Here is a 276,696-nt window from a genome sequence, read left to right on the forward strand (position 1 = left end):
CATTTTCATACAGAATATGCAAACAAATTTGTCAGAGGCAATGAAGGCAAACTCGAAAAGCCTCATGATCTTGACAGATCAAGTTTGCAGGGAGATAAGAACAAATGTAGGAATCATTGAGAGATCAGCAGCTTGCAATACAATTTAGTACACTGAGGAAACATGGAGAACATTCATGATTGATCACAGAACTTCCAGGTGCGTTGTAAACCTGAACCTGAAGCTAACACAGACGTATATTTGGTTTAGAGAAAAAGTCTAAAAAAAGCATATAAAGGTTCATCCGGAAGGTACAATACCAAGAGGAAGACTACAGTTTACAACAGTTAATTTTTTTTCAACAGCCAACAGTTATTGTGGTGGAACAACAACAGAAATGTCACAGAGATCTCCAGTCTGTGAAGATGAACAGTTTTCAGTGTGTGTACCAAGTGAACCTGCAGTTTGTGAAGGTGGACCTTGTGAGGACCTCTGTGGGCCTGTAGAGTCTGCAGTTTGTGAGGTTTCTTCCTCCTGAGGAAGACGCTGATATTCCTGCTTGAACTTTAACGGACTTTTACCTCTCTCAAGTCTGCTTTTGTCCACCAGCCGAAAAGCCTCCATGAATTCATCAATGTCAATGCTACCATCATTATTTGTGTCTGTGCTGATAACCAGCTCATTGATGACCTCATCGGAGATCTCCATTTTCAGATAGGCACTGAGCAGTTTCAACGTCTGACGGAAATCCTCAAAAGAGATGAGACCTGAGAAAAACAGAAACATAGGCCATAGGAAGGTGCTATGGAAAGCCATCAAACTACGTTTAGTCTATTCTCTGTAGGAATCGTCATCAACAGGGAAATGTTAAAGCTGCCATGAAATCAAAATGGACAATTCTTTAAAAAAAAAAATCCAAATAATAGTGTTTATTATAAATGATTTATCCTTATACACGTCTCGAGAACGCACTCATAATCTTTAATCAAAATAACTTCCCCTCCCCCTTGCAACAATTTCTCTGATGACGTGTTTACTGGCGTGAGGGTGGGACAATCACAAAAATAGCAAACCATGTTGTTTTCACTGGAAGATCCAGTTATGACATTTTAAGAGCCTGATCTCACGGGAAAACGTACAAATTCTACGAGGTGGCTTATTCGTACGAATTCATACGACCTGACTCGTACGAATTAGTACAATTTTTGCAAAATCGTACATATTTTACGAATTGGCCAATTCGTATGAATTCATACGAATGACCTACCCCTGACCCCGCCCCTAAACCTACCCATCACGTGGGTTTAGACAAATCGTACAAATTCGTACGAGTGAGGTCGTACGAATTAGCCAACTTTTTATCATTCGTACGAATTCGTACGAATTGGTCGTGAGATAGCGTTGCATTTTAAGCATTACGAGGTCAAACATTTTTTACACTTAAAAAGTATTTTATCATTATTATTATTACCTGCAAATATTTTTTCATACCTGAATTATCTGTGTCCACTATTCGGAAAATGGTCTCCAGGGTGGAGCGATGTTTATACAGTGTCTCCAGCATACTCTGCTCAATGTGCTGTATAGTGAGAACAGAAGAGAGTGCTTTCTGCAAAAGTATCTACAAAATTACACGATACTAACACAGCAGACAGAGAGATGCAATTCTGGAAATGTTCAAATCAAGGGTTCTGCTTTACCTCAGAGCTGTGATTTTTTAGGGCGAGATCCCGGAACCAGCCGTGGTAGTCCAGCATCCCATCAGTGGTGCTGGACACTAGCTGAGGTTGAAGAACTCTCCAGGGCAGATCCAGGTGAAGAACTCGCTCGATTGCACTGGCCCAGTCGGACAAACAGATCAGTCCTGTGATGGCATTGACATTGCTTTGACATTTGGACAACTGCAAAACTAGCCATTAAGTAACTAGAAACGCATTGTTATCATCACTCCACTAGGTAGCAAAATACTGCAGTACTGTATTAAAATATGCATTTTATACCAGATAGTTGTCTGTACCTGTGTTCTCCTCATCAAGCTCTTGAAAGGCACTGAGAAGATCTGACTTGTGCACAAACAGTTGCTCTCGTAGGACCTTGAGAGCAGTGTGCTCTGTGCGTTTTACACTAAAAGAACATTGAGAAATAAGCTGGAAATTTGACAATGAACATGTAAGACTATAAACTGTATCCAGAATAACTGTAACACAACATCTGCTGTAGATTTTCCAACAAACCAAATAACAGATTTGAAATTGTGAATGAAAATCATTCCCCTAGTTCAGTGGTTCACCGGGGCCACTAGGGGCCTCAGGATAAAAGATGACTTAAAATGACTCAAAATAAGACAAAACAAGCATTCAACAACTACAAATCAAGATATTTCTTATTTTAATTCAATTTCATTTTTTTCTTTGAAAAATCAGGATATGTACATAAGGTAGTTTTTTTAAATATTTATTTTGGTTATTATACTATACTATCCTTTATTATGATAGGATAGTATAGAGTGGACTTGAAGCAAGATGGGAGAGAGAGAAGGGGACGGGATCGGGAAAGGTCCACAAGCCGGGACTCAAACTGGGGACGCCCGAAGCTTAACGGTGCTATATGTTGGCGCGCTGCCCACAAGGCTATCGGCGCCAACAGCTAACTTAATTTTGATTTATAATAATAATAATAATAATTTTTTACATTTATATAGCACTTTTCTGGGTATTCAAAGTGCTTTACATGGAAGGGGGAATCTCCTCAACCACCACCAATGTGCAGCATCCACCTGGATGATGCAACGGCAGCCATATTGCGCCAGAACGCCCACCACACACCAGCTTATTGGTGGAGAGAAAACAGTGATGAAGCCAATCAGTATATGGGGATGATTAGGAGGCCATGATGGACAGAAGCCAAGGGGCAAATTTGGCCAGGATGCCGGGGTTACGCCCTTACTTGTTTCGAAGGACATCCTGGGATTTGTAATGACCACAAAGAGTCAGGACCTCGGTTTAACGTCTCATCCAAAGGATGGTGTTCTTTGACAGTATAGTGTGACCATCACTATACTGGGGCGTTAGGACCCACACAGACCACAGGGTAAGCACCCCCTACTGGCCTCACCAACACCTCTTCTACCAGCAACCTGTTTTTTCTCAGGATGTCTCCCATCCAGGTACTAACCAGGCTCAGCCCTGCTTAGCTTCAGTGGGCAACAGGTCTTGGGCTACAGGGTGATATGGCTGCTGGCATATAGACATGTAAATTAACCAAATCTTATAACTCCATGGGCATTTTTATAACAAATAAAAATTTTTCTAGTTATGCCAAGCTCTAAATTATTTTAACAGGTATAAGTGAGTAAAATATGTTTAAACAAATCTTTATCCTAAATGCTTATCCAATAAATCATGAAAAACTGGTATTTGGTCATTGGGCCTTTGTATATTGTTGTGGACAGTGAAAAGCCTTGGAGTTAAAAAGGTTGAGAATCACTGTCAGTCAAATGGCTGATGATGGTATGTGTGTTGATTACATTTGTGGAAAGCTCAGTCCTCGGATCATACTGGTGGCCTGATACTGAACAAAGTAAGGCACGAGATCTGGACCCAGTCTGACAAAGGCTCCTCTGTTACTGCCAATCTCATAGTAGTTAGAGGCTGAAAAAAGGGTCAGGACCTGAAAATCAAAATACATAAATCAAATCAACTTTAAAGACTGTCAAGAACATTTCTACAAACATACACTGGCCCCAAAAATATTTTGACATTTAAATAGAAAAAATTTGCTCTTAAAGATTGATGCATGTCAGTCTAGACAACTAAAACATAAGTAGACAATTAATTAAGATAAATGATTTTTTAAATGTTTTTTATTTTTAAATATTACATTCTCGAAAAATTATAAATTGGATCTTTTTTTTATCTTTTTATCTCATTTGTTTCACAGCAATGAAAAGAAATTGGGGGAATTGAGACTTTGAGACTCGAAAGAGGCATTTGAGACAATGCTAATGAAATATACAGTAACTGAGAACTTGCATTTCTTTAACTATGAAAGGGCAAAACGTCTGAAGAATAATTTTCCTCCGAGCTCATCTGGAGAATTACTATATTGCTCACAGGACACAGTGTCCTAAAAAGCACTCTAAATGAACATGAGCCATCATAAGTACATGAATGTAAATGTAAATAAGACAATTTATCACCTTTTAAATGAGTATGTTAATCTAAATTCAGTCCCTGCCTGACAGATATTTTAATAAAAACTTTAGCCGAAATGACAAAGTCATAATTATTTCGTTCTCAAACCACTGTATAAGTCCTCTGATCACTGAATTGCTGACCTTACGATTGTGGCAAAACTCGTAACCATCCTGCTTGCACTCGTGTGAGCGGATGATAAGCTGGAGATTGTGTCTGTTCAGAAAGTCCTCGGTGACATCAGGACCCCAGTAACAACCTCCACCACGAACCTCATTGGGAACGCAACCGTCCTGGGACATGGGGTCACTCCACAGCAGGTCCAAAATCTGATGACACCAAAGTATAAATGTAATCGCAAGGAGAGATTGTAAAACTATTTAACTGTTGGCATAATTACCTATGTTTTTAAGAGTAATGTTCCAGATTATAAACAAACTGATCACACTAGTCTCATATTAGCATAGATATACTTTTGAAATCTTTTATACTTTATTACACTTTTTGTGTATTTTAAAAGGTACACCATATAACTTTTTTCCCCCCAAAATTAACTAAATTTAAACAATAAGTCAATACATCATCAATCCTTGTGTGTTTTTGTCTTACCCTGATTCACTATAGTAAGCCTATTATAATTTTATTTTAGGGGCTTTACACAACACTATTTTCAACTAAAAACGTAAAACTTTATGCGTTTTGGCCGTTCATTTACATGACAACAGCGTTTTGGGTGCCTGAAAATGGAAATTTTTGAAAACGGGTTTCAAAGTGCAAGTTTTTGAAAACGATATCCGTGTAAACAACAAAAACGTGAATCTCGCAAAGACGATGACGTCATACACATGCGCATTACATGTTCAGTCTATAGTGTTTCATCGCCATCTAATGGCCTGGCAGCAGAATACAGTGTTTGTAGTCATCTTCACGGATACGTGTGAATAGGGATCGTTTTGACAATGGTGTCGTCTTACACGGAAAACTCAAAGGAAAAACTTCTCCGTTTTCAGCATATCGTTGTCGTGTAAACGTACCCTTAGACCTGTCGGGATGGTTTTTCGCAGGAAACTGCATTTGTCACTCGCCTGTGCGTGTGGTATTTTATTACCGATAAATATATACAGATAAATTGCCATGTGTAGCTCTCTAACAGAGTTCAATGTAACGCATTATCTATTGTGAATCCTTCACAATAGATAATGTGTTACATTGAACTCTGTTAGAGAGCTACACATGGCAATTTATCTGTATATATTTATCATTTCAATATGGTTGTTGTAGCGCTGTGCTGAAAGTACCATGTCTATCAATGGTTATAGCTACATTAACGTCTTCAGTAAATCAGCTTGAGATCCTTTCCATCTAAACTGGTTATATCTCTTAAGCCTAGTAGTGAATGTTGTATAAGCAGCAGTATAACCACAGCCGAGGCAAAACCAAAACAATGTTCTTCCACAAAATGCATGCAGTTTTGCTTTTTAAACTTTAGAGGGCCAAAAGTTACATAGTGTCCCTTTAATGTTTATTTTTATGCAACGTCTTATCCAAAAGACTTCCATTGTACTATAAGTACAATAATACAAATGCAATTTGTGTTTTTTATACACTGAGGAATGAGTTGAAATTAATGGTTCAAAACTACACATCAAATTGGTACAGTGGATCTCAACCAGTGAACCTCAACAAGTGAACCAGAGCCCACAAAATTACATACATAATTTTAAATAAAGACAAAACAGGCATCAAAATAAGACCAAAATAACATCCAACTAAGACCAACTAAAAACAACATATTTCTTATTTTATTTTATATTTATATTATATAAATATTTTATTATTAAATATTTTATATTATATTTAATTATAAACAGTATATTATAAGTGTGATTTTAAGTCATTTAAATTAATCCAATCTTACGACTCCTTGGGATACATTTTTATGAACATAAATTTATTCTAGTTATGCCAAGTTCTAAATGTTTTTAGAAATTGAGTAAAAATATAGTTTTTAATCATTAATCCTTATCCAGTAAATCACAAACGACAAGAAAAGTCATGGGGCCTTTGAATATTTTTATGGGCAATGGGTGGACTTGGAAATGGTTCAGAATGGTTGAGAATATAACTGGGTTACACTTTATTTTAAGGTGACGTAGTTATATTGCTATACTAGTAGTTATACTTCCTCAAATAAGTACTGAGTAATATTAATGAACTACTATTAATGTACTTGCTATGGAGTCACGGTTAGGTTTAGTTACTTATAGTATACTGTAGTAATAACAGTACATTATGCATAATTATATGCATACTATATGTAGTAACGTGTAACTACATCACATTAAAATAAAGTGTTACCAAACTGTTTTAGTCCTAAATTTACTATAGTACTTCAGTATTTAGTACTAAACAAACCACAAACATGTACCAAAGCAGATACCGTCAATGAAGCCCACCTGTTTCCAATCATCATCGCTGGTGTCGAAGACCTCAGATGAGTCTGATTCAGACACACAGGATGGGGCAGAGCCCAGAATGTGGTGAGACTGGCTGAAGCTGGACATGCTAAACTGTGCTTGCCTACGGCGGACCTCGAGCTCCTCCTCAACCGTCCGAGACACAGTCCTTGAGAAGTCTTGAAGGGAGCGTCTCTGGAAACTGTCCCGAGCAGCAAACTGTTTGGGAAAGGTCATCGAGCCCGTTCTGTTCTTACAGATGATCATATCATTATAACGCTCTGAATCTGCATGTAAACTACTGCGGGATGGAGTCTTCTTTTTCGGGGGCTTCATGGCAGACACATACTATAGAAAGACAAGTCATATTCATCAGTTAAAAGAGGAGATGTTCAGGATTTAACAACATGTAACCGTTTGTTTGACTCACTCTGTGTCTGTCCACTCGAGCTATCAGAGCGAGTTCAGTGGTATCTGAGATTCCTCCATGGACTATCAGCACCCGGTGGTCGATTACTGTCACTAAGGGCAACCAGCTGAAGATCTTCTGGAGCAACTTGAGGATACGCTTTCCATGCAACTTAAAGGAATTGAACAGATAAGAGAAGCTCCTCAGATTAATTTCACCATAATGTGAAGCTCAGAGCATAACACATTACTGACGATGTTAATGAGTTATTCCTCAGCAGAGTTATTGTCGTTAATTAAAACCATAAAAATACTTTATTACTTGGAAAAAAAAACATTACCTGAACATGACCTCAGTTAACTTCAGTTAGCACCATCAATGGATATTTTGCCAAAGATGTTTGCCATTAACCCTAAATCTGCCCAAAAAACAACACTTGACAAAGATCATTCTATTGCCCATCTGCTTAAAGGGATATTTCACCGTTGGAAAGATGAATGTGTATTTAAATTGGGTCATTTATGTAGTAGAAATGTGAAATTATTTTAGAAGTTGGTGCCTTCTAGACTGAGAAAAGCCAGAAAATGTATTTTTGGCTCACGTGGATGAAAAACAACAACTCACAGAATGCACTTGCTTTGCTGCCCTACGAGGCCACTCCCAAGCAATGCCTACCGGTTACAGAGGGCAGTATCAGAAGAAATGATACAACTAGGCTACTAGTTGACTCGAAACTGAAAAGACACCGTTTTATCATGAGATCACACCCCCTATGGGCGGATTGAAAACATGCGGAGCTAGCTCCTACTACTGGCTGGAGTCTCTAGCCTCTGGCCAAAAAAGCCTCCAATCCAAATGACACAAAATAACGATTTTTGCATCATCTGAGTTTTTTTTCCAGACACACAATACAGAAATCTCTCGTCTCAGGGGGACATGAGGAAGGGAAGCACGGTCATTCAAAAATACTACAGGGTTTCTACTGATACAAAGCTTAATGCTAATCGGTGAAGTATCCCTTTAACCTGTGATGTTCTTTAAAATACTAGTAAAAATAAGTATATTTCCAATATACTCCAATATAAAAATGACTTATTACGTATATTTAATTCCCCACTAAGATTACGTATATTTAATTCCCCACTAAGTTGTCATATATGCAGTCAAATGTTTGTTCATTTAACAACTAGTTAACTGTCACCAGTACTTTAAAATACTTGAATAAATGTAGTAACTTTCCAATGTAAAAAATAAATTGCCCATTACCGTATATTCAAATTCCTAAGGCGGCGTGTATGGAGTCAACAGTTTGTTGATTTAGCAGCTGGTTAATCCATACCAGTGACAGAGTGCAAGAATGTTTAAGACTTTACGTTGTAATCCTCTTACCAAGGACTGGCCAATATTCACAGTAAAAATATCTGCAGGAGAATTGACCAGAGTTTCCCCTTTTAAACTGTAAGTCTAAGCAGGCTACTAGCAGTTAAGAGGTGGCATTCTTGGATAGAAAGTGTTGGGATATCCCTTACTGTTTCATAATGGAGATAAACAGATAAGGCCATATGGTAAACATACTCTTAGGCCTTGTCCACTCTAATACGTTTTTGTTTCGAAAACGCATCTTTTTCTCTCTGTTTTGGCCTTCCGTTCACATGAGACAACGTTTTTGTCAATGAAAACAAAGCTTTTTGAAACTGCTCTCCAAAGTGGACAAAACGCTGTTTTCGTGTTGTAGTGTGGACTGTAAAAATTGAGGTATTTGAAAACAATGAAGCATGTTTAGTCATGGGACACATATTGAACTGATAGACGTGTGTTTATTCCGCTATTGTGACTGTTATGTGCAATTCACTTTCACACAGTTGCTAAAATATGTTTCTTTGCAGACGCTTCATATGCAAAGATGACAGAAAATTCACTCGCATTTGCAAATGAGACATGACAGCAGTTGCGTTTTAGACCAAACATAGAATTGTCAGTGAGTGTGACCTAAACGCATCAGTGAATGGAGAGATATTTTGCTAAATAAAATGATCCTGCCAGAAAAATTGCATGATAACTTTATGATGTCTTGTTCTGTCTGTATCATCTCAGTGAGCTTTTACACGTGAGTGACTCTATAATTGGAGATAAATTTTGCATTTTTTTAAAAGTTAAGGGAAAAAACTGTTCACTAACAGAAATTCTTTCCAGTATCTTATTGAAAACATATTCATTTTAATAATTCAATGCTTGCCAAACACAAGTTACTTCCTTTTTTTACTTTTCAAGAAAAAACATATTTCTTTATAGACTTGTAGGTCAAATTCTGTTACATACGGTTGCATTGTTACTCTAACTTGGTAACAGAGTTTGACGGTAAGAGAATTGACAATTTTAAGCTTTTTTTAGCCAAAAACCCCATTTGCTGGCACTAATGAAATCATGATTAAAAGACTTTTAAACAACCCACTTTGAGATCAGTAATAAATTTGAGTTTTCCTTTTGATCTTGTGATAACATTTTGAAGTTTTACAAAATAAGTCTTGGTGTAAGAACTTTTTGATTAAAATATTTTCTCGGAGAGAGCACACATGCGTTTCAGTGCTTCAGATCTTATCAATGAGGGAAAATTAGATAATTTTCTGTATCTTACATTTGTAGGAGATAATTCCACCACAATTTAAAGGCACACTGTGCAGTTTCCATTGTTCTCAAACAGCGATCCCTAGAGTCGCTGTGGAGTACTTGTATTTAACGTTACTGTCGAAAATACCACTCACGCAGAGCCGTCTCTGCACTCTTCCTACCCGATCTTCATTTTCTTCGTCGACTCTGCCATGATTCACGTCTGAAATGAGTGCTAGTGTCTTCAATAGAGGCTGCTTTATATGTTGTTGATGTATGTGACGTCGTGCCGTAAAGCAAGTCATGATTCTCGTGAGATTTGTCGGGGCGCCACCTCTCACACTTGCTATCGGGATGATTCGCCTTACTACAAGTTTGTTTACCATCAAAATGATTTCAAAGCTGTTATATTAAGGTACAAATCTTGCATAGTGTGCCTTTAAAGGAAAAGTATGGTACAGTAACAGAATTGACGCAAGATTCATGGACACACGTTATAAAATAAAAGTTATTTTTAAACAATTTAATGTTGCAGAATAAAAAAAAAAATACTATATAGGGCTAAATTAAATATTAAAGAAGAGTAAAATAAAATATTTTGATTACAGAATCCTACATGATGGAAAAAATACACTGACTAACAACAAGAAATTGAAGAAATTCAGCTCATGATTTTCAGCAATATAAGACCCTTTTCTTACAGAAAATATGATATTGTAATGGCCTGTAACATCTTGTGATCCATGACAATGAGTGACAAATAATTAAAATAATTAAAAATATAACCATTTGAAAAAAGAAAAAATAATGACTTTGGATACCAAATGTACCTGCAATTATAGAATCACCCATGTGCAGTAAGGTAAATGAAGCACTTTCCGACGCTTCAGTGTGGACACAAAACCTTTGGAAAACGCTTAAAGGTGAACTAAGTAACTTTTTTTACCTTAACTGAACAGCTTCGGAGTCATTGGAATGGTTATATTACTTATTTCGGGTTGAATGGTGGTCATTTCGCACCCCCCTGGTGCCCGTGAGCGGAAAATACGCACTTGCAACTTTGAGCCGGCGGGCCACCGGCCGCCGCGTCAGGAAGTCTCGCGTGATATCATGTCTCGCGATGTAAACAATTGCTTTACGGCCAAAATAAATCTGCTAAAATGCTGTCAGTATTGCGCTCCCTCACGCTGTCCGAACCCGAACGAAGAAGACGTTTTAAAGAATGTTCCATCTGCTTTGATGTCGTTGATCTATAGCCTCTGGTGTCTGAGAATCAGCAACGAGTTTTTACAACAGTGTTGTCAAATATCTATTCCGAAGCTGTGGGGGGAGCTCTAGAGAGAAACCTGCGAGCAAAAAGCGAGAATACAGCGAAGAAATCCCAAAGCTACTGAGTGCTGCTTTAAATGCAGAGAGTTAGGAACTTGAGGAATTGTAGCGAACAGACATTAGATGTAATTAATGACCTACCTTGTATTTTCCCAGCACTTCTTTGGTGAAGCCATACCTTTGAACAGAAAATGAAATGTTATCACCAAGAAAATTAAATAAAATAAAATTCAAAGTGGCAGAAGATTTTTTCTTGCAGAAAAAGGGACATCAATCTGACCATCTGATTTGTGGACACTGAAAGATTAAGATAAAAACAGAATCTTTATTCTTGCCCTTATGGTTATGTGCTATATTGTAAATGTAACATGTAAAATGATCACATTATAGCGCCATCTTGTGGCTGATTCTCACAAAAATTTTGTACACCACCTCATCTAGACCAGTGGTTCATAAACTTTTTGACTCCAATATGTGCTGTAATAAAAAATAAATCAGTTTGCTGAGGCCCTCTAGTGGTTGACAACCACTGATTAATATGCTCATATAACTATGAACCAATTTTGTGATTCAGAATTGTTTTGATAACGTTTTTTGTCAAGGGAGTCTGAAAAAAACACATATGAATTGGTAGGAGAGGAGTTAGTAAAATAAAGATGCTTGATGCTTGGACCCTTAATTATAAAAATGTAAGGTATTAGCTCTTACGTTTAGTGTTGGTCACATTATATTTACTTGGTTGAGGTACTGCAAAACGCTTGTGGTGAGCAAAGTTTTAACAATATATAGTATGTATAATTATTATATAAATATTGTATCACTGAATGCATGTGTTCAGCACATTTCCATTACCTCAAATTAATGATGTGGTCTTCATGGTTTCCTCGATTAAGATAAACATCTCCAGGATACACAAGCAGGAAAGCAAACAATATAAGCAGAATCTCTATGGAGTCTTTGCCTCGGTCCACATAGTCTCCATTGAAAACGTAGGGTTTCTCCATTGATGGCATTCCATTCTGGGAAATTAGACCACAAGTTCATAGGAATAGATACATTGTACTTAAAGGCAATCTCGTAGTTAGGTGTGGACAGATTTGAAACCTACCTTGTAAAATATTAGTAGCAAGTCCTCTAATTGTCCATGTAAATCACCTGTAATAAAGTTTGTAACTTGATTTTCGAAGAGGCGTTGAATAGTGTAACAATAAAAAAGTTAAAAGGTTGTGTCGGGCATTCTTACCACAAACAGTTATTTCTTTGCTATGGCATGTAGAGACTCGGTTGATATTTGGCAGCCCTCTGAGTAACTTCCACGTTTCCAGAAGAAGCTGAAGAACGTAACGAGAGTGAAGCTGCTGCTTGGAGAAACCAGAAGTGTACATGGTTAATAACATTAGTGTTATCTGACTGTCACATATCTATGACAGGGATAGGCCACTGTCCTGCAGAGTTCAGCTCCAACCCTGACAAAAACTCCCCTGCCTGTAGATTTCTAGTAATCATGAAGACATTGATTAACTTTGATTACTGTATCTTTTCCAGGTGTGTTTGATTAGGGATGGAGCTAAACTCTGCAGGACAGTGGCTCTCCAGGACGGAAGTTCCCCATCCCTGCTCTATAAAATAAAGGTTCCAAAAGGGAGTTTTAGCAGCAATGGCACAGTGGATACTTTTTTGGGTTATCAAAAACTTGGGTTCTCACTGTATATTTCTTAAAAGAACCATTTTTTTTTTCTTGGTGTGAAGAATATCTGAACCAGGCCATGTTCAATTCAGCTCAAGATTTTGAGGGAGATTGGTTTTTCGGCCGCTCAAACTCTGCTCAAATCTGCTCTTTAACTGAATAACTTCTGAATAACTGCAACATGAATGGGCGAAGGGCTGGAGAAGGCAGGCAGATTACAGGGAGAAGAAGGTCCAGGCAGAAGGGAGGTGTATTCAGCGTGAAGACTCATGACCCATGGTGGAGCCGATGGAGGGAGTAGCCATGGAGGCTGAAGGGCAGAAGTTTCTAGGGTGATGATGGGGAGGAGACGGAAGTTCGGTGGGCCATGGTGGAGCAGAGGGTTCAGAGGGACACGGGGAAGCCGCTGGCTTGGGTGACTGAGGAGTAGACGGGGACACAGAAGTGCGCGGTGGAGACAGAGGGACTGAGGACCAAGGAGGAGCAGAGGGGAGTGAGGAGTCCAATGGAGCCGAGGGGACAAAGGGACGAGGCGAAGCCAGAGAAGTGCAGTCCAGAGGTGATGGAAGGTCGACGAGCGACCAAGGCGAATCGGGGGGGACGAGGGAGCCTGGTGGAACTGGTGAACTGATGGGCCACGATGGAGATGAAGGAGGTAGGAGCCAAGGGTGAGCTAGTGGACTGATGGGCTGATGTGGAATCCTGGATGCAGTGGTTGGAGTGCGATCCAAGGCAGATCCTGAGGACTGGAAGCCCCTCAGCGAGCCCACCATTCCACTGGCCTGTAGAGGGCAAGTGATGGGGCGGGAGAGGGAAGTTTGGTGGGAATTCAGGCTCAGGAACTGACTCAGGCGTAGCGGCAAACATCTCCGCTGAAGGCTCGGGTGGCGAGGCTGCGGCCATCTTTGTCGGAGACGGATTCTCAGGCGTGGCGGCGGCCATCTTGGCCAGAGACGAGGGCTCAAGCTTGACAGGCATGACGTGAAGCTCAGGCTTGAGAGGCATGACGTGAAGCTCAGGCTTGACAGGCATGACGTGAAGCAACTCTGGAAGGGTGGTCTCGACAGGACGAGACTCTGGAAGGGGGTCTCGGCGGGACAAGACTCTGGGCGCAGATGGGGTACGTCTCTGGGCTCTGGAAGAAGACAGGAGGCGTGGCGATGAAGACGGCTGGTGACGGTGGTTGAGCGGCGATGTCATCATCAGTCACGGTGAAGGCTGAACCGCAGCACATGATCCAGGTATTGTGCGAACGTACCAGGAATCGCTCCTGCTGCTGGAGCTTGCTGGCGCAGATGATCGTCCAGTCCGTACCAGAAAACCGTCTTTAGGTCAGTCATCTGCCCAGTCCACATGGTGTGAAATCTCGAGGAACCTCTCGACATATTCCTCGAGCAGTTGGCCATCCTGGAAACCGCTCTGCGGGATTCAGCAGGGTACGGAGAACGCCCATGTTCTCCTTTATTCAGTCGATCTATAATTTCAGACTTTTTTGGTGTGGTCGGTTCTTCTGTCATGCTTTGGCTGTGTGTGGCATGTCAGGAAGATGGATCAGGCTTAAACTCTATTATTTACAAACAAAACCCGTACCAAACATAGCAAACTGATGACGAGAACCGACAAGGAAGAACTGAAACTAGGGAGACTATATACACAGCATATACAATGAGCAGACTAAGTGAAAACAGCTGCACACAGTGAGTGATGATGTCTGTGATGAGGATGATGATAGGTAACAGGTGAAACTGATTAACAACAAAACACATGGTGCACAAACACAGAAGGCAAAACAAAGCCCAAGACAGGTGTCACGGTGACAGGCGGGGCCAGTGAAAATTTTGGCAGGGCAAACCAGTAAACTCCTTAGTGTTGAGCCCTGTGTGTTTATATATAGATTCCCTTTTAAGACCTGTCCCTTTTAGTATAAAATAAAGTTACAAAATCTGTCACAGGGAAAAAATAAAATAATGATAAAATGACCAGGAATGTTACTTGGCCAGGTTATCTTTGCATGTCAAAGCTAGAGCCGCCCGGGCTTGAAATGAACATCCTTTCACTTTACACTATAAAGAACCTTTTTTTGCAATAGAAAGGTTCCATCCCAGCTAATAAAAATATGTTTAAAAAAATGTGCATTAAGTGTTCAAACGTCTAGTTTTTTAAAATGTTTTAAAATGTTTTTCTTTTAAGGAAACATTCTATTTTGTCATTTTGTAAACATTATGACAACGTTACTTTTGAATGTTCTCTGAACATTCGGAAACAAGTAGCATTTAAAACTACAATGTTTCCAGAAAAAAACATTCCATGTACAATGTATAAATAATGTGCTATCGTTTTGAGATTATTAAAGACCAGATTGCTCTGAACGAAGATTCTCTAAACGTTACTGGAAGAATGTTTCCTCAACCTAGCCAGAATATAAGCCAAAGTTCTGAGAATGTTTCCCTGTTAGCCGGGGTGGATGTTAAACTTTCTTTATGAAACCATAGATCCCAATAAAGAAGCCTTATTTTTGAGAGTGTACCTGAAACATATTTTAATGCATCCTCACTGAACACCTACTTGTTTGTTTTTGAAGGCCTCTACAAGATCAGCAGCCTGATCCATATCTAAAGGAAAAGTTAGCCGTGGGCCAGAGTAGATGTCTGGCACATCAATTTTGGTGTAGTTGAAGTATCTCTCCCACTCTGCATCTCGGCAAACTTCGTTTTCTCTGAAGATATGTGAGATCAGATTTCCTACATGGAAGAAGAACACACAGGATGTTTTTAGCATGGATAGATTCCAGTGGAAAGCTGAATATGTGGTATTTGTGTTTACATGCAACAGCTTATTTTACGTTCACTGCTGGATGGAGTGAAGTTATCCATCAGGTAACCAAGAAAATTGTATAACTGCAGGTGGGAAAAGAGGAGGTGAGAAAAAAAATATTTGTCATATTATTATAAATGTTGTTTACAGCTTTCTTGGAGATAAAGTATTCCATCCATCCATTGTGATTAGATTATCGTGGATTTCATACTTTGATCTGATCTTGTAGGTCTGCGTACTCCATGGACTGGAAGATGTTCCAGGTGTATCTGCGTCTCATTTCCATGCGGGCCGCATACTGTCTGTACCAGCGCTGGATTATCACCGCTGCTTTCATAGCTTTCAAGAGAACGTGACACGGGTTTTTACCACTATCAGAATACCTTTTTTTTTTTTTTTGCTTAGATTAATTTAAATGAATAATTAATTTGTCATAAATGCATTAACTTTAAGGTCAGGCTTCTAGAATCACACTCAGTTTATCCGAGAGAGATTAATGTCAGATTTATAAACGCTGTATAATATTACTCTGTGTAGTGTGCACTGCTCAACAACAGTCAAACAAATGTCATAGTGGTGATAAAAGAGGAATTTTGCTTACTTATGGCTCCTGCAGACATGCATGAAAAAGAAGGCATGTTGAGAATGTAAACGAGTTACTTATATTGACATTGCACAGAAACAACTGACAGCCATGTTCTATTGCCGCGAGAGATAAATAAGGCTTTACACAAGCTTTGCTGGACTGCTAAAATCTCACCTGGGATGACATTTCCATGTGTTTTAAGAAGATGAAGTCAGTGAGGTCAAGTTTAAACTAAATATTCATTGAATAAACAGTCCTCAAACATATGATTCTTTAATTTACACTAGCCATTCATATCCATGTTTTTAGTAAACATATTACCTTTGTCATATCTTTTAGTGAATTCACTGTTTTTTGCGACACCACACCCCATGGCTTCTCCTGAATGCAGAACATAAGAAAGTCAGTATAACAAGCACTTTTCATCTTATCATAACACCTGTATGAGACTTTATGAATCATGCACAATAAATAATATTTTATCTATGCCTATTTAATGCAAACCACATCCAAAAGTATTAAGTATGTTTTTATTTTTAAAATGCTTAAGAAACCATAAACTGATAAATAAACAACACTTAATTCAGTAATACACAATGCTATTTATTATATATAAATACTAAAATTCAGATCTTCTACCTAAAGTGTACATATTAGTAAAGATTACCGCCCCAGTGACGGCTCCCCTTTTTCTGAGTGCAGTAAATCATATTGCAGATGAGATGAGAATAAAAAATCTTCTACAATATTGCCAAGCTTTTAACATGAATATAGGCTACACCAAATGTGATGTTGTTGTAGACGTTAATGAGATCCAGAGAGCAAGTTAATCTGGGGTCATTGCTCTCTTGCACTGGCCTCAATCCTCCTTACAGAGCAGACGACGTCAACACGCACCTGTGCTTCAGTCAAAGCCCACAACTGTCAAACAAAGCCTCAATCTAAATCAGCTTGTTATTTATTCGAATAGTTTAAAAAAAAATATGGCTGATTATCTCCTAATTTTTAAAATCACGAGGACTCAGAGGACTTAAGGAAATCCTGAATAACTAAGGATTATGGACTATGGATTTATAGACTTGTTTGTAAAGAAGGTTATTCATTAGCTCACCAGACAGCTCATTTAGTGTATAAACGGACATGCTAGTTTTGAGGTTAAATGTTGACAAAAGCTCTTTTTCAATGGGGTTTTGTATAGGTTCTTGACTCAATTTTAAAGAACTCTTTCCGCCAAAAATATTCTATATACTATAAGGAAAAATGTCTTCAATGATTGCATAATAATTTCATGTTTAACTAGTGATAAAGTATGTTTACAAGCTGTTTATTTCATTAAAAATCATCAAAATAAAAAAGAATTCAAACTTAATTAATTCAAACTAAATCCACACAATGGTCCCATGATGGAAACCCCTAAAAGGTTCATGAAGACTTTAAGGTTCTATAGAAACTTTTCTTCAAAGAGCATAAGACGTGTAGACATATTCAAAACGTAATTTATCCCATAGCCTACTAAATATTGGCCAATTAAAAAAAAAAGTGGTTTAAGATTTTATATCATTATAGATACCATTAAATCAGTTTTTAGTAGCTTTTAGTACCTTTTCTGTGTATTTCTTTGAATAGAATTACAATTGAATTAATTGAAATACAATTAAGCCATAAAAGGTTTCAGCAATGGATAACATATCAAAGGTACACAACCCCAACATGGGTAAAACTCACCTTGTGGTTTTCTCTTCTAAGTCCCAGAAGCTTTATTTCCACAACATGTCACCCAAAGGAATGTGTCCGCCTGGTGTACCCCATTGGTGCTTGCTTGAGTTAGTCAATGCGAATAGTAGAAACGCAAATAAATCAACTTGTGAGGACACATATAAAGCATCGTCACAGGCTTCCCCATATCCCCTGAGACCTTCAATGTCCTGAGCAAAGTGACACTATTTTCCTTCAAAAAAGAGAGAAGACCTTGTGTCGAGCTCCTGAGACCTTCAAATAGGTGTGTTTGTTTTTCTGCTTCTTAACAGTCTTCTGCTGTGTAGCTGAATTAAGTGAACAAGCCCCGAAGGGATTAAGGATAATAGCTTGATGCGACTTGACTGGACTTCCTTAGGAAATGGCACTTTTCTAAAGGAAGCAGACGAAGAAGTCTGGACGACGTTGATGTAAAGTATTTCGTATGTAATCAATCCAAAATAATGCAAGATACAAAAATAAATAATTTGAGGAGAAAGCAGTGTATTGATTTTGACATTTTATGTGCATGAGATCTGAGAGCCCTCAGTAATTATAATGAACAATTACTAGAATATATTGTGACCCTGGACCACAAACCCAGTCACATGGGTCAATTTTATGAAATTGAGATTTATACATCAGCTTTCCATTGATGTATGGTTTGTTAGGATATAACAATATTTGGCCGAAATACAACTACTTGAAAATCTGGAATCTGAGGGAGCAAAAAAATCGAAACATTGAGAAAATCGCCTTTAAAATTGTCCATTTATGTTTGCGATTGTGCTGCATTCACTCACAAACATAAATGTTTTATATATTTACGGTAGTAAATATACAAAATATCTTCATGGAACATGATCTTTTCTTAAGAAAAATCAATAATTTTGGCCCATACAATGTATTTTTGGCTATTGCCTTCATCCTACTGTGAACTGCAGTTGTTTATTCTCAATTATTGCATTTAACCTGTCATCTAACCTTAATATTATAGGCTATCAATAAAACCCCATTGTGTTGCACTTACATTGTGTTGCATGATTTTTAGTATAACCAACATTTTAAAAACTTCAGGGCCCTATTTTAATGATCTAAGCGCATGGTCTAGAGCGTGTCCGAATTCACTTTTGCTAGTTTAACGACAGGGAAAAATGTTCGGCACACCCGGCGCATGGTCTAAAAGGGTTGTCCCTATTCTCTTAATGACTAATGTGTGTGTTTTGGGCATAACGTGCAATAAAAAAAAATCTCCCATTCGCTTTAGTTCAGTTGCCCTCGCACCATGGCGCATTCGCTATTTACATGGCGTTCATGAGGTTAAAGCACGCAAGCAGACCATCTATGGGACAAGCCGGTTTATATCTTTATCTACACAATAATAATCTTTTACATTGTAATCCTTTTGTTTTTAATATTTGGCTAGTTGCTGCTTTTAATATTTGTGTGTGTAATAAGCAGAGTGTACGCATTGTGCACCTGCATCTAGGCACATATAGGCATTCTACGCACCCTTTAAATAACAAAAAACACATTGCGCCATTGACTTTAGACCAGGTTTTTGTTGGTCAATTGACAAAGCACCTAAACACCTTGTTTTCAAACCAGCACCCATGGGCGTACAAATGGGCGCAAATGCATTTGCTATTTAAACAATGCGTTAAACATGGCGCAGGACGTTAAAATGATAACTGTGTCGGGCTGAAACTAGGAAAACACACTTGCGTCACGCCTGGTGCCACAATGCGCAATATTGCATGCAATAATATTACAATTGTACATAATCTGAAATGTTATTAAAACTATAATTTTTAATTACAATAAACTCAAATTCATGTGTGAAATTATTTTTAGTTATACAACACTACTGAGAAGGGTGTAGTCTTACATTACGAAAAAAAAAAACTCATTGAATGTTATAATTTGTTATATAGTTTTGAATGTTATAATTTGTTATATAGCAGTTCAATAATTGCAGTGTTTTATTTGTTTCATCATTTAATATGAAAAATCATTGATTAATCCAACCTTACATATCTGAACAACTGTGATGTTTTATTTACTGTCATCTCTACAAAATATTTTTGTTCAAATTACATTTTTCATTCAATAACATCAGTTGTGGAAAAATAAATAATTATTAGTAGAACTATTATGTGTCCTAAAATTCTAAATGGATGTAAATAAAATGTCATGACAAATGCTGTGAAAGTGATGCTCTTCAAAAGTTTTTTAAAGGGCTGCACTGTATAGAGAAATAAAAATAAATATGAAATTAAAACAATATGACTTAATTTGATTATAAAACCGCAAAGGCTCCCATTTAATTATATAAATATATGCACTGCAGGTTTCCAAGTGAAGCACGACACTGTGTTCATTTACAAGCGCAGAAGCGTGTGATCATGATATGGTGTTTCAGCTTCTCAGAGCGGCTTGGTTTATTATGGTGAAGACGCTGCAACCAAAGATACTCTCAAACCACTCGGACCACTGAAACACAGTAGCATAAATGAACACAGTGCTTCATTTCACTCTGAAACTCGCAGCAAGCACATATATTTATTTGTAGAAAGTTGGTTTAACATTTAAAAATTAAGAAATTAAGACGTAAGTAATTAATTGTGCTATACATTTTTTTAATTACATTCTTTTATTTGACAGTAAAGCAAGTTTAAATATTTTTATTTAATAATAATCACAATAAAAAATTATAACATGCATTATTATTGTTAAAAACACATTTATTAGTATTTTATTACAATATAGTATTTTATAATCACATTTATTACATCAAAGTCTAACAAAGTGGGAATGTGGCCTATGAAAACTCAAGAAGAAAGATATTTGAGCTCTTGTAAACTGTGACTAAATCGTTCAGCCATAAAAGGATGGTTCGCACTCAAAAAAGTTTTCAGAGTAACCAGTCATTTTTCATTATTCAATCATTTTATGTTCTATGCTGATGCACTTCTATACAAAAATACCACAATTCTTTCCAAATAGTCATCTGTCATTCAAGTCATCTGGTGAAAATTATTGTATTTTTTTTATGTTTTTTTATTGCAATAGGCTATATATATATTTATTTATTTTTTCATATCGTGAAGTTGTACTTTACGGATATTAAAATTAGACTCATTTCCATTGTGAAAAGCATGAAGAGAAGCAGGATTTGTTGGTAAGATCAAAATTAAGCTGAGTTGATCAAGAGAATGGCTCATTCCATCACTCACACATCTGTGAACAGAAAGGAAAGACCATTGACTGTATTTAAAAAGTCAGCTGACAGTTAAGTTTCGAAAGCACAGAAAAGACACGCGACCCAATTATTCACCCAAAATCTTGATATCCTCCTTGCAAAAGCTGACAGACTGTTCAACTGAGTGTTGCAAAATTCCCTTAATGTCAAAATGACTTCAGAAGCTATAGTAACTTCTGACATTTGAATAGAAATGCTGTTTCATCAAAAAAAAAAAAAAACCTTACTTAACCAGCCAACTAGACTTCCTCAAATGACAATAATGGTAACATAAATAAAGTAAATCTTAAATGAATCTTGAGCAGAATATGTTTTATGTAAATCAATTTTAAAGTGGAACTGGGTATTGTAATGGCTTGTTCTTACATCTCTGACAAATGTTGTGTACTTCTCAGGTGTGGCGGCACTCATGACGGTTGTATAAACAGTGATCCTGGAAGGAAGAACATACTCACATTAAAAAGCCTTATTACAGAAAAAGTGATCTGAAGACACAAGCACTTAACACTCCACAACCCTAAACCAATGCACTTACACCAATGTTCCAATTGTATTAAAGCTGTATTAGAAATTATAAGATGCTATAGGACTCCTACCAATCAAATTAAACCGGTATCAAAAATTCATTTTTGCACAGCAGTGGTTGATATATAAAATCGATATCACAAATTGATGAAAATAGTCTTGCTCATGTGATAATGCTAAATGTTAAATAAACAGATGAAGATGTTAAATTTGGATTTATGTTAATTTTCCAACCTGCTTTTTTGAGGTGAAAATGAGGATCTAATCTGTAAATTTTCATTTTTTATTTTTCATTATGTATGAAACTCATTTCAATTTATTTTCTTTGTATACATTTTATTTTCTTTGTATATCTATATAATATTTGTGATAACATTCCCAATGCTATGTACCATCTTTATGCAGACGATATTGCTGTGCTTCATCAGCCTCACAAGCTCTTCATTATTTACAATCAGCATTTGAAATCGTACAGTTTCGTCTATGTCAACTTAAACTGGTTTTAAATATAGATAAAACCAAAGTAATATATTTTTTTCAAAATCCAAAGCTCTACCAAGGAATCTTACTGAAATGATATCTTCCCAAGGAACAAAAATAAAATATGTTGCGAGTTATAAGTACCTGGGTATTTTATTTGATAGCCAATTAACTTTTAAGCTCCATATTGATAAACTACTTTCTAAACTTAAACGTAAATTGGGTTTTTATTTCAGAAACTTTATTTCCTTTTAGTGCAAGGAAATATTTGGTATCTGCAACCTTTTTACCACTATTGGATTATGGAGATCTGCTTTACATGAATGCCCCAGTACATTATTTAAAAAAAATTGATACCGTCTATCATAGCGCTTTATGTTTCATTACTGGTTATAGTTATCAAGCACATCATTGCACTTTATATGATAAAGCTGAGTACTGTTTTATTTATAAGTCTATTTGTGGTCTACTTCCATCTTCCATCTTGTCTCTCTGCGTTTCTAAAACAAATGTTTGCTACAATCTTTGTTCTAATGATTTGTTATATCTTAAGGTTCCTCGAGTTCAAACAGAGCTAGGAAAAAAAGGCTTTAAATATAATGCTTCTGCTTGGAATCATTTACAAAACTTCTTAAAGCTGACTATGCTTCCTAGCTCTAGCTTGCTCCCTCCTTTAGCTTTCTAATAAACCTGGCATTGTATACTATGAATGTTGGATCTGTGACAAATTCCAAAAAATTGTAAGTCACTTTGAATAAAAGCATCTGCTAAATGCATTAATGTAAATGAATATCATCATATGGTTACGAAGAACCCACTAGTACCACATGACAAAATAACAACTCTGACAAACAATGACTACGTTTACATGCAGCCAATAACCCGTTCAAAACCGGGATATTAGCAATAACCCGGTCGCGCACGGCCATGTAAACACCGGCAAAAACCTGAATATGCTCATATCCCGGTTTTTAAAAACCCGGATATGATACCTGGGGTACCCCTTTTCTAACCCGAATATTTGGTCATGTAAACGCGTATCGGCATATCCCCATAGACAGTAAAAGAAATGGACACAGCGATCCCATTGGAACTCAATTGAGACAAGTGAAGCCCGTTTTCAGCGATTTCTTAGCACTTCCTTTCCTGACGCGCAGACTCAAACCGAGCAAAGCGTTACACGGACCACGTGAGCAACCCGTCTGTCTTCTAGTAGCTGTGCCAAGAGAAATCTGAATCATTCCCTTCCGAATCTTGCAGAGACGGAGAGTGTGATTAGGAGCTGTCCATGAGCTTGGAGCAGGAGCAACTTTTGCTAGGTATTCTGATTAATTATATTGTCATTTTGCCTCCACGTCTCCCCGATTGCCCGCGAGCTTCTCCTCCCGTCCATACGGTAATCTCTCTAGTGTGCGACAGAGAGTCGCGTGATTATGACGCAATCGTTAGCATACTTTTACAAAAACTGCTTCTACGGGGCCATTACATAAGCTACAAGGTAATGGAGCATTTTATACATTGTCGTGTTTCTTTAGAAATAAAAAATGGACAAATGGAGTCTTCAAACGCCTCAGATGTAAAGTTATTCGCTGTCAAAGTGACGCCAAAATGAATGGAAGTCAATGGGATTGCTAACGCAAGTGAAGTTCCGCTCAAGATGGCGGCACCCGGCCGACTTCAACTTCCGGTCGACTTCCTTCCCGCTTGCATATCCCCATCAAAAGGAACATGATTTGTGTTCTGCGCATGTTCTATTCGCAAGGAATCTTGGTCTTTTGAGTAGAGACGGTGCATACAAAAACCTGCGTGCAGTATACCGGAAGTAAACAAGAAGTAGAGGTAAACATGGCGAGACGCAGCACAGCACCACACTTTTGGAGCGAGGAGGAAAGCGCAAACAAAGGCGATCGCTATCTGCCCCGAACTATTCATTATCCGCGTGCTGTTGTTGTTGTCTTTGGATACAGGAAGAAGTATCGGAAATGACGCATATTGCGTCTTAAGGTTGTCCGTACGTCAAGACGCTAACTGACACTGTGCGTCGCCGTTTACATCAGGATATTGCCAATTCCATGTATACAGGAGTAACTCTCTCTACTCACGCATGTAAACGGGTTATTCCGAATGTTTCAGAAACTCAAATAGTGACCTTAACCCGACCATAACCCGAATATTGACAGCTTGTAAACGTAGTCACTGATTTTAAACTCATCTTGCTCTACTAACTTTATTTATGTTAAGTTTGGGCATCAGACATGAAAGAGGGTGAGAGTTCAACAGATATCAATGCTTGGACTGTTCTGATTTCCAGCTGAGAAACTGAAACAATGAGTGTCTGTGAAGCTGTGTGAAAAAGCACAGGATTCACAAGACTTGTTTCTGTGATCTTTTCAGGGTAATACTTAAATTTTGCATTACGTTGTTAAATCCTAATAATAAAACCTCTATGAGGAAGTACATAGTATATTTGTACTACTGGTTACCACATACAAGAAATGATCACTCTACTTTGGGTCATTACATAACCATAAAATATCATGTGATAGGTGAAAATACATAACTGTCCTCCTTACCCATTACATACAGGATTCACAGATAAAACCTGTAAAAAAGAAACTGACATGGTCACTGAATCAACACATTTTTCAATAAATTATTTAATGAAAGTCCATACTATCAAAAAACACAAATATCATTAAAGAAAAATCTTCAGATCTTTTTGATATCCAACAGCAGAAATTGCTTATGATTGAATGCATTTACTTATATACTAAAAAACATTTATAAAAGCACATTTTATGGTACATTAACAATGTACTGTAGAACAGAACTAAATGCCATAACCTACGACAATAATAGGCAGACAAAATGGATTTGTTCATACCTCATACAGAGAATCCATACTAATATGGTTTTGACCAGTAGAATTTAATGCTTTCATTGCCACATATCTAAAAAAAAAGAAAAAAAAGAAGGAAATGTGAGAAACAATTCTTAATTTGTTCCGTTCGATAAATAATCCCTCGTTTATGCTGCCATATTATTGATTAAAAAAAAGAATTGTCAGCTTGCCTTCTTTCATCTCGTTTAGGGGCGGGTAGCCAGTGGTCATAATTTGTTTCCACTCTATACCAGCTAAAATAAGCAACAGTCAAAATCACAGGTTTAGTAATGTAAATATTTTCAGGAAAGCACTAGTACTATATAACAGAATGGTCAAATGGAAGCCTATTGAAGCATTGTCATCACTTTTGTCTTTCATCATAACATTTTTATATCATTTAAAAATGATGGTTGGTGCTTACTTTCCATGAAGTGCATCCAGGGGCCAGATGTCAGCTGATCCTCCCCTGTCTCTGGTGATGACCACACCCTCACCAGCATGAACACCACCCAAAATGTAATAAACGTCTGTGATGATCGGCACCTTGGCCAGCCTCACTACTGCATCCTGGAAATCCACAGCTGCTTCAAGAGTCTGAAGAGAATCAAACAAAACAGATTTATTCAATGCAAAAGTCTCTTCATAGTCAAAAAGTCAGTCAAATACTGAATTGTAATATACATGTGTTCTCTCACCTCTCGTACTAGCCAGCTAACTGGAGAACTTTTTAATAAAATGGCTGAAATTATGTTCTCCCACCAATGTCCCTTATCTGTGGAAATACAGACATAATAAAATCTGTGCAAAATTCACTAGATGATCTCGTTTAAAAAAAAAAAAAATCAAACCTACTGCGTTCATTGCCAGACACTGTAAACTTGTTGGGGCTCTGTCCAGTCCACAGCCCAACATAACCAGCAAAAGTGGTTCCTCTGTAGGCCACCTGTAGAGAAACAAATTTCAGAATATAATTTTTATGAAATAATCAGATAGAGTAAAAGAGTATGCTCCCTCGTATCCCTGGCTAGGATAGGAACCAGCCAATAGTGGCGGAGGGATGCAGAAAACAGTCGAGGAACATAGGTGAGTCGGCTATATATGTATAGGTCACCTCTCATGCTGATTGGAAAGATCGGTAACACTTTAGTTTAGGGTCCAATTATCTGTATTAACTAGTTCCTTATCAGCTTGCACATTACAAGGATATTGGCTGTTTATTAGTACTCTTACAGCACATATTAATGCATTAGTCTGCATGACCATATTCTACATTCCCAATACCTAAACTTAACAACTACCTTGCTACCTATTAATAAGCAGTAATTAGGAGTTTACTGAGGCAAAAGTCATAGTTAATAATTCATTCTTAGTGAGAATTGGAGCCTAATCTAAAGTGTGACCGATAGATCTTTTGAACGTGTTCCTCCCAAACTTTGTTAATAAAACATTATAAAAAAATACAAATAATAATCACTTTATTACCTTTCCATTTTTCATGAAATGTACGTCTAAAGTTAGATTTCTGAGCACGTCGTGGGGATAGTCAAGGTTTCTTCCATGGTATATATTTCCCTTTGTATCCTGAGTTACAATACTTGTGCAAAACCTGAAAAAAGCAAAGCAACCACAATGAATGTTGAAAAGACGTTGACAACTTTCAAAAGAAGTGTTGTACCAAAAAATGCAGAAAAGGTCAACAGCTATACAGTAGGCTACTTACGCAGATACTTCATAGGCAAAGTTCAGCAGCACGATATCTGAAATGTCAGTCCCGTAGAATGATGCCATGCCCTGTATTTCTCCAGCATACGGCTGTGGGATGTATTTCTCCAGAGCTTTAACTATAGGTTTAACGGCAACATGAACCCATTTGGGAACAGTCGAGCTGCAGAAGAGGGTGTTTAAGACATAAACACATAAGACATGCTGTGGATCTGGAATAAATGATGACAAAAACTGACTTAACTTTACCCTAGAGGTAAAATAACGACAGTTAAGTTGCAAAACGATTGTGAATCAAAAACGAGAGGGGGAATATCAGCCTTCTCAGAAGCGCTTTAACCACGTGATTCGTGTATGCATTTTTTATGCTTTGCGAACGTCTCTGTGTTTACAAGTTTTGTGCTTAAACCTGTTCAACTCGTCAGGTAGGTACAATTATCTAATGGCTAACAAAAACCTTGTCAAAATTGCAAGAATCCCATCGAAAGCAACTTCTCGTAGTGTGCGCGCGTGCGGTATCATACTATTTGATACTTACTCGATCACTTCAGATGCAGCTTTTCTCAAGAAATTAATGTCATAGAGGTTCTTCAGAGGAGCCCATCTCTGATTGGCGGGCACGTCCAGACTGATGTTCACCACTGGAGGAGAGAAATCAGCTGTCGATACGCAGAAAAATGTCACGCCGAGAAATAGACAAATCTGAAGCTTCATGGTGAATGCTGAACACTAACTGTCCTTGTGATAGTGACATTTGAATAAGCGTAACCAAAGAGTCCTTCAAACTGCCCGACTTCTGTATTTGAAAACAAGGAACTGAGATTGTTGTGACAGTAACACATTAACCACAAGGGGGTGGTGTCCACTGTGTGAAATCATAATACTTTAGTTTGAGTGTAGGGTTTCTGTTCAAGAAGCTTCGTTGCTTTATTTTTGACTGTCAGACATTCATTTACAGATTTTTTACCCAAGATTTCTGTGGTCTCAGATTGAGGAAACGCAGTATTTATTACGCACAAACGTCCACATGATCAGAAATGCATTTCCTGGCATTTACGTTACGGATAGGCTAACGTTACCCAATTTTTACATATTGTGTGTTCAATTTTTTATTATTTTTTTAATATTAAATTTCCTATTTACTTATTCTATTTTCATTATTTATTATCCTGTCACTGTCATCTATTTGTACTGTGGAAGCTTCTGTCACCAAAACTAATTCCTCGTATGTGCAAACAATAAAGCTCGATCTGGCATATAGCCAGAAAGGTAGACTTTAGAATAGTTTATATTGCCTGCGACGGTAAACAGCACTTCTACTCACATGACTTTATTCAGACTTTATGCTTTTTGCATGCTGACTCATGTTAAAAAAAAAAAAAAGAAAAAATAGGCGTTTCAAATTAGTTAATTTTTTTAACGATACGCCATATGGTGTCAAAACGAGTAGCATTATAGAATAAATATTGTACGTAACTTAATCAAATTCAAATTAGTTGAACTTTCGTTAAAGAAATACGCCATTCGTCTTCTGATTTTGTCCGCCCACGTTTTTATTAGCGGCGTTTGTCCCAGAAGTATTTTCTCATTCATATTCAATCCATGAAGCCATGAACCACACCAAATCAAGCAGCCACGATGCGAATCAGAGTTTTTACAAAGTTTTATGTGGAGCAACGACAAAAACAGTTAAAAAAAAGTATGCTGGTTAACTGCCCACCATAGAAATAAGTAAGGTTATTATGAATTGTTATTAATAAATACATTTTTAACACCATTAAAATGTTTTGACAGCTTCTGTATTTCTTCTTCTTCTTTTTTCTTTTTTTAAAGATAGGGTAATAAGCCATTTTTATTACAATGCCAATGCCATATATTACAATGACTGTAGCATAATTTATTTATTTATTTTACTTTTTTGGGAAAACATGCTTTTGGACATGTCAGGACTCTTGCGTGGAGTACTCGCAACGCGCATGCGCACTCAAGTCCTCAAGGGTGAAAGTTATATCAGCTGCTGTTTGACAGCAGGGAGCGCGGTCGGTCCAAGTGTTTACTGTTGCTTTGCCACCCCCATCAACAGGAGCGATTTTAGAGTGAGTTTGGTCATTGTTAGGAATATATTTACTGACATGTGCTTTATTTTGCGATGTTGTAACTTAGGCTACTACGGCAAACACTGCACTCGTTGCACACCCACGCTGTTACACTGCGCTTATGATTATGTCACTGAATTTAACCTTAGTTGTTTCCTTTGTGCATTGTCGACAGATAGGCTATTAAACAGTGTTGTATTTGGTAATGCTCGAATTCTTCCGGTGATTTACAAATAATTTCCTTCGGCTAAAACACACACTTTCAGTTTTGTGCCCGCAGAGCTTGTTGTTGTGGTTGTCCTTGAGGAGGAGAATTGCTATAATAAATGTAATTTCTGGACTGCGGTTTAGTAGGCAGGTTATATATCCATAGACTGTTAAACAAATGGTTATATCAGAGGCAGAATATCTTTTCGCGACCTTCTGCTCAATAATGCATATTTTAGCTCTTCTCTGGTGTGTTGTATAAACGTGTGTTACTGTGTTATAGCAGCGGTAATTTGACTCATTTTCTTTTAGCAGGAATAAAAGGTTTTGTCTTGATTAAACATGAAGATTGCTGTACTTGGAGCGACTGGTCAAACCGGACAGCAGCTGGTGAATCAGGCTCTTCAGCAAGGACACTCCGTCACAGCTGTCGTCAGAAACACGGGAAAACTGACTGTAACACACGAGAACCTCAAGGTAAATAGTAGGATAAACAGTTAAGAATTTCAAAGTTTCATTTCAAAAGGTATTATTGTTATTCTTTTTTAAATGGCATTATGAAAATTAAGAATTAGTTCATTTTACGTTACATTTGTTCATGTATTGCTTTCAGGTGTAAGTAAAGGAGTGGACTGCACATCCACAATCTCAAATGCAACTGAATTCATTTAGCAATGTCCTTCATGACAAACTGAAGCGTATCTTACATTTATAATGTATTTGTATAAAGTATGAGTATATAGTCTGAGTTATTCGCTCTTATTTTCTTTCTTACCTAGTTGACTCAAATTTGCACAATGATTAATGTTGAAAAAGGACTTTTTAGTTTATAATTTGAATAAAAGTAAGGACTTCTAAGTCACCAAGGTGCAAAGGTGAACTTTTTAATGCCTACATGCCAAATGTTTGTTTTGCATGAGTTTTTGTGTCTACAATTCAGCATAACATCACAAGGGTGGCATAAAAAATGAATGTGAACGATTTATGGGTTGATATCATCACATGATTGGCTTGCCCCTATTTTATGGACAGTTATCCAGACACAGCAAATAAGGATATGATTTACACCAAGCCGCCAGTTTAGATAATACTTCATGTGTTCAAGAGTAGATTTTCAGTGACCACTTTGTAGTTACAACTAGCGTGCAACCTCATAACCATGTAACCTTGTTTAATTGCATGCCATCATGTGATAGGTTGTTGAGGGAGACATTTTTTCTGAAGACAGCCTGAAACCGCATTTCAAAGGCCAGGATGCTGTGTTGTCCTGTCTTGGCTTTCCAGTCTCATTTTTTTATGGAATCACTGGCTACACCAAGTCTATGACGGCAGCATTAAATGCTATGCGTGATGCTAAAGTGAATCGAATCATCACCATGACCTCATGGTACACTGACCGTAAGTGCTGTTATTATTTGTAGGTACATGAATCTGAGGGTTCTTTACTAGGGGTGTAACAATATATTGTGTCACAATATATCACAATACAAAAATGCAACAGTATGTATCGTGGATGGTGGCAATCTGTTTTGCATAGTTACAAAAAATAAAGTTTACAGAGTTTTAGTGTCAGTACTACAATAAAGTACTATATATAATGTTGAATATAATGTATAATAATGCAATGGGGGAATATTTGTGGGTTCTAATAATACCAACTGTCTTATGTTACCAGTAAAATTGACTTGCATTATTTTAAATATATCTAGTCAGTGAAAGAGTGAAAGCATATTCATCTAAAATAATTCTATTTTCATGAATATTTTTATTCTGGTGTCGCTATTGTCCTGTGCATTGGGTTACCAGCACCAAGTCCAAGCCTATTAATTTCCACCCATAATGTAATACCAAATTTTAGCATTTTAATCAACAGTACATTTTTGGAGTCTCGGAGTATCGCAATAATATCGAATCGTGAGTTCAGTATCGTGATATGTATCGAATCGTGACATGAGGGTATCGTTACACCCCTATTCTTTACCTAACAGAGTATTTTTGGTCTGATCAGTTGTCTGGTGTAGTAATTGGACTGTTATGACACTCTTCACAGCTAATTCAGGCTCCAATTCTCCCTTACTCATCCGCTTCATGTTGCTGCCCATGATTAGAAGCGTTCTGAACAACATGTATGAAATGGAAAACTTTCTTAAGCAGACTGATGACATCAACTGGACTGTTGTCCGGCCCCCTGGCCTCAAGAACACACCAACAACAGGTGGGATTTATAAATAAAACAAATATGATATGAATTAAAATATAATAAATGTATGCATTTTCTTCGATTGTTGATACATTTAAGCGGCGCTATGCAGTATGCTCTATAGAGCTCCCCCTACAGCTTCGGAATAGATATTTGACAACACTGTTGTAAAAACTCGTTGGCGACTCCTCCCTCCCATCCTTCTCCCTCTCCCGCCGGCCCAAAGTTGCAAGTGAGGTTTTTCAGCTCACATGCGCTAGGGGGAAGCGAGACAGCCACCATTCAACCTGAAAAAAGTCATATAACCATTCCAATGACTCTGAAGCTGTTCAGTTAAGGTAAATAAAGCTAAAAAAAAAACTGCATAGTTCCCCTTTAAATAACAGGTCAAATGTAGTGACGGACTACATGTAAAAATGTAGTATTTTTATTTAGGGAAACTTTTACATCACTACATTTCATAAAAATTCCTCGTTATTTTGAACTGAAGAAATGATCACCCGCTCTGAGATGCGAGAGCGGTGTCCGATTTGTGAACGAGCTGATTCTTTTTAATTAACCTGTTAAATCGGTTTGCAAATCGCAATGAACAACTCATTCGTCAATTGGACCGATCCGATTGCCACAACTCACTGATTCAAATGATCTGGTCAGAGCGAGTCATCTGCTCTGACTCAAAATGAGCCAAGAACTTGAGATCCTCGGAGCTTACTAATGCTGAATTTTAGGATTTATTATTATAAATGAAAATCGTATTCATGGCATGACTGTCAGTTGTTTGTGAACTACAGGGGTCCTATGCGGTAGGAGTATGGAAAAGTATGGAATTTGATTTGAGTAACTCCAGGTCTGGATAAGTATAGAAAAAAGGAAACAGAAATGGAAAAAAAATGAATAATACCCCATTTAGTTTTCTACAATATATCATTAGAATCTCAAAAAAAAAAAATTGTATCATACAAGCAGTGTTTTCATGGCAGAAGTTTAGTGATCATTTAGTCAAGGCGAAATCAAGGCGCACATTTTCATTATGCAAAACGTCTCGGTTACAAATGTAACCCTGGTTCCCTAAGAAGGGGAACAAGACACTGTGTCTGACAAGACGCCATGGGGAACAAATGCCCACTATGCCATGCTGAGGGGAATGACTGCCTGACCTGCCTGTATTCGCGTATAGGCCTATGTCACGGAAAAATTGAAGACCCGAACTACGTCTTTTAGTAGGGATACGGCTCTTCCGGTTAGCTTTTTACAATGGCGGAGTCCGATAGATACTGCTGGACCAAATCTCTCCGCAACCTGCCTGAAGTCACATATGACGATGTGGTTCGGATGGTAAATGAAAACTCTCAAGTGGAAAAGCGTGAAAGCTGAGTTGTGGCTGTCTACGTCCTGACGCAGAGCAACCCGGTGCGATACAACAACAGCGACGGGCCGTTCGCCAGTAAGGTGAACGTTTCTATGGTAACAGCGAGCCCATTCAAGCCGATTTCTAATCCGTCCAAATCGAGGCACCAATCAGAAACGTTGAGGCGGGCTTTACACGATGACGATCGCTCTGATTGGTTTTAGGTCTAATGCGCCCAGAGGCATTTGAGCGATGTCCGTTGGTGAAGCGCACCAACTTTTAAATGCATTGTTATATTCAAATTGCAAACACATGAGGACAGGTTGGTGACGCCCCTTTGGAAATTAGTTATTAATGAAGCTTTGCCAGACCATAACTCAGTTACTACTGATAATGGTCTGGTTTTGACCAGGCTACTTTTTCCTTAAACTTACCTTACTGTACCTTTTTTCCATCAGATCATCCCCTACATTGTCTACATTTAAATCATCTCTTAAAACATTTTTTTTTCAGGCTTATGCTTAACTCAATAACACCTTTAGTTTGGTTTTAATCATGTTTTTATTTGTTTGGTGATGTCTTATATTAATTCTGATATTTTCTGATCTGGTTCAGAGCCCTGCTTTTAATACTTAAAGGGTCATTTCACCCGTGGAGACATGAATGTGTATTGAAAGTGGGTCATTTATGTAGAAGAAATGTGAAATTATTTTTGAATTTGGAGCTTTCTAGACTGAGAAAAGCCAGAAAATGTATTTTTGGCTTATGTGGATGAAAGACAACAACTCCCAGAATGCACTTGCTTCGCTGCCCTACAAGGCCACTCCCAAGCCACGCCTACCGGTAAGACAGCGCAGATGAGAACAAAAACATCAAGGCAAGGCTAGGCTACGAGTGAGTCTCCGTGACGAGTTTGCCCAAAATGTCCGGGATTCGGCTTTTGCGTTCTACAGTCGCCATTCATCATGTTTACTGTGGCGAGCAGGACGAGGCTGAGGGGCGCGGGAGAACGGCGCGAGGCCGGTGGCGTGATTACTGACGACCGACACCTGTGAGGCACTGTTCTCGTATCTCGCACGGAGGAGCAGGTATTTTCTTAGCAATGGTAAAACACACATCAACCGATCACGCCACCGGCCTCGCGTCTTTCAACCGATCACGCCACCGGCCTCGCGTCTTTCTCCCGCGGCGCTAGCCTCGTCCTGCTCCCTGTATTACTGTGATTACTGATGAGCGCGCCTGTGAGATGCACCGGTCTCATGGGCTATCTCTCACGGAGGTGCGGGTATTTTCTTAGCAATGTTAAAACGCAAATCAACCGATCACTTGTTTAGCATTCATGTAAACATTACATTCAGATTCACCAATCGGGGTGAATTCAGTTAGATTGAAACAAAAGGTGAGCATGTAAACAATGGATGGCGACCGCAGAAAGCAAAAGCTGAATCCCGGACATTTTTGTCGATCTCGACTGCCGGACATGTCCGGGAAATAGAGTATGGTAACCCCTACTACTCAGCTTTCTTCGTCCATGTTTTGTGCAGGTTTCTGCCGTTGAAATCAAACGCACTCGCACTGATCTGTGATAGGTCTGTTAGCGCATTAGGTCCAACCCCCTATGGGCGGGTTTGAAAGGGTGGATCTAGTGCTTGTAGTCTTAACAGAAATCCCCCCCTCTTACACTTCCTCCTACAATGACGCAAAATGACGATTTTTGCGTCATTGTAGGAGGAAGTGTAAAAAGGTAAATGCAGATTTCTCTCGTCTCGGGGGAAAATGAAAAAATGTTGCATGACCATTCAATAGTATGACTGGGTTTCTAACAATGCAAAGCTTAATGCAAATGGGTGAAGTGTCCCTTTAAGTACATAAAAAATCAAGTACTTTTATAAAATTGAAAATGAGTAATAGTTTATTAGAGTATCTGTACTTTTACTCAAGTACTTGATTTGTTTACTTTGTCCACCACTGGTAAAATGCTTATTGACAAATGTGCCTTTGCTGCAAAGCTATTAGATTATCACAAATTGCATTTTTGTATTTTGTTAAATTGGTGGTCATTTTTCTCATTCTTTTCAAAGCCAATGAGTTCCTCACACATGAAGGTTATTATGTCCCTGATGAAAATGGTCTGCCAGTCGGCTCGTCTGTGTCAAGAGGAGATGTGGCTCGTTTCATGCTCTCTCTACTCAATAACAATGCCTGGATGAAGAAAGCTGTTGCTATCATCACCAAATGAGTTTGCACTTTGCTTGTTCAACGTGAACTAGAGAAAAACATTTATTCCATAATGAGATTTCCCCACTATTGTTTTACTTCAATGAAAGGTTAGAAATAATGTTGTGTATTTTTTGAATGAAAGATCATAAGGATAAATGCAGATTTATTCTCACATGCAGCTGCCTTTGCTCATATTTACCAAAGGTGCCAATATTAGTGGAGGGCACTGTATATGATGCTTATTTTAATTTTAAAATGTGTTTCTTAATGCCAAAGAAAGGTTGGCAGAATTACAAGAAAATGTAATTCATAAAACCTTGTAGAAAATGCATTTTGTGATGTAAATTGGATTTAACATGAAATTCCAGGGATAAAAATGGAGAGCAAAGAAATGACAATAAGCTGCATGCACTTTTGTCTTCTCTAAAATACTGTATATGAATTGTGAAATTAAATGTAAAAGGCCATATTTTTTTATCAAGGCAACTTTTGTTCATTTCTAATCATTATCAATCTATAATTTTAGACATTTGTGTGCATTATGTGTAACAAAAAACATTAATCCCTGTCTTAATATTGTAAGCAATTTTTTCAATTCTTTAAAACTACTTTAAAACACCATTATATAATAATAAAAAACATATTTTAATGGTATAAAAATGTTTTAGGCAAAATTCTTTTCTTTTTTTTCACTTTATTTTTTGCATATTTTATGTTCATTGATGTATTCAATTTCTCTTGGTTTTATACAGTACACATATGCCTACAGATTTTACATTTTAAATAGATTTTATACAGCTATTGACAGCTATTTATACACTATGACTACTTGGATGTTCAGGTTAAAATTTTGGCTATATTGGTACATGTTATTTAACATGTTAAATAAAGCACACTGACCTGCTATTTAACATATAGTCGTAAGTGATTTAAAACCTTTGATTTATGTATGGAAATGTAAAAATGTATCTCTGGTTTAGACAAAGTAAACACTAACTAATTGCAAAATATCTTTAGAGAGTACCTGAAGTTTGTTCCTGCCACAAACACTAATCGGCTCTTCGCCGTTCAAGGAGTTCAGCATAGACACAGAAATCTAAGTTTTGGAAGTGAATAGGCTACTTTGTGAAATGATTTTTGTTGTGGTTGTTTCTTGTTGAGCAAATTAATGAATTAAATTGTCCTCTAAGATTCAGTCTGCTATAGTAAGTGACATTTGTTACGCAATTGGTGTGACCGAGTGTCTCATGACCACATGAGCGCAGTGTTGCACTGTTCATAATAAACCATTTCTGTGGTGAAAGGCTGATGTCAGTGTGTCATTCAGTCTATAGCCTACCTCGGAAATACAGGTTGGTATGTTCTATATATTGTGTTATAAGCTGATAGCTGCCTTATAATTGTTAAAGTAAGGGCCAAAGGACTTACAAAGCTCATATTTTATCATTAAGAACTTTCTAACAAAAGAACAGCCTGAACATTAGTGCTAAAGATTTTCTTTTGTGTTCCGAAAAAGAAAACAAATGTTTAAACGACATGAGGGGGGAGTAAATGACAGAATTTACATTTTGGGGTGAACTGTCTCTTTAAGACTTGTGTAGTAAGATTTCACCCAGTAAATTGACATATGTAGTAATTTTCTAAATAAAGGTCAAATCCAAAACCAACACAAGTCTGTCTATGTTGCAAGAGCCAAAGGCAACCCGTAAGGACACTTTCTAGATTGTTCCAGAGCCAGAGCGGTCACATACTAATCTGCTCTGGTCACATGGATGAAATGACAGCGAGAATAGCTGTTCATATATTTTTACTTTATCAAAGTGCAGTTTTTTTTATGCCAACAGAGATAGTGAATGAAAATTGTTCATTTCTTGCACTTTTATTACTGGTGAGCTTTTGCAAGTTGAACTGATGACTTCCTTTAATTAAATGTTCTGATTGTGATCTGAGGACTTTGTCCTTAATGGACAGATATCATGTTTGTTAATCAGAAGAGCAATAACTAGTGTTAGGAAAGAGGATTTATGCATAATGTTGAAGGAGTACATTAGATCATTGGGGGACAAGTGAATGATTCACATTTCAAATAAAATTGTTTTGCAGCACATTGTTCAGATTTTATCAACCAGGACAAGCTGTATTATTAAGAGTATTTGAATAATTATATTTTAAAAGAGTATTAAAAACCGTTAAAATGTTTTACTTTGACATGCACAAAAAGAAAAAGAGATTAGCTTAAAAAAAAACGTTAAAATGTTTTACTTTGACATGCACAAAAAGAAAAAGAGATTAGCTTTAAAAAGTGCTTGATGCTTTTTTTTGCCATGTGCTTCTGTATAGGATGGGTCCTTTCTAAACGGCTGAAAATTATGCATCTTAAGCTTTTTAAAGAAACTTTGATGATTATCGATTTTTTTTTTTTTTAAGTATCTCCATATGCATGTTATATACAAAAGTAAGAGTGTCATACATACATACGTGCTCTTAATAACTAGTCAGAACAATGACTAAGCAGTAAAATGACTTTAGATGTCAAAGTATCTTAAAATCTAACCTCCGAGCTAAACTAACTTAATAATTACATAATTATAGTAGTTAATTGGGTTCTAAAGTTGCATGTAACAGCAGAACCTCCAACAAATGGAAATGCAAAACACAGAGTTTCAATGAAACCGTCTGAGAAGTGAACAAAAGATGATTTTTTTTGAGGATGATGTTTCTTGATAAACCCTTCTTGTGTTTCTGCATTACCTCAAAACTGGTTCACGAACACAATATGAACAATAACTGGGAGGCGGGGTGGACTTAAACCACAATGTGCTTTTAGTTTGAGACCTTATCAGAGAGACTTTTGTGTTGTTTCAGAACACAAGCACACAGGCAAACACAAACATATCAGCAGTTTTCCCTGCACCTGCTCTCTAGTTACACTCCCATTTTAAGAAATGTACACAAAGAAAAAATTACATTCATAAAAGGAACTGAACAAATACTTATTGAGTTCCAATATATTATTCACTTATATTCCAACATGCTGACAGCCTCCACTCTCATAAATATTAAATGTGCTGGGTGAAATTTGAACAGTATTAAGAAGACAAACATTCATCACACATCTGTATCTTTACAGTTACACTATAACTGTTTGACATACCAACAACACTCAGTGTGCAAGCAACAATATTAACCTAGTACATATCACTCAATCTAAGCCTGTTTCTAGACATTTTGACTGAACTTCTTCACAGATCCTAGATTAACAGTAATGCGCACAGTAATATCTCATATAATCAACTCCAATTTCATACATTGTACAGAATATACATAACCAGTTATAATGTTAAATAGATAGATTTGAAAACGGATTAATTGACCATTTATAGAAGGTAATGATGTATCGGTATAAAATGGTGTAAAGTCTGACTGAGGCCTATTGGAGTGAGCAAAATACAAATTACTGAACAATGGCAAAAGAATATGATCCAGTGTAGTCTTGCGTTTAATTCCCACAGTTTCATTTGGGTTCTTCTGCTATTCACCATAAAATTGGTTGATTTCTTCTTGATACATTTTACTGACGACAGGCCTTTTGAGCTTCATGGTTGGACCTGAGAAGAAAAAACTTGAGCTCACTTCACATCTAATAAATCCATCAGTCTGTTTACATTCCTCTCGGTAATTATGCATTCAAGAATGCAGTTAGGCAAGCATGTTCAGTGTGTCACGTAAAGCCATTTCATCAAAACATGTGAGACTTACATGAATTGTACTGACATGAACTGACACAAATGCTTATCATATTTTTTAAATCAAAGCTGACAGATAAAAGTACTTCTGAACTATCTTCACTTCACTTCATCTATTTTATATTCTTGTCTATATGAAGAAATGATAACACTCACCAAGTTCTCCTCCAGATATGGAGAAGTCTCGTGGAAGGAGGGTCCACTTCTGGACTCTCTGGGCATTGGATGTCGCTTTGGCATTCACGCGGTCTACGCCCTCCTGGATGGCTTTGTAAATGGCTGGCTCTTTTTTGCTAATGATCTCTGAGACTTTGCTGGCAGTTACACCATGCTGCCGACAAAACTCCACCGCCAGTGGTGTCAGTTCATCTGTGGGGTCTCCATTGTCATCAATATTACACTAAAAATAAGATTCAGTGATTTAAAAAGAAAATATACATTTTGAAAATGGTGCTTTAGCAAATACTCTCTTATAGTGGCTGGTATAAATGTAAACATTTGGTAAAATGTGCATATTTAAAGCCACACTAGGTAGGAATTCCGTTTTGGTCAAACAATGACCCGTAGAGTCGCTATGGACTACTTGTATTTAACGTTACTGTCGTAAATACCACTCACGCAGAGCAGTCTCTTCACTCACGGCCTGATCCCCTCCCCCCTGTATACCGGTACCTGTTCAGTCAGATGGAAGCTGTAACGAGTGGAAATAAGGTGTGTCCCCTTTAAGAGCTGTGCGCGCCCTGTTTAACTTTCGGCAGTCTATTCTATGTGCGCCTCGAACATTCCGTAAGCGGATTGTTTCTGTTTGATGCTCATTCTTGTCCTATTTTTGTCTATCAAGTAATGCTGTGGACGTGTGACAGACAGCTACACGAGTTCGATTGGGTAATAAACACAACGCGTTTCAAATCGTCGGACATCGAACATCGAGCTAGCCTCCGAAGATGTCTAAGTTACTAATCCATCAACAAGAACGCCAGGTGCTTTTTAGCTCACACCAAAGAGTGAAAGCTTGTCCGAGTGATATACAATATAAGCAATATACTTTCAAGTCCAACAGCATGTGAGGACGTGTTGGGGGAATTGAGGTAGCCTATGCCGTAAAGCAGTCGAATTTTGTAGTTCTTTTTGTGCGCGGGGGTTACTACCTGAACCCCGAAGTTTAAAAGTATGATTAAAAACGATACAGACCCCGTCAGGCTATGGCAGACATGTCATTCAACCTATTGTAAGTCGATGTACCATCACACGAGTCTTGGAAATATATTATGAAGGTTGAAAAGTTACCTAGTGCTGCTTTAATGGTCCCACTAAGAAAAAATAGACTTACTTTGAGTGTAAGGAGCATAGCAAGGAACTTCTTTTTGTCTCCAACCAACATGATATTGCTGATGATTGACACCTCCTCCTTTAGGGCGTCCTCAATAGGGACGGGTGGTATATTTTCTCCACCGGCAGTAATGATTAATTCTGCAAAAGCAAGGTAATTAGATACAAATTAATGTTATAGTATATAATTCTGTATGTATTTATCTAATTGATATGATAATTTTCTGCTCACAGTAACATGAGTGTTATCCAAAGGCATGGAGAAAAAGAAAATTCCATAGGGGGAAATGATTTTTAATGATAACTCATAGACATTTAAAGACAGACCTTTTCCGAGCTACGTATTTGTTACTCGATCGATGGTATACGTTATTGTTGAGATCATCAGTCCACTTTTTTATATAATTGTGTTTAACAGCAAAATGCCAAGTGAAAAACTACATTACCCATAATTCTGCAAAGAAATCTGCGGCAAGACTGTATCAAGATTATGTAATTTGCAATGCATTATTAAATTGCAGTTCTTTCCCTCATTTAAGCCATTAAGTTCACAGTCTTGTACCTTGCCTTTTTGTAAAATTTTCAAATACTTTTTTGATTCACCTTGAAGCTGGTTGGTTTGGTTCATATAACTCTTTCATGAAGACTTTTTAAAAATTCCATGGGAAAAGTACTTATGGAACCAAGGCCGATGAAAAAGTGAACAGGCACTGTTGCACCCTAAATGTACAAATGTGAAATTCTACCTTTTATTCTGCCTGTGATGAACAGGAAGTCATTGCTGTCATGTTTGCCCAGGTCTCCTGAGTGGAGCCACCCTTCTGCATCTAGTGCCTCCTCAGTCTTGTCTGGCATGTTCAGGTATCCCATGAACACATGCCTTCCCCAGAAACAGATCTCACCATTCCCATCACTATCTGGTTTGTCTAACTTGGTTTTGCAGCCTGTCAACACCTTACCACAGCTGGAGGAAGAAGAAAAACATGTATGTCACATACGATTGTCATCAGCAACTATAATTTTTTTTAACCAGTAGTCGATGTTTGAAGTCAAGTTCACACAGGTTGAGTTTATCACATTAATCATGGACATGTTCTATAAAGCCTGAACCAGAAAATGTTTTGTCTAAATTTTAAAATAAAATAAAAAATTGTTTTGTTTTACAACTCGTAGGCCTATTTCATAACTTTTTTTGTAAAATATTTTGTTTATACTTTTTTTGTAAAAATACAACATTTTCTTACTTTTCTTGGATGTATATTTTGTCATTCAATTTAAAAGGGATAGTTCACCCAAAAATGTACATTCTGCAATCATTTACTCACCCCTAAGTTGTTCTAAACCTGTTTTCTTTTTAATGTGGCTTAAGTCTCCACTTAGTTAATAGGACCACTGTAATTACAAAAACAATTAAATAGCGTGACATATTCTGGGGTTTATCTTAAGGTTATACATATTATGTGTACATACCATGGTAATAACAGTAAAGTGTGTATAATTAAGTACTGTAACTAAACCCTAACCCTATAGTTTCAGTTTATTTTTAAAGCACATTTAAGCCTGACCAAAGTCCTGTACATGAGAAAAGTAACCAAATACAAAAGTATAAAACATAGCAGAGTAAGTACACGTAGTTCATTAATATTACTCAGTATTTATTTCTAACCCTAACCCTATAGTAAGTACATGTAATAGGTATAAATATAATACCCTGAAATAAAGTGTTTGCATTTTTTTTTACATAAGAAAATAGAAATAATACCAGCACACAGGTTTGGAGCAACATGAAGTGAGTATAACAACATCTTATATGTTAATATACTGTATATACACGGCACATCATGCCTCTGACCTCATAATGCGATAACCCTCAGCACAGGAGATGGTGTGAGGTCCAGTGCTCTCGCTCATGCCGTACAGCTCAAAGACAGGGATGTGAAGGCTCATGAAGTACTCCAGTGTGTCTTTGGTGATGGGAGCTGCACCGGTGAAACAGGCTCTACAGCGGTCAAGACCCAGAGCTTTGAGCACATTCTTGAAAACCAGATGATTGGCCAAGGTGAAGCCCCAAGGCACTGAAGAATCACTGCAGAGAAATAACATGAGCTTCGGGTTTCTTTCAAATAATTCAATCTATAAATTAACTTGTGGTTCTTTTAAAAACTCACCCATTCATGGCATTATAGCTTGCTTGAAGTCCGATTCCCTTTGCCCAGTCGGCAATCTTCTTCTTCATGACGGATGACTTTGCACCTGCGGCTTTCATTGCTTCTTGCATTTTTTCCCACACTCTGGGAACTCCCAAGAAGCCCGTGGGACGCACCTCTCTCAGCGTGTTGGCCAGGGAGCCCTGTATTGTTTAACCAAGGCACTGCCAGTTATTAATTTGTGTTTCCTCGTTTCTACAGAAGCGTCTACTGAACGAATACATTTAAATCTAGACAAATACATTTTTTCAATAAGTAAATAATGTAAGCAACTTAAGACTTTAACCTTCAGGGCATCTGGCTCGGCGAAATTGGTTACGGCGGCAAACCTCATGCAGAGCCACATGTCTTGGACTTGGGCTGCCACATGACTCAGGGGCAAGTAGCTCACCACCTCCTCCTCAGCCATCTTCAGCCGGACCATGTGACCTGCTGAATTGGCTGTCCATGTGATCTGGACAGAGGAGGGATGAATTTAAGGAACAACACTACTTATCCATCAAAATGAGAAGAATTACACTGTGTTTATTCTGTGATTAATTACATTTGGCATTGACACTATACGTGGTACTCACATTATCATGGCTGAGCATGACCCCTTTGGGATTCCCTGTGGTGCCTGAGGTGTATATTAATGTGCAGCACTCATTGGCATTTTGACTGTCGATCAGCGCATCCAGCTCAGCATCAGGGACATTCTCTCCCAACTTCATAAATTCAGCCCACTGATAGAACATCAAATTCGTGTATTCAAATATAGCACTGTTTAATTATTTGCTTAGTAGACATGATGGAACGTTTTGCTTGTTTACATTCACTTTCCACGACTATACATATATATATATATATATATATATATATATACACATCTGTAATTATCAGTGGACCTCCAGCTTGCAGTTTTGTACAGAAAACCATTTGACACACCGTTTGGCAGTTTTATTGTATTATTTGGCAAAAACTTACTGTATATAAGTTTGGTAATTTCTGCTCCAGTTCACCCTTGTACTGAACAATAGCCTTCAAATGTGGCAGCTGATCCCTCACCTAAAATGACAGTGAAAGAAAATGTATTAGTATTTTATGAGAAGATTCAGTATATTATGTTTAGTTTTGGTTTCTGTTCATAAGTTTAGTTCCTGTGTCATTTGTTTCCATTGTTTCCTCTGCTAGTTTGTTTCCATGGTTTCTGATTTGTTAATTGATTATGCTCACCTGTCCCATGTCTTTCCCAGTGTACTTAAGCCTCTTTTCAGTTCAGTTTCGTCAGTCGTTGCCTAGGCATGTTTTGTGATAGATGTTCTGGTTTGTGTTGGTTTTCTCCTATTTCTTTTGTTTCTAAATAACGTTTGCTGCAACTAGATATACATATATAAACTATTGACACACGACTACACTATTTATTGTTATTTGTTCAAATTACATACACATTAATACTTTACAAAGGGTTCCCAGCTTCCCCAGTTTCACAGACGAGACTTGAGCCTAGTCCCAGACTAAACTGCAAGTTTGAGCTGTTTTAACTGAAAGCAACTTGCACAGATATATCTTAAAATGTCAGTTCCATTGTTTCGTCTCAAGATGCACACCAGTAATGTTTTTTTCCCCTAAGGCACGTTTATAAAAGACAGTAATGTTTATAAAAGACAGTTTATAAAAGACCAGTAATGTTTTTTCCCCTAAGGCACGTTTATAAAAGCTACTTAAATGCCCTAATCCTGGCTTTATATAAGCCCTGTCTGTGAAAACTGGGCCTGTATGTAAAAATTTACATTAGTCGAGATTATTTAATGCTGCAAAAGCATTGTTCATAATTATTTAATGTTATACCATGGTCTGTCTGAATACTCGATTCTAATTGGCTGGAAAGGCATTAAGTAAGGGATACTTCACAGCTAGCTGTCCATTAAACGATTTTAATGCGCGTCGTGGAGGCAAAAAACTGCAAAGAACTCGTAAAGATATGATTCATAGTGATTCAAAATGCACGTTGGGCATTAAAAATTGTTTAATGTACAACTAGCCATTGATTATCCCTTACTTAGCTAGTGAATTATCAAATGTTAAAGGATTAGTTCATCATTTACTCACCCTCAAGCTGTTTCAAACCTGTATGAACACAAAAGAAGATATTTTTGAAGAATGTTGGTAACCAGACAGTTGATGAGCCCCATTGCATACTTGCATAGTTTTTTTTTTTTCTACTATATGTCAATGGGGTCCATCAACTGTTTGGTTATGGACATTCTTCAAAAATATCTTCTTTTGTGTTCAGCAAAAGAAATAAATTCATAAAGGTTTGAAACAGCTTGAGGGTGAGTAATGATGACAGAATTTTCATTTTGAAGTGAACTATTCCTTTAACGTTCTGAACCTTTTTGTAAAATGTTACAGAGGACTCATATATAAGAGCTTTCAGACTAACAGGTTATTGTACTTCAAGCAGGAAATAATACTATGTTACATTTTTTGAAAAGATTATTTTGATAAGATCCCATATGAACATTTCTTGTTCATAATAAGGATTATGTTTGAAGGAAGTATTTCGATTTAGTGGGTTTTTTTAAAGGTGGTGTAATGAATAAATGATTAATCTGCTTTTAACTCATTGTTACACACTCTCTAGATAAGATGGGTCTAATTAATCAAAATTTGTATTGAAATTATTAACTTGGTAAACTAAGTTGTACATATATATATATATATATATATATATATATATATATATAATAACTGTTAATGCACTTACTCTTTTGCTAAAAAGAATACCATCTCTGTGTTAACTTATACATTTTTGAGCAGTTCTGAAACTTTGTAATGCACCACTTATCTTCAAAACTTATAAAACTGTGGGCCCAAAAAAATATGATAATTTGGGTACGGATTGAAAAACCGAAGGTACGGTTTACAAATCTGAGCGTACAGATCGGAAAATCATGGGTACATTTAATTAACCCATGGGTGCGATTTGTTAAACCAAGGGAACAATTTAAGAATCTGTAAGTATGGTTAAACTGAGGGGACGAATTGCAAAACTATGGCCACGGATTTGTGGGACTCTTTTTTTTTTCTCCTACAGGTGCCTCCCAGGGCTCCGTACATTCGTAATTTGATAAAAGCATCCACTAAATGATAAAATACTGTTCATTTTGAAATTACCTGGAGGATTTTGATCAGTTGCTTGTTGTTTTCAACCACCAGAACATTAGCTTCAGAATTATAAGCAACATACTGGCAGGCCTCTGGAGAGTTGGTGGTGTAGATGCCAGTGGCCAGTCCCCTGTGACAAAACAAGATATGTACGGTATGTTCACACAGCTACTTTATCTGATCCTACATTCCATAATCACTTATTCTCAAGTCTTTTCCTCATTGTCTAACTTTGAGAAGATTAACTTTTAACAGATGAACAGTCAATACCCTGCTAGGATACATCCGACATCTGCTATAAACCATTCAGGAGAATTGAAGCCCAGAATACCGACACCATGGAATCGCTCCAGGCCAAGCTAGAGAACACAAAGAGCACAGCGACTCAATATATGCAAAAGCAATTCATCACCTAGTGTTGTTTAGAGCTTCGACACAACAATGAAACTAGAGTTTTAAAAGCTTTGACTCCTTAATGCCTTAAGCCAATATTTTGATTATTACACAAATGATAGGATATATCATTCAAACTTCAAAGGGACTTTCAAAAACAAATATGCTAGATAAACAAATAAAAAAAAGAAAAAGACATTTAGAATATGTTCTTGTTTAAACATCCGACTATCATAGCTTTTTTGTTTTGCACCACAGCACATTCTATGTAGGAACTAAATAGCAAGTAAATAAATTCCATTCTTGGTAACACTTTACAATAAGGTTCATTATTTAACATTAGTTAATGTATTAACTAACATGAACAAACCCTGAGCAATACATTGTTACTGTATAATATTAATAAAAATACAGCTGTTCATTGCTTGTTCATGTTACTGTAGTTCACAGTGCATGAACTAATGTTAACAAGATTTGAATAAAGTACTAGTAAATATTAGTAACATTAATAAAGATTAGTGCAGTTCATTAAAAGTTCATGCTAACTAATGTAGTTAACTAATGAACCTTTTTGTAAAGTGTTACCCAGTTCTTGTTTCTGAAAAACATTTGAAATTCATTTTCAAAGAATAAAAAAAGATGTGAACCCTTACCTTCAGAAAGCTTTTGGCTGCCGCTCTTGAATGCTGATAGTACTCCTTATAGGTCAGGGTGACCCATGCTCCATCTTTCTTCGCACGAAGGGCGGGAGAGTCTCCGTACTTCTGCACTGTAGCCATGAACATCTGATGGACCGTCATGGGAGGTTCTGAGCTGAGTTCTGAAGCGTTCATCCTCAGTTTGACAGCCTTGTCTCTGGCTGTGCTCCACAGCTCCTCGGCTGGAGCGAGACGCACATCTTCAGCCTTCAATGGTATAGCCTGTTCATCGTCTTTATGAGCAGGACAGCAGGGACACACAGGAGACATGACCATATATTAAAAGTGCTTCTGAAAAGAATCTTATATTTATGGATAAAGCTTCTGTATGCTGTCTAAGCGAGAACAGATCAGTCCATCCAAGAACCTGCCCTCGTCTCCTATCACACATTCAGAAAAACAGAGACGAACTGACAGCTTAACAAGAGTGAAGAAACAGGTCAGGTTACTGACAGGATATGGTGTGTGTTTCTCACCAATCAGGTTTCACAACTGGTTAAAAAAAATTCTATTTCTATTTTTAACTAGTGCATTTACATGTTGTGAGCTATAAATCTGCATATATGCTGCAGCTATATTGTTAAGTTAAATTGTAGTTATTATTATTATTTTAATAATTATAATTATTGCTAAATGAATTATTTAGATATTTATTAATATTATTATAAAATCACACACACACATTTACTAGGCTATGGGGACTTGCAAAGATTTCTATTGTTTTAATATGCAGCTAGTTATAAATACTGTAACCTAACAGAAAACTTTCTGCATATTTACAATTTTTTTAAAAAAAAACTGTATTTGCTGTATTTTATGCTGTTTTTACAAATGAGGACATACCCAAGAGGAGTTTTTGTCAGGTTTAACTCACTTCTGGGTACAAATTTGTAAGGGATTCACTGATATGAAAATTTTGGCCGATTTTGATAACCGATAATTCTTTATATTTAAAAGCCAATAACCGATATATTGGCCGATAAATCTAGACCTAAATTTTTTGATTATTTCTGAGAGCCTGATTACAAAAACAAAAGTCTAACCATTAAAATCCATGTCCCAAGCAGCACACAATTATAATGTTCTCATTATAATTTTATGTAGCCGATATGACATATGCAGAAATGACTGTGCATGTTGCACTTAAAATCCGCGTGAACCTGAAGTTGCCAACGACTTTTCTCCAGAGTTGTGACGTATTTCCCAGTGAAAAGGAATATTGAACAGAGGGCAGGGTTTTACTCTAGCGCTCCTCCTCTCCATCTCTGCTCATAGCAGACTAACGGTTTGAGGGGAGTGGTTAAGCGTTTCCCAACCCAAGCCGTCAAACTGACGTCATCAGAAAAGGAACGCCATTCCAGACCGGAAGTAACTTTTCAGATATTGATTAACAATTACCACGGCAAACAATTTTTTTCTGTATATTAACTGGCACAGATTAATTGTTCACCACAAGACTAGTAATATGGGCTAACAAAGTAAATGGGGTCAATTTTGATTTCATGTCGACTTTAACTGTATTTTCCTTTTTTGAAGTGATTCAAATCATATTTCAAAACCATCATGGAGAACAGTGTGCATCTGAAGTGTTTCAGCTGAAGGAAATAATCTACTATTTATCGGCTTTAATATATCGGCCTAAATTTCTTATCAGGCCGATAACAATAACATTAAAAAATGAACATATATCGGCCGATACGGATATGGTGTATTTATCGTGCATCCCTAAAATATGTACCCCAAAATATGGTACACAATAGTAGGTACACACACATACATACATTTTATATCATATTTGTATATTATGTATGTGTGTGTGTGTGTGTGTGTGTGTGTGTGTGTGTGTGTGTGTGTGTGTGTGTGTGTGTGTGATTTCTACAATACACTTGTACACAAAGTGACATTCAGAAACAAAATAATTAGTCATTTCACAAGAATCTGTGTGTAAATAATCTTCTGTATATCTGCCAGCAAGTAGAACATGACTGGTGGGAACTGAATATTCCTCAGAATTTATGCAAAACAGTTGGATTTTCAATATGTAAACATTTTGGGAATATTCATGTGAAGACCTGTACCTGTGTTACTCTTTACAGAGATTGAACAATTTCCATTTGGATGGTTTTTGGAGTCAGGGAGTGCTACAGTCTGATATTCCTCAGTTTTAACAGAACTAAGAAGAAAGACAAATGAGACTTCTGTCATGATAACATAATATATAGCCTAGATCAGCAGAAAATCAAGAAAATACGCTGTAAATTATCAAGTATTAAATATTGGAGGACAGAAATTCCATATTTCATTGATTAAGTCTACATACCAATTTCCAGAGACAGGAATATCCTTGGAATCACTCGGTGGCATACACTCATCGGCAGACATTGTAGAGTCTTAAAATGACAAAACAAAATTATTTACAAAACTCCAAAAACTTGGGATCACAAAGTAGCAACCAAACGCAATATTAAAAGAAAATATAATATGTCCAATGTCTTCCTTTCAGTCAAAACTGGCCGAGACTCTAACACTAGTGGTTACAAAATGTCATTTATCTTTATATGTCCCCCAACTCTTGCAAAATACTAGCAATATGTGCCAGTGGATACAGTGCCAGATGATGAAAGCAGCAGAGGAGAGGGTTTCTGTGAAACCCTGGCCTTTCATCTACATTAGGAAACTGTTTAAGACAGACTAGTCGAATGTGCAAATGTGCATGTCTTTAAATCTAGATTTTCAAATGAGAAATGCCTACATCTTTTGGTGATTCCTGAAGTTTACACAAGTGTGCCATCTAGAGTATGTCTAATGTAGTTCTTATATTCAGTTGAGTAGATTGGATGTTGCATTTTTGTTACATATTATATTTGTGATTGTAGTATATTAGAATAAGGTAGGCCTACTCAAAAGATGTCAAGCTTCTGACATTTGTCTTGAATTCCATAAAAGAGTTCATAAATAAAATTAAAATCCTTGTAATGAGACCTAGAAGTTCATCACTAGACTGTACTCAAGATTGCAAAATGACAAAGTTCATGATAATTACAACATAAGTGTGGCCACATCATGATCTTTGTCATTTTGAACTTGTACACAGATGTGAGAAAAAAGAAGAAAAAAAAAACTCTGAGACTGTCACAGTTCATTGCTGACAAGGAGAAGGAAATAGGCTCAAGTATAATCTTGTGAAATAATTTGCTGGCTTTAAGGAATCGGATCCTAATCTGTACTTAAAAGTAATGGGAGTGAAGGTGTCATGTTCAATGTTCACTCATTCACATAAGCAGCTTTTTACAAATACCCTGATATTGTACTGAAGCTTTATGCATGAAAAATTATTTTAAAAACTTTTACTTCATACTTTTTTTGTAATATAACGGAGGGAGGGAGACCAGGGCTAGCGGTCTGGGTTTAATTGGAAAGCCAGTCTCTGTATAGGCGCACCATAAAAAAAAATAGTTAAACTTTTACACTGTTATTGCCCAGAGGAAAAATAATATACAGTTAATGGCCCATATATAGGCATACTATCACACTATTGTAAATCACAGTGGAAACAGCAATTAAATTTCACTCAAAACAACATTAGTTTTATCTAATGACCTAATTTTTGTAGCTACTACTTTCAATTGTACAGCGACAGATTCGTTTTAAGCAAACAAATGATCTTCATAACAAATGCGTCGCTATGTTAACTATGTATAACTATAAAACAAGAGAAGACTACTCACATGTTTCTGTTTTTTTTTTACGTCAGTCCTTGTTATTGTGCAGTTAGCGGGAGTGGATGAGACACAGAAGTATGTTTCTCAGGTGCAGTAAGAAGAACTTACTTGGTTTGGCACCTGGTGCTCCATTCAAACCTATGGACCGCAGTGTAATCGTCACATGACGTGTCAGATTATTTATTGTGCTGTGTCGGCGCTCACGTTTCCATTACTAAATAAACGGTTTAATCGGCACAGCACAATAAACGTTTTAAATGAATATAAAAAAATAAATGCAATCTAAATTCGACGTTTGTCGAACCCATAGGCCTACTTTTTTATATAAAAGAAAACACGCATACAACTTTAAATGAACTACAATTACGAATGTCTGTCACAGACATAAAACAGTACATCAAAGAAATTTGACCATATTGTGAGATATTTCAATAAAATGTGCATTCTAAAATCTACTTATGTTGCATTTCACGGCATTTGCATAAAGCGTGCAGTAGCTACATCTCAACAACAGCAAATGTCTCTGTTATTTTGATTCGTTAATTCATGTTTGCAGGCCTGCTTTTGGTATTTCCGTTTTCTGGTAAATGTGTTTTGTTAACTGATCAGCATGTTATTCATTAAGATTGTGTCATACAAGCTCCAAGGCCACAATTTAGATACACTTATAACCAACAGATAGTATGAAAGAGCTGAGAGATTAAGATAAGATTAAGATTAAGTATCTGAGCGGTTAAGATAAAGCAAAACTCATAATTGATAAGACAATTGTGGACATTCTTTATTGATAAAACAATGCTGGACAATTTAATTATAATGTATTTTGTTAAAAATGAGATATTCACGTGTTTTAAAATAATTAAGAGACAGTGAAAGTCGTTCATGTTTAAAATATTGGGATTGTTATAAACTTTTTTCTTCCAGTCAGCACAGACATTGATGCCTGAACTATACCGATGCATCTGATGTTTCAGCAAATAAGATGAAAGTTCAGTTAATATAAACACTTGTGCAGGAGCCATAGAAACACGCTGACTGGCCACCAAGGTCACTTGATCACACCACCCGTCACCAACGAAACGGCTCTACAGGATGACCTTAGCTGAGGCCAAACCGGTTCTAATGCAAGATTTTATGGATCTTCATGGTATAAACACTTTAGCCCTTATTCATGAAACATGGGCAAAACGAATTGCAGTGTACTGTAAAATGTTATTAACTCATTTATATGGAAATAATCCCATTGACTTGAACGCAACGATTTTTAGTTGTGTTTTTTGTTGTTTTGTTTTTTGCAAGAAATTTGTTCTGCTTGCATATCACGAATAAAACCCATTATGCATTTTATATAATACCTGTCCTTCTTTTCAGTACTTTGTTGCATATGGTGAGCATTTAATATCCATTGCTCAACAACCTGGGACACTTGCAAAACTCACCAGGACTTTTTTATTACCCACTGCTGACAGTAAACAATAGTAAAGTCAACCCAACCCAGCTAAATGCAGGCTAATCAACAGCTCATTAACATCAACTGTAGACTGAAATCCAGTAAAAATGTTTTAATGTAACAGTAGTATTACATTTTTCCACTCTCTCATTATCTAACAAACATTTTTTGATAATATCCAACAGTTTAAAAAAAATGAAATCAGTAATCTCCTCCAAAAATGCAGAAAATTACTTTTATTCTGACAGTAGGTCCATCTATCCTGGAGGCCATTTCATTTGCCGTCCTCCAAGAACATGAATGTGAAGGTGATACACGGACTGCGCCCCATTTTTTCCATCATTAATGACTGTAAATAATAATGACACATAATTAAGCAATTATTACATACAATACAGCTGATGACATGGTATTATAGCATACTACACTAAACGTACAGCAGATATAAAGATAATATAGATGCTAAATGAACCAATTTCAAACAAAGGCTATTTCACTCACCAACTCTGTACCCTTCATCCAGTCCTTCTTTCTTCGCTAGGTTTTTGGCCACTATCAAGAGATGACCCAGGAGCTGGGTGGAAAAACATCAATATTTTAGAGGAGTGTCATACTCTGTAATTAATAAGACAAGAAATGTATAATATATATATGGACAGACAAACCTGTGCATCATCATTGTGTGCTTCACTGATCCTGGGAATGGGAATCCTTGGAATAACCAGGAAATGAACAGGAGCCTGAGGATTTACATCTCTGAATGCTAGACACTGCAACAAAACATTATTAGACATGCAACACATGCAAACTATTAATTTATAAACTGTTTACAATAAGTACAAAAAAAAAATCACAAAATGTTACCGCACAATAGTTTAATCAAAGTTACTAAAGATTTGTGGTCTGTAACTTACCTTCTCATCTTCATAAATGATAACTGCAGGAATAGTTTTGTCAATTATTTTAGAAAATATAGTGGGTTCCGGTTTTCCGTACTTCTTGCTGGCCTCCTTTGCCAAGCGAACCTCATCACTCGTGGAAGAGCAGAAGCTCTGACACAAACAAGCAAACAAACAAACCCTCAGCAACAACATCTCTCCTAAATCAAGCTTACAGTAGACTTCGGCGCACTTCAAATTCAGAGCATACACAGACCGCACTTAAACACTGACGGAGTGTGCAAAAGATAAAATTAAGCACCTTCACGGGTAAGGCACGCCGTAAATGTTGTCCAAGAGGCAACACTTGCCGGGTTAGTAAAATACTGCGGGCTGTCATTGCACTGTTTAAGGACAAACAGCGTCCATGTTCCACAGAAGATCCACTCTCACGTGCTGCTGCTGCTGATGATTTGTTTACATCCGGTGCTCAAGTTCTGCGGATTTCAAAATAAAGGTCGCCGAGCTACTCACAGTAAAAAGATTGGTTTCATTACGCCGATTTTATTTTCACACTTTTTTTTTTAGATGAAATGTGTTCAAACATTACATAATTTCGTGAGATTTTAAATTTTTTATTTAATAAACACAACATTATGCACTTTGGTTCAATTTCAAAAACTAAATGCATAGAGATATATAACAGAAAAAGGGCAAGAAAAAGAGAAAAACAAGTATAGCAATATATTTTTTATAGTTTCTTAGTTATTAGTTATATATTACATCTACTGCAACATTTTTTTATTCATAAACATGAATTTGTATTGAATACATTTATTAAATATTTTTTTTTCCATTTATTCATTCCTGTATACCACAGTATAAATAAGTACAATGCCAAAATAAATGCAAGGTGGTTTCATTATAGTTATTACAGAAAATACAACAATATAACTTTTTAAATAATGATTTGCTGGATAAAATTTGTGTATACGAGATTTTCCCCTGGTTTCACAGACAATTGGCTTAAGATAGCCCCAGACTAAAATTAATGTTTGAGCTGTTTTAACTGGAAGCACACCAGTAATGCTTTATTTTTTCTACGGCAAGTTTAGAAAAGCTATTTGAATGTCCTAATTGAACTAAAGTCTAATATTGGCTTAATCTAAACACTGGCTGTCTGTGAAACCATGCACATTTTATTCTCGCCTCACCCGCTCCAGCAGATGGCAGACAGTAGAATACCATACAGTGACACTGAATGACAGAAGAATAACTCTACAGATCACGTGGGGAAAACATGGCGTCTTGCTGCAGGTTGCCCTTGCATCCTTTTCTCTCCACTACATCAGCACGCCTCGTCTGTAACAGAAATGTCCAAGTTGAAGCTTCCACAGCAAAGAGTTTATATCCACCCATTCTGCCCTCTCGGACCGCGAAGAGTAAGTCAGCGAAGGGCCGCGTGGTCACTGAGTTCTTCGAGCAGCTGCGCGCGCGCCCCGTCCAGGAGAAGATCCGCGCGCTCACTCGCGTTCAGCGCAAGAAGTACGTGATTTATCCACAGACATTTGCTCTCAACGCCGATAAATGGTACCAGCACTACACCAAAACCGCATATCTCAGCGGTCTGCCGGAGAAATACACCGACAAACACTCCGCGCCGGTGATTGATGAGTCTGTGTTGTCCGAGTTGCGATCTGTGGTCTGCAGCTTCATCTTACAAGAACATTGGTACTTGAAGAAAGGGAGAACTTTCATCCACAGAGAGCAAGAGCAATTCGTCACCCCGTTTTTAAGGAACATGGTCTGTGCTCTAAAAAACCTTCCTGCCAAAGAAAACCCCGTGCTGTGTCTGTCTAGTTTAGGTGAGTTTGACCTCCATGTTTACTCTTTACTGCAACATATAGGCTACTGGTTTCTCATTCAGTAATGTAAGATTTCTGTCACAATGGAGTCAAAATTGACGTGTTTCTATGGAATAATGCAGTGTTTATTATGAATGATTATCCGTGCACATACTTTAAATAATGTGCCCTGTAATCTTGTATTAAAATGTCTTCCCCTCCCTCTTGCAACGACTTCTCTTCTCTGATGACGTGTTTACTGGCATGAGGGCGGGGCCCATGACATCACAGCAATATACCTTTTTCACAGCAGCGCCATCTTTGAATGAAAGCGAGGCCGTGAGGGATAGACATGCATCTCTTCAGTGGTACTGTTATTTAATGTGTTTTGGATTGTTCTGGTGACAAAACAGTGCAAAAATCTTTCCAAGAAATGTCAGTAAACAAAAAACTCCAGACAACATGATCAGTGGAAAATAAGTGATCTTAGAGCTTTATATAGCTTTTACAGCAGATGCCATTGAAAACACGATAAGTGTGTTCCTTCACAGCCTCTCTTTCATACCTGTCATGGTGCTGCTCACAATCTGGTCCATTGCAAACCACAACAATCCAAAGATCCAATCTAATACAGATGAACAAAATCAAGTCCCACCCTACATTTGTTTCTTGTACGAGAAGCCATTTCACTCGGATATAAATCACAATAGGGAAGAAAAGACTTCCGTTTCATACTGGCTTTAAAGTATATAGTGGTTTTTTGGTCATTCTGGTGTAATTTCATTTCTTATGTATATATTTTCGTATTATTTTGTGAAGATTTTGATCCTCAAGTCAACTATTACTGGTTACGGGGAGAAAGGACTATTCCAGCAGGACACAGGAGTGGACGGATCGAGCCGATGAGATTCCAGATTGATGACAAACCTCACAGTCAGATCAGAATCCCACAACAACTTCCTGAGGTAGGAAACATACTCCCGTTATGATTATGATGATTATAATTTATGCGAATTTAAATGATGGCAGTGTTTAAATTATAACTTTAACAAAGTCTGTGGTAATTGCTGTTGTCATGCAACATTTTGGAGGAATAGCATTAATGTATGATATGTGCTTAAGAGTGATGTCATTTCCTGCAGTTTGTTCCTCTTGAGGCAGAGATCTCCGCTGAAGTTCCTGTCATCAGTTTGGCTCCAGATCGGCTCCCCTTGTTCAGGAGACAGTATGACAACAACATCTTCATAGGTGGGTCTGTTCTAGTCTTATTTTAGTATATACGTAATATTATAGTAATACTCATTTTATTTTAGTTAGTTGCCAAAAGTTTGTTTTCATCTGTTTATATTTTCTTTCAGCTTTCTTTCGATTAAAATGATTTTTGATAGTTTTAGTTAACATTTACAACACTAGTCTGTTCCCAGTTTTTTGTCTTCAGATATCCAATGATGCAATAGATAATTGTAACTCGAAATTCTAATTGGACGATGCACATTTTATATTATGGAATTATGGAAAAGCTTCCCATGTTGCTTGGTAACTGTAAAGGATTTATATTTAGTCTAATTAACTAATTACATAGTGAAAGAAGTGTTCACATAAAAAAATCATTGTAGTTTATCTATTTATTGAGCATTGGTGTCTTATCACATTGCTGGTGTCAGTTGTAGAACACCTGTAGTTAGTGATGGGCGCTTTTGAAACTGCTTCATGAAGCTTCGAAACCTTTGAGAATCATTTGTTTCAAACCAGTGATTCAAAGCATGTATCAAATTGCCATAGTCACGTGATTATGAGACATCCTTACATCACTGCTTCAAAATGTTTCACAGTTTCAATGGTCGATGCAACTCGACCATTCATTGCTAGAGGTCGATGATCTCTGTGAACCCTTGTCTATATTACTTTTACCTGATCTTTGAGCAATTTTATACGTTTTTAGACAATGACTCAATTGTAAAATAAAAAGGAAGAGGTGTAGTCAAAAATCTCTATTGGTCTGATTAACAAAGCTCTCACCCTACAATAACACATTAAAAAGACACTTTATATTTAATGGTATTAGATGATTTGTTAATTGCATTTAATTGACTACACCTTCAATAAAACATTTGCAATTGATTTGTAAAAGGTGTTTTATGCATGTTTGCTGCATTTACACTGTTCTGACCAACAGGGGTCACCATTGTGTGGCGTTTCAAGCTCTTCGAAACTATCATTTTGCAAAGCAATTGGTTAAAAGCTTCGAAAAGCTTCATTTAAGATTGTAACTCTATTATGCCTCATTTTCAGTCTTTCTTTTTCACTCATTGAATGAATGACTGAGGCCTCCCCTAACATTTAGGCTGCCTGGGCCTCTCCTTCAGCTTGGATGATCTTCTGCCTCTGATTTTGTTTGGCTTTCTCCACAAAGAACTGAGCTCTTTGGCTTCGTTTTTCCCATCACTACCTGTAGAAAAATCACTGTAGTGTAGTACAGGGTTCCCACGGGTCCTTGAAATCCTTGAAAGTTTGTGAATCTGAAAAAATGTTTTCAAGGCCCTGGAAAGTTTTTTAAAAAATAAACATACATAGAGACAGGTGCTTGAAAGTGCTTGAATTTATTTTGAGCAAGAAGTTTTCTGGAAATAATTCCATATTCACTCCAGTCCCCTAATGTGTTATTTTGCCAACACTTCATGGCCTTTGCATACTAGCTTGCTTGATTTGCACTAGTTAAGCGCATTTACGCGTTACGTTACCAGGGTTTTTCCTGCATAGAGAATTATGAGGCTGCCGCCTTCGTCTCTCGACAATAAAAAATAAGTAGGCAATCACCGAAAACGTGAGGATGATTCTGTTTTATTTCATTTAAAGTAAGTGGTGATTGATAGCCGATGGTTGATAATAATATAGTCCTACCTAATGTACTGACGGTAACAATGTAGCGCTGTTGAGGCTCGCGCAGTTATTTATAACATATTATAGTTAAGAAACAATATATAGCCTAGGCTACACGCGACCAGAGAGCTGTTTGCCTGAATGCCATCAAGATTGAAACCGAGACTGATTTCATAACAGTTCAATAAACAAATAGTTAAAATTAAGTCACTTACATTTTAGACGCAATGACTGTTTTTGTTCTGTTTCAGCAGCGAAAATAATTCCAAACAAAGATCACCGCAGAACCATCGCGCATGGCATGCAACAGTTGTTGCATTACTGAATGATTCAGCGTTTTGAAAGAATCGGTTGAGTCAAAGATTCAATTACCCATTCATAAACTGCCTCATTCTGAATAAATCAGCCTTTTGAACGAATCGTTTGAATGAATGACTCAATGACTTGCTCATTAAGACGGTCGCCTGCCGCCTCCTACTGGCGGTTTAGTTTCATAAAGTATCATTCTTTTCAACATTCCTTATTTGTATATTCAAAAATATTTAAAAGAATCTAATTTAATACAGTTATAATTTTTCAATGTAAATTATTTAATTGAATTGGTAACAGCCTAGTGTCTTATTATTTTAATTTAATAAATTAATCAAATTTAAGAATTTGAAATGAAAGATGGAGCATACATTTAATAAAATTAGGGGGAAAATGCCCTTTATAAAAGGTACAAAAAAGTAGTGTATTCAAACAGTAATGTAATGAAAGATTGAAACAACAATGAAATTAAACAATTTAAGTTTGAAGGGAGTAAAGCCTCTGTTTAGGCTATTAAGGAATTATGTAATTTTGCCAAAAGAAGAACTTTTATTTTAAATAAATGTTCATTTTAAATCAGCCTACTTCAGTGTGATATGTTACCATACTATCATGCTTAACAGTGAGAATCTGAATAATTGTAATGTGATGATCAGATGCAGATAAATCAGAGAATATAGGCGGTTTGCGGGTGGATTATCTATTTTTAACAGTGGATTCGGGTGACTCAAAGTGCACCAGATTAATGAATTTATCTTTAAAATGTACAAAATTTTCTTACGGGGGGGCATGCCCCCCTACCCCCCTAGAGATACCAAGCTCAAACAATGTGGGAAACACAATAGGCTATGTGATGATCTACAAAAAATAAAATTTTTATTATCTTATTATTAAAATACATTAATAGGATTTTACCACCTCCGCCTCATTTTGAGCCAGGATAAACCCTGAGTTATGTTAAGTGTTTCCCGCATGATGTACTTGCCATGAAGTTCACATGCGCATGAAACTACGATGGTACCTCATCGTTTGTTGTTGGACACAACAAATGTGTCCCCGCATTAAGTCCTTGAATTTGAGTGTATTGGACCTGGAAAGTCCTTGAAAGGTGCTTGAATTTGAAGTCAACCAAGGTGTGGGAACCCTGGTAGTAGTTCTCTAGGGGTCCTCTGCAAACTTCCAGGGGGCCCCAATGAATCTTTAAAAAATTATTCAAGTTTGGTTATATATAATAAATACTTTTAGTCTATTTGTTAGACCTGAGGTACAAACCAGCTTGGACCCACTGCTATAATTACACAGCCTCCCTATGGCCAGTGGCACATGAGAAATGAACTATTAGTTTTGAATTTAAATTCATTATGCTGAAAGTATGTGCATGTTGTTTTACTCCACAGGTGCCAAACTGGAAGATCCATGCTGCTACGGCCACACACAGTTTCACATGGTCCCGGATAGGTTTCGCAGGGACAAAATGAGCAAGAGAGGCCTCTCTGATCAAGTCGAGGTGTCACTAAGAGCGAACGGTATTGCCAGCCTGTTTGCATGGACAGGGGCACAGGCTATGTATCAAGGTTAGTTTTTGGATCTTTTCGGGGGACATTTTTATTAAATAATGCCAGAATTGTCCTGAAGTCAGGTTAAAATAAACTAGAGCTACGATTAATCATTCAAATATTTCAAACCCGATTCAAACACCCACGTGATCTTATTTCTAAATGACAATGATTCGGCCATGTCTTTTAAACCTTTGACAATCACAGCGAAACATTCAAATCTGCATCAGTAACTCACCTTTTGAAATAAACTTGACACTTCTTATGAAGATTGTATCAATTACAGGGTTACATCAGTAAGTGACTGTTTGTCATTGAATCATTAATTCCAGAGATTAGTTCAAAAACACTGATTCATCCAGTAATGAATATGAGCGAGTCATTGAATCATTCATTCAAATGATTAAAAATTGAAATGGACTACAGCAATTAACATTTTGTCAGAACCTCTAGTAATAACATATTTCGATGTCCGTTCAGAATCGTGATCTCTATAATATACAAAAAAAGTATTTCTTCCTTAACTAAATGCGTTTTGTTCTGCCAAGGCTTTTGGAGTGAAGAGGACGTGAGCAGGCCGTTTGTGTCTCAGGCTGTCATCACAGATGGGCAGTTCTTCTCATTTTTCTGCTATCAGCTCAATACTTTGGCTCTGAGTCCAAGGGCCGATGGCAACAATGCCAGGAAGAACTTATGCTGGGGCACAGAAAGCATGCGCTTGTATGAGAGAGTCACAGACGGAGACATAGTGGGCTGGAATGATGCAGTTCTGAGACTGATGCTGCAGTTTCTGTTGAACAAACCACAGTGAGAACGCTGAAGCGTGGATATATGATAGGATTGTTCTGTGTGTGTGTCAATAAACATAATATATGCAGCTGCGTAGTTTTTGTCTCCATTCAAGTATGATGTTTAAAGATGATTTCGTTTCGGAGTCAAGTCACCTTTATTTATATGGTGCTTTATACGATACAGATTGTTTCAAAGCAGCTTTACAGTGATAACAGGAAAATGACGATTCAATGATGCAAGCAGAATTCAACTCTGCTGTAAAGCAGCTCTAAAAAGACAATAGTAAACAGTTATTAATCAGTTCAGTGTTGTACATCAAATATGAAATCAGATCAATTCATCTATAAAGCAGTTCTGTGGTGTTTTCCAAAAGCACCGTAAGCTTAATTTGATCGTAGAACAATTGTCACCAATGGTCTCTATGATCAACTTAGGCTTACGAAGCTTTTGGGAAACGTAGCCCAGCTCAATTCAGTTCTCATCCGATATTGTCAGTGCATTCAAATCAGTAATATTGCTGAAAATTAAGTGTCCCTGACTAAACAAGCCACCCTCTTCATGTGGCTTTTATCTTTGAAAGGCAAATTAAGATGTTATTAATATTTGCTCTTAATTTCCATCCCTCCATTGAAAGCCCACACAACCAAAAGTTTCACAAAGTGCAAAAAAGACATCATAAAAGTAATCCAGTCTTCTGAAGAGACAATCACTTTACATGATGAACAAAACCCTATTGGTCCTCGCTTGTCAAACAAGCACAGCTGAGCTTCCATTGACCTCTATGCATGTGCGGTGATAAATGTTATTTGAATAAAAGCTTAAAGCATTTTCATCATATAAAGTGATCTAACCCTTAAATAAAGCCTTCAGGAATTTAGTTGAACTTTATTATTAAACCGATGTCCAAAATAGGTCATATGAACCCCTAAACTTTTACAATAGCACTATTCTGAAGTATGAAAACATGCTGTTTTAAAGCATTTAATATTAGGAATGTAAATATATATGATATAGGATATTGCTGTGACAGACAAAAAACCTTATTGCTTATGTGATTCAAACCACAAGAATTAAAAAGCAGAATAAAAATGTTTTATATAATCACGCGCTGCTCTTTCATCTGATTTCATGAAAATCTCAACGCTCCAGTTTTCTTTGTCTTGCCGTGTTCTCCAATCCATTGTTGTCATCATGAGTGCTAGAACAGAAATCAGCACCATCACTAACATTGTCTGAAAAATCTATTTTACCATCAGGCTTCAGTGAACTGATCTGGAAATACACTTACAGTTTTCTGGTTTGTTCAGAGTAGACATCATTCTCTGCAAAAGGAAAATTTGCAGAGAATTTACATTAGTGACAGCTCTATATAAATATGAACGACGATCTTCCTAAGTATTACTGTACCTCCTCCAGAAGAGTTGTTCTGTTGCGGCTTGTTGCATTTTTCCCAAAGCAAAATCAGTGTGACCAGGACAATGACTTCAACCACTATGGCTATGAAGGGTTTGAGAGGCTCAGTGAACGACATGACCTTCAGCTCCACGTACGACTCGCTGGGTTTGATGTCAAACTCGGCACTGCAGATGTACTTTCCAGAATCTTCCTCGGTCAGATTCAGAACAGTCAGTTTTGATTTAGTTCCATTATTAAGGATCTTGTAGTTCAGAGGGTTTGCAGTGACATTGATGAACACCTGTGAAGAGAAAAATATTGATATGAACAGTGTTATTGTTAACTAAAACTTAAACTACAACTAAAAAAATTGTTTTCACTAACTGAAATAAGATGAAATATAAATATTAGATGATAAAAGAAATGCTGCCTTGCTAAACCTGTCAAATAAGGTCCAATTACTTAAAGGGATAGTTCACCCCCCAAAAAAAGTTTTTTCAATTTACTCACCCTCAAGTTGTTCCAAACCTCCCTTTAACATTATTTAATGAACTAACATTAACAATGAACAATACAACTGTAATTCATATAAAAAATAAAAAAATTTTTTAAAATGTACTAATTTCATTTGCATTTTTCATTGTTAATGCATGTTTGCTTAATGTAGTGAACTAATGTTAACAAATTAAACCTTGTCTTGTAATGTGTTACCAAAACTGACTAAAAATGAAATAAAAATGGTAGCATTTTATTTTACAGTCATGTTCCCCATGTACATACGATGTACTTATTATATCAATTACGATAACTGTGTTATAACTAGGTACTAACCTGTGGTACTAACTCTGAACCTACTCCTAAACTGAACCTTAACCCATGTAGTTACCTTATATTACCAGTACTTTCTTGGGTAACTACATGTACTGTAAAATAGTGTATCCATAAAAAAAATGAAAAAAAGTGCATAACTAAATTCCGTAAAACTAAAACGAAAATTATAAAAATAAAAAGCTAATTCAAAATATGAATAGATACTATAATGGTATATAAAATAACACTGTATATGAATAAGCCTTTTATTGTGTGGTAATAATCAAGCCCACATTCCCCATTTCTGATTCACCTTTTCAGTGTTGTTTGCCTTGTACCAGTTCCATGTGTTTGGTGTGTGTTTGAGTTTACACTCGAGTACAACTGAATCTCCAATGTAGCTCACTACCGGCTTGTCTTTTTTGTCTTTCATTACCGGAACTTGAGGAAAAGCACAATACATCAGTTTATCCGGCAAAATCTCCAACAATGATAAACATGAAAACCATTCCAAGACGTGCATAAAAGGATAAACGTACCATCTAAAACAAACGTTACTTGTGCCTCATTTTCTCTGAAGACGCATGAATAATTTCCCAGGTCTCTGGTCTGTATACTGAAACTATGAAGGAAGGTTAAACAACTTAGAGCAGTCTTAAGTCATTGTTTAGTAGTAACACTGAATTTCTTGTTTACTTCTGCATTAATTTGACATTTAATAGAAATGACACATAATCATTGTGTGTAAACAGACATCCACTTACGTCCTTTTAAGAATATACTGTTCATTGTTTCTATTTACAGTTTCTTCAGAGTTTTCAATTTCTTGTCCATCTTTAGTCCAATAGCCAGTAATGTACAGGGGGTTATTTGGTAAATCAGTTAAGTTACATAAAAGCTCTATGTATTGGGGTGTCAGGATTGTAAGCTCCTCAATAATGACTTGACTTTGACCTGTATGCCAAAACATCAGCAAAACAAACCTCTTCATTGCAGTTATGTAAAGTAAAGTCAGCTAATTATGATGACTAAATTTGTATTTTTTCATTTGTACACTTTTAAATACATCCGATGATGTCAAATGCATGCTTGTGTTGCGTAATAAGATTTGACAGGGTAACCGTACCTTTAGATGCAGCTTTTTTGGTTGTGATTACAGGATCAGACTCTGGGGAAGAGGTTGTCTCTGGGGAAAAAAGACAATGTGTCACATTCAAATGTCAAATGTTGCACTGGATTTACAATACTAACTCGCTTCTACTTGAGAGACAGGCCTAGTCAAGGTTAAATGAGATTTGCATTACTATAATAAGCCTCAACTTATTGAACAATAAAAAGTATAGTATAAGGAATAGTGCAATTACTTTAACATCCCCTGGAATAACAGTCGAGAGGACTTCATTTCAGTCTAACTGATAGCAAGGTCATAATGTCAAAGCTTGAAAATAACATAACACTGCCGTAATGTTACACTAGACTAACAAGCAGACGTGCCAAACCTGTGTTCATCCCATCACAGTAGAGGAGAAGTAAGATGAGAAGCATGACATTAGCCATGGAGAAGAGCGCTCCTTCCCTGCAGCTCTGCTGTGTGCGAGGCATCTTTACTGGTGCGTCTTCTTTTCGGAAGCAGGTCCCCAGGGACAACAACCCCCCCTCCCTTCACCCATCTTTACTGCTGCTATGGTGACTTGGCAAGACTGGTGTATGCTTGCAGCTTCCTGCTTTAAATTAGTCATGAGTGTCAGGAGGTGGCCACAGCACTGCCTGATCAGATGATAGGAGAGCCTGTAACATCACCCTCTATATTGAGATGGAGCAGACGCTGTGAACTGCTGGCACATCTCAGTGTTTAAGTACAATACAAAACAACTGGCACACTGCTATTCATTAACTTGAAACGTTTCGAACAGACCACAAGGTCTTCGTCAGGCAAACAGCAAATATACTACTAAATACAACTAATATATCAGCATAATGAATTATCCCACCTGACCTAATTAATCAATGAATTACCTAATCATCCAGTGAACCAATGAAAATAGAGGGGGGGGGGGATTCATATATTGAATTTTCATTCAATATATGAATAATAATGTATTAATAATGCCCCCCCCCCCTTCTCTTTCTGTACTTTCTGTTCAATACTGTTTTGCTGTGACTTTTACCAGGTTCAACATTTCTTGACATATTTAAAGGAGCAATACCATTTTGTTTGTGTAAGCATATGGTTCAAACAGCACAATTCTTACAGTCAGAATTTCATTGTATACACTTACACTGGAAGATCAGTAGTTCAACTCTGTTATAGGGGAACATATTTATTTAAAAATGTAATATATTCTGACTTTATATTTTGAATGGATCTGGGTTGGAACAAAACAAGTTTATAAGTATATAAAATCCATACACACAGTGATGTAATTAAAATAATGTAGAGCTTAATTTTAAGGCATATATAAACAAAACTAATTATTAGAACTTTGCATGATTGTATCACACTTTCAGGATTTACGGTATTAGATCAGATTTTTTTCTGAGATATAAATTGTAATAATAATATAAATGTATTATTGCTGTTGTTATAATTATTATTCATATTTATAAATAATTAATGATTGCAAAGGCAACTGTAATTATTTAGTAGTATTATAACAAGCAAATCATTTCCTGAAAGTGTCCCACACAAATAATAGAATTTTATGAAAAAGGTGTTTTGGGACTAATAATAGCAGCAGCAGCAATAATAATAATAATTTATTTCTATTATTATTTAACAATAATCAATTTAGATGCAAATGTAATAAATAAATAAAAATATTTTTCCTGAGAATGCCCCACACAAATAATCACATTTTCTGAGAAAGGCATTTTTGGATAGAAATAATAATAATAGCAACAACAACAACAATATATATATGTATATATATGTATGTGTATATATATATGTATGTGTGTATATATATATATATATATATATATATATATATATATATATATATATATATATATATATATATATATATATATATATATATATAATTTTCTTCTTATTCTTATTTAACAATAATTAACGATTGCAGATGCACCTGTAAATATTATTAGCATTCATCATAAATAAATAAATACATATATACAAACAAACATAAATAAATCCCTGAAACTGACTGTCTGAAACTGTCACAAGTTTTTACTGCAAGGCCTTGACAAAGTTTTAAATATTGAGCAAATGATTAATTAATCATTTCTGGCAATGGAAATAGAGGCCTCAGACGAGCTGATGGAATTTGGCAGAATATTGTTACTCTTTTTTTGGCCTGGGTCATTGTCAGGAATCAGGATGTTCTTGGTGATGCAACTTGTCTGCAGGGCTCTTGCTCAGAAAAGCCTCTCATTGGATTTACTCTGATAGACCAATCCTGGAGCTAGAACGAAGCTTGATTCAGGAAAGAAAGGAAAGGAGAAGTGCATCTTTCTTTTGCAAAGATCATCAGTTCACATTCATAGTGATCAGCCAGGTGAAGAAACAGGAACAACTAGCAAAATGTCTCATGATGGAATGTCCAGGGAGGAATATGAGGAGTATCAGAAGCAGGTGGTGGAGGAAAAGTAAGTTTGAATATATTTGAAAGAATATTGGGTTAGAAATGTAACTCTTACTGCATTTGTGACAGGTTTATAAACTCATTGAGAATAAATATAACTACCCTTCCAAACATTACAAGCATTACATTGGTTGAGCTGTGAAAGAAACTACATGGTAAATACATGGTAAATGTGAGGTATGATGCTCTGTTGTTGCAGATCTTGAATGCAACTGGTGTCTTTGCTGTTCTTTTATATTCCTGTTCTCTGTGTTGCTTCCCCATCATTCAAGGATGGAGAGAGATGCAGAATATTCTACAAAAAAAGCAGAACGGGCTTGTTTGAGGACTTGTTTAAGAGACAAATATCGAATTCCAAAGGTGAGAGTCCCATGCAGACGCAGATAATCCAGGAATCCTTCTCGATGCTTAAGGCAGAACACTACAGAAACTACATACACAAAACTTTATATATCCATATTAAATGTATAAAACATTTTATTCCCAAAAATATAGTGAGTACATCCAAAAATCCCCTTCGTAAAAACCTTCGACACGGAATGAAACAAGAATTTTGAACCTGGCTTTATACAATGTTCAGATTTATGTTCTGGAAATGTATGCAAATTAGTGCATATTTAATTAGATAATCCCACATTTGCATATTTAAACATATATTTGAAGAAAATTTGTGATGTAAAAAAAAAACAGGTGCAATTCTTAATGTAATAAATCAACTGAGGACGTATGGAGATATCTGCTAGTATTTTTTTTTTATCCTATTCACCTGAGGAGTCTTGCCTTAATTGAGTTATTCCTGACCCTGATTGACTGTAAGCAGCACATTAATAGCATCAGTTTGAGAAGATGGTTAAACTGTCACGTGTGTGAAAGCTTCCATTGCAGATTGTGGCAGGAGATTAAGTCATAAAATGGTAAGACTAAAATAGTCACTTTGGATGAATAAGGCTTAACCACCCGCAGTGATTCTCTAAACTGAGCTTTAAAAGCACTGCTGTGATTCTGTAGTATTTTCCAACCTGATCTCACAGGAAAACGTAACTTGTACGAGGTGGCAATTTGACGTGAATGAACAGTCATTATGAAAGGCCACCCCTAACCCTGCCCCTAAACCTACCCGCCAATTTGCCAAAAACGTAAAATAATTGTAAAATAGATGTCGACTGACATCTGCTGAAATGAAGATTCATTAAATAAGAGTGGTTATACAAGAAATCATCTTTAGAGAAGTCTGACTCCCTAGGGAAAATGTACAAAAATGCCAAGGGAGGTGTAAGATTGTATTAATTTGCATGGCCTTTCCAGTTGTATAAATCGGTCTTTTATGATTAGGCTACCTCATATATCCAGGTTTTTCAAGACAGGCGCCCCAATGGGTATTAAATGACCATTATTATTTTGAGAGACAATGTTATCATGGTTACACTTTATTTTACAGTGTCCTTGTTACATATGTTATATGTACTTACCATAGTAATAACAGTAAATTATGCATAGTTACATGCAACTAACCCTCTACCAAATCCTTATCCTACCTAACCCTATAGTAAGTACATGTAGTTGCTTAATATTACTCAGTACTTAAATATATAATTACACTGTAACAATGACACCTTAAAATAAAGTGTAACCCCAAACCCTCATCCTAACCCTATAGTAAGTACATGTAATAAATTATTATTACTCAGTACTTAAATGTGTAATTACACTGTAATACTGACACCTTTAAATAAAGGGTTACACTTTATTTTAAGGTGTCATTGTTACAGTGTAATTATATATTTAAGTACTGAGTAATATTAAGCAACTACTTGTACTTACTATAGGGTTAGGGTAGGATTAGGATTTGGTTGAGGGTTAGTTGCATGTAATTATGCCTAATTTACTGTTATTACTGTGGTAAGTACATGTAGCACACAAGGACACTGTAAAATAAAGTGTTACGGGGTTTGGTTTAGGATTAATTGCATGTAATTATGCATAATTTATAGTTATTACTATAGTGACTACATGTAACAATGAGACTGTAAAATAAAGTGTTACCATTTTCATTATTGAAGTAGCTAAAAAGTGTAGTGTCACCACCTATGTGTTCGAAATACATTATCCTTTTCAATTTAGGATTGATTGACATACTGATGGTTTTTTCCCAGAGCGAACAGGACGAGATTATGATTCAGCAGGCCGGAGACGACATTGACGTGCCAGAAGAACTGCTCAAGATGGTGGATGGAGAGGCGCCACCGGAGGAGGAAAAGGAATCCATCATGGGTCAAATGCAGAACCTTCAGAACATGGATATGGATCAGATCAAAGAAAAGGCTCAGGCCACATTCGTGGAGATGAAATCCAAGGCTGAGGAGAAGTGCACTCTTATGTAACGTGTAGAAGAGGTTAAAGTTATCTAGTGTAGTTCTCTAATCTTGACACTCATTTACTTATTAATAGTTTCAATAACCTGATGTCCATCACTCTTTAAGAGATCAATGCCCTTGTTCTGAAATTCATTTATTCTTAGTTCTTTCATTTGTCCTTTTTTTCTTTTCAATCAATCTTTTTTCTTTGTTTTTCTTTTGTTGCTTGATTTTCTTTTTTTTAACCAAACTGTGATCACTGAGTAATCTCAAATTGCAAAGTAAATGTTATGACTTATGACCAATATCTACATGCTAAAAGACAATCATGATATTTGATTCATGCACTTTTTATTTAAAAATAAAGGTTATTTTTCTAAACATCTGTTTAAAATCCACATGAAAAAGACATGTTTAAAATGTAATGAGATGATGAGATTTTTTTTATATAAATCATAATTTAACATGACTAAATACTTACAGTATGTTACAATATTTTCTGTATGATCAAATATTTTGAAGGTGCCCGTAATAAGTTAGTCGCAGAAAGGTGAAGACTAAAAACTGTTGGAAATTAAACATGATCACCTGAGATATAATTTTTTGCATCACTACCACCACCAAATGCAAATGCAAAAATAATGCAGTCAAATTATGGATGGATTACTTATAGTTCATTTATAGTCTGGACTTTTAAGCTGGGATAGGAGACAGCTTCACCCTTAACATACTAAACCCACAATGAAAAATCTCTCATCATTAAAGCCAAACTCAGACTACAGGAGTTTTTAAATCTTAACCGATTGTAAAATCTGGTTGCATCACGCACATAAAGCCGGGGATACACTTAACGATTGTATTTTGATACTTATGATTGATCATGCCGAAATGTGCCGAGTCAGAGACAGTTGTGTTCAGTCGGAGTTCACAGTCTGTGTTTACAATCTGCTGCGGTAATTGGAAACAGTCTGTAATTGTGTTCAGTTCAGTCTTAGAATGTTTCAGTTAGTCGTTAAGTGTATCCCGGCACTGTAGTAAAATAATGTGCATGTGCGCAGGCGCGTAGTCTTTCTTTACAAAGTGACATCGCCAACTACTTGTCTGGCATGCATAACACAGCGTTAATAGTCGTTTTTGAGGATCCGTGTGGACGGGGATCGTTTGTTGTCAAATTAACAAATAAAAAACTTTCCCGTTTTTAGCAGGTTGTCGTCGTGTAAACGTACCCTAAATATCAAACATGTTAGATATTGTCGGGGCGGCCCCAATGTGTCCGCGAGCAGATCGGGAGGAATAAGATTTGTTCTGTAAACGCCTCACATTACCAGATAATCTGGGCCGAACAACAGAACTGACTGACCGACCAACGCATTTTTTTTTTCTTCGAATGTTGGGAGGGGTAAATGAAACTCCTGTAGTCTGAGCCCGGTTGACTCACTCTCATGCAGTCCGATATGTACGACTGCCTTTCTTTAGATGAACACAAATGAAGATTTTTAGCAAATAAACCCATAATCCATCTCTGTGTGAATGCATATAATGTAAGTGTACGGGACCTCCAAAGATGACGCTTCAAAAACCCACACAAAACTCGCTTATATCATGCTGTGCGCTATTATACACACACCTATCGTTTTGCTTTGGAAGACATTCATGATTCATCAATCGGGGTCATATCAGTGGTTTTTTAACTTTGAGGGTCCCATCCACTTGCATTATGAACTCACAAAGATGGATTATTATTCTAAACATTTTCATTTGTTCATCTGAGAAAAAAAGTGCATTGTGTACTCAATCAAGGATGGTTATAGATTTGCAAACTATTCATGAACTCATTCTGCATGTCATCAATGTCATCAGTGGTCTCAATGGGAATGCTCGGTGGGTTCAGGAAGGGTGAGCATGGCGTGTTCTCGTATTCATGCGTATGGTCACCGTGCAATCGAAAGTCCCCATAACCCCCCACTGCTCCGTGGATATGCTCGCAGACGTTGAGGTAGGGGTTGGCGTACTGCTGGGTGAAGCAGGGACCCTGGCCGTGGAAGCGGCGGTCAGACGCGGGACTGTGGCTGGGACTGGTCGAGGGACTGTGGGGCATTGGACACGTCAGCTGGCAGCTGTTCTTCCTGGTGGGGCGGTTGAGATCCAGTTTGGCAGTGAGGGGCTTGCCGATGTTAACGTCCATGTTCCACTGGACCAGGTCATCTAGGCAGTTAAACTGGACTTGAAGGCAGACAGTGAAAGCTAGTTCCTCCTGTAAACCGGGAAGAAAGTGTGAGAAGAAAAAAAGGGATCAATGTAGTTTTGAATTAAATCTAAAATGCATTGTAAAGCTCAATCTAGCTAAAGACCTATTGTGAATCTTTCTAGGTTGTGATGTGTTGAAGAAGTCTAGAGATGTACCTTGAGTTTCTGCACTGAGCTGAGTCTGGTGTAGAGGCAGTGCTGAGGAAGACTGCCTGAAAGTAAGAAGCTTCCCGTTTCTTCCAGAGTTTCCTTATTCATCAGCTTAGGGTCTACATCCAGGTCCTTCAAAGTCAAATTCAAAACATTCATGTGTATCGCAAATACATTTCAAGAAACACAGTTCATGTGACTGCTATTAATCCAATTAAGATTATACTTAAAAAAAAAAAAAAAGATTAGTTATACTGTATAGCTAAATAATTAAGTTGCTCAAAAGTTTGGGGTCGGTACGATTTTTTATGTTTTTGAAAAAACACTCATACTCTCCAAGGCTGCATTTCTTTAATCAAAATACAGTAAAAAAAAGAAGAAGTTATATTGTGGGGGAAAATTCTACTTTATTACTGTGATGGCAAAGCAACATTACTCCAGTCTTCAGTGTCACGTGATCCTTCAGAAATCATTCTAATATGCTGATTTGCTGCTCAAGAAACATTTATTCTTATTATCAATGTTAAATGATCAATGTTATGATCAATGCTTCTTAGTTTTTTTATGGAAACCATTACAAGATTCTTTGATGACTATAAAGTACAAAGGAACTTATTAGAAACAGATTTTGTATCATTATAAACGTGATTACTGTCACTTAAGTTTTGATTAATTAAATGCATCCTTGCTGAATAAAAGTACACTTTAAAAAGCCTTGCTTTAAAAAAAAAATATCTTTGAATATGAATATGAATAAATAATGCATTGCAGATTCTTTCTTCAAAATAAAAACAAAGAGCACTTACTAGGGGAAGGTTAGTTATATGTGCCTGACATGCCAGCATCTCCTCTGACTTTTTCACAATGCTGGTGTAGATGACCAGCACATTGGAGAACTCAGCAGCAAAGTCCATTTTTATCTGAACTCCACACTCAAAGTCCAGAATTTTGCTCTCTGGCAGTTCTGGGTTAAAACAAATGCAAAATGTTTGTACAGTATGATTCCCAGTACTATTTCATTTATCTGGAATTATCATCTGTGTTAAAGGGATAGTTCAAAATGAAAATTCTGTCATCATTTACTCAGCCTCATGTTGTTCCAAACCTGTATGACTTTCTTTCTTCTGCTGAACACAAAAGAAGATATTTTAAAGAATATGGATAATAAACAGTTGATTGACTTCCAAAGTATGGAAAAAAATACTATGAATGTCAATGGGAACATCAACTGTTTGGATTGTTTGGTTGTTTTCAGGTTCAGGTTTGAAACAGCTTGAGAGGGAGTAAATGATGACAGAATTTTCATTTTTGGGTGAACTATCCCTTTAATATCATCAACAAGATTTTTTTGGTTTTAGGGGGGTATCGTCAACAATGAAAAAGAGGTGAAAATCATCATTCAATCACCATGATTTTGTAGCAAAATAAAAATGCACTGAACATTTGTTAGAGAAAAATGTTATGGTTGATTAAAATAAACCTATTGGTTTGGTCTGATAACTGATTGTGATTTTAACTGATATATTTAAAAAAAATCATCTTTCACATTACTTGCAACTAAAATGTAATTTTCAAAATATGCCTTTTTTGTAATTATTAATATTCTGTTTAAATTGAACTAAAATGACCACTGCTTACATCTAGACAAAACCTTTGAACCTTTTTTATACTGTTATGTATCTGAGTTGCACAATATGTTGAAGTAGCTGAAAATACCATGTGCTTTAGACCAGAGCAGGTTGTGTGCCTCGGCTGGATGGGAGTAGTCCCCGGGGCGGATGGGATCGGTGAGGGAACGTCTCTCAGACAGGCTGCTGCGGATCTCTAGAGCCTGCTTACCCTTTGTGGGGTCAAACTGACCCATATCTACAAATAATCAGTACAGTTCTTTGATAATGAAGACACACGTCAAGCACAGGTAGATGAAATATACATGTTTGACATATGTGACCCTGGACCACAAAACCAAAGTCTTATGGGTCATTTTTTTAAAAATTGAGATTTATACATCATCTGAAATCTGAATACATAATCTTTCCATTGATGTATGGTTTGTTAGGATAGGACAATATTTGTCCGAGATACAACTATTTGAAAATCTGGAATCTGAGGGTGCAGAAAAATCGAAATATTGAGAAAATCACCTTTAAAGTTGTCCATTTCTATTGGCGATTGTGCTGCATCCACTCACAAAAATATATATTTTTTTATATATTTAAGGTGGTAAATTTACAAAATATGTTCATGGAACATGATCTTTACTTAATATCCTAATGATTTCTGGCATAAAAGAAAAATCGATAATTTTTACCGATACAATGTTTTGTTGGCTATTGCCACAAATATACCCGTGCGACTTAAGACTGGTTTTGTGATCCAGGGTCACATATTTCAATTATATCTAAAATCTAAATTGATCTTTTAAATGACATCGTATAATGTTTAGTGCAAAATAGTAGTACTCTTTTCAGATCAGTTAATCATTTGTTTGGGCTTAATGGACCTGCATTTAATTATTAAAAGCTGTAATGCTTTATTTAACTTCAACATGCTCATGGTTCACTCACCTTCAGCCACACTGTCCAGCAGAACAGTTATCTTCTCATCCTCTAGGAGGCGCTCTTTCAGGAATTTGATAAAGACTCCATTGGTGAATCCACTTGAACTCAATTCAAAAGCCTCAGCATCTTGGCAACTTCACAAAAATAATACATCATGGGGTTACATGTCAGATAGAGAACATAATGTACTTCAGCATGTTATTTCTGGATGAAAAACTCACGTTGCATATCCAAAAACAATATTGGCTGTGACTTTGAGCATGACATTTGGCATGGCGTCATCATGTACATTTCTGAAACAATGTACTAGTATTAGAATGATGACAACCAATGTGAATATGTTGTATTATCCTCCCTTTTAAAACCACGAAATCCCCACCTTTTCCTGCACATATCCAGGAGGAAGACATTGAGTCCAGTCTCCTTCTCCTGCATCAGTTTCAGAATGCTCTGAACACAGAGACAGTTGCCTGAGCGGTATGGATTTGGGGCATCCACGGGCACCATGAAGCTGTTCCCAAAGTTCTCATAACCATGTCCAGCATAATACAACAAACCTACAAGGAGGAGCAATCGTCAAAGAGTCAGTTCAGCCAAAAAAAGAAAATCCTGTCACCATTTACTCACCCCCATGTCGTTCCAAAGCCACATGACTTTCTTTCTACAGCCAAACACAAAAGAAAGCATTTTAAATATTGTCTGGTCTGTTCTATCCCATATAACGAGAGCGGATGGTGAATTGCACTGTCAATAAAAAAGTACCATAAAGGTAGTCTAATGTGACTTGTGCACTGAAGTCAAATGATTGCTTTGCAAGTTATTTAATAAAAATCTTAATTTGAACTTGCGTACATATTGGGCATATGATGATATCAAATTTTCGTACCACAATGGTTACTGAAACATTTTTATCAAGGTAAACGGTATTATCACAGTATTGAATTACAAAAAGTAGTTGAAAAGATTAACTTCAGTGTTGCTCTCATAATAATAAGTTTAATAACTTTTTTAAATAACAAAAAAAACCTTGAAGATTTAAATTCAATAAACATTGCATATTTTCTGGACTGGCATTTTTTAGTCCAGATTGTTTTAACAAATGTTTGAAAAATAATATTAAAGTTACCATGAAATCAAAATGGACAACTCTTGTTTTTATGGAATATTGCAATATTTATTATAAATGATTTATCCATGCACATCATTTTTTATTAATTCATGTGCCCTCATTATCTTTAATCTAAATAACTTCCATTCTCTCTTGCAGCAACGTCTCTTCTCTAATGACGTTTCTCTCGGCGCAAGGGCGAAACAATCTGTCAATCACATGAGATCACAGCGAAAGCAAACAACAACGATCCAATGATCCAATCAATACCCAACAGACAAAATCAAGCCCAACCCTACATTTTATCTTGTTCCTGAAACCGTTTAAATCGGATATACGCCACAATAGGGAAGAAAAGACTATTGTTTCATGCCGACTTTAAGTATTTAAATAAATAATAAGCATTTTCACGGCTTGTCTGCCATTTTTGTTCTGACCAATGTGAAAATCGGACTAAATATGTCAATTTTGATGAAAAAGCAGTATTACCACAGTATTATACCAAATATCAGCACAAGCTTAGTACATCTTTAAACATGGCACATTAAAATGTGTTGTTCCAAGTTTGGCATCAAAGATGTCAAATGCCATTAGTTCTCATGTGATAAGCGACACGCCGAGTGTTAATACAGTATGTGTGAAAGCATAAAAAGATGTGAAGTGTGATCTCCTTTTGTGCTCCACAGAAGAAATACAATTATACAGGTTTGGACTGGAATGACATGAGGGTGAGAAAATATTGTAACTAATAGTCTCCTAATCACCTCTGAAATCAGCATTCAACCAATTAGTTGTAGTCTTACATGTTGCAAGATGGCATGGTTATTATGGTAATTATATACTTTCCAAAAATCATGTTTGTTTGATCTTTCAAGGCAATTACCATGTTTATAGTAGTCTGCTATAAAACGTAGTATACTACGGTAGCATAAACTATAGCAGAAGCCACAGTACCATAAACTCCCTTATGAAGCAGAGATAAGAATTCCTCCACGGCGTTCCGCATCTCTGACTCGGTCAGATCCAGCAGAGACACCACTTTAAAGTTGAGCTGCCGCAGGAGATTAGTGAGGTCGTACACATCCACCATGGGCGCCTTCAGCTGCGGGTGGTTTCGATATGTGAGGTTTCCGATCAGAAGGGCCACTTTGTCTGTAGCTGAAAGGAAAAACACATATTCACTGTGAAAAATGAGAGACTCCAGACATTTTGAGTTAAATTAATTCATAGAATATATTTGGTCTACTCACCATAAGGTTTCTCAAGACTGTAATCTGATGAAAAAAGTCAAAATCATTCACTGACGTACTAAAAGCAAGAAATCTTCAAGACCGAATGTAATGGGAACACAAAACTTACCCTTCTCAATAGTCAGAAAGTCATCTGAAAAAGAGAAACGTATATAGTAGGTATTTAGAGGGTTCTTCTCAGAAGGCATATGATGATGACAATAATGAAAAGAAAGTTTATAGATCACAAACAGAATACATTTTAAAGACCGAAAAATGAGATTTGACCCAATCCTGCCATAGTGAACCCTTAATGCCAGTTCACCCTCAAGTTGTTTCAAACCTGTATTATTTTCTGTCTTCTGATGAACACAAAGGAAGATATTTAGAAGAATGTCAATAACCAGACAGTTGATGGACACCATTGATTTACATAGTAGGAAAAAAAATACTATGGAAGTCAATGGTGTCCATCAACTGTCTGGTTACCAACATTCTTCAAAATATCTTCTTTTGTTTTCAGCAGAAGAGAGAAATTCATACAGGTTTGAAACAACTTGAGGGTGAGTAAATGATGACCGAATTTTCATTTTTAAGAGCTATTCCTTAAAGAAAAAATATTTTCTCACATGTTCTCACACTGCACTCTTTACAATTTCAATGGAAAGTTCTCATTTTTGCAACAGACATGCAGAGCTGCATTACTGAAGGCATCAGATCTACCAGTGTTCTCCTCCACCTCAATCAGTAAGAGTAGTCAAGAGAGTAGGGAAAAACATTTAAAGGCGTTTTCCGGGTTCAATACAAGCTCAGCTGTGGCACACCGTCGATTAGCACAGAAAAAAAAAAACATGTTTAATGTAATGCATTTCACATTATTTATGCCATTGCTGTTGATGGAGCTTGTTTTGAACCTGAAACGTTCATTAAAAGTTGTTAGCATGCATTAGCATTAATCGGCATGACACTATGACGATTAGGTATGACATGCACCAGATTCAGATTGATACCAAAAAGTCCCTAGATGTTAGAGAGGTGCCACTACATATTACATAATACCTTCAGAGCACTCCATTGCTCCTGAAATTTGTAGAGATATTCTTGGATCTTTCATTTCAGAATGGCAAGGATTTTCTTGAGGAGGAACAAGGGGTTGGACCACAAAATGAGTGTATATAAAGTGAACCTAAAAAGAGAGCAGCTCACACTTCTTTCAATAAGGCAGTCCACTAACACTGCCATACAAATCAACATTGTGCTTTTAGAGGTCCCACATAGAGGTTACCGTCTCTGCACTAGAGTTGGATAAGATACACTTAACATTGCAAAGACCATTTCTTGGAATCCTAGCTATATCATCCTGGAGTTATTTATATTAGAATTACTACTGTTCAGAACACTGATTTGATCTGAAAACATCTAACCAAAGAATAGATATAAAACAAAAGACTTGATCCATACCAGTAACAACAACATCAACTTCATTGCTCCATGTTCGTTCATTAGTGCAGAAGATCTCGCAGCGATATCTTCCCTGGTGCTCTGGCAACAAATTCTTGACCTAGTTCAAACCAAAACATATGATTCAATCACTCTCACTTCACTGAAAAAAAAGAAAGAAAGTTGTAAATAAAACAGATTACTGGAGCATTTTTTACAAGAAAATTCAATCTGTTCATCATATTAAGCGATCGAGTCTCTTAAGGAAATTTGGACTAAAGCGCTCGATTAATATGGATTAGTTTAACAATGTCTTTATGTACTCGTGCATAGCTGTCAATGGAAATACAGAAATCTCTCAGATTTAATTTAAAAGATGTGTCATTCATTTGTGTTTTAAAGTTGAACGAAAGTCTTATGGGTTTGGAACGACTAACCCTTTTGGTTGAACTAACCCTTTAAAAATGTCACGTTTAATTCTTTATTTGCTGTTTCTTTGTATTTATATGTGAAATTTGCTACTAATTGCTGAGTGAAACGGTCTCAGTAAGTAAATACAGTTCACTTTATAGTACAATAAAAAATGTTATCCTCTTACAGTGTACTTCCTCCTGTTGGCTTTTATGATCGGCACCCCGTTTCTGTACCATTGATATTGTGGTAGGGGTCTGCCAATTGCTCCACACTCCAGATAGAGTACATCACCCACCAGCAGCCTTTGAGGCTGAGGCTGGATCAGGACCCTCGGCCTGCCCTCTGCTGTCAAAGACACTAGTCCTGTACAAAAAAACATCAGTGACACACACAGTGACAATATCATGACAATTCAACCAAATGTCTCTCATGTCTCTGATTTACCATATCTTGGTGGAACATCAAGGACGTCTACTTGGGCCCAGTGACTGAACTCATATGCGTTTCCACAGTTCACTCTACAGATGTAAAACCCTGCATCTTTGACCCGGACTGGGCTGAACACCAGGTCTGGGGAAAAGCTGTTATGTACCTGAAGGGTTGCGTTAGTTAAATGATCGTGTGAATGACTGACAATTAATTGTTCCTCGCTCAAATCTCCTAAGTTTACCTCTTCTGTTTTCTTAAACCACTGGAACTGCACATGCGAAGCACCAACAGCACAACAGCTGAGACGAAGGTTATGTCCGGCAATGACAGCCACTGACTGCGGCTGGACGAGGATTTGAATTCCTGTGAGATCAATTGAGAAAACAGCATCTGAAAGTGGCTTATGAATGCAAATAAATCACTTATGGCTATATCTGCACAGAATCTATGCCAGGAATTTCTGCAGAATTGAAATGCATTTGATTTAAAGCGTTGTGTGTCTGTTACTTAAATATTTTTGCAAATTTTATAATGTTCTCAAATACCGATAAGAGTGTAAAGGTGCGGCCACATTTACTGTTCTGCGAATTTTTGCAGGCAAAATCCAGTCATTTCAATAGCAATCCACACACGATCAGGAATTCCGTGTGAATCCAAACGTTTTCTTTCTGATGTTCAAACTGGTCACGCGGATTTGCCACATAAATCAACAGAAAGCTGATTGGTTTGAAAGTGATATCTGTCTGAGCCGTGCTTCATGCATCGCTACACTATTAACAATAGACAATTGTGCTTTTTGCATGCAAAATTTTGCCAAAATTGAGTGACCACACCTTAATACTTTCTTTTTAACACATTTTACCGTATTTAAATCCATTTCACACACTGTGAAAAATTATATAATCAATAAGTTATGACAGCATATGTTTTTACATTGCTTTAACTCATCAAAAATAAGACATTTTCTACTTTTTTTAAGATATACAAGACTCAACTAATTTTTTTAGGTAGTTTAATGTAATTTAAGTTAAATGACTTAAACATCCAAGTTGATTGTACTTAAAAATGAGCAATATTGAGTGCTATTGAGTGAAGCACCCACTAATTTAAGGCAGCAACTTATTTTTACAGTGCAGAATTCAGATTTTCAGGAAAAAAAAAAAAAAAAATTCTGTGTGGGCCTGAGTCTGTTACTTCTTCAAGTGTTTTACTTTAACGACTGTATTACCAACTGTTACCTAACGACTGTTACGACTGTACGATTATAAATATCTAAGTACAACACAAACAATAAGATAATGTGATGCAGCCTGTACTGTTGAGACATAAACTCTCTCTTAGTTTCCACTAAGGCAGTTGTACCTGGAGGTTTAAGGTACTGCAGCCCATCCGTATGACCCATCATATGTAGAAACTCAACCAGTTCACCCAACATACATCCTTGATCTCCCATGAGTTTGAGCAGAGTGCGGGAGGGACTCCCTTCCGCCTCCAAGGCCTTCAGAGAACACATGTCCATATCATTGAGACTGTCCATGTGAGTGGAAGGAGAAAACAGGAAAAAGACTGAGTTTATTCGTATATATTCCATTAAAAGGAAAAGTGAATAAAGACAAATAGAGTTGTTACCTCACTTTGAATCGCCTGTCACTGTTCACAATCTCCCCCAGTTTTCGCCATCCTTTATTGTTGGCCTTATCAAGAGACTCACAGAGTCTCTTTAACACAGATTCTTTCAAGAAATTTATGTTCAAAGAGTTGTCATTCAAATCTGACATGATTGAGGATAATGGCTCATCCACAACTGTGATTGGCTGATCTGCTGAACTCAGGTTTAAATGTTCAGCAAAGCACCTGCAATATGGGACATTGACATGATATTTCAGACAGTGTCCCAAGATGTGACATACTTCATATGAAAGATATAAAAAAAAGATTTTTGACACATTTGACACCACATGACCTAAAATGAACAGCAAAAAATCTTGAAATGAAAAACTTGATGGCAATGGTGACCAACACCTAAAATATAAACTTTACCTTAAACATTTGTATAATATTTAGCCTAAAAATCTACAAACTTAGGCTATATATACAACCTGACTTTATTAGGCTAAATTATGCCAGATAAAGGTTTTTTTATGGGTCAGCTAGCCTAAGTGAAAGTGGCTATAGGGTTAGTTCAATTAAAATGTCAAATTCAGTCATAATTTGCAAACCTTCATGATGTTCCAAACCTGAAAGACTTTAGGCTATTTATGTCCGTGGAATACAAATTAATGGGATGTTAGAGATGACAGTCCAAGTCACCATTGCATCAAAATGCAATGAAATTGAATGGAGGCACTTTATTTTCTTCTTTTTTTCTTCCACATCAGAAAATAAGACGATAGGAACAGGTTTGTAACGAGAAGAAGACGAGTATAGCCTTCTTGTAGCCTACTACCTTTAAGATAGTTTCACTTTTTACAGTGACTTCAACAACCGCATATAGAGTGATGAAGGTAGCCTAAACTATGAAGGTTTGTAAACTATGTGGCAGCGCGCCATTCCTTCCTATTTTTCATTTTCAAATGCAGATTACTCAACTGTATGAATTTCTAAAAGTAAATGTTTATTGAAACAGATAAAACAGATTAGAATTCACCGCGAAAAAAAAAAAGTAATAGCCTACCGGAAAGAGTGTAAACATCGGTCGCATACCACAGGCAGATCAGGTGTTCACATGTATCCCATTATACGTGTATCCCATTAATCCTTCCCTGCACTGACTGATGCGGGGAAATCCAACTTACAAAGCATACGTGTGTGTAAGCATCACTTCCTGATGTCTGACAAAGAGGAAGGTGTTCTCGTCTCTCCCGAGTTCAAAGAGTCCTTAAACGGAAGTGTGTTCATAAAGTCAAAAAGAGATAGAGACTTGCTGTTCATAACGTAGGCTATACGTGTAGGCTATATTTTTTACAGTTTGCTTACACACAGTGTGAGTAGCCTACAGAAGTTCTCAACCTTTCTGACTCCAATACTTTTTGACTCCTTTATGACTTTTACAGTTGTGCATGATTTAGCTATTGGATAAGGATTAAGAATACGTTTTTTTTAAGATGTTTTACTCAATTTCTATCCACTAAAATATTTTAGAGCTTGGCATAACTAGAAAAAATTATATTCATTGCACATGAATTTATAGCCTACACTGCAAACAAAATTTTGTTACTCAGTATTTTTGTCTTGTTTTCTATTGCAAATATCTAAAAATTCTTAAATCAAGCTATTTAGGCCTACTTGAGAAGCAATATTAAGATATTAACCCCCAGTTTCACAGAAAAGGTTTAAGATAATCCCAGACTAAAATGCATGTTTGAGCTGTCTTAACTGAAAGCATCTTGCACTGACATATCTTAAAACATTGTTTTGTCTCAAGATGCACATCAGTAATGTTTTTTCTAAGGCACGTTTAAAAGCTACTTAAATGCCCCAGTTAAAATAAGGCCTAATCCTGGTTTAATCTAACCCCTATCTGTGGAACCAGGCCTTGTTTTCTGCAAAACTAGCGAGTTTATGCTTAAAATAAGACTAAAACTCAAGTACCTACAAAAACCTACAAACTCAAGTACATCTTGATTTAATAATGTTTATATGTTTGTTCTGGAAAAGACAAGCAAGAAGACCATTTTTGTAGTTTAAGATTTTATTCATTTAAATTACTTTTCAGGGCTATAAAATCATACTTTTTAATTAGGCTTACTTGTACATTTGAATTTGTGTGGGAATTCTGATTTCTTCAAAGAAAACAAGTAATAAAAACTCAGTGAGTGTTTTAGCGCAATCTTCTGACGTCATGGGATCACAACACTAAGAGATAGTAAATCTTTATGGTGTTTTTTTTTTTTGTGTGTGTGCGTTCCCGAGATTAGACCTTCCTTAACATAATGCCGAAAACCCGAAGTCTCTAGGTGGTCTGGTTGAGAAGGAGATAGAAGTGCAAGATTGGTGCGCACAGACAGAACAGAAATCATGAGTTAACAATCGCAATTTTGTCCGTTGGAAAATTGCGCTAAAAAGCTGTTGATAGAGTGAATAAAAAAAAATGTTTTAAGCTTGTTTTATCTTATTTTTAATAATGAAGTAATCCTGGGTCCCCTTGGGAGTTTGCTGAGGCCCTCTAGTGGGCCCTGGCCTGATGCATGAGAGTTCACTGCCAAGTCCTATTAACTAGACAGAAGAACCTAGCAACAAACAGCAAGAACACCTCAGTAGTAACCAGTCAGAACCACACTATAGAAACCACTTAGTAATGCACTGTCCATCTTTTTATCTGTCTGTATGTAGGCCTAGCATCTGTCTTTTTTTCTCTTTGACTGCCTTAGTCCCATAACTTTAAATAAAAAAAAAATAAAAAAAACTATTTTAAACTTCCAGACAATGCTTTATTAGGCGAACATCAAAGTTTTATATCGACGAACTTTCCTCATCTGTTGGAAACGTCACCATTGGCCCGTTTGTGTGCGATGCAAGTAACATCACCCAATATGGCTCTCCAATAGAATCTGTCTGCAGCCTGCAAGTTACGCCCCTTCAAGTTGCTCACTGGTTTTTCAAGCACAGGTGTATGACATAAAAGTAGGAGTTTAACATAAACTGAACATCCTAGAGTTGATTAAACTGACTCTTAGCTGTTCAAGAACCGAAATGCTTGTTTTGGTATAAAGCAAGCTGCAATCTGCATTAGTCCCAGGGTACTGATAATGTATTGCAAGAAATTTATAAATTATTTTATAATTTTATTCGTCCCACCTCAACTAGAGTGTGGAGCAAGCACTAATATATCCTTTTGGAATTGGGCTTTATTTTTTAAAATAAACAATTGTAAACATCTTTTGATGTCTTATTGTATATTCCTGATTTGGTGATGATTAAAAATGTTGACTGATGTCAACGGCCCTAATGAACAGCTAAATGTACCGCTGACAAGCAAATCTTATGATACTTTTGAGACAAATGAACAACAAGCACACATAACAAAAAATTTTAATTGAAAGGCAACACAATGAGGGTTTATGCAAACCCAATCTAATATGTTCTGGCACTAATTGTCTGTTTTGGGCTACTGCTGCAGTATTACATCCAATAGAAAATCAGATATCAGAAAGTAAGTGCCACCATCCACATAAAAACAGTAGAATCCAATCCTTGTTGTTTTCCCCTGTGGGCTTCACAGTCTTTGTAGAGAGAACTGCATTGAATGCAACAGGAGATTAGATGGAGTCCTTCTATGCTCCTCTGAAAATGTGTTCCAGTTTACCACACCTGTTGACAAAAGAAGAGACTGTTTTATGTGTAAAACATGTTCAGATTTGTATTTATTTTTATAAGAAAAAACACTTTCTGGTAGCAGTGTTAAGTTTCCTCAGTGTTCATTTTAGTAGTGGTGTCACCACAGTAAGAAAAATGTGAAATTAAAAGAAACACATTGTCTAAAATAAAGCATTAGTCTTATAAAAGTAATTATTATATTATGATTATTAAAATAAGATCAACAACCTCGACTTGAATCTAGGCCCAAACATGCAAACATGCTCTATACATTTACATCTATTAGGTGACATCTTACCCATGCATTTACATTTTAATAATGGCAAGTGAACTGATCACTCCAGGCAGGGCGATGTACTACTGTGTTGTGCTGCTTGCATCTGTTGGACACTCAGCGTGACAAGCTCAAAGTTCCAAACGCTTTGCTCTGCCCTTGCTGCAATGTAAAGAGCAGCAATTACGACTTATACACTTTAAAAATATATATTCTTACCGTTGTCTCTATTACGAGCTGGCATCTTGCCGACAACATCTCGTTTGGAGTATTTAGTGTGGTTCTGTAGGATTTGGACAAATTAAAGTTACGCCCCCTTCAACTTACGCCCACTTCCTGTTAACGTTACGCCCCTCTCTTGCGGTCCGCAGACAGACCCATCATGCCACTCCTCAAGAGTCTCTGCAGCTATAGGGCTGTTTGTGTGCAAGCACAAGACTCAGAGGGACTGTGGTGTCAACAGGGTGACTTTGTATTTGGCCTTTCCACTCTCATAGTGTGCGTTTTGAAGGGGGACATCGTTTCGGATAGGCTGTTTTCATAGTGAAACAGTCCAAAATGCAGCACTTTTGTGGATTATGGGAAAATCACAGGTGAAGCTGTGTGTGTAATTTCGGTCACGGATTGGGTGGCGGATCCAGGTGAGTCTCCGCGACAGTCCGCGTCGGAAAAAAGACTCGATATTACGATGTTTTATAAAGCGACGGAAACTATGATATGTCATTGTGCACTTATTTTGTTCTGTGCCGTAATACCGCGATCAAAACTATATTACATGCAAGGATAATTAAATGGCGCTAAACAGCTGCGTCCTTAAAATTTGCACAATTTTTTTGTCAATCTTATTGTTTAAACATCGGTTAATATTTTTTTTTATGTATTTCTTATTGGCTGTTTAAATTAAGCATCTTTGTTGTTCCTGTAAAAACATTTCAATCAACCAATCATTTGAGAAACAAGTTTACAGTTTATGTCAAATTTTGGTTTGACAACCAGGGTTAGGTGCTTCTACATCAGTGTTACTGTTAAAAAAAGATGCTACCTTAAATTTGTAAGTACAGTCAACTTGGATGTTTAAGTCATTTCACAATGACATTGTCATTTAAGGTGACAGTCAACTTGGATGTTTAAGTCATTTCAACTTAAATTACATTAAACTGACTTAAAAAAAATGAGCTGAATCTTGTAGAGCATAACATAAAAAAGTTGAAAATTGCAAAGCGAAAACATATGTTGTCATAACTTATTGATCATATCATTTTTTAAAATATATTTTTTATAATTTCCCTCAGATTCAAGGGAAAAGTTACGGGTAGGGTTAGATTTAGGGGGTAGGGATACGGTTATGGCCAAATTTACAGACAGGAAAGTTGTTCCAGGATCAGCAAAATATTGATCCAGGAACATACTTGGTGAAATCACGGTGACCATAGAAGCATAGTCTGCAGGACATAATCTCTTTCTCCAGCCTACATTTTTTGTCCAGTTGGGATCATGAACTGGGATCATGGCTTACTGAAGCAATATGTGTTTGTTTATGGCTATCACATTGTTATCAGTGACTGAGAATGCGGTGGCAAAAATTGGTCCCTGAGGAGAGACCAAATGAGACTGGAGTTTGTGTAGAGTAGACTCAGTAATAGTATGCAGTTTGCTGTTCCCTACCCTAGTAATATTTTGAGCATCAGATGAACAGATTTTTGGAAAAGACTTGCTTTTGTGTTGCCTGTTGCAAAATATGTATTAACTGATAATTCTTTAGACCGTTTATACATTTAGTTTGATCCTTGATGGTGCTTGGCCTCCACTGCCAGCTTTACCCTCATGTGTTTGAGCCCTGTTATATCTAATCTTAGATAGTAAAAATCTGTCTTTTAAGGATGAATATTTAGTTAGTTAGTTACTTATTTGCTTAGTGTTTGATTTTGGGTGGTGATGGGCTAATTTCTTTCTTCTGCTGAACACAATGGAAGATATTTTGAAGAATGTCGGACTTGTTAACCAGACAGTTGATGGACCCCATTGACTTACATAGTATTTTTTTCCCACTGATGACTTCCATCAACTGTCTGGTTATGGACATTCTTCAAAATATCTTCTTTTGTGTTCAGCAGAAGAAAGAAATTCATACAGGTTTGAAACAACTTGAGGGCGAGTAAATGATGACCGAATTTTTATTTTTAAGTGAACTATTCCTTTAATGTCAAATGTTTTGAGGTCCTTTAAACCTGGACTTCAGCCCACTTCCTTCTCAATATATGCAAATATTGTGGGAAAATAAAAGACTGTACTGACCACAGACAATAGCTTGTCGGATTTATACCAAGTTCATTGCATGAGCATTTGGGTTAATCTCGCCGATTGCATGTCCATGGAAACTAAAACATGTAAGCACAAAATGCATTTCATGAATTGCATCTATATTCTACAAGATATTGTTTCTAAAAATGATCCAAAAACATAAAGCAGATTGATAGCCCTTTCGATCTGTCTCTCATTGGAACTCAGCATTTCCAAGGCAGTAACTTTCCATTAAGTCACCTCCCTGCACCTGCCCGATTCTTTTGCTGATGCCTTGTCTTCATAACATTGTACATTACCATGCTGTCAGAAATAAACATTGTTCATTTTTCTGTGTTAAACATCTCTTTTGGGATCATGATGTGCTTGTGATTTGTAATGTTTTATGATTAGTTTGTGATTGTGCCGCTCTCATAATCAGAGTCTTATCATATCGAAATGTCACTCATCATCTTACTTAGCTGAGTGTATTTACTACATAAAAAAGTCAAATCCACTAATGCCATCATGGCAATTCTTCATGAAATCAGAGAGGGATCATCTTTTTTATATATGTTTTGGCATAGAGTTAATTACCTCCATGCAGTTGTACACATAATGACCTTTCAGCTGTTGTGATAAGTGAAGGTGTTTACACATGCTAAGTGGTTGTTTTGCATGTCTAGATTTATGTTTAAAGTAGAAACAAACTCTACAGGTGGTACTTAACGTGGTTGGTGCGGAGTGGACACCTTACTGACTTTGTGGACGTTTTATTTCTCATGCAGGAAAAATGCGGAGAGATGCAGAGCAGGCGCTGACTCTGATGTGGCTTCTCTCTTGGATCCCACACAGCATGTGTAAGTGAGCAAAGCACGACTTTAAAAAAAAAAATCAGCCAAACAATTTAGACAGTTGCGATTGTGCGCACAGAATTACATTTTTTTTGGTTGGCCTTTTGTCTATAAAGTGTACAGTACATTCAGAATTGAATCCCTGTATTTGAATTGATGTTGCTAACAGGGTGCAGATTTTTAAATTCTATATATTGAGTTTAACCAAGCATCTATATGTATAGTTTTTAATAATTACATTTTAGTTTTCAATATGAAATACCCATAAACACACAACATATGGACTAATTCCAGAAGAATTCAATAACAGGGTGTTCTATAATAGGCTTTTACAGATATCATATATATCATATACTCTTCAATTACAATATCTCTCCAGGTCATTCTCCCCCGGGGAGGCCCAGACTAACAAGATGTCGGTCACCTGAGAAAGAGACCTTTACTTGCTGGTGGGAGCCTGGATCCACTGGTGGATTGCCCACCAGCTACCAACTGTATTATAGAAAAGAGAGGTCAGTGCAACCTAAATCACTATTCATCACTGTACCTTTTAACTTGCCTTTACATTTTTCTTTTCCCCTGTATGAATTCATGGACAGCTTCGTCATTGTGTGCTTATTCTTCTTATTCTTGTGTGCTTATTATTATCCTTCAGAAATCATTTGAATATGCTGATTTGCTGCTCAAGAAACATTACTTATCAATGTTGAATATTGATTTATTATCAGTGTTGAAAACAGCTGTCCTGAGTAAAAGTTTTGGGGAAACCCTGATAACATTTTTTTTTTTAGGATTTGCTGATGAATTCAAAGGAACAGCATTTATTTGAAATATACATTTTTTTAGTAACAGTACAAATGTCTTAACTCTGATCAATTTTTGATCACTTTAATGCTTCTTTGCTGAATGCAAATCTTTAAAATGAATTTCTTTGAATAACACATTATTGACCTTAAACTTTTGAACAGTAGTGTATATTTGTAGCTCTCATAATTCTGAATTTTTGTTCTTCTCTAAATATGAACATTTGTACAGTACGCACATTTATACATAAGCACACTAAAGCTAGTATGAGTTCATGTTTACATATTTTATTTTAAAAACAAATCTCAGGTTTTGGTTCATCTGTTGTCCAAAAGTTATGTCATCAATTTCAACTTTTAAACCATCAATAAACTTTTTTAGCTCCGTGGAAGTCTTTGAATGCCCGGATTATCATAAGGCGGGGGACAATTCCTGTTATTTTGACAAGCGGCACACCTCTATTTGGATCATATACAACATCACAGTGGTGGCCTCCAATACACTGGGAAAAGCCTATTCAGAATCTGTGGAAGTTGATGTTATGGATATCGGTGAGTTCATTTATTGTGTTTACAACATATTAAAATGCATCCAAAAGTGGATTTGTTTTTATGTGCTTGCAAAATGCCCCTAGCGTATACTGAGCATGCTTGAATGGTTAATGATGTTTTACCACAGAGACCAATTTCAGGGTTGTTTTGACAACAGCCACAGTGCAGTGAGCTGCCTGCTAAATATAGTGTATATTAAACAGGGATGGGCGACTTCAGTCCTGGAGGGCCACTGTCCTGCAGAGTTTAGCTCCATCCCTTCCTGTCACTTTCAAGGATTCGTGAAGACAGGAGTGGAGTTGAACTTATAAAACTCAATATACTGCTACATAAAGGCACATGCAGCTTAATTTCCTCATGCTGAAACTGTTTATTACAGAACTTTTATTACTATCAAGTTAGATCACTCTACTAGAACACAAGGCAGATAATGCTGCATTTGCAATTATATAGTTTAGTTACAATTTCCCCTAAACCATTGCAGTTCCTGCTAGAAATGTGTGTGCACTGGGATTATCCATCTGTAACGGTGAGTTAAACGGTGATGACTTTTAGAGCGTCTGAGTGGAATGGAAAAGTACTAAATGGCACTAAACAGAGGCCGATCTGGCTGACTAGCTGAATAGAATGAGGATGAACAGGTTTGTGTCTAGCATATTGCAAAACTCAAGCCATGTATCAAATATCCCACTGAAGATGCTTGAATGTGCTGGCATATGGTTGATGGTTTGACACACGGGGGATTTTTTTTAACGCATTAAGTGTATAAAAACAGTTATGCAGTTATAGTATGCTTTGTTTTTCAAAAAGAAGTTCTCCAAGGCTGCATTTATTTGATAAAAAATTCATTAAAACTATTTTAAAACAATTGAAATGAACTGTTTTCTATTTTAATATATATTAAAAAGTTCCTTAATATATATTTATTCCTGTGATGGCAAAGCTGATTTTTCAGCAACCATTACCTCAGTCTTCAGTGTCACATGATCCTTCAGAAATCAAGAAACATTTCTTGGTATTATCAATGAAAACTGTTGTGCTGCTTAATATTTTTGTGGAAACAGAACATTTCTACCAAGATTTTGAACTTTCTTTGAGTCTTTTGATCAATTTAATGCATTCTTGCTGAAATAAAAGTATTAATTTCCATAAACAACAATTGACTCTTTCAAGAATTTCTTAACTTGTGAATGGTTCTTTTGATGTAAACACATCTGTGTTAGAATTCATTTCAAAGTGCTCTTTCTTGAAAAGGACCTTGACCCTTCTTACCTCTCTGACCTTTTGTGTGAACACCGTCAAGCGAGAACTCTTAGGTGTGCCAACCAGAGTTAATTAACTGTCAAAGTTAAAATCTAGGGGTGATCAAGGTTTCGCCGTAGCCGCACCTAAGCTTTGGAACAGTTTACTGATTTCTATTATAAATGCAGCAACAGTTCATATTTTCAAACCAAAGTTAAAAACATGTTTTCTCTTTAGCATACAACTTGTGATGTCCGTTTGTTTTCTGTTGTTTTTTATGCCCTGTTTTACATTCATTATTTCTTATGGTGGGTTCTATTGTATTTTTAATTCATTCTAGTACATTGTACAGCACTGTTGTTGTTTTTAATTGTGCTTTATAAATACAATTGAATTGAATGGTAGTGTACAAGAAGCATATGAGGAATAGCAATCTATGTAGACCCTATTCAGTTCTTTCCTTTTTTAGTAAATGTGTTCACTGTTCAGTTGCACACTGATTGTAATGGAACATCGTGTCCGTGAGGTAGCGTTGTTTAAAGGAGAACTCCGGTCAATTTTAACATTGAGCTAATTTTTTTGTAAATTTGGAGTGCTGTCAGTACAGAGAACAACGACAAAAATCGGTGTTGCCTACACCGAGTTATTCTATTTTTAAAATTTGCACCCTGTTGACTTCAATGGGGCAAGTTTTAAACCTGCTTTTAGCCTCTTAACATCCTTGATGTGTCATTACAAGTGCACAGCTAATGTGAGTGATTCCTTCAGAGTGAACATGGGTGAATCTGACTGCAGTAGATGTGAAAGATATTAATAAAAATGTAGTTAATTCGGCCAGCGCAGCGCACATACCTGTATTTATTTCCTGTTTTCGGTCGAAGTCCATAGTAGTCGATTGTCGAGTTCACGCGCGTGATCATAGGTAGCTAAGCAACAGTGGAGAACTCGACAATCGACTACTGTGGACTTCGACCGAAAACAGGAAATAAATACAGGTATGTGCGCTGGCCGAATTAACTTAATTTTTATTCATATCTTTCACATCTACTGCAGTCAGATTCACTGTGTTCACTCTGAAGGAATCACTCACATTAGCTGTGCACTTGTAATGACACATCAAGGATGTTAAGAGGCTAAAAGCAGGTTTAAAACTTGCCCCATTTTGCCCCAGGGTGCAATTTTAAAGGTCCCGTATTATGCCCCTTTTCACAAGATGTAAAATAAGTCTCTGATGTCCCCAGAGTGTGTATGTGAAGTTTTAGCTCAAAATACCCAACAAATCATTTTTTACAGCATGTTTAAATTGTCATTTTTTGGGGCTCAGAAAAACGCGCTGTTTTAGTGTGTGCCCTTTAAATGCAAATAAGCTGCTGCTGGACGACACAGGGGGCGGAGCTTCATGAGCTCGAGCTCAGTCTCTCAGGATAATTTCATCTCACGGAATGATGATAATATCAGAAACTCTCAGTAACGGTGTTCATTTCGAGTCAGACAATAATGCCTACAGAGTCAGAGTGCTGTATAGAGATGAAACCGGTATGGTTTAGTAGTTTAATTACGGTTATTATAACGTATTTGTCATCTGCTTGTATGTATCCATTATTTATTAATAGCCTACAAGTCTGCTGTCTGAATGATGATCAAGCATATACTGATGAGTTTAATAACGTTTATTGTACATCACACAAAAGATGAAGCGTCAGTTTTACTTCAGAAAATCACCTTAAGAGCTGAGTAAACACAGTGATTAGAAGTGTGCAAGTACATAAACGAATTTCGGTAGTGTTGAGGGAGTATTCCTGTGGGCAGTGGTTAGTCATAAAACGGTTTTAATGACGTCATTAATGCAGGAAGTAGAGGGATGTAGTCCAAACGGGCCGTTCGATGTAGTCAACTTCTGTTAAATAAAATATCTCGCTTGGCATTGAACTTTGAGCTTTATAATTTTACAGATATTATTTATACTCTAACAACAACATTACACACTAACTAAAGTTTGAAACATGGGATCACGAAGAATGGGACCTTTAAAAAGAGGATAACACGGTGTAGGCAACACCGATTTTTGCCGTTGTTCTCTGTACTGACAGCACTCCAAATTTACAAAAAAATTAGCTCAATGTTAAAATTGACCGGAGTTCTCCTTTAACCACCATGCAAATGCAAAGGGTCTCTCATATAGTGTGCGAATACTGAATGCAATTGAGTTCTTTTGCTTTTGAACAGGCAAATACACACTTTACAAGGATATTTTGACAATTTTGTCAGATTTTGACTGAATAACTTTAACTTTAATCAGGATTAATCTATATTTTATTTATAAAAATAACTATATGCAGTGTTATTTTACATTTGATTATATTTGATTTATTGCACTTTGTTCAGTTGTATTTATTTATGCTACTGCTAATTTCTTCTGTTCTGTTATTACTAACAATACTTTATTTTATTAAACAAACAGTTTAATGGTCTTTATTAATGGTTTGAATATATATTAGTAAGTTGTTTTTGCTGATATTTTTGTTAAATCCTATAGGCAAAGTTTTTCGTGGAAGTGTTCTTGAGGCTGCTGGGTTTTGTTTGTGGTATTCAGCTGTAACAAAATGTTTTGCAAAAAGACAGTATAAATATGTCTGATATCTAAATGTTTGACTTATTTACTTATTTTTACTTGAAAAATTGGAATCGATAGGAGTCATAATTCGCCACAACTGCAGTGGTAATTATACCCAGAAAACAACATAGTGTTGGCCCAGATCTGGTACGAGTGTAATCCACATAAACCAGATGAGGCCTGGATCTGGACCAACACTATGTTGCTGTCTGGGTAACGTGTGTATGCAGCGTGTCTGCCTCTGCTGTTTGAAAGTGGAAGCATATTTTTCACTTAATTGTGAGGGGGATGGCGGGTCCTGGCTTTTGCTTAGGGCCCCCCAAAATGGTAAACCCACCCGTGTCTGTGCAGTTGAATGTCATTTAAGATGATTCATCTTCTTTCACACAGTGCAGCCTCACCCTCCAGAGAATGTAAATGTGACTTTGATGCAGACCAAGAACAGTCCATATTTCCTGGTGCAGTGGCAGCCTCCACATGACGCAGACACCCGCTCAGGCTGGGTAACAATCAGATATGAAGTTCGCTTAAAAAACAGCGAAGACGAGGCGTACAGCAGCAATTGGGAGGTGAGATTCAAATAGTTTCATGGTCACCAAGGTTCTTAAAAAATGTTATAATGATTTGTTATACTAAACTTGGGGTCCATAAATAAAACAGGATTTTCTTTAACAATCTAAAAATATTCCATATATTTATATATACATTTGCTTCTAAATGATGATTGATAAATGAATTATCAATTCATTATGAAAAAGAAACTCCTTTTTATAATAGGGGCCCTGAAAGAAGCTAATTTTTGCATTTCAGAGTTTTGATATACCATGTAATAATTATGATTGAGACACATTCTTATTGTGTTTGTAGTCATATGGTGCTGGAAAACAGTTGGAGTTTAGCATCTATAGTCCTCAGCCGGGAGCAAAGTACGTCGTGCAAGTGCGCTGCAAACTAGACCAAGGCCTCTGGAGTGAGTGGAGCCCATCCGCTTTCATCCAGATTCCAGACAGTAAGATGAGACCAGCAACAGCAACTCAATCTTTCACACCTTCCAGCCATTGTTCTACATTACTGAGCATGTTTAGCCTTACACAACAGTGTGCAGGCTACAGGAAAGTAAAGTATAAATAAAGATAATTAAAATAACTTTTTAGATTTTTTTAAAAGTCTTAAGTCTTACTAGAATAGATTTTCATGCTTGAATGTTCAAAAAAACTAAATTTTCACATGTTTTACATTAGCCTATTGCATCTTCTCTCTTCCCAGTCTGTCTGAAACACTCGGTTTAGTTCCCAGCTCTACGAAAAACATAGTGTGTTCTGATTGGTCGGCTGGACTAGTGTTCTGTGATTGGTCAACCGCTTTGAGTGTGTTTTAGAAATGTCAAATTCGACGCACTACTAATGAAATTCAACCATCAGGCCTTTTTTGCATATGGTTTGGACGGGAATTACTGTATATAAAAGAGGAATATAAATGACGTTCCCGGTAGAAAACTGAAGACAACAATCAAAGCATTTCAGGGAGTTTGAAAACAGTGCTTAGTTATTGATGTAGAGAACAACTCCCTTTGGAGTGGACTTTGTGCTTTGTAACTCAGGACCCCTTTAACTCAGTATACAGCATTAAAGGATGATGATGACACTTTAAAGTAAACAAGTCTTCGTGTTTCTTATTTTGCAGTTATGTCTGACACACAGAATGCAGTTATGATCCTAGCCGTCACTCTAACTGTCATAATTTTCCTGCTGACTGCAGGAGTGCTGACAGTCAAGATGAAACAGTAAGCATGACATCCTACCTATTGACAAAGGGATTTACACTAATGACAGTGCATAAAAGATAACAGTTTTCCCAGGATTTACTTTAGAATCCAGAATTATGTGCATGACACAAATGGAACATTAACATAATATTGAATCCACCTTATTTTTCAACACAGTTTTCTGATTCACTAGCAACTGTAGGTCAATAACTAGAAGAATAACAATGCGTAGTAAATGGTAAAACTATTTGTGCTATAAAACATGTTTCATTACAATAATAAATTCAAATAATATGAACAAATACAAATACAACAAAACATTTTTTTACATCAAGCAGCATAATGAAATGTTTTTGTTCAACTGAAATAAATGGAAGCGGCTGGCAGCAAAAGTCGTGATGTGCACATTCAGAATGTGCCAACTCTTACATTAAAAATTAATGTATTAGTGCATTCTTCACTAGGGTGAAGCATTTTCTACTGCCTCCGGTTCCAGAACCGAAGATCAGTGGCATAGACACTCAGCTCCTTAAGGTACAGTAGACACTACCATTTCTATCTGTGCATTTCTAGCTTGTTAAAGGGGCCATATCATGCCTTACTTTATTATTTAATTTTCCCTGAGGTTGACTTATAATGTTAGTGCTGTTTTATTTACAATAAAGTGCCTTTAAAGTGTCCCTATTATGCTATTTAAAAGGTTCCTCATTTTGTTTTGGAGGTCTCCTACAATATGTTTACATGCATCCAAGGTCAAAACACTATTTTCTCATAATATACATTTGCACATCACCACATTTTTCAATGATTCTCAAACGACTCGTCTGAAGATTCAGTCTCTCTAATCCCCTCCTTTACGCGAGCTACTCTTCTCTGATTGGCCAGACGGCCTAGCCTTGGTCTACCACGGACAGCGCGTGTCCATTAGCATAACTGAACTTCAGCTCCAGAGGCTTCCTCAGTCCTCAGCGATTGTACACATGGTGACGATTTAATTTTAACATATCAATCCGAACGAGAGTCCACTGATGAAACACTGGAACAACTAGTTATTCGATCCGAACCTCCATCGCAAGGACGACCTGAGCAGGACATTTCTCAGTGATGCGCTACTCAGTTTGAGGTACATTATGAGATGTTGCAACTAATTCCTCACCATCACCATTAGTGTGATAGTGTCCATCAACAAACTGATGTGTATATTTCTAATTGTATATTCAGAAAAGAGCAACTTCTCGACATGTTAACAACACGAACCAGCTACAGTGTTTTAGGGTGGGTCAAAGTAGACGTTGTTCGCGTGCAGCCAGTGAAGACCATAGGCGGACATTATACAAATGTTACATTACGTATATCTCACGGAAGTGAGACTGGAATTCCTGACGACTCGTTTAGCCGGTTCAGAGTCGATTCTTTCTTTTGGGAGACTAATAACTTTATTTAACGTGCACTTTCGACTTTACAACTTTGCAGATCGTTTACATGCACAGACAGCTATATTACACACTGCATGAAAGGTAATATTTCAAAAAGCACAATAGTGGCACTTTAAGACTTAGTGTTTATGTTAAATCCAATATCGTTTTCAACTGAAGTTTGTATTACATCGTGAAAGTTTCACAAAACAGTCTGTACTGAGGTTTTCTTCTTCATTCCATCATGGTCACAAAAAAAGAAACCTTTCCAACTGACAATGAATTCACCCGACAAAACTGCTGTGCCAAAATACAAAGGTCATTTTACTTCTTGTTTCACAGAGTGGGAAGTCTGAGGAGATCTTCAGTGCTCTGGTTACTCTGGGATATCCCCAAATAACCCAAAGCTCAGACCATCAGGTGGAGTGCCTCGTGGTCTCTGACTATGATGAGGAAACGGAGTTTGATAGCAAAGCTCGTCTTAAGTACCAAAAGGGAAAAAATGGTCCCGCAGAAACTGCACAGAACAGCATCCAGATCACATGGAACAGCAGTCAGGGGCTAAAACCTCACCCTGGGACTGTCTCCAAACAGCTAAGTGACACCATCAGTGTCCTTGAAGATCTTCAACAACGACTTCACTTTGATTCCAATGGCTCGCCAGTAAAAGCTCAGGACCAAAACACACAAATGATCTCCGATAGCAAATGTGTGCACGTCAGCATCACCCCTGGTGTATTTACTGGGTACGTTGAGGTTGACAAAGAGAAACGAGACCCAAAGCTCCTGGTAGAGGAGGACTACAGTATGGTCAGTGACGTTAACAGTGATAATATCCTTGTACTACAAGAAAGCATTCCTGTACAGGGACACAAAGAAGTCAAATGTGACAAAACTTCTGGAGCTGAGGAAACTGGAGGTGTCATCGAACCTCTGGGATACATGGAAACCGTGACAACATTTTCAAGCGGATCTTGACTATTTTGTGACTTAAACTTTAGAGGTTTGGGACTATTTTGTCTTGTAGTGTCCTGTTCAAACTATCAAGCACTTTGTTAGTAGAGATGTGAGAAGGGTTATTTCAGAAATCTGTGGTGCGTTTCCCATACAATGATATAAATTGCTGCTTAATTGTCATAGTACAATGCAATCATTGGAGAAATTAACTAGCTAGTCATGATTGTTTCCCAAAACCACTATTTTGTCATTCGAACCACGTTGGCTCAACAATCTAGAATTGTGTAGAGTAATAACTTCTGCTAATTAATCGGTTCATGATTGAATTAATGTCAGATTATTGCTGTAAATAGCGAACATGGCATCTGAGGACTAAATCAGTATTTTAGTTTGCCATTATTTTGCTTTATTTCCTAATGTTTGATTCAATCATGGGATGCTAGAGCACATTCACTCATGCTCACTTCAAAAACTGTGCTTTCATTCTCTTTCCAAACTAAAATTTCCACTCTGAAATTTGTATACACTCACCGGGCACTTTATTAGCTACACCTTGCTAGTACCCCCCCCCCCACCCCCCCCACCTCCCGTACTTCCAACCATACAACTTTTTTTGCGAATACTTGTTGGAACTATGGTTTTGGGAAACACCAAATCATTGAACTAAGTTGGTAACGACAAAACTTGCAACCATAGTTTGCTAACGATACTGTGAAACACACCCCTTGTTGTGTTGTTTCTGTCAACCTGCACAACTACAGCTACAGCAATGGGTCGGAAAGGAGATTAAAAGACAGCATCATTCTTAACCTTTAAATATCGACCAACAGCTGTTAAAAAATATCCCACTTAAGATAATTATATTAATTGTTAAACCTCTCAAAATGTTTCAACCTACTACCTCATAGCAGACATACAAAACACTACACTGGAGTTTCACCACTCTCTCTAAAGACCTGGCACTTTTCTTAATGCTTTTGCTGCTCTTGATCTTTTAAAATTGAATGTTGTTAAGCATTTTTATAGTTAATATGCAGACAAGCACCTTTTGTGTATTTATTCACAATGATACTATGAATATAAAAAGTGATATTTCTTTGGTCAAAACAACTAATGATTTTACTGTGTATTTATTGAACTAGATCTACTGTCGCTCACAATCCATTTTATTTATACTTCATAAGTCTTAATTTAATCTTGATTAATCACTGATTCAATGTTAAAATGGCAATCAATATGTCCTTGTTTTTTGCCTAAGCAAACTGTGAATGCATCCTTCTGATTTTACAACTATATGAACTTGGAAACTCGTAAAGACAACAAGAATGAAGACTAATGTCAAATAATAGATTAGATCTGTGTAAAGCGCTGGCACGAAAGGGTCGTCAAAGCTTAACCAAACACAAGGGCAGTGAGCCCAGAATGGTCTGGCAGGCCTTTGATGTTTTTTGAAAATAATATTAAATGAACCGCCTCAGAGGAGCTAGTTACGGCGGCAGACATAGACGGGTCAGCTGACCTCATCATGGAACATTTATGGTCTGCAGTAAAGAGTTACTTTAAGTCAAACATTGACTTGACACTATACAAGGACAAACATTCGGTTCAGCATGAAAGAAAATTGTAGTACTGTTGTGCAGCTTTTTTGTTTAGTTTAAATTAGAATGTAAGGCTTTTTTTTTATATATATACCACCCATTGTGGTACATGTACTGCATTCATTTTGTTTGTGATGTGACAGTGTGAGCTCAAGACGTTTGATGAATATGATGTTGTGGAATATAATTGTTAGCACAGAGGTGCATTGTTTCTAGCATGAGCTCCTCACATTCTTTCACTGACAATGGCATGTGTAATGTGGTTTTCTATCCACTGCTGGACAAAATCCAGAGACACATGCTAAGGTTAGGAATTGTTTTATTTTGTACCATTTCAATAAACACCAGATTTGCATTTCATGTCTTAAGCTAAAATAAAAAAAGTTATAATCAAAAAGTTGAACATTTTCTGTTGAAAAACAACACCTCTGAGTCAGAGAACTGATTCGGCCAAGAATTGGTGGTTTATTCCAGATCAGTTAACATTCTTTTCATTCTCAAGTAGCCTCTAAACCTAATTTTGTAGACCCAAGTCAGATGCTTGTGTTTGGAATAGATGTGATGGTATGTTTCTTTTGTTAATGAAATTTAAAGGGTTCGTTCATCCAAAAATGTAAATTCTCTCATTCACTCACCCTCATGTCGTTCCAAACCCATAAGACTTTCATTCCTCTTCAAAACACAAAGATATTTTTTTAATAAATCCTGAAGGAAAGTCCAGGCGAGCAAAACTTTTACGCTACAAAAAGTTCATGAAGACGTAAAAGTAATCCATATGAATCGAGTGGATTACTGTTTTTAAGTGCTTTTATATGTGTGTTAATGTTTACATGTGAATAAAAATCTAAATTAAATCTGTTCATCATGTAAAGTGATCATGTCTCTTCAGAAGACTGTCTTTTTGAACTGTTTTAGGTTAATGGACAGACAAAAAAAATCTCATTTTTTATACATTTCTGATATCTATGAAATTTATATTGGTATTCCAAAGACAAGGCATTTCTGACACAAGATCATTTATTGCAATGAATTTATTGCAAATACTGAAGAAAACTCTAAATCCTTCACATTCACAATGTTTTGGTCCCAAGGTCAACATTCTGAAACTACACAGAAGCAGGGAAAAAGGTTAATACGTGAAAAAAAGAGTTACTACCAAGTGAAGTTGTGAATTGTTAGCTCTATGCTACATGAGTATACCATAAACTCGACTACACAACTGCATAACACACACATTCCCTATTGACTGCAGCCGACAGCATAAAGACATAGAGCTAAACTCGCATTGAGAAATTTAAGGAGAACCACCTAAAGAACTCAGTATTAATGGATTAGCTAGTGTTGAGGAACAGCCAGAGGGTTAATAAATTTAAAGTGGAGACTATGATTTAGGTAAGTGATGTTTAATAAGTTCTAGGACTAGGAGGGAGAGGTATTCCCACAAACAGTTCACGGTCGTAACAATCATTCGCTTATGAGCCTTCAGAATTAAACAGCAACCTGCCAATAATGACGATACGTGGGCTGCAAACACAGTGGTCATGATCAGTAAAATTGTGCATTCAACATAAGCAAAATACATTTGATTTACAAGTGTAAACATATACATAAATTAAGTGGTTTAGATCATTCCTATGATTTTATCAAACTATTACACTCATTTGAATAGAAATAGAGGGATATTGGCTATTTGCAAAAATATTCACCATTCGCACTGTGGAAACATCAAACTAAGTATGATTTCTATAAGAAAATATGTAGTCAAGGGCTGTTCGCTATTTTCAGCTGCATTGCCTCTTGATTTAATACACCATTCCAGGTCACAGGAAAATATGTTTACATTTTTTAATAAAATCCTCTAGACAGGCACATTTGGTATTTCAAGCTATTCCTGACATCTCACAACAAGGTGCTAGAGGCTCACATGGGGTTGGAAACACTGTAGTGGATCCGTTTCCGTGTCACAGAAGCATGACCTCGACACTGCAAACAAACAAAAACTATTTTTTTTTTGCCTCATTCGTCTGTGTACTTCCATCAACTTTCTTCATCATCGTCATCCAGGAGCTGCTCTGAACCAATGGAAACGGATGAAAACTGGTCCTCGAAATTCAGGAAAGGGTGGTTGTAATTTTTCTCAAGCATTTTCCTCCAGATTTTAACTGTGAAAAGAACAGATTAAAACCAATGGGTGAATCAAAATGCAGTGAGCAAAACATTCTTATACATTATTACATCAAAATATGTAAACAAATGATTAGCACTTTAATGATGCTTTTAAAAAGTCCTTCCATAAAACCTCAAGCGGATTTATCTATATTTGGCTAACGTGACTTATGGTAATGGACGTTTAGTTTCTGACACTCTCTGTAAGCAGTAGAGTAGACCAATCACAACAGTCTGGGCCATCTGACCAATCAGAGCAGAGCAGTCTTGTGGAAAGGAGGGATTTAGAGAGACTGAATCCTTTATCGAATCGTTTCAGACACTAGCTACGTTTACATGGACACCTTATGTTTCAGTCAGAATGAATTCATTCTGATTGATGAATGTTTATGTCACAAGCATTTAATTGGAATGGCTGATGTCATGCGCACACTGCACAAATATAGACAATTCTGCTGTTTGCGCATACTATTCTAATTGCTTCTTTTCTTTGATTTCGGGTCCCAATTAGGAGACGACCAGCGCATAAACTGTTGTGCCATGTCGCTTATATTAATCAAGCGGTAAAAACGACCATTCCCGTCCCCAAAACAAAGAGTCTGTGGATGAGAGTCCAAAACAAGGACTGGTGGGACGTTGTTCTCCTCCAAGATGATAAGTGGAAGGAGAATTTTAGAATAACACAACAGTCATTTATGATGCTTCATTCAACAACAGCTCGTTCCATACGCCATTTTTACTTCACTGCACATGCGTAGTACTTTCCAGTTTCGTTTTCAGTCCGATCAAGTGTTTACATGGGGTAAAAGGTTTACAAAAGGTTTAAACCACACCTTACAATCCAAATGAATCTGAACGGATCTGGCCAATTCATTCCGATTGACGTGGTTACATGTGACTTTTTATTCCGATTGATCTAGTAGTCCGATTACAGTCGGATTATTAGGGTCCATGTAAACAGCTACTGTGAGAAAAGCGGTGATGCTACAATGTATATTATGAAAATATTCAAGTGGGTTTTTTTTAACATTGGATGCATGTCAACCTATTGTAGGAGACCTCCAAAACAAAATTAGGAACCTTTTAAATAACATAATAGGGGCAGTTATTTCACTGTGGCCCTAGTTAGTTAAGAAATGTGTCAATTCACATTTTCAGTTCTCATTTTAGAGAACTTTGAGCACACATTGTGTATAATAATCTAATTTCATCAATTTTGTGTAGATCTTACACAATATCTGTACACTACATATCGTCAATCACTGATTCAGTTTCCCAAAAACTCTTGGGGCTATTCATGGCTGGCATCCCTATAAACAAAGCAAATAAGTTACACATTTAACAGTTACGAGTATTTTAACAGAGTAGTTAACTAAGAGAATAATGAAACCGCAGTATTGCACGCAAAAGCAATGAATTCACACTATTTTTAGGTTTTTAATTAGGACGTACTGTACTCTGGCTCTTCTGTTCCAGAAGGTTCTCCCGACGGCTCCACCTCCTGTAGCTCCTCCTTCTGTTCCTGCGATTCTGTCTCCGGATTTGCAATCATCACCTCATATGCTTTCCTGGCCTCGGCTGATAACTCAATCATTTTGTGATAAAGGTCCTGTGGCCATGAAATAATTACATGTACAGGAATCAGCAAAATTCACTGAATTAATACAATCAGTTAAGTATAATGACTTATTTTAAATTTACAGTAATGCCACTCAAGATTCTGAACAAGAATCAACAATATTTACCACAACTACAACCATAAACCTCTAGTGTTACTCACCTGTGCGCCATCGTAGTTAAAGATTCCCACCAAGCTGACGGGGACGGCTTTATTAACACAGCGGCCCAGCGCCTTTCTCGACAAGGCAAACACAAACGGGACACCTTGATCCCGGCATGTGTCAATGATAGTGTGAAGAGCCTCATCTAGACCTCCTACATTAAAAACAACAGGCCATCAATCAGCAACAACATACAAGCTGCAACATGAATCGAAATGTGAGTTTGTGCCAAGTTCACGCTACCTTTGGACTGTATACGTTCGCAGTTGGGCGAGATGATGACGCACTTGACCTTCCTGAGTTTGAGGTGTTTCAGCACCTCTCGTAGGCCCATGACCAGCCTGCGCTTCATCCTGGCCTTCATGGGGTCTTTCTGATAAAGACGATCTTGAAACCTCACCAGCTCCTTCAGTAAGCTGCTCACACATTCATCTACATCTTTTCTAAGCACTTGGTTGCAGTAGCTGTAGAAGAAATAGAAGAAAACTATGTTAACTACAAATTATTATTACATCATTTATTTTATTCCATCACTTGAAAAGATGTCAATTTTAGGACCCAGACATTAATTTCATCATGTCTTCAAGTCTTTTTGGGAACATATCTTGCATATCTTTGAGAAACAAAACTATAACCTAGGGGTGGGCGATATACCGGTAGAAACAATTAACGGGTAGAAATTTGTCAACCGGTAGAGATTTTGGACTATTGTCTCCATCGCGGTTACGCTTGTGTGACGTTGCTGTGTTGTACGTGTCACAAAAGCTTTAAGTTTGCATGCGATTTTAACCATTTATGGTTTTGGAGTTATTTTTGACTCTTTATTGGCCTTGAATGGTTAAATACTCTCACAAAATGCCTGTCTTCACAAGTATCCTAGTAAACACAGTAATTTATGCCTTAAGTGATTGTAAACAGTTGCGAAAGGAAACACGTGTAACATTATAGTGGATCCGGGCAGCCCTTAAAGTGACAAAGCCTAATATTCCTGCTGTCTGTCATTCATGTTAATCAAACAACAAAAAGACTTTTTGTAATTTTAATCAGAACAATGTATATTTGATTTACAAATTGAATACCACGCAGTGTTTTTTTTTTATACATTTGATAACTTTATACAATTTATGTAGCATTTCTTGTTTAGCACTTGAATTTTCTTTGTTCTTTTGTAAAAATAAATAAATAAAAAAATAATGGCCTATTGCTTGTAATTAATTTATTTGTTCTTATTTTATCAATGAATGTTTGCATGTCTTCAGTAAGCTTGAGTTTTTATTTATTTAGTTAGGTTAGTATTAGTTTGTGATATTGACATTGGTGACAAGAATTATGAAATTATGTCTATGGTATCTACATTTTTAATATTACAAAAACCTTATTTAAAGCAAACATGACTCTATCGTTGTGATATATATATATATATATATATATATATATATATATCGTTATAGTGTAATAAAAAGACTAATATTGTGATAAGATCTTGGTCATATCGCCCACCCCTACTATAACCAAAACATAACATTGATTTTCTTACTCTCTGAACTTCCTGCTGTGGATTTTGGGAAGATTGGGATTGGAATTGGGATTCCAGGATTTTAGTGTTGCATTTTCTGACAACTTGTGATCAGATGGCGAACCAGGCTGGTCACACTCTGACTCCTCAGTACCAACGAGTCCAGGGTTCTCATCTATATCTGATACAGATTGTGAACATACTTCCATACTTGGGAGAAGATGCTGATCATTGTCAGGCAGGCTTGTTTCAGAAGGATTCTCACTATTACTAGTTTCCTTTTCAGCAGCCTCAGTGGACACTCGGGATGGGTCTCTCTCCTCCAGCAGGCGGTTCTGTTTTCTCTCCTCTCTCTCCCGAAGAATGACCTCAATTGTTCAAAATGCAAAACATCTTTTAGAATGCTTATCAAAAACAGAGAGATTCAACAGATTCAAAATTCACAGAAAAAAAAAACACTTTTTTTAAAAAGTGTGATTTCTGCACTAATAGCAGCACCAAATATAAATGATAATTCTGTTTGACGACATCAGTGATACAGAAATGACACACTGCACCTTTAAATGGACACTGGACTCACTCTTTTGAGAGGTGTTGGTTTTTTCGCCTTGGGAACTTCTCGCTGTTTTCCCTTCTTCACTAAGGGACAAGTGGAGTCCAGCGGGTTGTGCGGTGTTTTCTCTTGCTGCCATTGCTTTTTCTGAACTGAAGTTTCTTTGTGGACTACAGGTAGAGCTCCTCCAACTAACACATCGGCAATATTATTTGTTATATTCGACGTGGTGACTAACATCATGGTGTCCTATAAAGTCTTTAAGCAGGGGTGCCCAATCCTGCTCCTGCCGATCGACTGTCCTGCACAGTTAGGCCCCGTTTACACGATGGGAAAACGCAGATATTTCCCTGCGTTTTGGCCTGTCATTTACACGAAAACGCCGTTTTTATCCCAGAAAACGATTATTTCTAAAAACTCCGGCCAAAGTGGAGATTTCTGAAAACGCCGGTTATGTGTTGCCGTGTCAACTGGGAGAAACGGGGTTTTAGGTTCTCAAACGTCACATTATGCGCCAGAAAATGCTTACGTCATGTGAGCGCCCAATGTTTAGAGTTTGTTTGGCTACTATTTGATCATGGATGCTGTTAAAGTGGTACTCATTTTTACTTTTGTGCAAACGCTTTTGGCCTGTTTGCATTTGCTTCGCTGTCTGTCCACACGAACGAACCTCGCGCCATGTCTGTTGTTTTGAAAGGAAGGGATTCTGATTGGCTTGCATGGCTTTATCCTTCTCCCTACACTGCCGCCCATTGTATTTATGCGGGTTGATGTAAACGACAACTTTTTTTGAAAACGATGTTGTGTGCACAATGTTATTTTTGAAAACGGATGGGGAGAAATATTCGTTTCTCTAAATACCCGGCTATGTGTAAATGTGGCCTTAATCTCCAACCCTAATCAAACACACCTGAAGCAACCAATTAAGGTCTTCAGGATCACTTGAAAATTAAAGGCAGGTGTGTTTGATTAGGGTTGGAGATGAACTGTGCAGGACAGTCGATCGGCAGGAGCAGGATTGGGCACCCCTGCTTTAAAGGGTTAGTTCGCCAAAGAATGAAAATTCTCCAACATTTACTCACCCTCAAGCCAATCCAAACCTGTTTGACTTTTGTAAATCTTCAAAACACAATTAAATCTGAGAGATTTCTGTTTTGTGTTTCGAAGATGAACAAAGTTCTTATGGTTTTGCAACAACGAGCAAATTATGACAGAATTAAATTTTTTGGGTGATCTATCCCTTAAATGCATTATACCACCAAAAAAAAAAAAAAAAATAGTGTATCCACTTATATTTCTTACCTGAAAGTGTTACTGGTCGCTGATCCTGTTTGGATTTTTGAGACTGTTGCTTCTGCTCAAGAAATGCCAGCATGTTTCCAAGGTCAAGCTGTACAGGAACCTTTGACTTTTTCTGGCTAGTCTGATGAGATAAGAATCAATTACAATGTGCGACTGTCTCGTTTTTTCAGAAAAATCATTTAGTGACTAATTTTACATTGCATGGTATTGTCAAGTTCAATCAGATTTAACTGTACACCCTTATACATGATGGACAGAGTGTTTTGTTTTGATAGGGTTTAAAAATTGCACAGGAAACGGACACCAACCTGTGTTTTCTTAGCGTCAGAAGCGGGTGTAGTGGCTTTGTGTTTTATCCCTGGGTGTAGAGACAATCGCTCTTTTTGTGCTTCTGAATGTCCTTTGAGTTCCTGAATCAATGTAATTCCAGATGATACAATAAAGCATGTGCATATCAAACATTTTATTTGAACTGCTGGCATCACAATGTGCTCAGGCCAAAAGAGTAAACTCACAAATGCAAGCGACAGGTCTGGAAACTCCTCTTCATCCTACAAAAACAACACTTAGATAATCACCATTATGCTTCTATGTAGGTTAACGATCAAACATAAGAAAATTAAGGGCGAAAGAGAGCAATATTTCAACAATTAAAATTGTAAAGAAATATTATCAGTGCAAAACGGTGGGGAAAAAAAAAAATTTCTAAAATCAATCTATACCAGTTATTTTAGTATTATTTATATACCATTATAGTACTTTGTTTTTTAATTTTAGTTTGAGTTTGAGCATTTTTGTTCTATACACCTTTAATAAATTACATTTTAGTTTTAGTAATTTTAGTACATCATCTTGAACTTATTTCAGTTAGTTTCTTCAAGGCAAGGCATCTTTTTTAAGTTTTTCATCTAATGTTAATATTTTATTTCAGCTTTATTTTTTTTATTTTTTTTATTATTATTTAATAGTTTGAGTCAACAATAATGACACTGATTTAAACACCAATCACCAATTAGTTACAACTTAAACGTAAAAAATTCAGAAAATCTAACTTCAGAAAATATCATATGATGTGACATGATACTATACATAAACATTCTTTACCTCAAACTTCGGTGGCTCCTGCTGTATCGGATGTTCCTCTAGTGTCTCTTCTGTGCTCTCAGATACGGTTTTGGATTTCTTCTTTTTCTTCCTCCTCTTCTTCTCTGTTTTCTGCTCTACTTGCTGTGAGGATAAATCCTCCTAGACACAGAGAATTTGTGCAAATTGTGTCTATTTTGAATAGTACATGCTCAAAATGCTGATAGACAGTGCAGCAGTTTACCTGGGAAGATGTGTTGGCTTTGGGGATTTTCTGGATAACTCTGGGAGGCTGAGAGGCAATGTTTGCCCAGGAGTGAGCAGAAGATCCAGTGGGATTGGATATTGCACTATCCTGATCTAAATCAGATTGGATTAAAAAAAATATGATCCATTTAATTCCTTTAAAACTGAATTTATATATCTAATTTAAAAAGATTCACAACCCATTTCCGAAATATTATATATTTCCCATTGAGATGAAACTAAATATTCAATTTATTTATTTTCCTTGAAATAACATGAACTGACGAATTGTGCAAAATAACAAAAGGGAAGACGCGTGCGTATTATTAAGTTAGCATGTAACAGATGATGTGATGGTGTTTTCTTCCCTATTGTTACATATATATTAGAGAGGCTTCTCAAAACAAGAAAAAAAATGTAGGTTGGGAATTCATTTTGTCATTAGATTTAATCATTAGTTTGTTGTGATGTCATGTGAGTGACAGGTTGTCCTGTCCTCGCGCCAGTAAACACGTCATCAGAGAATAGAAGAGATGTCGCTGCAAGTGTGAGGGGTTTTGATTAAAGATTACAAGGGCACATAACTTAAACAAAAAAAATGATGTGCACAGATAAATGATGTATAATACATACTGCAATATTCCATAAAAAATAAGAATGGTAAATTTAGATTTCATGGTGAATTTAGGGAAATAAATAGGGTCCATTTTGATTTCTGAAGCATGTTTGCACATCTTTACCTGCTTTGACAGCTAATGACATGTCACACTTTCCCCTGGATGGGACTTGCTGTGCAGACTTGGTTCTTCGTTTCGGTACATTCTAACAAAAAACATTGCCAAGCTTCAGTGAGACCGTGAAGTTGTTAGAAAACTTGTGCTTTAACAGAACAATGTGTTATTTGGTTCAAACCATCATCCATGATAGTTACCTTACAAATGAGTGCTGGTGAACTCTGACGCTCTGCTGGCACGACTGCACTAGAACATACCGTTGGCTCCTGGTGCAGGGAAGTTGCTGTATGGTTGCTTGGTGTGATATCACCCAATTCCGGGAAATCGGCAAGTTTCATTTCAAATGTGCTACTACATGTAATGGCCGATTTGGCTCTCTCGGCGGGGTTTGGGGAAGGTTTGGTCCCTCTGTAACCTGGAAACAGAATCAAATTGATTACGATTTAATCAGGAAATTATTATCAAAAGGCTTCTTGAAAAGAATTAGCACCTCTGTCTGTTGATCTCCTGCTAAGTCTTTTGTCCTGAGAGGAAGGCTCAGCTCTGTTGTCCTTCAACATCTGAAAGATCGTAAAACTTCATTAGGCTTTTAAATGCGCAACAGTATAAAGATGCAAATCATCCAAATGGCCATACTAGAATCAGACCTTTACAGTTTGCTTGTTTGAGCCTTCTTTTAAACCACTGCGGGTTTTGAGATCAGCGCTCTTGTTGGTGTGAAAGCTGCTGTTGTAGCCGTGCATTCTCTGTGTCGCGTCATACTGATTGTCTACTGATCTCTGCCTTTTCTTGAACCAGTCCTCAGATGATAACTGGCAGGTGGTGTTTTTAGATGGAGTTCTGTGTAACAAAAAAAAATCAATTCAATCAAATGATATACAGTTTAAAATTAAAACAAGAAATATCGTGATGCTGTCAAATTGTAGTGAAAAAGGGATAGTTCACCTAAAAATGAAAATTGTCATCATTTACTCACCCTCAAGCCGTTCCAAACTCATAAGACTTAAGTTAGTCTTTGAAACCATTTAAATTGATGGTTCACCCAAAAATGAAAATTCTGTCATTAATTACTCACCCTCATGTCTTCCAAACCCGTAAGATGTAAGTTAATCTCTGAACACAAATTAAGAACTTTTTTTATGAAATCTGAGAGATTTATGTCCCTCCATTCACAGCTACGCAACTGAAACTTTGACGCCTCAAAAAGTTCATAATAAGATTGTAAAACTAATCCATATGAATTGAGTGGTTTTAAGACCAAATTTTCTGAAGAAACACAATCGCTTTATATGATGAACAGATTGAATTTAGGCTTTTATTCTCATAAACATTCATCAACTCACACATCAGTTGTGGTAAACGGAAGGTCAAGCATGTTCGCTTGATGTGTGAAAACCAATGAGGTTCATTCTCGTGTTAAGCAGCACGTTTGAGCTTCCATAAGAGGTTTGTTCTTGTGAGTCAAGCAGGTTTGATTGAGCTTCTGTTTATGCTTGCTGATCAATGTTTATATGTGAATAAAAGCTTAAATTCAATCTGTTCATCATATAAAGCGATCGAGTCTCTTCAGACAATTTGGACTAAACCACTCAATTCATATGGATTAGTTTTAAGATTTCTTTATGAACTTTTTGAAGCGTGAAAGTTGTAGTTGCGTAGCTGTCAATGGAAGGACAGAAAACTTTCAGACTTCATGAAAAAGATCTTCATTTGTGTTCTGAAGATGAACGAAAGTCTTAAGGGTTTGGAATGTCATGAGGGTGAGTTAATGACAGAATTTTCATTTTTGGGTGAACTATACCTTTAAGATATTTGTAATAAAACTTGAGAGGTTTCTGTCCCTTCATTGAAAGTCCAGGTAACCAAAATGTACAAGATCTAAAATGGCCATAAAGACATTTTTTAAATGAATCAAGGTACTTTAATTAAAGTCTTGTGAAAAGATACGATCGCTTTATATGATGAACAAAACAACAAGACAAAAAAGAAAAAAACACTTGATTAATATGAATTCATATTATTACGCCTTTTTGGATCTTCTAAGTTTGGCTACCTGGACTAATGATGAAGTACACCGGTGGTTACTTTTGATAGAACACCTATGAGACCTTTCAAAATGGCACAGGAAGCCATATCCTGGCCACAAATTAAGAACTGATTCCCACAAACTCATGGCCATGTTTTAGGTAAATCTGGGTCACAAACTGTACAAATTCATTCCCTAGTTTTAATTTAGTTAAATTGTGGCTGGGATTTCCCCAAAGCACTTATTTGATAGTTTATTATATTATGCAATGCAATTTCAATTAAATATCAATTACATTTTTAGTATCTCAGTCTTTTTTGGGGGCACATCATGTGCTTATTTGGAAAAAGATTATAATGTTGATGAAGCATATTTCTCAATGCTGGCCTGCTTTGACTGGAAAATAAAGACAGGTGCCACATACAATCACTTATATTTACCTTTTTAAATGATCCTCCATTTTGTCTTGCTGTGGAAGGCTATGAATCAAACAACTTCAGAGGATCAACAACTCCAGCCTTCATTGTCTGTGAGCACAGAGACAGGTTCAACGAACAGATAGGTGATAAGACAACACGCACGAGGCTGAAACATGTAACGTTAGTGCACAAATCCGCGTTTAAACAAACGATGCTGAATCCATGACAAATAATGACGCAGCAAACCGAAGTTAAAGACTACACCACTCAGTAAACAGTATTATGTCATAATCCACTCAATCAAAGTCACATTCGGTTAAAAATACGGTTTAATATTTGCTACAAACTGACGTTTATTATTTTAACAGTTCATCGGTAAAGGTATATTTTAGAATGACTGTTGTCGTAATGGAGATGTAACGTTACTGGATCGGTTAGCAGTCAGCTGTACTCAAGTGAACAGCATGCGAACTTTGATTCAAACTTAGATACTGCCTTATGTCAAATAACATGTGGAAGGTGAGCGTGACGCATGTTTAGCTGTCGACATCTTTCTGCAGCTCTTTTGTGTCGGGTTCATCAGCATATGGGATTTCTAGATAGCTCGTTTAGGCATCATTCTGAGCTAATGTCAACAGTCATGATGATAAGCTAACGTTTATGGAAAACCAACAAATAGTAAGATATTTCATACCTTCCGGCCTTTAACAAACTCCATTTTAAAAAGACGTAGTCCGTTCGGCTCAGATGTAAAACTGGTAGGCCAAATAATTAAAGATTAAGTCCAAAGTTGACAACAAGCTCAAGCGGTGCGGGAACTTTTATTTTGAAGGGTGGTCTGATACGACATTACTCAACACACTGTGGTTGCAATGTGTGATATTCAGCAGATAAATTAATTGAACCGGGTTAACAATATATACGTTAAAAAACGTAAATAAAAAATTAAATAAAAAAACGTCCTTGCAAGAACTATTTTGTTCTGCGAGTTTTATCCAACGATAACCATTTTCTCAGCATCCAAAGTAAGGAAAAAAACAACCTTCATGGAGTGTGCTATGCAAATTAATACAAAAATTAAGATACATTTAAAGTTATGTAATAGACAATCATCTTTATTGTTTTATGAATGTAAGAATTACATTCAGAAATACACATTTTGATATAAACCTCTCTGTGTGTGAAATATTTATAAAATTGTCATATAAAACGGTGGCACTATAGAGGCATAAACATCCATATCTGTTGATCTCTGTTGGGTTGTAAAAAAAAAAAAAAATACATTCATGAATTACTGTTTTACTATTTACAGTCTTTGTTATTTTTAACAGAAAAGTAAACATTTTCAGAAGCGTTACAAGTACATTGCATGTTTTTTTTATTGTAAACAAACACTATTTAAGAGGAACTTTCTTTAGTGGGCTTTAAGGCTTTCAACAAGGAAAAAGAGGTCTGACCGCCTGATGACACAATAGTGAATCCCAAAACTTTTGATCTCACGCCTCCTTCTGTCTCTTCAGCTGGTTCAGTAAAATCAGAGGGACTATAAAGAACACCGAACTGACTATAAAACATAATTCTGCTCCAGCCAACCAGTACACTGAAAAATAAAAAAGTTAATAATGTTATGATTTGCTGAGAACTGCAAAAAACAAAAACAAAGGTACAGACTGATATAAATTATATACAGTAATTGAAAGGGACATTTCATTGCAATTCTACGTTATAGTTAGGGTTGTTCATGTAATCACTCAGTGTACATATGAAAAAAAGACATGTAATCTTTTTTTTTTTTTTTTTTTTTTTACCTGTAGAAGTCACAATAGGGCCTAGTGCTCGAGCTAAAGCTCCAAGACTACGAAGGATTCCCATTACTGTTCCCTTCTGACTGGCTGAGCCTAAGACATCAACACAGACATTGTTAACACCATCACACATTCAAACTAACAGAAGTGTGAGAGATCATTACCATCCTTATTAAAGGGACAGTTCAAGAAATAAAGAATTCTTTCATCGTTTCCTCATCTTCATGTTGTTCTAAACCTGAGTGACATTTTCTTTTCAGTGGAACATAAAAAGAAGATATTTTGAGAAATGTCTCGTTTTTTTTTTCTCGATACAATGGAAGTCAATGGTAACCAAAACTTTGGTCACCACCTTTTTTTTTAAAGATATCTTATTTTTTGTACCACAGAACAAAAAAAAAGTCATTTTTCAGTTTTTGGTGAACTATCCTTTTGAAGGGATGGTTCAGAGGAAAATTTAATTTCTATTATTAATTACCCTGGTGATGTTCCGAAACCGTAAGACTTTTGTTCATCTTCAGAAAATAGATGAAGATCTTTTTGATGAAATCTGAGACCTTTCTGTCCCTCCATTGACAGCTATGCAACTACCACTTTGACACTTTAAAAAGTTCATAAATAGATCGTAAAACTAATCCATTTGAATTGAGAGGTTTAGTCCAACTTTCCTGAAGAGACTCGATTGCTTTATATGATGAACAGATTGAATTTAGGCTTTAATTCACATATGAACATTCATCAACTCACACATCAGTTGTGGTAAACAGAATCTCAAGCATGTTTGCTAGATGTGTGAAAACCAGTGAGGTCCATTCTCGTGTTACACAGCACGTTTGAGTTTCCGCAAGAACCAATGAGGTTCATTCTCATGTGTTACGCAGCACGTTTGAGCTTCCTCAAGAACCCAAGAGGTTTGTTGTCGTACGTCAAGCAGGTTCGGTTGAGCTTCTCAATGTTTATATGTGAATAAAAGCCTAAATTAAATCTGTTCATCATATAAAACGATCAGGTCTATTCAGAAATGTTTTGACTAAACCGCTTAATTCATATGGATTAGTTTTACGATCTCTTCATGAACTTTTTGAAGCATCAAAGTGTCAGTTGTGTAGCTTTTCAATGGAAGGACAGAAATCTCGCACATTTCATCAAAAAGATCTTCATTTGTTTTCTGTTCTGAAGATGAATGAAATTCTTACGGGTTTGGAACATCATGAGGGTGAGTAATTAATGACAAATTTTCATTTTTGGGTGAATTATCCCTTTAAGTAATGACCTCTCAAAAAAATCTTAAGGCACTCAACAACAACATAAAAAACCCCCACCATGTTCAGACACTTGTGTTGAAAGGCATGGAACAACAATAGCAGCAGCTGCAAGAATAAATACATTAATTATTACAAATTGAAATACTAATACAAAAAAAAAAAACATGATAATAATGCATTTGTATACTGACAGAATTGATGCACAATTGCTTACCAAAAGAGTACAAAAATAAGCCTGAATAGAGTAGTGTCAAATTCCATGCTATTCCAATGAGCAAGAAGGCTGGTACAAGGGATATAATTGCCTGAAATACACAAACATGAAAACAAATATGTAGTCATAATGTGCAGGCCTTTGAGTAGTTAATCATTAAAGTTCCATTTTGAATTGACTTGACTTGTGATCCAGTAATGCATGAAAGAGTTTACCACGCGAACAGTCTGGATCTGATGACCTGGTTTGATCCTGCGGGCATATCCGCCCTGGATCACTGCCATGGTAATGCCGATGAAAAAGAACATCTTCCCCTGCTGCATGCTACAACAGAAGAAGGCAGTGTCTGACTTAAAAAACCTCAGGCAAGACCACAGGGTTCAGCTGCTCAATGATACATGCATGTCACAGTTCTGATTAAGCAAAACATATCTCAGACTGTACAATAGTAAACTGAAATCATATATTATCCTAGGGGTTGCTGACACTTTTCTTCGGCCTTTGCTCAGTCACTTTCCCCCTTTCTGGTTGTTTATGATGTATAATAAATTCTCCAAAACTTCCTGGTTCCTAATGACTACATACAAATACACCCACAGGCTGTTTTTCTCAACTTCCTGGGTCACATCTCTGAACTCAAAATCGATTAGTTAGATTTGCAACGGACGGTTTATCTGTTGAAGACAATGGCATGCTTTATAATGTTAGACATTTTTTTGAATGCAGAAGCAGCACTAACCACAGCTTTTGTAACCGTTTTGTAGAAGTTGTGACATTCAGCAATGTTGTGTTAGCTATAGATTCAGGCCTTACCTAGAAAACTGGAAGCGCTGATGTGTCAGAAAACTCAAGGTGAATTCCAACCCAGAGAAGAGATATAGATATGTGAAGTAAACCAATCCAAGCACCTTAAGATTTTGCATTTCTATTGTGAAGAAAAGTCATCATAAAAAAAAAAGTCAGTTCTTTCGTTATTCTATCTGGTAAAGTTTTACTTTATGTAGAAACTTTATGCTCTCACTTTGTTCAGATGGTGGATTCTCTGTTCTTGTGACCGCAGTGAATTTGAAAAGTGCAACAGGGTGAAGAAGATCTCCAGATTGTTGAATACCTGAAGATTCTGATGTCCTCTGAGTCATGAAAAGCATTAATTACATTTAGAATTAAAGACAATGCTATAAACTATTACAACGAAGTTGAAGTCTATTCAGAAAGTGATTAAAGTTGCAATGTCATGGAAGTAGCACCCGATCTTTTCTTCTGTAATGTGACGTACATCTGAATGAAGCCGATTAAAATGTAGGGTTGGGATTCGATTCTAACCATCAGTTGTTGAATGGATGGAGGCAGATCTGAATGCAAGCGTACTAATAAACTCACTAGTTTGTAGCGCAATTGTTTAACCATTTACCGCACTTAAGTGGGTCAAACATCAGACCTGAAGCATCACACTGCACTGCGGCTAATGAATTAAAGTGAGACACATGCACAGAAAATAGTCTTTCTTTCCAAGAAAAATGAATTTAAACCTAGAATAAAGTTGCTCATATATTGAAACTAATTAAGTTAAATATTTCAAGTAAGTTACATGCAAACATGCATCTATGAATAGTTCGCAATATGATCAATCAGATGTATTTAGAAAATAGATGAATTTCCATTTCATGACAACTTTAAATGTTACCATCCCCTGGTTTCACAGACAATGCTTAAAGGAACACTCCACCGTTTTTTTAAATAGGGCTTATTCACCTCGCCTGGTAATACCAAACTCTGCTACTTCGCTTTGCTTCGTAGACAGAGTCTGGAATGGCATAATAGAGAAGTGTTTTCTCTCTCGCGGGGGGTCGCTTGTCTGAAGTTTAAAATCATTGGTTACCCGTAAGCCAATCACATGACGTTTGGTTATGGCGTGTGTTATGCGCATGCTCAGCCGCATCTAACTTCCACTGTAAACACATGTATGATGCGAAAACAAAACCATCGAGCGAAATACCGGAGTAAACATGGCTGTGAACGACTTTTGCAGATTATGTTAAGTAAATCTATGCATCCACGGTACAATCAGCATCTACGTCACGGCTCTCAGCCCGCCCTCTGTTCGTTGATTGGCCCGGCCGTCCGAAGGCTGCTGGAAAACTGAAAGATAGGCTGCTATCTCAGACTGACTACAGAAGCGAAATGAAATTGAGCGGAAGTAGGAAGTCTGACGTAGTCAGGCTATTATTCACCTTCTTTCCTACATTTAGATAGGTGGGCAAATGCATTTTTGTCTCAGTGCATGCATTGTTTTAGTTTGACAGGGTCGGCACTAGCTTAGCTTAGCATAATGAATGGAATCCTTTGTTGCCAGCTAGCATGTCCTGAGTAAAAGTGATATAAAAAATTTAAAAAACCCACCTAATTACTTCTTGTGGCCTGCGTATTCACAACAAGTACAAATAGCGATGCAGATTAACACTAGGGGATTTCCTATGCAGATATTGACTATATTAGGGGGAAGCACAGGCGAAGCACTGCTACTTGGGCGCAGAGATATCATGCCCAAGTAGCAGTGCTTCGCCTGTGCTTCCCCCTAATATAGTCCTTAATATATAAGTCAATATCTGCCTAGGAAATCGCCTAGTGTTAATTTGCATCACTATTTGTACTTGTTGTGAATACACAGGCCACAATAAGTAATTAGGTGGGTTTTTAATTTTTTTTTATATCACTTTTACTCAGGACATGCTAGCTGGCAACAAAGTATTCCATTCATTATGCTAAGCTAAGCTAGCGCCGACCCTGTCAAACTAAAACAATGCATGCACTGAGACAAAAATGCATTTGCCCACCTATCTAAATGTAGGAAAGAAAGTGAACAAGCCCTATTTCAAAAAACGGTGGAGTGTTCCTTTAAGCCTAGGCCCAGACTAAAATGCATTATTGGGCTGTTTTAGCTGAAAGAAACTGGCATCCGTATCTTAAAATATGTCAGTGCCATTGTTTTGTCTCAAGATGCACACCTGTTATATGTTTTTCTAAGGCATGTTTGAAAAAGCATGGTGTTTAAATGTCCTAATTGAACTAAGGCTGACTTAATCTAAGCCCTGTCTGTGAAACCAGGCCTATACATATTAAAGCACATTTGAATAATGAGTTCACTGAGAATGACATATTATATGTGATGTTATTACAATGTACCTGAAATGGCAGATTACATATCCCAATCATTATTTTAGTCACTAAATGATAGCTAATTATTAAAAGTTAGCCTCTGGTTGTTGTATATTGTCACATTGCTGACCTTTTGTAAAGTCTCTGGCAGCATGAAGAAAATAAAAAGAAGGTCTGCCAAAGAAAAAAGGACAGCCAGCATGGCAGGGCCTTGATAAAACACCTCAGCGTCTTTGAGTCTCAGAGCAAAGTATGCTCCCATTAATGGACCCAATGTGAACCCCAAGGAGAAAGCAACACCAATCATTGCCTGACAACAGGAGAAAACAAACTCAATGAATCTTCAAGTCACTCAAAAGTTATAAGGTTAAAAATGTCAAATCTGTCCTGAAAGCATCAATTAATGATGTTAATGACCGTAACTCACCATTCCCTTGTTTCTTGCTTTAGGGCAAGGCAGGTCCGCCACAACAGCAGTGCACAGGCTGACATTTCCTTTACAAATGCCTCCCACCACTCGAGACAGCAGAAACAGAGTAAAACTGTGAGACAAAGCCCACAGAATGTAGGACGCCATGAGACCTACCTGAAAAACAAGGAGAACGTTACTTGGATCTACTAAGTCTACAAAAGGCCTTGAGTCATTGACATCAGTGACGTGCGGTGATGTCTTAAAGAGGCTAGGCACTGAGTTATGAAAGATTACCTGATTTATTGTTTAAAGGCTAATAATACCAGTAAACATTACGCACAAGCGCGGCATATCAAGAAATGTACAAATCAGGATGTATATCGCGTGTATTCTCTCAGTCTCAGTCTTTCTCTCACACACACACACACACACGCACGTCGCACACACACAAGCGCGGCACAGGCACACAGCGCGCGTAACAGTAGTTTATGTCCACTCCACTCCAGCATTAGAATGCAACCATTCTTAATCCTTATTGTTGCACAGCGGCCAAAAGTAAAAGCACACACCGCTCAATTGAATATGAAGTCAAATGGCTTGCATTAATTCAACCATATTTATCAATTCAATATTAAGCCCAAAATAGTTTTTGACTCATCAATCGGTAGATTATTTGTAGCCTACATCAAATTCATCCGCCGCCATTTCCTCATGAAGACGTCGATCACAGCTTTGTAAAACTCATCTTTACGGGCCTTCAGTTTGCACAGTCTCTGGCTCTCAATTTAAAACATTTAACTCTCTGATGACAGCCTTTTAACTCCGGTGCTGTCATTTTGACTTTGAATTTGCTGCGGGGATTAGGCATGTAGGCTATCTGTGGTGTGTAACGTTAATGACGTTAGCTGCGCAAATGTCCAGTAATATCTTGATTTTAATTGGTCCATGTCTGATATGTTACGGAGATGTTACGGGCATACCATATTTACGTCCAAAGGCACAGCAGAGTTGTGCTTTTTGACGTACATGTTAAAGAATACAGGATCGAAGTGCGCATGCGCAACATGGGTTTTTCGCTTGCCGTCTGCAATGAATGGACAGTAAAACCACTGCTTATTCTACGATTTGTTTTTTATTTGATTATGCTTAACTGCTACATTTGTCATCATAACGTCTAAATAATTGGAATAACACACATATTGCATATATAAATCACAAGAATAAACAGTAAAAATACAAATACAAGTTTATTTAATAAACCATTTTATTTTTGAATTTTGGCAGGGTAGGCAGTGCCTAGTTTGCCTACCCAGACCGCACGTCACTGATTTGACATACATTAAAGTTAACATGTTAGCATTTCAGTCTATACCCTACCTCAGAGTTCCCAAAACCGGGATTCATTTATTTGATTAATTTATTCATTTTATCAATTCAACCTGGGGCTTAAATAAATAATAAAAATATATAAATGCTTTTTTTTTATTCGTTTACCTGCATGTCATATGACCATTAACCAACACGAGAATCATGAACATGTGAATGTGTTGTTAAATTATGGACATATTAACTTAAAATCACAGGGACTACTTCCAAAAAAATATTATCTAATTTTGTCAGTTTGGTCTATACTCACAGTTGTTAACAGGAGCATTGGTTTTCTCCCATAATCATCTGAAAGAGCCCCAATAATGGGTGATGACAGAAATTGTAGTAAAGAGTAGAGAGAGCCTATCAGACCTAAGACACCAAAGAAGAAGATAATCAATGTACACGTCCTTAATTCAAAAGGTCAGTTCGAATTATGCGCTGCATTTAAAGAAACCCTCAATATCAGCCAGAGTAGGCTATTGAAGTTACCTCCAAAAAGAACACTGTTATATTTTGTGTCCATTGGAACTCCAACTGCCCCTCTGAACCAGTCCACTACGCTCTGTAATGACTGATAAACGCCGTCCTGTAGAAAACACGGGAAAAAAGTGATGCAGAGATTACAACATCAAAATCATATGCGAAAGCCATTTTATACACACATTTTTGTCATTTTCCTTTCTAAATATCTAAAAAGAAATCTTAAATCAAGAAATGACTTAAGATATTAAGTATTGTTTTCTTAAACATTTTTTAAAATGAAGTGAATTTATGCTTAAAACAGGACAAAATCTGTCAGTACAGTAAGAAATGTTTTTCCCCCATTTAAAATATTTTTTACCTCGCTCATTCTTACCCCACTGACAGATATTTTTCACCTATTTTTTTAAAAGATATCACCTGGTTTTCAGATAACAAGTCATTTTGCTTTTCAAGTAAATATATCTTGATTTAAGAATGTTTAGAAATATTTGTACTAAAAAACAATAAAAATGATATTGAATAAGACTTTTTTTTCCCCCTCAGTTCACATTATTATGTTCCTATTCAACGGCTACCAAGTAACCAAGTTAAACATTTTACACATAACACATTAATTGGATTAGTTCAATGAGACCGTGCTACATGAAAACGTGAATGAAGCCATTGTGAGCGTCATTTAATAAGAAAGAACAGCTCTGAGCTTGGAGGCTTTCCACAGACTAAATTATTTAATATTATAAAGTTCATTCATTCAGTATGCAATCACTTAAGTCATCGCTGACTTTTGTACAGGAAATGCTCTGTTTCTTCAAAAGTTATAAGAGGGGGAAACGTGTCCTGACTGGAAGGTATTATGCACTGTCACACAGTCTACAGTTACATGCATGACTAATCTAGGTCAAATTACAGCAGCATTTCTTTTTGAATAGAGAGCCAGCCAAACACCTTTTGAGATTTTATAACAACAATATATCCGAATGATGATCTCACCCCAGTTTGACTGTAGTGGTCCAAGATGGAGGGGAGCAGTGGAAGTATTAATGTGAAACCCAGCAAGTCAAGCAGCAGTGCCAAGAAAACCATCCTGATGACTCTGGAAGAGTGAACGTCCTCAGATGTAGTTTTGTCATCTGCCATTTCTCCACTCCGGTTGTTTTTCTTTACAGCTGAGAACTCTTAAAGCATCTCCTGTGGGCACTGAACTGAATCAATGGACAAAAACCAAACAATGAACAACAGTATGTACTCCATTATTTGTTTTCGAAACTAAAGTACCAATAAGTGCACTGGTATGGTCAAGTTTTTTGGACATGATGGTACCATATGTTTTTGGGTATTCTTCAAAGTCATGCAAATATAATTTACAAATCATTCAGTCAGTACCATGGAATATATCTAAATACCTTGGTATTGTAATTTATTCCACCACTTTACATTTTGGTTTATGGTTAGTTGGTTGTAATTATGCATTATTTATTGTTACTACTATAATAAGTGCACATGTAACATGTGTAACAAGGACACTGTAAAATAAAGTGTTACCAAAAGTATTTAATAAATATTTCAGTGTCCTTGTTTTAATTGCACAAATAAGTAGGCTGGATAATATTAATTAACAACATGTTCTTACTATAGAATTGGGGTTTGGTTTATTGCTTATACATATGCATAGTTTACTGTTACTACTAGTAAGTATATGTAACATGTAACAAGGACAAGGAAAAATTAAATGAAGTGTTACCAAAAAGCAATTAACAAATATTTCAGTGTTCTTGTTGTTATTGCAAAAACAAGTACTGGATAATATTAACAGACAACACGTACTTTCTTTAGAGTTGTTGTTTGGTTTATATGGTTAGTTGCTTGTATTTATGCATCATTTACTGTTACTACTAGATCAAGTACCCATGTAACACGTGTAATAAGGAAACTAAAATAAAGTGTTACCAAAAAGCATTTGATAAATATGTCAGTGTTCTTGTTGTAATTGCACAAATAAATACTGGCTAATATTAATTGACAGCACGTACTTACTTTAGGGTTAGGGTTTAGTTTGCAGTTAGTTGCTTGTAATTATGCATAATGTGCTGTTACTAATGCGTAACAAGTACGTGTAACAAGGATACTGTAAAATAAAGTGTTGCCAACAATTATTAAATAATATTTCAATTGACTCTTAATTAATCGACGACTGATTTAAAAAACAACTTGCTATAAAAAAAAATTATCATGCAGTGGTCATATAAACATTTCACTCCAGTCTGCTTCTGCTTGAGAGTCCCCGGGAAAACAGTTGTCAAATCAACTCAAATAAATTCTAAGAGACTTGGCAGTTTGTAACTCATTTTAGTCGGATATTTTCTTCGTTTAACCTAGACGGTACAGTTCAGTTGATAGCTTACCTTGAGCTCGCAGTGCGCAATCAAAGTTCCCAGAAGATGCTGCTACTTCCACACACACTCCCCCATCATGAACACACACCAGGAAGCGCGAGCGCGGTGTCTTATTTCACCAGCTACGACAACCGTGACGTGTAGTGGGATGAGCACGAGCAATACAGCTGATTTCTGTTAAGTCCATTAATGAAGGTACAAAAAGTGTGCAAATATTTACAAATGAGAGCTTGCCACACAATATAGATTCATGCAGACTGTATTATGAAGGTATAATAAGCATCACTGTAGGCATAAGCATCACAGTCCATGTGTTCCTCATCGGTCTGATCTGTCAGAACAGATGATCATAGGACATGCATTATCAATGAAAATAATACAAATCAATAAATGAATCATTCATCTAAAAAATGTTTTAATTTACTTGTTCAATTTAATCTTCAACATCACTACTGTTGTAATGGTTTCCAAAGACCACGAGAGGGAGTTAATTGATAATGTTCACAACAGATTGGCCGCTGAAATGATTTCAAAACTTTCAATATGATATATGTGATTTTCAAAATATATTATTTTAAATAGTATTAATTAGGGGTCTTCTGCCTCTGGATAGAGAGAATGAGTATAGGCCTATACATAAACTAGAGTTGAGTGATATTTTGTTTGTAGAGAAAGCACTGTCATTTCATTTTCTAAACCTTTCACCATGATTTAGATGAATATATTATGACAATGTTAAATAACGAGGAGTTCACCACACAAGCATTTTTGTCTCTACATAAATATATGGGTAATTTTTGGTATTTTTTATTGGTTTGCCTGGTTTGCTATAGTAACAAATTAATGTATTTATATAGCTTGATATAGAGCTTGCATAGCAAATACACAATAATTATGACCAGCGTCATGCTTGTACATGACAAAACGGATTGGTTTGGTTGAAGTAGTCTAACTTTTATTAAATCATATTTTATGATACTTTCAAATGTTTTATAGCATATTGACTGTTGATATTTCTTTAAATGTCATCTTAAATTGATGCTTGCAAATACTGAATAATAACATAAAAGACAACAAGTACACTAGAATGAAAAATTGAACCAACAAGCAGGCGGAACTATACAGAAATCAAACGTTTCAGGGGGAACCCGCCATTGGCGCACACCAATATAAAGGACTTCAAAATTGTTCAGCTGTCACATAGCGCTGTAAGTAAAATATGTCCGATGGAAATTAATGATTTAAAAAGCTTTAGAAAGGAAACATCATTGACATTACTGATCTATCATTTCCCCCCCGGGACATGACATATTAGGCTTGCTGCTGTTTGTAACACCTTTGTTTGATCAGTCGGGGGCATTTCAGTGGGAATAGTAAGAGTGTAACAGGAGTGCAGTATTTCAAATCTTAAAATTATATTCATTTTGATTACACTTACAGAATACTGGCAAACATGTTTACAAGAAAAAGCCTTATTTTCACTCAACTTGGCATTTTCATGACTCAGTAATCTGTACTGAATACGTTGTATTGTGTTCTCTGCTGTTTGTATTGCCAGGTTTATTGTTCCCGAAGAGGTCCCTCATTTACACATGAATGCAAGTAGACAATGAATGAAGCACCTCGCTACTTTGCAGTCGTGACATCTCTTACTAAAAGTCGGTCATGACAGCTCAACAGACAAAATGATGTGCACTAGACTAACACTGCTTAACGTTAAGCCACATGCAGTGAGGAGGAATCTACCACAGATCTGTTCTGCCCGTTTATCAAGCCTCAGAAGACAGCATGAAAACATCATCACAGACTTCTGTCAGCCTGGATCCTGCTTTAACAAAAGTGATGATCACAAACAGAGAATGTGGTCTCCTTCAAGGGCAGGTCACAACTACGGCAGAAGGTTTTTCAGCCTCACGCCTGCTGGGATTGTCAATGCAGCTCCAGCGTCTGTTCAGCCGTACCTCAGATTAATGAGACTGGACAAACCCATAGGTGAGCTCGTGTCAAACGACACATTATCCAGGAAGCTCAAACATTACAAACTCTTCTGTGTTTCGTTATAATATTAATGAAGTGTTCTTGTAGGAACGTGGCTGCTGTATCTGCCTTGTACGTGGAGTATTGGGCTAGCGGCAGACCCGGGATGCCTTCCTGATCTGCGCATGCTTGTGCTGTTTGGTGTCGGAGCTTTGCTTATGAGAGGAGCTGGATGCACTATCAATGACATGTGGGATAAAGACTTTGACAGGAAGGTATGAGCACATGAATTTAAAGAGTTGAGATATACTTTTCTTCCCTATTTGACATAAACCTGAGTGAAACAGCTTCTTGAACAAGAAAAAATGTAGGGCTGGACTTGATTTTGTCCACTGGGAATTAATTGGATCTTTGGATCATTGTGGTTTGCTTTTTTGCTGTGATCTCATGTGAGTGACAGGTTGTCCTGCCCTCGCGCCAGTAAAAGCGTCATCAGAGAAGAGATGTTGATGATCACAGATAAACTATTCATAATAATAATTACTGCAATATTCCACAAAAAAAAAAAGATTTTATGGTGACTTTAAGATGTTTTTCCCCCTCATAATATTCTTCCCTTAGTCCCAAAAAGTCATCTATTGTTTTTGCTCATTATCTGAGAACATTAGATGTGGTGGATTTCCGTCCCACTAGTGGTGTACATTTCTATAGAAGCTTGCTTCCACCACAGAATAAAAAACAAAATGTAATTGTGTAATTTTATTTCACTGTTCTAACTATTTTACATTTTGCATTTTTGCCGTTTATTCTTATTTGTTATTATTGACGGTTATTATTATTGTCTGTGAAACCAGGCACAGATCTCACAATTCTGACTTTATTTATCATAATTGCAAGTTTATATCTCGCAATTCTGACTTTAAAACTCGCGATTACGATTTTATAGCTCACAATCCTGAGTAAAAAAGTCAGAATTGCGAGATAAAAAGTCGCATATTACTTTTTTATTTTTTATTCAGTGGCGGAAACAAGCTTTCATAAATTTCAGCATTGTCATCTGCTTTTCAACACTCTAACCTAACCTATCTCCTAATCTGTGTAAGATAAACGTGCCATAAACAATGTCAGTGTCAGACTTAGTTAATCAAAAAAGAATATTCTCTTATCACTTACCCTTCCAAACCTTTATGACATTTTTCTGTGGTACATAGAAAAATAAGATGTTTTAAAGAATGTTGGTTACCCTACCAGTTTTGATGATAATTGACTTTCATTGCATGGACATAAAAAAAATACTGAGGCATTTTTAATAATATCAAATGTGGATTTGATCTTGGCAGCTGTTGGAGTCTGATGTTGGGGTCTGTCATGTTTCTGGTAGGTGTCAAGGACAGCCACTCGGCCCATTGCATCAGGGGAGATCACACAGTTTCGGGCTCTGGTTTTCCTCGGAGGCCAGCTGAGTTTAGCACTGGGGGTCCTGCTCTGCCTCAATTACTACAGGTACTTCATATTTTACAGTTTTTTTTTTTTAAACAATATTTTCATGTATTTTGCCAACAATTGGGACTGAGGCAGAATTTTTACTTTCAAGTTGATATTATACTATTAACAAGGAGTTCGAAGGCCGCTCTGCTGTACGTTCTCAAAACAACAGCCATTATACTCTACACAGGTCATTAAAATACATTATCGCGTCAGGTTGAATGATTCTGATTGGTTAAGGCACAGATAAACGTAGAAAATTTCCACGTATGGCTGTTCTTCAGAAGCCTATCTCCATTTATTATCAGGATGTCAGTGAAAATCCCGGTTTAGACACAGAGTGACCCACTGAGGTCACCAATCTGAGTTTCCAGGCTCCAGTTTGTCTGTCAGATGGTCATTTCATCTCCACTGCGTGCTAGTTGCTCACCTCACAAACGTCAGGTTGCGTAACAAAAGGGTACACACACACACACACACACACACACACACACAGTGATACACAGATAAACAGCTTCTTCAAGGTCTGAGTTGGTCGAGCTCTAGCTTTGACGAAGAAACTTTCCCAAAACATAATGATAAGATATACATTCTCTCAGTAAAAGGTTTAGACAATATTCGTCATGATTCTCTAGTGATTGAAGATGAAAAGTAAAGTAAATACTTCAACATAAGCTTGAAGATGTCATTTAGAAGGATAAATATGAATTAATATCTTGATATTAGGATCAAAGGATATACATTTGATCAAAGGTTATACATTCAAATGATATACATTGAAGTATATCATTTGGATATCTCAAAGGATATACATTGAAGCGGCAGTGGATTCAAGAATCCACCCCTTCAATGCAAATAAGCAAATACCATAAATTTACAGCCTTGTAGCTCAGCCTGTAGGTCTGTCTTTAAAGTTTATAACTTGTTGTTAAAAATAATTTTCCTATGGAGAAAATTAATGGGGTTTTTACTTCTGGAACACAACTGCTGTACTCTATTAGCAAACAACAACAATCTGATCAATTCCCGATGGACAAAATCAAGTCCCTACATTTTTTCTTGTTGGAGAAGCCATTTCTTTCAGATATACATCACAATAGGAAGAAAAGATGACTACAATTTTCGTTTCATGGTGGCTTTAATATCTGATAAACTGACTTCCCATCTCTCTCTAGCATAGCTCTTGGAGCTGCTTCTTTGTCGCTGGTCGTCACATACCCTCTCATGAAGAGAATCACATACTGGCCGCAGTTTGTTCTAGGTGTGTTACCATTTATATAATCTTTCTCCCTTCCATATTACTCTGAAAAAAATGTAAAAGTGAAAGTACTTAGACTGAACGTTCTGCATGGTTTGTCCACTTGTAGGTCTCACTTTTAACTGGGGTGCTCTTCTGGGTTGGTCTGCTGTGAAGGGATCATGTGACTGGTCTGTGTGTTTACCTCTCTATGTGTCTGGTGTCATGTGGACATTGATTTATGACACAATCTATGCCCATCAGGTACGGTGTCCGATTAGTTATCACACCCTAACATAAATGAGCGTAGTGTACATTTTTCTGATTCATCTCACCCTCATGAGCAGGACAAAGATGATGATTTAAAAGTGGGTGTGAAGTCTACAGCTCTGAGGTTCCAGGAGAACACCAAACTGTGGCTGAGTGGCTTTACAGGGGCGATGTTGTCAGGGCTGGTCCTAGCGGGAGTTAATGCGGACCAGACTTCGCCCTACTATTGTGCAGTGTCTGCAGTGGCTATTCATCTGGCACATCAGGTGAGCAAGTCAAACTGTAATTGATAATAGTGGCCTGCCTGGGGTTACAAAACAATTAAGCCTTTAGCCGTATTTGGATGGTCACGTGGCGGTCTGTAAAAGTAAATTTGCGTGGCACCTCAACGATAAAATTCATGCGTTCGGATTGCAATTTGTTCATGGTGGAGGAGTGAGTTGTGTGACCCCTACGAACTCAGGAACGTGCTGCTCATGTGGTCAGTCACATGATTGTCAGCTGTATGCTTGGAATTATTTTAATAAATATATATTTTTTTGTTGCTTAATCTGTTTATTGAACTTTTAGAATATTATCAGGATAAAGATACAGGAGAATAAGATATTTTTAATTTAATAATAGGAAAATAATATCCTATTTAATATTTGATCATTTACATTTAGCAAACGCTTTTATCCAAAGCAACTTACGAATGAAGAGAGCGATAGAAGCAGTCAAATCAACAATAGGGCAACAATATGCAAATGTCGTGACCAGTCTCACTCTTATTTAAATCTCCTATTAAAAGAAAGACATGCTATAGTTAAAATGGTTAGTCTTCCATTCTCTCAGAATGGTCAGAATGAAGGTTTTTAAAAGCTACTTGTTTCACTTGTAAACTGAATAGTTGTGCAAGCCCTAATTTATATAAATGTGTATAATATTTTAAAAATATTGCATACCATAATGAGCCATTTCAAAAGTTTACGTGATTTTTTTTTCCTGTAGTGGAGCAGTAATGTAACAAAAAACATTTGGGATTAAAACTACTTGCATGATATGCTAGATTAATTTATTTTATTATCTGCATATCAATATTTGCTGAGGAAATCTCTCAAGTAAAAGTTTTGCATTGACAATTAATATTTGTGTGTGTGTGTGTGTGTGTGTGTGTTCCATAGATCTACGCTGTGGACATCAACAGACCCGAGGACTGCTGGAAAAAATTTGCTTCAAACCGAAACCTCGGACTGCTTTTATTCTTAGGAATAGTGACTGGAAATTTATGGAAGAAGAGAAACGATGATCAGTATGAAACGCAGCTTAACTCCATTTCAAATTAGAGAGTCTGTTGGTTGTGCGACTTGTAATAATACCATTGATTTACGAGACATATCATGTAAACCAGCGTTTCTTTTAAAATATTTATTAAATTGCTACAAACTGGCTCTATTTATTAAATAATTAGAAAACGTACATAACATCTATAAAATTAATGTTAACATCGAGAACAGCGCCAGAAAGTTATACCTACATACAGACCAAAAACACCCAAATATTTTTATACAGCAAATAAAAATATAAAAAATAACAACAAAAATGAACCCCTATATAGGTCGATTACAGTATATGAATCAGATTTGGATTGTTTTAGTAGAGTAACAGAGGCCAACTATTTGTGCATTGTATGCAAAAGGAAATCTGAGGCACCGTGAACGTACCAAAGAGACTGTAAATCACAGGGAAGAATGTATGATAATATTTGATAGGAATGATTCATTTGGATGAAGAAGCGTGTCATTGAGTAATGAGGTCACGAGGAAGCTCTTTCTTCATATGGAGACTCGTAGACGTCCATGGGTGGACAGGTGCAGACGAGATGTTGGTCTCCGTAGATGTCATCGATCCTTGAGATCGTGGGCCAGAATTTGGTCTCAGGTCTCACAAAAGGCTGAAATAACAGGGTTAAAGATACATTTTAAAACTGAATTAATAAGAGGAGTCTGTATTTGACATTGATTTAAGGTACGCACCATGGGGAAAGCAGCATCCTCTCGGGAATACGGTCTGTCCCATGTGGTCGAGGTAATAGTGGCCAATGAGTGAGGAGCCATCTTTGGACGACAAAATGAAAGTTATATCGGGCAAGGCAATATGCTCATGTTTTTAATAAAGCGCTTCTATTAATTCTTCTGTACATTAATGCGTCTAATTTGAGTTGGCAAGAGGGATACAAATAGTTTAACGCTCCGTAAACGTCCAAATGCATTACTGTAAAGCTCCACAGACGCTGCTGACAAAGAATGTTCCGTTAAGTTAACGCTCACCTTGAGAGGATTAATCCTCGAGTCCATCCGGCCCTCTTCGATGTCTGCGATTTCCTGTCGGATGGCCAGCAGCGAGTCACAGAAGCGATCGAGCTCGGCCTTATCCTCAGACTCCGTGGGTTCGATCATTAGAGTTCCAGCCACAGGCCATGACATGGTCGGTGCATGAAAACCTGCCATAGAAGGTTGTGGAGAATCAGGGAATTGTCATCCATGAAATAACCTGCTTTAAATGTTTTTCTATTTACCATAATCTTGCAGTCTTTTTGCTACGTCAACTGCCTCGATGTTTGCAGACTTTTTAAAAGGCCGCACATCCAAAATAAATTCATGAGCAACGAATCCTGCAAATAATCAGAAATGTTTGTGAGGTACTTCAGTTGATTTTTTTAAGATCAGAAAATACTATATTTCATTCAATAACGCCAACCTTTAGTGCCCCTGAAAAGAATTTTGTAGTGGTTTTCCAGTCTTTTAGCCATGTAATTGGCATTAAGGATGGCCACCTCTGTAGCGTGCCCAAGACCCTTTGAACCCATCATCTGTTGAATGAAAAAAAAAAAAAAAAATTTCTTTCAATAGTGTAGAAATGTAGGTAACACTTTACAGTAAGGTTTCATTAGTTAACATTAGTTTATGTATTAACCAGCATGAACATGAACAAAACATTTGTTACAGTATTTAACAATCTTTGTTAATGTTAGTTGAGAAGTTCAGTGCTTTAAATAAACAAATACAACTTTTGATTTTAATGTACTAGTAAATGTTTTATTTACTAGTACTAGTAAAAAGTATTGTTCATTTTTAGTTCATGTTAACTTAAGTAGTTAACTAATGAAACCTTATTAAATGTAATATAATTAGTCTGGTTTGGTCAATGTTAATATCAGTACTTCACTATTATTCAAAAGGTAAGACAGGAAGTGCAGAGGGAGTGTTGACCTTAATGTAAGCCCATGAGATGGGCAGGATAGCGCTGGAGCCCCAGGGAGCGGCGCTGATGGTTCCCAGAGAACTTCCTGCATTTGTGAACTGAATGTTCACCACTGGATGGTTGGGCAGGAAGGGGGCAAGATGCTGTTTCCTGTAGGCAAAAGCAATTAGGTTAACTGGAGTCAACGGATCAACATTTCTGGTACAGGTGCCATAGGGAAGGTCTATTCACTTCAAAACACTTACACTCCGATTGGTCCCATCCCAGGGCCGCCACCACCATGAGGAATGCAGAAGGTTTTGTGGAGATTCAAGTGAGAAACATCTGAGCCGTAGTCTCCTGGTCGACATAATCCAACCTGTATCAAAAAGAAACAAGAACATGAAAACTCCAAAAAGAAAATGCACATTTAATGTAAAACACTGTAAACCACTCTTATTGTAACGCAAGCTTCTAAAATGTTTACAGCATTTATTAATAATATTAATTCAGAATCATGGTGCACAGTTTACTCACAATGCATAAACAACTGTTAATGTAAAAAAATTAAAGTTAAGATTAACCAAGAGTAATAAATGCTGTAAAAGCACTGATCGTGTTTAGTTCATGTTAACCATTGCCTAACTATGTTAATGATTACTATTAGAGCTGCATGATCCTGGATATATTGAGAATCATGATTTTTTGTTTCAAATAGAGATCACTAATCTAAGTAAACAACTAAACATAATGACATGTAATTTACTAGAGGTTCTGACAAAATGTTAATTGCTGCTGTCTATTTAAAAATGCTTAATTTGAAAGAATTTTTTTTTAAATCGGTTTGATTCATTGACTCAGTCAAATACTTCACTTGTTTCATTATTGGATGAAACAATTCGTTTTTGAACAAATATCTTGAAAGAATGATGCAATGAGAAATAAATTTTTTTAAAAGTCACTTGTCGCCACCTACTGATGTAACGATGTAATCAATAGATCGTTATTTGAAGCGCCAAGTTACTTTCAAAAGGTGATGTGCTCTATTTTGATCGCTACCGTAAACATCAGTGTTTATTGTGAACAATAAACTTAGCCCAGTACTTCTGTGATAATTTGAATATTTGTTACAGAAATAACGATACTGTGTGGTTGAAAAGACCTATACAACTGCTCTCTCTGGCTCAGCAGCAGCAATGCAAACCCAGATTTAAATGTTCTGGTGTGATCTCATCAAAGGTTTAATAGACATAGCCGAATTGTTGTCATTTAGGAGAAAGATCATGTGGATGTTTGAATCGAGATCGGGATCTTTTACAGATTAATCATGCTGCTGTAATTACTACAGTACTGTAAAGCCTTACGATTCCATCTTCTTCTTACCTGTGCGTTCATGTTGGCACCATCCAGGTACACCTGTCCACCGTTCTGATGAATGAGCTCACACACTTCACGGACGTTCTCCTCAAACACACCGTTAGTGGAGGGGTAGGTGATCATTATGGCCGCCAAGTTGGCCTTATGTTTGTCCACCTATCAAAAACGTGGTAAAGTGAGTCTTAAAAGGTGAAGAGTGTCATTTTCCCTAGCCCGGACATAACCAAGCCATTCATAAGCTGATTCCATCCAAATCTGAGCTTTCAAAACAATTGAGCATCACGACACCGCAACAATGTGTGAGTTGGGACTATTAGTTTGCTTCACCAATGGCAGACAAGAGGTGCATTCAGGAAACTGGTTTTAATCTCGTTATTATTTTCACAATTTTGTTTGGTGCTGCTAGTGGGGCAGAAATTACACACTTTTACACCTTTAACACTGATGTGGTAAAGTTATCATATACATATCAGTGTATTGATGTAAATAGCCCTCAAACAGAAGATGCAATACTAAACTCTTTAATCATTGTACATACCATGGCTTTAAGGTGAGACACATCGATGTTGCCATCTTTATCCACTTCCACCACCTGAACCTTCATGCCCGCCATCTGTGCGCTGGCAGGATTCGTTCCATGAGCTGATTTGGGAATCAGACAGACCTGAACAAATCCATAACAGATTTAATATGGGAGATTAATAGACAAAACAAAAACAAACAATCTTATTTTTCTAACAAGGAAACTTACTGGTTGTTTAAGATACACAGAACCAATTTTTGCGCTCTTATTTATTAACTTTCTGTCAAATAGATTTGCAACACTAAGACAGATGACAAGATCTGATAACTCTTATTTGAGCTTATATATATATATATTCTGTAAAGTGCAAACTACTTTTGTCAAAACAGATTTTGGTCTGATACTTGCATGAAGCCATAGGGACTACTTTCATGGAGCCAAGTAGTCAAGGTCTACATTTTTTATGCATCTTTTCATGTTCCACAGACATTTAGATTAACATGAGGGTGAGTAAAATAACAGAATTCTAATGTGGGTGTATTAAATTTTAATCATGTGTCTTCCACTTAATCATTAAATGTCATAGACTGTATGGCAGACTTTCTGAACTAAGGACTCAGTGGCCTAAACACTTAACGTTGTGCAATTTGCAAGCAGGTCACCATAAACAAACTCATCGTCCAAGGACTGCAAGTCTTGAAAATCACCAAATATGGAATCTTGCACTGAAGTAGAATCCTGTAATGGGGTGATTGTTTTCTATGGCTATTTACTCAAACATGGCAGTTTGAACCTTGGCTGGTTTAAGAGCTGCATCCGCTATCTAAGATCTGCTTATTAGGGAGATGATAAAAAACAAAGGCCAGGTTACAAAACACTACAATGAATTGACTAAACGTTCTTATCGCTGATCTTCTTTCCAGTCCCAACTCGTCAAAACAATTTGACACCTTTAAGCAATTTTCCCCTTAGGTTCAAAACAACTCTTGAAGAATTTAACTGTTAAATGACTTCTGAACGACTTCTGAAGAATTTTTTGTATCACTCATGAATCGTTTGCTTTCCTTTCACCAACTTTTTGTAGGTAGTGCAGCATGTGATCTACAGTTGCTGACAAAAATCTATTTCACTGCGTGCATATACACACAAACACAAAACCTCCTTTTGTGGACATATTTGTAAAAATGTTGTACAAATTTTACACATGCAGAAAGTTTTCTGTTAAGGCTAGGTATTTATAATTATGCAATGTCCCAATTTAGGTACCCAAATAAACATGAATGTGTGTGTGTGGGGAGTTCAGGCTTTCCCTACATTGTAGGAGGAAATGTCCGCACAAGGACAGTAATACCAGAAATCTTTGACTTATGGGGATATATTTGGGGTACTCATTAGGAAAACAGCTCTTAGCGTTTCAGTACTAAATTATGTTTTTTTGAAAATGTAAAAATGCTTCAAAAAAGTTTTGTGTGAGGGTTGAGTTTAGGGTTGGGGGATAGAATATACAGTTTGTACCATATACAAATCATTATGTCTATGGAAAGTCCTCAAAAAACATGAAAACCCAATGCATGCGTGTTAAATTAATTTGACCTACTTTTAACTTTTTTTTTTATGGAGGACGTTTAAAGCATATTATCAGATTGAAATTCTGCTTATTATCAGTTCTCATAAGATTAGTAAAAGTCATGAAGGATCAACCTGATCCTTCAAATGTCAAGAATGTTTTTAAAAAGGCCCCGAGATCAAACATGAGGCTTAAGGTTAATGAGAGGGGCTTTTCACTGCAGGATGATACTCACTGTTCTATGAGATTCTCCTTTGGAATTCAGATAGGCTTTGATTGCAGCCAAGCCCGCGTATTCCCCCTGCGCGCCGCTACGGGACAAAGAAATCAATAGCATCATGTAACCATTCTGCCTCAGCACAACAGAGTTCAAAGATTGCTTCAAATGGCTCTTGCCCAAGAGTACAGTATACTAATGATCCTGTTAAAGTGTCAACCAAGCAAAACGTAGAGATGCGTACACACCCCCAAACTTATCAGCTCAAGAAACCTGAATGAAACAGAGTCATGTTGACACTTGATTTGCCAACTGCAAGACCACGGTTTGCTATCAGAATGAATCATCTGCTTGATATTGAAGCAGCAATTTCAGGCAAGACACTTACCTGTTTGGTTGAAAGGAGATCTTATCATATCCTGTAATCTCACAAAGGTCTCTCTCTAGTTGCCTGAAGAGCCGTTGATAACCTTCAGCCTGGTCCAATGGCACGAATGGGTGGATGTTTGCAAATTCTCTCCAGGTGATTGGCTGTTGGGAAAAGGTTACAGTCAAACAATGAAAAGACCAGGGCTGCGTTTCTCAAAAGCATTGTAAGCCTAAGTAGATTGTAGAACCATTGGCACAAATGGTCTCTACGATCTACTTTGCTCTGATTGGTTGAAGTGAGGCGATGTCAGAGAAAAGAACGAGTAAAAAGGAGGGCTATTCTAGAAGAGCAGAGCAATCCTGACTCACCATGAGCTCTGAGGAACTGTTCAGCTTCATTGTGCATGAGCCCTGAATTCAAAAGAGGAGTTTGTGGTTACTGTGATGTTTTTATGTAAGATCATCACATGGGATAAATCCCAAAGTAAACTCGGTGATGCTTCAATTTTTGACTTACCAATGGAATCATACTATGTACGAGAGAAATATCCTTATTTTCCAGGCGCTTCATGTAACGTACAATATTGGTTTCTGAGTGATAGCTGAAATTGAAAGCAATACAAGTATTTATTACACAGAAAAAAGCACATCCACACAATTGCAGAAAGTTTCATTCACAAACAGATTTGTTAAAAACAATAGCTAGCATTGAAACAGACCTGTTAAACACTGGATGGGTGAGAAACTTGCTGGTTCTCTTGAAAGGGCTTGCCAGCAATCCTTTTGTGCGCTCACTCATTTTCTCAGCAATAAGTTCCTGATAAAGGTCAAAAAGACTATATATCATTAGGGAACGAAGACAAACAGATTTTTAGCAATATTTTAAATCTTTCTGAATTAGGCAAGAACTTACAGCTGAAGATTCACACCCGAAGATCCAGAGCAGATCATCCAAGTCTCTCTCAGAGACGGTTTCATCCAGAGACACTCCGAGCTAAAACCAAATCAAGAAATTAAAAACATTAAATGAATAATAAAATAAAAGATATCTGTCGATTTGTGTTTTCAAATTTTCACAGGTCTCACCAGTCCATCACTGTACAACCGCAGGTTGATTTCCCGCTGCGTAGCTTTTTCTAGGATGTCCTTGCCGGCCACGCCACAGTTGATCTTCAGCGTGTCAAAGAAGTTCTCGTGTTGGAGTTTGTGCCCAGCTCTTTTCAGTCCTATTATCACAACAAGAAACAATCAGTATCACAAAAATCCCTATACAATTCTTGTAAAAAGAGTAAACAGGAGTCAAACAACTTGCCCTCAGCGAGAATCAACGTTGCATTGTGGGTTCTCTCAGCAATGTGTCTCAATCCTTGAGAACCATGATATAGCGCATACATGGCAGCCATGTTTGCAAGAAGAGCCTGAGTAAAGACATTAAAATGGAGTACAGAAATACAACTTCACAGATAATACACACACATCTTATACAGCCATCTTTGTGAGAACATTCATTGACATAATGCTACCTCTAGCTAACTAGTTGCATAACTCCAACCCTTACCCTAAACCTAAGTATAAGTATCATGAGTTACGTAATCAGATTACTTTTTTTCCCAAGTAACTAGTAAAGTAACCCATTACTTTTAAATTTACAACAAACTATCTGAGTAACTTTTTCAAATAAGTAACCTAAGTTACTTTGTTTTCTCATGTATTGACACACTTCTGTCCTCAATGTCGAGAGAAAAGCAGAGACGTTGTGTAAACATAAGTTCCAGACTAAATGTGAGCATGCATTTACTCATCTAACTAGCACGAAAACATTCAGTATTTCTCAAAAAGAATAAAAATAGTAAAAGGCAAAAAATATTTTGCAAACCTGCAATAATTAATTCATGAATTCATTAATACTATATTTACCAATGTCTTCGCTGCTGACCTTCGATTATCCAATTCAACCATAGTAATAAGCAAAAATGACTTTGGATAAACATCACATTTGCATTTAATTTTTTTTTATTGCTGAAGAGTGTTGATTTCTTCAGTAGCAGAGCTGAAAAGTTGTTTGAGCTGCACCCTCTACTGTCACATGTGAATTTGCATTTTCTTCAGCCTGAGGCATATTCATTTAACTTCTGGTGTGAAAGGGCCTTTACATTTGCCAAAAAATATAACTTTTTTGTAATTAAAAACAAATAAGCAAGCCCAGCTTAAATGAGGAAAAGCAAAGCAAAAGTAACGTAACATTACTTTCCATAAAATGTAACTAAGTAATGCAATTAGTTACTTTTTTTATGGAGTAATGCAATATTGCCATGCATTACTTTTAAAAAGTAACTTTCCCCAACACTGATTATTCCTAAACCAAGTGTAGACCATCAAACAGGCCTTTAAAGGGGTCTCAGAAGTAAGGACCAGCCAAAATGTCCTTCCTTTCGATGGTCTAAAACTCAATCGATCCTCACAAAGATAGTCGTACAAGTACACACACACATAGTATTTTCAGATTATTTAAGCTCTACCTGGGCAGTGCAGATGTTGCTAGTGGCTTTGTCTCTGCGGATGTGCTGCTCTCTGGTCTGGAGAGCCAGACGATAAACCTCTTTACCAGCTGCATCTCTGTAACCGGAAACATTTGACAGTTTATACCAACACTGATGAGGCAAACTACATTGAGGCCTTGAGACTATAAAAAAAGGACAGACTCACCTGGTCACTCCAACCATCCTTCCAGGCATCATCCTGACCAGATTATCTTTGACTGCAAAGAATGCAGCGTGAGGCCCACCATAGCAGAGAGGAACTCCAAAGCGCTGAGAGTTGCCCAAGGCGATGTCAACTCCAAACTCACCCGGAGGACGCAGCACGCAGAGCGCCAGCAAGTCTGTAGCACAACAAGCCAGTGCCTTTGAAAAAACAAAACAAAACAAAACAAAACAATGGAATCGTGCATTGATCATGTATGAATCATATGCTATAATGCATCTGTATACAAAAAAATAAAATTTGTAAGACTCTGTAGTGGGAACAGAATAGTTCACCCTCATGTCGCTCCAAATAAAAACGACTTTTTCTACATTGAACACAGATGGAGATATTTTGAAGAAACGTTTAACTCTCACTTCAACATATTCAAACATGCCATAAAGACAGGTCTGACATCAGTAACTGACATTATTTAATAGTACGGAAAGAAAGTGTTCTTCAGTTTTTTTCCCTTTTGTTGTACACAGGAGAAAGTAGTCATACAGGTTTGGGACGGTGAGTAAATGAGTCTTACGGTTAAATTAAGTCAATGATTCATGCAAAACCAAATATATACAAAGACTGGTATCAGAAAATGTGAGTTTTAAATTGGCAGGTACATACACCACCCTTGTGAGCCTGATCAACAAGTGCAGTGAAATCTTCCACCCTGCCCTCAGTGTCTGGATACTGGAAGAGCACACCGCTAACATCCTTCCCACTGAAGTCCATCTCATGAGGAAGCTTGAGAACGGTCTTCACGCCAATGTAACTATGGGATACAAACATTTCATTGGGATTAGATAGATAGAGAGATAGAATGCTTTATTCTATAAATTGGTGTACTTCCTTACTTGGCTCTGGTTTGCACAACTGCAATAGTCTGTGGATGGCAGCGTGGGTCAATGTAGAACGTTCTTCTTTTGTTTTGCCTTTGAAAATGACAAGGTTAGTGTTAATCATCACTCCCAGCCCTGGGGATACGCCATCCTGCATGCCGAATACCTGAATGTTTCGGTTTCAGGTGTTGGCTAATAAAACCACAAATCCAGAAAAGCCGGGACATTTTGTAAAATGCAATAAAATGAAGAATCTGTGATTTGTTAATTCTCTTTAAGCTTTACTTAACTGACAAAAGTACACAAAAGTTTTTGAAAAGTTTTCACTAACCAAGGTAAGTGTGTTGTAAATATAAACACATTTTGATGGCTGCAGCAACACACTCCAAAAAAGTTGGGACAGAGACATGTTTACCACTGTCACATCACCTTTGCTTTTAATTACATTTTTTAAATATTTGGGAATTGAGGATACTAATTGTTGAAATTTGAGCCCAATCTCGCCTGATACAAGACATCTGCTCGACAATCCGTGGTCGTAGTTGTCGGAGTCCCCTTTTCATGATGGCACATCCCTTCTACGGTATAGAGTGTCTAGAAACCATTTCAGCATGTGCAGATTTAGGCCTGGCATTGTCTTGCTTCCCAGGAAAGATGTCATCCTTGATGACAGTATTTGTCTCTGTTCAATCCCAAAATGCCCACATGAATGGTACCTTCAGATACATGCAAGTCACCCATGCTGTTGCACCCCCAAACCGTGACAGATGTTTGCTTTTGTACCCGTCACTGATGAAAGACTGGATGGTCCCTTTTGTCTTAGAAACTTCATATCTTTTTTTCCCCAAAAACAAGCTGAAACGTGGATTGGTCTGACCAGAGCAAACATTTCCACTGTCGTTTGGACCACCTGAGAGGAGCTTGGGCTAGATAACTCTCCGGCATCTCTACATAGAATTGATGTATAGCTTTGTCCTTGAGTAACACTGCTTCTGCATCAAGGAATGCCACTTGAATCTGACTGTTAAGTGACAATGGTTTTACGAAGTACTCCCGAGCCCATGTGGCTGTACTTAGCAGCATGACAGTTTCTCATGCAATGCAATCTGAGGGCTCGAAGATCACGCACACTCAACTGAGGTTTCCTAGCCTGGTTAAAACCAGACCATTCTCAGTAGTAACTGAGATATGAGTCTTGCAAAGCTCCATAGACAAATCATTTCCATAGGGTCGTCACCAACGGACGTCGCTCAAAACCAATCAGAGCGATCGTCATCGTGTAAAGACATATGCTGCGTCCTCAATTACACTACGCCATAAAAGTACTCTTTTTGTGAAGAAAAGGTATTTACTTTTGAATGTGTAGCATACATCCTGTCATGTAAACTGCCCTGTCAATCATCTTGTCACAGTTAAAATCCTCTATTAAATCTAATTTAATTTCCTACCGTTTCGGAGAGAAATGTAGTTGCACGTTCATCTGCCAGTGGGTCTTTCATGGAGACTGTCCTCATGTGTTTGCAATTTGAATATAATAATGCATTTAAAAGTTGATGCGCTTCACCAACGGACGTCGCTCAAACCAATCAGAGCGATCGTCATCGTGTAAAGCCCGCCTCAACGTTTCTGATTGGTGCCGCGATTTCTGGGCCATGGAAATGGGCTTGAATGAGCTCTTTGCCAGACTTACTTCTCGAGCAAATCTAAATTTGCCGGAAGTTGTCTGGGTTTTCCCAGGCTAGAGGTTTCCTGCCTTGGCTTACATGTTCTGAGATTTCTCCGGAAACCTTGAATCTTTTCACAATATTATGTATGGTAGAAGGTGAAAGACATACATTCTTTGCAATCTTGCATTTTGAAATGTGATTTTTGAATTGACTGCTCTCATGACATTTAGCAAAGTGGTGAGCCATGACCCATCATTGCTAGCAAAGACTGAGATGCTCCTTTTACACTAAATCACGATACCACAATCACCTATTAACAAATCACCAACTCATTGTGGAATGTTTCAAAAGAGTTTAACTTGTATATTCTATATTCTTTTTTTTAAATTTTGCCTCTATCCCAACTTTTTTGGAGAGTGTTGCAGCCATCAAAATTAAAATGTGTTTATATTTATAAAATACACTTAAGTTGGTCAGTGAAATCTTTGAAAATATTTTCTTTGTACTTTTGTCAGTTAAATAAAGGTTAAAGAGAATGAACAAACCACAGACTAATATTTTATTCTGGATTTGAGATTGTAGAGTAAACTCCTCCTTGATAAAATGGCATCATGTTCTTTACAGATGTTTCCAGCAGTTGGTGTACTAACCTGTTGCAGAGCTGCATGGCCTCTGCAGCAGCAGTGCCTTCATCCAGCAACGATGCATTGGCTACTGCCATTCCGGTGATGTCACAGACCATTGTCTGATAATTGAGCAAGCTCTCCAGACGCCCCTGAGAGACCTCAGGCTGGTACGGTGTGTACTGAGTGACCCTATAGAGAACACACACACACAAAAAAAACTCACTAAAGCTCTAACCAAAGACCTCCAGCTTGAGTCACAAGACACATCTGATGCTGGGCACGCTACTCCTTTATGTAATAAGAATCATCAAAATGCAATTTGCTTTTTGACTAGAACTGTACTAACCATGAGAAACTAATGGACATGGTGTTCTAGCTCGTGGCTATACATTTTCAGGCTCATTACACAAACAAAGGGTTGATGTGTGTAAAAAAAAATTTTTTGACTGTGCTCCACCAAAAGGTGAAATAAATGCTTAAAAAAAAGGCAAGACAATACATACCATCCTGAATTCTCAAGCAGGTTTCTTTGTATGACCTGTGGGACGGAGCAGTTATAATAGCCCATTCCAATATAGGACCTCCACAACTTGTTCCTCGATGCAATCTTTTGGAGTGAGTCAAGAATTTCATTCTCACCTGTGGTAATTAAAGTACAAAGATAAGAACGATTTGGATATCTGAGGTTACTGATTAAAACAAACTCCCTAAGTTAATTAAACAGTGCTCGCATACTTTGATTTGATCTAAGCTCATTATATAAACAAAAAAACCCTTATGGTTTCTCTTGCATCAAATTGAAATCAGTGACTGAGCCCACAATATTTTTAAGACGCTTCTCACATGACTCATGTAATGAGTACTTAACAATTTCCTTAACACATCGTGGCAAATACACCTGGTATTTAAGCACACCCCAACAAAAATATCACATCAGTTGCAACATGATATGACCTACATTGTCCTGATGAATCATACAAGAGCACGTGATCTCACTGATTAAGAGTTTTTGCAATTTAGAATTTAGTAGTAAAAGGTAGATAAAGGGCACATATGGAACATTTTCTGATGGCTTGGGAACTAGTTTAATGGTTGTAGTTCGAGGGCACTGGAGCCGGTTCATACCGAGAGACACAAATTCCCGAGGCATTGTGTTGCAGCTTAGCAACACATCAACTGAGCGGGGCAAAGATAATGCAGTAGTAAAAACAGCTAGAGAGAAATACACATTACGGACACCCCCTCACACTAACATGTCTGCGGGATGTTCATTTTGTTTTACACTGAAAAAGTGTGCATGCAGCTGTTTGGTGTTTTAGATAGTGTTTGTCAGTGTAAAAAATGTAAAAGATAAATTCAACTTTTTAATAAAAACTACAAATGGGAAAGTTTAGAATGCCAAAGTAGTCCATTCTTGTTGAGCAGTGAATTTACAGGATTTGCAGATCAAGCTCTGTGCAGCTGAACCAGCAGAATCCAGAATAGCCCCCCCATCAGCTTCAGCATGGCTTGCTTCATTAAAGATACACACACAAGCAGAGGAGAAAACTGACTCCTGCCATATGTCAAAGCTCGTAGTGACTATAATAAATTAGACCATATATACATCTTTTAAAACCTTTTTTGTCATTCATAACAATGATTTGGGTAGTCTAGTGAGTGGTGTTATGTTGGCATAAGAATATTGCTCATAAAATTAGACATTTTACATCTGCATAGTGTGTTAATATAAAAAAAATGTGGTTTTAAATTTTAATAGTCTTATTGTCAGCAGAAATTAAAATTAAACCGTGTTATTCACACACCGGTGTACTCTGTTGTTTGTAGGTAAATCGTCGCTTTTTATAGTAAATGTATTTGCTAAATAATTGTCAGACGTTATGATTGCCAATGCAACTCAAAGTTCTTCCTGTTATACGTCGTTATCCCCATTAAATTGTCAATTATTACGCAAAGTTATATGTTGAGCGGTGCACGCGTGATGTAATGCTACTGCTAACCAGATCAAACTGGCCGTGTGACGCTGAACTTTACACTCTAATTGTCATCCTATTGGCATCGGCGGAGGGCGTCAGGAGATTGGTGCTGCTCGCCGGGCTCCGCAAAAACAACTCCTAATATGTTCAAAGGAAGACTTAACGGTGAAAAACCCTCCAGTAAGGTCTATTGGCACACAAAGAGCGTGTAACCTACATTCCTCGCTCAGATAGACTCCTTTGTTAGAGTCTGGTCTGTTAGAAACCCCTAATTCGAAATATTTCGAAATAAAAATAATATGTTTGATAGAAAGGCTTAATGCAATTAATAATTCCACTGGCCCAAAATCTGCCGCCAAAAATAGTTTTACAATACCGCTTAAATGAAATGCAAACTCGCGGTTTGCCTCACAGACAGTCAATGCAAATATATGATGAATTCACAACAACAAACGACACGTGTTTCCTCTGTCTGCCGCTGCTGAGAGGAGTAAGAGCAACTTACACACAGGATCGTCCATTTTCAAACTTCTTCCCAGGCGGATGGATGCGGGAATTGTGTTTTCTATTAGCTGAGCGATTGACTGAAATCAAAATCAAAATGTTAACTATTATTTTGTTCAGTAATTGTATTATCAACACAAACAGCGAAAATTGTTGCACATTAGAAAGTTGAAGATGCGGGTAAAATGCTGACATAAAGCGTTTAAATTGGCTAGCATTTAAGTATATTGGTTTAAAATGTGCTGTAATTCGAATGAATAAGTTTTACCTCAAGTCCAAGAGTATTGAGCATCTCTCTTTTCTCTTTGTCACCCGGTCCAATGTGTCTTTCAGAGAAATCATCGTGTCTCGGCAGAATTCTTTCAATCTTTCTGGACCACAGAACTTGTGAGGTGCCCATACAGCGCACATTTGCAGACACATTTACGGTTAAACCGCGAAGCTTCTTAAAAACATCCCCTTTGCTGCTGATATTCCTATACGGCACGGGAGCGTTCATCGACCGGCTGATGACAACCCGCCAGGATTTAGCGCAGCTCTGCATGTTCTTCGCTTGAGATTGACGAAAATTGTTCGCGATAATCTTTCAGCCAGCCTCCACGCCGTGTACCCCACTAAATGTCTGTGAAATTCCTTAAAAGTGTCTATTTATGCGCCTCCTCGTTGCACAAGGAGCAGCCAATCGATAAGTGAACTGTCTCTGACGCAGAGACAAGCCCCGCTCGCTCAGGTTCCGCCGTAACTTTCGAATGTGCCGTGGGGAGTTTACGAAGCGCCTAAAGCTTAATTACTCATACAGCTGGTATCTGCTCGATATCCTTTCTATGTTTTTACATGCTTTTGTAGTTGCGTTTTTGAACGCACAATAAAACGCAAAGAAAATTGAGGAGCAATCAGAATGGAGCAGAAGCTGGAAAGTGTTCCTCATTCTCCACACCTGGGATGCTGTATTATTTAAAAAGAGAGAACTTTCAAGTCCGTTATCCATCCATCCACCCACCCATCCATCCATCCATCCATCCATCCATCCATCCATCCATCCATCCATCCATCCATCCATCCATCCATCCATCCATCCATCCATCCATCCATCCATCCATCTATCTATCTATCTATCTATCTATCTATCTATCTATCTATCTATCTATCTATCTCTGATAGGCTCTATTTATCTGATATTAGGCTATATCCATCCATCCATCTATCATCCGTCCATCTGTCTGTCTATCCATCCATCCATCCATCTATCTATTCTGTCTGATAGCTGCATCCCTATCTATCTATCTATCTATCTATCTATCTATCTATCTATCTATCTATCTATCTATCTATCTATCTATCTATCTATCTATCTATCTATCTATCTATCTATCATGTGTTGTGTGTGTAAAAAGCGTTTTCTTGTTCTGTTTGAGATAATTGTTTACTCATAACTTGGTTGGCCTGCTGTCAGATTCCATTCAGGAAATAAGTACACACTGTGACGGACTGAATGTCTGTCTATCTATGCACGTCTGAAATCCAGAAAGACATTTGGCTCTGAAAATCAAATAAAAGGCAAGTCAGCCATACTGTACATATCCATCTTCTCTTTTACTCACGCACACCACTCGAGCAGTTCCCACAACTATCTGGCCTGGTGATGGATCTCGTTTGGATATTTTGTGGTGGAAACAGACACCTGGTTTACCAGTTTGTGAACATACCATTTGCATTTCTGTTTTGTTTTTTAACCAGACAAGGACATCTCTCAATGATCAGCAGGTACAGTATGATAACATGATCCATGCTGTTACTCATGATTTTTGATAAATGCATTGTCCTTTCTCTGAATGTTGATGTCACTTGTGAAATGAAATAGCTGAAATTCATCTCCTACTGCAAGGTACATCTATCTGACATTGGGAGGATTCATCCTGGCCATTGTAACAATGGGTCCATACAGCTTATTGCTGTTCTTCAGTGCCGTCCTTTTCCTGCTGCTGATCCACTGTTTACATCCAATGCATATTCATCAGTGGACGATGGGACTGCAGATGTGCTGGCAAACCTGCTGGCATTTGTACATCCAGTACCAGTTATACTGGCTTCAAGAAACACCAGACTCTAGGTATTGTATTTCTCCAAAAGTACACTGTATGAAAACATCCAATTTTATCCAATTTTGAGCTTTTGTTTTATTCCTAACAGACTTTTACTAGCCATATCCGCTCTCATGTTGATGACCCAGAGGGTTTCTTCTCTATCGCTTGATCTGCAGGAAGGAAAACTCTCTAGTCCCTTTCAAAACAGCAGTCAGGATCAACACGTCCTTATTCCATTTCTAAGCTACTCACTTTATTTCCCTGCTCTTCTTGGAGGACCACTTTACAGTTTCAAAACGTTTGTGGAGTCTGTTAGGCAAATTAGTGTAACGCCACCCCTTGCTTCATATTTAGGGAATCTTACTTCAAAGATATTGCAAGTTGTAGTTTTGGTGTGGATTAAATATCCTCTCAAGGAACTCTTAAAATCAGTCATATTAAGAGTAAACAGCACTTGTGTTTTTCAAGATATATTATGGATCTGGATCCTGTCGCTGCTACTTAAGATGAACTATTATGCGCACTGGACGATCAGTGAGTGTGTTAACAGTGCTGCGGGAATAGGTCTCCATGGTTATGGTCACAGTGGAAAATCATCATGGGATGGGCTTTCTGATGGAAGTCCATGGGTGACTGAAGCGTCGAGTCGTCCTTCAGTTTTTGCACGCCAGTGGAACAGAACCACGGCGGAGTGGCTTCGAAGAATGGTCTTCAAAAGGTCCAACAGATCTCCACTGTTCATGACCTTTGGGTTCTCAGCGTGGTGGCATGGCCTTCATCCAGGGCAGATTCTGGGCTTTCTCATCTGGGCCTTCACTGTGCAGGGGGACTACAAGCTACATCACTTCTTGCATCCAAAGCTTACTTCCCTGTGGAGGAAATGGCTGTACGTGTGTCTAAACTGGGCCTTTACTCAACTGACCATTTCATGTGTTGTTGTCTGTGTGGAACTTCAGAGTTTAGCATCAGTGAAACTGCTCTGGTCCTCATATATCTTTGTGTTTCCACTGCTGAGTATTCTGATGATTTTTATCCTGTGAGAAATTCAAAGTTTCAGTGTATTTTATATAAATGTAATCAAATATCTCATCAAATATGGTACACACAGAAGATTAACCAAGTTTGCTTGACCAGCCAAACAAACCTCATTGGTACTTGCACAAATCAGGGGTGTATTCCGTTTGTTTGATGCTAATTAGGCTATATAATAAAAAGAAAGACTGTGCTTGCAAAGATAACATGGCTGTATAAGTTTGTTTTTGTTTAGTCATTTTGCTTTCACATTGAAGGTAAGATGCATCACACACCATATCATGTCTTTTATTATAGAAATACATTATAGCATACAGTAGAAAACATCCTGTTGAAAAAAAATAGCTATTGAAAATATATAGCTATTATTATAAAATAAACATTGCCTTAATAGCGCTTTATATATCGATATAACTATATACCTGTATATGCGCAATCTGTCACGCCCACTGGAGCCTCATCAAGAGCAGGCATGTGCTGAAAAACCTCTGAAGTAAAGTAACCCTGGAACATAACCTGTTGCTATGGCTACTTACATAGCTGAAAGTTACCTCCGCTTTTGGAACCGAAAGTTGAGGTTATCCACTTACTTACCCTTCCTTCATCCTTCCCTCGGGTCATTTTGAGCAGGAAAATGTTTTTTAATAAAAAAAATAAAAAAAATTGTGTTCATCAGAGGGTTCCAAGACCCCAGGAGTTTTGTCGCACTTGAACCACGAATACACACACAAAAAATGTAATGGATTCGAGGAGTTTTAGGTTGAAATTTTAAAAAAGTAACAAAACTTCCCTTGCGGGTCAATAGGCTCTATGCACGATCGCTTCCGTGTTTTGCCACAATGCTGCGTCGGAGGCCGCTTTTGCATTCGGTGGAGATAATGGTAAATTACACTCGCTGTTTGCAAGAACTTCCAGTAGTTAACGTGAATGATGTTAATAATATTGTTAGGCAGTTAGCTGTCTCACCTAAGAGTAAGAAAGAGAAGGGCTGTAAATTATATATTTCGAGCTACATCGACAACTTTGGGTGAGTTGTAAATACTAAGGGTGAGTATTCTCTCAAATCATGCGAAATCCGACTAGCGAATCGGTTTCTAAAATCCTTTTCTCCGTTTCTGAGAAAATTTATTTTATGAAAGTTTTGCCGCTAGTACACTTCACTATAGAACGTGCTATGCGGAAGTAAAGATGCTGGCTAAGATCGTAGCCTACCGGAAATACGTCAGCAGTGTTCGTACATAGAGCGTATTTGACCCCCATAGGAATTAATGGAATGCACGGAAAGCTTCAGTACACATTGAAAAACCTAAAGCATAAAAATGCTCAAAATTCAAACTAAAAATGCTAAAACTTTACCAATTTTTTTTTTTTTTTTTTTTTATAATGTCAACATCTATCTACATATATTCATCTAGACCAGAGGTCTACAATCCAACACAAGTTATACAAGTTCCAAAATCAAACAAGTTCCAAATCAAACACACCTGAATCAGCTCATCAAGCTCTTCAGAATCGATACATTAAAAAATAGTATCAAAATGAAATAAAATAACCTTTTAGGCAAAATATTTTTTAGTAATTCTGTGAATTTCACTGCGCAAACCAAAAGTAATATACCCACCGGATGAAGAAGGGTTGGCTCTCCACAGAACATAAAATATTCATTCTCTGCATGTAATCCGTAGACTATGAAATGTGCAAAATGTCTCCTTGTTATATTTTACATATTCATAGTCATTACTTTTGCCGGTTCTTTGTGACAGCTTTTAGGTGCTTTATTGGCAGCGCCACAGTTACGTGTCACATGAACGCGTCAGCACCGAAAACATGGAGATTTTTTTCAATCCCTGTTTTGGCAAGGGGAAAAACTGATCAGAAAATGTAACGAAAATGTAACGAAACGTTGTAGAAATGTAGTGGAGTAGAAAGTATAATAATTGCTGCAAAAAGTAACGAAGTAAAAGTCAAAAGTATGCACCATTGATTCTACTTAAGTAAAGTACAGATACGTGAAAAATGTACTTAAGTAAAGTAACGAAGTATTTTTACTTCGTTACATTCCACCACTGCATGAGGGTGAGTAAATGATATGAAATGGTAAATGATGTCTTTTTATATTGGGTGAACTTTGTGTAGATTTTCGTAGGTATTAATTAAAGGAATAGTTCACCAAAAATAAACATAGGCCTACTTGTCATTCAGGCCTAGTCACGTCCAAATCCGTTTAAATTTTGTTCCTCATAATACTTTTCTTGCTTGACACCCCCTGGTCAGTAAAATTTCACCATTCACTATAATTTCCTTTTGTGTTGAAAGAGCAGAACCAAAACCAACGTCATACAGAGGGAGAGTAAATGATGACAACATTTTAATTATTATTATTTTACTAATAGACAAAAACTTTACACATTAATTAGTCAGAAACGTGTACAAAAACAGTGAAAAAATATATATTTATTGTATATCACAAAATCAACACTACAACACATGCTTCTTCTACTGTGGTCATACTGCCACCTGGTGATGGGACACCGAGACGATCTCTCCATATCCACTGCGTACACATGTGGAGAATACAAGCTGATGGGATGTGATCACTGGTCTCACAAACGATTTAGGACATTATTCTTATAGTCAGGTCCCAAAATAGATAAATAGCCCTGGATAAGATGCAGTAGGCATTTTTGAGGAAAAGTACTTCAAGTGTTGTTTCTATATGATTTTTAGGTGCTGAATCCATTTCTGCCGTATAACAAGTTGTAAACATCACTGTTTTGGCATAAACAATAAAAACAAAATGGCTGCCAAAAAAAAAAAGTTTTAATGCATTTGTTGCAGTTTAAACATTAAACATTAGAACTAAAACTATGCATTCTCAGAATATTTAAACATGTAAACAATGAAAAAACAACATTAACATGAAAGGGATAGTTTTTAATGGCTGCTGGAATTATGCCAAGGTACACTGGGAAGCATATATCAGTGGAAATATGCAATTATGCCCAGCCCGAAGGGGGGGACTTGGAATACACATGACCCCAGGGGGCTGCATATTGAGAATCACTGGGGTGTCCAGCTGCAGGTGGAATATTTCAAACCCAGGGGTGGCAAGGTAGCTTGCCGAGGGAAAGACACATGCTCAGAGAGGCTTACAGTGGACTACACACGTGGGGGTTGCCCAGAGGCCGTGTTAGGTGTCGCCCAGCCTGCAGATCTACATATGTCTGTTGGCGAGGCGCCATGCGCTAGAGCCCAAGAGGATGCCACACTCCGGGTGGAGCAGGCCGTCACATCAAGGGGGCATGGTCGACCTTGCTGCTGGTAAGCCAAAGCAATGGTGTCCACTATCCAGTGAGACAACCTTTGCTTGGAGAGAGCCTTTCCCTTCAGCTTCCCACCATGACAGACAAAGAGCTGGTCTGAAGTCCTGAAACAATGCATCCTGTCTATGTAAGTATGGAGGGTGCGTACTGGACAGAGCTGTGCCAAGGCTGGGTCTGCGTCCTCCAAGGGCAGCGCTTGCAGGTTCACCACCTGGTCTCGAAAGGGTGTGGTGGGAACCTTGGGCACATATCCAGGCCGGGGTCTCAGGATCACGTAAGAGTTAGCCGGTCCAAATTCCAGGCACGCTTCGTCACCCGAAAATGCCTGCAGGTCCCCTACCCTCTTGATGGAGGCCAATGCAACCAGGAGCACTGTTTTCATTGACAGGAACTTAAGCTCCACTGATTGCAGAGGCTCAAAGGGAGCACTCTGCAGGGCAGTTAAAACCACAGAGAGGTCCAAAGAGGGAACGAGAGGAGGGCGAGGAGGATTCAGTCTCCTCGCTCCTCTCAGGAAACTGATGATCAGGTCGTGCTTTCCAATGCACTTACCATCAACTGCATCATGATGTGTGGCAATGGCGGCACCATACACTTTCAGGGTGGAGGGAGACAACCTTCGCTCCAACCCTTCTTGCAAGAAGGAAAGCACGACACTGATCGGGCCTTTCGTGGGTTCTTTAAGTTTAGAAGAACACCAGTTGACAAAGAGGTTCCACTTCAACGCATAGGCATGTCTCGTGGACGATGCTCTAGTCTAGCGGAAGTGATGGTAGCCACCACCGCTGGTGGTAGGGTACTCAAACCTGCCTCGTCCCATCCAGGAACCACACATGGAGGTTTCAAAGATCGGGACGAGGGTGCCATAGGGTGCCCCGTCCCTGAGAAAGCAGGTTCTTTCTCAGAGGAATTGGCCAGGGAGGTGCTGTCGCGAAGAGTACTAGTTCTTGGAACCAGGTGCGGTTGAGCCAATACGGGGCAACCAAAATTACCTGCTCCTCGTCCTCCCTGATCTTGCGCAAAGTCTACGTAAGAAGGCTCACTGGGGGAAAACGCATACTTGCAGAGGCCCCGCGGCCAGCTGTGCGCCAGTGCATCCGTGCCGAGCGTGCCCTCGGTCAGGGAATAAAACAGGTCACAGTGGCAAGAGTCGTGGGAGGCAAACAGATCTACCTGTGCGTCCCCGAACTGATCCCAAATCAGATGAACCGACTGGGGATGGAGTCCCCATTCTCCAGCGAGAGGCCGAAACCGAGACATATCAGCTGCACGGTTCAGGTCTCCCGGGATATAAATGGCTCGAAGCGACCTCAGATGCTTCTGACTCAATATGAGGAGGTGGCAGGCGAGTTGCGACATACGGCGGGAGCGCAGACCACCTTGTCGGTTGATGTACGCTACTGTGGCGGTATTGTCTGATCGGACTAATACGTGCTGACCCCTGAGCAACGCACAGAAGCAGTGCAGGGTGAGACGTACAGCCAGCAACTCGAGGCAATTGACATGCCAAAGGCGCTGGGGTCTTGTCCAGGAGCCTGCGGCAGCATGTCCATTGCACATGGCGCCCTAGCCCATTATGGAGGCATCTGTTGATACAACAACATGCCAGGAAACTCGTTCTATGGGCACTCCAGCCCATAGAAAACTGAGGTTCGTCCACGGGGTGAAGGTCTGAAGGCAGTCACTGGGACTCGGAGCGTGCCTTGTTGCCATGCCCACCTCGGGACTTGATCGCGAAGCCAAAGCTGAAGCGGTCTCATATGAAGCAAGACGAGCGACGTTACTGCGGCTGCGGATGCCATATGCCCCAGGAGCCTCTGAAATAGTTTCAGTGGAAACGCACTCTTGCCCTCGAACTGACGAAGGCAAATTAGCAGTGACTGCGCGCGCACGCACATGGCGACCGAGTCGATTTCCATACCGAGAAAAGAGATCCTCTGCACGGAGCAGAGTTTGCTCTTCTCCCAGTTGACTCGAAGGCCCAGACAAGCTAGGTGCCGCAGCACTAGGTCCCTGTGTTCGCAAACCTTGTCTCGAGAGTGAGCTAGGATCAGCCAGTCGTCGAGAGGAACAAGGGCTGCCTCGACAACCTTTGTGAAGACGCGAAGAGACAGGGCTAGCCCGAAAGGGGGAACCGCGCACTGGTATGCCTGCCCCTCGAATTATATATATATATATATATATATATACTGGTATGCCTCATTTGCATATGTAAACATGACATTTCAGAAAACTTGTAATACAAAAAATGTCTGTCTCTATGTAAGTGAAAAACTGGAAAGGTTTTATGGTGATATCTATAACTTAAAATTTTTACCCTATCCACCTGTAGTGTTTTGGCTTTGAATAATGCACCTATTGTTTCAATGACAATTACAAGAAAATGGGACCCTTATTTCAATGTTATACGATGGATCCTTATTCAGGAGACATTGAACTTTCTAAAAATGTGGTATAACAACTTTTCCTCAAAAATGCCTACAGGGTTACACAATCTTGAAGATTCGGACCTGACTATTAGTTAATCTCAGTTTTTTTTTTTTTTTTTTTTTTTTTGGTAAAATTATCAAAAAAAAAAAAAAAAAAACAACCTTGTTTTAATCTGTGCGTCTTTAGTAGACTTTACATTAGTTAACATGCGTGGCAGTGTTGTATAGGCTAGGTAAAAATAAGTGGTTGTCAACAGTATAATTATTGCATATAATAAAACTCGAAGGCTGGACGAATGACACACAGATCTAGCTCTAATTCTGATGTACAGAAATAAATCTGATCGGATTAACCTACATTATTATTATTTCCCTGATTGTCACTTGCAATTAAGGAAAAAATCAAGTCTTGTCATCACCACATTCAAACTCTGCTCATAAAACGACAAATGCATTTCTACAAACTAAGACATTACTTGCTCAATAAATCAAAGTAAAAAAACAAACAAACAAACAAACAAACAAACAAAAAAACGCTACCAGTGTTTTTCTCTATTTATCTTCGGAAAGAGAATGTGCATTTGGGGAAGTACCAAAAGACTAAAATATTAAATTGCATAGCATGATTCTACAGGTTATGGCACATTTACATCAAAGACATATTATTTGATGATATAAGAGTCATGATCAGTGTTGGGGAAAGTTACTTTTAAAAGTAATGCATTACAATATTGCATTATTCCCTAAAAAAGTAACTAATTAGGGAAAGTAATCTATTACATTACTTTTGGGTTACTTTTTCTCACCTGGGCTGGGCTTTCTTGTAATGTTTTTTAACAACAAAAATAAAAAAGGTTCTATTTTTGGCAAATGTAAAGTTTCTTTCACACCAAAAGTGTAACGAATAAGCCTCAGGATGAAGGAAATGCAGTAGATGTAGAGGTCATTAAACACATAAAATGTGTTACTTTACTCTTAACCTTAAAAAAGTAATCTGATTACATAATGTGTATTATGTACTGAAGTTACTTGTAATGCTAGAATCACTGGTTGTGATATAAACAGTCAAAAGTGTGTTTATATAAACCTGAACATGATTCTGCTGATTCAGAGGAACATTAGTTCAGTGTACACATTTTTTTGGGGATGGCTGCTCTTATTTTGAGCTTAAAGTTGGCAAATTCTTTGTAAAACTCATTTGCTCATTTAAGCAGATTTCAACATTACTAAGGCATTTTTGTGATTCCAAAGTCCTATGTGTGTGAGCATGTACAGTACACACATAATTTACACAACATATTCAGAACAGACAGGAACTGCCCTACCAGCTCAGCAATGTGGTATTATACAGTGAAACACAATACATGAAAGACAATATAAGGCATAGCCCACTTGTTCAACGGCTGCTCAAATACCGTATTATTCTGATTTTGTTGCATAAATCTTTGAGGGTTTCTGAAATACAGTGGCCCCAAAATGTATTCGGACACTCAATTACATTGAATGTAATTGCGACAGTTCTCATTAATTTAGTTTAAACTAATAAACTAAAACTTAAAAAAAACTATAGACAAAAGGAAAATTACAAAAACTCACAAAAAACATAATTAAAATTAAAAATATAAAAATAAAATCTAATTTATAATATTTACAAAAACTATAATGCTATATAAATGATAATAAAATAACACTTAACATATGAAACCCAGTGATATTTATTTTAAATACAATAGCAGTACACATTTAAAGCAAAACATTTCAGAGAAAGAAGTTTGTTATATTTTAAATAAAACAAAAAAATTGTTTGTAAAAAAGCCATTTAAAAAAATCACCTCGAGGCCAGTAAGTTATGTCAGAAATGAAAATCATTTGTTTGCGGATGCCAGTTTACTTTTTGGAGCCACTGTATGCAGCTTATATGCATATATCATTTGCAGTAGCATGTATGCACACAACAAACAGAGAAATTATAATATTTATATTGCTTTCAGATATTGTAAAATCATCATAGATCTCTCTTAATGCTTGTTCCGTTCCTACATGATGAAATAATCAGCCTCATCAGCACTCAGTGCTTCTTTGATTATTTCTAAGGGCAAAAACAGGCTCTGAATTGCACGGGTCTCAGTCGTTGTCATTGTGAACAAGTAGTGGCTTTAAACGTGGCAATGATGCCACAGTCTTAAACTAATATCTCTGCTTGGAAGTTATGGGCTGAGAGGTTGAGATAATAAAAAGCCTGCAGCCTTTTTGAAAGGTAAAAACATTAACACAATGTGGCTTTAAATAGATCAAAGTTCATATAAAAAAAGGTTACACTTTATTTTAAGGTGTCGTTGTTACAGTGTAATTTTATATTTACTGAGTAACAACATGTACTTACTATCGGGTTAGGGTATAGGATTAGCATTTGGTTGAGGGTTAGTTGCATGTAATTATGCCTAATTTACAGTTAATACTATGGTAAGTACATATAACTAACAAGGACACTGTAAAATAAAGTGTTACCAAAAAAAACACTGGTAAACACTGGTAACATCAATGGCTTTTAAACATCTGCAATGTCTGCTTTATGCATGGGATGATCTGTAGTCTGAGTACATGTATCTGGTAGTTTGTGTTTTTTCTTCTCCACCAGCCTGTCAACAAGAACCACAAAAACCCCAGACAAAACAAGGCAGATGCCAGACAAGTAGAAAGCAGCACCGAAGTCATGAGTCCAGTCCACCAGCCAGCCTGTGACACAGATACACAAAAGAAACATGAGACAGGTATGAGACATAGAGAAAGCCTGCTGTTAACAGTGTCTGTATCCTCCCTGCTAAAGCACCACCACGACAAACATACGCAAACCTTTTTCTACAGTGCAAAACACCTAGCAACATTAGATCCTTTATGACATAATAGAGATTAATGGATGTCAACAAATGCACACCTACTTAGCCCGGCTCGTCATGCTGTATTTATTGACCTTATTCCGAGCTGCGCCATGACGGGTTTGAAAGAGAGGCTTCGTGGAATACATGTAACGTGTTTTCAATGGCATCCGCTATAAAACGCTGTATAAAACTCCAAGATCACTTAGAATTTTCCACTGCTCATGTTGTTTGGAGTTTTTTGTCTACAGAAATGTCGAAGATATTTTTGCAGGGTTTCGAAATCCAAAAACACATTAAATAACAGCACAAACAACTGAAGAGATGCATGTCTGTCCCTAAAACTGCTGTGAATAAGGTCTATAGAGAGGAAACAGGAGAGGTACAATTATTACACTCATTTAACTAATTTAACTTTAAGATTGTTTTTGATTCAGAAAGATAAAGCAGGAAAATTTGCAAACAGGCTTCTGTTCACATTTTATCAAAAGTCAAAATGTATCTACTGTACACATAATGCAAAATGAAGATTTGCATAAAAAGCACAGTATGTCTGTCTCTGTTTAAACAGTCAAAATATGAAAACTTGAAAGGGGGCCACTATTTAAATAATATTATTCACATAAATCCCCCAAAAAAGACCACTTTAGACCAACTTAAATATGATATTTTACAAATCTGACATGTGCCGATAATAGAGGTAAAAATACAGTAGTCAACATTTGAAGTGTATCAAAACCTTTCATCAAAGTTATACATGTATTTTGAACAATACCCGTTGTCTTACTTTTTTACTGAACCTGCTCTGACAATGATTCATTTTCATGATTTTTACTACATTTATTATGAAATTTGTGCATTTAGCAGGCACTTTTATTCAAAGTGACTTGCAAAAAAAGAATTATTTTGTTATGATTCATAATTATTTTCAAAAATATGCTGAAGTCACAAACTGACAAAAACACTACGGCAGGTGTTACAATCATGTTTAAAAAATATATATATTATATTATTCTACAGGTATTATTCTAATACTTATAATAAATTATTAAACTCCATTGTCATTTTTCACTGTCATATTGATGCATCGCAATGCATAAATGAATTTTAACACCTATAATACATAAAATAAGCAAATAACTTCTAAATGAAAGTAAATAAATGATGGTTAAATTATTGAAAGGCAAAGTTCACAAAAAAGAAAAAACTCTGCCATCATTTACTCGCCTTCATGTCATTCCGAACCTTCTTTCATTCTTCTGTATGACTTTCTATATCTTCTTTTATGTTCCACAGAAGAAATAAAGACAAGAGGGTGAGTAAATGATGACAGATTTTTTGGGAGAACAATCCCTTTTAAAGACTAATATTGTTGAAATGTCTAAACAGACAACATAGTCCATGTGACTACAGAGGTTCAACCTTAATGTTATAAAGCGACGCGAATATTTTTTCTGCTCAAAACCCCCCCAAAATAACGACTTTATTCAACAATTTCTTCTCTTCCGTGTCTGTGACGCTGTTCAGGTGAGCACCATGACACATGCGAGTGATGCTGACGCAGGATCCGGCCAAAACTGAGCCGGCGTTCTGACATAGAACCCGAAATCGCTCCAATGCGTTTATTCAACAATTTCTTCTCTTCCATGTCAGTCTGAAGCTATTCACATTGTAAAGTTGTTATTTTGGGGGGATTTGCACCAAGCGGCAACCTTCCTGTCTCTCTCTTGAAACCAACCAGAAGTGAATTAAACGGCAATTCATCAACTGGCCGCTTGAGGCTGGCTGCAAAAGTGAGTCAAATCTGTATCTCCCCCATGTTAAAATGCCCAACTTTACAGCAGAAAAAAAAACATGTTTACAGCCTGGAGCAAAAAGTGGCTTTGGTCTATACAGCTAATTCTGCCCTTCATGACAACTGTGAGGGGGGTGAATTTTTTTTATAACTCATCCGTTTAAATTATATTAAGCCTTAAATTTTCTAATTAAGGGTCACCACTTTTGAGTGACAGGTGGATTCCTGCTGCAGCGGTCATTAGTCATCATTAGCCGTTTGTCTGCTGTCTGTTAGCCGTCACATTACCTCAGCTAATTGTTTGACTGTAAAAATAAATAAATTCGGGAGTGACGCGCTACCAAGATGGCGACGGACGGCCACGCCCACTTTAGGCTTCAAAAATGGTCTTCAGAAACCTACGGGTGATGTCACGGACACTACGTCCATATTTTTTTACAGTCTATGATTTGCACACAAAAAGGATTCTCGTCAATTCATAACATTAAAGTTGAACCACTGTAGTCACATGGACTATTTTGACAATGTCTTTACTACCTTTCCTGTCTATGGGGGGTTCAGAAAGTTCTCGGATTTCATCAAAATTTGTGTTCTGAAGATGAACAAAGGTCTTACAGCTTTGGGTGAGTAATGAATGACAGAAGTTTAATTTTTGGGTGAACTAACCCTTTAAAGACAAGCACTGACCTGCAGCAGGTGGACCCACAAATCCTCCAGAGCTCCGGAACAGCATGAAGAGCCCTAGAGAGCTATCAAATCCATCCAGTCCAACAATATCCACGATACTCGTCACATGGATGGCCACCACACAGCCGAACAGGAAGCCATAGAATGAGCAGAAGACCAGGATGGTCCAGTAGGTCTGTGCAATGGGCAGCAGTAACAGCACCACCCCCAGTGCAGTGACCACCATAGTCAACAGCTGCAAGTTTCTCACGAGCCGCAGGTTAGCCAGCCAACCGCACGCCAGTCTGCCAAACAGGTCCGCCAATGCCAGCACTGACAGAACGGAGGCGGCCCAGTACTGCCCCATGCCCAAATTGTTGGCATACGGCACCAGAAACAAAGGTGGGATGAAGAAACCTGCCGCAGCCAAGATGGCAAACACAATATATAGCAGCAGCTCAGGCCTCTGAATGAGATCCCACTGGAATGGGCCTTTTTTTGATGTCCGGCTTTCATCTTTTGAGTCCAGCACAAGTTTGCCTTGGATAGAGGTTTGTGCAGCTTGAAGGGGCCTCATCAGAGCACCACACACACACAGATTCAGCTGAAGACCGCCGATGATGAGTAGAGCCCCCTGCCAAGAATAGCTGTCGATAAGCCACTGGAAAAATGGGCTGAACCCCATTGCAAAGACACACTCTCCAGAACTAGCAATCGAATAGGCAATGGGGCGCCAGCGTTTGAAGTAATGGCTGACCATGCTGTTGGCTGGTATCCAAGAAAATGAGACTCCAAGTCCTAGATCACATACACACAAAAACACACTCAAATTAAATTATCACTAGACAGATATGGAGGATTGTAAATAAATCAGTAGGCAAAGACAAATTTAACCATTTAATTTAGTTAAATGTAAAAAAAAAATACATTATGTCATGTTAAAATGCAAATTAGTATTATTCATGCATATGATGTATGACTTTATTACTACATCTATAACATTTAAACTTATTTATTATTTAAATGGTTTTAAATAAATCTGTTTATTTGACAATTATAGTGTCAATTTTTTTACACAAACAATCAAAAGTATGGGGTTGGTCCGATTATTTTAATGTTTTTGAAAGGTCTATGCTCACCAAGGCTGCGTTTATTTTAAAAATACAGTTAAAAATAAAATTAAAAAACTAATATATATATGATTTTCACCATCATTACTCCAGTCTTCAGTGTCACATGATCCTTCAGAAATCATTCTAATATGCTGATTTGCTGCTCAAAAAACATTTCATATCATTATCAATGTTGAAAACTGTTGTGCTGCTTAATATTTTTGTGGAAATCATGATACATTTTTTAAAGATTCTGTGATGTAGAAACTTCAAAAGAACAGCATTTATTGAAATAGTTTTGGTAACAATGTAAATGTTTTTACTGTCACTTTTGAGCAATGTAATACTTCCTTGCTAAATAATAAAAGTATTAATTCTAATAAAAAATCTTACCGACACAAAACTTTTGAATGGTAGTATAAATAAACACTTTACAATGACACTTAACAAATTGACTGTTTACGTAAATGTTTAAATGTTATAGATGTAATAATAAAATAATACATTATATACATAATAACTTGCAATTAAACATGATTTATCAATTTACATTTAACTCATTTAACAAAAAATTATATTTGTTTACTGATTTAAATGTTTTTTTTTATTTAATAATTTGATCATTTTATTTTTTAAATGACACTTGCATACTGTATTTCTTTCATACTGTAGAAGACTAAGTAAATACTATGTACATCAATGTGTGTTTCTAGATTAGTGTCTCTTAACCTCACCTAGTTTGTTTACACACTCTGTGTTTGAAATAACACATAGCCTACTACTTCAGTATACCCAGAGATGGGCAAAATACAAATACAAAATACTGTGTTAAAAAATTGTTTAAATACAAATTGTGTATATTTGAAAATACACAAAATACATGTGAAATTGGCCATCCAGTGCAGGTACAGGTCACAGTGAATGAAAAAACTACATAGGCCTACTGACTTTTCATTCCTAACCTCATCTCTGCCCTCTCTGTCATTCTTTCTTTCTTTCTTTCTGGCAATTACAAATAAACTTATGCAAAATAGCAGCCATTTATATACTTATTTCTGGTTACAATGTAGTCTATTACTTGTGGTGAACACTATTAAATATTGAGTGGTGAACACTATTAAATTAATATACTGTATGTTAAACTGTGGGAACCTTTTCTGCTATCTAGCAAAGAATATGGATGGGCGATATGACCAAAATCTCAATTTTACTTCACAGTAACAATATCATGGTTTCACAATTCTCAATATCAGTTTTGATTCCACAGAATAAACTGAAGTTCAAATTCTTTTTTTTTTTGCAGTAGTCCAATGCTTTTTAAGTAATTTTATGTTTATTTTATGTAAAGTTTATTTGTTTCTAGAAGTTTAAATTAAAATATAAAAATTAGAAAGTGTATCTAAAATTTAAAATTAGAATTAATTTAGATTCATTTGACACTATTTACCCCTTTTTTATTATTATTTTTTATGTACAATGAAAGTAAAAGCTGAAGATTTTTGTGGTCTATCATTCATCAGTGTTTGTTTTTCCACTCCAACGTTCCAATAATTCCTGCCCATTAAAAGCTGCACGGATAAATTAGAATTTTATATCATCGCTATGGTATGTAGTGTCATATCACCCAGCCCTAACATGCAGTAATGCTTTAAACACATTGGACAAGCTAGTTGATAAAAATCAACAACCGGCCAAGACTGATTGGCTAACGCTATTTTCCCACTTGTCTGTGCTCTTTTTCAAATAGGTATTTTAAATACATCCCCAAGTATATCATATACTGTACATCAAATGGTATATATTTAAACATGGTAACAGTGCACAACATTCATCACATAAAAAAGGTGGTGTACCTGAGTCTGACCATGACCTACTGCCATCATCCATTCTTAGACCATCTTATAAGCCGAAAACAGAAGGCATTGCATTGTGAAACAGCAGTGAACTATGGTTTGGTTTTTGGGTAATGTAAGAAAACGTGCATATTATGCACAGTTTGGATAATGCATGCATCTCAATTTTGCAGAATTAATATAACACTACACTCTTAGAAATAAAGGTTCAATGGGGTTCTATATAGAACCCTAGGGTTCTTGATTGAGTTTTAAAGAACCCTTTATGCCAAAAAGATTCCATATACCGTGAGATCTTAAATGATTGCATAAACCTTCCATGTTTAATGAGTTATTTAATTTTTTTAGGGATAAAATATGTTTATGAGCAGTTAATTCATACAATTTAATTAAAATTAAAAATGTATTAAAACAAAATCCATAAAATTATCCCATGATGGGAACCCCTAAAAGGTTCTACAGTATATAAAGCACCTGACGGAACCCTGTAAGGTTCTGTTAATGTTGCCACTGTTACACACTACAAGACTTTGCCCCCCAGGGTTTTGCTCCGATTTGCAGTCTAGAGAAGAATAGTTGTCAAACGTCAGAGCCAGTCTGCATATTTTTGGGCAGAGATGACAGATTTAACAGAAAATCATGCAGTGTATGATGGGCACAGACTTTTTCAGCTTCATACTATAAAATCCATCCTGTCGGAGGATATCAAACTCGATATCAAAAACGATTTTAGAGCACACATTAGTTTCACCGTTAGTTAATTAGTTTTCATTTCACAAGGTTCATGTTGAGTTTATTGTGTGCGGAACGACTTTAAATGACTAAATGAGGTTCACATACTATCAGACTTTCATGTATGATGCTCAGTTTTACTCAGCAAGTGCCAGGTGCTCAGTCTGTTAAGATTTTTAAAGCTATGTAGTGTATTCCAGCGTTTATACACGTTAAAAAGAGGATTATGTGCTTAAAATTCCAGCATTACATAATTAAAACTAAACTACATAAAGAGTAAACTATAAACTTACCTTGCAGTATACCCACAGACAGATACATCCATGGCAGACTGAGGCCCAAAGAGGCGATAATCATTCCTGAGGCAGCCAGAAGCCCTCCGACCATGATAACAGTGCGCTGGGACAGGTGCATACTGAGAGCACTGGCAAAAGGAGCTAAACAGATGAAAAAAAAAAAAAGAAAACACCTCTCACTATGCAGGTCTGGTGCTTACTAGGGTGTCATCATGAAATGTCAGTTTAAAAAGTTTTTTAATAGTGGTTCTGAGACAATTCCTACAATTTCTGTGGATAACAATAAGGAAAAAAAATTCTCACCTCCCAAATGAAACACAGCAATGGTGGTTGAGGTCATCCATGAGGTAGTACTAGTAAGGACACTGTAGTGATTTTGGATTTCAAGGAAAAACAAGCCAAAGTTCTTGAGAACAGCAGCAGTGAGGCCCATGATGAAGAAGGCCGATGTCACCACAACCCACCCATAGCCTCCATCCGGTGGGGTGGACAAATACCTCTCCATGCTGAATCCGACAAATCACTTCCCACCTTCTGTAAAAGAAGGTTAAATAATTTCAACATAGGCGTATTGACATTATACTACTATAGTATTTATTAATATTTTTAATATAGTATTTATTTTTACATGATCCATTTTGAGTTCAATTTTACCATATACTGTCCATTTTTTAGGTTATGAAATATTTCTTTCAGTTTAAGTCATTTTTATACTTCGACTTATTTCAGTTAGCTGCCAAGGCAACATTTAAAATGATCTTTTAATTCAAGTTTTTTTTTTAAGTTTAAGTTTTTCATTAATCAAAATGTCATCAAAAATATACTTTATTTCACTTCTACTTACCAGCTTACCAAAATAATTTAGTCTTCTTTTTTTTGGCCTAAAAACAACAACACTGCGCGCGTCCATACGATTTTTGAACGTTTTGATATTTTTGTGGACATTTCTTCATTAACATTTCTTCAAACGTGCCAACATTGCCACACGGAGGGATAATCACTAACTCTTGACAAATGAGCTAAAAAGAGGCGTATGCATTTACTATTAAAGTGTTTTTAACAGCATTTAACAGGTTGCTGACCCCTGGTATATACAATTTAAAAAATTCAACAAATTATTTGAAAGAAATAATTTTAGAATGTGGTGACGAATGCATCTCTGTCAGCACTTCTGCAGCCTGTTCCACACAGTGTGTCATTTAGCATGTTGTGACCAAAATATATATATATATATATATATATATATATATATATATATATATATATATATATATATATATATATTGCATTAAACTTTTCATATGTCACTTTTCCCATAATCCACTGGATGGTCAGGGCACCACAGCAGATGCACGCTTAGACAGCTTGTTCCATTCTGGTGGTTCTTGGACAGGACTTGCGTCTTAGCAAAGTCAGGCCCATTCCATTATTTCATATTGTCTGCCTACTTTGTCCTCGGTCTCCATCTCCTTCTTGTACCTTCAATTTCCTTCTTTTGACTGTTACCATTAGTTGTTCATTTGGCCCAGTACGCAGTATTGCACACTTCCTCGTTGGTCACATGGTCTTTGTAGCTGATGCCCAGAATCTTTTGATTTTTCATATGTACTGTAGGAATAATCATATAAATTCCAGCTGCTACACTTCTTCAAAAGTCATTTAAAAAAATGGCTATCCACTCAGCACCAAGAAGCACAAGCAGTAACCAAGACAGACCTAACAGGAACAACCATTCACAGTGGAAATCTGTAGCAAGTGCCAGAAATAATAAGATCGTGTGCGTCAACAAATTACCCACAATGCCTGCTCCACTGCCCAGCCCTGCTGCGATCACTGACTAAGCCAGTCCTTTATTGCCATTGACTCAGCACCACTAGAAGCAGGCAAACATACTCATGTTACAGTCCAGTTCATGACAGCCTTGTCCTTGACTTGTTCCATCACCCATATTAGGCTACAGCTTGACGTATTAAAGAAGCTATCAAACTGTCAGCAACCTCCAGTACAGAACAGCCTGATGTCCTGCAATCCAAATAAAAAGCTGCTTACCAGCTACTATGCCATTCATGTGACCACTGTCACCTTTCAAAAACTCCTGATAGAATCCTGTCCTAATCCACTCAATTACTGTATGAATCTGTGGTAATGCAGACTGCTCCTAAATTACGTAATGTCTCCTGAGGTTTACGGGCAAAATCTCCATGTTTCATCATGTGTCTGCACTACTTTTGTGTACATCCAGCCTGACAGGAACCTGTCTGCATCAGCATAGTTGCTGCATGTTGAGTCACTGTGTCAAATATGAACTCATGAAACTGGTAGAACTGCTTTTAGCGATTCCAGATTTCACAGGAAAATTATGCAACAGTGGCAAAATGATGAAATTTACAGTGAATTCATTTTATGAAAAGTTATAATTTTAACGTTTACAAAAAAATTAAATCATGCAATAAACTGTTTTGCAGTAATTCACAATCTAGAGAATAACTGCCAATTTTCACTTATCGCTATGTAAACCGTTCGTTTTGTATTTACAAGTGCGCTGGAATTACACGACACTATTGAAAAATCACAGGAAAAAAAATCCATAAGCTCCATATTAATATAACAGGACATAAAGTGAGTTATTTGATCTTTTTGCGCTGTAGTGGACCCATTAAAACCCACACTGACCTACATTCAGACCAGTGTCCTTTTTATTATCTACTAACCCAGCAAACACAATGTTCCCCTAACTTTAGTATTTGGTTCCTGTTTGGTCATTTTTTGGGGGGAATCAAATAAAATAAAAATTTTATTGTTTGCAACCATAAAATAACATTTAATTGCAGGGATTATAATAATATTACAATAATTTGTTACATTTAGTGCTTTTCTCTGCATTCAAAGAGCTTTATGGAAGGGGAAATCTCCTCCACCACCACCAATGTGCAGCATCCACCTGGATGACGTGACGGCAGCATATTGCGCCAGAACGCCCACCACACACCAGCTTATTGGTGGAGAGAAGACAATCAGTCAATATGGGGATGATTAGGAGGACAATTGGAAAATTTGGCCAGAATGTCGTAGATACACCCCTACTCTTTTTCGAAGGATATCCTGGTATTTTTTATACCCACATAAGAGTCAGGACCCCGATTTAACGCCTCATCCGAAGGACAGTGGTTTTTGACAGTATAGTGTCCCCATCACTATACAGGGGTGTTAAGACCCACACAGAACAGAGGGTGAGTACCCCCAGCTGGCCTCACTAACACCTCTTTCAACAGTTTTACCAGTTTTACAGGAGGTCTCCCATCCAGGTACTGACCAGGCTCAAACCTGCTCAGCTTCAGTGGGTAGTCTTTGGCTACAGGGTAGCTGCTTTAACCTAAAAATAACTTATACAGAACGTTCCCTAATGGTTATTTTTAGGTTAATATTTTATAACAATGTAAACTAACCTTCCAATTAAAACGTTGCAGATGTTTTTGTGTGATGACCTATACAGAGCTCTGAAATTTTAGTAGCCTACAGATTTAATCAAATGAAGCAGAAATTAGATCAATCAAAACATAATGATCAGATAAATCCAACTTTGTGTTAAGATTGTGTTAAGGTGGGTTAAGCATGTGAAAAGCACAGTGAAAAGCACAGTGAAAAGCACATAAATCCACTGATCTATATAATGACGTCATCAGCTATCCAGAATAGGATATAGATCAGTGCATAAATCATAAATTTGGGGGTTTGTTTCTATCTTTATTTACTACGTGCACTATTTAAAAAATAATGGTCATTTCGTTTTATTGGCTGCCTGACATTCGTTTATCGATCTCTTTATTGAATAAATGAGCAATATCACACGAGCAGCATACGAGTAGTTCATTCTGGTTCTCGAATCTGATTGGCTGAGAGCCTTTATCCAGCCATGCGATAATCTACGACCTTTCTTAATACCATGTACGGAATATATAAAATAACATTATTTATTGAACAGCCATTGATTGAAAAGTTCACTAAATCTTTAATATTTGGCCACTTTTTTTACGATAGAAGCTATAGCATTGTAAGTTCAATGCGGAGCCAGGGTTAAAACTTTTATTTTGAAATCGCGATGAAAAAGTTCGCACTAAAGTATGTGTTAGTCCTGTCAGGTCCTGTGTTAGTGTAGGTTTGTAAATGATAGCACTATGCTATGCTATATTATGATTTTTTAAATTGTTTTAATATTTCGTGCAGCCTTAGGAAACGATCTAATAATGCGGTTCATGGATTCTTTTTTTTTTTTTTTTTTCTCGGTCCATGGATTCGGGGTGATGATATCAGAGTAAAGCGTTTAGGGGAACGTTCTAGTAATGTTAGATTAACGTTAGGGGAACTTTAAAATGACGTTAGAATAACGTTCTAAAAAAAACAAAAAAAAAAACAAAAAAAAACATAAAGGTAAAGAAAACGTAAAAAACGTTCTGGGAACCAAAAGTATTGGCCGGGACCGTTTTTTATTAATATTTGAAATTATTTTTTATTTTTATATATTTGTATTACATTATCATGTATTTTTGTCCGTTGTATTAGTTTTTTGGTCTATATATATATTTATTCATTTGGATTTCAGTTTTAGTTATTTTAGCACATCATGTTTAACTAAACGAAAATGAGAAATGTTTCATTGGCAATTAGCTGAAATTTTAATTTTTTATTTAATTTATATATATATATATATATATATATATATATATATATATATATATATATATATATATATATATATATATATATATATTCAGTTAACGTTTATTTTATTCAAATAACGAAAATGCTTTTCTGGTTTTAGTAAACTAACCAATTCAGACAAGAGTGAATGAAGGTATTCAACTGAAAAATTAAACAAGAGTATTCTTCTTGAATATAAGCTCGCGTGTACCAGTTTAGCCTACAGAAATTGACATACAAAAATAAACCCAAATATTCACTGGAGTAATAGTGAACAAGCCACGGTCCCCTACATATTGTTTATACTGTATTGTATCTTATTCCGAAGTGTCTATGTAACTATGCAGATCGTTGCTGCTTTTCTTTACAAGATAATTCTCCATAAAGGATTAATGATGTACGTCCTTGTACGTCAGCGTTTTGAAATAAAATCTGTTCTACGTATGGTTGGGAAATTACTTACACCAATGGTGCGACCGCACTCTTCTCCTCTCCTGTACTTTGTCAGGTCCTCTTCATGTTGTTCATCGCAGTCTGTAACACAATAGTAGTAGCAGTGTGTGATGCTGCCACTGATGAGAGCGGATCTCTATTTATAAACTCGCACGACGCTGGCCACGCCCCTGCTCAACACGCTTCCATATGGCAAGCCGTCTTAACATTTATTCCATTATCGGCATGAAATGGAAGTTGCGATATAATTTTCTTCCTTATTTGTGCCGTATATCTATGGAAGCTTGTTTCCGCCACTGAATAATAAATAAATAATAATAATTGCGACTTTTTATCTCACAATTCTGACTTTTTTTCTCACAATTGCGATATATCAAGTCAGATTTGTGACTTTTTTTCTCAGAATTACGAGATATGAAGTCAGAATTGTGAGATATAAAGTCGCAATTGTGAGATATAAAGTCACAATTCTGAGAAATAAAGTCGCAATTGGGAGATATAAAGTCTGAATTGCACGATATAAAGTCGCAATTGCGTGTTATAAAGTCAGAATTGTGAGATATAAACTATTCTGTGGTAAAAAAAAAAAAAAAGTCTGTCTTTTTTTTCCCCTTAGAATTGGACTTATATCTCACAATTGTGAGTTTATATCTCACAATTCCGAGAAAAGATGTCAGAATTGTGAGATATAAAGTCAGAATTGCGAGATATAAACTCGCAATTGCGTGTTATAAAGTCAGAATTGCGTGATATAAAGTCGCAATTGCGAGAAAAAAAGTCAGAATTCTGACTTTATAACACGCAATTCTGACTTTATAACACGCAATTGTGAGATAAAAAGTCGCAATTATCTTTTAAAATGTTTTATTCTGTGGCGGAAACAAGCTTCCATATATATCCGAGTGAACTGGCTTCTCGAACAAGAAAAAATGTAGGGCGGGATTTGATTTTGTCAGTCTGGAATTTATTGGATTGTTGTTGTTTGCTATTGTTGCAATCATTGTTGATCTCATGTGAGTGAATGGTTGTCCTGCCCTCACGCCAGTAAACACTTGATCAGAGAAGAGATGTCCTCGCAAGTGGGAGGCAGGGGCACCCTAAGAAAACCTAAGGATCATCTGGGCTACAGCATTACGGTAGGCCCCCTACCCCAGATAAAACATTTTTTTAGCTTCCTGACAATTATTTATGTAGAAATTTGGCTTGTCGAGAAGAAAACACTGTACTTACTCAAACATCAGTTCTCTATTTACCCTTGCATTGCATGAACGACACTACAGCGATGATATATTCGTATTTGTAGCATTTATTTCAAATTTTTTTTTGGAATTTGATCATTTTCCACGGCACACATAGTTGGGAAACACTACATTATTATAATTATTATACGGAGGTAGGCTAATATGAAAAGAAAATGCCATCAAAACTTTTCTGACTAAAATGCGAGTTTACAGCTCCATGATATAAATAACATAAATTATGTAAAATATTTATTATTCATTAGCAGTAATCAAAATAATCACATGGCATAAATGTGGGCTATTTGGTGAAGAAAAGGTTTGCGTTTTCAAGCCACCAAAACGCAGTTGTCGTGTAAATGAACAGTCAAAACACATTAAAAGTGTTCCGTTTTTAGTTGAAATTGTCGCGTAAATGGCCCCTGAAAGTATTCTTTTATTTTGACCAGAGTTCTTTTTCAATTTTGTCATTTAAATTTTATATTCTGTGCTTCAGAATATATCTAACTTGTGAAATATGCTAAAAACTGCTCAAATTTACAGTAACAACCTAGCATTGGATTAATGCTGTGTTCACGCCGGTCTCTAGATGACAACACGTGGCGTTATATTCGGACCAGTTCACATACTCGGACTGGGAGTCATTATGTACGACACTATTATCAATGCCTAAATGAATCTGTAGTGGTCAGGGGTACAGCTGTCACGTGGTCCAACAAGTAGGAGCTCTCAGAAAACTCCTGTCTTACAAGCTGTAATTACAAGCTCTATGGGGACATGAATGCTATTTACAAGTTTAAATCACATTGTCAGGTTGTCAAAATATTATTGGGGAGGCATGTCTCAAGACGCTTGAAGACACATGGCTGAAGATGCTGGAAGAAACCTACCCGCAAATCTACAGTACTGTGAAGTTTTTGGGCACTTGTGTAAAAATGCTGTAAAGTGAGGATGCTTCCAAAAATATCATAAATAGATTTAATTGATCAGTTAACAAATCAAATCAATATTTGGTGTGACCACCCTTTGTGTTTAAAACAGCTTTTGTCCAGGTAAAATAGCAAATTGTTTTTCAGGTAACTTTGCAGGTCGGTTTCTTCAAGCGTCTTGGAAACTTTGCCACAATTCTTCTGGATTTAGTCTCAGTTTTTTCTGTTTCTTCATGTAATCCCAGACAGACTCGATGATGATGAGATCAGATCATACCAGCTGTTGTCAGAATCCTTGTGCATACAATTATCTCTCTAATATATTGATGGCAAGAGGAATGTTGGGAAATGTAAAATGATATTTCCTACTGACACTACAGCAAAAGATATAAATAATGCTTACAACATAAGACTTTTGCACAGTAATTTATATATATATATATATACATACATACAATGGCCATTGGATTAAATATATAAATGTCCATGAATGTAAGATATGGTAGGGTTTGTGCAAAATGTTTTCTGGGACCTTTTAAGGATCAAATCCAGTGGTCAATGTTTTTTTTTTTGTATTCACTGCCATTACTTTACCCGACTGATGGCCATAAATGTGGCAGATGAATAAAGTCACATGACTGAAACAAATATAGTTTAAGGAATAAAAGGCATGCCATACTTCCGTCCATTCTCTCATGCACTTTTATCAAAATACTTATTTCACTAATGCATATGCAACACATAAATGTTGCTTCAATTATAAAAGAATGTTATTCCACACTCATTTCTCTGAAACATGAGCTGTCAACGTGTTGCAATCAATATCTGTGACAATCTCTATCTGTATAACACAAATATATAATACGAGTTAACAGAGGTCTTGTAAATGTGAAAGAACAGATCAATTACAGTACATCAAGAGTACATGAAGTCTTCTGCACTGTCCTGAATTACTGAGAAGACACTGTCAGGTGTCAGCATATCCACGGTTGCTTCAATAAAGCAAAACTCTGTACTGTGAATGCCATGGTTACCATAAAAATGTGAACTAAATAGTGACAGCTTAATCCAAGCTGGCTTCAGGACTAAAATCAGGGCATTTGGGAACTGCAGAGAAATTGACATCATAATCCAAATCAAATTGTGATTTTATAAGCAAAGTGAATCATGATGAAAATGCATCCTAATATATGTACTTAAGTTATTCAAAATAAGACACAATGTGAACGCCAGAATTACAGCGATACGACTAAAAAGTTGCTCTCACTTTGGATTGTGGGAAACGACTGAACTGTTTACATTTCAGTAAACAATGAAAGGACAAAGCAAAGCAGAATGTTTGGCTTACAGGCCAATGCTGCTTTTGTAAACAAGCTTCAACTGTCACAAAATAGTTCTGAGTAGTGTACTCAGATCAGTTTCATTTCGGAAACTTTCAAATTGGTCCAATAACAGGGTCAGTCGGTGTGGTGAAAACTGGTACCAGCCAGCAGTAAGAGGATAATGTCAAGTCTATGTTTGACACCCCGCACTGTTACCATTCCAAAGCTCCAGGGGCATGACGGATCAGAATACACAACCCGCATGTTCTTTCTTCAAGTAAATATCAAACTGTTTGAGGACAAAAAACAAAAATGTATTTCTACAGTCTATCCATAGAATCCCTTGAATAATTGTGAATAGCAGTTTGACCGACTGTGGCGCTGAAGAGAAACACGTTAGCATGTACTCCACATGCCCATTGCTTTACAAAGAGGTTAATGGGGAATATGCCACTGGGGAATGGCTCATTAGCGGCTACTTTGGGCTGTAGCGATGACTGAAACACATTAGCATTTTTTATTCAAAGAAAAACAGAAAGACTTACAATAGCAAGATCTTTTATATCTTTTCAATCAGATACCAACTGCATTACAACAAACAACCAATAAACAATTATATATTTTTTTAAATCTTAATTTACATGACGCTGCTTCCAAACAATTCATTTCATTTTTATAAAATTATAAAATCATCTTTATATATGTACATACAAACACATGGATGTAAAAATGCACAGCTTTGCATTTCTTAATAAAACGCTTCATTCATTTATACCATCGCTGATAGAGGGGCGCATGCCAGCACTGCTAGCAAAAGAGAAACCCATTCTTGATATAAATGACGTTAATTGTTCAGACAGAAGATGAGGTGATCAAGTCCTGGGGTTAGATCTGCCGTAATGGCACAAAGAAGGATTTTAAGACAGCGGACAGGGCCAGAGGACAGACTCAAAGCTGGATATCTGGGTGGCGGCGGTGAGCGAGTCAAGCTTCTCCCTTAAAACTCAGGCACTTGGGTATATCGGTCTGAATCGCTACCGTCCCGGATCAGGTCCACACGGAGAGCGAGCTCCTTGAAGGTTGGCCGAAGACTGAGATCGTTATCCCAGCATTCCTGCATGATCTCGCACATCTACGAATTCAAAAAGTCAGTGTTTAACAAGAGCTGATTTACAAAGACCCGTTTTTGACCTGAATTATTCATCATTTACACAATTATACACTACCATTCAAAAGCTTGGGGTCAGTGAGGTTTTTTTTACGTTTTAAAATAAGTCCCTTATGCTCAGCAAGGCTGCATTTATTTGCTCAAAAATACAATTAAACAGTAATATTGTGAAATATTATTACAATTTAAATGACTGTGTTCTATTGTAATATATTGTAAACTGTAATTTATTCTTGTGATCAAAGCTGAATTTTCAGCATCATTACTGCAGTTTTCAGTGTCACATGGTCCTTCAGAAATCATTATAATAGAACCTTTTCACGGACTGTGATGACGTTTCCACAGTTTTTAATATTGAAGTTTTTTAAAAATATAATAGTTTCCTTTATTTCAAATTCTGATTTTAGTAATATAATGACCGCGGTAGAAAGAGATACGATAACTTGATTATCAACCTATTTTCACTCGCATTTTATTTACTACTAAATCATTAGTGATCTAATCACTTACTATTTTTCCTAAATTGTATGCATAATTATTTCCAACTCTTCTTAATGTATAGCTATCCTAATTGACCTGTGCCTGTTTTTTATTTTCTTTCTTTATTTTTTATTATTCTGTAAAAGAGATCGAACTTTTTAATGTATGATACACTGTTGTATTATACTGGCATAAGTTGTTGCATCTCAATAAACTCAATTTTTTTTTATAAAAGTATAAAAAAATAAAAAAAGTAATACAGTTGATATTGTGTTGAATGTGTTCTGAGATCTGGTACCTCTGAGGGACAGTCCATAGGTTGGGGTAAACGGTTTCCTCTTTTCAAGAGTTCAATGAGATGATAGACTATCGTTTGTCCCTGCTTGTCACCTCCCATCATACTCAGGAAAACCTGAACACAACAAAATAGAGCTTCTTATTTAAGCGGTGTCGTTGACGAGTTCTTTGGACGTCCTGTGTGATTTACATAGCCAAAGCAATTCGAAACAAGCAACTGTTAAATGTTGCCCTTATTGTGAATGCAGCATGTCCAGAGAACAAAACGAGAAATGTCAAAGAACGGCTGTGATACTTACTGTAGGTGGGCTACAGAGCTTGTCGCTGTATGTAAAGAGTTCATACAGAACCACTCCAAAACTCCAGATGTCTGACGCTACTGAGAACTTACTCTCAGTAAGAGACTCGGGCGCATACCTGTCACAACAAACAAATATTTTTTAGACATGTTGTTCTAAACACCTATGACTCGCTTTCCTCTGCTTTCCTCTTTTGTGTTACAGTCACACAGGTTTTAATGAAAAACAAACATACCAGAATATTGGACTCTCTCCAGGTTCCTTAACCTTGTAGTACTCTTTGTCCTGAGGTAAAACCTTGGTCAAGCCAAAGTCACCAATCTTCACCCTGAACTCACTCTCCACTAGGATGTTTCGTGTGGCCAGGTCTCTGTGAATGTACCGCTTTGTCGCAAGGTATTCCATTCCCTGTAGAGACATAGCAGACGTGACAATTTCAGGAGATTCAACATTGTTGTGGAATAAGATGATGTAAAAAAGAGTGAAGAGACTTTTTGTTTGAAGAGAAGAGAAAGAAAAAGGAGGCTTACAGAATAAAATTAGTAGAGACGCATGATGATATTACTACAAGACTAGGGTTGAGTATCGTTTAAATTTGAACAATTCCAATTCCGATTCTTATCAATTCCTAATTTCGATTTTGATAAGGTAAAAAAAATAACGTAGTTATCATTCACATTTATTTTAAGTCTTATTGCATTTTATTGTAGCTGAATACCATGAACAAAAACCAACAGGCTAAAGAACACTAACACAAGGAACTTTTGCCTATGGTTTAAAGATACCATAGCAAAAACAACTAGCATAACTAATATACATTTCAAGAATACACGAAAAAAGAGTAGTCACGGACAATTGTGCGACAGGTATGATTTAGTTTAAGGCACTTCTCATTCATTTCTATTTTTTAATCAGGTTTGGAGCTAAACTCTGTCCTTCGAGATCCACTTTGCTGCAGAGTTGAGAACCCCTGTTTTAGAGCTTGGCGTAACTACAAAAGTGTATATTCACTATAAAAATGCATATGGAATCTTAAGATTTTAATCACACAAGTCTATAAATCGCACTTTTTCGTATATGGGTTTTTTAAGACAAAGGGAATCCTGGTTCTTCAAAGATTTAGCCAATGAAAGTTCTTAAAAAGAGCAGTGTAAATCTTGTTCGATCCTGAAACTGTCAGTAAACCTGATAACGGGCCTGATAACCTCCATCTTGACTGAATGAACTAAAGTTCCGCAGCAGCCGCACAGCAGCTGAACGAAGTTTTGCAAGGGTAAACAAAGATCTTGTTGTTTGAATAAGTACTAAACACTGTCTATAAAGGCTCATATTTTATTTATTTGATGTCTGACTGACATGTGGGACCTGACCTGAGAGAGAGGTCTAGCATTTGCTAGTCATAGCCAATACACAGTCTACACTTAAAGGTATAGTGGAGGATCTTTCCGAATTTTAGATAAGACCCGCCCTCTCCACTTTTTGAAAAGTTTGATTGATTCACCAGAATGATTGACAATTAGGAGGACCAATAGTATAGGTATTCCACCCGGAAGTAAAAAAAATCCTCCACTATACCTCTAAATAGCCTGTGCATAGGCATTTCATCTTTTATAAAATGAGATTTTGGCAAAATGTAATTTACAACAGGAAAAACTGAGCGCCCATATAGGTACAACAAGCTAGTTTGTAACCTGTTGATGAAAATGTAATGTGATGCCGCCGGCGCAGTTTTAATGACGGACAAAATGCACATTTGCACTCACCTGTAACTGCATTTAAGTTACACTTTTGTAAAATGTTAACAATATATTGATAAGTGATACAACAACATAGCCTATAATTTGTTTTTACCATCGGAAAATCATAAGCACAGGTGCGCCCCTGCACTGTTTCGTACTGGAACTTAAGAAAAAAGCGACTGAGTGATCCTCATCACCTAGGTAACATTTCTAAGAAATTTCTTCTTGGATTTATGATTGCTGATGAACATTTAATCATGTTATGGTAATAATATTAAACTATGGTTAATTCAAGGCTGTTAATATGCACGTATACGCTATCTAGCTAATTTTTGAATCTATAGTAGGCCTATTCTTTACTCTCCGCTCGTCTTCACATGTATAAATGTAGTAAAACATGTTTTTAGGGCTTTAGCCCTTATAGCCCTGAAACCCTGTATATCTATATTATTATTATGGTTGTTATTAATAGTAAATAAATCTAAAGCTTTTGAGAATATTATTTTGTGTTATTGAATTTGTCAGGGGCGTAGCCATCATTTCAAAAGTGAGGGGGACAGAATGTCAAGTGTAATACCATTTTTTTTTTCAGACTTTTGTTGACAGGTTTTTGCTTAGTTGGCTTAAAGACAGAACGAAAGAAAGAAAGATGTTCAGTACTTTATATCACACATGCAGGGTTTTTCCTGGCTCCAAACTCAGAGGTGGTAAAATCCTGATCATGTATTTTAATAATAAGATAATAAAATTAGTATTTTTCATAGACCATTATATACCCTACTGTGTTTGTGGGTGGAGCTCGGTACCTCTAGGGGGGTACGGGGGCATGCCCCCCCGTAAGAAAATGTTTACATTTTAAAGATAAATTCATTAATCTGGTGCACTTTGAGTCACCCAAATCTGCTGTTAAAAATAAATAATTCACCCGCCAACCGCCCTAACCTATGATATTTGATCATCACAATTACAATTATTCAAATTCTCAGTGTTAAGCATGATAATATGGTAAAATGTCACACTGAAGTAATCTATCTATCTATCTATCTATCTATCTATCTATCTATCTATCTATCTATCTATCTATCTATCTATCTATCTATCTATCTATCTATCTATCTATCTATCTATCTATCTATCTATCTATCTATCTATCTATCTATCTATCTATCTATCTGTCTGTCTTACTAAACTAAACCTTTCCAATTGAAAACCTTCAAACTTCAAGCTTTTAAAACTACTTCAAACTTTCTGGTTAGGCTTTTTCAAGAGAACTTAAAGTTTGTCATGTAGGCCTACACGTTACAACGCTGCCTCAAGCAGGCTGTTAATGCATGAAAATACAAATTCAGCATTAACAATCACCATGTTTATTCTAATTTGAAGAGCTTTGATAACATCTGTGAAAATAAAAGACATTACGAATAAAAAAAGATTGAAAATAAGTGCACGTTTCGTGGGTAGTGAATATTTTTAGTAGCCTAGTAAACTTGTTAATTATTCAACAAGAGAAATAGACAAGAGTTATTCATCATTGTGCAACCCAATTCGGATACCACATGACAACTTACTTACAGTGCTTGACTTTTTCGTGAAAAAGGAGTGAAGAGTTGTTTTGCCGTTTTGAACTCATTGCGACGACCTCTATGAAAAAAAATGTATTGGCCGCGGATAGGCGTGTCATGATGCGCGAGTGACTGATTACCATGGAAACGTGAAAGTCACGTAGACTATCCTTGACTCTTTGGATTTTAAATCTCGATGTAGGCTATACACACCCGCGAAAACCTCAGGTTGTCGTGGACACACTTTCCCTATGAAAAAGTGCGGTGGACGAATTAACATTTTATAAAAAGTGGGGGGGACACGTCCCCCGCGTAATCTACGCCCATGGAATTTGTCATGAAGATGTGACCATTTCTTCCTTTTATGTAGGCTTACTAAATAATCTAAATATAAAAAAAATATATAAAAAAGGGAGGGGGTGCCTTTTTTCAGTTTCAACACATACCCCTCAAATGTGACCCTGGACCACAAAACCAGTCACATGGAGCAATTTTATGACATTGAGATTTATACATCACATGAAAGCTGAATAAATAAGCTGTCAATTGATGTATGGTTTGTTAGGATAGGACAATATTTGGTCGAGATACAACTATTGAAAATCTGGAATCTGAGGGTGCAAAAAAATCGAAACATTGAGAAAATCTCCTTTAAAGTTGTTCATTTATGTTCACGATTGTGCAGCATTCACTCACAAAAATAAATGTTTTATATATTAACGATAGGAAATTTACTAAATATCTTCATGGAACATGATCTTTACTTAATATCCTAATGATTTTTGGCATAAAAGAAAAATCAATAACTCTGACTACTGCCACAAATATACCCGTGCGACGTGACTGGTTTTGTGATCCAGGGTCACAAATGGTCTGTGCACGGCCATTACCTTGCATATTTGAGATGCATAATGCACAAGTTTCTTGTGGTCAATCCTGTCTCTGTTCTTGTTGAGATAGTCTCGTAGACTTCCATAAGGCAGGTACTCCATAATCAGTCGAAGGTTTCTCCTTCCTAAGAGAACAAGACATTAGAGCTTGCAATAAGACAGAAGCACAGTTCTTCAATGTGGTAAAAATTAGTCTAGAAACAATGGAGAGCGCTCAATAACTAGATGCACACGGTTTTAAAAATCATGCACTCGTTTGGGGGTTCTCTTCTGGTTCAGATTCGAATCTCTTTGAGACAAGAGCTGGGTTTGGTGCATTTATGGAAGTAAAACATTCATTTGCAATGCAAGCGTAAATGAAAAGTAAATGAGAGCCTATACATTGTTGATTGGATGGAGGCAGATCTAAATGCAAACTTGTAGAAAGAAGTAATTTCACCAGAACATATTTTGATTAAAATTAGGCAAGGTTTAAAAATAAAGCATATACTATATACTAAGCACATATTTTATGCATATAATAAATTGTTAAAAAATAAAATCAATAACATGCATTAAAAGAAATTATGGGGCGAATTTCAACATGCATTAAAAAAATTGATTGGGCGAATTTTCATTTCATGCTTTTATATGTTTGAAAAGGACAGCCAATTTTCATGGGAACACGTAATTAGACTGTGATCCTTTATTAATGCTATCATTGTGCTGGTCAGTCAAGAGACTGATGGTCTCACAACACCTTAATTCTATCTTAGAGTATTATTAATATTAATCAAAATATGGCCTTATAATGCTCAGTTACTGCCACTCAAAGAAATGTCAACTTGATCAACGCTGAAAAAATTAACAGAAATTTTAAATTTCTGGTTCATTGATGATCTCTGGTGGTAAATGGCCAAAATACCACTTGATTAATTTCTATGCATTGCTTGTCTGGAATCAAACTTTGATTTGAAGTAGTTGAACCAAGTGTAACAGCACATGCCAATGCATCTGCCAGCACTACAATCTTATTCATAATTATCAAGCAATGTCAATTTAGCCAATCGTAAAAAAATCTGATCTTTTACGGACTCAATCAACACGTAAGGGAATGGAAAACATTGGCAGTCACTCAAATTCTGAGTAAATGCTTGGGTGTAAACTAAAGATGACGTATCTAAAGCAACAAAAGGTTTCACAACACTTCATCCAGTACCTGCACCGTAGCACACGCCTTTATATTTCACAATGTTCTCATGCTGGAGGGATTTGAGGATCTCGATTTCCCGTTCAAAGTCACGGATGTGTTCAGTGGTGCTGTGTTGTAATTTTTTCACTGCCACCACCTCACCGGTGTTGTCCTGCAGGGGATCATACCTGCACATTTCCACACTGCCAAAATTTCCCTGGAAACAGGAGATAATTACTGTGGTTAGCACACATTATTATTATTATTATTAATTTTTTTTTTACTATTTTCCAAATACTGTGGCAATTGAAATAGTCATAAAAAATAAAAAAATCTGTAGAGCTACACTTGATGCTCCCCTTTAAGCATTACAGAAATATGAAGCAAATCGACAATTCATACATAAACAACCATTCAAACGTAGGGTTGGTAAGATATGTTTACTGGTTTTGAAATAATGCTGTACATATTTGATAAATGTGACAGTGATGTTGTTAAATATTATTACAATTTAAAATAACTGTCTTATTTTAATATATTTTAAAAAGTAATTCATTCCTGTGATGGCAAAACAAAATTTTCAGCACCCATTACTTCAGTCTTCAGCGGCGCCCTCGACTAAAGATTTTTCTAGTTGACTAGTAGTCGACTAATCGCACGTGTATATTAATGATTCATATAAATCATAATAATGAGCCTTTAATTCTCAAGCGCACGCATAAAGCTTGCCAAAGCGTTTTATCATTGGATTAGGTTATTAATTTCCCCCTCTTTCTTTTTTATATTTGTTCTGTTTGTTCTTTTTTCACTTGTTATTCCTTAATAAATGTATTACTTTTTCTGGTTTGATTATCCCCCGGAGTGATTCGTTGCTGGGATTCCATTACCACAACCCAACTTTATTTATTACGCCTTTTAAAGTTTCCTATATTCCCCTAGAGGCGGGGCGTAATAATTGGGGGCTCGTCCGACCAATTCTATTTTTGATTTGGAAATTCGCCCGATCCAAATTGAGAAGTTTGCGGCTTTGCTGGTGAGTACCACATATATTTTATGTTTTGATTGGCAGTTTTTTTCCATGCGTGTTGGGGAAGTATTAGGTTGATAAATGGAATTTAGTATTGAGGCGTTAAAAACAGGCTCCTTCATGTGATGTTTTGGAGTCCTGTCAGAAAGTTGATTTATACTTAATCACTGACTTCTATGATATTATTATAAAAACTGCTAGAAAGAAGGAACTGCGAGACATAATTCAAGCTGCATTAAGCAGGGTATTTTGCAGCCTAGTTCTAACGTTGAGGTAAGTGATCAGGGTTTATACAGAGATTCTTAAATTGAATTTACTACCTTTTTACCACCTATTTTACTACCATCACAATATTTTTACTACCAACACGGCTTCAAACTTCAACGGTAGCAGTGTTAAGTGATAAGTAAAGTGACAAGTAAAGACATGAAATATCTTTCCAAAATGAATTAATAACATATTTAATCACAATTTAATGAGGCAATTATAACTTAATTTCAACACTGGGAGGGAGAGATAGATATTTTTTTTTCCAAAACACTATAAATCCATCCATATTTTTTTCCAAAACGCTATTAATCCATACAGATTTTTTTTTTTCAAAAGCTATAAATCCATATTTTTTCCCCAAAAATTTATGGTTTGTCTTTTTAAAAAGTATTTTGTCTTTTATTTCGTGTTTCGTGTTTGCATTTGAGGAAAAAAAACATGTTATGTAGCCTAACCGTTCGTTCATGCTTTTAAAACTTTCAGAGACATAAAAAAACAAAAAAACCCCACAAAGCCTCTTTGAAACGAATTTGGTTTTGTATTAATTTTATCTTAATTTTAATCCATGTTCAATTATTTTGTATAATCACAACACGTTCAGACATGAACCGAAACTCAGCGTATAGGTAGCCTAGGCTATTCGCCTCACAGACCTAAACAAATTAGAAATATCATATATCTATTATGGAGATATAGGATATGGAGAAGACTAACTTTTTTTTTTGCTACATGCCATGGGATTAATCAATGCATGCTGATGAATAATGTATAACAATAATAATTAATCTGCATTCCCTAGTTTTGCACTGATGTAAAAAGACTGACAGTGACACAATAAGACCTCATGTTAGCAAAATGTTTTAATCTTTTAACTCTAAAAAAAAACTATTAATAAACATGAATGTTCTTTAATGTTTGATTATAATTTTACTGTCTTCACATAGGGATGGGAATTGATAAGATTTTATCAATAATAATGCCACTGACGACTCTGATTATCGATCCAATTCTTTAACGATTCTCTTATTGATTCTTGATAGCACTGTGTGGAAAAATGTAGTCATATGCTTTAAAAAAACAAGTGCTTTTATTTATTTATTTATTGCTTGAGTTAGCAAACTGTACTTTTTATATAATTTATGTAATAAATAGAACCTTATTGTAAAGTGTTACTTATTATTTACCCATTCAGACGTCTCCTGAGTTCACGGTTGGAAAGATCAGTTGTTTTAACCATTCATTAATGAATCGGTTCAAATGAGTCATTAGTTCGCGAATTGGACGTGCCATGCGCGTTGTGTGATTATCCCAGCAGACATGGACATCCAAGATTTGTGTCAACATAGAAAACATTTCATCACTGTATAGTTTTTTTTTTTTTTTTTCGTTTAATTAAAGTGTTGTTTTATGTCAGCTGAATGTCCGGAACGCTTTTCAGAGAAGATAAGGCAACTTATTTAGCACAATTTACACCCAGCAGTAATTCAGGAAAAAAAAAAAAATCTCTGAATGCTCCACATGAAACTTTGGTCTTCCGACATTTTACCACCGTGTCGATTTATTTTGATTAATATGTGCGAGGGAGAGCAACACAGCGCCTAGTTTGGAGGTTTGGAGACGGTTAACTCGTTTACACAGAGAGTGCGCGCGCGCGACCGGCTCTCTCTCTCGTTCTTTCATACGCTCTGTGACACACCCAGCCGTTCATCTACATTACTCGCCGATCAAATAAGACTTTGGCGGGACAAAAAAATCACTTTGGCGGGCGCTAAAACAAGTTCAATGCAGGAAAATTAATGCGTGAGTTTCCATTAGACTAGCTCGATAGCCAGGTGTCTCATCAAATGGCGAGCTCAGCTGTTGTTGACGCTGTGTGTGTGCTTCAAGATTCTGACGCAAGTGCTAAGATTCCAATTGGCCCAGAGAAAAAGTGCTAAGATTCCGATTGGCCCAGAGAAAAAGTGCTAAGATTCCAATTGGCCCAGAGAAATGTCAATTATAAGAATTATCCAATAATGTTTCGCAATTCTAGCCTGCATGGCAGTTACTGTGAGAGAAACAATACCCTCCCCCCACCCCAAAAAACAAAACTCTCCGGTTCACGTAAATGACCCAATTGACCAAGAAAACGGCGATTGTCGCCGAAAAGCAACAAGTTTGCAGGTATGCCCATGATATAGAACCAGTTAGATGGGGCTTCGAAAATTTACTACCTCGTCAGATGACGTTTACTACTTTTTACTACTTTTTACTGGCCTTAATTTGGCATAATTTAATTTACTACCTTTTACTACCTTTTACAACCCCGCGGAAACCCTGGTGATGAAGATAGCACTGATGTTGCGAGTTCAGATCCCATGTTGCGCTCACTTAAGCCCCTTTCACACAGAGATTCCGGAAAATACATGGATAAAGTGACCCGGGTTCGTTTGATTTTTTTCGTTCATTCACACTGCCAGTGATTTTCCGGAATCAGAGAGTGCGTTCACACACAACCCGTAGAAATCCCTTAAAGACACGTGACATCGATGTGACTTTTAATGTCTCAGCAGCGTCTTAAGTTTGCTTATGGGCTGCGATTTCTCTCGAGAGAAACCACGCTTGTGCTTTTTTTTCTCTGATTCGATCATAAACTTTCGCATTACATAGGGTTTCACAGCTGACGAACGATCCCGGCTTCAGCGTCATCATTACGACAAAGCATTATTACGGCTTTTGTTCACACAGCGCGCGTTCCGGGACTGAACACGGCAATGTTACTAGGTCCCCAACCCGGCATCGATCCCGGCATCAATCCCGGGTCGTGTTTCACGCGTTCACAAAGAAGGCACTCTGGCAATTTGCCAGCAATTTCCCGGGTTCAAAGCGCTGTGTGAAAGGGGCTTTAGTGGTGTAAACTCAGAGGATTTAAAACTAGCTATTCAGTTAAAGCAATTAGATCTCGAAATAAAACGTCAGGAGCACACTACTCAACTGTTACGTTTTAGGCAGTGTGAACTAGAAACGCAGGCTGATGATCATCGTTCCAGTTCAGACTCAATTTGATGTACCCTCTACTAGTGTTGACTATCATTCACCCTCTGTGCCTTTGTCTGTTGCTCCTGGTCATTTTGTTGATTTTGATGTTAGTCGTCATTAACCCTAGTGGCCCGCATTTAGAGATAATGAGGTAGATTCGTATTTTGGCGATACACTGAAAAGTGATGATAAACTGAAAAGTACGGTGCTAAGGGTGTACGAGAAGACTGTGCTTTTTGATAGATGGTGTCACTCCAGCAGTCGCTAATTTTGAAAAACTCAGTGAGTTGATTTTGATTGAAGATTAAAAGACTGAATTGTTGTCTATTTGAACGAAAAGAGTTTTGACTCTTGCCGAGGCTGCTGTCTGTGCGGATGAGTTTACTCTGACTCACAAAAATGCGTTTGTTGTACGTCACAAATTTTATTCTCCGTCCTCAGAGAAAAATTCTAAAATCTCGAAAGTAGGTCTACCTAAGCAAGTAATACCAGTTGAATCCCGTGAATGTTTTTACTGCCATGGACTTGGTCATTTGATTGCGAATTGTCCCTCACTGAAAAATGGAAGTCAGCCAAAAGTGCTGGTTTTGTTAAGAAAATTGGCAGTCAACTTAGTTTGAATATTGATGCCGCATATGATCCTTTTGTGTGTCAGGGGATGATTTTTCTTTGTGGATCTGAGCGAGACCTGGTTCCTGTAACCATGCTGCGGGATACAGGGGCCAATCAGTCGTTTGTGTTGGCTAGTATGTTGCCATTTTCTGAGAAAAGGTTTTGTGGATCTGATGTTCTCATTCAAGGGATTGAGTTGGGGGTGTTAAAAATGTACCGTTACATAATGTGTATATTTGATCCGGTTTAGTAACAGGCTGTGTAAAATTGGCAGTGCAGCACAAGTTACCTGTGAATGGCGTGGCCTTAATTATGGGTAAGCTATGGAGTTAAAAAGCTCTGTTATCACTCCAGTAGCTTTGATCGTGGTTGCTTCTGACAGTGATGTTGATGAAGATGGACTGAATCTGCAGAGTACCCTGGTGTTGGGTGGCGGATTGAATAATTCTACCATTTTGGAGAATTTAACCTCTCATCTGGCACATTTATCTGACCCTCAGCGCACTGATATAGTAAAGTTGATCAATTCATCCTCAGAGTTGTTTTCAGACGTTCCTACCCGCACTCAAGTACTGAAGCATGATATTTACGTAGGTGATCATTCACCGATTAAGCAACGTGCTTATAAAGTGAACCCTGTTAAACGTAAAGTTATGGAGGCCAAGGTAAAATATCTAGTTGCGAATTAATTCGCAGTTCCGAGTTTCAGCGCCTGAAGCTCATCCTATTTATTAGTCCCGAAATCGGACGGAACACAACGGTTCTGCACGGATTATAGAAGAGTAAATGCTGTGACAAAACCAGATTCGTCTCCCCTCCCACTTATGGAGGATTGCATTGATAAAGTAAGCTCTACGCACTTCGTCACAAAACTCGATATGCTTAAGGAGTACTGGCAAGGAGTGCGCAGCCGAAATATCGGCTTTCGTTACCCCGGATGATTTCCTTAATTAAAGGGCGATGACGTTCGGACTGCACAGCGCTCTGGCTACGTTCTATCGCTTGAGGAGTCAAGTGCAGGGTGGTGTTTCAAACTGAAACCTGTTTCAAAAGCCTGTTTCAAACCTGTTTAAGCCTGTTTCAAACACGATGATATTGTTGTTTATTCGGATACATGGGACAAGTACTTGATAACTTTAAGGACTGTTTTTAATCGTTTACTGGATGCATCTTTCACTCTTAACTTGGCTAAGTGTGAGTTTGGCAAAGCGACAATTACCTGTCTAGGGAACAGGTGGGGCAAGGGCAGGGTTGATCTGTTGTTTTGAAAGTGCAAGCTATTGCAGAATTTGCAGGGGCCCATACGAAACGTGAACTCAGGAGATTCCTAGGAATATCTGGCTATTATCGGGGATTTTGTAAAAATTTCTCAGTTGTTGTGTTGCCTTTAACAAATATGCGTTGTGTGTCAAAAGCCAGATTGCATTTGATTCTGTTAAAACCCATTTGAGTAGTGCTCCTGTCTTAACAGCACCAAATTATTCATGTGCATTTCATTTGGATGTTGATTCAAGTACTACAGGTGGAGGTGCTGTCCTTCTGCAGGATGATGCAAACGGGATTGAGCAACCTGTTGGGTACTTTTCGAAGAAATTTCTGAAACATCAGTTAAACAACAGTACCATTGAGAAGGAGGTGTTAGCCTTTTGAATGGCTTTACAACTCTTTGAGGTGTATATTGGCTCTAATTCTCTTCCGGTGGTTGTGTATACAGACCACAATCCATTCGTTTTTTTTTTGTCTCGGATGAAAAACTCAAATCAATGAATTATGCGCTGGTCTCTCTTTGTCCAAGATTTTAACCTGGAAATTCGCTTTAAGAAGGGCAAGGATAACGTGTTGGCCGATGCACTATCACGGTCGTTTAATTCTGAGTAAATCTACTGTATTCTATGAAGATTCTTTATGTGTGAGGGTGTTACGACCTGTGTTTATTTAGCCTATTGTTTCTCTATTGCTCTGTGTTCCTCTTCTCTCCCTTGTTTTGTCTGATTTCTAATAGGTTATCCAATGATGGGGTGTAAGAAAGCCATTGGTTGTCCAGTCGGGGCATGGTCTCTTTAAGGATGCTGCTGGAACTCGTCTGGGAGCTCATTGTTGGTTCGGTCGTTCTCGGGTTGAGCGCTCCGGAATCCCTCCTCCGACCAATGATCAAATTTGTGTAATAGATGTTAATTAGTTCAAGAGAATGTGTATCTTTCTGCAACATCTGAAACCGGTCCCCTTATGTCCAAACAACATATTCTACACGTGGAGCGTAGGAGCTGAAATTGGTTTGAGCTCTGTTTTTGGCAGGGAGTTAGGTAAGCTAAATGTATTTACTTTCATTATTGGATTAGGTTATTAATTTCCCCCTTTTTTGTTTGTTATTTTGGCCTTTGGGACACCCTGAAGAGATGCTCTTTATTTCACTTGTTATTCCTTAATAAATGTATTACTTTTTCTGCTGAGATTTGTGTATGTGTTTGATTATCGACCGGAGTGATTGAACTTTATTTATTACACCTTTTTAGAGTTTCCTATATTCCCCTAGAGGCGGGGTGTAATAACATTTCATATGGATTACATAATCTGAGAATATTTGTTTTCCACTTGAATTGGTTGCCAATCGCTTGAGATTTCAAGCTTTCTATAGATATATTTTTCATGTCTGTGAGGCAAGTATACACTTATTGGTTTATTTATGTGACGCACTGCAGTTCAGGGAGATCGAGACAGCAGAAAGCACATCCTGTTTGCTTGCTTTATTTTACAAAAGCACAATGTTTTGTTGTTACTATGAGCGTACACAAATAAAAGTTTGGCATGATGTATTACTCTTATCTGTAGAAATGTAGAAGTTGAAGCTGTAGAAGTTGAAGAAATGCAAGTGATCATGCTGGCGCCTTCACGTCATGCAATAAGCACTTTACACTTCCGCTTCCACACTCCGCACAAACGCATTTATCTAGGTTAACATTAGAGCGAGTGAGCAGCCATGTAAAGTTACTACTTACATGTTTCAAATGATAAGCCATATAATAAGCCAATGATAAGGTCGATGGATAATAGGCGAATGTTTCGATATCCTGCCTGACATACTGTAACTACCACAAGGACCCGCCATTAACGATCTGTCCCTCACAGACTTACGACACTTTTTTTATTGTGGAGTTCTTTTTTTCTGCGACTAACAGACAAATAAAATATTGGTCGACTAAGCCTCTTCTGGTCGGCTAACGATTAGTCAACTATTAGGATGCAGTTATTGTCTTCAGTGTCACATGATCCTCTAGATTAGAAATCATTCTAATATGCGGATTTCTTATTATTGATGTTGAAAACAGTTATTCTGCTTAATATATTTGTTGAAACCACAATTCCTTTTTTTTTAAGACTCTTTGATGAAAAGAATGTTAGCATTTATTTGAAATAGAAATCTTTTTCAACATTATAAGTCTCTTGCTGAATAAAATTATACATTTCTTTGAAACCCCCCCCCCCCCCCATACAAATCTTACTGCCCCCAAACATTTTAATAGTAGTTTAGATATAAAATAAAATGATCTACCTTGCCAAGCTGCTGCAGGAAAATGAGATGTCTCTCCTCAAACTGCACTGGCTCCTCATTCTCAAACGCTCCAGTATTGAATCCAGATGCTCCTGCTCTGCTGGGTAAAATGTCACTCTCCTTCACGATCTCATAATCTGAGAACACATTTCATCACTCAACATTACACAGCAAGTGCAAGAATGAGCAACAACACAAATAAATTGTGACATCAAAATGCCAGTGGGACTGGGTGTGTTACATTTGACTGTCCTGACCTGGGCAGAAGAGACTGTTGAGGTCTCGTATGATGGCTCTGAATGAAGGTCTGAATGTTGGCTCATAGTCCATGCAGCTGTTGATCAGGTTAGCAAGCTCTGTCCACTTGGGAGCAGGTAGTTGGTGATGGTTTTCATAGAACAATTGTTTCTGAATGGAGGATTACAAGAAATGTTCGTCAAGAGGTACGGATTATTTCTGAATGGAGGATTACAAGAAATGTTCGTCAAGAGGTACGGATTATTTCTTTAACAGCACTTTGTACTAAAACAGGCTTTTCTAATAAATATTTACTGTATTAGTATACTGTGGACAAGTATTGCTTCACCTTGGAACTGTCCATGTTGGCAAGTGGCTTTTCTCCTCCGCTGCAAATCTCCCATAAAGTTGTCCCAAAGCTCCATTTGTCTGAGGCAAGACTCAGGTTTTTCGGATCTAAGATGCATTCAGGGGACACCCAGGGAATTCGCTCCACGAGAACTATAAAAATATTTAAAATGAACTTAAAATTAAATGCAAATATTTAAATCAAATTTGACAACCCATTATCTACATATTAAAGACCCTCTGTGGTGAAAGTTTTTAATGTTTATATGTTTGTGTTTTTTTTAAATATACTTTCATGTGCAAATTCATCAGTCAACACCATTGCAGAGTATTTTCTCCTGAAAACTGCAATGAACCAAAGACGGTCTCAAAAACGCAGTTTTAAATCCCGTCAACGTGCGGGCGGGCTTTAATCATATCATTAACTGCTCTGAAGTAGGTGTGTCTCAAAAGTAGCCAGGTTATACCGGCATTTCTGGTGATATGAAAAATCAGGTACATTTAGCAATATAGCAGGTGAATTACGTAAATTATGTATATTACGATGTTATGATGAACTATATGCCTTTCTCCACTGACTTTCTCAATTGTTCAAAGCATGAGGATACTGATTATTAGAAGGCAGCTGTGTACCTCAGAGATGGCGAATGGGAACATGGTTTGATAATTTGAAAAACTGGGGATAATTTGCATGTTCATTGATCTACGTATACTAAATGAAGCAAGGGTGTGGAGTTCTCTTCAAGCTTTTTTTTTAAGGCATGAATTATTTTCACCAAAAAAAATTAAACATAATTTTGGTGATCAAAGATGAGTTTTAAGGGATCAGGCAAATAAACTCCCATTTGGCCTAATTTAATTTTGTTAAATAAAGTTAATTTAATTTAGTAAATATAAGCAGTTTACTGTAATGTACATGTAAGTCGTGGCTTTCATTTCAAGTTATCATTATATTGGCCATCGTCTATTAAAACAACCCACATTTGTTTACCACGGCACTATTTGACAGAATGCTTTTGGACCTTATTAACAACAAATCTTAAAAGGGAAAGTTCACCCCCAAATTAAAATTCAGTCATTTAAATCACCCTCATATCATTCCAAACTTGTATGACTTTTTTTCTTCTGTGGAATAATCTCTCTGTGTTTTTTGATGTTTTGGGCCCCATTGACTTTCATTGTGTGTACAAAAACAGTTAAAACATTCTTCAAAATATCTTCTTTTGTGTTCCACAGAAGAAAGTCTTACATGTTTTGAACAATATGAGGGTTAGTAAATGATAACAGAATTTTCATTATTTTCATTTTTGGGTGAACCATCTCTTTAATAAGATGACGTCTGCCCTCTACTGGTCAGTGTGCATGACAACAAGTAAAATATGCTTCTGCTAAAATAGTTCTAGCACTGACATTCTGCTTCATGGTATCTTGTCACCGAAATGTGTTGTATAAACAGTCAACTCTGCATTTTGATGAGAAAAATGTCAAATGGCGACGAAAATGCATCACCTGGAGTGAAGAAGAGACCATTTCATTCTTACTTTTAAAGACCAAAAAAAAAAAAAAAAAAAAAAAACCTGATAGTATATTTGGCAATGTATAATATGAGGAAGTGCAATGCTAGAGCTTTTATATAAAAAGGTCGCGTGCTGCGTTCGGCCAATCAGTGACACTGACCCACAAATACGCAAATAAGGACAATAACTGAGGGTTTAGGAATGTACAGTGTGAAATGTCATCTTATGAATACCCATGATTAATTGCTAAACACATGTAAATCATGAGCAGTATGATGTGTGAAGCAAGATAAAATATATAGATGTAATGAAAAGGCAGCTACAGATTCACACAAGTTCTCCAAAGAGCCTTCATGCGGTTCACTCACTCTCTCTGGGCAGCACTGTGATGCCGATGCCAGGGTCACTTAGTTTGATGAATGGAGGGGTTCCCAACGTCCTGTCCTCCTCCCTGATCAAAAGGATGTTTTTTGCACACACATTCCCATGAGCCAGATTCTTTTCCTCCTGAGTGTGAAAGAACAAAAGCATTAGTCTACTTGGCTCACAATCCACATGGGCTATTCCTGAATTGTTGCGATTTCTTACCAAAAAAAGCATAGCCCAGGTAAGCTGCTTGGCCACTTCCAACTTCCACAGGATATTAACTGATATTGAGTTCTTGTTTTTCTTCAGGTATGTGTCCAATGACCCAAACTTCACATATTCCTGCACCATGATGTCTAAGACCAAAAAATCCACAAGCTCAAGTATGCGGCGGTAAATCATTTTGGTCACATGTGAGCGGTGTGAACACTTACTCTCGTCTCCGCACACACAGATCCCGTAAGTCAACACCAGATGCTTGTGGGTGAGCTGGCTCATCATGCTGGCTGCCTCAAAGAAAGACTTACAGAGGGGAAAAAAATTAAGAGACTGAAGAAACCACTACATCAGTTAATCAAGCACAAACAAGTATACTTCCTTTAGTGAGATATCTTGATATAACATGTTATATTAAAGCAGAGGTTTCAACCCTGCTCCTGGAAACCCACCGACCTGCAAAGTTTATATACAACCTGATTCAGCACACCTGTGATTTTCAAGTGATCCTGAAAAGCTTGAATAGCTGGTTCAGGTTTATTTGAGCGAAACTCTGCAGGACAGTGGGTCGCAAGGATTCAATTCGCTTTTCGATTCAGGGAGTCAGTCACAATTCAATTCCAAAATTTCTCCAGAATCAGTTGCACACTTCCCCCTACATTTATGTGGTCCACTTTGACAAAACTCTCTCTTAAAACAGGACATTTGATCTATATCTTACCTCAGAGTAATTTCTGTGTGCTTTATCCAAAACTTTGACAATGACTTCAGTCTTATGGGTTTCTCCGTAGTCTCCCTGCTCTTTCCGAATCCCTTTGAATATCTTGGTGAATGTCCCCTGACCTTGACTCTCACCCTGGAAACAATAATCATATGAAACTTGACATTTACACTAACATTCAAAAGTTTGGGGTCAGTAAGGTTTTTAATGTTTTTGAAAGAAGTATCTTATGCTCAGCAAGGCTGCATTTATTTGAACAAAATATTTTAAACAACTTAAAATAACTGTTTTATACATTATATTTTAAAATGTCATTTATTCATGTGAAGGCAAAGCTGAATTGTCAGCATCATTACTCCATTCTTCAGTGTCACATGATTCTTCAGAAATCATTCTAATATGCTGATTTGCTGCTCAAGAATCATTTCTTATTATTATATTTGTTAAAAACAGTTGTGCAGCTTAATAATTTTGTGGAAATGGTGATATATTTTTTCAGGATACTTTGATGAATAAAAAGTTCAAAAGAAGAGCTTTTTTTTAAAATAGCGTCTTTTGTAACATTACAAATGTCTTTACAGTCACATTTGATCAATTTACTGCATCCATGCTCAAAAGTATTCATTCCTTTACAAAAAATCTTATCACATGTATAAGATAACAGGATGCTTACAAGATCAAGGTCTTCTTTCCTGATTTTGTGGAATACCATCTGACTGATGTTGTGTCTCTGCAGTGAGGGAGACAGGGGAACCTCCAAACCCCGATGACTTCGGCACACCAACAAACTCGACTTCTCTATTTACATCAAAAACACAAAGCAAAAATAGTAAACCATCAACCCATTATAAAAGGATCAAGAAAACATTTTCCAAATCTAAAAGGTTTGTTTTCCAGGTGATATTGTAGAGTTGTACATTTCTGGTATTCGTATGTCCTATAACCAGGGCTTGACATTAACTTTTTTTGCTCTCCAGCCACTGTGGCTAGTGGTTTTCCAAACTTACTAGCCACACAGCAATTTCACTGGCCACAATTTTGACATCGATACCATTGGGGGAAAACTAGCATATATATATTTTTAATATTACCTCATAATTTGGCAGTAGGTATTTTAGGCTGCTGTCGCTTTAAGACATGATGTACAGATCCATTATACTGTTGTATATAGCCAATATACTGCACTTGTCTTTATGTGCACGCAATTTGGTTGTGAGCACAAATTCTGCTAAACACGCGCAATCCCATGCCGAAATTCAAGCCCTGTACCACCAACAATATTCATCCGGAGCAAGTGAAATGAGCGAGTAAAGGGTTTGTGTGTCAACTCGCTGTCGGAGAATTAGAGAGCGAGAACGAGCAGCTGGTATCTTGTGTATCTATTCTGCAGAAGAGTTTCAGATATTTCCATATCGATATCTTTGACAACACTAGATTGCATTTAGTTTATTATTTCAGATGCATTTTTAAGTCTACAATTGAAAAATGTATATTATATAAAATCCAACCCGCCAAAGTGGCTAGTAGGAGTGAATGCATTACACGCCACAGCTGAAATCCACACGCATTTGGTGGGTGTTAATGCCAAGCCCTGCATATAACCAAATGAGAATATCAGGTGCAGTACTGACCTTTGGCCTTTGGTGAACAGCACCTGCTAAACTGAAAGATGATACCATCTGATTTTACGGTTTCCTTCTGGTAGCACTTGAGCAGCTCCTGCAAGCTTCTAAAACTCCTTTTGGTTCCACTAAGATTGTAGTCGCCATTCTCCGACCTGGTGATCAGGCAGTGCTTGTACTCTATGTCCTCATACGCCTGAGAGAAAGAAATCATTATGTCAAGAGACTGCCAGGATGTTTAAAAGGACACAGCTGATGTACACCACCGTTCAAAAGTTTTGGGGTCAGTAAGATATTTTTGAGAAAGAAATTAACACGTTTCTTCAGCAAGGATGCATTAAATGGGTTAAAAGTGACACTAATGACATTTATAATGTTACAAAAGATTTCTATTTCAAATAAATGCTGTTCTTTTTTACTTTTTATTCATCAAACTATCCTGAAATAAAAAAGTATCATGTTTTCCACGATAATATTAAGCAGCACAACTGCTTTCTACATTGATATAATAAGGAATGTTTCTTCAGTAGCAAATCAGCATATAGGAATGATTTCTGAAGGATCATGTGGCAATGAAGACCAAAGTAATAATGCTAAAATTCAGCTTTTGCCATCAGGAATAAATTACATTTTGCAATATATAAAGCAGCTATTTTAAATTGTAATAATATTTCACAATAATACAAATAAATTAAATAATATTTTATATAAATGCAGCCTTGCTGAGCATAAGACTTCTTCCAAAAATATTTCACTATATATAAAATAGACAACTGTTATTTTAAATAAGAATGAATATAATAATATTTCACAATATTACTTTACTGTATTTTTGATCAAATAAATGCCGCCTTGGTGAGCCTTGGTTTCAAAAACATCAAAAAAATCTTACCAAGTCCAAACTTTTGATTGGTAGTATATGAAGGTCGGGATTAGATTGGAGGAATATTCGATCTTAAGTACAAAATGCTACTAATTGATAATATATTATGTTTTGTGTAATTAAAATGGCACTTTGCAAAAACGTACCCCGACTGCAAGAGTCAGGAAGTATTTGTTGAAGTCTTTGGGGCTGCACCGGAGCACAAAGAGACCTCTCTGGTTCCCTGACTTGTGTAGTTTACTGATTGCAAACTCCATTCTGTCAACACAGGCAATGAAAACAATGATGACGCTTAAAAATAATGCATGAATGCAAATCTTCTAAACCTGAAAAAAATAAATATAAAGCCTCAGAAATGGGGCTCTATAATAAATCGTTTAGAGAAATCTGAACAGAAAACCAAGAGTAAATAAATAGCCAGTCATTCATAAGCATTTCCCGTAGTGCTTACGATATCGGCCCGTGGCAGTAGCTCTCGATGGCCTCCAGCAGATGGGGTGGGACGACATCCTTGCAGAGGTAGTGATGGGCATCTGTGGTCAGTCTGTAGTAGCCATCGATTAGAGACACAAATGACAACGCCTCCATTGAGGTGGAAAACACCAGCTCCTGTATGAAAATAAAAAAATAAATCCCATTTTAGTGCATGATCTGTAAATATTCTCAAAGATAATAGCAGGAACAAATCCAGTAGTTCAAAGGCACTTTGAGACCCCTTTAAAATAGAGTAACAATAAAAGGATATCCCAGAGAGTTACAACAGACTTACTAGAATTTTTCCATCCTGTCTGTTGATGGAGACAATGCGGTTCATGTTGGTTCCCTCTTTGCCTTGTCTGATACTGATATCGACAACTTCCGCAAAATCACAATATGTCTGCAGGTCCTTGTGAGAAAGTACAATAGTGTTACGAAATTTCTTTAAATACGAAACCTTTTTAAATTTTGGCATCAGTACAGAAATATTAATAAAACACAACAAGACTGGTATTTCCTTCAGGATATGCCAATGCATTCAAGGCAGCAAAATAATTGTTTTAAATTTCCAGGTAGGTTTAGGTTTCAGGCTTTAGTACAGCATAAATGAAATGCCACATCAGAGCCGATTTGCCATTGTCATGACACACACTCATCATGCTCAGTTATTTTAAATTGTTTTAAAATTGCTATTTTTACTGCATTTTTGATAAAAAGCAGGCCTGTTGAGCATAAGAGACTTAATATACAAATATTAAATACACTACATTTCAAAAGTTTGTGGTCAGTAAGATATGTTAAATGGTTTTTGAATTCATTGTAGAGAGGAATAACAACAATGTTTAACGAACATCAGTGCTGCCTTGAAAACACTATTTAAAAATAGAGAAAGTAAAACACTCCACAGTTACTGGCCTGACCTCTATTAATCTAAAGTCGGATCTGTTTCACCTGAGGTGGGTAGTGGGTTCTAGAACAAACAGCCGTTCACAAAGAGTTCATAAAGTTAAAGCTGTTTAAACATTTACTCAAATCACTAAAGCATATGTGTGACCAGCACTGATGGGCAGTAACGCGTTAGAAGTAACACGTTACTGTAATCCGATTACTTTTTTCAACACGTTACTGTAATCTTACTTTTTTCAAGTAACAAGTAAAGTAAGGGATTACAATTGCAAAAACAGTAATTAGATTACTGTTACTTCCCCGTAAGCAGGCTGCGTTACTGCGTTATTCTGCGAGACTGTCTCGCGACGTGAGCCGTGACTCGTGAGTGACAATGACATGAGCGCCGCGAAGTCAGTGGTAAACACTATGGCAAGCGATCGCGTTCAAAAGTCTTTAAACGAAACGCGTGAATTTTGACGCGTCAACACGCACCGTTTGTTCGTGTTCAGACGTCATGTTTATTCATGAAGGATGTCGTAATGGTAAACTGCTATGCACGTGCAAAATCAGACGTTATATTTGTTCATGAGGGATAATGCATTGGTACGTTGTGAGTGATGTCAGTCTTATGTCATGATTTGTCATGCCTTTTTAAGTTGTTCGTTTAACATTCTTTCCCAAGGTAGAAAAGTCAACAGCTCTTAGAATGGGTCTTTTATTTGAGCAAACTGCCAAAAAACCTTTTCAGGCTGTGTGCAGCTGAACCAAGAAAAGCTTAAGATTGCATGGAGCTGATAAGCATGAATGGCAGAAGAAAAAGACTGCAATTAAAAAACAAAACAAGATAAAATTATTTGAATGCAAGCAATAAAAAACTGCACAGATCAGCTGTGGAATAAAAGAAAAGAAATGCATGATCAACTAGATTAAGGCAAACTCCTGTCTTAATTTAAACCCTGTCCACCACCCCCAAAGGTTTCACAAAGTTATTCTTGCCACTGTAACTTATGGCTTCCTAAAGACAGAACAGGAAAAAAATGCGATTTTTTTGTGTGTGTGTGTGTGTGTGTGTGTGTGTTGTAAATATAATTTATTCCGAATCAGTATTCTCATCAGTTCAGTCAGCTTTAACATATATAAATCGGCATATTTATGATATTTTAACCTTTATAAAGGGCATTTTTCCCTAATCATTTGCTTCATCTTTCATTTAAAATTCTTAAATTTGATCAATAAATTACAATAGAATAATAAGATGCTAAAGGGCTGTTACCAATCAAATAAACTGCATTAAATAATGTAATGAGATTATTTAAAATATTTTTTGAATATACAAATAAGAAATATTATTTGTGCATAGAAATAATATTTATAACCGGCCGGTAGGAGGCGGCAGGCGACCATCTTAATGAGTGAGTCATTGATGCAATGTGCATAAAGTTAAAATACTGAAACTAATAAAACAAGTTTTAAAAAATGTTTCATTTGATTCAATTTTAGATGATGGAATATGCAGAAAGAATAGAATTAAGCAGAAAGGTCTATTGCTTTATAGCGTATTCATTTCGTGCATCATGTTTTTGAAAAGTAACTAGTAAAGTAACTACTTTTGAAAATAAGTAATCAGTAAAGTAACTGGATTACTTTCTTGGAGAAGTAATCAGTAATCAGTAACTAATTACTTTTTCCAAGTAACTTGACCAACACTGGTGACCAGATTGACTTCAATCACACAAGTTTAGATCTTGCTTTGTGTATATGCATGACCAAGGGGTGAACATGTGATTTTGAGCTACTCATGAATTTGAAATAAAACATTTAGGTTCAACATCTAAAACTGGTTACCTCAGACTGTGTGTCTTTGTGTCGTTCACGGCACCACTGGATGCCGCGGTCTGCGGAGATGACGATGGTGACCTGCTCGGCCGAGGGCTCTTTGACCTGAAAGCGTTCGGTGTAGAAGCCAGAGTCCAGGGACTCCAGGCTGATCAGGTATTTGAGTTTTAGGTCGCGCGCTGAGGCTCGGCACTGGCTGAGCTGCTGCACGACTTTCCGAAAGCGATAGCGGATGCGCTTCCTTGTGACAAAATGGTAATCCTGGATTCGCTCCCTCATGTCTTTAGGGAGGAAAGACTTGTAACTGTGAATTAAGCAGATAATGAGAATTACTGTCAAACACCACATTTTGTTTGTAGGATGGATGTAAGTTTTAAAGGTCTTTGTCCCATTTTTGTTTTTATTAGGGCTGTCAATGTTAACGCATTAACGTGTGCGATTCATTCAAAATCACAACGCACATATTGCAAATAAACGTATGCAAATAAATACTGAAGCACGTGATATTGCGTCATTAATGTAATTTACGTCACACTGCCAGATGATCTTAGAAGTCGGGAGTTTATCACACTGAGCATCTACAATGGCTCAAGCACTTGAAACCCTGGTAGGTGCAAATTTCTATTTTAACCCGATTTCGCTTCTCGGTTTGCGATCAGATCAGTTCCTCTGGGAGAGTTTTCGGTCCAATGATCCAGTAGGCAAATTCATTCAAACAATTAATCAGTCCAAAACAGCACTAATATAAAGAAAACCAGGCTTATTAAATCAGAGATAGTAGAGAGAATAAAGACTCGCAATGCGTTTTCAGTGAATTATTCATTACAGTATGTTTTTTGCTTTAAAACATGAGCTCGATCATATTCTGTGTTTGTTTCAGAAGAGTGCGAGCCACAAACATCCCACCACTGTATGCCCAGATGATACGCAAACTATGTTTCTGGGCTGGATAAAGCAAGCCAGAGTCTCGATAGTAAAGTTTTAAATGCTGCGAATTGTAATAAAGGTAAAAACGATTGCAGTGACGTACAGGACTCGTAAAGTAAGTGCGTGTGTGTCTGTCATACTGATGCACAAACAAACAGTGTATGTGTGTTTCCACACACATTCAGGATAATGTTTTGATTTATCATGTGCATGTTGCTGTGTTTAGTAATTTAGGTGTTTAGTAACGTCTATGATGAATTAGGAGATCTGAGATGGTTTGGATTCAGACAACAAAGCAGGTTTTAGAGAAAGCGGCAAAATTCTGGAGGATTTACAGAGGCAAATGGGATCATAACTTTAAATGGACTCATCGTAGATATGATACATTGACAGGTCTAAATATCAAGTAGATCATCCTATCATTGGTACCTAATGTCATTGTAGATGTCCAGTGGGGAACACTGCTTCTCTTTGGCAGTCCTCATCATGTCCAGCACAGCCATGCCAAGGCACTCCTCCTGAACCTCATGGTCACTGGATAACTTTACCCAGCTGTTTACAAAGTCACTTCTCCACTGCATACACAAAACAGAGAGTGGAACCCCACATCAGTATTACAGTATAAAAAAGAGAGAGAGAGAGAGAGAGAGAGAGAGAGAGATGAATGACATGGCAGTAATTCTCTGGGAACAATGTTTAAACACCTTTATTAAACAGGAGTTAAGGCCACGTTTAAACCGGAGGGCATTTATTCGATCAAAAATGCAGAAAAAAAGCAGTATTGTGAAATGTTATTACAATTTTAAATAACTGTGATCTATTTTAATATATTTTAAAATGTAATTTATTCCTGTGATGGCAAAGCTGAATTTTCAGCAGCCATGATCCTTTAAAAAGGATGTGCACCACATGCATTTTAATCACCACAACTGTCTGAGGCTGTCTACTGGAATCAAAGTAAACATTGTCTTTGTCTACTGATCGAGTGCATGATAAAAGTGCGTAGCAACGTAAAGTCCCGTTCGCTGCCGTGTTCATGACATGTTTGATCTTGGAAGATCTAAATGAAGCAAATTATGGCTTGCACTTCTGTAACCAAAGCTGAATGTCTTTTCCTATGTAACACGACAGCCAGCTCTCAATGATTTGATGGCGCCTGGGAGGCTCAATGTTTACAATTTTGGGAGAAATAAACTCATGAATGGCAAACTAGTAGTCAAGGAGCAATAATTCTGGGTTAACAATGCATTTTAAGCATAGAAAATCTTACATATTTCAGCTTTAAACCAGAGTTAAAAATAGTGGTCAACTATTATGATTTCTTTTTTATATGCAGAAACTGATATTTGTAGATGATGATCAATATTCTGATATAATTAAAACTATTTCATGATAGATGTTCACAAATTTGCTTGGAATGAAAACTTATTTTACACAATATTTACTGAACAAATGAAACTGTCCACTATCTATTTACAGTGCTGTCAAATGGTTAGGTTGTTGGCCAATTTGGCACATTTTCTGTCACCAAACAATAATCTCAAAATGGTAATTATCAGCCGATTAATTAGCCTGGCTGATAACAGCCTATATCTAAAAAGTACCCTGGGTTAATGATATTAAATGGAGTTAAGAGTATGTTACGTTTAAAACCCAATAGAAAGATGTAGTCACCATGGAACTGCGATTTTACACAGAAAAACACCATTTCTAAAACTACTGATAGCATGTCAAACAAACATCAGTACGCAAACAATGTTGTTTTCATTGTATACTACCTACTATGACACTGCTGTGCATTAATGCGAGTGTGCTAGAGAAAACCACAGGAGGTATAAGCAAACATACATTGTGAAAACAACCACAAACAGAGCAGCCGCAGACTGTCTGACAAGTGTACACAAGATGCTGCCTCAAAAACGGGTTTCAAAATGACTCCAGTCTGTGTTAAACTTGCACTTAAGGAAATAAACCCATGTAATCCAATGGGGTCAGACAGAGTGCACCTCCAAACACATAGCAGCTTAAATTTAAACCCCCATAAGCCTGTTCTTCTTTACCTGGATGAACTCAACATGATGGTCGTATGACTTCCGCTAAAGCACAGCTATGATAGTGGTTTCCAAACGTTTTCTTTTGGGCCTGACTTTTGTAGAGAAAAATATTTTCAAGCCCCTCCACCAGCACGCACCCACATAAAGACTCTTTTAGAGACATGACCTTGCTTGCAAAATCCTATAGGATTTATTTGAAAGATAATATAATACAGTACTAAAACTTCTTAACTTCAACAGTATGCTTTTTAAATGGTCTCTTAGCGGCATCTTAACTTGTTGGGGTTCATACTGCCAGAACAAGCTAATATTTTGAGGCACGCAACACACTGTGGTCACTCTTCATTACTCACCGTTGTACTGGTGAATCCGAGGACGAGATATGCCTCATCATATTTTCTTGTCTTGAGGCTGTCTACCCAGGACGCAACAAAGCGAACGTTACAAATCCATTTTTTCTTTTGTGTCAGAAGTACCGCAAGCGCTTGAAGCACGTCAGAAATAGAACGGGGCATCAGTTTCCTGTCAGGGATTTGTTGTGTCGCGCCATATCCAGTGTAGACAGCATCACTGATTATAATGGGTTCTATTTGCTTTTGTCACGTCGCGCCGCAGTGCTCGTGTCTGGTGCAGACACGTTGTTTTGGTAGTCGTGATGTTTGAAGCAGATCCATTATCTCCTTTACGCTTACCTGGCACTGATGTATGTATCGTGGATAGTTCACCCAAAATAAAAAGTACTGTGTGAGAAAAAAAAATTCAAGTTTTCAGAGTTTTAGTGTCTGTATTACTACATATAAGGTTGAATATAATGTATAATAATGCAATGGGGGAATATCTGTGTAAAAAGTGGCCTACATTATTTTAAATATATCTAGTCAGTGATAGAGTGCAAGCATATTTGTCTAAAATAATTCTGTATTTTCAGCTTGAGAATCATGAATATTTTTATTCTGGTGTCACCATTGTCCCTTGGGTTACCAGCACCAAGTCCAAGCCTATTCATTTCCACCCACAATGTAATACCAAATTTAGCATTTTAATCAACAGCACATTTTTTGTTAAACTTTTATCATATGTCTTGGAGTATCGCAATAATATTGTATCGGGAGTTCAGTATCGTGAAATGTATCGAATCAGGTTAGGGTATTGTTACACCCAAACTTGTCCATGCTTAGTACAGAACCATGCATCATTCTTTTATAGTTTTACACGGCTCCCTGCAATTCTCGATTCTGATTGTCTCCTAGTGGTCTGTTATTTCCTCTATTTCTACATTTACATGAAATATTATGCTCAGTTAACAGTTTAAACTAATAGTTTAATAACCCTATTAAAACGTAATTGTTAAAATAAATAGTATTTTTTTCAAAGATGGCATTTAAAACAAATCTTAGTCTACAAAATAGTCAGGAATTTTAATATCCAGCATTGTGGCTGCATTTTGCATGGGAAGCTGTACTAAAAAGCTGAAGTTAGGAATAAAAAAATCAGATCAATCAACTTCCCCTCAGTTAGTCATCGCATGACAAACTGTTAGTGGAAGACAAACGGGCGCCACAAAACCAGCCCACTCAGTAGAGTCAGAGAGCGGGCAGCATGAGTTTCCTTTATTTATCATGTGTTTAGTAAATAGGGGCCTTTATCTGTGCAGATACACAGTGGCGTAATTCACATTTAAACACTGTAAAATCCGAAACCAAGACTGACTCTTTCCTGAGAAGATAATCTAGGCCAAACTGCAATTAAATTATATATGAATGTGCTCAATAACGCAAGATATGCTCAGATTTCAGGCCAAGTGAAGCGTAACTGTAAAACACTGCTATGGTGATTCAGTATCCACTGACAGCACACAACACTTAGTTCACAATTAAAGGTAATTTCTTTATTGCAAACCTGACGTGGGGAATCCTCACCTGAGCAAAGAGGTAAGACATTACATAGTCATCCAGGACAGGACTCTCAGATCCCTTAGTCACTCCATAGCGGTACGCCCGAGACGCTCCACAACTATACCAGCCGGGAAAATAGTACCTGACAGGAAATATCGCAGTCACTAAACTGCAGGCTACAAAACATTGAGACGGAGAAGACAAAGGCCAAATAAAATAAACCAGGTTAATTAAGTGAAATATGGAGCACAGTGCACTACCTAATTCTGAATAACAAACTCTCGTTGGCTGTTTCATGTAAATGGAGAACATGATTGGGTGATAACCAGACCCCTTCATCTTCTCTGTACAGTCCAAACAGGCTGCAGTAGACCGGTGTAACTCCTGTGAGAAACAGATGAACATAAAGAACAGACGCTAGTGAGACAACAGAGACAGACACAACATCAGCCCTAAGGCTCAAGAGCAACACATAAAAAACAAAGAACGGCAAACATAAATGCAAACAATTTTTTTACACCAAAATATCCAGTGTGAAGTAAGAAATGCCTGCACATATAAACTAGGGAATGGATCATGATGGTCAACAATGGTCCAACAGCGAAATAGTCAATTTGTGAGGTTAACTTTAGTTTGAACAGAATTGTCCTCATCTACACTACCGGTCAATAATTACGATTTTATTTCATGCTTTAAAAAAAAAAAAAAATTAATCAAAAATATAGTAAAATCAGTAATATTGTGAAAGATAAAATATAAAAATAACCGTTTTCTATTTGAATATATTTTGAATATATTTTACTGGGATGGTAAAGGGTGAATTCCAAATGGCATTTTTGCTCCCTTAAAGTGCACTTCGGGAAGGGGACACCATTTGTAGAAGCGTTCCCTACGAAAGAACCAAAGTCTTCAGTGTCACATGATCCTTCAGAATAGAATCCTAAAAAGAAATGCATCATGGATACCACAAAAAATTAACCACAACTGTTTTCAACATTGATAATCTTTTTTTTGGTCACACTTTAGTTTAGGGTACAGTTCTCACTATTTACTATTAACTAAGATTTTTGCCTCAAACTCCTAATTACTGCTTATTAATAGTTAGTAAGGTAGTTGTTAAGTTCAGGTATTGGGTGGATTTAGGGATGTAGAATATGGTCATGCAGAATAAGCCATTAATATCCTAGTAATATGCATGCTTATAAACAACTAGTTAATAGTGAGAATTGGACCCTAAACTAAAGTGTTACTTTTTTTTTTGGAGTACCAAATTAGCATATTAGAAGTATTTCTGAAGGATCATGTGACACTAAAAATTTTGCTTTGCCATCACAGGAATATATTTTAAAATATTTGTACAAAATTTTGCTGAGGCTAGTTATACATTTTATAAGTTCAGTGTTAAATGTACTTAAAACATGCATTTATTAGTTGATGTCTGATGCAATAAAAAATAATTTTCTTCAGTGCATAGACAAATAAAGACAAGGTGTTTCTGTAAATTTTCACAGGATAAATGACAATCAATCACAGATTCATTTACTAGCCCATTTACATTATTTTAATAGCAGCACCATGCTTAGCAGTAAAGAAAGTCAGCTAAAAAAGTGTGACAAGAAGACCATCACATGTCTGTCACCAATACCCTGTTGGGGATGAGCTGATGACTCCTGGGCTGATGTTTATCTTTTTTAAACAGTAAACACAGGTGGACTGACAGGATCTTATTATATAAGCCATCAATACTACACCTGATTAATGTGAGAATCCTGAGCATGCCACAAATAACTGACTGTTTTTGCAATAACCTATAATAATAATATAACATAATGTAATATAATATAATAATTATAAATATATAATCTATAATATTAATAATATATAACCTATAATATAATATAACATAATATAATATATTAATTACATCTCATTTTAAGAATAAAAAAAAAAAAGATACTGACGATACTGTGTTATCAATAATAAATCTAATGTTAGCCTGGTAAACCCTTTTTTCAGGGAAATCACTTTAACATTGTCCTAAACAGGAGCAACGTGACAAGTTTTCAGTAACGGTCCTAGTCGAAAATGTTGCGTGACATAGCATAATTTTTGTTTAATGCACAGCAGTGAGCATCCCAGTTTTTGATAAATTAAACTTCACAGTGGCCAGGCCTACTCTAAGATACACTAAGCAACCAATAAAATCATGTCATGGGACGTTTGCCACAGTCTCCATGGAAGGGATTTATCACATTGCATCTGGATGGAACACAGTGCAACATATTATTCTTTATCAGAACATTTCATTCATATCTACTAAATACATTTTTTTAAGCTTCTTTTCTATAATCACATGATGGGCATAACTGACCGCACTCCTTGGCAGCATCGATGATGAGCTGTTCGGTGACATACTCTCCCGGTGGGTAACACAGAGGGGTGCAGTTAGCATCGCTCCGGCTGCTGTGGTAGAGGTGGATCTTGAGAACGGTGGGCTGCTTTGGACAGAGCTCCTCATGGTGGACATCACCATTCTGGTAATGTGGTTCACACACAGCTGTCTCCATGTCCATCACAGAGACACATGTGATGAGAGATAAAACAGCAACATTCACCTGGTGGAGGACATGGAGAAAGAGTACATTATCTACTAGGCTTGGTGCGGTAGTTGTTGTAACCGGTGCAATTACATTACTTGGCCACCGTGGCAGCGCCCCCACTGTCGATTATTTTATTTTATGGAAATATAGCCTAAACTGAAAGCATCCACCTGCCAATGGCCAATATCTTTTTTATCGGTCATGAAAATGTTTTAGCAAAAACAGGCAGTTATGACACCAAAATTTCAATTAATCTAATCAAATGTAATATAACACTGCATAGTCTTCACTGTGTAAACGAAAAAATAGATTAAACATAGAATAACAAAAGTAATTCATTCAAGAGCAGTGAGTGTTTTTTTAACATTAAAAAAGCAGACAGCATCAAGTCAATTAGCCTGCTGTCACTTTAAGACCGAATGCACGGATCCAATATACTGATACACCCTGTACACAAGGCTTGAAATTGCGACCAATTTGGTCCCATATGCTCTTGAAACTTAATCTGTGAGACCTAAAAATATATTTGGGAGCATTTGTGCGAGTGCAAATAATGGTTTTACTGCGACCTTTTTTCATTTCTCTACAAAACGTTTGCACATTAGGCCTACTGCACAGTGTGTAACTTGTGTGCGCTGATACGCGGTGCCCGGACCATCATTCTATCCAACATTACATAACCAATCAAACTTCATCCTTACGTTCTCAACTTTAAAGCAGATTTTAGATTGGTTAATTTTAGCTGTCAATCACTCCCACTCCCTTTCACTGCGTTCCGTTGTCACATGACAGGGAGCTGTCTACCACGTGAAATTTAAAAGGCTGAATAAGGGAGAGACGCTGACAGATTTCTTTTGTAAGCCGTCACAAATAATCCTGGAGTTGGTGATGTGGTTAATGTGGCTGAAAAGAAATTGTACAGCTTTCGGAGAGAGTGGCTAAAAGATTTCGAGTGGCTCTGCTATGCTGATGGTTCAATGCATTGCGTTCACTGTAAAGCCTGTGGGACAGAATTTGCAGCTAACACAGCGGTCGCAACTGAATCAATACATTTTAAGCGCGCAAGCTTGGTTAAACACGAGTGCCAAGCACAAAAATGCAGGGACAAGTGTGTGGCAAACAAATCAGGTTCATCAGGTTCGATTATTAAGGCTTTTAATCGCCAGGATGCTGTCATTCTGCTCTGCTGGCAGAGCTAAACGTCACATTTGGTGGGTGCTCCTAAATTTTTTAAATTGGGAGCACCAGTGCTACCCAAGTAAAAAAGTGAATTTCGAACTCTGTGTACACATGCGTTTTCTGTCTCAACTGTTTACATTCATAACAATGTTTACTAAGATACTTGCCGAGACAGGCATTTTTTTGACACAACTGTGTGAATTTGTCCGTTCAAGTGCAAAAAGACATGAAAGAGCTCAATATTCACACGCTGTCTGAGACACGGTTTTCTGGGCGCGTGCCTCGGATGTTTAAACTTCCCTAACAGCATGCAAATAATGAGTTGAGTACATTTTTTCATGTTAAATTAAATTGCCATTAAATTGGCAAGGCTTACACTTTCGTGATGATACAGAACTGGCCCGTCAACTTTCCCAAGCGTCGTTCATGTTTATTTAAAATGATGTTCTCAAAACATTGCACTGTTAGAATTCAAAAAAATTTTACCAGCCAACTGCCAATTGACCTTTCGCCGAGCCCCGCCCCCCTTAGTTACTGTTGCTACGTCCGACAAACAAATGGTCAAACACGACCAGCGCGACAGATTGCCACGACGGAAAAAGGTATACCCGTGCGTGTCAGTGACCTTTTTTGGAGCAATACCTCCGCGATATCCTCCAGATTGAGGCAAAAAGGGTTACAGTATGCAGTGGAGGGATATATTATAATATAAAAATACGCAATGAAGGAGACACGACTACTATCTACGTCTCTATCGAGACTAATGCTTACCGGTGTTCATACACATCATTTGTGATTGTGATTATGGCAAAGAACAAGGAAACAAGTGTTTAAAAGCATTGTAAGACACTTACTGTTGTGTTTTTGTGTGAAAGAAAAAACTGTCTCTGAAAATAAAAGTGCTGTCAGCAATAATTTCTTATGTGTGTTTTTTCGCATAACACTATGACTAAAATTTAAAATGCTGCAAAACACATGGGAGTTATATTCCCGATGCTGTAGTTTATTTGATCAGTCACAGTATATCATTAATCAAGCTTAATTTGACTTTTCAACTACAATTAGGCAGGTGAACTGAAAGCTTTTACAATATTTTAGCTATAACTTAACGTTAGGCCTATCATTGACAAAAGTATGTGGTGCATTTTCTTCCAAAAATGATTTTCTTTCTCAAATTCATGCTTCATCGTTGACAAAGCACAATAAACGAAATCACACAATAACTGTTTAACCAGACATAGCCTTAATTTGCATCTAAATAACTTTAATTGATTGTCTTTCATAATGCACTTACCATAATATTTATTAGGGGGACAACAGATCACAAAAATCGCGGTTGAGACCATAATATTTATTAGTGGGGCAACGGATCATAAAACTCGCGGTTCAGACAATATTATGTTTTTTGAGTTACAGATAGGATACGTTAGTTTTTCAGATCAGAAAAACAAAACAAAAAAAACTTTAAGTAAGTTAACGTTAGCCATCGATACCACAGCCAACAGACGTATTTATGCTTCGTAATGTTCGACACATTTAACTGGGATTGGGGCCGTCCACACTGTTTTATCCATTGTAGGCACCGCTCACGTTGTGTTTTCGGCTTTGGGAATGGAAAGAACACAACTCCTCCAGACAATCTCTCGGGGTATGTAGTGTCCGATTTACAAACGCCATGGGCGCACGCTTCACCATCTTGCTAATGTTTGTCGGACCTGCTCACATAGTAACGGTTGCTATGATGTGTGATAGGACAATGGCTGTTTTGGGGGAGGGGCCGGCGAAAGGTCAATTGACACCGTTTCATATACTGTACCTGCCAACGTTGATTTTTACTTGCATTTGCCACTTGGAGAGTGTAAATTTGAGTTTACTTCACTTATCACTAGGGCGGCACGATATTGGAAAAAACTGACATTATTAGGCTAAATATATCGTTTTTCTGCAATATATATTTTGATATAAAAACAATTTCACCAGATGACTTTAATAGCTCTATTTGGAAAGAATTATTAATTTTAAAATGATTGGGGTGATTTTGTAGGGGAGTATATCTGCATAGAAAATAATAAATTAGAACAAAGATGAAATAACAGAGCTTTATTTTACAGTTAAGTTTAACAGTATTCAGGTACAGAAATTGAATAATCAAATGTAAATTAACACTGCCTTCACTGTATAAATTAAATATAATTAGTATTTGTTAAAGGTTTTAAGTGATCTTCTTTTCTCGCATTTTCTTATTTGATTAACATTAAGGACACAGACAGCAGCAGCTTTATAAGTCTGCTGTCACTTTAAGATCGAACGTATGGGTCCAATATAATGATACGTGTGCGTTTTCTTTCCCAATTGTTTCTGTTTCCATTCAAGCAAAAACAGAAGAGAAAGAGAATGGAATTCAGTGTTTGTGTCTTCTTGCACCAAAAAAAATAAAAATAAATAACTAATAATAATTCGCTTGAATGCTTCAAGTGTTAGTTCAACCAAAAACAAAAATTCGGCCATCACTTTGACACTTCAAAAAGTTCTTAAAGAGATCGTAAAACTAATCCATAAGAATTGTGTGGTTTAGTCCAAATTTCCTGAGAGAGATTCGCTTTTATATGCAGAACAGATTTAATGTAGGCTTTTATTCACATATAAACATTCATCAACGCACACATCAGTTATGATAAACGGAAGTTCAAGACGCAGCACATCTGAGCTTAAGCAAGAACCAATGAGGTTTGTTCTTGCGTGAATAAAAGCCTAAATTCTATCTGTTCATCATATAAAGCGATCGTGTCTCTTTATTAAACTTAACTAAACCTCTAAATTCATATGGTTTAGCTTTACGATCTCTTTGAAGTGTCAAAGTGGTAGTTGCGTAGCTGTCAATGGAGAGTACAAAACTGGCTCAGATTTTATTAAAAATATCTTAATTTGTGTTCCGAAGATGAACGAAAGTCTTACGGGTGTGGAACAACAGGTGAGTAAACGATGACAGAATTTAGATTTTTTTTGTGAGCTAACCCTTTAAATTGACAGGACCAAACATTTGCTCTATGATAGTTAAATTTTGCAACTAATCCAAAATTAAGCCAAATTATAGGCCTATACGTGATTGCAAATTCAAAAGTGTAAGTGAAAAGAAACTCGCATTCAAAAGCAGTCCCCCCACTCCCCGGTGTTACCAGTAATACCGGTGTTATCGCAAGTTTAATTATCAGTGTGAAAATGTCCTCACTGTGACATCCCTAATATCTACCAACAACAACCACCAAACCAAAAAGAATCCAAATTAGCATTGAATAATATATACTTGGAACCAATATGTTATCTGGCAATAACTTAATTATTATTGATGCAGATAGAGGAGTTAATGCTAATTTGAATGCTAATTAATGATAATTTTAACCAATAATTTGCTTACTAGCTTGTACCATCTTTTCTTTTTTTGGTCATACACACAAAAAAAGAAAAGATGGTACAAGCTAGTAAGCAAATGATGGTACAAGCTAGTAAGCAAATGATGGTACAAGCTAGTAAGCAAATGATCTTTTTTTTTTTTGTGCAAGAAGACACAAACACTGGATTCCATTCTCTTTCTCTTCTGTTTTTGCTTGAACGGAAACGGAAACAATTGGGAAAGAAAACACACGTACATTATATTGGACCCATATGTTCGATCTTAAAGTGACAGCAGACTTATAAAGCTGCTGCTGTCTGTGTCCTTAATGTATAAAATGTATTTTTGCCTCGTCAAATTCAATTAATAAGCTAATAGTAACACGATTGTTTAATATTTTGTCACAACTTAATTTAATTGTGTTCAATCAACCTAATATATTTAAAACTGAAGTTTACTTAATTAATTTGTGTGAAAACTACATTAATCATTTTTGTTGACGACTAACTGGGCAGTGGATCTATAGTTCCCAGCATGCTTTGCAAGGGACTGCATTAGGAGGGTAAATTTAGGGATTAAAGTGTTATTTTGTGTGTTTTTCTGTAAATGGAAAGATGTTGTTAGTTAATGTTAGTGTTTAATATTCAGTTACGTTAGAAACTTAAGAGGACTTTCTGCAATGTTTTTGAATTTTGTGGTTACCATTATGCAGAAGAGTGGCGACTGTGTTTAGTTTAGGGCTGTGGGCACTCAGTATAGACTATACATAACCTCTTTCGCAGACCTGCATAAGTAATATTTAATATTACTCTGTAAAAAGTGGTTTTAATTTAATTGAACACTAGTAGCTTCTATCATTGGAAATAACAGTAGAGTCAAATTGGCTAAAATTATAATGTTGGCGATTTTAGGTAGGGCAAAAATTAAATGTAGTCAACCTGACAAAACTTTATCTAGCAGGAATGACTAAATGAATTTAAGTTCATACAACAAGATTACAATAAATAATTTCAAACAAATTAGATTTTGTTGGAAAAATGTAATTCATTTTTGTGGAAAAGTTTTCCTTAATTTAATCAAGTTTGTTCAACATCTTTTTTTTTTTTTTTTTTTTGAGTGTAAAATTAATCAGTTTCATGTGTTCAGCATCTAAGCTTGACCTGATTCTTTGTAAGGTTATCTAGTCAAAATCACATCTGTATATGAACAGGAGGTCAGGTTTATGTGGACATTCGTCAGATGGAGATCTCTAGCCCCTCCACTCTTTTTAAACACATAAATGTGTCCTTTGTGAATGGCCACTTACATCTAAGTGTTTTCACATTATTTCATAAGAACAAAAATAAAAGTATTTATTCACTTTTAAAATCATTTCATAAAAATCACGAAATATAAAGTTTATTTTGTCAGCTATTTAAAAAGCAGAAGTTCAGAGTTAGTCAGATTTCCTAAATGCAAGCAAAATTCAGACTCTAACCAGATTTTGAATCAAGTAAAAGGTTTTTAATTATTTAGCTGCTCCAGGTAATGGGGTAAAACAGAAAAAGGAAATAATACAGAAAAGATTATTAGATATTAATAAAAAACCAGAAATTCCATATCAGATCATCTCAAACATACCTTAACATTAATATCTGTCACTTTGGTATTACTCAAGGATTAAAGAATGGATCCAATTCACTTCTGTCTGCTGTATGTATCAAACCATTTGAGAGTTATAGATGTTGTATATATGGTCAAAACACAGAAATGTGACCATAGCTGCAGAAAAATCAAGTGAACTCTACCAACAACGTCTCTTACCTGTCTGTCTGTGTATGTATGAAGAGTACAACACTAGTCCCAACCACTGTGTGTACACACACTGACAAGCTTACACTGTTTACTTGAATTATAGCCTATTACAGTGCCCTGCGTCATCATTTTTATTTCTACTATACGTGTTATATGTGCTAACTATATCTTACAAGGTATTTTGAAGCCCTTAATAATAAGCATGATTCATGTTTAGGACAAATTGGATTATTATGCACTTTCCCCAACAATTTTTTTCAGATGTGCTCCTTATATTAATATGCTGTGTGTGTTGCCTCATCCTAAATCGTTTATAAAAATAGATATATCGTATAAACTCGATTTACCGCCCTGCCCTAATTTGGTGTTGGTCAAGTCATTCTGACTTCTGAATTCTGACACTGTCTGATATTACAGGGCCTTCTCCATTAAGAGAAAACACTGGAAATAGCTAACTGACTGACCCCTCTGAGGTTGGTGTTGATTTTATTTTCAATTTCAGCTTTCAACTAGGAATGCAAGCAACAGTAAAAATATTCTGGGCCGAAACTGAAAATTCAGGATGAAATCCGAAAACCAACCAACCAACCAACCATCCATCCATCCATCCATCCATCCATCCATCCATCCAAATGATTTAATAATCAACACTCAAAAAGCTAAAACAGAGTTGTACTTAAACATTTAAATTGCACAAAAGGCAATATATATATACACACTTTTTAATTAACAAGATTGTTTCTACTTCAGCTTGTTGGTGAAACAGAACATGGAAGATGTATTAAATATTAAACAAAGGTATCAAGTAAAAATATAATGAATATGTAATACAGTGCATATATTTAACAACATGCTCTGGTCTAGAGTTATTTTTTTCTAGTTAACTAATGAGATTATGGACAGTATAGCTTTCTTGAGGTAAATGTAACGTTAAGCTTACAAGCTGTTTTATTGACGTATTTCCCCGATTAAAACACTGATTGAGTGATTACATGAAACAGGATTAATTTCAGGAAGTTGTAATGCATCTTTCAACTAGGGTTGCCAACTACTGAAAATAATGGAGAAATGTGGTTCTTTATAGGAAAATAAGGGACAGAATGTACTGTACCACACAGTGTATGTCAGTGTCTGCGGTTACGTACGTGTATAAAGGGTGATTCCAACTAATAAAGCTGGTTTTGCAGTGACTACTGCGAACAGGAAAGTTGGCATCCAGGAAAGACTGCATCACATCAGTTTCAAAGAACATGTTAGCATTTCCGAAATGCCAAAATTAAGTTTTCATTTAGCTAAAAACTGAAACCACATATAATGTTTATTTAATAATTAATTAATTAATCAAATGTATTTAAAGGGATACTTCACCGCTGGAAAGATGAATGTGTATTTAAATTGGGTCATTTATGTAGCAGAAATGTGAAATTATTTTAGAAGTTGGTGCCTTCTAGACTGAGAAAACCCAGAAAATGTATTTTTGGCTCATGAGATGAAAGACAACAACTCCCAGAATGCACTTGCTTTACTCCCCTACGAGGCCAAGTGTAACAAGTGTAAGCTTGTCAAGCCACACCTACCGGTTACAGAGGGCAGTATCAGAAGAAATGATACAACTAGGCTACTAGTTGACTCGAAACTGAAAAGACGCAGTTTCATCGTGAGATCACACCTCCTATGGGTGGATTGAAAACATGCGTAACGAGCTCCTACTACTGGCTGTAGTCTCTAGCCTCTGGCCAAAAAAGCCTCCAATGACGCAAAATAACGATTTTTGCATCATCTGAGGTTTTTTTCCAGACAATACAGAAATCTCTCGTCTCACCGTATGTTCACACCACCACCGGAGAACGATTCTGTGACGCTCTGATGCTATGACTTAGATCGAAGGCGTGATCTTTTTAAACCAGTGTTTACAGGATTGCGTTCTCTGGAATCCTCTCAGACAGAGGACTTCTACATTCTGATTGGTTGCCGCCGAACCGCGTCATGGCTTATTACCATAAAGTTGACCTGACTTCAACTCTCCTCGCCGCTCTCACCGTCCAAGACGCGCGCCGCGGTCGCCGGAGCTCGACGCCACCGGCTCTCATTGAAAATGAATGACTTCCGGCCACTTTGACGCTCTCGCCGGCGGCGGTGTGAACGCACAGTAAGGGGGACATGAGGGAGGGAAGCATGGTCATTTGAAAATACTACCGGGTTTCTTCTGATACAAAGCTTAATGCTAATCGGTGAAGTATCCCTTTAATCAACACTCAAAGTTCTATTCAAACGTTTAAGTTGCACATAATATAGTTTTTATATACAATGTGTAATAATAAAATTTTGTTTCTACTTCAATTTATTGTTGAAATATAAACATTTAAACTGTGACTGTAATAAACTTGTTTTGACAGATTTATTCAAAACAGATTAAATAATGAAGACAAAAGGTTAAGTAAAAATATAATGTATATGTAATATAGTGCATATATTTAGCAAAATGCTCCTCTCTAGTTTTTTTTTCTAACTAAAGCTAACTAACAAGTTCATGGACACTGAATGGCTTTCCTGAGGTAAATATAATGTCTACAAGCTGTTTTATTGACGTCCTTCCATGGTACTGTTTGAGTGATTACATGAAACATGACATTTCAGTAATGTAATAAATTCATGTTCATTTTGTGCTTTAACTAGTGGTAAAGCGAAAGTTTGTTGAATTGCGTGTTAAAATTGACAGAATGTGAAAGCTTCATAATTCATAATGCTTCATAATGGTTCCCCCGTTGCAAGTCTGTGCGCTCTCTAAACTGTCAGAGTGCTGCACTGCAACCGCCTTTGATCCGACAACATCACGTTATTAAGAAACATTTTAGAAAATCGATTTTTTTAATTTGTGAATCGATTAGAATCGGTAGAAGATAGAATCGCGATTCATGTGAATCAATCCCCCCCAACTCTATCATCAACCCAGCCCTATTATTACATTGTCTGATCAACAAACTAGGGTCTGTTACCCCAATTTTGACGATAAATATTACCACAAAACTACTACTGCAATAAAACCAAGCTGAATTTCGAAACGGGTATAAAGCCAAAGTTGTTCTTACTATCTTTGAGCTTTTGAAATGTGTTTACTAGCAAGGTTGACTTTAGATTAAAAGCTTAAGTAGTGCCTTTAACAATTCTAAAAGGCAAAAATTTTTTACTGAATTACCACATGAAGCACAGCATAAAAGGAACTGCAATAATAGCAAAGCTGGGACTGTCATCATTGCTGCTGTTTGCTATGGCAACATTTAAAAAAAAAAAAAAAAAAAACAGGACACAAAGGCCATCAGAAGATTATGAAATTTGCTCCAAGAAAAAGAAATGCCTTGACTTGAACTAAACTGGCAGGAATGCTTTTACAATAAATGCCTACTGTTTTACAATAAGGCCATGAGCGATTGACCAGAGTCAGATGGTAGAGTTCAGAAAGCTTTCCAGACAGACATTGACTTTAACCTGCACTGTGATTATTGATTATTGGATTGTGCTATTGCACTACATGTTTCTTTATTAATAACTGACTCGTATTGTTTGCACTGTTGCAAGCGTTCAGATACCCCTCGTGCCCTATCTATATTTAGGAATTCTCTATGGGATGCAGGCGCTGCAACAACTCATTCGTACTGGGAAGGTTAAAGAAAAATAAGAGGGCTTGATGATGTCTCTTTAAATTAATCTTTCAATAACAGACTTAAATAATGATTCAATATGATGTTGGCAAAGTTTCTGATCACACAATACCTGTCATTGATGTGTAAAATCTGGACGGTAATGTGTTGCAAAAGTTCACAACGAGTCATTTCTGCAGTATGGTTTCGAGTAAGAAACAAGAAATAAGTATCAAAAGTCCATTTTTGAGTTACAGTACGTTTTCAACTTCAAGCTCTAGTTTTTGAATTAAATCAATATAGAGACATCATCTCACATATAAACAGCCAAACACAACCTCAAAACAAGTCTAACAGACTGAAAAGCCCATGCATGCAAAATTCACAAAACTGATGAAATTAGCTAAATTAACTTCAACTCTATTTAGAACAGAAGATGTAGAGAACAGAAACTCTCTGAAAGAGCAAAGGCCTTTAACAGGATGATTTTCTGCAGCACAAGACAGAAGTGAGTGAACTCGACTTCCTGCGGGGGAGATTTTTTTTTATTTAATTTTTTTGAAACATCACCTTCAAGCGTCGGGTGTTGGCTGGGCCATTTCTGCTGCCTAACCACAACACGTGCTTTATTTCTAACATGACCATTTTGCAATGTGAAATCTATTACATGGTTTAGATGAAAGGGAAGATTTGAGCTGACAGAGGTTCATAAGAGTTCCTTTTAAAGAAACGTTGCACACACGGGCGTTTCTTCAACTACAGGCACTTTTGTGTCACAGGGTTTGATTTTAAATATTTTATAAAAGAGTTTTACTAAAACTAAACTTCAGTCAATTTTGAACAATGAACGTTGCATTAAAAACGCTTTTTTTATTTTATTTTTTATCATGCCTTCCAAGACCTCTTACCTTCAAGATACAGACTTTGAATCATGAACTATATATATATATATATATATATATATATATATATATATATATATATATATATATATATATATATATACATTTAAGCAAGAAACTATTGTCAATTTTGGGATATTATGCTTCCAAAGCATGTCTTCTTTCACACAAGTGGAAAGTACATAAAAATACACATTTAAGGGTTTAGTTTATTGCACTATTTTTGTATCTGTACATTTCAATAACAACACATTTTCGCAACATGAAACAGAAATCTCCACTTCGGTAACACTTACATGCACCTAACCTTACAGCTTTATTTCTATCTAAACTCTGAAGGTGTTTCTTTATATAATTTGCGTGGTATAGGCATATTCCATTTTATTCCAAAACCATGGTGAATTTTGTTCTGGCTGTTGAAAGTATTTTCTGATTTCTGAGTGATAAGAGACCAAAAGTTTACAGTTTCCTCAAACGTTAGTGTACTTGTTTATCAAGGAGACACCAATGTTTGTAAGGAGCTTAAGATTAAATATGAAACGTGATGTTTGGTGTAAACTAAGAAAAATCAAGATAAATATCAGGTTAATACTTTAAAATAAGGTCCCATTAGCTAAAGTTGGTTCACTAACAAACAATTACATTTGTATTAGCCTAATCTTAGTTTATAAAAAAAAATTAACAGTTAATGGTTAGTTCCATAGAATTCATGTTCATGTCAGATGCAACATTTCAAGAATTTAGTAACTTAAATGTTGCAATTAACATTAACTAGTCGTGAAATGTTTTATAAGTATTTTCATTGTTAGTCCCTGTTAACAAATGCAGTTAACTAATGTTAGCAACCTTATTAATTATATATAATTGCAATAATTATATAATTACTGAATTTTCCTGTCCTTCCTACCGCAAGACAAGTTAAATAAACTGTGAGAGTGTGAAAGAGAGTTACTCTCTCTCTCTCTCTATATATATACACAAATGGACTTAGTTGAACTTGAAGACCTGTAACTTATATGAATTATGCATTAATAGAGGTTAAACGAGTAAAAGACTGCTGTACTCCGTTAATTTATCAACAATCGGAGTCGACAGATTGCCAGAATGCCAAACTGGCTGTACAGTTAACTTACATAAAAAATCATTAACGTTAAGTTATACATGACAGCAAGTATTGGATCCAATCTAACGTTACAACGTTAACATAATATGCTCTTATAGAGTGCAATACACAAGACAGAGTGTTTTAAAGCAAAAAACACATTCGCACACGAAAAACAATTACTGTAAAGAGAAATACTTACTTGTTTGGGGTTGCTTAGCTAGCGACACTGCTAGCCAATTCGAGTGACGATCAACGCACTTGAAACTTCCCAATATCAGAGCGAAACAGTCATTCAATCCATGCTGCTTCTTTTACTCCAAATATTTTTGTCGCTCAGTGTCACTTACGTGTGGATCGATCATCCCGTTAGTTGTCGTAACATTTGACTTATTGTAGCACAGCTCGCTACGGGGTCAAGTTTAGACGGCTAGCTGCGCGTTAGCATGTGCTGTTGCTTCCCATATTTACAAAACATGACCACAGGAGCTTCGCACTTCGCATGCTGTCTCAACTCAATACGACCGCAAAGACGACGACATATGTTCTTAAATAAAGCCACCTGATGGATAAGTTATGGACGAAACATGTCTTAATATCACCAGTGGTGTGACAGCTAGCGAGCATGCTAACTCACCCGAAATAATAGTCAAGACCATCAGCAGGTCATGCTTTAACAAACCACATCTGATCGTCTTTAAACGACCGTTGTTTTGTCTATCCTTTTCAAAAAGAGTGAAATGAAGACCAGTTTTAATTTCCAGGACGCAGTCTGTATGTTCCTGTGTGCTGTCTCAGTGTCTCATATGCAGGTGGCGCCCTGTGCGTACTGCAGTTGACACGCCATTCAGAGTCTCAGCGGGAAGAAGTATCCCAATACCCAGTGTGCTGCCTACCTAGACAGCATGCTTGGACAGCATAGGTTCATTAGCTTATATTTCCCCAAAATATCCCTATGATGCCCAGGCCCAGAAATGCTTAAAGGTTTTATTAAAACACAACCTGTGAGTAACAGAACAGAAGAGTGATTCACTGACCCTTTGTGTATCACCTTGGTCAGATTACAATCAATCATTAACCAGCCTGTAGACCCTCCCAGCACGGATCCTTTAGATTATTCATGCATTTTATATTTGGTCGTTTTGAAATGCATATTTTTGGCTGAGTGACTTGGTTAAATAATAGCAAGGAAGTAAAAGTCAGGATGGTTAACTTGTCCTTCATACCGACCCTCTCCTTTTGACCTTTTAGTTTTGGTTTTAAGTGAAAGCAAAGTATGTTTGCTATACACATGCTTCACTGTGTATTCAAACTAACATTTTTTTCCCCTTTTCAATTTATCAAAATGTCAAACAAATCCATTTACCCAAACACCAAACAGTGTGATGAATCAACAGCAGATTTTGACTTTGATTCTTGAGCTAATAAACAAAACAAGGGGAACTTTGCACAATGATACATGCCCGGTTTCATAGACTAGGCTTAAGATTAGTCCCAGAATGCATGTTTGAGCTGTTTTAAATTAAAGCAACTTGCAATGACATAATATGTCACTGTCATTGTTTTGTCTCAAGATGCACACCCGTAATGTTTTTTTTTTTTTTTTGTCTAAGGCACATTTATAAAAGCTATAGTCCTAATTGAAAGCCTAATCTTAGTTTAATCTAAGCACGGTCTAATCCAGGCCTTATAATTTCTCCAAAATTGTTAGATATGATCAGTGAAATGATAATGCAGAGCCTAAGCAGAGGCACAACAGCAACTTAGCCTTTAAAAACATGCTTTAACAATTCAGTTTGGATTTATTAGAAATATTATTAGTTTATTTAGTTAGTCACTTGATTACACACTGTAATTACACACATTGACCACACTTAAAAATGTTAGAATATTATTGCATTAAATACAAATTTCAAACTAAGGACGTTTACTTTTAAGATAGATAGCATAAACACTTGCATTAACATGCAAAACATTCCACTAAAAGTAGATAAAGGCTGCGTCTGAAATCGCATACTCTCTTGAGTAGGTACTTGTTTTGAATAAGTAATTACTTCAAAACTGCTAAAAAAGTATGTTCTATAGTATGAATGTGTGTAGTATGAATGTAATCTAGATGTACTACATTCACTATGTTGTTCAAGTTTCAAGTTCAATTTATTTCTAGAGCACATTTAAAAACAACAGTACATCACAGTGATGTACATAAAGGGTCATAAAACAAACAACAATAATAGGGTACTGTACATATTGTACATTACAGGTCAGAAAAACAAACAACAAAGAGGAAAACAAAAACAAAACAGCTCTTAGACTGAATTAAATGCCAAATAATAAAAATGTTTTTTAAGACTAGTTTTAAAAGCAGACAGAGTTGGGGCCATCCTCACAGACAAAGGTAATACATTCCAGAGTTTAGGGGCAGCTATACTGCAAAGGCACGATCTGCCCTGTGCTTCAGTCTTCTCTGGGACGACCAGCAGCATATGGTCAGCAGACCTCAGAGACCTTGATGGAACGTGCAGTTGTATAAAGTCAGAAATGTAAGTTGGGGCTAGGTCATTTAAGGATTTATAAGCAAGCACTGAATCCTTAAAATCAATTCTAAAAAAAGGACTGGAAGCCAATGTAGGGAAGCCAATATGGGGGAAATATTTTCCCGCTTACGCATTCGTGTTAAAAGTCGAGCTGCAGTTTTCTGCACTAACTGCAAGCGTGAGCAAGAGGCCAGGTTTACATCAACATAAAGGGCATTGCAATAGTCTAAACGAGAAGAAATAAAAACATGTATAAGCCTTTCAAAGTCATTAAATTACAAAAAAGGCTTGTTGTCTTTGTCATGTGACCTACCAGTGCCAAATACGTCGTTTCACCTCCATTTAAAAAGTCAAAAGGCATAATTTCTTTTGGTTTCATTTTTTGTTATTTATTCTTTTGCCTTCAGAGCTGCATTAATTATTTGAGGTTTAAATTCAACAAGGTCCTGGAAACATTCCTCAGAGATTTTGACATGATAGCCTCACACAGTTGCTGCACATAGATATATACACTAGATGTCGCCTTGTATACGGCAGTTCATTGGAACAAATGCGTCAATAGAGCCGCCATCTTGGAACAGGGGAGCCCCTCCTCTTTAATGCATCAGTGTCAATTTAGGCAAAGGTCTAACGGAAATAAAATCACCATAAATCGTCATGAATGCGATTTTCTAGTTTTTTTGGTTCGTTCTAGCGGTCAGACATGTATTTATCATTGAGTCCTTATGTATTTATCAAGGTTTTGATATTAATATAATCTACTTCTTTTTCAAAATATAATGCATAGTGCTAGTAGGCCTAAGTTTATTAGTCATATTCTTCCACTTGAGTAAACTTAAATGAGCAAAACTTGGCCACTAAATATTTAATATTCAATTATTTTAATGATCACAATTAAAGTTTTAATTTTATTAAATTGAACAAGCGCAACATTCAGCATTCAATCAAATATTCTAAAAGATGTATTATTAATAATATTGTTATTTCAACATAATATCTCGTTATTTCGACATAATAGCCTATGTGTGCGTGCAACAAGCAATTTTTTTTTATTAATAAACTAGTGTTTTCTGACAGTGTCGACTCGGCTGCAAAGATGAAGTTGACTATCGCCATATTTGTAGTGAACGCGCCTATATAGAGAGAAATGCACATAATGGATTACATAATCAGAGAGTAGACTTTTTCTTTTCGTTTTGAATTATTTAGTTTAAAGACATTTCAAGCTTTGTGTATTTGATGTATTTCTCATGTCTGTGAGGCATACACTGAGTTTCGTTAAGTTAGGTTGAGATGCGCTCCAGTTCACGTGCAATGCAAGTGACCGCACGGGCGCCTCCATGATTATATTGTCTGACTGTTATATTATTATTTATTAAATCCAGGCAATTGGTTGATGAGAAATTTATTAAAATTAAGATACAATTTATACAAAACGAAATTCACTTTAAAGAAAGGCTTTAAACAGTTGACATTTTCACAAATTCCAGTGTCCTTCCACACCTCCATCCCCAGTTTGCAAGGAAGAAACAAGCCCTTGAGCCCACTGTATCCTTGTGCAAAACGCACACATACATTTGTGGAATTCTATGTATAATAATCATGGATGTACTGTTTGAAGATTGACAGGGAGAGGACAAGCATAGGCTACTAGGACTGTACTTACAGGTTACAAGCGCCACACTGTTTTTTTTTTCCATTAAAAGGTTTGATTACAATCGGTAAAAAAATCAAAAGTTAGGAACAACACAGCACAACACAGCCAAAAGTGGGTATTGAGGATCAACTCCTGCATATTGTAGCCTACATTTTAAACACAAGGGTTATTTCAAATAATATCTAAAGAGCACAGCACATTCACAGTTCATTTTCTGTGCAAGAATCACAGTTCATTTTCTTCCTCCAAGCAGAGAAATGTACACTGAACTTATAAAAAAACAACTTGACTACTACCATCCACAGAGTAAATGTATTCCCTTGCTGTCTGGTTTAGATTTCGTTCGTGTGAACATCCATACGCAGCACAAAAGTCCGGTATCATCCATGAATTCGAAGTACAGGCGGAGATAGCTGCGTTACCTAGCTACTTCCTATGACAAGACGGCGGCGGTTTTGACGCATGCTTAGAGCCCCAAGGCGACATCTAGTGTATATATCTATGAGTTGCTGCAGATTTGTCGGCTGCACATCCATGATGCAAATCTCCAATTCGACCACATCCTAAAGTTGCCCTATTGGATTGAGATCTGGTGACTGTGGAGGCCATTTGACTATAGTGAGCTCATTGTCATGTTCAAGAAACCCATTTGAGATGATTTAAGCTTTGTGACATGGCGTGTTATCCTGCTGGAAGTAGCCATCAAAAGATGGGTATATTGTGGTCATAAAGGGGTGGACATGGTCAGCAACAATACTCAGGCTGTGGTGTTTAAAAGATGCTCAGTTGGTACTAAACATTCCCCACACCATTAGACCACCAGCCACCTGAGCTATTGAGAGGCAGGATGGATCCATCCTTTCATGTTGTTTATGCCAAATTCTGACCCTACCATCTAAATATCAGCAGAAATCGAGGCTCATCAGACCAGTTAACATTTTTCCAATCTTCTATTGTACAGTTTTGGTGAGCAAATTGTATCCTCAGCTTCCTGTTCTTAGCTGACAAAATAGCACCCGGTGTGTTCTTCTGCTGCTGTATCCCATCATCTTCAAGGTTCGATGTGTTGTGCTTTAAGAGATGCTCTTCTGCAGACCTCTTTTGTAATGCGTGGTTATTTGAGTTACAGTTGCCTTTCTATCTGCTTGAACCAGTCTGGCCATTCTCTTCTGAACTGCCGCTCACTGGATATTTTCTCTATTTTGGACCGTTCTCTGTAAACCCTAGAGATGGTTGTTTGTGAAAACCCCAGTAGATCAGCAGTTTGTGAAATAAGACAACGACAGGCCCAAACAACTGCCTTCACACTAAGTGTCACAGTGGTGTTTGGGTTAGTTTGTATTCATTTGGACTTGTCTGCTTGTATTCACGCAACCTTCACTGTCATTATCAGTTCAGCAGTATCACCTGTGTTTAGTCGATCATCGTCATCTGTGTTCCGTTTATCCAGGGTTTCTCAAACTCGGTCATGGTGGGCCACTGTCCTGCACAGTTTAGCTCCAACCCTGATCAAACACATCTAGCTGTGAGTTTCTAGTGATCCTGAAGACATTGATTAGCTTGCTCAGGTGTGTTTGATCAGGGTTGGAACTACAGTAAACTGTGCAGGACAGTGGCCCTCCAGGACCGAGTTTCAGAAACCCTGCGTTAATCAGTGTCATTTGTGTTTGCATTTAGGTTCCGTCTGTTCAATCAGTCTTGGTCCGATCTCCATTTGAATTTAGTGTTGCTGCCTGTTCTGCATATTACTCCCATTAAACCTTTGTGTTGGAAAATATACCTTCATCTTCTTCTGTCTTCCTGCAACCACCTGTGACAGAAGATTGGACCTAAAGATTGGAAGAGGAGAACATGGCCGTTCTCCGCATCCTCGTAAATCCTGCATATTGACTGGTGACCTGTTTCCAGGACGGACGCCAGATCGAAGAATATGTCAAAGTTCCTGGAGATTTCTCATGAGGTATACTGGGCAGATGATGTCCTAAAGACTGTGATCTGGTACGGGCTGGACGATCATCTGCACCAGCAAGCTCCAGCGGCTGTGATCCCAGGCACTTTTGCCCAATACCTGGATCATGTGCTGTGGTTGAGTGGCTCAACCTTAACCGTGGGTGAGACTGACAATGACATCGGCGCTCAACCACAAACACCTGTCAGCTTCGTCGCCACATCGACTGGATCCGTTCCTGTGCCTTCCCCGTTAGTTCCAGTCTGTTCTTCAGAGTCCGCTCCACTACGCTCTCTGGAGTCTGCTCCGGGACTTCCCACTGAGCTCAGTTCGGAGCCCGCTCATCGTACAGAGCCTAGTTCGGAGCCTGAGCATCTTCACGTCATGTCTGCCGAGCCTGAGCTTCCTCACGTCATGCCTGCTGTGCATGTGTCTTCAGACAAGATGATCACCACCATTCCTGAGTCTCGTCCCGTCATGGCCGCCGCCATTCCAGAGCCTCGTCCCAAGATGGCCGCCTCGCCGCCCGAGCCCTCAGAGGAGATGGTCGTTGCTACACCTGAGTCTGTTCCTGAATTCCCACCCAACCACCCTCTCCCGCCTCTCATCATCCAGCTGTCATCCTCATCTCCTCTGCCTCCTGTCAGCCCCGTCACTCACCCTCAAGACACCAGTGGAATGGTGGGCTCGCTGAGGGTCTTCCAGTCCTCAGCACCATCATGGACAGTGGATGCCCTGGATCCAAATCCAACCACCGTGTCCAGGATTCCTCATTGGCCCATCAGTCCACTGGCTCACCCTTGGCTTCTACCTCCTTCATCTCCGCCATTGCCCATCAGTTCACCAGTTCCGCCAGGTTCCCTCATCCCCCCGGATCCGCCTAGGTCGCTCGTCGACCTACCCTCACCTCTGGACTGCACTCCTCGGTCCCCGTCTACACCTCAGTCGCCTGAGCCAGCGGCTTCCCCGTGTCCCTCTGCTCCACCATGGCCCGGTGAACTTCCATCTCCTCCCTGTTATCCTCCCCCATCGGTTCCATCTCTGTCCGTCATCGCCCCAAAAACTTCCTGCCCTTCAGCCTCCATGGCTCCTCCGTCCATCGGCTCCACCATGGATCATCCTTCCCTCTGGACCTATCACCCCTCTGCCAAGCCCTTCTCCTGATATTCTGCCTGCCTTCTCCAGCCCTTCGGCCACCCCTGTTGCCAGCCCTCAGCCTGTTCCTCTTCCTCTTCCCAAACCCCTACCTCCCCACCTTCGTCTCTCTCGTTAATGTGCCTTGCGGGGAGGGGCGTTCTGACACAGTGGTGTTTGGGTTAGTTTGTTTTCATTTGGACTTGTCTGCTTGTATGTCACCTTCACTGTCATTAGTTCAGCTTGATCACCTGTTTAGTCGATCATCGTCATCTGTATCACCTGTGTTCCGATAATCAGTGTCATTTGTGTTTGCATTTAAAGGTCCCGTATTATGCCCATTTTCACAAGATGTAAAATAAGTCTCTGATGTCCCCAGAGTGTGTATGTGAAGTTTCAGCTCAAAATACCCAACAGATAATTTTTTACAGCATGTTTAAATTGTCATTTTTTGGGGCTCAGAAAAACGCGCTGTTTTAGTGTGTGCCCTTTAAATGCAAATAAGCTGCTGCTGGACGACACAGGGGGCGGAGCTTCATGAGCTCGCGCACAGTCTCTCAGGACAATTTCATCTCACGGAATGATGATAATATCATATAACTCTCTCATAATATAATAAACTCTCAGAAACGGTGTTCAGTTCGAGTCGGACAATAATGCCTACAGAGTCAGAGTGCTGTATAGAGATGAAACAGGTATAGTTTAGTAGTTTAATTACGGTTATTATAATGTATTTGTCATCTGCTTGTATGTATCCATTATTTATTAATAGCCTACAAGTCTGCTGTTTCGGACCAGGTCCGAATGATGATCAAATACATATACTGACAGTTTATTGTACATCACACAAAAGATGAAGCGTCAGTTTTACTTCAGAAAATCACTGTAAGAGCTGAGTAAACACAGTAAATTATTAGAAGTGCGCAAGTACATAAACGAATTTCGGTAGAGTTGAGGGAGCATTCCTGTGGGCGGAGGTTAGTCAAAAAACGGTTTTAATGACGTCATTAAAGAAGGAAGTAGAGGGATGTAGTCCAAACGGGCCGTTCGATGTAGTCAACTTCTGTTAAATAAAATATCTCGCTTGGCATTGAACTTTGAGCTTTATAATTTTACAGATATTATTTATACTCTAACAACAACATTACACACTAACTAAAGTTTGAAACGTGATCACGAAGAACGGGACCTTTAAATTCCGTCTGTTCAGTCAGTCTTGGTCCGATCTCCGTTGTATTTGGTGTGTTGCTGCCTGTTCTGCCGTCCTGTATATTACTCGAGTGTAGCAAATTAGCTCTATTTGAAATATTAATAATCAATAATAACTGATTATAATTGATTATGAATATTTGGATCAGTTAATATAATTAACTTACTGTCATAAATTAATATTACAATCAAATAGCCTGTTTATCCCGTGAACACTCAGGATTAATTGTTTATTAACTCTAAGAAATGTACATTTCCGGGGCATGGGAAGTGTCTTTCTTAAATTACAGTACTACTAAGAGCAGTAGCAAAAATCTAAATGATTAGTGACTCCAGTTATGAGCTTGAGACAAGGACAACTTTACGTGTGACATGAAAAAGATTTTATTAACTAGTCTAAACACTTAAACTACTCTAACATACACACACATACATGCATACAGTTTACCAAGGGAAAGAGAGCTGAAGCAGAATACAGGAAAGCAAAAAGTTATATAATTGTTTGAAATCATTGTTTGTCAGCAGATCAACAGCCTTGAGCAAACCATCAGTTTAGTTCTAAAACGCCCTTCTTTAAAGGGGTAAGGATACTTAATGTATCAAATAATGAGACTAAGTTTGATACTTGCATGTCTCGCCCATTTGAATTAAACTGTCCTGATGCAATTTGTTGAGGCTCCAGTTGATCTTTGCTGATGTGGTCTTGATGAGAGAGAACCAGTGGTAGTCAGAGTATCTTTGGTGAATAGAAAGACAAGGCCGCAGCCTGGCACAAGCTTGGTGGGTCCTTAGAGGCTTCTAGTTCAGCATCATCGTCACGTCAGCATTTCAGAAAGGGACTAAGAGAGAGCTAAAAGCTGATCAGTAACTTTAAAGTGTGAAGATGGCACAACCTCTGGAGGTGCAAGAGCCAATGAGAAGATTTTCCTTTGGAGGGAAATTTTACGACCCTTTGTGTTCTAGCAGGGCATTTGAATATGTACTTTCATTGGGTGTTTAAGAAAAGAATCTTTAAGATTCTTATAATACTAATGCATCACAAAGTTAGCAACATGTAATGTAACAAATCGGAGACGAAGATTGGATTTTTTAGAGACCAAACATGCCGCACATATAATGAAGGTTAACCATAATATGCAAAGTATGAAACATTAACCCAATTGAGTTTACAAGAATACAAACGCCACATAAAAGGGAAAATCATGAGATGGGAAAATTAGATTCATGTTTACACATTTATCAAGTGGTTATATATAGAATATATATAGGATTAACAGGGTTTTTATTTCTCTTCCTCTGCAAGAATTTAAGTGAGAGTCACAGCTCTCAGGACATTATTTTCGGTCGTAAAACTCAGTCTCAGTGTATGTCCTGTAACAAGACACTGCGTCCTGCCAGTGTGTTAGCTTCATTTGGGGAACGTTTCACAGGCCTTATTTGGGAGAGTGAGTTTGCTGGATTATTCATTAAATAAATGAATAATTTGTGTGTGTCTGCGGAAAAGCATTTTTCTAGTTATTATTATTATTCCCGGGAGAGAAATTTTGGCCAGCTCCTGCACCTAGGTCCTTTGAGACAGAGACACCGTTCCAACTTTAAAACGTACGGTCAGTACCGGTGTAAGTTGCTCGCGAAGATGACATCACGAGTCCATGTCGTTCGTCCGCCATATTGGATTGAACAGAAAGCAAAACTAAATTTTCACAGGTCACAAATTTGGTCCGAACTTCACGAAACTGGACGTACATGATCTTTGGACCAAGCCTCACAAAAGTTACTAGAAGGATTTTTGATTTTCGGAAGCGTTTGCCCGTCACAGCCAAACGAAATCGGCGGCATAGTCGCCAAACAGGAAGTCGTCCATATCTCAGGAACTCTGTCACGTTTTGAAACCAAACTTTGTACATGAACTCGGGACTCCAATGTGAGGATGCACAAGATCAGATTTTTTTTTTTTTTTTTTTTTTTTTTCTCAGGCTAATTGACAAACACATTTACCTATGTCTATGCAAAAGAGTTTCACCTCACACTTTTAATGTTAATGCATTTAGACAGTAGGTGGCACTGTTGTATTACATTTCACAGAGCTGCCAAGTCAGTGTATAGACTGCATTCGTTTTTACTAGGTTTGTCTTAATAAATGCAGGGCCTGAATTTCGTTTTTTAAACTGGGAGGGAATTCCCCACTTACACAGGTCACATGGGGGGGATCTAAAGATTGTGGGGGGGGGGAGGGGGTAGAATAACTTTTGATGCATTGGTCTAATTTAATTATCTTCATTTATTAATATCTATAGATTTGTATGCATGAATTGTGCATTTCTAGTTCTTAAAACAGTTAAAAAAAAAAAACTTTATACAAAATACATCATGCTCTTCTTCGCTAACCGAACAATTCATTGTCTGTGGCTGTGTTTGTGCGTGCGGGAAATATGCTGCGCATAACAATAGAAAACAAGGAGAAACGTGCAGTAACATGCTCAAACAATCAACAACGTTGTTCTAGATGTGTAAAAACAAGTGGAACGGGCGCGCCGCTGTCTCCTTTCCACAAGCGCTTGCTCTCCCGTGGCGTCTGTCGTTGCTATGCAACCATGAACTGCGCTCTCCATGATGACAAGGAAGTATCAGCAAAAGATTCACTGATTTCTAGCCCTTGCATTAGCTTTACTACTAGATATATTTATGGAGATGAAAAATAATAAGGCGCCCTGTACAGCTATGATCAGCTGTTCGGCCGAGCATTCAATGTTGTTACGCTGCAAGCTGATCAGTTGGTTCGTTGATCTATCACTCGCACACCATAAAGAGCAAATTGTTTAATGTTTCAATTGACATAATTTGGAAGCGGATAATTTCTTCACAAACAGCTCATTATGACTCAATGTTAGAATGCTGCACCTACACTCGATAGTGTGAATAAGATCAGCGCAATGCAGACCACTGCATTGACAGCGTGAAACATATGATTGATCAGTCTACGGCCAGGGCTCAGCGGAGACAGAAAATGCCGGTCCAGCGCTGATTGAGGAATTAAATTAGAAAATAAAAGACAGTTTGACATCTTTTTTCTCGCATCTGTGAATTTATTTTTTAATCATTTATTCTGAGATGAAGCGAATATATGTGTGCAGGAATTTCTCGCACTATAAAAGCTAACCTTGCGGGAATGGTTTAAAGGTGCATTATGCAACTTTTCATGTTAAAAATACCCGTTTTTCTAACCCATACATGCTTAAACAATTGCCTGATGGGCTGAATGAGCCCTTCTCTGATCACTGCGATTGCCTCTATAATCCTGTACAGTAAAATAAATAAGAGGGATTCGGGCCGAATTTGAGACTGGGCGTGACGTCATGCGCGTTCAGTTGCAGTGTTGCAGTTTCATTTGTTGCCAGAGGGGGGCATAGTTCTGCAAAAACTCAGAGACTTGCGCAATGCACCTTTAAATTATGCGCAATCCTCATTCCCGCACCGAAATTCAAGCCCTGAAATGGCAGCAGGATGTGTAACTCATAGGGAGCATATGGCGCATTATACTGGGGCGCTGTTAAAGGGGGGGGGTAAACGATGACGATTCTCGGGGCCCATGACTAAGAGGGGGCCCAGAGAAGCCCCCAATAAAATTGTGGTGCTAAAAAAAAATATTTGATAGTAAAAATGATTAACTTTAAATTATTCTATTTGCTGTTTCCTGGTGTCAAAAAATGTATTTGTTTAGGAAACACAAACGTCCGTGGGCCCCTCTCCCCCTCTCGATTATCATAAAATGGTTCAGTCCGCCCAAATTGTATCCAGACAACACAAACAGCTTGACTTCACTTATAGCGCCGGTGTGATGAAGTATCATAGAACCGATAGCACACGTACGTCGGGCCGACGTTGGCCCGACGTACAAAGTTCCATCGGCACGACGTCGCTCAGAGATCGTTTGCTCATCGGCAATATGTCGCCTCGACGTCGGCCTTTGATCGCAAATGATCTCCGGCCGATGTTTGAACGATGCAAAGCTGTAAATCTTTTGGCAGCTCTGCATGGGTTATAGGACCTTTATTTATATAGGTCGGACCTTTCGGGCTACTCCTTGTAGACACCATGTGCTGCTTTCATTCACGCACGCACTTACGAACACACACACACGCACACACACACACACAGAGCGGAGATCGCGCTGCAACACTCACTCAGCAGCACATAAACTGTAGTCAACATTGCCCCGAGACTTAAATTGATAAAATAACTTTGGTACTGAACACATGCAACTTTCATCACTCAAAATGGCCATATTCAAGAAATAAAGTGGAGTAGTTTTACAGTTCCATCTTACCTCGCACTCTTTCAACGTTAAACTGATGGAATACATGTTCTGCTTCTGTGAACAGTAAACCCCGCCCTCTATGATTTGATTGGCTATCTATTTGGATGGTCGCTGTAAGGTAGACCAGCCTAAAATGTAACTTTTAAGCTTTTTGCCATCCTAAAAACAGAGCGGAGCAAGAATTTCCAATATTGAATTTCCAGTTTGGCCATTTCTAACTATTGACATACTATTGTTATTATTGATATAATTATAGACTTGTCCCCCTCAATGTCTATGTACATATATACAGCCCTGGGGTTACTTGACTATCCAATATGAAAAAAAGTAGGCTATACTGACATTGAAAAATATCTTCTTAATGTTGTGTGTAACTGTCTCTAGTATAATGAACAGACACAATTCAAGTTAAGACATTTTAATGACACCAGAAAGAACTCCAGGAGAAAAGGAATCAAAAAGGAACAGCAACAATGTAGAGAAGGATTCTTCCTGGCAACCTGAAACAGAGTGAAAAACATTGAGAAAAAGCAGTTAGGACTAAAGCTAAGAATAAAATTGTCATTACACTGAATAATATAATTAAAAATCTAACAACAATCAAAGGTACATCAGTTGGCAAACCATTTAATAGTTTAATAGGTTTAATAGTCTATTTAAAGGGAATGATTGTGGTGGGGAGTTTGCTCAAACTATGGCAGCGATACAGCGAATAGTTGTTCTAAAAGACGGCGCCGTCCGCGGAGTGCTTTCAAAGGCCAGTGAAAGCATACTGTCAGTTAAGTTGTAAGTAGACGCTTACTGTTTCTCATGGGTTCGTATGGTATTTTAAACATTTACAGGGGTAAGTCTGTGATTTTATTGCCATCCGAATCCATGTCAGTGTTTTTTCTCACCCAACCCGCGTACATTTCTGAATTGCTTTTATAAAGAACACCGCTTTCTCACATAACACAGTGAAGCAGCCCCTGCATGAGAGAATAATTGATTCTCGAGCCATCAATATCAGCAGATTCAGCACCATTGCCACGGGCAGCACTGGGTAACGTCACACATAAGAAGGAATATCTTTAGCAGCTTTCTAAGGTATGGTTCAGGGAATACGCCTATAAATGGTATACCTTTAGTTAACCTGTTAAGCTGCAACCCCACTTTTGAAAAATCCCCAGAAATGACATACCCAAACTGAAACAGATACAGTTCATGAACCCTTTGTACTAAAAGCACAAGTATGATCTCATTTGAAAGCTGACACCTGGCAGTTTATTGTAAATGTAGAATTAATTATTGTCATAATGAAAAAAATTGTTATAAATAGCTTTCTAAGGTATGGTTCGGGGAACACGCCTATAAATGGTATACCTTAAGTTATACCTTAAGAGTCTTCGTAGCACGCTAAGAGACAACGTTATCGGGAAACCCAGCCCAGGTATTTATGAATGAGACACTGAATTAATTGGTTTTAAAGTGTTTGAATTAATGATTCAAATGAGTATCTTTTTTTTTAAATAGACTAGAACATGTTATTCTGATGTATGTTATCGTGATCTCCATTTTAAACAAAACAAAAACGATTTTAAACCAAATAGATTCTCAGTTTACCCTGAATTAGGGGCCGTTCACATATCGCGTCTAAAAACGTGTGGAAAGCGCTCTCTCGTTTCTACAAGCACTTGCGCTCCCCTGGCGTCTGTCGTTGCTATGCAACCATGAACTGCGCTCTCCATGATGACAAGGAAGTATCAGCAAAGGATTAATTGATTTCTAGCCCTTGCATTAGCTTTACTACTAGATATACAGGGTGGGCCATTTATATGGATACACCGTAATAACATGGGAATGGTTGGTGATATTAAAGTCCTGTTTGTGGCACATTATGTGAGGGGGCAAACTCCTCAAGATGGGTGGTGACCATGGTGGCCATTTAGAAGTCGGCCATCTTGGATACAACTTTTGTTTTTTCAATAGGAAGAGGGCCATGTGACACATCAAACTTATTGGCAATGTCACAAGAAAAACAATGGTGTGCTTGGTTTCAACGTAACTTTATTCGTTCATGAGTTATTTACAAGTTTCTGACCACTTATAAAATGTGTTCAATGTGCTGCCCATTGTGTTGGATTGTCAATGCAACCCTGTTTTCCCACTCTTCACACACTGACTGGCCCCCAAGGTCTCCCAATCTGACCCCCTTAGACTTTTATCTTTGGGGTCATCTGAAGGCAATTGTCTATGGTGTGAAGATACGAGATGTGCAGCACCTGAAACTACGGATACTGGATGCCTGTGCTGGCATTTCTCCTGCGGTGTTGCTATCAGTGTGTGAAGAGTGGGAGAACAGGGTTGCATTGACAATCCAACACAATGGGCAGCACATTGAACACATTTTATAAGTGGGCAGAAACTTGTAAATAACTCATGAACGAATAAAGTTACGTTGAAACCAAGCACACCATTGTTTTTCTTGTGACATTACCAATAAGTTTGATGTTTCACATGGCCCTCTTCCTATTGAAAAAAGAAAAGTTGTATCCAAGATGGCCGACTTCTAAATGGCCACCATGGTCACCACCCATCTTGAGGAGTTTGCCCCCTCACATATACTAATGTGCCACAAACAGGACTTTAATATCACCAACCATTCCCATGTTATTACGGTGTATCCATATAAATGGCCCACCCTGTATTTATGGAGATGAGAAATAAAAACTCGACCTGTACAGCTATGATCAGCTGTTCGGCCAAGTTTTCCATGTTGTTACGGAAAGGCCAAAGCTGATCGGTTGGTTTTTGTCACATGACCTGCGGTGCGCTTGTGGCATTCTGAAAAGTTGAGATGTTTTCATCTCGCTGTGGCATATGCGCACCTGGAAAAACGAGCACGCTGCATCGCATGCGCGTCACTTCTATTATGGTATTACCGGTGTTGTCACACTTGATTAACTGGTGAGGAAATATCCGAACGTATGACTTACAGAAGGTACAATTAACTAAGAACGTTTCGGGAAACACGTATTAACGATAAGGTACAGCTTAAAGGTGCATTGCGCAACATTTCATGTTAAAAATACCCGTTTTTCTAACCCATACATGCTTAAACAATTGCCTGATGGGCTGCATGAGCCCTTCTCTGATCACTGCGATTGCCTCTATAATCCTGTACAGTAAAATAAATAAGAGGGATTCGGGTCGGAATTTGAGACTGGGCGTGACGTCATGCGCGTTCAGTTGCAGTGTTGCAGTTTCGCTTGTCGCCAGAGGGGGCATAGTTCTGAAAAAACTCAGAGACTTGCGCAATGCACCTTTAAGGTATAACTTAGGAACGACGTAGCATTAAGAAGGTTTCGGGAAATCCAGCCCTTATCATAATTAATAACGTGTTTCCTGAAACGTTCTTAGTGTTGCGCTTTTATTGAGCAGGTCATGCAATAACATAAATTAGTTATTTACACCAATAATGTGATGCGGCTGCTGGGCAATCTGGTGAGTTTTGGAGGTGGAGCATTGAAGAGAGGGGTGTGTTTGTTTGGGTTCATTCCAAATATCAACAGTGTCCAACAGCGTTTTTGAAATATCGCTTACCCCACCTTAATATCTGGCAGTTTTTTTATGTCCATCTATAGTTGCCATCATCTGAAGTCTTCACAAGTGAGGCTGGATCCACACTGGAGCTGCTGTAATCTCTAGTGAACTTGCTGAGCAACCTGAGATAGAAACAGGGAAGCAACAGGAGAAAGATTAGCATAGCTGCAGTTCATATTATTTCAGGCAAAAGATGATCATGTGCACTTTTTACTATTTCATCACATATTAACTGTAAAACAAGATTATGAGATGTGTTAATTGAATGCTTGGCTAAAGAGTTGTGTCTTTAGCCTAGATTTAAATTGGGAGAGTGTGTCTGAGCCCCGAACATTATCAGGAAGGTTATTTATGAAAGTAAAAGAGTAGCAAAACTCGAGAGCATAAAGATGTGAATTTGAGAACTTGTCCCCTGTAAAATACAAGTCCAAAGTTGAATTTAAAGATTTGCACACGCAGAACGTGACTTAACGCATAGACAGTGATATTAAAATAAATAAATGATAACTCAGTAAACACCATACTAATTAAAAATAGACTGCTATGTACAGTTAAGCGTTTTCCTCACATAGAAAACTGGTAGAAAACGCTTAAAGGTCCCATGGCATGAAAATTTCACTTTATGAGGTTTTTTAACATTAATATGAGTTCCCCTAGCCTGCCTATGGTCCCCCAGTGGCTAGAAATTGTGATGGGTGTAAACCAAGCCCTGGGTATCCTGCTACACCTTTGAGAAAATGAAAGCTGGTAATAATCATAAATGTTTCTTGAGCGTCAAATCATCATATTAGAATGATTTCTGAAGGATCATATGAAGCTGTGATGCTGAAAATTCAGTTTTGATCACAGGAATTAATTACATTTTACAATATATTCACATAGAAAACAGTTATTTAAAATTTGTTATATTATTTCACAATATTATTGTCTTGGTGAACATAAGAGACTTCTTTCAAAACACAATTTTTTTACCAACACAATTAGTGTATGTTTGACATTAGTGTATGTTTGAAGTTGTACTTACTAATCATATGGTTCATAGCGCCTTAGAGATTGTAGGATTGAGTGCGAAACAAACACAAATGAATCTTCCAGGTGAATTGTTCAAACATAATTTCTCACAGAACTGAACATTCCAGACACCAAATCACCAACCCCAGAGCCATAAAAGAAGGCTCCAGCCAGCCAGTCTCCGTTTACCAACGAAAACCCCCAGCTAAGAACTTTATGGCCATGCAAGCTTCAAAGAAGATGAGCCCAACTAAAAAAAAAGAACTGGTCAATGTAAGATAGCTTGGAAAAGAATGATTGGCTCAGAGATAGCACAATTCAGCCCGATCAAGATAACAGCAGAAGCTGCTCGAGCCCACAACATTCCAGACTCCCCCCTCCGTAAGGACCTCTGATAGACCTCAGGGTGTAAAATCGTTTCAAACCACAGAGCTGAGATTTTACCTATAACATAAATAAAATCATTCAAGAACAATTTTCAATGGACTTATAGATCAAGCATCATGCAACGACATGATTCTATATTGTTCCTACAATAGATGGGTGTATCTGATATGCTTAGATGCCATACAATTCATGTAATTGTTATAATTGTTAGATTTTCGAATGAAAATGTGTTGTGTTTCATATCGATATTATCATATGTTCTTAATTCAAAGGATGGCTTGATTGAAATCTGTGGAAAATGTTTTGGATTCTTATAATAGTAATAATGTCTTAGCTGTGGCCTCTGTACTCTTTGCTAGAGCTTAGAGAGTAAGGAGAGCACAGATAAGCTTGATTTATGATAAGAAGTGAAGAGAACGCCACCTCCTAAACAAAGACAGTGTCTAATTGGTTAGAACTGATCCAGGAGGCTGGGCGGACATTTGAGTTTAAAATCTTAACACCAGAACAAAGTTTAGAGTTTTCAGTGCAGAACCAAAAATGCAGCGGGAGATGAAGATCTAAGACAGATCAGTAACCATGTAAAACGCGCAGACGAAATAACCCAAATCAAGATCTGAAGAACATGGGTTAAACAGCTTCATTCAAGCCATCATCTACTCTTCTCAATTTCCTTTCTTTTCTTAGTTTCTTTTCTTTTCCGTTGTGAGTCTCGGTTCTAAGTTAAGTTTTGCGTCAAGATTTCGAGCCACGTTTCTTCTGCAAAGCCAGCTTCAAACAAAGACTTTCATTCCGCCAGCACGCCACGTCACTGACCACGTGACCCAGACATCAGGCACGGAGACCAGCCAACGAACGGACCGGGAAAACCCTTTACACGCAACAAAAAGGGAATCCCCAAAAGCAAAGACAAGCAAGTACTGCCTCCAGACTCTTAAACTGAACTGGTGTATTTGATACTGATTTAATAACCTAGGAAACGATAAAAGGGTTAAACTAATGATTGATGGTTCATTCAGGTTGTGTTTTATAAGTGCATAGAAACTTGGGACTACATCATCTCACTCTTAAACTCACTCTTAAAACTTAATCTTTCCTTACTCTCTTTCTTTCTGCAACGCGTATGAATGTGTGTGTCTGTGTTAGATATTAGTTGTATGTGTTAGAATAATCAATAAAGTCTTGTTTGTATTTTAAAGAGAAATATTACTTGTGTTACTGTGCTTACAAAATTTAATGTCTTAAACTTCTGATCTAAGTTACCTTGCTAACTATATAGTGTTTCACTATAGTTCGGATATTTATATCCGTTGCAGAGTTGATAATTGCAGCCAGTTCAAATGAACCGCGAACGAGTCATTTGCTCGGTTGTAATAAGTGACTCTTTTGAATTCCCTAAAAATTAATTAATAATTCCTTTGAGCTAAATTGTAATCACTACAAATTACAAATATCTTACATATTGGTGGAGACAAATGCGGGAAGTTTAACCTAAAATTGTAAGCATATACGAAGTAATTATATTTTCATAGTAGCCTATGCGGAGAGATCCGAACCTCCGAGTCTGTGTGTATGAGGTATGCAGCGCGCACCGCGCGCTCTATTTGAATGAATGACCTGCTGCTTGAGCTGTTGTCTAGTCTGCCTCCCCATTTTATTCTTTTTATTTGTTATTTTATTCAAACTGCAGTAAAATAACCCAAGATATAAGATCCCACGCAACGATAAGGTAACAATTGAGCGTGTCCCTCGATTCTGAAATACTTTAATTATAGCTTAAGACATCTGCGTGTTCCAGAGTCTTTCAAATAGCTATAACGTTATGTGTGTTTGTATCAGTCAGAGAGCTGAATGAAATTAAAACTGCAGTAATTAAAATAACCATGTAAAGGACGGACGAGCGCGTCCCTCGATCGTCTAACGTGAACGTTAGTCCTTATTTATCTGATCGTCACTCAGTGCGTGTTCCACTGGGACGAATATTCTCCTCACAGATTAGTCTTTGTTTCTCAGGTTGTCTGTGCGTGTCCCACGGCAATCCCGTGATAAACTATAAGCTTATCTGTGTCTGTTCAATTAATTCTCGTGTAAACACTGCGTATGTCCGAGTATAGTTGAATAGGAATTATTTAAAGTTGTGTTCAAGTAAAGCTTGACGTTGAAACTCAACCAACAGTTAAAAAACCCTGTTGTTTTTGTGTGCTCAGATAACATTGCACAGAGACGATCCACTGAGATCGTTATTCCATTTATTATACAGCGAAAAGCTGCTGTTGCTTCCTTTAAAGTTAAAACTCTCTAAAAAAAAAAAAAAAAGGAAAAACTGAGTGAAGCCCCACGTCGTAAAACAGCTACGAGTGGCGTCCCATTTGTGGTTGAAATGCGCCGACATTTCACGTAATATTATCAACTGTACGTGCATATTTCTTTGAACATTGTTGAAATGCGCCGACATTTCATGTAACATGCATTACTGTTACAAACTGTAATTCACATGTTTGCCACTAGAGTTTGTTTTGTCGCCATAGTTACAATCGTGACACGGAAGTCTTAACCAACGCTTCCGGAAGAACTCAGAACCCAACAAACTTCTTTGGTGGCTAGGCTAGCTAAGCTAAAGCTAAGCTAAGTAGCTGTTTACCATTGAGGCCTAACCTATGCTAAAGCCTCAAGCATTATTTACGGTTATCATTAATATTAACATCTGTGGTTAATGTGTCTGTTTGAACAACGTTAAAGTGATTTAACCATTTAAACACCTCGACTGTTACACCTGTTGGTCTTCTCTTCTTTCCTATTTTACCTGTCTCATACTTTACCCATATTTTTTTCTGTGAAAAGGAAATTTCGGTTCACAATTATTAATTTCATTTACCTGCATTTTACTTGAAAAGAAAATACTGGTTTATGATTATTAATTGCCAAATTCTAATTTGATTTAAAAAAGCAAATATTAAATCAAGATTGAAGTTTTATTTTTCTAAACAGGTAATTTCTAACAATTTCTAGATTTATTTTTAATAAATCTGATTTCATAATTTTCATAATTTCTAAATTTCTCTTTTGATTCCTAGCTTGGGAGTGAAACACCTGAGCCTCAATAGGAGACATTGGCATCTCACTACAAGTTTCAAATAAATCAGAGATAAACCTCTCTTACAAAGTTTTATTTTTGAATGTTTAGTTGTTGGCAACTATCAATTCTATACTCGTAGTTCGACAAAGGCTCCAGAGCCATTTGTGGATCCAATCTCCTTCCCTCCTTTCCTTCTTACATCCTTCCTGTTCTGTCCTGCGTTCCCATCCTTCACATTTGTGGGAAACAAACCTGGAAGAGAACCATCAATCGAGTCTAAAGAAAGAGAAAGATAATTTTTCCAAAGAAAACAATTATTAGGTATTTGATTGGTAATCACACCCTCTCTTGTTCTCCATACTCTCTCTCTGTCTTCGTAAACACAATTTACAATTTAACATCTTATCCAAGATTAATTAACAGAGACAAGTGTTGAGCAATCGTCGCCTTCATAGCATCCCGGCTGTAAGCGGTCCAACTGACGGTGTGTGGTGTCAATCCTGTAAAACTCGGAAAAAGGTATCCGCATTATTATTTTATTATTTTTCCTTGTAAACATAAACAATAATATTGTTTACCTTTCTGGAAATAGATTCTCACCGATAGGAAGCATTTACGAGAAAAATAATATTTCTCCTACTTAAGAATTTTCTTTCTTGTTTTATGGAAATTGGTTTTAACCTCTCTCTCTTTTCCCCTTTTCTCAGTGACACATCACAAGTTTAAACCAGCTTTTCATTGATAGAAAATATTTATAAAAATATTTCTCCCATTGAAAAAAAAAATCCTTTCAATTGAGATTTGTTTTAACCTTTTTCTCTCTTTTTCCCTCACTCAGTTGAGTGACGAAGTTTCCACATCACTAACCAACCTGTCTACACTGAGACCAACACTTAGACATTACAACACTTCACTATTTGTTGTACAGTCACTTAAACGACACTTAGCTGTTCAACCACATAGGCTTACACCCCACACAGATCTGTGTCAGTCTCTTCACCCCAGCGTGCCAACATGTCGCGGACAACAAACCCCACTGACGTGGACGCCATGTTCAGAGGCATTACAAACTGCCTCACACCAAAGACAATTGAACTGTTATTATTTTTAATAATAATCATAATTCTGAGAAGACTCCTGACACATGATTCAAGCCAGAATCAGAACCACAACCACGTGGAACTAACCAAGATCATCTGTTCCCTAAGCAATGCCTTCACAGCCCAGCTGACACTAAGCGACAAGCACATCACCCACCTTCAGGAGGAGCTGACACGTGCCCAGAGCCGCATGGACAAGCTGGAAGTGAAAGTCCAGGACTTTCTTGAGAGAGCTGATGCACACTCAACGCTGCACAGACCAGCTCAAAGTGAAAGCTCAAGTGCCTGACAAAGTGGAGCAAGAAACAAAGAAACAGGTTGACAAGCTCCAAGAAGCCCTTGCAGTCACTGAACGTGACAAACAAGAATTAAAGACTGTCCAGAAGCACCTGGTAAACCAACTCCAGTCTGCTGAACATCAGCTAGAGAAAGCTAAAGCTGATATTAAAGATAAGAACTCTGAAATTAATGCTCTGAAAGACCACCTGGAAAGGTGCAGTGCTGACATTGACCATCTGACCCAACAGCGAGATGACGTCAACGACGAGCTCTACGCGGTCAGAGATGAACTCCAGCACATTTTCCAACAGAAACCAGAGCCAAGAAGGGAGAGACCTCCCTCAGCATCACCACTGCTGAGCAGAAAAGAGTCCTCCATCCAAGAACTGCCATACAACAGAAAAGGTGAATGGCCGCAACCCAAAACATCACCAGCCTTCACCACAGAACTGTTCACTGCCAACAAACAAAGAGAGCTCATCCAGGCAGACTCCAAAGCTGCACAGGGGATGACCTTTAAAGATCTCAACCAGCTGGTTAAGAATATCACTCAGTTCAACCCGAACTCCACGGAGGGCCAAGACATTGAAGCCTACATCCGAGATATCAACTTCCATCTAGAGGTGAGACCACATGTGACTGACAGAGACAAGTTATACCTCCTCCGATCCACATCCGGTCCAGAGGTACGAATTGTTAGATTTTCGAATGAAAATGTGTTGTGTTTCATATCGATATTATCATATGTTCTTAATTCAAAGGATGGCTTGATTGAAATCTGTGGAAAATGTTTTGGATTCTTATAATAGTAATAATGTCTTAGCTGTGGCCTCTGTACTCTTTGCTAGAGCTTAGAGAGTAAGGAGAGCACAGATAAGCTTGATTTATGATAAGAAGTGAAGAGAACGCCACCTCCTAAACAAAGACAGTGTCTAATTGGTTAGAACTGATCCAGGAGGCTGGGCGGACATTTGAGTTTAAAATCTTAACACCAGAACAAAGTTTAGAGTTTTCAGTGCAGAATCAAAAATGCAGCGGGAGATGAAGATCTAAGACAGATCAATAACCATGTAAAACGCGCAGACGAAATAACCCAAATCAAGATCTGAAGAACATGGGTTAAACAGCTTCATTCAAGCCATCATCTACTCTTCTCAATTTCCTTTCTTTTCTTAGTTTCCTTTCTTTTCCGTTGTGAGTCTCGGTTCTAAGTTAAGTTTTGCGACAAGATTTCGAGCCACGTTTCTTCTGCAAAGCCAGCTTCAAATGCTGATGATCCGAGATGATGATCCGTCCAACTCTGCTACGGTGGAGGCCAGGGCATCAACATTGAAGGATTTAGGAACACAACAATCCATTTGTCACAGAGCCAAATAATATTATTATATAATGCCAGGTTTATTACAAGTAAGCAGCTATAGCTAAGCTATATTATATATAAGCTACAGCAGAGGTGAAATGCTTTTCTGAGATGAGTTTCTGAATCTATTTGACCTGCATGGAGTACCTACGGCCTGAGGGAAGTTGCTTGAACTGGCAGGACAAAGGATGACTAGGGTCAGCTGCCTTCTTTGCCACTCTGTTGGAGTAAATGTGTGAGAGAAGGGGAAGTTAATGCCTGCAATCTTGCTACATGTCCTAACAATACTCTCTAATCATTTTTTTTTTTTTTATTTGTAGACAAGGAACCAAACCAGCAGATAAAACAGAAGGTTAAAACAGACTCAATAAAACAAGAATAAAACATTCTCATCAAAGTGGGGTCAATGTTAAAATTCCTCAGTCTACGGTAAAAGTACATTTGCTGGTGGGCTTTGGCACAATGCTGTTTACGGCTGCTGATACGGCTGTCTGTGACAGACCCTTGGCCAATCCCAGTGAGGCGCGACCTCCTGGCTCAGGCCAACAGGACTATCTGGCATCCCCGTCCCGATTTGTGGGCCCTACACGCTTGGCCACTCAACGGGTACCCCAGGACCTCCCAGAGGGCGTCCTGAACACGATCAAGGAGGCTAGAGCTCCGTCTACCAGACGCCTCTACCTCCATAAATGGTCAGTGTTTTCCAGCTGGTGTTTAGCTCGAAACCTCGACCCACACACTTGTGAAGTACCAAGAGTACTATCCTTTCTCCAAGAGATGCTGGATGCGGGTCGTTCCCCCTCCACTCTCAAGGTATATGTAGCAGCCATTGCTGCACAGCATGTATTGGAAGCCGGAGCCTCCTTAGGAAAATGCGACCTTATAGTTCGCTTCCTTAAGGGCGCCAGAAGGCTTAACCCGCCTCGGCCGCCATCTGTCCCAGCATGGGACCTTTCTTTGGTTCTACGGGCTCTTAAGGGACCTCCCTTTGAACCACTTCAGTCAGCCGACCTAAAACCTCTCTCCCTGAAAACCGCCCTGCTGTTGGCACTGGCGTCAGTCAAGAGAGTAAGTGACTTACAGGCGCTCTCTACTAGCGCTTCCTGTCTGGAATTCGGCCCCAATGACTCTAAGGTCATCCTTAGGCCAAGACATGGATATATTCCTAAGGTGCTCTCAACTCCGTTCAGAGCCCAGGTTATTTCTCTGTCAGCTCTTCCCGCTTCAGAAGAGTTCAGTGATGCTCTCACACTCTGCCCTGTCAGAGCTTTGAGAATTTATTTAGAGCGTTCAGCCTCTTTCAGACAGTCTGAACAGCTTTTTGTTTGTTTCGGGGGCCGAACCAAAGGTCTTCCCGTCACAAAGCTCACGCTGTCCAGATGGATAGTGGATGCCATTGCTCTGGCCTACACCTCACTGGGCCTTACATGTCCCATAGGTGTTAGAGCTCACTCCACGAGAGGCGTCGCCTCCTCGTGGGCCTGGTCGAGTGGTGTTCCTATCGAGGACATTTGTGCGGCGGCCGGATGGTCCGTCCCGTCCACATTTGTGAGATTTTACAACCTAGAAGTCCCTGCTCTGCAGGCACGAGTTCTCTCTATCTAAGCTCTGGCTCTGCGGACCCAGACTAGTTTTGACATTCCTTCTGGCACATTCGTGCGATGACCGGCTAGTCCGTTTCGTCCACATCTGTGAAACATTACAACCCAGAAGTCCCTGCTCCGCAGGTACGAATTCTCTCTATCTAGGCCCTGGCTCTATGGATCCAGACTAGTCACGGAAATGCCTATGTAGGATATTTATGCGGCGGCCGGCTGGTCCGTTCCATCCGCATCTTTAAACCTCTATGGTACCTGCCTTGCAGGCATGAGTTGTCTCTATCTAACGCTGGCTCTGTGGACCCAGACTAGTTTTTGACTCAGACACTGGTTGTCATCTTGAGTTGTGGGACTCTTAAGACTGGCCCTTGGCCCAGCTTTTATCTGTTTGGATATCTAAGGGCCCGAAGATTCGGTCTCTTTATCCTAGGCTATTCTGTACTTCCTGGAGCTCTCGGTGAGTCAGATTGGCCATAGACGACAAGCACGGCGTTTTAAATAGTGTTCCCACAGCGTTTGCAACGCAGTACGAGAGAACGTTCTCGTAAGGGAACCTACTTGGTTACTTACGTAACCTCGGTTCCCTTAGAGATAAGGGAACGAGTACTGCGTTGCCTTGCCGTGCTATTGTCTCTTATGGCAGGTGTCTTTTCGCTTCAGTCGATTTAAACCTGTCAAATGGCGGATTCTCTGTATATTTATACTCTTCTGTCACGTGCGGTTTCGCGCGCTTGACTCTGGCAGAGTGCCAAGCGCCCTGATTGGTCCGCGCTCCTCTGCTGATCCGCCATTGGTTCGTGCAGTTGCTTTGCACAAGCCAATCAGCACGCTCACGCGAGCTTCTAGCTCTCGCATGTGCTGCAGCAATGCGTTTTAAAATAAAGGCTTCAATATTCTCGAGAAAAGGAGTTTTCCCCACAGCGTTTGCAACGCAGTACTCGTTCCCTTATCTCTAAGGGAACCGAGGTTACGTAAGTAACCAAGTACGTTTTCCTGCTTACCAGTCGCAGTGGTCCCGCGGCGTTTCCATGGCAACTCTGCGCCGCGGACGCTCCAGTGTTTGAAATGGACATGAAAGTTCACGCGACATCGGCCTCCCGTATAGTGGGCCGACCAAAAGCCGACGTAACGGAGCTGGGAAATAGAGCACTGTCTGACAAGAGATCTGCCTACGCCTGGCCGACGCCTTTGCGATGTTATAGGGAGGGAGGCCGACGCTCGATGTTGGGCCAACGTCGGCCCGACGTACGTGTGCTATCTGGGGAACGGTTCGTTGGACCATTTTTCCTGCCGACCAAAATTTCATTATTTCAAATGTAGTCGCGTTGCGCGTGGCAAGCGCGCTCATAATGTAAGAGACGCCGGCGCGACCACAACATTGTCCAACATCAAATGTGCAAACGTAATGTAAGCGGAACGAAACTGGGCTACTCGTTATTGTGTGGTTGACGGACCGTTGTTTATCAGTTTGGACCAAAGCAGCGCGAGCGATCTTGATCAAGCGACACTGTTACACAGCGCCGCGCATATGTCATATAAAGTTAGGCAAGGCCAAACAGCGTTATCCATGTTGTTGCGATTGCATCGCTTGAGTAAACTAATAGTGCAACTAATAGCGTTTTTCATTTAATTACAATATGTGGACTGACGGTAGGCTATAAAAATCAGCGTTTCTGTGTAGGTGATGACAACCATCTTGACGACAGCAGCAATCAAAGCATCGCTAATTACAGTAGACCTTAATTTGAGATAGTGTTGTGAAAACACTTCCCTTTAAATATTAAGTTGGTTGCATGTGTGATATATTTTAAGTTGCGTTGTAAGCAAGTAACGTAGCGTTCTCAGTACATACGGACTCAGCGTAATTGGCTATTCAATAAGCTACTCCAGTTGAGCGATCATATCGCGTGCACGCATTCACGTGCAGTGTTTGTGCAAGAGAAAGTTTATGACAAAGTGCTCCTTCTGTGTACAGTATATTGTTAATAACAGATTGTCATACTGTATCCCAACTGCGCTAAGTTACACCATGTTTGTGCTGTAGTTGATGTTTAGCGATCTTAATTTGATCCTGCTTAACAAGCGGATTATCCCGCTAGCATCGCAGCTCGTATTGTTCAGGTTTACTAGTTATTACCTTGAAGTGAATTTCTCAGTGGATAATATCTTTCACTGGTTGTCATTTATTACTGCCTGTATTAATGAGACCAATTTCTATAATCCACATTTTGGTGTTTTGTCAATTTATTATGCAGTTTGTATTACAGACTCATACTAATATATTTTTCGATTTATATTTCATGTATCAGTGCACTTTACAGAGATGTTTATATTTGAGTTTGCAATCTCTTAAGTTGAATAATTTTAGACTGAATATTTGTTATATTATTTATTTCAGAAACTACCTCAAGTACACTTATGTATATGGTCACTCTTGTGCAATAAACGACTAAACTCTATCTGATGACTCCGACTCCCTGACCAGAGTTCTGCAGCGGTCAATAATATAATCCACCAGTTTTCAGTGGGGCAATCCCCAACAGATAGTAAATTTGTTCCTAATCAAAGGGAACACTCAACCACAGAACAGATGGGTGAGTTTTGTATTGGCTTATTGGATACAGTAAATGAAGACTGTCAACTTCTTTTCAATAGGCTACTATTTCATCACCCAAAACACTCCGACTCTCTGCTGTATATTCATAACCAATTATTTCAAAACCAACAACTAAGCCACATAAACAATGCCATTGGCACTAGTCTACATTGCAGACATGTCTCTTAATGCACGTAACTTTTCACCTTTTTGCACAATCTTGAAAAAAAGTACTATTGTTGAAATTCTCAGATCAAGCAAACTTCAACGCACCCTTATCTACTACCTGCTAACGTTAGTGAACCGCACCCGAGCAAGCACACTTCGCAGTTCCTCCGGAAATGCATTCTAGTTAATTATTATATTATTAATATATTATCTTAAGATATATATATATATTTTTTTTTTTTTCTTTTCTTTCTCTTTTCTGCAGTTCACCTCTGCTCTAGCTTGGTTTCTTGTAATAAACCCTATTGTAAATCTATGTTACATTGTTGGCTCTGTGAAATTGCATGTTATGTTCCTACTGTAGATCATAATGCTGAAGGCCTGCTGCACCCCCGTCCAAGAAAATCTCCACGGCTATGAACCATATGACTAGTAAGCAAAACCACCTCAAACATACAATGCACTACTGTCCAAAAGTTTGGGGTCTGTAAGATTTATGCTTTTGAAAGAAGTCTCACATTTTAAAATCATTAACCCCAGGTTTTTTCAGTGTGATTGTCCTTGAGAAGCCTGTAGGCTAAATAATAGGCGACAAATATAATGGTATAATGGTCGTAGTTATAATAATTTATTTAACTATTATGATAACAGGATATCATGGTCATTGGTATATTTTATTTTATTTCTCTAGGTCTGTTTTGAGTTATGTTGGCCAGCGAGACAGACACCATACTCAGGGGTATTTATTTATTTGTATGTATTTTTTACTGATAAATACTGAATTTTTTTTTTTACTTTTAAATGCTAAATGTGATTCAGGCATGCAAGTTATTTTTCACTGATATCTGGCCAGCTTACTCATGGCTCATACTCTTAGCCTTTAAAATGTTTGAATTGATATCCCCAATGCAATATCAGGGGCTAAAGATATCATTAGAGTTCTTCAACTTATGCCTATGCTCTTGTTATCAGATGAGATATAATTCCTAGCGTTTGGCCCTGTGATTCTTCAGGACAAGACCTTGATGCCATCCACACTCCGAACACAAAAGGCTTTAATCCATATGCACACACCCATATGTAGGCATGGGTACTGAAACCCAGTATTAAATGGGCCCTGGGGCCAAATTATGGATGACCATCGATAAGCTTGGACGTTATCAGTTCTGCTGACGTTACTGAAGAAATTACACGCACTATTTATTAAATACTGTAGCACCCTCAAGGATCAACGAACGCACGATGTAGAGTCATAAAACAGGGTTTATTCTGGTCTTGACAACCCGTGAGAACTGCTCACAAAAGAAAAAAAAAAAAAAAAAAAAGATATCAGAGCTTGTTCTTATCCAATGTTACAACTTCGTTGATAAGACATTAATCACAGAAAAACATTTAAAGAACACGAACCTCGTGAGCTGACATCCAGGAGGGGGCTAAATAATCCTTTATCTTCTTCTCTATCTTCTTTCTCTCTTATTTCTTAATTTTATCTCAAATTTTCACGTTTCTTTCATTCTTAGTGGAGCTAACTGGCAGCTACAGCCTGCAGATAGCATGTGTCTCAGCAAAATGGGTTCGGGCAGAAACCCAAACATAAACAATTGTACCCGCTATAATCTACCAGTAGATGGCGCAAAAGAGCACACCTGGGCACAGCTCAATGGGACATAAAATGCTAATACTGTTACACTCCCACCAATCACTTGTGATTTTTAAAGAACAAATGATCAACTATGACTAATGAATAGCTTATGAATTAAAGAATATGAACTATATTTTAGGCAGAGCGAGGTTGAGAATCTTCTTCTGCCTCCATCAGAACAACTGTCTTCTGAATGGGCCTTTCCAGATGAACGGGTTTGGAGGTACGTTTTCCTTCTTCGTCCAGGTTTTGATCACTCATTAACAATTTCACCTTCCTCACTATTCCATCCTTTCCAGGGTAGACATCAGTGATCTTCGCCAATTTCCACTGGCTGCGTGGAGTTATCTCGTCCTTCAGGAGAACAACATCATCAACCTTAGCATTTCTATGCTCCTTGGTCCACTTCTGTCTACCTTGAAGGTTTAACAAATACTCTTTTTTCCACCTTGTCCAGAAGGTGTTGGCGAGGAGTTGAACACGACGCCACCTCTTACGGAGATAAAGATCTTCCTTTACAAACCTTCCTGGAGGTGGGGAGATGATTGTTGACTTCATGGTCAGTATGTGGTTTGGCGTTAAAGGTTCTGGGTTTGATGGATCACACAGTTGGTCAGTAGTCAATGGCCTGCTATTGATGACTGCCATTACCTCATACAGGAATGTCCTTAGAGAAGAGCTGTCGAGTTGTTTGCTTGATTGATCCAGGATTGACGTGAGTACACTTCTTATGGTGGGGATTTGTCTTTCCCAGACACCACCCATGTGACTTGACGCTGGGGTGTTCATGAGAAACTCGCAGTCCAGTTTTTCCAGCTTTGCTTGATCCATTTCCTTGAATGCTTCAGCAAACTCATTTCTGGTGCCGACAAAGTTCGTGCCTTGATCACATCTTATCTGCCGAACTGTACCTCTGATGGCTATGAATGCACGTAAAGAGTTGATGAGGGAATCCGTTGATCGATCATCAAGCATCTCAAGATGTACTGCTCTGGAGCACATGCAGGTGATTAACAATCCATAACGCTTTAACTCCTTGAGGCCATCCTTGACGTAAAAAGGACCGAAGCAGTCCATCCCACAGTAGGTGAATGGTGGTGTAGTTTCCATCCTATCCTCCGGGAGGTCTGCCATCTTCTGCTGCTCTGTGCACCTTCTGAATCTTCTGCATTTTAAACATTTATAGATGTAAGATGAAACAATCTTACTGCATCCAAGTATCCAGAATCCGTTAGCTCGCAGCTCGTTCATCGTGATCCCTCTTCCTTGATGGTATGTCTTCTCGTGATAATGTTTGACGAGTAATGTAGACACATGACTGTTTCTTGGCAGGATCACAGGATGTCTGACATTAGGATGCAAAGCAGCATGTGTTAAGCGTCCGCCTACCAGAAGAATGCCTTGGTTGTCGAGAAATGGACATAACTTGCTGACCCTGTTTTTGGTCTGCATCACCTCATGATGTTGTAAGGTTTTTACCTCCTGAGTAAACGCTGCTGCTTGGACCATCTTTATTATGGTTACCTCTGCTTCTTTTCTCTCTTGTAGGTTAACAATGTTACATGACTTCTTGTGATCCTTTGCTTCTTTAACATAGCGCTTTGTTCTTCTGCTTGTATCGTGTGGACTTGAACTTTCCTGACCTCTGGGTCACTGTTCGATAACTCTCCCACCTTGAGTACACTACTGGTTATGACCTTCTGCCAGAGAAGATCTGGGCCCTTGAACCAGTTTGAAGCTACAAGTTGTTCTGCTGTAAGGCCTCTTGAGGCGTGGTCTGCCAGATTGTCTTTGGAAGTTACATACCACCATTGTGTTGACTCTGTACTTTGTTTGATGCGTTCGACACGGTTTGCAACAAACACGTGAAACCTTCTGGCCTCATTACTGATATAGCCGAGCACCACTTTAGAGTCAGTCCAGTACCTTTCTTCTGAGATTTCTATTTCCAATTCCTTTTTTAGCATGTCACCGGTGCGAACAGCAACAACGGCCGTTGACAACTCTAGACGTGGTATAGTTGTGACTTTGGATGGTGGAACTCTCGATCTTCCCATCACCAAGGTGCAGTAAACTTCACCAGATGTGCTTACTGCTCTCAGGTAGGTGCACATGCCATATCCAGATGCACTTGCATCGGAAAAATGATGCAGTTCGTAGTGTTGTGCCTTGAAGTTTGAAGGAATGTAGTATCTGCAAATCTTTACATCTGCCAGGTTTCCCAGGTCCCGCAGCCAAGAATCCCACTGAGGTCGAAGACTGTCAGGTAAGCTATCATCCCAGCTGAGCTTATCTCGGCACATTTGTTGCAAGATTTGCTTTCCTAGCAAAATGAAAGGCGACACAAACCCAAATGGATCGAACACAGAGGCGACTGTGGATAATACTCCTCTTCGGGTGAGTGGATTTTCCTTAACAACCACTCGGAACTGGAATTGGTCTGATTTCACACACCATTGTACGCCAAGTGCTCTCTCCATATGCACTTCACCAAGTGCCATATCTAGATCTTTGGCAACTACAGCACATTCTTCCTTTGGAAGCGAAGCTAGAACTTGGGTGCTGTTTGAGATGAACTTATGCAGCCGAAGGTTGCCCATCCTGCAGAGCTTGCATACTTCATTGACAAGCTGTATTGCTTGATCTTCAGTGTCAACATTTCCTAGTCCATCATCGACATAGAAGTTAGTTTTGATGAACTTGATGGTTTCTTCATCAAAACTTCCTTCTCCTTCAGCTGCGAGGTGTTTGAGGCCATAGTTTGCGCAACCTGGAGAGGACGCTGCGCCAAATAAGTGTACTTTCATTCGGTAGACAGTGAATGGAGTTTCGAGGTCTCCGTTCTCCCACCACAAGAACCGTAGGTAATCTTGATCGCAAGCATTCACATGAAACTGGTGGAACATGCGTTCAATATCACACATGAAAGCCACTGGGCCTCTTCGGAAGCGACACAAGACTCCCAAGCAGGGTGTTTGTTAGCTCTGGACCAGTCAGGAGATGGTCATTTAGTGAGGTGCCTCTGAACTTGGCGGAGGCGTCAAAGACAACGCGAATCTTTCCGGGTTTTTGGGGATGATACACCCCATGGTGTGGGATGTACCAAGCTGGTCTCTTGTCGATGTCTTGCTCTGGTACTCTTTCAGCATCCCCAAGGGCTATTATCTCATCCATGAACTTCTTGTAGTCCATGTAGTACTGCTTGTTCCTCTTGAGCTTTTTTCCTAAACATTTGAGGCGATGAATAGCACATGCCTTGTTATCTGGCAGGTTAGGCCTTTCACTCTTGAATGGGAGTGGCATCTCAAAATGGCCATCCTCCTTGTGTCTAATGCCTTTCCTTATCTTTGCTAGAAATCTGAGATCTTCTTGAGAGATGTTTACATCTTCTGGGAACTTCTCAACAAAGTCAGATTCCAACATTTTCAGGACCTCTGTAGGGGAGATCATTTCCTTTATTTGAGTTCTGAAAACATAGTGAACCTTGTTGGGGATGTTTGAGGAGGTTTGAATATCTGGCACCACTTCCTTCACAATGACTTGATGACTTACTCATGGTTGTAGCCAATCAGTAGGCCAATATCACAGCACAGATGAGGCCATGCCTTGGCTGTTCCAGGGGTTGGAATGTGATCTCGGTTTGTATGAAGTCCCTTGCATATGTTACTGGTAGGGAAATTGTCTTATTTGAATAAAATCCTCTAACTTGTAGACCTGAGCGAAAAGAGATGTTATGGGGTTACAGGCAATTTTGGCTTCCCGTGAGATGAAGTCCACAAATTGGCTGAAGCTCGGGAAGGTGTGGTTTTCCTCTTGCACTTCCATAACCTTTCTATTCCATCTTGAAGTGAGCCAATCTGGGAGTTTTGCAAGCATTTTTTGGTTTTCATTGCAGTCATTGAACACTTCAAGCCCCTTCATTTGTAACATGGCTGTCTTGCAGCAGCAGAGGAAGTCAGCAAATGCCTGAAGTTCCATACTGTCTTTAGAGCTTATCTTTGGCCATGCATCGAGTTTGTCTCGATAGGCTTTGGCTACGAGGAAGGGATTGCCATACCTCTCTTCGAGAACTGAGCATGGTGCATAGTATGCTGATTCTGTGCCAAGCGGAAAGTAGCCTTCTATTGCCTTCTTTGCAGGCCAACTTACATACTTTCTCAGGTAATAAGTCTTCTCTTCAACTGGTATATTTTTCCTGTCGATCAGAGTTGGGAAGGAAATCTTCCAATCATTATATCTAATAGGATCGCCACTGAATATTGTTGGCTCTGGTACCGGAAGACGGCTTACACTAAGAGACTCTGCAAATGCTTTGACCAGATCTGTCGTGTTCACTTCTCGTTGAGGTGTCATAATTTGCGGTGAAGAACACTGTTTGCAATGTGAGTCATTGTTTTCAGACTTGACTTCATTGTTTTTGGCAGGACTGCGGTGAAGTAGGCTGTATATCTCTTCATCTGAACATTCACTTTGTTCATACACCTGCTGTCGAGCATTTGCTGCATTTAGCTTTTTCATTGTCTCAAGTCGCTCTACATCTCTGCGCTTAGCTTCTAGAGCTCTCTGTCTTTGTGCTATTTCCACTTCTTGTCTTTCGATTTCCTTCATATGAGTTTCTTGTTCAAGCAGAACTTGCAGAGCAGCTTCATTTGCTGCAACATCAGCAGCTGCATCTTGTCTTTTGGCTGAAAGCCTGCTGGAGTTTCTAGAGGAGACCCTTGAGCGAGAAGAGAGCTTAGTGTGGTGTGACTTTACACTCATCTTGTCTGAGGCTACTAACTTAGATATAGGCTCAGTCTCTTTCCAGTTTTCATCTCCTTGAACTTCAGATTTACTTGGGTTAGAGCACTTTGCTACTGCTCCGATAATTGTCTTTGTTATGGCTTCACATATATCCATTCTCCGTCTTGTCTCATTATCTGGAGATTCAATGCGTCTCAACTCAACATAGGCGGCATTCACACCCTCAGAAGCATTTGAAACCTTGGAGACATGGTCCTGTAGCAGATCCTCTGAGTACTTATCTTCTATGGCTCCTTTAGCGTCCTTAACAGCAGCTTTCCACTTCTCATAGTGTCCTCTGAAACGACATGCAGCCTTCTCTACGAGCTCCTTGTGGAGTTCTTGGCCCTTTTCCGTCAGTGTACGGACTCTTTGGCTTCTCCGTGCTCTTTGTGAGGTAGTAGAGACATCATCAGCTGTGCCTTCTGCTGCTTGTAATTCCTTGTCTGTATGAGGTTGTTCCACATCACCATCTTCATTTACTTCTGGATTAACCTCATGCTCTGCCATTGTTGGAGTTTTTATTTATTCTATTTAATTTTTATTTGTAACTTAGTCTTAAGTGCAGAATTTAATGAAGCAGCTTAAATTCGATTTGGTAATGAGTGAATGAATGTTGATCTTATTTGAGCTTACTGTTGTAACCTTGAAGCACAGTTATAACTCTTTAGATATAACTTAAAGTCAAGATTTAAATAACTGTAACTACGAAACACTATTAAATATCTTTACCAAGCCAGAATATTTATCTTCTGGTACTTACTGAAATCCACTTAATGTGCAGGTTACTTATCACAACATCAGATTTAACACTGTATGAATATCAGTCACTTAAGCAGTAGAAATCTAAACAATAGAAAATATTCCAGTCTTTTGCTTTGTTCATCAATAGAGAGAGATTAGTCTTAATTCCTTTAACAGTCCATTTTTCTCTCTCTCTTGTAGAAGAATTCAAGTTAGTCCTTTAACCGGGGCAACACTTATTTTTCAGGGCACCTGGACCTTCCAGCGGTGGCTCCTTCCTTGCTGTACATCGCCGTGGCTGATGGTGGCACCTTTTGCTCGTTGTCGGCACCGTCCATTATCTACCCGCGCTCAGCAGACGGGAGTTCTCACTGTAGCACCCTCAAGGATCAACGAACGCACGATGTAGAGTCATAAAACAGGGTTTATTCTGGTCTTGACAACCCGTGAGAACTGCTCACAAAAGAAAACAACATAAAAAAAACAAGATATCAGAGCTTGTTCTTATCCAATGTTACAACTTCGTTGATAAGACATTAATCACAGAAAAACATTTAAAGAACACGAACCTCGTGAGCTGACATCCAGGAGGGGGCTAAATAATCCTTTATCTTCTTCTCTATCTTCTTTCTCTCTTATTTCTTAATTTTATCTCAAATTTTCACGTTTCTTTCATTCTTAGTGGAGCTAACAGGCAGCTACAGCCTGCAGATAGCATGTGTCTCAGCAAAATGGGTTCGGGCAGAAACCCAAACATAAACAATTGTACCCGCTATAATCTACCAGTAGATGGCGCAAAAGAGCACCCCTGGACACAGCTCAATGGGACATAAAATGCTAATGTTACAAATACATTGTCTTACAAATTGTATCTCACGCCATCCTTAAAAAATGTTAAAATCTTAAAATATTTGTTTGCCGTAACCCGACCGACCCTGTCAATTTAGTACCGACCCAATTATTTATTTATTTTTCTTTTTTAGTCCAACCGACTTGCCGGTTGTAAATTTGCGTTAAGACCGACCGATTTTTCTTTTAACTCTTCAAACAACTAATACAAATGCAATAAAAATAATCTTAGTTATTAAGTATTGTGAATATAAATTGCCTATACCTACATACTAACATAAGCTACATTATTTCTTTTAAATAAAAATAAAAACCCGTGGCGTTTCATCTATGATTATGTTTACACCATTGGTTTACGCATGTCACACTATGGCCTGCAGGCTAAGTTCTCTTCGTTTCATTCACTGTCAATGGTTCGCGCTTGGTAATGATGGCTGCGGTTTTATCAAATTACTATAAAGATTATTTCATTTTTATATGTTGTTGAATATGGTGTATTAAAAAATAAACATGTGAGAGCGTGTTATAGGCTATATGCAGAGATGGGAAGTAACGAAGTACAAATACTTTGTTACTGTACTCAAGTAGATATTTTTACTTTACTATTTATTTTTGCGCCGACTTTTTACTTTTACTCCTTACATTTTAACATGAATATGAACATATCAGTATGAACATATCAGTACTTTCTACTTTTTTTATTCTAAAAGTATGATTATGTATGATTATGTATGATTGAGTATGATTGACAGGCGATGTGACCAATCATAATCCGCCATTTTGTCCGACAAAGCAGTCAGGAGAGTTAGTAGATTGGATTTAAACTTGAAAAACGAAGTGTACCGACATCTTTTCTTTTCGCGTAAAAACATCATTCCCTATTATGTTCATTCATGTTTATTTGATGCTATAAATTAACTAGAAGGAAGAGATGATCGGTTCACGAGCAGCTTTAACTGAGGCTCTACAGCGATCTGTCATGACACATTAAAGAGACACAAAACGGTATTTATGGTTTACATTTCTTTAAAAAATGACCAAATTTGAAAGGTGAGAATTTGTTTCATATAAAAAAATAGCCTGGTCTGTCCGGTCTCTCAGCCCCTTGTCAGTGTCCTCTCTGTTTAAGTGTGTGAGAACATGGTGTGGCGTAAGAGCGGCGTCGCTTGTCGGTCATAGCAACAAAGGGAACCGAAGGGTTTGGGAATGGGAATGGCACGGTCAAATGAATGGGAATATACGTTGCACACTTGACCCATCACTACAAGACAACTCGACAGATTCGGCGGCATTCATTTGCGGAAAAAATCATTACATAGCCTACATGTAGATTCCTTTAAATGTTAAAGGAGAACTCCTGTCAATTTTAACATTGAGCTCATTTTTTTGTAAATTTGGAGTGCTGTCAATACAGAGAACAACGACAAAAATCGATGTTGTCTGTCTACACCGTGTTATCCTCTTTTAAAAATTTGCACCCTGTTGACTTCAATGGGGCAAATTTTAAACCTGCTTTTACCCTCTTAACATCCTTGATGTGTCATACAAGTGCCCAGCCATGTTAGATGATTCCTTCAGAGTGATCACAGGTGAATCTGACTGCAGTAGATGTGAAAGATATGAATAAAAATGATGTTATTTCGGCCAGCGCAAATACCTGTATTTACATCCTGTTTTCGGTCGAAATCCAAAGTAGTTGATTGTCGAGTTCACACGCGTGATCATAGGTAACTAAACTTATGCGCGTGAACTCGACAATCGTAATGACACATCAAGGATGTTAAGAGGCTAAAAGCAGGTTTAAAACTTGCCTCATTGAAGTCAACAGGGTGCAAATTTTAAAAAGAGGACAACACGGTGTAGGCAACACCGATTTTTGTCGTTGTTCTCTGTATTGACAGCACTCCAATTTACAAAAAAATGAGCTCAATGTTAAAGGTATAGCGGAGGATTTTTTACTTCCGGGTGGATCACCTATACTATTGGTCCTCCTAATTGTCAATCATTCTGGTGAATCAATCAAACTTTTCAAAAAGTGGAGGGGGCGGGTCTTATCTAAAATTCGGAAAGATCCTCCGCTATACCTTTAAAATTGACAGGAGTTCTCCTTTAAGGGGAAGATTAAAAAAGAGAAACTGGGTCTGTGAATACTCAAAGAATCACAATTGAATTCACAATTTAATTCATATCTTGCTACTCCGTCAGAATCTCACTAACCTGGATGAGTCTCTGTCACAATAATCATATAGGCTATGTGATGTTTTAGGCCGATTGGCAGACATCCATTTAAAATGTAACGTTAGGCCAGTGGTTCTCAATCCTGGTCCTGGGGACCCACAGCTCTGCACAGTTTGTATATCTCCCTCATTTAACACACCTGATTCAGATCATCATCTCGTTAGGAAAGAGCTCTGAACTGAACTGGGTGTGTCAGATAAAGGAGACATATAAAATGTGCAGAGTTGTGGGTCCCCAGGACCAGGATTGAGAACCACTGCGTTAGGCAATGGCATATAAAGAACCTTTTTTCCATATCCACTTAAGTTTCTCAGCTTGCACTCTAGTAACATTTGTGTGGTCCAGGTAGCTTTGCATAAAAAAATGGTTATCATTCGCAAGGCTACTTTTACTTTTATACTTTATGTTGAGAATTCTAGGGATCACATGACGTAGCCGGTCATGGGAGGAGCTAATTCTCCTCAGGTGCACTTAATGATTGATTACTAGAGTTTGGTGTGTGCAACATTCAATGGAAGCAGACTGTCCTTTCTTTCTCTCACCATGAGAGCTTTTGTAGAGTTGATGTGTTCCTGAAAATGTAAGTTTGTGATCTTTGATTTGTTTTATGATGTTAATTCTTGAGTTTGTTTGTCTAGTTCTGAAATGTTGTATGTGATTATGATTCTTATATTTCAGTGTTCTTACTATTCTGAATTTGAATTGTTTATGATTGGATTGTGATGTCTGATTTATTAGTTGAAGTTCTATTGTATTTAAGATTCTGCTTGTTGTTTATTTGTTTATAGAAACCATACAACTCTATGATCTGTTGCAATAAAATGAGTATGGACTGAGTACTGGACCCCTGTGTTTTAATGGACACACCATCCTGGTAGCACATTTCCTGAACCAAACATTCAAAACTTTACACTTTAAGTAAATTTCCAAGCCTGTACTTTGTTACTTTTACTTGAGTAAAGAAGTTAAAGGTGCATTAAGCAAGTCTCTGAGTTTTTGCAGAACTATGCCCCCTCTGATGGCAAGCGAAACTGCAACCAGAGGTGTGCACGCTCACGGACAAAAGTTTTCTTTTTTTTTATCTTAGGTGGAGTTTGCGTTGGTGTTTGAAATGAACTATAAGCAGGTCTCTTACAATCCATCTTCTACGGAGAATGCAGGCGAATACACAAACCTGCCAGGCATAGCTATGTGAGCGTGCTGTGAACGCGCATGAAGTCACGCCCAGTCTAAAATTCTGGCCCGAATCCCTCTTATTTATTTTACTTTACAGGATTATAGAGACAATCTCAGTGATCAGAGAAGGGCTCATTCAGCCCATCAGGCAATTGTTTAAGCATGTATGGGTTAGAAAACGGGTATTTTTAACATGAAAAGTTGCTTAATGCACCTTTAAATCAGTACTTCTACTTTTACCAGAGTATTTTTTAACACAAGTATCTGTACTTCTACTTAAGTACGAGAAGTGAGTACTTTTGCCATCTCTGGCTATATGTAATGTTATAGTCAGATATGACAACGCTACTGCAACACGCATCGCCGCAGATGAGCAGCTGAGCACATATCATATAAAGGCTAGATGGCTCAAGGCGGAGTCACTTCCGGCATCACCGGCGGCCATCTTAGGACAGGGCTCTGTGAATTAAGGTGAGTGAGCAGCACGCACACAAATCCTCTTATCTCGCTGAAATCTGGACGGATTTACAAACGGTTTGGTTTCTTACAAACGTTATTAACGTGGCTATAATTCTGAATGCTTAAACATTTTGAACATAATTATTCATATGTATGCAGTATAATAGCTACATCTCTGACGTTTATAACAAACCAAACCGTTTGAAAATCGGTAGAAAATTGAGCAAGTTATGGTTATTTAAAAGTACATGCACCATGTTATGAGTGAGCGAGCACCCTGTCGTAAGATGGCCGCCGTGTGCGGATGTCGAGCTCCATTGGCCAGCAGCGCGGACGAGCCATCTAGCCTTTGATATCTATGGCTGAGCATCTATTCATCAAGCCAACATGCAAACTATCGCAAATCAAAGTGAAAGTAAGTCACTGATGCTTAACACACAATCATCTTTATTAAATGTAAAGAAACTAAATGATCTTACCTGGGCTGTTTCTGCTTTCTCTTATTGCGGCCTTTGATTCAGAATTTTTAGCTGATGATCAATAAAATAATGCATCTCATAACTTGATTTTCGGTGACGTGCACTCCATTAAATCTGCATATAGTGGGAATTGAAGATTGGATTTATATCCGCAAAAAAAACAAACAAAAAAAAAACAACAACAACACACACATTTATGTAACCAGGGGGCTGTTCCATAAAAGCCGCTTAGAAAAGCGGGGATTAAACTCCAAAACCGGACTTGAATGAGCCTAACAAATGAGTTGGGGCTAAAGTGGTTTCATAAAAGGTAATTGAAGCTCACGCAATCTCACTAATTTGATCCAGGTTTATCTAGTCTAGATAATTGCGTGTGCACGCGTTTCTGAAGCAGCCCTAGAGGTCGATCGTGGATCAAATCGATCCACCATCAAACAGCGTATATTTTGTGCTGTTTTATGCGTTTGTGACATGTCCCCCCCCCCCTTAGTTCAAAACGGACATTTTACAGTTATATTCTCCATCTGTAAATGTTAGAAAGTCATGCAAATGTATCCATTTTGCTGCTAATTTTCATATTGAACGAGCGCTGCTGCGCGCATGCGCGCCAAATAGGAGCGCAATAATTCTGACTAAAATATACATTTTGCTTGGAAAATTAATATGCGATATTTTATAACACTACAAATATCTTCTAATTATAATAATTTATCTTTAGGATGTTGGATAAGTTGCACTGAACTTCTAGCGAACAGAAGTACTTCAGTGAAGCAGCCTATAATTCAGGGAAGTTTATTTTAAGAAACTAAATATATAAAGATACAAAATATAGTTTTGGGTATAGGACCTATGCTACTTAATAAAGATGATGTATACTTATTTAGAATGCTGCTGAGAATTACAGCTTTTAATGCAATATTTTTTTTGAGAAAGCAAGAATCCCCAGTTTTAAATGAGTAGATTTAGTTTCTAAAGTACATTATGGAGAGGATAACATTAAATTAAGAGCAAATGTATACATTTTGAAAAGATATGTGCAACTCTAAAATCAAAGAATATTCCATAAAATAAAGGAATATAGATTATTAACTACATTTTTATATAACACTCCCTCCCTTTTATTTCTAGTAATTTGTTATTTTATTTATTTACTTATTTAATATTGAATATTTGATATTCAAATAATATTACTTGAATAACTATTAGGAATTATATGTCATTATAAGAGTTTGATATAAATATGTTAATGTTAAATTTTTATTACTATTTATTTATTGTTTTTTGTCTTTTCCCCCTTAAATCATATGTAAAAGTGTCTATGAACTTTTTGGTTATTGTTCTATTCATGTGTGTTTTTAGGCTATATGTGTTGGTGGGTATTATCACAAAAGAAAAAAAAGTAGAAGGAAAAATAAGGAATATTTATTGGGGGAAAATATGATGTCTTTAAAGGAACTGTCAATTTGTATAATTGTGTTAAATGTGTTTGAATTGAAAGACATAATAAAGTACATCTTACAGTTAAAATTTATACTCTGTTTTTGTAATTATTTATTTTTAATTTTGTGATTTTAACTTATGCTTTACAAAGCTTTTTTTAGATTGTGTTCTAATGTTCTTCTAATCATAAACATGTACTACAGCTGCCAAACAAAACCAGAGAGAAATGTATTCATAAATCTTTAAAACAATCTAATTAAATCTTGGGCACAAAACATTCAGCCAGTAAAAAAAGAAAACCTGTAATATATATATATATATATATATATATATATATATATATATATTTATCATTGTAGCCTTATTTAAGTTGATTTTCTGTATACTGTGTATTTATTTTTGGACTAATAGTGGTTAATAAAGTCCAATAATGGTATGAGAGAGTGTCAGTGGTAATATCATTGTGTTCCTATTGGTCAGTATTAGAGGATCTGTGGAACAACTGAGGCTTAGCCTGACAGTTAGCCTGCCCTGGACCAGGCTAGTTTCCCAGCATAAGTTGCCGGGGTAACTGAGTTTGAACTTTTTTAAGTTTGATTTATGAAACCGAATCTACCAAAAATAAGCCTGACTAACCGAAATAAGCCTGGCTTATACTCTAATCTTGGTTTATGGAACAGCCCCCAGGTGGAAATGGAATCGTTTTGATAAATCAGACAGCAATCCGATCTGAGAAAACGCATGAAGTGGCCTGGTGTAAACAGCCCCTAGACATCGGTGAAAAACTAAATAGAGATGCATTGTTATTTGTTAATGTAACACATTAACATGTTTTTTTTCATAGGTATTACATTGCATGTTAATGCAATTAACTGTCATTTTGTGAATTCTAAAGTCAATTTAATTTATTTGTTTCCCTCTGAAAATCCACTTTAGTTGATATCTAGTGGCTTCTTTCTTGATTCTCACCCAGTCAGTCACAAATTAGTTTAAATTCATACCTATGTAATCACCATGACATTTTTTTTTTTCATTGAATCTTGAAATAAAAATAATATAGACCTACCTACTGACCCTTTTTTTTCTTTTTTTTTTGCTGTTACTGCAAACCAAAATATTTTTTTAAGGATGGCCTCACCAGCTGTTTCTATATGCAATAGGGGTGATTGCATTGGAGTTTTTCCCTCTTTTGCACCTCACTTTAAATCACTAATAGGGGTGTAAGAAAAAATCAATACACTTGAGTATCGCAATATTTTATTTTGCAATACTGTATTGATTGTCAATATCGTTTTTTTTTAGTTTTTTTTTTTTTAGTTTACGTGCAAAAATATTCATGGTAAGACAGTGGTTCACATTTATGTTGTTTAACCCTTTCATGCATGAATTATGATAACCCCAGTCAGGATTTTTTTTCCTATGTGTTTTTATTGCTCTTAGGGCATGAAAAACAAGAATTAATTTTTTTTATTTTATTTTTTTACAAATCTTTCAAAGCGATCTTCAGATGTCCACTTGAGTGGACAGCATGTGGTTATGGTTTAAACTTAAGATATACTATATTAAATATAAGACAATAATCAAACAGATAAAGTATGTGAATTTAACAAACTAATCAATACAATTATATCAAATCATGTGAAAACTATAAAATACATACAAAAAATATAAATGCAAAATATTGCAAAGGCTTCATACAACTTCATACAAGTTGCACTTCGCGTATCTTTGATATCAGAACATGAGGACGTGATTCCATCAGAATTTTCTACAGCCTGTCAAGGTACAACTGTGGAAACCACTCAGATGCTCCTTCCAGTGAACCAGAGTATGGAGATTTACCCTTACTAGCTGATAATTCTGATTATGTTCAAGATGGACATGCACATTTCTATCATAGCCCTCCTCTGAGAAAACCTAGCAATACGTTTTTATCAATCTCATCTGAAATGATCAGTGTTGGGGGTAACGCACTACAAGTAACATGCATAACACATTCAGATTACTTTTTTGATGTTACAAGTAAAGTAATGTGTTACAAGTAGCATGCATTACCTAATCAGATTACCTTTTTTGATGTTACAAGTAAAGTAATGTGTTACAAGTAGCATGCATTACCTAATCAGATTACCTTTTGATCTAACAAGTAATTAACTACAAGTAATGTGCATTACGTAATCAGATTACTTTTTGATGTAATGAGTAAAGAAACGCATTACAAGTAACATGCATTACGTAATCAGATTACTTTGTGATGTTATGAGTAAAGAAATGCATTACAATAACACACATTACATAATCAGATTACTTTTTGATGTTATGAGTAAGGAAACACATTACAAGTAACATGCATTACGTAATCAGATTACTTTTTGATGTTATGAGTAAAAAAACATTACAATAACATGCATTACGTAATCAGATTACTTTGTGATGTTATGAGTAAAGAAATGCATTACAATAACGCACATTACATAATCAGATTACTTTTTGATTTTATGAGTAAGGAAACGCATTACAAGTAACACGCATTACGTAATCAGATTACTTTTTGATGTTATGAGTAAGGAAACACATTACAAGTAACATGCATTACGTAATCAGATTACTTTTTGATGTTATGAGTAAAAAAACACATTACAATAACATGCATTACGAAATCAGATTACTTTTTGATCTAACAAGTAATGTATTACAAGTGTCATACATTATGTAATCACATGACTTTTTGATGTCAATGAAAATTACATTCTAATAATACAAGTACATTTATTGACAGTAAAAAAAGTCACTGCAGATTAAGTTTTTAAGTTTTAAATTTCAAAAACAATATTCACATTATAATTATGAATTGTAGCTGAAATATAGCAGTTGATGCATGACGTCCACTACAGTGGACATGTGATTAATCAGAGTTTTCTCTCAATCTAAAATCAAAACTTGGAAAATTTTACTGTGAGATGACTCATTAGATATTGCTTGATGCTGCAATATTTTTTTTACCTACAAGAGTCTCCTAGGATAGAAGGAATGGGTGTTTTTGAAAACATATTGAACTCTTTAATATTGCAGTAATATTAAACATTTTAATACTACAGTAATATTAAACATCTTTAGTATTTCTGTTTCAAATAACGTTGTGTTTGAGCTGCGTGCGCTAAAGCTAAAGAGCTGAAGGAACACCCCTAAACCTATATATGATAAATGAGATATTTATACAAAATAAACACAATATTACAACTTACACTTGCACAAAATCATGCACAGATTAACTTGAGCTATTATTAATAGTAATCAACTATTACATAGTGAAACACCTGTTGTGGATGCGCTCCTCCTAGGACAACACGCTGAAACACAGCAACTAAACCCAAAGAATTCACAACGTTTTTAATGCAATATTTTGCTCATTATAATGTATGTATATATGCCAGTCCCAATCATAGTTATTAATGTTCTGCATTGAAGCTAATGATCATCACATATTGTGACTTTTAATTAAATCAAAGCTACAGCTAACACTGTCTGTAAAAGACAGACTTACAATCGGTTAAATGTACTGTTATGTTGATGAAATATTGAAAAAAAAAATCAACTTTAGAAAACATGGATGGTGATGAAGTAAAAGATCCAGCACATTTAGATGGTACAACCTTTTGAACTGACTGTATGCATATCCCACACAGCCTCATTTTTGATTCACTTGGAATTAAATATGGCATCTACCTAGACTAAAGTTGCTTGACACATGCTGAAAGGTTCCACACAAATTGTTAAGATCTCACTGAAATGACTAGATATCTTTGTAGGAAGAAAAATACAGCTTCTTATTTGTAATATTGCGATCTGTAAAAAAAAATGCAGCTCTTATGTGGTAGCCAAAGTAGGAGTAACGTCACAACATTTATAGCTACCAACTGGAATATATTATGTGTAAGTTTCTTTTTTTCTGTAGAACATAAAAGAAGATATTTAGATTTTTTTTTTCATACAATTGAAGCTCATTTATGTTTTGTCTTGAAGATCCACATAGGAAACAAAGTTTGGATCAGAGAAGAGGGCATGGAAGAAGATTAATTTATCTACAAAAGATTCTCTCTATGTTAAAGAGATAGCTGTGGCACTGTGGGGGACAAACACTTTAAAGAGCAGAAGTGTGTCAGGAAAGGAGTGTCCCACGAATAAACATTCTGCAAAGCCTCCCCTGACACCCTCCAAGCTGCAAGTTTTGAGAGGTAATCTGTTATTTCATTCTTCATTCATTCATTCATTCATTCATTCATTCATTCATTCATATATACTTTATGTAGCCGTAGCCAATTTAGTAAAAGGGTTTTACATTAGTTGATTAACTTTCTAAGTTTTACTAGTTGAAAAGTGACAAATTAATAATCTAAATTATTTATCTTTCAAGTCTGCTTCAGTGACTGGCTCAAACAAAAAGAACATTTTAATCATTTCAATTAATAATTTTGTACATTACTGTTAGCATATCAATGGGTTGTTTTAAGGGGCTGCAATATCAAATAAAAGGAATTTGTTTGAATGGTTGCCTGTGCTCCTGAAGATTATTTTAAGTATACTTGGAATTGTTTACATTATTTAAGACCAGCCTGACCAGCTAAAACCAGCTAAGCCCAACAATGACCAGCTAAGACCAGCCTGACCAGCTAAAACCAGCTAAGACCAGCCTGACCAGCTAAAACCAGCTAAGACCAGCCTGACCAGCTTAAACCAGCTAAGACCAGCCTGACCAGCTAAAACCAGCTAAGACCAGCCTGACCAGCTAAAACCAGCTAAGCCCAACAATGACCAGCTAAGACCAGCCTGACCAGCTAAAACCAGCTAAGACCAGCCTGACCAGCTAAGCCCAACAATGACCAGCTAAGACCAGCCTGACCAGCTAAGACCAACTAAAACCATCTAAGATCAGCCAGGCTGATCAGCTAAAACCAGCAAAGCCCAACAATGACCAGCCTGACCAGCTAAAAAAGTGTTCAAAACCCCTTTAAAACCAGCCTGATAAACCAGCTATGACCAGGCTGGGAGACCAGCCAAAACCAGCCTGACCATCTTAGGCTGGTTTAAGCTGGATTTTTCAGCAGGGTCCCATTAAACCTTGTTGGAAAAGATGCCTTTATCTTCTGTCTTGCAACCACCTGTGACACTAAGACTGCCATACCAGCATAACAGCGAATGTTAAAACGGACTCATTATAAGATTTGTAAAACAAAGTCATCAAGGACCGATCAACGTTAAACTTTCCGTAGACAGTATAGACATTGCTGTCACTTTTTACAAATCGTCTCCAGATTTACTATTTATCACTGATTCTTGAGATAATAGACAAGACATGTTGTAGTAGTTATTTTTTATTATTTAATATATTATAAACTTCATTTGTAGACAAAGGTCTTAGCTAACAAACCATTAGCTATAACCATTAACCATAGGCCTATTAACAACTGCAGACTGAATTTTCACATAGCCTAATAAAATAACAACATAAAGCAAGACTGTTTCTTTGAGTTCTGTTCTGTCACCAGAGGGAGCCAGTTTCCTCTGTAACACCGAGTTAGCTTCACAAATCTTTGGAAAGGGATATTGACTGTTTAAATTTACCTAAATTTTCTTGTATTTGATACAATACAGAGGAGTATAAAAGAAAACTTTCACATCTTTTAAAACTCATTAGGGGGTCTTAGAGAATATTTCTCCATCTTTTATACAGCTCTACGCAAGGTATATTCCAGTCATGAGGGTTACTGCAGTACAGCGTCTGACATCATGATCAGTGTTGCCTTTTCCTGGGGATATCCGTCACAAACAGTGAGGTTGAGATTGGGACAGGGACAGGAAAGCGTTCACTTGGAGGAGGGTGGGCTGTGCCTAAGAAGTAAGATTTCAGCAAGGACAAATATTTCTTCAGACACAATTTGCAAAGCCTTCTGGTACTGTTATATGTTTGACTTTACTTCACTTTCCTGTTTTAATGCTGGTTTTCTAAAGGATAATAAACATAAATTAAATGTTTGAACAGACAAACTACATTTTGTAGTAGTTTACTATAAGCCTTAGTTAACTCAATTCTATATAGTAAAATATCTAATATTTCTTCTCTCTCTCTCTCTCTCTCTCTCTCTCTCTCTCTCTCTCTCTCTCTCTCTCTCTCTCTCTCTCTCTCTCTCTCTCTCTCTCTCGTCTGAACTTATGGGGTTGAGCAAGTCGAGCTCCTGCCCTACAGCTGTTGTGGTTCAAGGGCAGGAAGCAGCTTGGTTCCCACACAAAGGTACACATCAAACACACAGACCAGTACAGACTCACTTACACACACACAGACAACCGCACAAATGCCAGGCTTGCAAGCATAACACAAAGTACAGTGAACAAATACACACCAAGACAAACAGGACATTCCTACTGTCTGACGCGACAAACCAACAGATTTACAGGCCCTGTTTCCACTTAAACAAATGATTTAGCTCGCAAATGTCTCCCCTTATGGATCACAAAGTGTCCACACATTTGTCTCATTACGTATGTTTATTACATGTCTGCTCCCTGAAATTCAGCAGTCAAATGTTTTAGTATAACGACCGCTAAACTGGATATTTGACTGGTGTCTATAGCAATTGTGCTACAGTAGATATATGCTTTGTGGACTTTTTGTTCTCAAAGTCAGCAAGGTCAGAAAGCTTTTTATTTTTATTTTTTATAAATAAATATTTAATTAAATTGATCAAAAGTAGTAAAGAATTTTACATTGTTACAAAAAATCTATTTCTGCTGTGCTTTTGAACGTTTTATTTTTCCAAAAATCCTGAAAGAAATGACATCAAGATTTTCACAAAAATATTAACATATTAAATAATAATAAATGTTTTTTGAGCACAGGATCAGCATATTATAAATATTTCTGAACCAAGGATTTTTTACCTTTCGGGTAACAACATTTTGTTTCACTGGAGCGGTACCCTTAAAAGGGCAACTTTGTTCAACATTATTTCCACTTAAAAGTTCATAGTAACACCTTAAAGGAGTAGTTCACTTCAAAATGAAAAGTTGTTTCAAACCTGTATGAATTTCTTTCTTCTGCTGAACACAAAAGAAGATATTTTTGAAGAGTATTGGTAACTAAACATTTGATGGACCCAATTGACTTCCATAGTATTTTTTTTCCTATGTACTGTAAATCAATGGTGTCCATCAACTGTCTGGATACTGACATTCTTCAAAATTTTTGTGTTCAGCAGAAGAAAGACATTCACACAGGTTTGGAGGGTGAGTAAATGATTTCTAAATCATTTGTAAGTGAACTATTCATTTAAGGGTACAGTACATATTGCTACTCTAAGGTACATATTACTACTACCAAGGCAAAGTTTTTGCACATTTTTGTGTCACTGAAGACTGAGTAATGGCTGCTTTGCCATATACATTTTAATATATATATATTCAAATAGATAGTTATTTTAAATTGTAATCATATTTCACAATATAATTGTTTTTACTGTATTTTTGATTCAATAAATGCAGCCTTGGTGAGCATAAGTTCTTTCAAAAACATAAAAAAATCTTTCCGACCCCACAGTATGGGCTATGATCTACAAGTCACACTTAAGACTTAAATGGTGGGAAGAGAGACACCCATCACTAAATTTCCCATGCAAAATAAATAGGTCAGCATAAAACTTACATTGCATGTGCAGTGTCATGAGGCAACATGGGGTTAAGTGCCCAATCAAGGGCACTACAAATGACCCTGCATAACAAGGACCTGTTTAACAAGGATTCACATTTAAAAGCACACATAATTTGCATTTTAATTTCAAAACCCTCACAAAGCAGTTTTTAGAAATGTATTGTATAAATATTTTAGTTACACTTTATTTGGTAACACTTTATTTGACAGTGTCCTTGTTACACATGTTACATGTAGTAGTCATAACTATAAATTATGCATAATTACATGCAACTAACCCTAATCCTAACCCTATAGTTAGTACATATAGTTAATTATTATTACTCAGTACTTAAATGCATAATTACACTGTAACTTGGACACCTCAAACTTTATTTTAAGGTGTCCTTGTTACAATGTAATTAAATACTGATAAATACTATAGGTTTAGGTTAGGAATAGGGTTTGGTTCAGGGTTAGTTGCATGGAATTGCATAATTTATAGTTATTGCTATATATGTAACAAGGAAACTGTGACAAAAAATAGTGTTAGATTTTTTTCAACCTTTAAAGTTTCTCTAACCTTTTCATAAATATGTACAGTTTTGTTGGGTAACACATTACCCTATATAACCAACTGAATTATTCACACAGTTCCGTTTTTAGACTGTATACGCCATGCCAACTTCCACAGACAACTGTTTTGAAATATCTACATTCTCTCTCTCTCTCTCTCTCTCTCTCTCTCTCTCTCTCTCTCTCTCTCTCTCTCTCTCTCTCTCTCTCTCTCTCTCTCTCTCTGACTTTCTATCTGTGTATACGCCTATGCTGGGAAGAAAGGCTCAACTCTTTCCCACGGTCCTAGAGCACGTGGTTTAAAATTGGATCCTGAATGACCCACCCTCCCTATTGAAACGTCACTGCAGTTTAGCAATTGAGATCCTGTTACATTGCCAAAGATTTTAAGGCATTTGAATGAGAGTCTATTGAACTGGCAAAGAACAGTACAAGAAATATTCAACAAAACCACAGTACACAGACAAGTTAAGTCAGGTTTGAGAGTTAAGAGATGCTTGAAATTATGTTTTCACATGTTGAATATAAAGACAAGTTCCAGCCTTGTTTCTGATTGCAGAGCATGCAAAATGTGTTCAGGTGGTGCCCGACCAATTGTAAACAATCATCTTTTGTGCACTCAAAAAAATTAATTTAAAATGAACTGCTCTTCATAAATGTGAAAATACAAACACCTATTACCTAATTATCAATTTAAATTTTACATGCTCATATGTTAAGTTATATCTTCAACTTCATTTGTCACCAGAATAGGCTATATCACTGATGAAGCAATTGCTTGTCATGAATCTAGAAGTTAGAAAATAGCCTAGTTTGGGCTTAAGTTTCTGTGCCAAATTGAGGCTACTGGGCGATACAAAAACAGCATGCAGTAGCCTAGTTCCCATGGTGCCTAAAGACAGTGTTTCACCACTGAGAACGAGAGCCTCACTGGTGCCAGAAGAAGTGCTGGGCAGGGTTGTTCACCCATTTGTTGATATATCTTTAACAAATGGATTGTTGATAGACAAATGCTTAGCAGTGTGAAGATCTCCAATACTGGGTGGGATTATGGACCACCTCCACCCAAATAATAATAGTATTGTAGAAAGACGGATAGATAGAGAGGGGGGAGATAGATAGATAGATAGATAGATAGATAGATAGATAGATAGATAGATAGATAGATAGATAGATAGATAGATAGATAGATAGATAGATAGATAGATAGATAGATGTTTTCAATCAAAGGGGTTAGAAATCCAACAAAATTAATTTACTTTAACATTTTAGACAGCAAAGATTATGTGAAGTTGATAGACCGACAGACAGACAGACAGACAGACAGACAGACAGACAGACAGACAGACAGACAGACAGACAGACAGACAGACAGACAGACAGAGATAGATAGACAGACAGACAGACAGACAGACAGACAGACAGACAGACAGACAGACAGACAGATAGACAGATAGATAGATAGATACATAGATTGATAGATAGATAGATTCATGTTTTTCATTCAATGGGTAAGAAATGGAATAAAATTATTTTACTTTAAAATGTTCTGACAGCATTTAAGGTTATGTGAAGTTGACTATACGACTTTGATATTACATTTCATACTACTTGATATTTTACATAATGATATACTTGAAAACGAGCAAATCACAAAGAAGTCTTTTGGAATTTTTATTGTTCATTTATTCGCAGCATTTTTCTCTGCATTTCCCCTTTGTGTAGGCTAGGCCTATATTGGTAAGTAACATTAACAATGCAGTCTGCTAAAAAGCAGATAGAAACGAACACAGTCTCCGCCCCTAAAAGACGAACTTCATGACGGGCTATTGTTATTCAAATGAGCCGCAAGAGGAGGAATAGTCTGTCAGCTATCACGGAGGAGTATACAGTCAGAACACAGCGCGCGGAGCTGGAGGCAATTCAACACCCGCTCGTGGGAACCACCAAGGTAAAGCACTTAATATACAGACATACTGTTTTCCGCCCAAATTTTGCATGTGCAAACATTAAATAACAATAAATACATTTTCTATTAGGAACAGTATCGGAGCACCACATGCCATATGGACTACTGAAATTCCCAGCTCCTCTGCTTTAAGGACTGTGTGATATTTTTTCATTATAATATCGGCGGAAAACATAAACTGGGGGATTTGCTACTTTGGAGCTTGGTCTATGAATTATTAAGTGCCATTACTGACCCGTTTAACGTTCGCCGAGTTATTTCGGAGTTTGGAGGAAGACCTGGCTCATTATCTTTTCTCAGAAACAGAAGCGAAGGGGTCTACCTGTTGAAACCATGAGTCAGGCGGACATGACTTGCTCTGCGCGTCAAAGAGTGTTTCAGGAAGCGCTCAGGAAGGGCAATACTAAGGAACTTCATTCTCTCTTGCAAAACATGACAAACTGTGAATTTAACGTGAACTCTTTCGGACCCGAGGGACAGACGGCGCTGCATCAGTCCGTGATCGATGGCAACTTGGAGTTGGTAAAGCTACTGGTGAAGTTTGGTGCAGACATCCGTCTGGCCAACAGAGATGGATGGAGCGCTCTGCACATAGCAGCATTTGGTGGACATCAAGACATCGTTCTTTACCTCATTACACGGGCGAAGTACTCATCAAGCGCGCTCTGAGGCAATCAAAGAAAATCTGACGCTGTACCTTTAAGCCTATCATATATTTGACCCCTTTGTGCCAAAGTAAAAGACAGCTTGTTTGTGATGTAATGTGTTTAGGAAATTGATTTAATATCGGTAGGCACATGATTCAAATCCAAAAGGCTATTTTTTTTTTTTTTTTGATAATGTTGGGTTGGTACAATGTCATGGATGTGGTTTGCCAACTTTTGATGCATGATGAAAATGAATGATCACTGTGTTATTTATAGATTTTTTTTTTGTTGTTGTTTTTTGGAAGATAACAAATTGAACAGTCGGATCAAAGTAAGAAAGCTGATATTTGGTTGGTGGTCCTACAGGATGACTAGACTCAGGGTGCGAATTATGGAGGGTTCTGGGGGTCTAAATCCTTAATTAAGGCTTGAATTATATTGGTCTTTTTATTTCAAACAATATCAGTAGCCTATCAGTTCATTATCGAACAGTACAAAATTTACAAAACACAACTACTGTCATTATTTATCCCTTTATTATAGATGTTCACCTCCGATATTTCACAAAATGTTTGTTTTGTTTTAAACACATCTTTTATTAATTTGACACTTAGCTACTAAATACATGCGAAACCAACAGAAAATTATTGACAGGCATTCCTTCAGAGAGTCGACCTATGAGTAAATGAATAATTCGCACACTGACTAGACTGACATAAATATTCCAGTATAGAATTACATTATGTACACATTCTCTCATATTGTCTAAAACAGGGACTGATGTCTGATACCTCAACTGTAATGCATTATAATGGTGACATTGCAATGTTGGTCATCAAGTTTAGTATCATAGCCTATTCACCATTCAGGATCTCTCACCTCTTGAACTGATATATTAATGCTAACACTTAGCCCGGACATTACCAAATATGATTGCATTTTGGCACTGTTGTGTCGTAATTCTTATGGAGTTCCCATGTGAACTGAGTTTCTGACACTAACCTTTTTTTTTGGTGCTGATCCACACATTTCAAGCCTGTTTTTTGATCCACACATTTCAAGCCAGTAAACATTACTTTACTGTTTTGTAATTCAGAGGTTGAGCAAATCCATAGATCAGTGTATAGACTGCACTGTGTCCTAAAGCACATTGGACTCGTCTTCTTATACCCCTTGCCAACTCAGGCAAGATGTGGTAAGGTTTAAATGTGTTGTGACTTCTGGAACGCTTCAATGCCAGTATGAAAATATGCATCGCTTATACTTGAGAATGTTTTAAATATTGCACTGATGGCTGTTTTATGAGTTGTTGGTGTCAAGCCAACTTTTAAAGATTCTATTTTTCTAAATGGAAAAACAATTCTTATTGTATGGAAGCTCCAGGGTGGTTTTCACTCATTCTTATCAAAGGCATTTATACGCCAATTAATTGAATTACTTTATATGTATAATTATGTAACACACTCTGCTTAAATGTCCCTCCATAAGTAATGTCAAACATATTCTAGACTATAACAACTTTGACATAATGGAAGAACATATAAGTAAAGTGTTCAAAAAAAAACAAACTCTTGGAGCACTTCTTATATCCGAAGTCCCATCCTCCTCTTTTTAGGGGGATGCTATGGTAAAACCAGTGTAACAAGAAGTTGCACAATGCACACGTCTTTACTTGATAATGCCATAACATTTATGACATAAAAGTAAAAGTAACTTCTTTGATTGAGATAAAAGTCAAATGACTGTGATTTTTTGGACCAACTTTTGAGATATTTTCATCAAAGAGAAGTTTGGAAAAAGCCTCTCATAATGATTTGTCTTTTGTGAATTGTTATTTTGTTGTGTTTTTATATATGTTTAGCTGTTTGTTTATGTTTTGAACGATGTAAGTGGTCATATTTTAAATATATTACTTGCTGTATTTTGTACGTTATGTACAAAGGCATTTTAGATATTAAATTCTGTGGTTTTAAGAAAATTACTGGTGTAATGCATAGACTTGCGCATGACTCTCCTGAATAATATTGTTCCTTGATTCAGCCTCTGCCTCTTCCTGTTCCTCAGGTAGTTGCAGAGCCATAGGGTTGCTCAGTATTTCCAAGAAACACAAGTGTTGTGACAAATGAACTGTGAAGCACATATAGGGATGCAGTTAGTCTAAAAAAGTTTCTTTATAGATGTATGCCTTACATATTTTACAGAGAAACATGTTCCATATGCAAATAGCCTTGAGCAGATGCTAGCCGTAGCATGCATTAGCATTTAGCTACTCAGTAAACACCAGTCTGGCTGCAAAGAAATGAACTAGTTAAAACAAGTCCACATGAACCTTTAATACCAACTATGTGAAAAAGACATGTGCTTACTGTGCACTTGCAGAGTACTTCAAATCTTATCATTATATATATATTTTAAAACTGATCTTGCAGATAATGTGACATTAATGAAACTAAAGACCACATATACTTTATAAAGAGAGTACACCTTCATGTTTCTTAAAACACACTTAAGTAAACTTTTAAAAAGTGCACTTTGAAGTAATAAACATTACTTTAAAGTAAATTTTAAATCATTATGTTTTGATTTTTTCATGCTTTAAAGGACTAGACTACACTTATTTTGATGTGTTAACAAACTAAAGCACAAAGTACTTACCTGTAATATGTTATTTGATGTTATATTTAGTTAATATATTTTAAATGTACTAAATTGCAACTTCATCATTACAAATGTGTAATTACAAATATAATTTAATACATGCTATACAAGTTTAAATAGAATGACATTAAAGTATATTTTAGTTTACCATGAATGCCTGTCAATGCATTCAACAGTAGGGGAGAGCGGGGCACAACACTTTTTGACTTTCTCTGTTTGTGTAAATTCACCTGGGGTTCAGAGTATTTTTTTTTCCCCCCACATTAATCTTCCACATGTCTAGTACAATTATGTGGTTTTGTTTCATTAACACAGTGTATATTTTTCTTGATTTACCCAGAAAGAATGGAAGTGAAATGTGACAACACCCTAGGTGCGGCATGTTGAGGAGCACATAACATAACCATATGACAGATTAAAATGTTATCTGATCTAATAAAAAAATACAAGACAAACCAAAATATTTTGTCAATAAAATACAATTATTAACTTTTTCATATAAAATAATGGCAATTTTTGAGTTTGACAACACACCACAAAACAGCATAGTTCAAAACATAATAATATTTAATAATTTCTGAACATTGACTCTCAGTCTTTATTCACCTTTTTTCTCATGGTTTCTCAATAAAATTCATAAAAGTATAGAATAGAAAAGCATAGTTCTAATAGGGGCACATAACACAGTGTTACAACATGCCCCACCTGTGCAACTGGGATTTAAACCCGGCTAGTGTCTTCTGCTGGTTAGATCAGCATTAAAGTCTCAACTGTTAAACAACAGATATAAGATTAAAATAATAGCAGATTTGTCTAATTTTAAATAAACACACACATAAAACAAAAAACAGATGAAAAATGTACTTAAGAAATTTACTTTTGCTATGCTGAAATAAATGTTCAGTGATTTAATCCAAAGATTTTTTAATTTTGGCGCATTTTTTCTCTCTACAGTATATAGTGTACTATAAGTTTCGTCATGCTGGCATGTGTGGAAAGTTTAAACCATGTGTGTTACAACTACTGTGATCTCGCGGTTGTGCCCCGCTCACCCCTACCCTTTAACCATATTTCAAAGACAATAGAAGTAATTTAAAGATACCTACTTAAGTTGGCCAAAAAGCATTCTAAAGTTCAGCTACATGCATTTAATTTAAATTTAAATTAAAATACATTTAATTTAATTGTACACATCATGCAATTAAGTGTCCGAAAACATTACATTCATATATATGATTTTAGAGAATACACTTCTGTAATAATTACTCTTTTAAAAAACAGGATAACGTTGTTTTTCACAAGGTAACACAAACTTCCACATGTTTTGTATAGTTAAAGGAATTACATGCAGTTTCTTTGGTAGAATACTTATCTCCCACATTTGAAACACAGTTTCAGCTTTATCTCGAACTTGAACTCTGAAAATGTCAATTCAGCAAATAAGTAACACATTTGTAGGCTACATGTCTGTGTCCCGGTTGCATTTCCATAGATGGCTAATAGGCCACCGTGTGATATAAGCTGAATGAATTACCACCATGTATACAGCTAATGCTACATGCAACATGTATCCAAGCAAGCCCAATCATGCTAGCAACTTAAAGAGCAAGGGATTGTTACTAAATACTGTTAAAGCTGATATATTTGTGTCAATGTAACCTAATTACTGGTTAGGGGATTATGGGTAAGGATGCCATGTGTTTCCTTCACTACACTGAGTACAAAAAAAAAACAAAAAAAAAAAACATTTGTTTAAAAACATCGTTTACATTTCATATCATTTCAGAATATCTTGCCAGTGTTGTCTGAGGATACTTAAGGGTAATAATGCAACCAAGCACTTTGTTTTTTTTGTGAGCTGAGTGACAATTATTTTGTGAGTTCTGATTAAATCACACAAGAGAATAACTTTATTAAGCACACTAAAATTGCATCACACATGTTCTAGTATTGCATCAGTTGTTTTTTGAAATAAGTAAAAAAAGTTCACTTGTGGTTCACTCTTAAACATACTGCTTACATTGCATTTTTCTGCCCAAATCATGCTCTCATGCCTCCAACTTTTAGTCCCTCCTTTGACAGAAGGGGCAAAAGACAGACAGCGAGAGAGACAGGTGGCCAGGCCAATCCTTGCATGCCCTCTGCTCCTTTTAACTTTCTTTCACTATTTCACTCCATTTTGTGTGCTCTAGCTCGCAGTGACAAGCCGCCCCATTCACTCGCCCATTCTTCTCTCCTCTTCTCTTTTGTTTGTCCAGTTCAACTCTGTGCGCCTCTATTCATTCCCCAGACGGCCCACCATTGACGGGAGCCCCTGCCTAAGTCACACTGCCCGACCCGGACCCCCTCCCTTTACACACACTCACACACACGCACAGCTCTGCAGCTGCTATGGTAATGAGAGAGGGGACAAGCAAGGGAGAAGGCTGGAGAGAACAGAAAGAGAAAGGGAGATCCTTCTCATGCAACTCAATAACCAGTGGCCCTGTTTTTTTTACAAATGGAAAATCCGTCTACCTCCTTTTCTTCTTCCCTCCTGTCGGTTTCCCACCCTGTTCCCTTCGTCCTTCCCCTCCCCTAGCCTCCACACCTCCTCTTCTGACCTCCTCTTTCTCATTCAAATCCATTTCACACCATGCCCTGAAAAGGGATGTTCAAAGGTGTGTAAAGTAACTCTGAACCAACCCTCCAGGCCTGAGAAAGCTGCACTGTTTATGTATGCACTTGCATGCATGTTGGCCTCAATGTGCAATTGTGTGCATTTTTAGACTGTATGCTTGTTTCATACTCAAACAGAGGTTTTTATTGCATCCGATAATGAGTCAAAATATCAAAGCAAATGGCATATAGATGTAGCATACTGATATATGAAGTCAAACAGGTGTCCTAGCAGAGTAACCGCAGGTGTAGCTTGTTGGTTACGCTTTATTTTGATGGTCTACTGATGGTCAAGACATTTTACTAACTATGAGTAACTTTGCAACTACATGTCAACTAACTCTCGACAGAGTATTAGTAGGCTGTAGTAGACTGTTATGTTAGGGTTAGGTGTTAGGGTTCAGGTTAGTAAAACAAGTTGACTTGTAGTTGTAAAGTTACTTTTACTTTTAAAGTTACTTTACATGACGTCACCATTTTTGCAAATTCGTGTTTTTGTAGTTTGCAAGGAGACAATAACTGTATCGTTTTCAAAAACGTGCACTTTGAAACCCATTTTAAAAACCATGTTTTTGTGTAAATTAATGCCCAAAACACATAAAAAGTTACCTGTTTTTAGTTGTAATGGTGGTGTTTAAATGGTCCCTTGGAGTAAAAATAAGAGAGAGGAAAACTGCCGTTCAAAAGTTTGGGATCAGTAAGATTTTTAAAATGTTTTTAAAAGAAGTCTCCTCTGCTCATCAAAGCATTTGATCCAAAATAAAGTAAAAACAGAAATATTGTGAAATATTTTCACATTTTAAAATAACTGTTTTCTATTTGAATATATTTTAAAATGCAATTTATTCCTGTGAAGCAAAGCTGAATTTTCATCATCATTACTCCAGTCTTCAGTGTCACTTGATCCTTCACAAATCATTCTAATATGCTGATTTGCTGCCCAAGAAACGTCTAGGTTAATAATGTAACCCCTCTTCCCTGAAGGAGGTGAACAGAGACGTTAACGTCAGTGACTGACGAATTGGGATCTCACCTGAGAGCCCAATCACCTTCAAGTGGTAACAGAACAAGCCAATGCACATATACTTACAATAAGTTTTTTGCTGAGGAGCCAAGACGGGGTCCCGGCCGCCTGCGGAGGTACAGTAGTTGTGGTGATGGGCTTTAACGTCTCTGTTCCCTCTTTCAGGTCGAACGTCGTCACGTTCGACGTTAACGTCAGTGACTTTACGATTTGGGATCCCTATAGAAGGCACCAAAACTGCTGCCCCTTCCAGTGCCCTGAGCAAGCCAGCTGTAGACCTGGCGTCAGATGCCTCCGCCGCATCTAACTGCCGAGGATGCTGGAGGAACTACACCAGGGTTCACCAGCTGAGGAGCAAAATAAGTGCTCGTATCCCGTCCTCAGAGGGGAATGGCACAGCAAGTGAGACACCAAGCAATCCCTCCTACATATCACCTTTTTGTAGGCAATACACAGGAAGACACCAGCTCCACTCGGAGATTGTAAAATCTTGGGAATGTGTTAGGTGTCGCCCAGCCCCGTGCGCCAACGCCCAGGAAGAAGCAACACTCCATGTTGAGTAAGTTCTCACTCCCAGGGGGCACGGCTCGTCTTGGGAATGGTATGCTAAGCCGATGGCATCCACTATCCAATAGGCCAACCTGTTTTTGGAGACAGCCTTTCCCTTCTGCTGTCCTCCATAGCAGACAAAGAGCTGTTGTGAGGTTCTATGTGCGGTCCACGTACAAACGCAAGGCACGAACAGGACACAGCAACGCAACCTGGTGCCTGAAAGGAGTGGTGGGAAGTTTGGGCACGTATCCGGGCCGGGGTCTCAGGATGACATGAGAGTTTACTGGCCTGAATTCCAGGCAGGGTTTGTCGACCGAAAATGCCTGCAGGTCCCCCACCCTCTTAATGGATGTGAGCGCAGTCAGGAGCGCTGTCTTAAGAGACAGGATTTTAATCTCTACTGACTGCAAGGGCTCAAAGGGTGCTCTCTGTAAGGCCATCAGGACAAACGAAGGGTCCCAAGAGGGGATGAGGCATGACCGAGGAGGATTTAACGTCCTGGCACCTCTCAGGAACCTGATAATCAGGTGTGTTTCCAGAGGGACTTACCGTCTACTGCATTGTGGTGTGCAGCAATAACGGCTACATACACTTTCAGGGTGGAGGGAGACAGCATTCGCTCCAATTCATCTTGCAGGAAGGAAAGCATGACATTTACAATGCATCTATGGGGATATTCCCTGCAGGAAGAACACCAATCAATGAAGAGGTTCCACTTCAAAGCATAAGGCGTAAGCGCCTCGTAGAGGTGGCTCTAGCTGAAGCAATAGTATCAACTACCCCTGAAGGTAGGCCATTTAAGTCTGGGTGCCAGATTGTGCCCCATCCATGAGAAAGCAGGTCCTTCCTCAGGGGAATCCGCCAGGGAGGGGCTATCGAAAGGAGCATGAGTTCTGGGAACCAAGTCCGGGTGGGCCTGTATGGCGCAACCATCGAGACCTGCTCCTCATCCTCCCTGACCTTGCACAGTGTCTGTGGGGCAGGCTCACTGGGGGAAACGCGTACTTGCGTAGGTCCCAGGGCCAGCTGTGTGCCAGTGTATCCATGCCAAGGGTCCCTTCGGTCAGGCAATAGAAACACTGGCAGTGGGTTGTCTCCGAGGTTGCGAACAAATCTACCTGAGTGACCCGAATCCTTCCCAAATCAGCTGGACTGTCTGGGGGTGGAGTCTCCATTCTTCCCTGGACGAATGCTGTCGTGAGAGCTCATTGGCCGCACGACTGAGCTCACCCAGGATGTACATGCCACAAAGCGACCTGAATTGCTTCTGACTCCACAGGAGGAGATGGCGGGTTGCGACATATGCAGGGGAGTGTAGACCACCTTGGCGGTTGATGTACGAAACGGTCTAAGTGTTTTCCGTCCAGACCAGCCCATGCTTGCCCTGCAGTGACAGCAGAAACCGGCGCAGGGCAATGTGTTGATAGCAACTCGAGGCAGGACCCCACTGTCCAGGAGCCAGAGGCTGCTTGCCCGTCGCATACAGCAGCCCATCCTGCACTGGATGTATCTGTTGAGACAACAACATGCCTGGACACTTGTACTAGGGGAACAACTCTCCGTAGAAAAGCAAGGTCTGACCACGGGGTGAAAGTCTGGCAACAAACCGGAGTGATTTCCACAGCGGTGCCATGCCCATCTCGGGACCCGGTCGTGAAGCCTGTGCTGAAGCAGTCTCAAATGAAGCAATCCAAGTGGCGTGAATGCGGCTATGGATGCCATTTGCCCCAGGAGCCTCTGAAATAATTTCAGTGGAAGCGCTGTCCTGCTCTTGAATGAATACACGGAGGAGTTTGCTCTTTTCCTTGTTGACCAGTCAGTTACCAGTCATCTAGATATTTGAGGATGCGAATGCCCGCCTCCTTCAATGGAGTGAGGACTGCCTCCACTATCTTTGTAAAGACACGGGGTAACAAGGACAGACCGAAGGGGAGGACCTTTTACTGGTATGCCCGTCCCTCGAACGCAGAAACGGTCTGTGTCGAGGTAGGATTGAGCCATGAAAATACGCTTCCTTCAGGTCGATCGCTGCAAACCAATCTTGGCTTCTACCAATCCAAGATCAGTTGTAACCTACCGCCTTTCTTGGGCACGATAAAGTATGTGCTGTAAAACCCAGATTTCATGTCGGCTGGAGGGACCAGCTCTTTAGCGTCTTTTGCCAATAGGACTGCGATATCCACACACAGGACAGGGGCATCCTTGACTTCCACTGAAGTAAACCGGGCGCTGCTGAACCTGGGGGGACGCTGGGCGAACTGAACCGCAAAGCCGAGTTTAATCGTCCGAACGACCCAGCGAGACGGCTGGTAAGCACTAGCCAGGCTTACAGACACCGTGCAAGGTGTAATAATATTTCACAATATTACAGTTTTTACTGTATTTTGGATCAAATAAATGCAGCCTTGGTGATCAGAAGAGACTTCTTTCGAAAATCTAAAAACATCTTACCGATCCCAAACTTTTGAACAGCAGAGTATATTAATATTATAAATAAATGTTAATATAATATTATCAAGTTTATTTGACTATTTTTTATTAGTTTTTAGTTTATTAGTTTTAAATGATTCGTTTTTAATTTAATTAATATAAATAATATTTTAATTTATTCTTGTGAATAAAAGTGCAAATATTGCATGTAGTCAATCAATTAATATAAGGCCATAAAAAGTCCATGCAGAATTACTAATTGTTATACATGCTTATTATCAGCAAAAATTAAATAATTTAGATCTTTCCAAAAGCATTATGTTAACTGCCATAAATATCTACAAAATTATCTTTTGTTTTTATATTTTATAGTTTAAAGCATATCATTTATTTTTGTAAAATGCTGTTTGAAAAGTGTTTTTATACTTTCATCAATATAAATATAAATAAATGCCACTCTGTTTGATATTTTCTTATTTCTGACATTCTACATTTTCAGCGTAGATGAAATGTCCAAATACCTTGCATTATATACAATAGTGGCCATATTATGTAAATAAATATTATGTAGTTGTGCTTGGGATCAATTGTTTAATGTGTGATAGCTCAATGAAACATGCCAAAATGTGCAGACATACTTTTTGGCCAGGCTGTAATAAAAATAAATTATGAACACATGCAAAAACAAGAGAGAACCAACCAAATATTAATAACTGATCATGTTGTAGTCAATGAATGCTTTTTCCAACTTTTCTGAACTTTTTGTTTTTAGTAAAATAAAACCTGTATGAAGTTTAGTGTTTTCTTCTTTCTTCATATTTAAATTGTTTTTAAAAATATAAAATATTTTACTTATATTTTGATGGTTTAATTGAACTTTGTAGGGTTTTTAAAAACAAATATCCCCATCTACACGTCACTTTTGGCCACTATGCATATTGTAATTCCAATATATAATAATACGCAATTCAACATTTTTTATATGTAGGACATGCACTCACAAACAAAAAATAATAATTAATTAAGAATGAGCAAAGACAAGATTATCTAATAAAAACAAAAAATGATTGCAGTAATATTGATAAATAGGGAGTGGTAATATAACAAAACTAGCATGAAATATCTATGTGTATAGTATGTGTGTGTGTGTGTGTGTGTATGTGTGTGTGTGTGTGTAGTGGGGTAAACTGGGGGACTCTGCTGGCAGACGGCTGAGGGGCCCCATGCAGTCTGCACTGCACAGCTATTCGTCTTATGTCTGTGCACGGTGACCTGTTAGACCATGTGACATCTGCCTGGCTGCCAACACAGAAAAGAGATGCAGAAGTGCCCATATGGAGCCTCCTTTCTCCAAATACTGACACACAGTTTGGTCCAGAGAGAGTGTGTGTCTCATTTTGATTAATAAGCACAGACACACTCAGATGAGGTTACACATCTGTGAGGTAACAGGCGGAGGGGCCATGGGCGAAGCGATACATTTCATGAATGGCAATACAGACAAAAATGTTTCATTTAAGTAACTTAAAACCACAGAAATGTATGTGCTTGGAGTTTTCCCCCCATTGTTTATATAAGTGTTTAGGTGAGTAAAACATATGCAAAAGCATGCTTAAAATCATATATATTATTGAATGTCAAAGATGATGATTTGGCACTAATAGATTTCAGCCTAGGAAATGTAGTTTTGAGATGTCACAGAGGTTGTACATCCGCAAAATAATACGAAAAAAATGTATGCACAAATGAAGCCTTTCTTTTTAAGTGACATCTAGATTTTGAACTTCGAGACATGATTGTTTCAGAAGCATCCATTGTGAGAAATCAGATCCAAGTTCATCAGTGGAACCTTAAAGGGTAAGTTGGGGATTTTACACTTAAAGCCCTGTTTACAGATCATTTCTGATGAAATAGAACGGTTAAGATTGAAATTTGGACACATTCTGCTGTCCCAAGAATTGTAGGTTTCTTTCGCTTTCCCCAAAACCTCTAGAATGGGTGTATAGGTGCACTGGGACAATACTTCATAAAACGCATTAAACTTTCGTTTACAAAGACCTGAAACTCACCGAGTGGTCAGGGGTGTTCACTGATTTGCTCACACAAAAATCGCTGCAAAGAGCTTTCCAACAGGTGTTTTACCATTCGTTGTAAAACTGTGGATCTATTTTTCCAAACGTCTCACACCCGTAGATTCTTCCGTTGAGAGCTTGAATAATAGACACTCCAGCCCAGATGGTGGCGATAATGCACCTTTGCCAATTGCAAGCAAACCGCTGGCATTTCATTGAATACACAGAAGAAGCAGAAGAAGAAGCGGCGGAGTAATACCGTACCTCTCACAGCACATTCAATACAAGTCAATGGAGTTGGACAAAAACTACGATAAAACCTGTTGGAAAGCATCTTTTGCAGCGATTTTTGTGTGAGCATATCAGTGAACACCCCTAACCACTCGGTGAGTTTCAGGTCTTTGTAAACGTAAGTTTAATGCGTTTTATGAAGGATTGTTCCAGTGCACCTATACACCCATTCTAGAGGTTTTGGGGAAAGCGAAATAAACCTAAAATTCTCGGGACAGCAGCATGTGT

At 37.5% G+C, this 276,696-nt stretch overlaps 18 protein-coding genes across 24 annotated transcripts in view; 7 read left to right on the forward strand and 11 right to left on the reverse strand.

Annotated features, from left to right (window-relative positions):
• LOC308691209 (serine/threonine-protein phosphatase with EF-hands 2-like) overlaps positions 1 to 15,811 on the reverse strand; it is a gene marked incomplete at its 5' end in the record, with an annotated part of 16,060 nt that extends 249 nt beyond the window's left edge. The window contains 15 exons of the mRNA XM_081366221.1: positions 1 to 746; positions 1,471 to 1,558; positions 1,680 to 1,843; positions 1,997 to 2,103; positions 3,506 to 3,648; positions 4,316 to 4,501; positions 6,629 to 6,976; positions 7,059 to 7,208; positions 11,115 to 11,151; positions 11,826 to 11,992; positions 12,082 to 12,128; positions 12,217 to 12,331; positions 15,226 to 15,401; positions 15,503 to 15,557; positions 15,686 to 15,811. The exon at positions 1 to 746 is cut by the window's left edge and continues 249 nt beyond it. Of these exons, the coding sequence (XP_081222347.1) occupies positions 352 to 746; positions 1,471 to 1,558; positions 1,680 to 1,843; positions 1,997 to 2,103; positions 3,506 to 3,648; positions 4,316 to 4,501; positions 6,629 to 6,976; positions 7,059 to 7,208; positions 11,115 to 11,151; positions 11,826 to 11,992; positions 12,082 to 12,128; positions 12,217 to 12,331; positions 15,226 to 15,401; positions 15,503 to 15,557; positions 15,686 to 15,811 (2,304 nt within the window). The 3' untranslated portion in view covers positions 1 to 351. The remainder of the gene's footprint in view (positions 747 to 1,470; positions 1,559 to 1,679; positions 1,844 to 1,996; positions 2,104 to 3,505; positions 3,649 to 4,315; positions 4,502 to 6,628; positions 6,977 to 7,058; positions 7,209 to 11,114; positions 11,152 to 11,825; positions 11,993 to 12,081; positions 12,129 to 12,216; positions 12,332 to 15,225; positions 15,402 to 15,502; positions 15,558 to 15,685) is intronic.
• Positions 15,812 to 20,521: 4,710 nt separating this feature from the next.
• Positions 20,522 to 27,516, reverse strand: LOC308691212 (N-acylethanolamine-hydrolyzing acid amidase-like). Its single transcript, XM_081366224.1, has 11 exons — positions 27,206 to 27,516; positions 26,666 to 26,830; positions 26,428 to 26,551; positions 25,798 to 25,888; positions 25,641 to 25,717; positions 25,367 to 25,539; positions 25,134 to 25,196; positions 24,946 to 25,012; positions 24,635 to 24,663; positions 21,423 to 21,489; positions 20,522 to 21,034 (listed from the first exon to the last, which is right to left on the reverse strand). The coding sequence occupies exons 1-11, from the start codon at positions 27,379 to 27,381 to the stop codon at positions 21,023 to 21,025; spliced, it is 1,044 nt and encodes a 347-aa protein (XP_081222350.1). The 5' UTR covers positions 27,382 to 27,516; the 3' UTR covers positions 20,522 to 21,022.
• A 1,121-nt stretch (positions 27,517 to 28,637) lies between these two features.
• Positions 28,638 to 36,397, forward strand: LOC308690976 (flavin reductase (NADPH)-like). 2 transcript variants are annotated; one of them, XM_081365781.1, is made up of 5 exons: positions 28,638 to 28,763; positions 29,286 to 29,447; positions 30,167 to 30,368; positions 31,021 to 31,185; positions 34,600 to 36,397. In XM_081365781.1, exons 2-5 carry the CDS (start codon positions 29,313 to 29,315, stop codon positions 34,755 to 34,757), a joined length of 660 nt encoding a protein of 219 aa, XP_081221907.1. In that variant the 5' UTR covers positions 28,638 to 28,763; positions 29,286 to 29,312; the 3' UTR covers positions 34,758 to 36,397. The 2 variants fall into 2 exon arrangements, with proteins under 2 accessions (XP_081221907.1, XP_081221908.1); XM_081365782.1 differs by having other exon boundaries at positions 28,654 to 28,763; positions 29,283 to 29,447.
• A 1,142-nt stretch (positions 36,398 to 37,539) lies between these two features.
• Positions 37,540 to 50,137, reverse strand: LOC308691734 (long-chain-fatty-acid--CoA ligase ACSBG2-like). The gene is made up of 15 exons (XM_081367262.1): positions 49,990 to 50,137; positions 48,582 to 48,651; positions 48,340 to 48,434; positions 46,217 to 46,494; positions 45,441 to 45,529; positions 45,180 to 45,300; positions 42,987 to 43,067; positions 42,596 to 42,745; positions 42,307 to 42,474; positions 41,982 to 42,163; positions 41,666 to 41,899; positions 40,560 to 40,777; positions 39,815 to 39,954; positions 38,641 to 38,884; positions 37,540 to 38,346 (listed from the first exon to the last, which is right to left on the reverse strand). The coding sequence occupies exons 2-15, from the start codon at positions 48,641 to 48,643 to the stop codon at positions 38,270 to 38,272; spliced, it is 2,139 nt and encodes a 712-aa protein (XP_081223388.1). The 5' UTR covers positions 48,644 to 48,651; positions 49,990 to 50,137; the 3' UTR covers positions 37,540 to 38,269.
• A 1,393-nt stretch (positions 50,138 to 51,530) lies between these two features.
• On the reverse strand, positions 51,531 to 52,834 carry hint2 (histidine triad nucleotide binding protein 2). The gene is made up of 5 exons (XM_081367263.1): positions 52,634 to 52,834; positions 52,348 to 52,485; positions 52,099 to 52,203; positions 51,935 to 52,007; positions 51,531 to 51,782 (listed from the first exon to the last, which is right to left on the reverse strand). Exons 1-5 carry the CDS (start codon positions 52,709 to 52,711, stop codon positions 51,691 to 51,693), a joined length of 486 nt encoding a protein of 161 aa, XP_081223389.1. The 5' UTR covers positions 52,712 to 52,834; the 3' UTR covers positions 51,531 to 51,690.
• Positions 52,835 to 53,491: 657 nt separating this feature from the next.
• On the forward strand, positions 53,492 to 59,894 carry mrps30 (mitochondrial ribosomal protein S30). Its single transcript, XM_081365133.1, has 5 exons — positions 53,492 to 54,176; positions 54,975 to 55,120; positions 55,298 to 55,403; positions 58,742 to 58,918; positions 59,449 to 59,894. The coding sequence occupies exons 1-5, from the start codon at positions 53,612 to 53,614 to the stop codon at positions 59,709 to 59,711; spliced, it is 1,257 nt and encodes a 418-aa protein (XP_081221259.1). The 5' UTR covers positions 53,492 to 53,611; the 3' UTR covers positions 59,712 to 59,894.
• Positions 59,831 to 63,582, reverse strand: emb (embigin). Its single transcript, XM_081365134.1, has 8 exons — positions 63,397 to 63,582; positions 63,024 to 63,083; positions 62,662 to 62,851; positions 62,437 to 62,519; positions 62,211 to 62,338; positions 61,100 to 61,388; positions 60,981 to 61,014; positions 59,831 to 60,890 (listed from the first exon to the last, which is right to left on the reverse strand). Exons 1-8 carry the CDS (start codon positions 63,497 to 63,499, stop codon positions 60,830 to 60,832), a joined length of 948 nt encoding a protein of 315 aa, XP_081221260.1. The 5' UTR covers positions 63,500 to 63,582; the 3' UTR covers positions 59,831 to 60,829.
• A 1,717-nt stretch (positions 63,583 to 65,299) lies between these two features.
• Positions 65,300 to 68,452, forward strand: cplx4b (complexin 4b). Its single transcript, XM_081367307.1, has 3 exons — positions 65,300 to 65,506; positions 65,775 to 65,862; positions 67,656 to 68,452. The coding sequence occupies exons 1-3, from the start codon at positions 65,442 to 65,444 to the stop codon at positions 67,881 to 67,883; spliced, it is 381 nt and encodes a 126-aa protein (XP_081223433.1). The 5' UTR covers positions 65,300 to 65,441; the 3' UTR covers positions 67,884 to 68,452.
• malt1 (MALT paracaspase 1) lies at positions 68,194 to 80,295 on the reverse strand. Of its 2 annotated transcripts, XM_081367305.1 has the most exons (18): positions 80,109 to 80,295; positions 79,064 to 79,288; positions 78,797 to 78,963; positions 77,676 to 77,797; positions 77,450 to 77,597; positions 77,190 to 77,368; positions 76,613 to 76,712; positions 76,211 to 76,285; positions 75,282 to 75,305; positions 75,173 to 75,196; positions 74,877 to 75,080; positions 73,194 to 73,371; positions 73,036 to 73,107; positions 72,821 to 72,948; positions 71,970 to 72,119; positions 71,060 to 71,217; positions 70,260 to 70,385; positions 68,194 to 70,110 (listed from the first exon to the last, which is right to left on the reverse strand). In XM_081367305.1, exons 2-18 carry the CDS (start codon positions 79,210 to 79,212, stop codon positions 69,652 to 69,654), a joined length of 2,463 nt encoding a protein of 820 aa, XP_081223431.1. In that variant the 5' UTR covers positions 79,213 to 79,288; positions 80,109 to 80,295; the 3' UTR covers positions 68,194 to 69,651. The 2 variants fall into 2 exon arrangements, with proteins under 2 accessions (XP_081223431.1, XP_081223432.1); XM_081367306.1 differs by lacking the exon at positions 76,211 to 76,285.
• A 3,113-nt stretch (positions 80,296 to 83,408) lies between these two features.
• Positions 83,409 to 97,475, forward strand: prlrb (prolactin receptor b). The gene is made up of 9 exons (XM_081366566.1): positions 83,409 to 83,665; positions 86,093 to 86,164; positions 86,538 to 86,670; positions 87,344 to 87,513; positions 91,760 to 91,938; positions 92,237 to 92,378; positions 93,053 to 93,152; positions 93,599 to 93,668; positions 94,892 to 97,475. Exons 2-9 carry the CDS (start codon positions 86,098 to 86,100, stop codon positions 95,525 to 95,527), a joined length of 1,497 nt encoding a protein of 498 aa, XP_081222692.1. The 5' UTR covers positions 83,409 to 83,665; positions 86,093 to 86,097; the 3' UTR covers positions 95,528 to 97,475.
• Positions 97,476 to 98,491: 1,016 nt separating this feature from the next.
• On the reverse strand, positions 98,492 to 109,795 carry LOC308691416 (selenocysteine insertion sequence-binding protein 2-like). 2 transcript variants are annotated; one of them, XM_081366563.1, is made up of 17 exons: positions 109,625 to 109,795; positions 108,952 to 109,038; positions 107,133 to 107,325; positions 106,976 to 107,045; positions 106,683 to 106,900; positions 106,492 to 106,573; positions 105,750 to 105,865; positions 105,527 to 105,667; positions 104,938 to 104,973; positions 104,731 to 104,832; positions 104,423 to 104,543; positions 103,148 to 103,311; positions 102,589 to 102,935; positions 101,295 to 101,515; positions 101,051 to 101,205; positions 100,723 to 100,879; positions 98,492 to 99,266 (listed from the first exon to the last, which is right to left on the reverse strand). In XM_081366563.1, the coding sequence occupies exons 2-17, from the start codon at positions 108,969 to 108,971 to the stop codon at positions 99,142 to 99,144; spliced, it is 2,268 nt and encodes a 755-aa protein (XP_081222689.1). In that variant the 5' UTR covers positions 108,972 to 109,038; positions 109,625 to 109,795; the 3' UTR covers positions 98,492 to 99,141. The 2 variants fall into 2 exon arrangements, with proteins under 2 accessions (XP_081222689.1, XP_081222690.1); XM_081366564.1 differs by lacking the exon at positions 109,625 to 109,795 and having other exon boundaries at positions 108,952 to 109,593.
• LOC308691419 (major facilitator superfamily domain-containing protein 10-like) lies at positions 109,734 to 120,127 on the reverse strand. Of its 3 annotated transcripts, none has more exons than XM_081366567.1 (13): positions 120,039 to 120,127; positions 118,627 to 118,838; positions 117,643 to 117,739; positions 117,419 to 117,522; positions 115,798 to 115,956; positions 115,501 to 115,680; positions 113,236 to 113,344; positions 113,028 to 113,139; positions 112,430 to 112,538; positions 112,215 to 112,305; positions 112,058 to 112,105; positions 110,739 to 110,828; positions 109,734 to 110,530 (listed from the first exon to the last, which is right to left on the reverse strand). In XM_081366567.1, exons 2-13 carry the CDS (start codon positions 118,771 to 118,773, stop codon positions 110,427 to 110,429), a joined length of 1,350 nt encoding a protein of 449 aa, XP_081222693.1. In that variant the 5' UTR covers positions 118,774 to 118,838; positions 120,039 to 120,127; the 3' UTR covers positions 109,734 to 110,426. The 3 variants fall into 3 exon arrangements, with proteins under 3 accessions (XP_081222693.1, XP_081222694.1, XP_081222695.1); XM_081366568.1 differs by having other exon boundaries at positions 118,627 to 118,824; positions 120,039 to 120,115; XM_081366569.1 differs by having other exon boundaries at positions 118,627 to 118,833; positions 120,039 to 120,074.
• Positions 120,128 to 121,175: 1,048 nt separating this feature from the next.
• On the forward strand, positions 121,176 to 126,550 carry coq2 (coenzyme Q2 4-hydroxybenzoate polyprenyltransferase). The gene is made up of 8 exons (XM_081365661.1): positions 121,176 to 121,237; positions 121,588 to 122,021; positions 122,115 to 122,281; positions 123,388 to 123,509; positions 124,667 to 124,752; positions 124,859 to 124,992; positions 125,076 to 125,264; positions 126,162 to 126,550. Exons 2-8 carry the CDS (start codon positions 121,715 to 121,717, stop codon positions 126,321 to 126,323), a joined length of 1,167 nt encoding a protein of 388 aa, XP_081221787.1. The 5' UTR covers positions 121,176 to 121,237; positions 121,588 to 121,714; the 3' UTR covers positions 126,324 to 126,550.
• On the reverse strand, positions 126,399 to 141,385 carry gldc (glycine dehydrogenase (decarboxylating)). Its single transcript, XM_081365660.1, has 25 exons — positions 140,896 to 141,385; positions 140,629 to 140,707; positions 138,651 to 138,786; positions 138,172 to 138,336; positions 135,870 to 135,947; positions 135,640 to 135,787; positions 134,980 to 135,176; positions 134,793 to 134,889; positions 133,586 to 133,691; positions 133,360 to 133,499; positions 133,187 to 133,267; positions 132,993 to 133,090; positions 132,791 to 132,875; positions 132,643 to 132,684; positions 132,293 to 132,435; positions 131,923 to 131,998; positions 130,136 to 130,261; positions 129,604 to 129,753; positions 128,487 to 128,599; positions 128,250 to 128,391; positions 127,738 to 127,849; positions 127,556 to 127,651; positions 127,308 to 127,480; positions 127,014 to 127,094; positions 126,399 to 126,931 (listed from the first exon to the last, which is right to left on the reverse strand). Exons 1-25 carry the CDS (start codon positions 141,169 to 141,171, stop codon positions 126,794 to 126,796), a joined length of 3,078 nt encoding a protein of 1,025 aa, XP_081221786.1. The 5' UTR covers positions 141,172 to 141,385; the 3' UTR covers positions 126,399 to 126,793.
• Positions 141,386 to 142,269: 884 nt separating this feature from the next.
• Positions 142,270 to 143,751, forward strand: mboat4 (membrane bound O-acyltransferase domain containing 4; the record flags this gene model as incomplete). The annotated part of the gene is made up of 3 exons (XM_081364776.1): positions 142,270 to 142,391; positions 142,513 to 142,737; positions 142,818 to 143,751. 3 exons carry the CDS (start codon positions 142,270 to 142,272, stop codon positions 143,749 to 143,751), a joined length of 1,281 nt encoding a protein of 426 aa, XP_081220902.1.
• A 7,442-nt stretch (positions 143,752 to 151,193) lies between these two features.
• LOC308691700 (monocarboxylate transporter 13) lies at positions 151,194 to 164,090 on the reverse strand. The gene is made up of 5 exons (XM_081367195.1): positions 163,987 to 164,090; positions 159,129 to 159,359; positions 158,823 to 158,966; positions 154,854 to 155,630; positions 151,194 to 152,231 (listed from the first exon to the last, which is right to left on the reverse strand). Exons 2-5 carry the CDS (start codon positions 159,328 to 159,330, stop codon positions 152,044 to 152,046), a joined length of 1,311 nt encoding a protein of 436 aa, XP_081223321.1. The 5' UTR covers positions 159,331 to 159,359; positions 163,987 to 164,090; the 3' UTR covers positions 151,194 to 152,043.
• A 3,858-nt stretch (positions 164,091 to 167,948) lies between these two features.
• On the reverse strand, positions 167,949 to 212,998 carry jak2b (Janus kinase 2b). Of its 2 annotated transcripts, none has more exons than XM_081366752.1 (24): positions 212,344 to 212,998; positions 199,907 to 200,150; positions 197,796 to 197,919; positions 197,560 to 197,677; positions 194,016 to 194,161; positions 192,669 to 192,963; positions 190,228 to 190,344; positions 189,910 to 190,067; positions 189,605 to 189,716; positions 188,585 to 188,771; positions 187,627 to 187,751; positions 186,954 to 187,088; positions 186,451 to 186,538; positions 186,239 to 186,372; positions 186,019 to 186,157; positions 184,135 to 184,286; positions 183,806 to 183,956; positions 183,549 to 183,685; positions 175,099 to 175,288; positions 173,901 to 174,025; positions 169,945 to 170,117; positions 169,710 to 169,827; positions 169,412 to 169,525; positions 167,949 to 168,597 (listed from the first exon to the last, which is right to left on the reverse strand). In XM_081366752.1, exons 2-24 carry the CDS (start codon positions 200,106 to 200,108, stop codon positions 168,463 to 168,465), a joined length of 3,375 nt encoding a protein of 1,124 aa, XP_081222878.1. In that variant the 5' UTR covers positions 200,109 to 200,150; positions 212,344 to 212,998; the 3' UTR covers positions 167,949 to 168,462. The 2 variants fall into 2 exon arrangements, with proteins under 2 accessions (XP_081222878.1, XP_081222879.1); XM_081366753.1 differs by having other exon boundaries at positions 212,779 to 212,910.
• Positions 212,999 to 264,330: 51,332 nt separating this feature from the next.
• Positions 264,331 to 264,928, forward strand: nrarpb (NOTCH regulated ankyrin repeat protein b). The gene has a single exon (XM_081365047.1). It carries the CDS (start codon positions 264,470 to 264,472, stop codon positions 264,803 to 264,805), a length of 336 nt encoding a protein of 111 aa, XP_081221173.1. The 5' UTR covers positions 264,331 to 264,469; the 3' UTR covers positions 264,806 to 264,928.
• Positions 264,929 to 276,696: the final 11,768 nt, after the last annotated feature.

Source organism: Scardinius erythrophthalmus (assembly GCF_964197995.2).
Source record: "Scardinius erythrophthalmus genome assembly, chromosome: 5".
In the NCBI taxonomy this organism is placed as follows: domain Eukaryota; kingdom Metazoa; phylum Chordata; class Actinopteri; order Cypriniformes; family Leuciscidae; genus Scardinius; species Scardinius erythrophthalmus.

Excerpts from the sequence above, each read along its gene's own strand:
- LOC308691212 (XM_081366224.1), bottom strand. The coding sequence starts at position 27,381 with ATGAAGCTTCAGATTTGTCTATTTCTCGGCGTGACATTTTTCTGCGTA. Across the intron at positions 25,540-25,640 it reads TTAGCTGGCTAGTACGAGAG|ACTCTTGAAGCAGCTGTGGA; the intron begins GTGAGAGAACAC and ends GATTCTCTTCAG. Across the intron at positions 25,197-25,366 it reads CTGGATGCACTTCATGGAAA|CTGGTATAGAGTGGAAACAA; the intron begins GTAAGCACCAAC and ends TGCTTATTTTAG.
- LOC308690976 (XM_081365781.1), top strand. The coding sequence starts at position 29,313 with ATGAAGATTGCTGTACTTGGAGCGACTGGTCAAACCGGACAGCAGCTG. Across the intron at positions 29,448-30,166 it reads TAACACACGAGAACCTCAAG|GTTGTTGAGGGAGACATTTT; the intron begins GTAAATAGTAGG and ends ATCATGTGATAG. Across the intron at positions 30,369-31,020 it reads GACCTCATGGTACACTGACC|CTAATTCAGGCTCCAATTCT; the intron begins GTAAGTGCTGTT and ends CACTCTTCACAG.
- LOC308691734 (XM_081367262.1), bottom strand. The coding sequence starts at position 48,643 with ATGTCTGCCGATGAGTGTATGCCACCGAGTGATTCCAAGGATATTCCT. Across the intron at positions 45,301-45,440 it reads GTCGGATGTATCCTAGCAGG|GGGACTGGCCACTGGCATCT; the intron begins GTATTGACTGTT and ends GTTTTGTCACAG. Across the intron at positions 42,746-42,986 it reads AATTACCAAACTTATATACA|TGGGCTGAATTTATGAAGTT; the intron begins GTAAGTTTTTGC and ends ATGTTCTATCAG.
- hint2 (XM_081367263.1), bottom strand. The coding sequence starts at position 52,711 with ATGACAGCCCGCAGTATTTTACTAACCCGGCAAGTGTTGCCTCTTGGA. Across the intron at positions 52,008-52,098 it reads CACACAATGATGATGCACAG|CTCCTGGGTCATCTCTTGAT; the intron begins GTTTGTCTGTCC and ends TTTTCCACCCAG. Across the intron at positions 51,783-51,934 it reads GGATGAAGGGTACAGAGTTG|TCATTAATGATGGAAAAAAT; the intron begins GTGAGTGAAATA and ends TATTATTTACAG.
- mrps30 (XM_081365133.1), top strand. The coding sequence starts at position 53,612 with ATGGCGTCTTGCTGCAGGTTGCCCTTGCATCCTTTTCTCTCCACTACA. Across the intron at positions 54,177-54,974 it reads GCTGTGTCTGTCTAGTTTAG|ATTTTGATCCTCAAGTCAAC; the intron begins GTGAGTTTGACC and ends TATTTTGTGAAG. Across the intron at positions 55,404-58,741 it reads TGACAACAACATCTTCATAG|GTGCCAAACTGGAAGATCCA; the intron begins GTGGGTCTGTTC and ends TTTACTCCACAG.
- emb (XM_081365134.1), bottom strand. The coding sequence starts at position 63,499 with ATGCCTCGCACACAGCAGAGCTGCAGGGAAGGAGCGCTCTTCTCCATG. Across the intron at positions 62,852-63,023 it reads CAAAAAAGCTGCATCTAAAG|GTCAAAGTCAAGTCATTATT; the intron begins GTACGGTTACCC and ends TTTGGCATACAG. Across the intron at positions 62,520-62,661 it reads CAGTATATTCTTAAAAGGAC|TTTCAGTATACAGACCAGAG; the intron begins GTAAGTGGATGT and ends CTTCCTTCATAG.
- cplx4b (XM_081367307.1), top strand. The coding sequence starts at position 65,442 with ATGTCTCATGATGGAATGTCCAGGGAGGAATATGAGGAGTATCAGAAG. Across the intron at positions 65,507-65,774 it reads AAGCAGGTGGTGGAGGAAAA|GATGGAGAGAGATGCAGAAT; the intron begins GTAAGTTTGAAT and ends CCATCATTCAAG. Across the intron at positions 65,863-67,655 it reads ACAAATATCGAATTCCAAAG|AGCGAACAGGACGAGATTAT; the intron begins GTGAGAGTCCCA and ends GTTTTTTCCCAG.
- malt1 (XM_081367305.1), bottom strand. The coding sequence starts at position 79,212 with ATGTCAGATTTGAATGACAACTCTTTGAACATAAATTTCTTGAAAGAA. Across the intron at positions 72,120-72,820 it reads GCTGGACAGTGTGGCTGAAG|ATATGGGTCAGTTTGACCCC; the intron begins GTGAGTGAACCA and ends GATTATTTGTAG. Across the intron at positions 70,111-70,259 it reads GCTCAGTGCAGAAACTCAAG|GAGGAACTAGCTTTCACTGT; the intron begins GTACATCTCTAG and ends CCCGGTTTACAG.
- prlrb (XM_081366566.1), top strand. The coding sequence starts at position 86,098 with ATGCGGAGAGATGCAGAGCAGGCGCTGACTCTGATGTGGCTTCTCTCT. Across the intron at positions 87,514-91,759 it reads AGTTGATGTTATGGATATCG|TGCAGCCTCACCCTCCAGAG; the intron begins GTGAGTTCATTT and ends TCTTTCACACAG. Across the intron at positions 91,939-92,236 it reads CGTACAGCAGCAATTGGGAG|TCATATGGTGCTGGAAAACA; the intron begins GTGAGATTCAAA and ends TTGTGTTTGTAG.
- LOC308691416 (XM_081366563.1), bottom strand. The coding sequence starts at position 108,971 with ATGGAGGATCATTTAAAAAG. Across the intron at positions 103,312-104,422 it reads GCGACCAGTAACACTTTCAG|TTGGAGGAGCTCTACCTGTA; the intron begins GTAAGAAATATA and ends CCGATGTGTTAG. Across the intron at positions 102,936-103,147 it reads AACCAACACCTCTCAAAAGA|GTCATTCTTCGGGAGAGAGA; the intron begins GTGAGTCCAGTG and ends TGAACAATTGAG.
- LOC308691419 (XM_081366567.1), bottom strand. The coding sequence starts at position 118,773 with ATGGCAGATGACAAAACTACATCTGAGGACGTTCACTCTTCCAGAGTC. Across the intron at positions 113,345-115,500 it reads TGCCAGAGACTTTACAAAAG|AGGACATCAGAATCTTCAGG; the intron begins GTCAGCAATGTG and ends TTCATGACTCAG. Across the intron at positions 110,531-110,738 it reads CCCTATTGTGACTTCTACAG|TGTACTGGTTGGCTGGAGCA; the intron begins GTAAAAAAAAAA and ends TTTATTTTTCAG.
- coq2 (XM_081365661.1), top strand. The coding sequence starts at position 121,715 with ATGATGTGCACTAGACTAACACTGCTTAACGTTAAGCCACATGCAGTG. Across the intron at positions 122,022-122,114 it reads GAGACTGGACAAACCCATAG|GAACGTGGCTGCTGTATCTG; the intron begins GTGAGCTCGTGT and ends GTGTTCTTGTAG. Across the intron at positions 125,265-126,161 it reads CTATTCATCTGGCACATCAG|ATCTACGCTGTGGACATCAA; the intron begins GTGAGCAAGTCA and ends TGTGTTCCATAG.
- gldc (XM_081365660.1), bottom strand. The coding sequence starts at position 141,171 with ATGCAGAGCTGCGCTAAATCCTGGCGGGTTGTCATCAGCCGGTCGATG. Across the intron at positions 135,948-138,171 it reads GCCATGCAGCTCTGCAACAG|GCAAAACAAAAGAAGAACGT; the intron begins GTTAGTACACCA and ends TCATTTTCAAAG. Across the intron at positions 128,600-129,603 it reads GTGCCAACATGAACGCACAG|GTTGGATTATGTCGACCAGG; the intron begins GTAAGAAGAAGA and ends TTTTTGATACAG.
- LOC308691700 (XM_081367195.1), bottom strand. The coding sequence starts at position 159,330 with ATGGAGAGGTATTTGTCCACCCCACCGGATGGAGGCTATGGGTGGGTT. Across the intron at positions 155,631-158,822 it reads GTCTGTGGGTATACTGCAAG|GACTTGGAGTCTCATTTTCT; the intron begins GTAAGTTTATAG and ends TATGTGATCTAG. Across the intron at positions 152,232-154,853 it reads TGTGGGTCCACCTGCTGCAG|GCTGGCTGGTGGACTGGACT; the intron begins GTCAGTGCTTGT and ends TCTGTGTCACAG.
- jak2b (XM_081366752.1), bottom strand. The coding sequence starts at position 200,108 with ATGGACATGGAGACAGCTGTGTGTGAACCACATTACCAGAATGGTGAT. Across the intron at positions 192,964-194,015 it reads GACATCTACAATGACATTAG|TTACAAGTCTTTCCTCCCTA; the intron begins GTACCAATGATA and ends CTTAATTCACAG. Across the intron at positions 183,957-184,134 it reads CCAACATGGACAGTTCCAAG|AAACAATTGTTCTATGAAAA; the intron begins GTGAAGCAATAC and ends TCCTCCATTCAG.
- nrarpb (XM_081365047.1), top strand. The coding sequence starts at position 264,470 with ATGAGTCAGGCGGACATGACTTGCTCTGCGCGTCAAAGAGTGTTTCAG.